This window comes from Aquarana catesbeiana, linkage group LG03, assembly GCF_042186555.1.
Source record: "Aquarana catesbeiana isolate 2022-GZ linkage group LG03, ASM4218655v1, whole genome shotgun sequence".
In the NCBI taxonomy this organism is placed as follows: domain Eukaryota; kingdom Metazoa; phylum Chordata; class Amphibia; order Anura; family Ranidae; genus Aquarana; species Aquarana catesbeiana.
Genome location: NC_133326.1, coordinates 619,711,437 through 619,953,190, shown reverse-complemented (window position 1 = coordinate 619,953,190; position 241,754 = coordinate 619,711,437). Strand labels below are relative to the sequence as shown.

At 43.9% G+C, this 241,754-nt stretch overlaps 2 protein-coding genes across 3 annotated transcripts; both read right to left on the bottom strand.

Moving 5' to 3' along the window:
* Positions 1-8,066: 8,066 nt before the first annotated feature.
* VDAC3 (voltage dependent anion channel 3) lies at positions 8,067-50,645 on the bottom strand. Of its 2 annotated transcripts, none has more exons than XM_073622324.1 (9): positions 50,488-50,645; positions 32,244-32,314; positions 24,476-24,525; positions 23,459-23,611; positions 23,302-23,354; positions 19,398-19,625; positions 19,132-19,282; positions 16,879-16,936; positions 8,067-8,838 (listed from the first exon to the last, which is right to left on the bottom strand). In XM_073622324.1, exons 2-9 carry the CDS (start codon positions 32,308-32,310, stop codon positions 8,747-8,749), a joined length of 852 nt encoding a protein of 283 aa, XP_073478425.1. In that variant the 5' UTR covers positions 32,311-32,314; positions 50,488-50,645; the 3' UTR covers positions 8,067-8,746. The 2 variants fall into 2 exon arrangements, with proteins under 2 accessions (XP_073478425.1, XP_073478424.1); XM_073622323.1 differs by having other exon boundaries at positions 50,455-50,641.
* Positions 50,646-59,324: 8,679 nt separating this feature from the next.
* Positions 59,325-132,447, bottom strand: IKBKB (inhibitor of nuclear factor kappa B kinase subunit beta). Its single transcript, XM_073622322.1, has 22 exons — positions 132,279-132,447; positions 127,891-128,013; positions 125,678-125,772; positions 123,332-123,449; positions 122,026-122,095; positions 118,316-118,404; positions 116,088-116,177; positions 104,898-105,022; positions 100,321-100,428; positions 98,695-98,824; positions 89,640-89,834; positions 87,866-87,980; positions 80,127-80,250; positions 78,940-79,091; positions 76,390-76,451; positions 71,835-71,944; positions 69,047-69,096; positions 68,862-68,961; positions 67,859-68,006; positions 64,128-64,183; positions 63,109-63,199; positions 59,325-62,681 (listed from the first exon to the last, which is right to left on the bottom strand). The coding sequence occupies exons 1-22, from the start codon at positions 132,288-132,290 to the stop codon at positions 62,610-62,612; spliced, it is 2,235 nt and encodes a 744-aa protein (XP_073478423.1). The 5' UTR covers positions 132,291-132,447; the 3' UTR covers positions 59,325-62,609.
* Positions 132,448-241,754: the final 109,307 nt, after the last annotated feature.

The following is a 241,754-nucleotide window of genomic DNA, read 5'->3' as shown; positions in this document are numbered from 1 at the left end:
AGAGGACTTGGATAACTATATCAAGAGAATCTCTTGTGGGAAAAGCACTCTCTTACCTGTCAAGAAGAAGAGTAAGCGTCCCTCTTTCAAACGGACTCTTTCCCCAGCGCCGGGGGCTTCAGCCTCCAGGCAGTCTCGACGGCCGCCTCCATCGGGGTCCAGAGACAAGAGTCAACCCCAGGGACAAAAGAAGTCCTGGGGGAAAGAAGCCTACTAGGCAAAACACTAAGACCTCTGCATGAGGGGGCGCCCCCGCTCACTCGAGTGGGGGGAAGACTGCGACAGTTCTCAGAGCTCTGGCAGGAGGACTTCCAGGACAGATGGGTAATCTCCACGGTAACCTTAGGGTACAAGCTAGAGTTTCAGGAATTCCCCTCTCCTCGGTTCCTCAGATCAAATATTCCCAGAGAAGAAGCAGTCGCTCCTTCTAGCGTTAGAGCGACTTTTGTCGCAGGAGGTCATTATGATAGTTCCCGCAAAGGACCAGGGATTGGGCTTCTATTCCAACCTTTTTACGGTCCAGAAGCCAAATGGGGATGTCAGGCCCATTCTGGACTTAAGGGATCTGAACCGATTCCTAAGGATTCAATCCTTCCGCATGGAATCAATTCGAACAGTAGTTCCCACCCTGCAGGGAGGAGAATTTCTGGCATCAATAGACATCAGAGATGCATATCTGCATGTGCCCATTTTTCCTGCTCATCAGAAGTTTCTGCGCTTCGAGGTAGGAGGGCGCCATTTCCAGTTTGTGGCTCTGCCTTTCGGGATAGCCACTGCACCTCGAGTGTTCACAAAGATCTTGGCTCCTCCTCTGGCCAGATTAAGGGCTCAGGGTATAGCTGTCATAGCATACCTAGACGACCTGCTCTTGATAGACCGGTCGATAGCCTCTTTGAATGGAAACTTGAGGACCACAGTCGGGTATCTAGAACACCTGGGTTGGATCCTCAACTTGGAAAAGTCTTTCCTAAAACCAGTAAGAAGACTGGAGTATTTAGGTCTGATTATAGATACAAGCCAGGAGAAAATATTTCTACCCCAGGCAAAGATCACTGCTTTGAGAGAGCTGATTCTGACAGTAAGGACCAAGAAGGGTCCCTCAGTCCGCCTTTGTATGAGGCTACTAGGGAAGATGGTGTCTTCATTTGAAGCAGTTCCCTATGCTCAGTTTCACTCAAGAATGCTGCAACACAGTATTCTGTCGACCTGGAACAAGAAGGTTCAGGCATTAGACTTTCCGATGCACCTGTCGCATGCGGTGCGTCAGAGCCTCAATTGGTGGCTCATACCCGAAAACCTGCAGAAGGGGAAATCCTTTCTACCGGTTACCTGGACGGTGGTAACAACAGATGCCAGTCTGTCAGGTTGGGGAGCAGTTCTGGAACAGGCTGCGGTCCAAGGGGTATGGTCCAAGACAGAGAGGACCTTACCCATCAACATTCTGGAGATCCGGGCGATACATCTAGCTCTAAAAGCCTGGACTATCAGGCTACAGGGTTGTCCGGTCAGGATCCAGTCCGACAATGCCACAGCAGTGGCTGTCAATCATCAGGGAGGCACCCGGAGCCGAGCTGCTCAAAAAGAGGTGAACCAGATCTTAGTCTGGGCAGAGATGCATGTGCCATGCATATCGGCAGTTTTCATCCCGGGAATAGAAAATTGGCAGGCGGACTATCTAAGTCACCAGCAGTTACTTCCAGGGGAATGGTCTCTGCATCCCGACGTCTTTTGGGCCATATGCCAAAGATGGGGGGTTCCAGATATAGATCTCTTTGCATCCCGATTCAACAAAAAGATAGACAGATTTGTGGCAAGGACAAAAGATCCTCTTGCATGCGGGACGGATACGTTGGTGATTCCGTGGCATCGGTTCTCACTGATTTACGCATTCCCGCCTATTCTGCTACTACCACGACTCCTTCGCAGGATCAGGCAGGAAAGGAAGTCGGTACTTCTGTTGGCCCCCGCTTGGCCCAGAAGGACTTGGTATGCAGAAATAGTAAGGATGGTGGTGGGTTCCCCGTGGACCCTACCGGTACGCCCAGACCTGTTATCTCAAGGTCCAGTGTTCCATCCTGCCTTACAAACGCTAAATTTGACGGTTTGGCTATTGAGACCCACGTTCTGAAGAGTCGTGGGCTCTCAGGTCCTGTCATATCTACCTTGATTAATGCAAGGAAGCCAGCTTCCAGGATGATTTATCATAGAGTCTGGAAGGCTTATATAACCTGGTGTGAATCCAGAGGTTGGCATCCCAGGAAATATGTCATAGGTAGAATCCTTGATTTTCTACAGATGGGATTAGAGATGAAGCTGGCCTTGAGTACCATCAAGGGCCAGGTTTCTGCTTTATCAGTATTATTTCAGCGGCCACTTGCTTCGCATTCTTTGGTCCGAAACTTTATGCAGGGGGTGATGCGTCTTAATCCTCCGGTTAAAGCGCCCCTAAACCCCTGGGACTTGAATTTGGTCCTGGCTGTGTTACAGAAACAGCCTTTTGAACCAATAAGTCAGATTCCTTTGGTCTTGTTGACAAGGAAATTAATTTTTCTGGTGGCCATCTCTTCTGCTAGAAGAGTATCAGAATTAGCAGCTCTTTCCTGTAAGGAGCCTTATTTGATTATACACAAGGATAGAGTGGTACTACGCCCTCATCCTAGTTTTTTACCGAAGGTGGTTTCTGATTTTCATTTAAACCAAGACATTGTTCTACCTTCCTTTTTTCCAGATCCCTGTTCTCCGGAAGAGAGATCTCTACATTCGTTGGATGTAGTAAGAGCAGTTAAGGCCTATCTAGGGGCAACTACTCAGATCCGCAAGACGGATGTTTTGTTTGTGCTGCCAGAGGGTCCCAATAGAGGACAGGCAGCGTCAAAAGCTACCATTTCTAAATGGATTCGACAGTTGATCATTCAAGCTTACGGTTTGAAACAGAAGATTCCTCCTTTTCAGATCAGGGCACATTCCACAAGGGCTATTGGTGCTTCTTGGGCAGTGCATCACCGGGCCTCTATGGCTCAAATCTGCAAGGCCGCAACCTGGTCTTCAGTTCATACATTCACCAGATTCTATCAGGTGGATGTGAGAAGGCATGAGGATATCGCCTTTGGGCGTAGTGTGCTGCAGGCAGCGGTACAGGGTCCTCAGGTCTGATTGCACCCTACTTGGTCGTGGTTCCCCCCCCTCAGGTAGCATTGCTCTGGGACATCCCATCAGTAATTACTGTGGCTCTGTGTCCCGTGATGTTCGAGAAAGAAAATAGGATTTTTTAAAACAGCTTACCTGTAAAATCCTTTTCTTTCGAAGGACATCACGGGACACAGAGGTCCCGCCCCTCTTTTAATACACTATATTGCTTGGCTACAAAACTGAGGTATCCCTGCAAGGGGGAGGGATTATATAGGGGGTTGAACTTCCTGATAGGGTGTGCCAGTGTCCAATCACCAGTGATACCTATATAACCCATCAGTAATTACTGTGGCTCTGTGTCCCGTGATGTCCTTCGAAAGAAAAGGATTTTACAGGTAAGCTGTTTTAAAAAATCCTATTTTGTTTGCTGCAGTCAAAAAAACACCAATATAAGTGATACAAATAACGAAAAATATATAATATTGCCTGCGCCTCCTTGTTATTTTAAAATTAAATCCCAATATAAGTGATGCAAACAAAAATTGTCTGTACCACCTTACTATTTTGAATTGAATACACCACTAATTCAAATTTATTTATATGTGCCCAAAATTTCTATACTTCAATACTATATCAAATCTACAATCTATAAGTGCAACGTGCCAAACACCAAAGTTATAATAAAACCTTGTACAAATTTCAATCTTTATATAAATATAAGGTGCTACAGTGTTCAATTTATGCCATATGCCAAAATTGACAAAGTGCTCTGTGAACTGGCCTTTACAAATAAGTGGTTTAATCTTCTGTTTCTCCTTGTGACATTTCCACCACCACCACCTGTATTAACCACTCACCAGATGCTGGTAAGTATGCGCCTTTGGTTCATTAGAAGGGATAACCACTCCACTTTAACAGTTCTCCTTGCTGGCCCCAATTACCATAGGCAAACCATATCCATCCTCATAAGAAACAAACGGCGATCATTGCGCAATATGTAATGGATGTTTTTATTTAATATTAAGGATATAAGAGATATAAAAGACTAAGGGAGACTGTGCACTCACATTTTTGGGGTGCCCATAAGCCGGCACCAAGCTTTTCCAGTGGTTGTTTTATGGGTATCGCAATCTCGTGTGTTTTCCCGGCCGGCGTGCGGTGCAAGCCTCGTTTCCACTCAGTTTGCGTTCCGCGCCTCGTTCTCGCCCAGCCGGAAATAACGTAACGAAGCCAGCAGCCTCTATGCGTTTCAAAGCTTCCTGATGACGCAACTGACGTTGCGAAATTTGTATTATGTCCCCATGCTATGTGTCAAGAGGAATCTTAGAAAAGCGATGAACTTCTGCTTACCAATCATTAGGGTCGCCTTGATCCTCTTCTGGAGCTTTAGGAGCAACCTGTCTGTGGTTGGGAGTGCCTCCATGAGAGCTGGTTCCTTGGTTATGCTTCATCTTTATGAATAGCCTCTTGTCAGGCGATGAAAGTGGAGATCTGTGTGGGCCCCCTTCGGCATTTGCAAGGATAAATTCCTGGTACCACTCAGGTAGTGCCACAGGCTCCATGTGTAGGGATTCGAAGAAGTCAGGCAGGTCAGTGGGAGCGCATAGCACATGCTGTTTGCCTGTGTTACAGTTAGGGCAAAGGGAAAGTGCCACGTGTATCTCAAATCATTCGCCCTCAGCTTATCAAGTAGGGGTCGCAGAGCTCTTCGATTTCTTAATGTTATTTGTGATAAGTCATGAAACAGCATAATAGTCTCTCTGTTGAACACTATGCTGTCATTTCCCCTGGCCTTATTCATGATGGTTTCCTTTAGAGGGAAGCTCTGCAAGCAGCAAATTATGTCTTTTGGGGGGGCGGTATCAGGGCCTTTGGGTCTGAGAGCTCTGTGTGCACGCACAAAGTCAATGGCAGTGTCTTCTTGTCTTTCTAGGAGGCTGTTAAAGACTCTTTGCAGGGCCGGGATTATTTGTGCTGTGTCAACTGATTCAGGGATAACTCTCACCCTAATATTGCATCTTCTGCCCCTATTATCCAGATCTTCGAGGTGTCTGTTCATCTCTATTAGGTGAGAGGAGTGAGATGCTGCCACATTTTCCAGCCTATTCAGCCGCTTGTCTCTGTGTTTCCCATTAGTTTCTACTGCTGCTAGCTTTTCAGTCAGTACTAGTTGGATTTCAGGTCAGTAATGACGGCGGAAAACGTGGATTTTATGTCCGCTGCAAAGCCCGACATATCTGCATAGGTCAGGGGTTGGTTTGTCTGGGAGTAGCCCCTACCCGAGTCTCCTGCGGTGGATAGCGAGTCCTCGCTGGAGTCTTCCTCCGTTCGCGCCATTTTGTGTCCCGCCATGTTGCTGTGGTGTTCCTGGCTGAGGTGCTGCGTTTGGGGCGAGTCTGAGGGGTCTGGTACAGCTTTCTAGCTCTGCTAGTGTGCGTCCGTCGCCATCGAGCGCCAAGCCATGCCCCCGAAGTAGTTTTTTAATCTCCTTCCCATTGATGGGAAGTTTTTTGTTTGTTTGTTTTTAAGTTTTAATTTTAAATAAAAGTACTATTTTACTACTACACTATGGGAGCCTTATCTCTTCCTATGAGGATCTAATTCTGGGGAGCGTTTGACCAGTTCTTTGGATACGGTGATCGGTGAAGTGCTGAGCAGGAGACAGGTTTGTGCACCCTGGTCCGAATAGCTGGAGAAGCTAGAGAGGAATGTTATAACAGGCTACAGGCAGACCACTGGAAAAGCCACCAAGGGAGAAAACCCACGGTTATCCATATATATGCCTATCACCCCTGCAGGGTTATTGGAAGCTGGTGAGTGGGGACCCATATGGGGGAGCACATGAGTCACCTGATCTGTTGAGCACAAGAGTCACTTGATCATTTGAACACTTGGTCAGTTTGGAGCTTACCAATCACACTGTTTTTTTGGACTTTTTAATAATACACATACTAATTTCTTGATGGACTTTTCTGATGAATTTTGGAATCATTTTTTGGTATCCATAACTTTTTTTATACACAGGAGTAACTAATTCTGGTCACTTATATATCTGTTATTTATGATTTTGGTTGCAGTAGTCTTTGTAGACCACATGTTGGTATTTATGACTACAGCACTACCATTTAACTATTTTAGTGTGCACATATTTGTTTGAAAACTAGGGAACAGGTTTTCCCCACACATAGGGAGTGCCATTCACCCCACTTTACTCACTCACATTAATTAGCTCCTTAGGGGGTCTATTAGGGGAGGCCGCACACCTTGCTTGATCCTAAGCGCAGAGTTTTTCCCAAACCAAGGGGTTAAATGTGTGTTCCCTTGGGCAATCGCATCGGGTCCCCCTGCCGTGCAGCGAGCGGGCACCCTCTGGCGGCTCTAAAAGGGAAGAACGTACCCATTACAGGGTTTCGCCCAGGAGAGCCACTGTGCCGCAGTAAATAGACAGGAACCGGTTAAAGGCACCCACCTCCCACGTCCTCCCTGGCGCCGGAAGGAAGATCACCTCTGCCCCTCTCTTCCTGCAATCTTCTGGGACACATCACAGGTCCCAGAAGATTGCCTGGCCAATCACAGCCAGGCTCACACAGTAACAATGCCGGAGAGGAGCGGGGCTTTGTGCGCCCGCATCTCTGGACCGTGGGACAGGTGAGTGTCTGATTAAAAAAGTCAGCAGCCGACTTTTAAATGGGTGGAACTCAGCTTTAACCACTCCCTGCCTATATGACGCCCTTGGGTTAAAGTGGTTATACTGGGATGATGCCTGCAATCGCAGGCATCATCCCGGTGTCAACATTTTCAGCCAGTGAGCGATTTGAGAAATGATCCCTGCTCTGCCTTCTGATCATGGAGCCCGGAGAGTGATGCGAGTTTCAGCACTAAACAGAGAACAACTGAAATTGTTCCTCCCTCTCTGGGACCCTGGAAGCGATGAGGATTTTGTCACTTTTGGCTTTCGTTTCTTTGTCTACCTGGCCTTTATTGGCCAGGAAAGCAGCCGATCAGACCGTTTGGCAGCATTGGAGAGATCTGGGGTGTAATACACCCCAGATCTCTCCATAAAGAGGACCTGTCACAGCCCATGCTTTCACAAGGGATGTTGTTCATTCCTTATGAAAGTAAAAAAGTTCACCAAAAATAAAAATTTAAAAAAACGTGCAAAACAAAATAATAAAAAAAAATAATAAAAAAAAATATTTCAAGCACCCCCTCCCCCCATGCAAACGCATACGCAAGCATAGGTAAATGTGGATCACACCACAAGTGAGGTATCGTCGTGAGCATCAGAGAGCACAAAAATTTTAGCTCCTCACCTCCTCTCTAACTCTAAACTGGTAACCTGTAAAGGCTTTTGAAGCATCGCTAATAGAGATTTTTAGGTACCATAGTTTCCACGGGCGGATGCAATTTTAAAGTGTGACATGTTTGGTATCTATTTACTTGGCGTAACATCATATTTTAACAAAAGATTAGGTATTCTATATCGTTTGCGTGAAATAAAATTAATTTAAGCGTATCCCCCCCCCCCCCCCCAAAAAAAAAATCACTGCACAAATACCGTGTGGCATAAAAAAAAATTGCAACACCCACCATTATATTCTCTAGGGCCTCTGCTAAAATGTTATAATGAATATATATACATATATATATATATATATATATAATTTTCTAGTAAAACATTGATTTTTACATGTAGGGGAGAATAGTCAGAATTGGCATGGGTGGGATAGTGCTATATAATTAGAAGTGTTGGTACTGACCAGAGAAGGCAAAGGACCTCCAAATATCTGGAGTAAACGTTAGTTTTGTACCCAAAACCAAAATGTTTTTCCAGCATTCCATAATCTTTCTATATGGCAATACCAAACCCTGAGTAACATAGAATACATTATTTAACTTCGATAGAAACACAAGTCACCAACAACAAATAGACAACATTTTCCAATGTGCAGGTGGCCATCTTTATTACATTATTTCAAATATTAAATTACATTATGAGAACACTCTGGACAATGGGGTGTGCATCGTTGGAACTGTAGTAGGATGAGCACTATTGTGATTATTATAGACAGGACCCGGCCCAGAATTCCCACCTTGTCCTGGACAAGGTGCTACAACTTCCAAGTAAAAGCAACTATCGGGGGGGGGGCCCAAGACCCACCTACTGCAATCAGACAACTAGCTCAACACTTATGTGGAATTTCATTGAAACTATGAGAATGGCTTCTGACAGTAGATTGTAGTGTACATTGCAAACAGCCTGATACTGCTGGAATACAGATCAGAGGAATAGGGTAAATTATGATCTCCATAGAGCTACTCAACACAACCAGCCTAATTCCCTAGAGGGAAGTCAGGTGATTTATGGCCATTTCTAAATCTCGAGTGTCAGAGAAGGATGTTGAGGTGACAACCTTGGAGAAGTATTACCCTCTCCTGAAGCCATGGGAAGGGTAACACTACTCCACAATCTCCGCACGCAGCTTCTGGAGAAGGGGCGTTGGCACTGCTCGTACATCTCATGCTCTGTGCGAGTGAATCACATCTGGTTTGTGGTCATCTCTGGTGGGAGGAAGGGCTGGGGCTCCAGGATTTTCACATGACACCAAACACCTCATTATGCTTCCAGCTCAAAGCCCAAGCCTACTTTGTGACCTCCGGCACTAAAGTTCTTCGCGTTAATCAGAGCAGAGGCGGTCAGCTTCACACCTGTAAATAAACAAGACCATAATTTATGGTTAAAATGCGAATCTTCTGTGGACTACACTCAGGTGACAGACATCAGTCCCTCCCTCACATATCTCCCAGGTGTTTACCAGAATTGGGTGCTGCGGTGTCACTTGCTAAAGTCTGGTATCAAAGTGACCATAATGTTTGAAAAGATAATGCACATTAAGAAAAACTAGTATTTTTTATTCTTCATAATTTTTATACTGGAAGAATACATAATATTGTAGCTCACATATTTGTTTTTTCACAAAATAATAAAGATCCAGAGTAAATAATGTAGTCATAACCCCAGGTGGTATTTGATCACCTCTGCGTTTTTTTTATCTTTTGCGGTATAAACAAAGACAGACTATTAAAATATTATATATATATATATATACATACATATACACACATATACACACACATATATATATATATATATATATATATATATATATATATATATATATATATATATATATATATATATATATATATATATATATATACACACATATACACAGTGGCTTGCGAAAGTATTCGGCCCCCTTGAACTTTTCAACCTTTTGCCACATTTCAGGCTTCAAACATAAAGATATAAAATTTTAATTTTTTGTGAAGAATCACCAACAAGTGGGACACAATTGTGAAGTGTAACGAAATCTATTGGATATTTTAAACTTTTTTAGCAATTAAAAAACTGAAAAGCGGTGCGTGCAAAATTATTCGGCCCCTTTACTTTCAGTGCAGCAAACTCACTCCAGAAGTTCAGCGAGGATCTCTGAATGATCCAATGTTGTCCTAAATGACTGATGGTGATAAATAGAATCCACCTGTGTGTAATCAAGTCTCTGTATAAATGCACCTGCTCTGTGATAGTCTCAGGGTTCTGTTGAAAGCGCAGAGAGCATCATGAAGACCAAGGAACACACCAGGCAAGTCCGTAATACTGTTGTGGAGAAGTTTAAAGCCGGATTTGGATACAAAAAGATTTCCCAAGCTTTAAACATCCCAAGGAGCACTGTGCAAGCGATCATTTTGAAATGGAAGGAGTATCAGACCACTGCAAATCTACCAAGACCTGGCTGTCCCTCTAAACTTTCAGCTCAGACAAGGAGAAGACTGATCAGAGATGCAGCCAAGAGGCCCATGATCACTCTGGATGAACTACAGCTGAGGTAGGAGAGTCTGTCTATAGGACAACAATCAGTCGTACACTGCACAAATCTGGCCTTTATGGAAGAGTGGCAAGAAGAAAGCCATTTCTCAAAGATATCCATAAAAAGTCTCGTCTAAAGTTTGCCACAAGCCACCTGGGAGACACACCAAACATGTGGAAGAAGGTGCTCTGGTCCGATGAAACCAAAATCGAACTTTTTGGCCACAATGCAAAATGATATGTTTGGCGTAAAAGCAACACAGCTCATCACACTCAACACACCATCCCCACTGTCAAACATGGTGGTGGCAGCATCATGGTTTGGGCCTGCTTTTCTTCAGCAGGGACAGGGAAGATGGTTAAAATTGAGGGGAAGATGGATGCAGTCAAATACAGGACCATTCTGGATGAAAACCTGTTGGAGTCTGCAAAAGACCTGAAACTGGGACGGAGATTTATCTTCCAACAAGACAATGATCCCAAACATACAGCAAAATCTACAAAGGAATGGTTCACAAATAAACGTATCCAGGTGTTAGAATGGCCAAGTCAAAGTCCAGACCTGAATCCAATCGAGAATCTGTGGAAAGAGCTGAAAACTGCTGTTCACAAACGCTCTCCATCCAACCTCACTGAGCTCGAGCTGTTTTGCAAGGAAGAATGGGCAAGAATTTCAGTCTCTCGATGTGCAAAACTGATAGAGACATACCCCAAGTGACTTGCAGCTGTAATCGCAGCAAAAGGTGGCTCTACAAAGTATTAACGCAAGGGGGCCGAATAATTTTGCACGCCCCACTTTTCATTTTTTTATTAGTTAAAAAAAGTTTCAAAAATCCAAAAGATTTCGTTCCACTTCACAATTGTGTCCCACATGTTGGTGATTCTTCACAAAAAATAAAAATTTTATATCTTTATGTTTGAAGCCTGAAATGTGGCAAAAGGTTGAAAAGTTCAAGGGGGCCGAATACTTTCGCAAGCCACTATATTATATATATATATACATACATACACACACACACACACACACACACACACACACACACATATATATACATTTTTTAGAACCAAAAAAATATAAAGTACAAATGGTATTTTTGACTTACCGTAAAATCCATTTCTCTGAGTTCATTGACAGACACAGCGCTCCATTATTCAGAACCATAGGGTTATACCGCCCCTTATAGGAGAGGGACACTAGGCAGAAAAAAAAAAGACTTGGCTATGCCTATGGGCAGTCCTAGGTGGTATACACCCCCCTCTCTGCTATAGGCCTTCAATTTAGCAAGAGGTGCCAGAAGTATTAAAGCTCCTTAGAAGGGTGGGTGCTGTGTCTGTCAATGAACTCAGAGAAATGAATTTTACGGTAAGTCGAAAATACCATTTTCTCTTTCGTTCATTGACAGACACATCGCTCCATTATTCAGAACCATAGGGACGTCCCGAAGCAGTGCCAAACATGAGGGGTGGGACAACGAAAAATCCCAAGGCTAACACAAGCGCCAACCAGGTAACAGGAGCTCAACACAGAACAAGCTGGAACCCAACCTGAACAATACCCCTTCAAGAGGGAATAGACCCTCTAAACAGTAGCCTGCAAAACCTTGCGGCCAAAAGAGGCATCCGCAGATGCCAACACATCCACTTCGTAGAATGTTGTGAAAGTGTACACCGACGACCAGTGGTCACCTTGCAAACTTGCGCAACGGACGCCTGATGACAGAAGGCCCAAGAAGCATTAAGCGCCCGAGAAGAATGCGCCGTAACATGGAAAGGAGAAACCCGATCCCTGACAGAATAGGCCATCAGTCGTCATCTACCTGATCCATCCAGAAATGGTCACGGAGGAGGCAGACGGCCCCTTTCTTGGCCAGTTCGTGATCACAGTAAGTCTGACCTCCAAAAAGACTTTGTGGCTGCCAAATGCACCCGAATCCCCCAAACCACATCCAGGGCAGATAAAGCAAATTCCTCAGGATGTGTTGACCAGGGACGCAAGAAAGGCAACACAATGTCCTTATTCAAAGGAAATCCGAGAAAGGAACAACATCATTTCCGACACCCTGCGAGCAGAGGTGATAGCCACCAAGAGGCCACCTTCCGAGAGAGGAAGCAGTGGAATCTCCAGAATATTTTAAGAGGCTTCTGGAGAACTGAAATCACCAAGTTCAGATCCCACGGCGGTAGAAGAGACTGCACCGGTGGAAACAGATGTTGAACCCAGTGAATAAAAAAGGTACGCACCAGGGAGTGTGAGATTAGGGGATGCTGAAGACCACCCAGGTTGACACCTGGCCCTTGATGGCACTCGAGGCCCATTCCGGCTCAACCCCCCGTGAAGGGAGGTCGGAATAGGAGCCAATGAGAAAGAACGAGGATGAATGCCCGGTGACTCACACCAGGATATATGTGCTTTCCACATCCGGGAGGTAGAACCTCCTAGAGCAGTGATGGCGAACCTTGGAACTCCAGATGTTTTGGAACTACATTTCCCATGATGCTCAACTACACTGCAGAGTGAATGAGCATCATGGGAAATGTGGTTTCAAAACATCTGGGGTGCCAAGGTTCGCCATCACTGTCCTAGAGGTCGACTCCCTAGCCATCAGCAGCGTCAGAACAGCAGCACCTGGGTCATCACAGCCAGGCCGTTAAAACCAGCGACTCCAAGCAGGATGGAAGAACGGCCCTTGGGACAGTAGATCCTCCCCGAGAGGCAGTCGGAACTTCGGCGACCAGGCGCACCCGGTCGATGTACCCAGACCAAAGGGACCCATTCGGAGTCAATAGAATGGCCGGAATCCCCGTGGCCGTGATCCTGTGCAAAACCCACAGCAGAAGCTGGAGAGGAGGAAAGGTGTAGAGCAAATGTTACCGGCCCCATGGGCCACCAGAGCGATTGAGGTGCCCACCAGAGAATCCCGTGACCTTGCCAGAAACCTTGGTACCATCCTGTTTGTGTCCTGGCTCAACAGATCTACCTCAGGAGTGCCCCATCGGAGACATATCCGATAAAACACGGCCCGGCGAAGGGCCCATCCCATGGTCTAACCCTAGCCGACTGAGGCATCCAACTGTTAGTATTCCACTACTGGAATGCGTACGTCCGAGAGGGCCGGAACGAGGTCGTTCTGCCCACCGGAGGATACCGGCAACTGCCAAGGCTGCCAACACCCTATTTGACTGGTGACCGCCACCGCCGTTGCATTGTCCAACTGGATCCGTACTGGGAGTCCCCAAAGTAGATCCGTCCATGATCCAGACATAGTCTGGTTGCTCGAAGTTCCAGGATATTGCTCGATAGTCCGGATTCCACCAGCGTCCCACGACCCTGAGCAAAGCTCAGTGCCAGGACATCTCCCCACCCGGACAGACTGCCATTGGTGTTCAATACAAGGAGAGAAAGGATTTACCCCACCAGAGAGCGAAGCCACCAGACCAGGGAACCTCTTGTTTCCTGGCTCCGTCAAGAGACCTCGGGCACTTGTCCCATTATGCCAGGATCTCCCTGAAGGGAGCTTGTATGGAACTGTGCAAATGGAATCGGCTCAAAAAGGTAGATATCCTCAGACCCAAACACCCACATGCAGGTTCCGCAGGGAGGCCCACCTGCCGGACAACAGTAAATGAAAAACGCAGCATGCAACTTCTGGAGTTTGTCCAGAGGAAGAAACACTCTGGCCAGAGCTGAAGCCCGGGTCAGGCTCATATAATCCAATGTTCTGGAAGGGTCCAAAGCAGATTTCAGATAGTATAGAAGCCAACTGAGGATTCACAGAAGATTGTCCTGGCAGCCCAGGACCTCAAACCCCCACTGACGTAACCACGCCAGATCCAGGGCCAACACCTCGTGAACACCCAAGGAGTGGTGGCAAGACCAAAAGGCAACACCACGCGCTGATAATGCTCAACACCCACAGCAAAACAGTGGAAGTGCTGGAGTCGGGTACATAATGCAATGCATAAGCATTCGTGATGTCGATAGAAGCCAGAAAGTCCCCAGGATGAAGGGGTGCAACCGCCGTGCGGACGGCCTCCAACCTGAAATTCTGTACCCGCACAAGGCAGGTCACGGCCTGGAGGTCCAGAACTGGACGTACCATCCGCTCCATCTTTTGGACTGTGAACAGGTTTGAATAAAACCCCTGAAACTGTTCCCGACACAGTAACCGAGAGCATCACATTCTGAAGCAACTGGACTTGCACAGCCCCATGAAGAGAACAGCAAACAGTCCGGCAACAGACACACATTGGAAGCAAAAAAACTTTGGTGAACAAGGCTGGAAAACCATCTTGTAACCGGACATAATCAAGACGCGTAATGATGTCATCCAGGGTAGCTCCCCCACAATACAGGTCTAACCACCACTGCGGAAACAGAGCTCAGCAACCAGGGGAACTGTGGCCAAGAGGCATAGCAGACAAACTGCAGCGCCTAGATCACCCAAAAAGCCTGCAAGCGTTTTTTTGGAATCACAAAGGGCACTTTGGACACTCCCAGTCTTCATGGACAAATTTGGAAAAATAAGGAGTGAGAAGGGAACGCAAGCCAGCTTATGGGTGTCAAAGGGGAACCAACCCTCCACCGCTGCATCCCCCATCTTGAAAGGTTCCCGCACAGATGTAATAAGTGCGACAACAGTGCCTTTTTTTTGTGCACCACTGCAGTTGTGGAGGAATCATCCCCACTCCCTGACAGGACAGGGAGCGTGACCACCAACCCCGCAATGTGGGCCACGTCCGTGGCGGCAGAGCCAGATATAGAATCGTTCGAGACAGGGGAGGGGAAGGGGGTGGCATTTACTAGGCTATATGCCTAAGCGCCACCACAAAAAACTCAGGAGGGGGCCACCAACTGAGACCCCCACCGCCCGAGGCCCGCACAGGAGATGTCGACAGAGGCCCCGCACGGGGTCGCTGACCAAGGCCGGGCACAGGGGGCGCCGGATGCCCCGCACAGGGGGCACAGACCGAGGCCCCGCACAGGGGGCACCAGGAGCACCCACGACGGGCCAAACTAAAGGACCCACAAAACGAGATCGCCCTCAGAGCCCCCACAGTGCCGCCCCTCTGGTAGGAGTGCGGCCACGAGGCCCAACAGCCCGTGGCCTAAATTTTTGGCCGCTTGCCGCGAGGGTAGACACCCAAAAATTGAAAGCGGCGGCCCCTGGGCCCGCCCACCCAGTAGGCCACAAAGCTGCAGCCTAAATTATCGGAGGGCCGCCAAAGGCGGTCCCCCGATCGCAGATACCCGGTCACCCGCCTCACAGGCCCAAGGGATATCCCCCCTAGTAGCAACCCCCGAAGGTGGACGGGGCAGGACAGTGTGTCCCAAAAGCACCTAGGCCAGAAGCCTGGTCCTCACCCAGGAAGGGAGGGTGGTTGGTGGAGGAGAACCCCGGAGGGATTGACCACCCCAGGAAGTACACGCACCCCACACCACGTTCAGGGAAGGAGAGGAGGGGGCCCCGTAACTTAGCGATCCAGCGAAGCGTGCAGGTAACGCTCCCAGACAGATCCCCTCGCCACCGAAGTGGGGGGAATGTCAGCCATGAGGAACGCTGCGACTCAGGCCAAGACACGGTTGTATGCGACCTCGCGAGACGTTTAACTCGCAGGACCAGCCCCTAGTCCAGTGGGGCTATGTCGTGGCCGACCTAGCACGTAGCTGCGGTCTGCATGCGCTCACTGGCCAGACTATGGAGACCACTAAATCTTAGTGTCCAGCCCGGCAGTTGATTGTAGATCTCACCAGAGAAAATCCAGGAAAAAAGAAAACAAAAAAATTCCCAGGACTAGAGATCCCAGCAGGGAACTAGATCCTTACTCCTGACTAGGCAGAAAAAAAAAACTGAAGGCCTATAGCAGAGAGGGGGGTGTATACCACCTAGAACAGCCTATAGGCTTAGCCAAGTCTTTTTTTCTGCCTAGTGTCCTACTCCTGTAGGGGCGGTATAACCCTATGGTTCTGAATAATGGAGCACTGTGTCCGTCTATGAACGAAAGAGAAAATCTAATTCGGCTTATTAAGATGATAAAAAAAAAATCATCTTAATAAGCGTATAATGAGTCGTATCGTAATGGTTATAGCATCTACATACTATGGGTTATCTTTAAGTATTTTTTTTCTACTAGTAATGTCGGCGATCAGCGACTTATAGTGGGACTGTGATATTGCAGCAGACAATTTGGACACTGACACTTTTGACATTTTTTGGGGACCAGTGACACCAATACAGTGATCAGTGCTAAAACATATGCACTGTCACTGTACTAATGACACTGGCAGGGGTTAACATCAGGGGCGATGAAAGGGTTAAACGTATGTGTAGGTTGTGCTTACCAACTGTGGGAGGGGGGTGCTTTGACTAGCGGAAGGCAAAGATCCGTGTCCCTGCTGAACATAGGATCCATGCCTTCCCTGACAGAACGGCGATCTGCTTGGTTTACATTCCATTTTGCCAGTATACTGAACAATTGGCAGGTGCCAGTGGACATAGGAGTCCGCAGTACCTGTCTCTGGGCTCCCGCTATGTGCCCATACCCAGATCATGTATATGTACACACACATGATCTGGCACACAAATGCCGCCCTGTAGCAGTAAAACTGCTATGGGGCGGACCTAAAGAGGTTAAATCAGCTTTTGTGTACTAATATTTTAGGTTTGCTAAATGCCAACGATGAACAAAGCAAAATGTGACAGAAACACAAAGCCCCGCTGGTTACCAGCACAACTACAACAATCTTTTTCAATGTAAACCACAGTAAATGTTCCTGTGTCCTCAATTATATTATTATAGAGCAGGCCAAACCAATTCAAGCCATACGATTACTTCTGAAACACATGACTGAGGATGAAAAGAGCAAAACCAGCACATACCAGGTCGCAGGGTCTGTGTGTAGCCCACTCCAATCAAACTGGCATTGTTAACTTTGGCCTAGAAAAAAAAAAAAAAACACACAATTATGTTATCACCAATTATGTACACAATTTGTAGTAGGTTGGGGTTGCAGTTTAAAAAAAAAAAAAAAAGTCTTCACCTCCTGTCCCATGATCCTGAGACACACCTGCTTGGTATATTACAAAGCAAACACTGCCAGGGCTGCAGTAGAAAGGTTGTTATAGAGGTGAACTCTGGAAGCAAGCTTTGCAGTATTGTCTTGGGTCTCCCTGAGTTTTCTCTATCACTCATCTACCATGCATACTTCTGCACCGGGTGAGTGGCCATCTTGGTATAAGCATCACTTTGTTTCCTGCTGTCAGAGTCTCCAAGCAAGGTGAGCAGCATAGTAGTGATATCACTAAAATCTCACTGTAAATCAACACTAGCAATCAGAGAAAAAAGTGCCTTAAGCTTGGTACACATGATGAGAATATGGACGAACGATCGTCCAATTTTTTTTTTTCATGCTAGTCTCATATCAAAAATGAATAGCTTACTAGAGTTATGAAAATTCTCTTAGGAATAGAACTTCCCATAATGATGTATTGTATTCTTTCGTTCCCGAGCATGCGTGGTCTTGGTCACTCAATTTTTTACAAATATTGTTATTGTGTATACTAGGCAATTGGTCTCACATAGAAGGAAATGCAGCTAGGGGACTGTAGGCGCAGGAGTATCCAGGCACACTTACATACCAGCAAGTTTTTAGGGTACTGCTTAAAGGGGCTGTAAAGGTTTTTTGTTTTTTTTTAAATAACAAACATATCATACTTACCTCCACTGTGCAGCTCGTTTTGCACAGAATGGCCCTGATCCTCGTCTTCTGGTGTCCCTTGGCGGCTGTCTCGGCTCCTCTCCCAAAGGGTTTAGCTTGCAGGCGCGCTCCTGTGATACAGTCGCGGCTATAGCCGCCGACTATATTACTCGCCCCCCCCGGAAGGGGGGTTCTGGGGGGCAGCAAAGAAGGTTCTTCACGTTAATGCATAGAATGCATTAAGGTGAAAAAACATGTACCTTTACAACCCTTTTAAGGGTGTTGTAAAGTCTCAAGGTTTTTCACCTTAATACATTCTATGCATTAAGGTGAAGAACCTTCTTTGCTGCCCCCCAGAATCCCCTTTTTCTTACCTAAACCCGTCCGTTCCAGCGACACGCACGAGCCCAGCAGCTCCAGCCGCTGTCTCCTTCCTCTCTGGATAGATTGTTAGCAGCAGGAGACATTGGCTGGACAATGTCAATCAAATCCAGGGACACGAGAGCAGGGGGCGGGAATGAGTCCTGCTGTCTGTGTCAATAGACGCAGCAGCTGGATTCGTGAGCCCCCCCCGCACAGGTGCCCCCAGGGAAATCGGCCCTCCGCGACCAGGGCACCCCAGAAGAAGATCGGGGTTGTTCTGTGCAAAACCCTTGCATGTTTGTTAAAGAAAAATAAATAAAAACCCAAAACACACATGTACCCTTACAATGACTTTAAGCACAATAACATTTTTAGATGTCCTCAATAAACAGAACAAACCTTCACTTTTTAAGTTCAGTTCCACTTAAAGCTGCTTAAAAAGCAGTAGCTCCCCTGCAATCCAGCAAAAAAAAAAAAAAAAAAAAATAGTACTTAAAGTGGAAGTTTTGTGAAAATCTAAGGAAGGCTAAACTTACTCCCACCCCCATTTTAAGACTATTCTAACCTTGTAAGAAAAAGATCTGTATACTTACCTATTCTGACGCTGCTACAGTCACATAATCAGTGTAGGGGAGGGACAGCCGAAAATGAATGCCCCATAGTAAGCCTATGGGTGACATCTTCTCCCAAGCAAGTTCAGTCATTGTTGGTATCTCCTCTACATGGAAGCCGGCCGCTGAAGAGATCATGTGACCGGACCAGAGAGGCACCAGAATAGGTAGGTATTCAGATCTATTCTTTACAGGGTTAGATAGAATAGTCTTAGAATAAGGGTGGGAGTAGGTAAACATTTCAATAATGAAGCAACCCCAGATGCACTGGAGTTCTAAAATCACTACCCTCCCATTTTTCAGCCAAGAACCGGACAGCAAAGTTAGGCAGCAACTAAATGCGAAGTCCTGGACTTAGAAAACCACAAAGTAGCTTATTCTAGAGATGTCAATATTGAAACTGCAAGCTTGAAGGATTATAGGAAATGGCAGTAGCCACACAAAGTGAATAGGATACTTACAGAGAGGGTGGTGTTTGAATCCAGCTGGTACTTGGCTCCAATGCCAAAGCGTGTGTTGTTGCTACCTGCACTCCATGCCAGGCTCACAGAGGTCTCCACATCCTTATTGACCTTTTGATAGATAGATCCTCCAAACTCAGTGCCGTCATTCCTGGGTGACGAAGAACCAGAGGACTGTCATACAGCACAGACATTACAACTGAACTACAAAAGGTTCAAGCCCTATCGCACAGCAGTGTTCACGTGCAGCAGTAAATAACACTCACACATTTGTATGAAGTTGGAAGTCTCCTGCCATGAAGCCCAGGGCAAAGTTATTCTGTGCCAATCTGGATTTGGCAGTGTCAAAGGACATCTGATAGCCAGCCAGCCAGCCTTGGTAACCCAGGACTCCCCAGCCAGTGATGGTAGGACCAGCCAGGTCCAGGTCAACATCCATTCCCAGATTAGCATAATCTCTCTTGTAGGAGGTCTTCAGCTTAGCACTCTTCTTACTGGAACACACAAAACAGTTAACTAGATTGCACATTGCCTGTACCTGCTCACAACACAGGCAGCCATTGTGTAGAATAAGAAACTCTGTATGACCCTGTGACACAATCAGGTATAAATATACATCGATTCTAAACACCACCCGCCTCCTACATGCAAGTTCATGTTCCCTTCAATGTATTTTGGTCATTAAACAAAGAAGAGAAAATACTCTATCTTCTTACCTTCAAAAAAAAAAAAAAAAAAACACAAGTTGAAACTTTTTTCCAATAAGTCGGATACAAATAACGCAACTCACTCGCATTCAATGATTTTTTTCCCTTTTCTTTTTTATTTATTTTTTTAAATAAAATTTCCTCCATGGAGCTTTCTTTTGAAATTGTCCCCTGGCTGTGCTGCTACATTCCTATTCTCTGTGTGCCCCCTGTTCTGTCAGGACCTGTGAAGTCCTGTAGGAGTATCCTCACCGTGCCCCTGCATTGTACTGTAACTCTACATGCAGCTATTCAGAGCACCGCACATACAGCCAGAGCAGGCGAAAGACACTGAGCAAAAAGTCATGCCTCTCGTCATCTTACATAGCAGTGATTGACAGTGGCATTGTGTCCCTCCAACACTGGCAGTGTGTGTACGTTCTGTACAGATGCATGTAGAGTTGAAGAAAAGATGTTGAGGAGAGTCCTACAGGACTCCATAGTTCCCAGTGGCATGTATAACAGCAATATAACAGTTCGATCGAGAAAAATTGCAAAAGTAGGCTCTAAAGAAGACCTTCATCAAAAAAAAAAAAAAAAACACACATCAAATGCATATAAGTTGTATTTGTATTTGATATAGGAAAAAATGACTATTAACACTCTGAATTCAAGCAAATATTTCATTTCAGCAGCAAAACAGCTTCCCCATATTTCTGGAGGTGACAAACACATCTGAAGGAAGATCATGTATTTGTTGCTCTCAGCAAGCTGATTCTTCCTTCCATAACAAAATGATAAGAGAGAGACATTGACAGGAGACACTTACATACAGAATCAGAATTTTTCTTGTCATTTTAAAAAAATTTCCATGCCCCGCAAGCATACACCTAACCAAAAACAGCATACATACCGTAATACATACTGTAACTCCCAATTAATTTATTATTATTACACAAGACCTCTAGCATTCAAGAGCCACAGAGATCGAGGAAAGACGCTATTTCGCATCCTGGTAGTAAGAGTCAATATTTCTATATCACCTACCAGACGGTAGCAATGTATACAGAGCATTACCAGGATGTGAAGTGTTTTCCAATATATTAATCACTCTCCGAAGACAACTCCCCTCCCCCAGTTCATGGTACATTAATACATGGTAGACTAATTCCTGCAATAATCTTCTGTGCAGTTTTTATTACCCTCTGCAGGGCATTTCTGTCATGGATCGTGCATGATCCTTGCCACAAAGAAATTTGATATGTTAGCACACTTTCAATGGCAGCTTTATAGAAGCTAAAAAAGGACCTACTCTGAAAAGCCTGCCCTCCATGGCTTTCTCAAAAAGTACAGTTTCTGATGAGCCTTGCCTACCAGATGATATATGCCCTTTCCATGACAGGTCCTCCCAGATTATTGTTCCCAGGAGGCAGAACTCCTCTACCCTCTCAACCTTCATCCCATTTATCACCACTGGCTCATAGCCAATCTCCCGTACTTTCCTAAAATCAATAATAATCTTCTTTGTCTTTGCTACATTAAATTGTAAGTTTTTCTCTTTGCACCAGCCAACTAGATTTTCAATATCCTGGCGTATGCAGGCTCGTCACCGCACCTTATTTTCCCCAATAACGTAGTGTCATCTGCAATTTTAATACAGAGTCCACCTCAGAGTGAGAAACACAATCATAAGGGTATAAAGTAAACAGAAAGGGGCTTAGCACACATCTGTGGCACCCCTGTACTAAGGGACAGCATTGATGAGTAACAATTACCAACTTTTACCCTCTACTGCCTATCAGCCAGGAAATCCAAAATCCAGTGACAAAGCATTGGGCTCAATCCCAAAAAGTTGAGCTTAGCAACAAGTTTCGTTGGCAAAATCATATTAAATGCAGAACTAAAATCAATAAAAAAGAGCATGCAGGCATAACTATTCTTATTTTCCAAACTCGACAACACAGAATACAAGGCCATTGCAATGGCATCCTCTGTAGATCTATTTTCCCTAAAAGCAAATTGGTACCCATCTAATCCTGGGTGAATATGCTGTTTAATATGATGTAATGTTAATATCTCGAAGCACTTCATTACAATGGGAGTCAGGGCCACAGGGCGATAATCATTAAGGCAGGTAATACTGAATTTGTTTGGAGTTGGAACAATTATTGATAATTTCAAGGTCACCACCCCCTGCTTTAAAGAAACATTAGAGCCCCTTCACACTGAAAGCACCCGGGCGCGGCGGTAAATCATCATTTTAGCGGCGCTATTCGGCCGCTAGTGGGGCGGTTTTAACCCCCGTTAGTGGCCGAAAAAGGATTAAATCCGCCCGCAAAACGCCGCTACAGCGGCGCTGCCCGTTGATTTCAAATGGTTGATTTTTTTCTTGATATAACCTGTAGATGACTGAATAGTCTTCCACATGGTCCTAGCACTAGTGGTTTCCAGATCGGTCTCCAATCCTAAAGTGGTTGTAAAGTTAGAAGGTTGTTTATCTTAATGCATTAAGATAAAAAGCCTTTTGTGTGCAGCAGCCCCCCTAAGGCTCGATTCACACCTATGCATGTTGCTTTTGAGCGTTTTTGGAGGGTTTTTTTTCATGCTTGCCACGTTTTTGAGCAGCGTTTTTGTAGCGTTTTTGCGGCGTTTTTGCCGCGATTTGCGGTTTTTTTTTTTTGTTTTTTTTTTTTTCATTTTTTTTTACAGTCTTAAAAAAAAATTACAAAAAAAAAAAAAAACGGCAAAAACGCACCAAAAACGCTGCAAAAACGGTGCAAAAACGGTGCACTTGCGTTTTTGATGCTTGTCCATTGAAATCCATTACATGCAAAACGCTGCTTTTTGCATGAAAAAAAGTCCCTGACCCTTTCCAAAAACGCAGAGGTACAAAAAGGCATTGATGTGAACATGTTCCATAGGATCCCATGTTAAAAAATTCCCATGCATTTCTGCAAAATGCATCAAAAAACGCGCTAGTGTGAATGGAGCCTTATACTTACCTAAGCCCAATCTCTGTCCACGAGTGTCCTGGCCCTCCGAGACACTCCCTCCTGATTGGCTGAGACACAGCAGCAGCGCCATTGGCTCCCGCTGCTATCAAAGTCAGCTAGCCAATCAGGAGAGAAAAGGGGCGGGGCCAGGGCACTGTGACTCGGGTTGGGTGACCCCATAGCAAGATCCTTGCTGAGGGGGCACGCAACAGGAGGGAGGGGCCACGCGCACAAAAGAGGGACCCGAGAAGAGGAGGATTGGGGCTGCTCTGTGCAAAACCACTGCACAAAGCATGCAAGTATGACATGTTTGTTAATTTTATAGAAAAACAAAAAAAAAAAAAACAAAAAAAAAAAAACTTTACAATCAGTTTAATTTATACCTTTCTTAGCCTCCCTAATCCCTACTCTTAACCTTCTCCTTGCTGCCCTAGATGCCTCCCTATCATCCGATATAAAAGACAGTATTCCTGATCTGAAGTGCCACTCACCCAGTATTGGGTACGAACGCAGTATCCAGTGCCAGCTTCAGACCCTTGGCCAACTGTATAAATACAAAAAAAAAAAAAAAAAAAGGCAAGAAAGACATTAACCCTTTGCACTCATGTAACACTTTTCTACTCTGTAAACAGACGTGTTGTAGCTCACCTTGTCTTCCAGGGACACTTCAGTCCCCAGGGTGTTGTCTGTGTTCCACTTCTGGGTAAAGGTGATCCCTGCCTCTTGCAGTTTGTACTTGGTTTCCAAGTTTCCAGATGCTTTCCCTGTGTCAGTGTTTGAAGAGCCACTGCTGGTAAACTCCTAGAAATATAAGACGACAAGGCAGGTGTTACAGGTGACTGACCTGCATCCATTTCTGCAGGCACTTTGAAAACAGTCCACTACAATCACCTGATATAAAGCAGACTTCCCACATTTATCCACTAGTGAATGTGTAAAAACAATACAGGGGTCATTAGAGCAATAATGAGTAAGTTAAAGAAATGTTACAGCATGCTGAGAAATGTCTGTCCGATAGGACAATCACTTGCACAAATAGTAGCTGGCTGTAAATGTAGACAGCAAAATGTACTAAAACTGGAAGAGAAACTATTCCATCTATAAAGAAAAAATAAGTTATCTTGGCTGCTGCAGGGCCTCAGTGCTTTTTTACTCTGCAAAACAAACAGCTTATACAATCAAAGCAGTGCTTTGAGCAATGATATTCTAACATATCCAACTATAGTAACCAACAGAAACTATTACTTACCTGACTGCAGTAAACTACAATCTGGATACTATTGGCTGTTGCCAATGCAACCCATGACCATCTTCACTGACTACTTTCAAAATCTGCATGTATCTGTAACCCAACTCTACTGGCAGAGTTTGTACTTCCAACTATAACGGATGCCAGCTTGTACCCCTGACATGTTGTAAGAGAGCTGCCACAATATAGGGGACTTGTTATTAGGATACCCACAAGTCCTCTGTGCACAGTTATAGCGGTAGCGGAAAAATGTAAGTGGAAAACCCTGTACCCTTACTAAAAACAAGGGATTTTTTGTCTTACCATCTGTAGGTGTCCCAGGCAGCATGGAAAGGAGGAGAAGAGTTCATATTACAAATAAAACATATTGACAGACATACATAGAATGGTATATAAATATCCACGGAGCTACTTACAACCCCACTGGAGGACTTCGTCTTCAGCTCCAACTTCACAAGACCGAACCCTACAATAGAAAGTCATCACAACAGACGTTAATTTGTCTTTTGACTCTGTAACTACTCATTGAACTACAACCCAATGAGCTGGTCATTGTAGCTTCAGGTCTCAGTTCCATTTCAATAGTGGTACATGAACACATGCAAGTATGCACTTAAAGTGATTCTAAAGGGTTTTTTTTTTTTGTTTTGTTTTTTATAACAAACATGTTATACTTACCTGCTCTGTGAAGAGGTTTTGTACAGAGCAGCCCAGATCCTCCTCTTCTCAGGTCCCTCGTCGGCACTCGTGGCTCCTCCCCTTTGACCAGAGCCCCAATACCAAGCCACTTGCTATGGGGGCACTGGTGCGTGCTCGCTTCCGAGCCCTGCTTTATGCGTTCATAAGACATACATAGCCGTGTTTTGGCCCCACCCCCACTCTTTCCTCACTGGCTTACTGCCTGCAATTAACAACAGTGTGAGCCAATGGCTCCTGCTGCCTTGTCTCAGCTAAGAGAGAGAGACCAGGGACAGCCGAGGCTCCTGTGCACACCGCTGGATTGAGGGGGGGCTCAGGTGAGTATTAGGGGGGCTGTGGGAGGAGCAGCACACAAAAGATTTTTTACCTTCATGCATTAACCACTTGCCGACCGCCTCCTGTACATATACGTTGGCAGCTTAAAGATGGATATCTCGGTAATGGCAGCAGCTGCTGCCACAACCGAGTTATTCATCTTTAGAGCCGGCAGTCCTGTTTACGATAATGGTGGTCTCCCCCCCCTACCGCCGCTCTCCCGCGCCCTCCGCCGCTTACCGGAGCTGGCGGCGGCGGAAACAATCGGGACCTGTCCGTGGCTGGGTATGGAGACGAGTGAGGGGAAGATGGCCCCCACCCGTCTCCATGATAGCAGGGCGGAAGCGATGTCAAAACGTCAGTTCCGCCCATACGTCTTAAAGGCACATTTTTTTGTTGTCATTTTTCAAATGACAACTTTTTTTTTTTTTTTTTTTTGCATTTAAGTCCAAATATGAGATCTGAGGTCTTTTTGACCCCAGATCTCATATTTAAGAGGACCTGTCATTCCTTGTAATAGGAATAAAAGTGACCCAATTTAAAAAAAAAAAAAAAAAAGTGAAAAAAAAAAATAAAATCAAGTAAAATAAATTAAAAAAAATATTTTTTTTTTAAAGCGCCCAGTCCCGATGAGCTCGCATGCAGAAGCGAACGCATACGTGAGTAGCGCCCGCATATGAAAACGGTGGTCAAACCACACATGTGAGGTATCGCCACAATCATTAGAGCGAAAACAATAATTCCAGCCCTAGACCTCCTCTGTAACGTCAAAAATGCAACCTGTAGAATTTTTTAAATGTCACCTATGGAGATTTTTAAAGGGTAAAAGTTTGACGCCATTCCACAAGTTAGCCATTTGAAGCGTGAGATGTTGGTTATTAATTTACTCGGCGTAACATTATCTTTCACAATATAAAAAAAATTGGGCTAACTTTACTGTTGTCTTATTTTTTAATTAAAAAAAGTGAATTTTTTCCAAAAAAAGTGCGCTTGTAAGACCGCTGCGCAAATACAATGTGACAAAAAGTATTGCAATGACCGCCATTTTATTCTCTAGGATGTTATAAAAAAAAAAAAACATGTAATGTTTGGGGGTTCTAAGTAATTTTCTAGCAAAAAATTGACAGTTACTTACCGATAACTGTTTTTCTAGGATATCTTCCAGGACGGCATAACCTGAGAGATGACTGGTCCACCTGACAGGAAACACAATCAGCATACAAGGTTAAAAGGCCCCTCCCTTCCCCCTGCACCTCAGTTCTCCCAAAGTAATAGGTTATCCGGGTGACAGAGAGAAACTCTTCCCGTAGTACTTATATTAAAACATGGGTGGGAAGTAGGCCTGCCGTCCTGGAAGATATCCTAGAAAAACAGTTATCGGTAAGTAACTGTCAACTTTCTCTAGTCATCTTCCAGGACGGCATAACCTGAGAGGATGGACAAGGAGTTCAAGGCCTACCTCAGGGCGGGACCACCGCTTGTAGCACCTTCCTTCCAAATGTCAGATCCTGGGGCGACAGCAGTTCCACTCTATAATGTTTCAAAAAGGTATCCTGCTTCGCCCAAGTGGCTGTGCGACAGACCTGTTCTATCGAGGCCCAGCTCTCTCTGCCCAGGAGGCCACCAAGGATCTTGTTGAGTGGGCCTTAAGGTTCCCTGGTACTGGGGAACCGGTCTGCTCATAGGCCAATGTTATTGTCTGCCTAATCCACCTAGCCACAGTAGATTTAGACGCCTGCCCTCCCTTTCTAGGGGCGCTAAATAAAACTAAAAGATGATTCGACTTTCTGTAGTCCTTTACTCTATCTAGATATGTCAATAAACATTTCCTGACATCTAATAAATTAAATTTCCTCTCCTTCTCATTTTTAGGATTATCACAGAAGGAGGGTAAAGTGATCTCCTGAGATCTATTAAACTTAGATGCGACCTTGGGAAGATATAGTGGGTCCTGTCTAAGAACCACTCTATCCTCCAGAATCAACAGAAAAGGCTCCTTCACTGACAGGGCCTGTAGGTCGCTCACCCTTCTGGCCGTGGTTATGGCCAACAGAAACGCTAACTTAAGAGTCAAAAACTTAACTGAAATCTCTTGCGCTGGTTCGAAGGGCGCTTTCGTCAGCGCCTCCAAAACCAGAGATAAATTCCATGGAGGAAATACATTCATTCTGACAGGGGTTACCCTCTCCCTTGCCAGAAGAAATCTCTTAATCAGAGGTTCTACTGCGAGCCTCTGATCCAAAAATACAGATAACGCTGCTATCTGTACTCTCAAGGTGTTCGGGGAAATCCCCTGATCCACCCCTGCTTGCAAAAATTCCAGTACCACTGGTACTGAAGGGTAAGACACCTCCTTATCACGGCACCACTATGAGAAGCAATTCCACACCTTGGAGTAGATTCTCCTGGTGACCAGCTTCCTGCTGCCCAAGAGGGTCTCAATTACCCTATCAGAGCACCCCTTACCCCTAAGGATCTCCTCCTCAAGAACCATGCCGTCAGTTTGAGGAATCCCGGGTCGGGGTGGAGGACTGGCCCATGTAGGAGAAGATCTTGTCTGATTGGAAGACGGAGCGGAGGAGAAATTGACCACTTTTTCAGAGTGGCAAACCAGGTCCTTTTTGGCCACCATGGGGCTATAAGGATCAGTCCGCAATCTGAGCGGGCCAATTTTTGTAAGACCCGTGGTATTAAGACTAGTGGGGGAAAAGCGTATGCTAGATGGAAGTCCCAGTCCTGAGACAGAGCGTCCACTCCCTGGGATCCCCCTTCTCTGTTGAGAGAGAAAAAACGATCCACTTTTTTGTTCCCTCTGTGGGCAAAAAGATCTATATCCGGAGTCCCGAACATCTGACTTATCTGGAGAAAGACCTCCTGATTTAACTCCCATTCCCCTTGAAGGATGGGTTGCCGGCTTAAGAAGTCTGCCACCACATTGGCGGTTCCTCTTATGTGAACCGCCGATATGGACTGAAGATTCTCTTCGGCCCAGTTTAAGATGTTCAGGACTAGACTCAGTAGTTTCCTGGATCTGGTGCCCCCCTGACGATTCAGGTAAGAGACCGTTGTCACATTGTCTGACAGGACTTGGATCTCAAAGCCCTGAATCCTGTCTCCAAAGGATACTAACGCCTGGCCCACCGCCAAGAGTTCTCTGTGGTTGGAGAATGCCCCTGCCTGAGAAGGCGTCCAGGCCCCCTGTGCCTGGATGTCCCCCAGGTGAGCGCCCCAAGCGCTTGCATCGGTACTGATTCTTGTGGGATTCCACTGGTCCCAGGGTAAGCCCACCCTGAGCTTGTCCTGATCCAGCCACCAATCTAGGGAGGTCCTTACTCTTGTTGGAATAGACACCCTTGCATCCAATGACTCTCTCCTTTTGTCCCAGGAGGACAAAAGGAAGAACTGCAGCTCCCTGGAGTGGAGCTGAGCCCAAGGAACCGCTGGAATACACAAGGTCATCAGACCTAGGACCCTCATGATATGCCTGCGAGAGCACTCCCTGGTTTCTTTTAAAGAGGATACTGCTGTAACCACCTTTAATCGTTTTTCCTCTGGAAGAAACAGTTTCTGAACCTCTGTATCCACCAGATATCCCAGGAACACTTTTATTTGGGACGGTGCCAGAGAAGATTTTTCTCTGTTTACTATCCAGCCCAAGGACTCCAGAGTGAAAATCACTCTGCCTACGTCTATCTCCACCTGCTCTAGGGATTGCCCGTATACCAAAAGGTCGTCTAGGTAGGGTATAAGGGACACCCCCTGTAGGTGTAGGTAAGCTACAACCTCCGCCAGGACCTTTGTGAAGATCCTTGGGCTTGCAGCTAATCCAAAAGGGAAGAGCTTGGAATTGCCAATGCTGAATCCCTTCGCTCGTAAGGACTGCGAATCTCAGCAGGGACTGGTGTTCCCTGGTGATCGGGATATGAAGGTAAGCATCCCTTAGATCTATCGTGGCTAAGAACGCACCCCTTAATATATGCCTGCGCACCGTGTATATACTCTCCATCCGGAAGCTCTTTTGTCGCAAAAACCTGTTCAACTTCCTGAGATTTAATATCAGGCGAAATTTCCCTGACGGTTTTTGAACGACAAATACATGGGAGTAAAACCCTTGGTAAAGCTCTTCCGGTGGAACGGGGATGATCACCTCCTGGAACACCAATCCCTGCAAGCTGTCCAACAGCCCCGCAGCTTTTGAAGTTTCCTTGGGGAGACGGGTCAGAAAAAAGTTTTGAGGGGGGAGGGGAGAGAAGCTCCAACCGATATCCCTCTGTTACAATCTGCAAGATATAGGGGCTTTCGGAGATTCTCTTCCACTGAGGGACAAAGTGGGATAATCTCCCCCCTACCCTGATGCTGGCGTCACTTAGACTGCTTGGTGGCGTCTTTAGGTCCAGAAAAGAGCAGACTACCTTTTTGTGCGCTCTTTCCCTTTCCCTTTCCCCACCTCCTATTCGCATCCTTTTTTCCTTTAAATTGACCCTGGTTAACAGAGGGACGAAAAAACTTCCTGCCCCTTGCTCCTTTAGCTTTGACCGGGAACTTTTTTCCCCTTTTCTGCTGACCTTGACAGCACCTGATCCAGGCCAGGTCGAAAGAGTTGTGAACCTTCAAAGGGCAAACCACATAGCCTTGATCTAGACATATGGTCCCCTTCCCATGATTTGACCCAGACTGCCCTTCTTGCGGAGTTAAGGAGGGCCGCAGATTTGGCTGTGTTCCTGACAGACTCCACAGCCGCATCTGCCAAATATGCCACAGCCTTACCTATTATTTCTAACGAGTCTGTGATTTCTTTGGAATCACTGCCTTTAGAAACATGGTTAGAAAGTCTGCCTAACCATGCGTCCACGTTTCTTGCCACGCATGCTGATGCCAAAGCAGGAGCCATGGCAGCCGCATTGGAATCCCATGCTCTGCGCAAAAGCACCTCCGCCCTTCTGTCCATTTGGTCTTTTAGGTTCCCTGAATCCTCAAAAGACAAGTCAGATTTTTTAGAAACCTGCGACAGGGCTGCGTCTAACTTAGGGGTTTTAAAGAATTTCTGCTCTTCTTCCTCCCCAAAAGGAAACCTTCTCTTCCAAGTTTTGAGTCTAAGAACCTTTCTTTCCGGGTCTTTCCACTCTCTCAAAATCACCTCCTTTAGAGCCTGATGAACTGGGAACACCCTGGACTGAGGCTTTCCCAAACCCCTGTACATCTTGTCCCGGGCCGACACCTGAACCGGAGGTTCTGGGATATCCTCAGAGGCATAGATCGCCCTAAGTAACTGCCCCATGTCTTCCACGGGAACGAGGTGGCTACTAGCTCTAGGACTGTCACTATCCTGGCTGTCAGCGTCTGTGTCTACACCTTCCTCTAATGAGTCCTCCTCTGGGTCCTCAAACTCCTCAACTCCCGAAGTGACAGAGGAAGGGGGTCCTTGCAAGGTTTTCTGACACCTGTCTGAAAAACCTTCCTGAGAGGAAGTGCCTTCTCTAGAGGACAGGATTTCTCTATCCTCCGCTTTAGGTGCTATAGCAGTCTTAATAGACTGGAGGGTAGAAAGCATCTCTGACTGTACCGCAAGGAAGTCCCTCATAACCTGTGAGGTTTCCTTACTAGACAGTTTTTGTATGCACCTATAGCAAAAAGGTTTCCCATGGTCCTGTGGGAGCTTATCATTACAATTCCCACATCTTTTTGACCTGGGAGGAGGGGGATTTTTGCCCTTCATCTTGTGAGCCCCTTGAGCAGAGCTGCCAGGATCTAGGGAGACAAAAAAGACAAAGTCCAAACTTTAACCAGTTTCCTAAGACTTTTTGTCTGTGTCTCTCTCTCACTCCCCCCCTATGGTGTAGGTAAGACCCCTCTTACTTCACCACAAAAAACGGAAGAGGACTCACCACCACTGGCCTCTTCCTGGGCTAAGGTTGCAGCTGTTACCTCCTCTCCATCCATATCTGCTGCTTTGTGAGGTTTTCCGACCTCAAGAGAGGAGTATCGTGAGGCCTCCTGCTTTTCCCTGGAGCGCTGAGTGTCTTCTCCTATACACCGATGATCGGCGCCATTTTGTTGGAGAGCCGCTGTCTGAGGGAGGATTTTGGCCTCTAGTGTCCGAATCCGCCATTTTGGCATAGACCGGAAGTCGGAAGTTACAGTGCCCGGAACCGGAAATGCCGCCATCTTACTCCACCCTGGGAAGCCTGCTCCATACACAGGAGCTTCAGCATTCCCTATGAAGTCCAGGACCTCCACCAGCCCCACAAGGCACCAAGGTACCGACCTGGCTGGCGTCCTCTACCCCCTCTGTGGCCTAGACACCAGCCTGAGCTCCAGATCCTTCATCACCTCCGTACCTGACTGGGTGGAAGGAAAAAGCATGAGGTATATGCTCACAGGAGTTCCGGGCTACCCCTCTGTACCCGGGAGGCTCCTTGCCGGGGAAGACTCTCTCCCCCGGCCATTGGGGAGACCCCCTGAGAAGGACAGGGCCATGGCTGGACCCGCCACCCTCCCCGGCTTTGGCGTCCAGCCCTCGGGGGGGGGACCATCCGCTCCTAGCTTCAGGTCTGAGAAAAAACAACAAACGTTTCGCTGCCGGGAAACACAATCAAGAACTGAGGTGCAGGGGGAAGGGAGGGGCCTTTTAACCTTGTATGTTGATTGTGTTTCCTGTCAGGTGGACCAGTCATCTCTCAGGTTATGCCGTCCTGGAAGATGACTAGAGAAAAACTTGTTTTTAACTTGTAAACACTGAGTCTGAAAAAGAGGCCTGGTCTTTAAGTGGTTAAAAAAACCTTTAGTCTTTACAACCACTTTAAATACTAAAGGTCCCCCCTGCACTGCTGTGTATAGATTGTTGCTATCAACTGCAACCTTGGTGTAAGGGTTGGGATCAGACAACACAGTGGTGATTTAGGGACCTTAGATTGTAAGCTCCTTGTGGGTAGAGACAGATTTGAATGTACAATATATATGTGTAAAGTGCTGCATAAATTGATGGTAAATAAATTATAAATGAATGTCCGTACTGATTTGACAAAAAAAAAAAAAAAAAAGTTTGACTAGGCAAGCTACTCAAAGCATAGGTGAAGATAGAAAGATTCTAACAGCAGCCCAAAAAGCAAAAAAAATGTAATATAGCAATATGCTAGCTGACTATAGGCACTTCACAATGAAAAGACTTACCATAGCCTTTGTTAAAAACATCACGGGCTGCCTTGCCCAGGTCTGCATAGTTGGGTGGTACGGCCATGACTCTGTAAAAAGAAATAATTACAGTTAACTGACTTTTCTCTTTACCTGTTCTCGCACCTTTCTTCTATTTTTCACTATAGAAAGATATCCAAACAGGACTAATAGAGAGAAGGATGTAACCTTATGTTTACTCTATCACACCAAGGCCTCTACCCCCTTCAACAGCCTGAAGTTGCAGCAAAAGTTGTCACCCCCCCCTCTATTTGTACTGGTGGCCACTGTTGCTGGTACTGGAAGGGAAACCTAAAATTCTGCCTCATCACTAGAACAGGAACACAGATTGCAGAATAATGCTGAAAGGAGTTTTAACGATTCTCTACTCCAGTCTTTCTTAAAGGGGTTGTAAACCCTCATGGTTTTTCACCTTAATGCATTCTATGCATTAAGGTGAAAAACCTTCTGTAGTGCTGCTGCAGCCCCACCGAGCCCCCATTTTACTTACCTGAACCTAATCTTTCTCTGGCCGGGAACGAGCACACCAGCTAGCTGGTGTCTCGTGTCCTGATTGGATAAGTTGATAGCAGCGGAGCCATTGGCTCCCGCTGCTGTCAATCAAATCCAATGACACGGGCGCCGGGGCCGAGACCTGCATTCTGTGTGAATGGACGCAGAAGCAGGACTCGGGGAGCGTGCCCACACGGGTGTCCACCTTAGAAGAGCCTTCTCCAACGTGGGCACTTGATGCGGGGAGGAGTCACTAGCGTCGCCAGGGGACCGCAGAAGCGGCGGATCGGGGCCATACTGTGCAAAATGAACTGCACAATGGAGGCAAGTATAACATGTTTGTTATTTATAAAAAAAAATACAACCTTTAACGTTTTTAATATGGAGGAACACTTGAAATAAATTTAAGGTCTCAGGAAACACCTTTCAATCATTACATCTACATCTCAGGGCACAATAGCATGTTGTAGGCCTAAAAAAAATAAATAAATATGGTATACTTGGAGTTAGACCTCATGTACACAAATGCTTAGTAGGTCCTGTGTGCTGAGATGTAAAATCTTCAGCATTTTCATGGCACCCGAGGACCATGTTTCTGCTTTGATGTTTACCTGCGTATGCACATATGGCTCTTCTCTCTTAACATGAATATGCCATGTTTCAGGAAGACGTGCCATAAGCACATGTGCAAGTTAGCGCTGATGCAGAATTCATCAGCGTTTACCAAAGTATGGCTGTATACAGCCTTTTTGCTGTATGGAAAACAGAAGACTGAAAATCTAAAAAATAAATAAAAACCGTAGAGGTAATCAAATGCCACCAAAAGAAAGCTCTATTTGTGGGGGAAAAAAAAGGGCGTAGATTTTGTTTGGGTACAGCTTTGCACGACTGCGCAACTGTCAGCTAAAGTAACGTGGTGCTGTATCACAAAAAATAACCTGGTCATTAAAGGGGTAAAAATTCCGGGGCTAAAGTGGTTAAAGTAATGGGGACTGCTCTGTAAAGGGGGCACTGTAATGTAAAGGGGGGCTGTGATATAAAGGGGACTGCACTGTAAAGGGGCACTGTAATGATTACAGTGCAGTCCCCTTTATATTATAGTGCCCCTAGCAATCACAGCAGCCCTGCAGTCTGCCCCTCTTTCTTCTCCAGCATCCCACATCTCTAATCTCTGCCCTGTGCAGACCGCAGTCGGCGCTCACCTCCTGCTATGAGGCCCGGTCATCAACAGACCATGGTTGGGGACTCCTTTGTTAAAAGGATGCTTAAAATTAACATAATTACTGGCCAGATTACCAAGTAAAAATTAAGAAAAAGCTGGAAAAAAAAGAAAACAAATGCAGCCACCACATCCAATTATTGGTAAGCTGCATAATAATACATTTTTACTTTTAGGTTTAATACCACTTTAATCGCTCATTGCTGAAACTAACCATTAACTGCTAACCACAGTTTAGTGAACGGAATATCAGAACTCACAAAAGGCTTCGCCTATCATTTACCCAACTAAGAACAGACTCTACTAGCAATCAGTCGGTGTCTTCCATCCAGAAAGCCTTACCAACAAGGAAAGGCAGAAGCAGCTGACTGGTTTTATTCAGGATGCCCAAAATGTCTGCCTCTCCTCCACAGAGGTGACCTGTCTACGGTGATGGAGAATTTATCTTCCCCATCTCCTAAAAAATATTTCTCATACGATCAACAGGCATAGCTGTGCATGTAAATGGCAGGTGCTGAAAGCTGTAGTCACATGACCACTTAAACTAATGGCATTCAGTGACAGACCACGGCTTCCATTGTACAGATATGTTATCCCTCCTCACCACATGAGATAGTCTGGAATAAGCCTCTTATTTTTTGATGATCTAATCCATTTAAAAGATCAGAGTCCACTCAGCAGGCATACAGTAAAATTCCTACACAAAACTGACCAGAGGAAATATGGCCTCATTCACCATTAACAGCTCCGAGAGGTCTGCCTGTGCTCCTCACTGCAGCCAACCAGACTCACACTTTAACCACTTGTGCTCTCGAAGGTTTTACCCCCTCCCTGTCCAGGCCATTTTTTGCGACTCGCCACTGCTTTAGTCTAACTGACAATTGCACGGTCGTGCAATGCTGTACCCAAAGAAAATGTTTGTGTTTTTTCCCCACAAATAGAGCTTTCTTTTGGAGGTATTTGATCACCTCTGCGGTTTTTATTTTTTGCGCTATAAACAAAAAAAAAAAATTATATTATATAATATTATATATATATATATATATATATATATATATATATATATATATATATATATATATATATATATATATATATATACACACACACACACACACGCACATATACATATATATACACACACACACACACACACACACACACACACACCAATGTGTATTCTGCTATAAGTTTTTGGTAAAAAAAAAAAAAATCCCAATAAGTGTATATTGATTGGTTTGCACAAAAGTTATAGCGTCTACAAACTATGGGATATTTTTATTTATCTACTAGTAATTGCGGCGATCAGCTACTGCAATATTGCAGCAGACAAATTAGACACTTGACACTTTTTGGGGACCAGTGACACTAATGCAGTGATCACTGCTAAAAAAATATGCACTGTCACTGTACTAATGACACTGGCAGGGAAAGGGTTAACATTAGGGGCTATCAAAGGGTTAAATGTATGCCTAGGTTGTGCTTACTAACTGTGGGGGAGGTGCTTTGACTAGGGGAGGCCAGAGATCCGTGTTCCTGCTTAGCAAAAACACAGGATCAAAGCCTTTCCCGCTGACAGAACGACAATCTGCCTTGTTTACATATACAGACCGCCGTTCTGCTTGTGTCCCAAACGATCGGCGGGTCTCAGCGGACTCGATGTTTGGCTCTCGCTGTGTCCAATCACAGCTGGAGTGGGTGGCCGGTGGCGCATGAGCCCCAGACCAAGAAGTGTCAGCTCACATACTAGGTACGTGATCTGGCACAGAGCGGTCACCCTGCTGCAATAAATGTACATGGGGCAGTCGCTAAGAGGTTAAAGTGGAGTTCCACCCAAAAATGGAACTTCCACTTTTTGTATTCCCCCCACCTCCAGTGTCACAATTGGCACCTTTCAGGGGGGAGGAGGGAGCAGATACCTGTCTAATAGAGGTATTTGCTCCCACTTCCTGGCATAGATCACCGCGGTGATTGCGGTGACCTATGCCACTTCCGCTGCCTACCTCGTCCTCCCCCCCTGTATTCTGTGAGACACAGAATACAGCAGGGACCTGTGAGGACGTGCAGCGCAGCTCGCGCATGCGCAGTAGGGAACCAGGAAGTGAAGCCGCACGGCTTCACTTCCTTATTCCCTTACCGAGGATGGTGGCTGCAGCAGCCGAGAGCCGAAGGACGGAGCAGCTTTGACTGCTGACATTGCGGGCCCCCTGGACAGGTAAGTGTCCATATATTAAAAGTCAGCAGCTGCAGTATTTGTAGCTGCTGGATTTTAATATTTTTTTTTCAGCAAACCTCCACTTTAAAGAAAAATGGAAGAATCTGGTTACTACAGAGAACAAAGTGTTTTTGTTCACCTCTTCCATACCACAGGCCGTCATATGACGTCTTCTGCTTTCAGTGGTGATATCTGAATGATGCCTGCAACTACAGGCATCATCCAGATATCGTTTTTTCTGCCGGCAATTCCCTACACCACAAGAACAATCATAGCGGCTGTTCAGCCGCTTGATCGTTCTTTCTGGCGGCGGGAGGGGGGGTCCTCCTGTGCGATCGGGAACCCAGAGAACTAATCCGCCGGCGCCGGAAGGAAGGCATAGACAATCTATGACTCTTGGAGGCCCGGGCGCGACGTTATGACATCACGCCTGGGCCGCCTGAAGTAAACAAATCCATTTACTCAGCTGGAAAGCGTCAGATCGTTCATTTTTTTTTTTTTTTTTAATCTCTCCTCCATGCTTTCCAGCCTGGAGGAGAGATGTGGGGATGTTTACATTTCTTGTAATAGGAATAAAAATGATATAAAAAAAAAAAAAAAAAAAAAAGGAAAAAAAGTGTAAAAAAAAATAAAATTAAATAAGAAAATATATTTTTTTAAAGCACCCCCTTTCCCGCAAACTCGCACGCAGAAGCAATCGCATACGCAAACAACACGCGAGGTATCACCGCAAACGTTAAGAGCGAGAGAATTCTAGCACTAGACCTCCTCTAATTCTGAATATGTAACCTGTAAAAAATGTTAAAGGGTCGCCTATAAAGATATTAAAATACAGAAGTTTGGCGCCATACCACAAGTGTGCGCAATTTTAAAGCATAACAGATGAGGTTTTTTTTTTTTACTCTGCGTAACATCATCTGTCACATTAAAAAAATAATTTTTTTCGTATAAATATATGAAAATGTTGTCCCCCCCCCAAAAAAATAGCGTTTGAAAAATTACTGCGCAAATACCATGTGACATTATTCCTTAGGGTGTCCGCTAAAAATAATATATATTATATATGTTTGGGGGTTCTGAGTAATTTTCTAGGAAAAAAAAATGATGATTTTTACATGTAAGAGAGGAGTGCTGCAATTCGTGCGGTATGGAAGTGGTTAAATTATCTTTTGGATAATGAGCCCCAATAAACATCTCTATAATCTAACAAAGAACCTCGTGAGTCTTTTTCTTCCTTTGAAAATGGCATATCAGGTATTATATCAGATTGGTTGGCAAGAAGCAATGATGATTCCTACAACAAGTATTCAGACCTCCTTCACTTTTATCAATATTGTCAAGTTGCAGCCTGATAATACAGATGTTTAAATTCATTTGTTTCTCATTAATCTACACGCAATACCCCATAATGACAAAGTGAAAACAGAATTTTAGAATTTACTTCTACTTAAAGGGTAACTCCACTTTTGTGGAGGAAAAAAAAAGCAAATAAAAAAGGAGGGAATTTTAAGGAAAAAAACTTTTAGGAGGGAAGTTCAAGGAAAAGAAACTTACATTAAAATGCCCATCAATGCAGCCTCATCAGTGTTCATCTGCAGCCTTGTTAGTGTCATTGCAGCCTTTTCAGTGTCAGTGCAGCTTTGCCCCAGTACAGCCTTGTCAGTGCAGCCTTGTCCCCAGTGCAGCCTTGTCCTCAGTGTCCATGCCTACCACCACCGCCGACATACACATCCATGTAGTTTTAAATATGGCGCCGCGGAGTTCGGAGGGACTCGGCGCCGGCGGAACTGAACGAACGCCGCCGAGATACACATAGTCGAGTGTATTCGGCTCTTTCCGGCGCCGCTCACAGTCCCGCCCAGTCCCGCCCTATGATGGACATAACACAGGTCCAATGGCGGGACTGGGCGTGACTGTGAGCGGCGCCGGAAAGAGCCGAATACACTCGACTATGTGTATCTCGGCTCTGTGATTTTGGCGGCACTCGTTCAGCTCCGCCGAGTCCCTCCGAACTCCGCGGCGCCATATTTAAAACTACTCGCTATGTGAATGTCGGCGGCGATTGCTCACAATCAGCGGGGATATACGCCGATAAATATGGTACCTTTCCTTTTCAATCAATCAGCAGCTTTGTAATTTTCTTTAAATGCAATTCAATATGGCTACCTGGTGGTGTTCTGTACACATTCTGTGTATAGAACCCCCCCCAGATATGTCATTTCCTGTTTGTGTGATTGGCTCACTAATTTTCCCAGAAGTCTGCACTAAGATACAAATCAGATTTCAGGCATCCCCTGCAACAAAAATGTCCTTTTTGGTGAGATACTCCCAGTAGGAAATCACATCTAAAAGGGATGCTGATCCTGAAGTATAGCTCATTAGAGCCCTGCAGGTGTCGCAGCTGATTGATAATTATAAAACCACTCCTATTAGATTCACTTACCACATAGACACAGACAAACACACAGGGATTTCTTCAGAATAACAAAAGGTAGGAATCTGCAATAAAGTTTGTTAAAATCCTTGTAATGTACATAGATCACCCAGAGGGGAACGTTTTTTTCTCAAAAGTGCGGTGTTGAAGCACCTTTGGCAGCATTTGCAGCCTCAAGTCTTTCTGGGTATGACAATCGTGTTTGCATATCTCATGTTCAATCAGGTTGAATGGGAACAGCCAGCCAGCTATTTTCACATCTCTCCAAAGATGTACAATAGGGTTCAAGTCTGGGCTCTGGCTGGGCCACTCTAGGACATTCAGAGTTGTCCCTAAGCCACTCCTGTGTTGTTTTGGCTGTGTGCTTCAGGTTGCTGTCATGATTGAAGGTGAACCTTTGGCCCGCTCTGAGGTCCTAAGAACTGTATATCTCTTTACTTTGCTCCATTCAGCTTCCCCTAAACCCTGACTAGTTCCCCAGTCCTGCTGCTGAAAAACATCCCCATAGCATGATGCTGCCACCACCATGCTTCACTGTTGGGATGGTATTGAGCAGGTGATGAGCGGTGCCTGGTTTCCTCCACATATAACATTTATAATTGAGGCCAAACAGTTCAATCTTGGCATCATCAGACCAGAGAATTTTGTTCCTCAGTCTGAGAGTCCTTCAGGTGCTTTTTTGCAATCTCTAAGTGGGCTTTTGTGTGTGTTGCACAGAGGAGAGGCCTCTCTGCCATAAAGCCCAGATCTGTGGAGGGCTGCAGTGATGGTTGTCCTGGAACTTTGTCCCATCTCCACGTAGGATCTCTGGAGCCCAGTCAGAGTGACCATCGAGGTGAAGGCCCTTCTCCCCTGATTGCTCAGTTTGGCCAGGCGAACAGCTCTTGGAAAAGTCCTGGTTGTGCCAAACTTCTTCCATTTGAGAATTATGGGGGCCGCTGTGCTTTTGGGAACCTTTAGTGGCTTCAGTGCACTAGAAATATTTTTGTAGCCTTCACCAGATCTGTGCCTTGCAATAAAAGTCTCTGAGCTTTACAGGCAGTTACTTTGACCTCATGGATTTTGCTCTGATACAGTATGCATTGTCAGCTCTGAGGCATTTTAGCCCTGGTTCACATTGCAGCAATTTGGCAAGCAATTTGACATGTCAAATCGGCAGGTATTGCCGGCAATGGCACCGTCCGAATTAGTGCGATTTCAATAGACATCTGTGCAGAAACCCGCACAGATGTCTCCGAAATCGCCCCCCAAAGTCGGCCCCTTGGAATGAAATTGTTGCGAGTTCAGCTTAACTTACATGATTTCATTCCCGCTGTCAGTGTGTACCTAGGCTTATAGAGAGGTGTGGCCTTTCCAAATCATGTCTAATCAAATTATATTTACCACAAGTGGACTCCAATCATGGTGTAGAAACATCTAAGCAACGATCAAGAAAAATGATACCCCTGAGCTAAATTTCAAGCGTTGTTACAAAGGATCTGAATATTTATGCCAATGCGATTACTCAGTCTTTCCTTTTTCATACATTTCTAAAATTCTGTTTTCACTTTGTCATTATGGGGTACAGAGTGTAGATTAAAAAAAATAACAATTCTCATTAAACAACTGTAGTATCAGGCTGCAACATAAATTGAAAAAAAGTAAAGAGGGTCTGAATACGTTATTCATGCAGTGTGTGTGTGAAATCTGTGCTGCTTGATGTTATCCATGCCCATTTTACTGCAAGGCTCCACCATGACTGCCACATTGAATACAGTTTCAGCACATATGAATTACAATATTTTATAACTGTGTTGGGGTGCCGTTAAACCAACCCCCCTTCCCACTAAAGGGCCCCCACAACAATATCCCTCCCCCCAGCAACAACAGATCTCCCAGCAACATAAGACCCCACCAGCAGCAATAGATCTGCCCCAGTAGCCAGCATCAATAGACCCTCCAGCACCCCTTGCCATTACATATATTCAGTGCTGGAGATGCCAAAACTGTGTTACTGCTGGAAGAAAAAACCCTGTTTATACATCCAAACAGTACACTGCTATGTCATGTATATGCATTACAGATAAGTAAAACAGTTTATAAAGGAGCCCCTCTGAGGGCGTACTGCATCAGAGATCGTTTGGCCAGTTTGTTTTAGTAGTATGACCACTCCATACAGTGCATGGCATGGTTCAGGGTGACACCTTCCCTCCCCTCCTAATAACCTAAGGTATGCCAGCCAGTCAAAGCCGCATCTATAACATAAATGTATGTGTAATAGGTGAAAAGTCTTTAAGACGATGTGGAATGAAGGAAAACCTGCACTTGTAAAACTTGGTTTATAGTGTTGTCACAGAACTAAATGACAAGGTTCAAAACCAGTCAAATGCTAACCCCTCCCTTCCCCCACCTCCGGAGATTCTACAGAGCTTCCATTAGAAAGGGATTGATGCCTCCCTGATCCTGGCCAGAGATAGAATGACAGTGTGTGATCAAGTACTACAGTAATCCTGCCACAAATTGTAGCCAGCAACATAATTGCAAGAGTGGCATAAGCCTAAGTGATCCAACTAGGCAATACTACAGGCCCGACGGTCCTCGTTTATAAAAGTATCAAAAGAAATGTCGTGTTTCCTTAACAATTGTATTTCCCGATTATGTTTTCAGTACAGGAGGGGATCAGATTGGTCCCCAGGGGTAGCCACACTACAGACACTTAACATGGGCGGCACAGCGGTGTAGTGGATAGCACTTTCTCCTAGCAGTAAGAAGGGTCGCTGGTTTGAATCCCAACCACGACACTACCTGCCTGGAGTTTGTATGTACTCCCTGTGTCTGCGTGGTTTTCCTCCGGTACTCCGGTTTCCTCCCACACTCCAAAGACATGCTGGTAGGTTAATTGGATCCTGTCTAAATTGTCCCTACTATGTATGAATGTGAGTTAGGGACCTTAGATTGTAAGCTCCTTGAGGGTAGGGACTGATGTGAATGTACAATGTATATGTAAAGCGCTGCGTAAATTGACGGCGCTATATAAGTACCTGAAATAAATAAAATAAATAAAACATGTATGTAAACCCCAACAATGAACATCTCTTATTTCCATCTTTTTGGTCTGTAAACCTCTGAAAGGCCCCTTTCATATGGGCTGTCCGCTCAGGTCCACCTGTCAGTTTTTCAGGCCCTCCAGTCTCTTCTATGGAGCTGCGAATGTCAGTGGACACATATCCGTTGACACCCGCCATCATCAGATCCAATCCTGCCCACAAAAAAACAGATGGATGGTGGTCCTATTTTCCATACATCCAGCGCATCAGATTGGATGGAAACGGATAGGCGGCCCATTCCCATCCAATTTCCCCATTGAGGAGAGCGGGACTGTGTCCGTGTACAGCAGAGCGGACATGGACCGGTCATCCGCCTGCTCAGCGGAGGGATCCCCCACTGAGCAAGGGAATCCGCTACACGGAGGCGCCTGTGTGAAAGGGCCCAAAGTGTTTTGTTATATCTGTACGTGTGTACTGTGCAGTCTTATGTTAAGTGCAATTGTCAGCCCTGCCTAGCTCACTTCCTTCAACCACCTTATGTTGTGGCATTGAGGAGAAGTTGAGCTTTTCTGTTTTTCATCAGAAAAAAACTGGGCAGTGCTGACACCAATTTCAGGCCAACAAAAGGATATTAGGAGCCGAGTACCATTTCTGCAAGGATCAAACAGTATTTTTCTGTACTACAAGGTCTGTGTGCCTTGTAATACATGTGTTACAGAGATGTACTGCATTTTTTTCCTGATACACACTTTAACTGAAATGCTTACAGGCTTGTTTAAAAACGTCACTATACGTTCTAAAAGGGCGGAGTGGTGGACATGATTTTTCAGAACACACACAGGTGGTCAATGTGCCCATCATCAATGGCTTTGATCTAAGCCATCATTGGATGACTCAGATCACATACACAGTGTACAGAGCTGTTTGGAGTGGCTCTATACCTTGTGACTGCTGTGTTGTCAAACTTCAGTGATTACATTTGAGAGCCCTCCCTTCCTGGCACAATGAAAGAAAAAGGAGGAAGTATTTATGAACGAGGTATGCAAAAATGTGTACCAAAAAAAATGGTGCCTTGTGGGGATGAGAACATATAAACCAACAGCTGCCCCCTTTAAAGTGAACAAATCACTAAACTGTATGAAATTATAAAAGAAAGAAAAAGGCACTATACATGTTCATAAAAAAAAGGCACAAAGAAAACACTGCATCAAATTTAAATGTGCACATTAATGAACAATTAAGCAAGCATAAAGTTCATCAGTGAATGAATCCCAACAACAAAACGGAATACTCTGAGATAAAACTTCTAGATCTTCCACCACGAGTGCTCAATATGACAACTCCACACTCCAATGGCCACTCAGGAAGAAGCTAGAATGTAAAAAATGACTCCACAGGAGTCATTCCACAATAAACAGCGTGTGAGTCAGCTGATCCCTGGGGGGTAGCGGGCGTCCACGTCTCGCTCCGAAGGTGCAAAGCCTGGTGTGGGGTATCACATATGGACCCGGAAATGACGGATCCTCCGCTCCGACATATGTTTCGCCGTGAAAGGCTCTTCAGGAAGTCTTCCTAAAGAGCCATTCACAGTGAAACATATGTCGGAGCGGAGGATCCGTCATTTCCGTGTCCATATTTGTGTTAAGCCCTGTACACACGGGCCAAATGTCGGGAGACATCAGCCGGTTAAAAAAAAGAAAGAAAAAGGCCGACATTCGGCCCGTGTGTATGATAGCCTGTGCGATAGAAGATAGAAGCCAGCCGAGCATGCTGGAATGCCAGCAGTTGACCCAGTCCCAATCAGCACCCTCAGCCATGGGCAGAGATCACTGAACGGTGTCAGAAAACAACAGCTCAGTGGGGGAGATCGCTGTACTAACTTTTCATAGTTGGTACAGTGGTTCAGACAGGAGCTGACACAGTTTTATTTTTTTTCATTGAACGAAAACAACTCGTAGTGTGTACCCGGCATTATTAATTTCATGGCCAGGCAGTGGATACTTTGAGAACGTACAAAATAACAAGGGGGGGGACCACTTTGCACTGGCCAGTTTGTTAAAATAAAACAATATCATCAGTGTGGTAGTGTCATGTGCTCAGGAACATAAATAATTTGTATTATTGCATATTTGCATTGACATGGCTGTCAAATTGGGAGTAGTGGTTGTGTCCATGCAGTCGTTGCATCTAGGGTTGCACCGATACCACTTTAAGACCCGTGGAGCACAGAGGGGGACCCAGAGGATGACCCACGAAGCACAGAGGGGAGGACTGGGACCAGAGGAGGACCCAGAGGACGACCCGCGAAGCACAGGGGGTAGCACAGGGACCGGAGGAGGACCTGCGGAGCACTGAGGGGGACCCGGAGGAGGACATGGAGAGAGGGAGGGGACCCGGTGTGGTGGTGGGGGGAGTTACAAGCACCGACCGCCCCATTTAGCCTTTAAATAAAGCAGCTAACAGTTGCGGGAGGGAGAGGAGGAGAAGCGGCTGTCAGATGCTTTATTGAAAGACTATACTTAACTTCCCAGCTGCCACACCGATCACATCCAAATTCAGATCATTTCTGATCCTTTTCTATTAGGGTGTTCATTTACCTAAATTTCAACTCCAACCCACTCAGTCTGGGAATGACAGTAGGCCCTTTGAGATGAGAGGCCATCTGGGGTATAACAATCGCTCCCTGACCTCATACTGATAACACACATAAAAGATCCATTCACAAGGCCAACACACCAACATACTTATTTTAGAATAGACAATTATTTTAAATGGAGTCCAACGAGGTGAAAACTGGGTGAAAATAAAGATCCTGATCCTCGTGTTAAGTTTTCTGAAATGAGTCAAATGTCTCGTAAGTGTGCATAACAGCATCCCATAGCCAAGAACAATGTAAACAACTGCAGGGCCTGGTTTTGTCTGATCTGGTTATGGTTACTTAGTAGCTAGATGACAGCGTATGATATCAGCATGAGTTCAAGGAAACAACTGTCAGACCTCATAAGAAGTCATCTCAGAGGTCACTAATCGCAATAAGAGAGTCACCCCTATCCAAACAGCAAGCAAAGTTTCAACCTGTGGTTGCAAGAAAGGAATTCGACCATTCCACCATCAACACACACATTGTTGACAGGGGAATCCCTCCGGCCGAGCCATTGTGTTCTCCTGGTGGTGGAAGTCATCCCCGCCGGAAGAACAATGATTATTGCTAGAGGTTACACCAGCCACTAGCGATAATCGTATGTAAAATCAGGCAGCCTGGTTGTACCCAAGTCGATCGATCAACTTGGGTACAATGAGCCTGCCCACACATGGTTTGAATCTTGGCCGGTCCCTGCTGAACCAGTCGAGATTCAAGCCATCTATGACCAGCCTAAGTAAAGCTAAATCCAGAGGCAAGCAGAAGTCTTTCATCAATAAGCCTGAATTTGAAGGAAAGATCAAACTATGCACCTACTAATAAATCTTACCTCCTAATTGCTCTTTGTCTCTGCAGTCACATGGTCACAAGGCTCAGGCTTCTCTGTGTGATGCGAAGGCCAACAACGGGGCTGAATTACAGAGCAGTGACATGACCCGCCTCCAGCGTCCACTGCTCTAGGTGTTGTCGGCAGGGAGGGAGTTCCTTCCCACAAGCCGGATAGAGGAGAAAAAGCTTTGTGATCACGTGACCGCATAGAAAAAAAAAAGGAACTGATATTGAAGTCGATTGCAGAAATGCATGCAGGTCGAAGGTAAGCAATGGAATGCCGACAATTAAAAATCTGTTTATAGCTTAGCCTTTCCTTCTACTTTGAACTCTTGCCATTGATGTAATGCATATGTGTGGCAGCAAAGAGGGGTGGACTTTAAAGTGGTGTTCCGGCCAAAATTATAGTTTTTAAATAAAAATACCCCTATAATATACAAGCTTAATGTATTCTAGTAAAGTTAGTCTGTAAACTAAGGTCTGTTTTGTTAGCTTATAGCAGTAGTTTGTTATTTTATAAACTTACAGCAGGCCGTGGCCATCTTAAGTGTGGGCATCTGAAGCCAGACTGTACTTCTTCCTGGATCTCATCCTTGCAGATCTTGCACATGCTCAGTGCAGCACAAGCAGTGTAATAGGTTTCAGGTCAGGTTTCCATAGCAACGGCAGTGTCAGAGGAAGTTGCCACCCCTTCCTAGAAGGCATTGCAAATAGGAAATGATGCAATGGGCCAGGGAGGAGGAAGTGAAAAATGAATACAGCAGATATACAGTAGGTGCTGAGAAAAAAAATTAAAAAATATCCAATTCGTTTACAGTGCACAGTTTATTGAGGGATGCTGAAATGTTGTAAAAGTGGGTGGAACTCCACTTTAATGTCCATGCACCGTACACGTGTCCATTGGTGGCAGAGCTTTCTGCACTAGTATTGTGCTCACTGAATTTCCTAGCACAATAACTGAGCTGTCCAAGACAGCTCTCGATCCATACGAATGATGATGAGTTGATGGAACCAGCTTCAGATCAAGAGACAGCTAATCACATTGCTCATGTGATCATCTGATCCTTACAGACTCTGTTAATGGGACGCTGAGGGTGGGCAGGAAGGGGTAGGGACTACAGATTCAGATTCTAACATTAGCACAATTGTTATGGTTATTGCTTTCTAAAAGACACCGTAACTGCAAAATTAAAAACAAGATGCAAAAGAAAGATTGCATCTTGTTGATTGACTGGCAGGTGGTGCCTCTAATCTTAGCTTTCTTTAAGATCTAGAGAATCTTTAACATAACACATATGGAGTTTCAGATGCCTGCTTACCCCCCAACCCTCCGCTGAGCTCTGTGGTTCCACCCACTATGTCACTACCGTGTCCTGTAGTACCGTTGAGGCCGGAGCTGGAACTACAACACCCAGGAATCTGAAACTCTCTAGATGCTATACTAAAACTTCTTCATTCATCCGCCAAAGATCTTGAAGAGAGCAAAGATCTGAGGCACCACCTACTGGACAGGTCAGCATTGATATTTTTGTTTTGTTTTTTGCATGCGGTTATTTTCCCTTCCAATTCAGAAAGAGTTTTGTGTTAAAGCCCAACACCAGGAAACTTGAAAGTGATTCCTTGCAGTGGGGCTGTGCCAGCATTAAAAGGGGTTGATTGTTCTAAAGATTGGTCTTTAGATTTAGAGGACTTGTTAAAGAAGATTTACTTACCCAATCCTCCACAAGGCTAGACCAGAGCATTCTCTCTCCTCTACTCCCCAATGGTCTAAGGTCTTGATGTCATCAAGACCAATGCAGGCACCACATCCCTGCACTAGACGTGATGAAACCAAGGTATAGTCCACCGCTGGTTCATGGGGGAGCACCATTTCCCACAGGAGCGGAGGATCAGGTAAGTAAAAGTGCTTCTCAGCTCCACTAAACTAAATAAAGCTATTAACCCTTGCAGTGAAGGCACAGCCCCACTGCAAGGGATCATTTTCAAGTTTTCGGGACTTGGGACCCCCACAAGGAAACTGTGCACAGGAATCCAGCCCTGCCATGTCCCACCTACAGCAAAGACCACAACCAGGAGGTACATTTCCCACACTTTCCAAATCACTATTCCTGCAATGCATCATTAAGCATGTCACACATCCAGGTCACATGTACAAGATTAGTGCCCCCCCATATACTAGAATACCTGTATGTACATCACCAGAAGTACTATAAGCCAAGATCGCATACAGCATACCCCTCCCCCCTCAGCTCCAGACATATACCATTCCTACAATAAAAAAAGAATAACTTACACTGACTTCCAACTGTCCCATATACTAGGACTTGTTCACACTTGCAGTGCTCTCTGGACAGCAATCTATGTTCAGATTGCTCTTCAGAGAGCATTTGAAAGGTTTTCTTTTGTTTTAACCCCTTGATCACTACATTGCAGGCAGTTGCGGGGTGCTTGTAGAGTTGCCCCGTTCATTTGAATGGGTCGCAGTCAAGAAACAGGATGTATAACTCCTGCCATGACCGCTGTAAAGGTACAAGGATATTCCAGCAGCCACACACCATTCCCAGACATAGGATCACCAAATAAAAGCAGCCACAGAGTGCTCCATCCAAGTCACAACCCCAATGCGGTAAACCCCGTCCCTGGGGCTTAATCATAAAGGTGCATCGCAACTACAGAATGTGTACACCCCCAGCTGCTGCAGCTAAATGGGGTAGCGGTAAAAATGCAGCTCAACTACACGGTTTCACCACCCCCCCAACCTCACACAGTCCACCTTTCATAACAATGTAATAAAACCCACAATAATAAGCAAAAGTGTATTACATGTTTGCACAAGAACCTGCAGACTCTTCCCCTAGCCCCAGGTTTGTACAGCGGTACCAACCTTCTATTATGAGGCTGGAGGAGGCAAACAATGGACTAAGGCAGTGGTCTCCAAACTGTGGCCCTTTGCATGCTTTTATCTGGCCCTTGAGGCATTATTCCCACCCATAGTTCCAGCCACTGACTCCGACAACGTGGCACAACGTCTCCCACTTACACTAATAATGAGGTGCTATTCCTCCCATTAATACCAATGATGGAGCATTGTTTACTCCCACTGACACCGGCACATTTTATTCCCCCCACTGTCCACAGTCTGGCCCCCCTAAAATTTAAAGGACAGTAAACCGGCCCTTTGTTTATAAAGTTTGGAGACCCCTGGACTAAAGCTGACCATACATTATACAATTTTCTTATTCAATTTCCAGATTTTATGTGAACTATGCAGTGCAAGGGCCTTCCTGATTGCACACAATTTGAAAGTGTTTAAGTTTGACCTCATAGTATAGCTGAAGGAAAATTGTACAAGAAAATTGTATAATGTATGGCCAGCCTAAGGGCGATGCAGTTTTTCCCCATTGCAGGTTATGCTGCTGTTAAACTCTATTAGAACTCACATTTTATGAAAGGCCGTCAAAGATGCAGCATGAAGGACTTTCATGAAAATGCACATTCTAATAGAGTGTAATGGCGCAACACCTAAAAAAACAAACAAAAAAAAAAAAAAACACGTAAAATGCACAGTAAAGCTGTGTGCAGGGCCTAAGGACACAATAGCAGTTAGGTGGCAGTAAAGCCCTGCAGTTAAGTTGCATTTTTACCACTCCCTCTTCAGCTGCAGAGGCAGCAGCAAGGGGTGCAACATGCTGCAAAAGGATTTATACCCCCTCCACTTTCAGCAGGCAAGCTCAAACCATTCATGTGAATGGGGCTGCCCTGCAAATGTGTGTGCAATGCACGCGGTTGTGACACCCTAGTGTGGGGTTCAAGAGGTAAAGTAGGCGGTGATGACACAACGCTGCCTGTCAGAGATCAAAGCAAGTGTGAGCGAGCTCCAAGGTCTTGTTTATACCTGCTTTGCTGTTTGAAGTGTGATCAGCGTTCAGAACACTCTTTAGAGAGCAATACACAGGCGGTGAGAAGACCTTGTAACCCTCTAAATTCTGGGCAACCCTCACCACAATCACGCCCGGTTGGGGGGAAGTTGCAGCACGGCCCCATTCCCAGTAGTGCACACATAATGTGACGGAATAATTCCTGCCGCACCCATAGGGTTGCCACCTCATCCCATTAAACCCGAACACATATGAATTACACAGGTTCTGAGGCTAATTTAATGCAGATAAGGCACCAAGTGAGTTTAATTACCACCTTAATCAGCCTCAGAACCTGGGTAATTATTATGTGTTTGGGTTTAAAGGGATGAGATGGCAAGCCTATGCACCCAGGAAGCAAAGCATAGCGGTCGCAGCATGTCTACACCCCGGGTCAATGCCTCACTACTTTATGCAGGTTTTTTTTTTTTTTTCTTCTCTTTGTTGTTGTTACTGTTTTATATTATTCATATTCTTTGTTATATACTGAAAAATATTGAAGAATTATATATATAAAAAAAATAAAATAAAACCATATGCATATAAAAGGAATAAAAAAAATGCCTTAGCAGCAAAACAGGAGTGGTTGAGCGGAGGTAAAAATGTAGCTCAAACCTGGAGTTTTACCCCCCCCCCCATCGCGAGTGTAAACGAGCCCAAAAAAAAGTGCCGACGCCACTTGTGCTGCTGGTGTAATCTGTGCATCCCTCTGCCACGAGGACTTGTAGTCATCCACAGATCAATGTAAATGCATGACGTGTAGGCAGAACCACACTGGATCCAAACACCACACCTTTAGGCTGCATTCACAGTGAGGCATCGCTTGTTTTCCCCGTATGTGTCATGCAGCAGCACAGGGCAGACCGCTCACTGGAATGGGCTCCTCTTCACACGCCAAAGCAGCCCATGTACATATCGTGGCACTGAGCCAAGCGGTTCTTGAGTTCTGCATGTTGCCAAGCATGAAAAACGCAGGTTTACTACCCACATTTGAGATGCCATTAAAAAAATAACGGCGCTGTGTTGGGCATTCCCGGAACACTCAGGTGTGAGCGCGGTCTAAATATTGGGGTTTGGTAAGAAAGGTGGAGTATTCCTTTAAGGCAGCACTGTCTGCACATCAGCAGCTTTGTGACACCCCAAGATGACCCCTCCCATATCACACATATGTAACCCCCCCATATCCCTGGACACGCCTCCCCAATGACAGGCCCCTCTCAGGCCTGTGCCCCCCTCACACTCCCCCCACCCCTGTACTCCTCTATGTCCACCATGACATATCCTATATCCGGCTGTGAGGGGACCACAAGTCTCAGCATGTCCAGCAGCACAGGTCACTGTGGCCCCTCCACGAATGCCTAGAGCTGAGTAAGTCCCCCCCCGCTCTCATTGTTGACCCCGACCCAGGCCCCGGTCACCTGTCCCCAGCTGAAGGTCTCTGCGTCTCTCACCGCCAGGCGCATGCGCGAATCCCCCAACACTACTGAAGGACCACATGACACGCCCCTTCCAAGCGCTTGCGGACAGCCGCACTCTCGTCTCATTGGCTGACGGGGAGTCGGAGGACTTCACGGCCCACCGCAAGATCAGTTATCATCATAGAGTCTCGCGTGGTGTGTAGAAGGAACGCCCTCTCAATCTGTGCTGGGATCTCTATGGTGCTGACAGTTTGCAGCGAGCCAGAGGCTTGTGTTGTTACCATGGGGCTGGGGTAGGGCTGTTTGAGTGCTAAAAACAAGCAGGCCACCCCCAATTAAGGAAACAGTTACAAATAAAAACAGATCCTTTAGATTGTAAGCTCTTATGAGCAGGGCCTTCTGACCCCTTCTGGCTGGGATTGTAACAAGGGAATCGCCAATATCAGTTTTTAAGTCCGAGTAGCGATACTTCTTCTCACGTATTCGCTGATACCAATTACTGATACTTATTTTAACCACTTAAAGGTAAACCCTCGTGTTTTTTCACCTTAATGCATAGTTGCCAACAGTCCCGATTTTCCCGGGACAATCCCGAATTTGGGATCCTCGTCCCGATTTAAGCTTGTCCCGATAATTTTCCCGGGGTTTTGAGTTTGTCCCGAGAAAATCGGGAATGTTTTTGCTAAAAAACGGCAGCGGCTACACAAACATGGCCGCTGCCGCCACCACGAGTGTTATTTCCCCTTGTGTTTAGTGCAGAGGAGAGGGGCAGCCAATCGGCTTCTTTCTTCAGTGTGCCTATTGGCTGCAGGGATTGGCGGCCCCTCCCCGCTTTCCACTGAACACAAGGATGTAATCATCTCCCGCCGCCGTCGCTCCTCCGCCCCGTGTGTCAGCTGCACAGAGAGATCCCGGGTGTCTTTTGGATGAGGTACAGGGAGAGATGGAGCTGGGTTCTGTTAGACCAGGCTCTGCTGGGGACTCCTGTTGTAAGGGGGGGTCCGCTGGGGACTCCTGATGTAAGGGGGGGTCCGCTGGGGACTCCTGATGTGAGGGAGCTCCGCTGGGGACTCCTGATGTGAGGGAGCTCTGCTGGGGACTCCTGATGTGAGGGGGAGCTCCGCTGGGGACTCCTGATGTGAGGGGGGGTCCGCTGGGGACTCCTGATGTGAGGGGGGGTCCGTTGGGGACTCCTGATGTGAGGGGGGGTCCGTTGGGGACTCCTGATGTGAGGGGGGTCCGCTGGGGACTCCTGGTGTGAGGGGGGGCTCCGCTGGGGACTCCTGATGTGAGGGGGGCTCCGCTGGGGACTCCTGATGTGAGGGGGGGTCCGCTGGGGATTTCGGGTGTGAGGGGGGGGCTTTGCTGGGGACTCCTGATGTGAGGGGGGCTCCGCTGGGGACTCCTGGTGTGAGGGGTGGTTCCGCTGGGGACTCCTGATGTGAGGAGGGGGCTCCGCTGGGGACTCCTGATGTGAGGAGGGGGCTCCGCTGGGGACTCCTGATGTGGGGGGGGCTCCGCTGGGGACTCCTGGTGTAAAGGGGAGGTCCTCTGGGGACTCCTGATGTGAGGGGGGCTCCGCTGGGGACTCCTGGTGTGAGGGGGGCTCCGCTGGGGACTCCTGGTGTGAGGGGGGCTCCGCTGGGGACTCCTGGTGTGAGGGGGGATCCGCTGGGGACTTCTGATGTGAGGGGGGGTCCGCTGGGGACTCCTGATGTAAGTGGGGGTCCTCTGGGGACTACTGATGTGAGGGGAGCTCCGCTGGGGACTCCTGGTGTGAGGGGGGGCTCCGCTGGGGACTCCTGGTGTGAGGGGGGGCTCCGCTGGGGACTCCTGATGTGAGGGGGGCTCCGCTGGGGACTCCTGATGTAAGGGGGGGCTCCGCTGGGGACTCCTGATGTGAGGGGGGGCTCCGCTGGGGACATATGATGTAAGGGGGGGCTCCGCTGGGGACATCTGATGTAAGGGGAGCACAGCTGGAGACATCTGATGTAAGGGGGGGCTCTGCTGGGGGCACCTGATGCAAGGACGGATTCTGCTGGGACACCTGATGCAAGGAAGGACTCTGCTGGTGGCAGGCGACGTGGCAGGTGACACGCGACACGCTCAGGGATCCCACTGATTTGGCATTATGGTGAGTTGAATGATTTCATTTTATATTACAATGTAATAATAGAAATAATGCACTTCAATCATCCTGACACCATAACAACCATGGTGCCGGGATGACTGAAGTGCTAACACCAGGTGTTTGGAGTATCTTTATTTGCTGATTGTTAAACTTTCTAGAATACACATATTTCCATTGTTGTGTAGGATCTGGGCCTGCTGTCACTCCATCCCCCCCCCCCCCCCCTTTCCTTCTCCATCCCTCATTCATCTCAGACTCTAACCACACCCCCTTTGAGCTACGCCCATTTTAGACACGCCCACTACTTCGCGTAAACCACGCCCATTTTTCGTAGCGGCGTGACACATTTCTTTATTTTTCCCTTGTGCCACGCCCACAAACACGTGCCCCACCCCCTAATTATAACAAGACTCCGCCTACAGCCAAAAAAGTGTCCCTAAATTTTTTTTCACAATGTTGGCAACTATGTTAATGCATCCTATGCGGCGTCACACCGATTAGGACGGTGCCATTGGCGGCAATTGCTGCCGATTTGACATGTCTCCAAAACACTCCAGTGTGAACCAGGGCTAAACGTTGAGCTTAAAATATGCCTCTAATCATCCTAATGTGTATGGACACATAGGAGAAGATTGAGCTGCTTGAACATTGAACACAAAACTCCTGTAGAAGCAGAGATTTCTAAGCTCAGTGCGCATGGAGCCTTATTAGTGTCAAGTGACAGTTTTTTTTATGGCTCATTCACACCATACATGCATGAAAACCGATAGGAAATAACACCCAGATTTCACTGGCAGAGACATTAGTTTTTATGTGGGTTTCAGTGAGTTTTTACAGCCTGTTCACATATGTGTGGGCCAGTCACAGTGTCCATGAAAAAGAAAAAACACCTCTGCATTTTTATTTTTTGCGCTATAAACAAAAAAAGAACATTTTGAAAAAAAAAAAAAAAAAATTACTTTCTGATATAAAACATATCCACCCAAAAATTTTAAGAATCAAATTTTAGGCCAAAATGTATTTTGCTACATATTCTTGGTAAAAAAAAATCCCAATAAGCATATGTAGATTGGTTTGCACAAAAGTTATAGTGTCTACAAACTATGGGATATATTTATGGAATTTTTTTTTTTTTTTTTTTTTTATACCAGTAATGGCGGCGATCAGCAACTTATAGCGGGACTGTGGCAGACAATCAGACACTAAGGGGTTTATTTACTTAGACTAAGTTCACACTTATGCAAATTGGATGTGGGTTTTTTCCGCATCCAATTCTCATGACAGGAGATTGTGACCGGCTCTCAATGGAGCCAGTTCACACACCTCCGCGGTATCCGCGGAGCACACTGCATAGGGGTCCTGTGCATTTTTGACTGCATTTCAGGCCCGAAACAGAGAACAGGGATGCACCGGACCCCTACTGTGAGCCGCATCCGTATTAAGTGTGCACCCAGCCTAAAGCTGGAGAGTGCAAAATCAGTCACACTTCAGCATAGAAACCAATCAGCTTCCAGGTTTTATTGCCAAAGCTTAATTGAACAAGCTGAGGTTAGAAGCCGATTGGATTCTCTGCAGAAGTGAGCCTGATTTTGCACTCCTTCCTTTAGTAAATGAACCCCTAACTGACACTTTTGACACTTTGTGGGAACCAGTAACACTAATACCCAAAGAAAGGGTTAAAAAAAACCCGTGTTGCGGCGCTTCCAAAATGCTACCCATTCATTGCAATGGACAGGGGTGTTTTGGGAGTGCTGTGGTGGTGGGAGTGTCATGGTCTTGGGCTGCATGAGTGCTGCCGGCACTGGGGAGCTACAGTGCATTGAGGGAACCATGAATGCATACATGTACTGTGACATACTGAAGCAGAGCATGATCCCCCTCCCTTCACAAACTGGGCCGCAGGGCAATATTCCAACATGACAACACACCCCAAACACACCTCCAAGACAACCACTGCCTTGCTAAAGAAGCTGAGGGTAAAGGTGATGGACTGGTCATGCATGTCTCCAGACCTAAACCCTATCGAGCATCTGTGGGGCATCCTCAAACGGAAAGGTGGAGAAGTGCAAGGTCTCGAACATCCACCAGCTCCGTGACATCGTCATGGAGGAGAGGAAGAGGACTCCAGTGGCAACCTGTCCCAAGAGGGTTAAGGCAGTGCTGGAAAATAATGGTGGCCACACAAAATATTGACACTTTGGGTTCAATTTGGACATTTTCACTTTTGTTGCCAGCGGTTTAGACATTAATGGCTGTGTGTTGAGTTATTTTGAGGGGACAGCAAATTGACACTGTTATACAAGCTGTACACTCACTACTTTACATTGTAGCAAAGTGTCATTTCTTCAGTGTTGTCACATGAAAAGATATCTGTGTATTAGGGTGCTAGGCGCCGAGGGAGAGATATGTGTATTACAAAGTGGGGTACTAGGTGTGAGGAACTGTATCAAAGTGTCATTTCTTCAGAGATATGTGTATTACAAAGTGGGGTACTAGGTGTGAGGAACTGTATCAAAGTTGAAGCAAAGTGTCATTTCTTCAGTGTTGTCACATGAAAAGATATCTGTGTATTAGGGTGCTAGGCGGCGAGGGAGAGATATGTGTATTAAGGGTGCTAGGTGGGTGGGAGTACTGGGGTGCTAGGAGGTAGCTCTGTGTATTGGGGTGGTGCTAGGAGGTGAGAGGGAGCTCTGTGTATTGGGTGTGGTGTGCTTTTTGTATTGGGGGGTACTAGGTGTGAGGAACTGTATATTAGGGGGTGCTAGAAGGTGGGGTGGGCTCCGTGTATTGGCGGGGGGTACTAGGAGGAGGGGGGAGCTTTGTGTATTGTGGTGGTACTAGTAGGTGGGGGGATCTCTGTATTAGGGGTACTAGGAAGTGGGGATAGTTCTGTGTATTGTGTGCTAGGAGGTTAGGGGAACTGTGTATTGGGATGTGCTAGGAGATCTGTGTATTCGGGGTGCTAGAAGGTTGGGGGAGATCTATCTATTGGGTGATGCTGGGAGGTGGCGGAGCTCTGAGTATTGAGGAGGTGCTATGGAGTGGGGAAGCTGTGTACTGGGGAGGATGGGTGACCTCTGTTCTTGGGGGGGAGCGAGCTTTGTGTACTGGGGGGGTGGGAGAAGGGGGAGCTCTGCATCTACGCAATGGGGAGTAGGGGCACCAGCTGACCTTGTTTCAGCACTGCCTATGTGAGAAAGCTCACTGTCTTCAATATTTTCAACTTTTTTGGTATGTATTCCTCCAGTGTGAGCCAGAAAATCACTAAGAAGGTCATGAACGCTTTGATTCTTGCATAAAAGACTTTGTGAATGAGGCAGGTTAAAATACTTACAGATAAAGTAATGGTAAATTGTTAATAGGTAGTCAATCTCCCAGAAGTAGTCTCCATATGGTTTTCACAAGTCCAGTATGCCTCATGTATCATACTAGTAGAGGAGACACCACAGTTGTAGTTAGTCAGCTCACCTCCAGACAACAGTCTCCACACCAGAATGACCGCCAAGTTGTATATATGACTTGGAGCCATGTCCATGCATCAGAGCATGATATTTAAAGCAATGACCCTGTGATACACATCAAACCAGCCTAACAGGGCTGACATAGGTCAAAATTAGGCAAACTTAAAAATCCGTTCAAGCTCATCACAAGTTGGCATATTGATCACACATAATTTATACTTATCAGTTCTCCTTGTATTAGGTCCAGAGTAGAGGAAGAATTAAACAAAAAAGGGTGACATAAAGATGGGTTAGACTCCAAGACAGGGGTGTCCAATCTTTTTTTCAAAGAGAGCCAGATTTGATGAAGTGAACATGCATGAGGGCCTGACATTTTTTTGAATCATTAAAATTAAATGTAAATTAACTAATACATTGCCCAACAAAAATTCTCTTGCCTTTGTGGCTGTGTGTGGTGAAGAGTCTAAGGATGAGCTTGGGCGTGTTATTTGGATATACCGTATTTATCAGCGTATAACACGCACCTTCACTTTAAGAGGGAAGTTTCAGGAAAAAAACTTAAATTTTAAATAAAGGACTGTGAAGCAAAATAACGGTCAGTGCCCATCAATGCAACGTAATTAGTACCCATCTAAAGCCTCACAAGTGGCATGAATGCAGCCTCACCATTGCCATCAGTGCAGCCTGATCCATGCCTATCTACAGCCTTGGAAGGGACAGGACGAGCGCCAACAGATTACATACAGGAGAATCTCCTGTTTGCTCGGCGGCCTCTTTAATACAAAGTCCCACCTCCTATGATAGACAGAACAGTCGTCCAATGCCAGCCCAGGAGACAGGACTTCCTATTACAGAGGCCGTTGAGTAAACAGGAGATTCTCCTGTATGTATTCTGACAGCACTCGTCCCGCCCCCTCCCTGTCCCCTTCGAGGCTGCCAGAACTGAACGATAAATATATGGTAAATATATATATCTTTTGTGCCCCCCCCCAAACATATCCCTGAGTGCCATGTGGCGCTTGGTGGATTTGTTGGGGGCCACAAAAGATATATATATATCCAAATTACCAGTGGGGCCGTATTAAACACGAACGTGGGCCGGACTTTGGACATGCCTGCTCTAAGAGCAGAGAACATAATGCCGGGTTGCAGAAGTTGGCCATATTAGTGAGCATGTTGCAGGCTGCACCAAAGCTCTTTCAGACAGGTGCTAATGCAGTGGCTGGCAGTGGCTTCTGACACCTGTTTTTTTTTCAATTGCCAAAGGGCAATTTTACATTGCGGAATCACTTCGTAACTGCGAGCCAAGCGTTTGGCTTGTGGTTGCAATGTGGCTCCACTGATCTCCATGGGGGAGTTCGAGAGGCAGTGCTGCCTGTCAAACTCTGCAGCTCGAGTTAAAATTGTGCAGCCGCAAAGCACTGCAGCATGCGTACAGCCCTTTTAGGTTGTAATGTTTTATACCCCTGACTTTCTGGTGGTGGGGGGGGGGCGTAAAACTGCAGCTCAGCCGCCTCTTTTTACTGCCCCCTCGGCCACCAGTGTGCAAGACCCCCTAGGGTGTGAATTAAACAAGCTGTGCTGTATAACTGAGAAGACAAGTCCAATGGTAGCAACAAGCTATTGCAAATCAGGGGCTATAGGGTTCCCCCTTAAATCAGGGCTTAAATGACTGGATTTGTTGGACACATGGTGGTTAAATCAACTCCGGAATGAATTTTTTCCTTAAATCCAAAAACATTGCTTAAGCTGCTGGCTGTGAGAAAGTCTCTCTTATAACCAGCTGCTAAAGCATGTTTTTGTATTTTAGCAATTTAAGATGCATCTACATAGAACTCACAATCTTCAAATGATTTTGACATATAGCTTTTACTTTAGTTAAAGTATATTTATAAAGCTAAAAAAAAAAAAATTAAATTGTGAATTTCAACTTAAAGCAAATCTTGACTCTTTCACTTGACTTGGCTCCTCTCTATTCCCAACAGCCCCCCAAATCTACACATATATCGTTTTACTTTTCAACTTTTTTTTTTTTTTTCAGATTACATTTTGGCCCGACCCCCACCCTCTGATATTCACCTAGGCGAATGACGTCAGTGGCCCCGGTGCGATGTGCATATCCCTGGAGGCACTAGGAGCCCTACATGTCACCCTATTCACTATCCTATCAGCTTGTCATCAGAAGGCTGTACCAGAAGCCAAAAAGCTGGCGCAGCCTCCCTATGACGTCACGGAGGAACATGGCAGCACGTGACTCGGGGGGGGGGGGGGGATAGTGAAGTTTTTCTTTAACTGTAAATGCCATATCTTCGAGTACAGTACAGGACTTGTAGTCATAGACCATGGGTTACATGCTGCTACCTTCAGGTGATTGAACACTGTGCACCAGTGAATAATCCCACTCTGTGGGACTCCTGTTTTGTAGCAAGCAGTAAGATACAAAGGACAGAAGGCAGTGACCTACAGTATGTCCTGTACTGTACTCCATGATATATAATTTACAGGGAAAGGTCAAAATTCCCATTTTTTTTTATCATTTTGAAACAGAGGGGAAGATTCAACTGGTAAAAAAAAAAAAAAAAAAGTTTTCTTAATCTTTAGCTGAGGTTTATGTATTTGTTCTATATCTTGGATCCTGTCTAAATTATCCCCAGTATGTATGAATTTGGGTTAGGCACCATAGATTGTAAGCACCTTGAGGGCAGGGACTGATGTGAATGTACAATATGTGTAAAGCGCTGTGTAAATTGATGGCGCTATATAATAAGCTGTAATAAATAAAAATGAAATATACGTTTAGTTTGAAAGGCTCAGGTTTGTAACAGGTATACTGTATATTAAAGAAATAGCACATGGTGTAGACATTTAAAATGTGCCATTTCACGGACCCATATTAGGGATGAGCTCAAGGCTGTCCAAATCCAAGATGCAAAGTATATTTATACGCGACTTTAACTTTTATCTTTGATTGGCAATCTGCTTTGACAGCTTCCTGGTGGGATAGCTCAGGAGGGTTTGGAAACATGTCCAAATACACCTCATCAAGCCCATCACTGCTCATAATTAGGATCCCATGAATAAAAGTACCAAGATATCAGTGTACTATGGCTTCTGACATAAAATAACCACCCCTAGAAGCAGTACCTGCAGCTCCTCTTATGAAATATTCTCACAAAAACAGTTCTGGAACCAAGTAAAAAATTTTGATATGTAGACATTATGTTTAGGTTCAAGATACCATCAATCTGAAATCAATATTTATATAAAACGACACAAGCACATATTAAATCAGTTTAATTATCAATATTAAAACACTGTAGGGCACTTTGTCACTACAGAGCGTAAAAGGCAATAATATTATATTAATATTCAAATGCATTTATTCAAAGACAAAAATATACATTCATAAAATAAAATATACTGTAAATTCCAAGTACAAAAATATTTAACATTTCTTATTATTTCCTGAATACAACCATAACCAACTTTTACAGTTAAAATGTCTTCAGTGGTTTTGAATTCTGAAGCATTATAAGATTTGACTTGAAGGAAACTTGTAGTGAAAGAATATGGAGGTTACCAATGCTGTACTGTTTGAAAATGCTAGTTTCCTGGCTACTGCGGCAGCCTCTTATGGTAAGATACTTCAATACCTTCTGAGGGACAGAGCCACTACATGTATACTGGTCAGGTGTTCAAAATTCAATCAGACTCTTTAAATCTACAGGTTTACGTTTCAAGCCAGTCATGGTGGCCAATTCTGAGCTCCAGGCATGGGTATACATACTTTCTGGTGATGTCACAGGTCTTCTTTATTCTTAGCAGTGGAATTCCAATTGTTAAAGAAAGTGGCACCATGTAATGACATAATGCCACCCTCGGAGTCCAGGCCGGAGGGCGGCCTTTGATGCTCCAGGCTTACAGAAGTGGGTTGCATGACACAGTTTGTGGGGTGACAGCGCCAGATATAGGGTGATATTGCAGCTGGAGTTTTTTTTTTTTTTTTTTGGAAATTTAACTGGTACTAGGCATGTCATTTTTAATTTTTGCTATGCCGACAAAGCCAGAGTAGCCAGGTAACTAGTATTCTTAAAAGAAGGCCAGCATTGGCAGCCCCTGAATTTCTCTCAGTACTGGCTTCCTTTAATATAAAAGCATCTTAAAATATAATAATCATGCTGCACTACCTGTTTACAGCCTGCAGGTGGCATTTTACATATCTGCACGCTCAATTAAAAACACAACACTAACTTACATGTTCAAAAAGCCAAAAAGTATTAAATGGCATGCTAATATCTCAAGGTTTGAAGGATGTAGTTCTGTGTATCTAACATGTTTGGATGCTTTTGGCGAGTGAAATCGCTAATCTTCTTGCATCTTCTGGGGATACCTGCTGGCAATTCTCTGCACCTTTCCCAGTGCCTCCCATCTGCTATCACAAAGATGTCTAATGCCCTGTACACACGATAGGATTTTCCGACAACAAAATCCATGTTCTTTTTCCGACGGACGTTGGCTCAAATTTGTCTTGTGTATACACGGCCACACAAAGTCGGTCGGAAATTCCGAACGTCAAGAACTCGGTGACGTACAACACGTATGACGAGCCGAGAGAAATGAAGTTCAATAGCCAGTGTGGCTCTTCTGCTTGATTCCGAGCATGCGTGGAACTTTGTGCGTCGGAATTGTGTACACACGATCAAAATTTCCGACAACGGATTTTGTTGACGGAAAATTTGAGAACCAGCTCTCAAATTTTGTGTGACGGAAATTACAATGGAAAATGTCCGACGGAGCCTACACATGGTCGGAATTTCCGGCAACAAGCTCCTATCAAACATTTTCAGTCGGAAAATCCTAACGTGTCTACGGGGCATAAGTGTTGCTGTTTGAATATTCATAAATGCACTTATTTATCTTGACTATGAATACAGCAGGAGGTGCACAAACCCCAGTTTGGCCTTCTAATAGGCTTGGTGGACAGACAAAGCTGGGAAATTTGAAGAAAAGAACTCACCAGTCCTATCCTCAAAAAAAATATGAACTATCAAAGCTTTGGCCTCCACAAGTGTTCTATCAATTTAGGATGAACTGATCTTTGTATGTAAGACAGGGGTCTCAAACTGGCGGCCTTCCAGCTGTTTTGCGAAACTACAAGTCCCATCATGACTTTGCCTGTGGGAGTCATGCTTGTAACTGCCAGCCTTGCAATGCCTCATTGCCTGGACTTGTAATTTTGCAACAAACTGGAGGGCCGCCAGTTTGAGACCGCTGGTGTAAGGCGTAGTCACAATATCCCTTTTAGCATCTAATGACATGTGTAGAATATATTTAATATTATGCATAGCTAGTCTGTGTCCCGAATGTCTCAAAAAAGCAGTAGAGGCTATTGGTGTCACTATGGAACAGGATACAAAGTGAAACAGGCATGTTTGGAACTGTGTACACCATTTCGTTCAACGAGTGATTGGTAATATTGGGGGCAAGACCAAGGCAAGGCAAGACCAGCATTTTAGGAACGGCTAATAGTTTTTCCTTCAGACAGAGCAGAGAAGATGTAGAACCCTTGTAAGTAACTTATTTTTGACTGTGACCCCCATCAAGATGCTTTACCTTTATTTTTCTGGTGTCACAGGTATAAAAAGTAAGGTTTGGTGTTATTAGGACAGTAAAAAGCCAAGAGCAATAAAAGTCTGGCAAAAGCTTTAACTGTTCCACACTTTACTAACTTCCTGTCTCTCCAACACTAGAGCAGAAGTAATGCAAACTCTATCAACACAGAGAAAAAAGGTTTTGGTTGGAGTTGGAGTTAGGGGTTTAGGCTCCAATTGTGTTGTATGGAGCTTTTTGTTCTAAGTAGGCATTAATATTTTGGATTAGGTTAAGGAACTAGGTGTTAGTTCACCCTTATAGAAAAAATGTAAGCATGAACTAACCCCAGACCGATCCAACTCCAACCCCTTCTCCCCCCCCCCCAGGTCCTCACTGTACTTACTTCTGGGGTTGCCCAGCTGTCAAAAAACGTGCAGCAGCTCCGGCGGTCAAGGGATCTGAAATCCCAACTCTTCTTCATCAGTGTTTCAGGGACAGACCGGATCGATTCTAATCGGTCAGTGCCATGTATACATTATTTCTGTAACTTTGAACCAACACTTTAGGGATAGGGTGAGGTTAAATGTAAAAGTATATTCATTTTAAGCATTCGTTGTAGGTTTTGGGTTGGGGAGTATGCTTTAGGGTCAGCCGTATAAGGCAGCGTGATTTAAAAAAAAAAAAAAAAATTTTTAGCACTGCAAACCCTGTCATTGTCAGGTTCGGAGTGCTAAACTCTACTGTACAAAAGAAAAGGGCTTGTATAAAAACCTGCCTGGGTTTCCTATTGCAATTAATCAGATTTTCACTTTCTTTGTCTTTAACATAAGATAGTATAAGCCGGTTGGTTTCTGAGGAACTGATAGGCGAAACCTTAGATCTAAATGCCTGCCTTGGCTATCTAAGGGAGGCATGTACATGTTAAAAGGCACATGTGTTTGCTTGTAATTCTTTGCTGTTGCTGCAGAGCCTCACGTTGCTGCAATTTGACATCCACCTCCTGATTCCTCTTCCTGCGGAGGCAGCCAAGACCAATCAAATGACTGCAAAAAATAATAAATAGATGAACAATGCAGAACAAAATGCATTCCATATGTGATCGGATAATTCAAAGCATGGGACTGGGGGAGGGGAGCCAGATGTGGGATCCAGGCTGTGTGTATTGTTGGCAATGTTATGCAAGAGTTCATAAATGTTGTGGACAGTTTGAACATAATGTAACAATGTATACTGAGCAGGAGTAACAGACTGTCACTATGGAATATTTCTATCACTACCCTTATTAGCAGAGTAGCAGATACAAAACACACATTTAAATATGCTACAATTGTCCTGGTTGGAATCAAAAAGGAGGATTATACATTTAATGAGAAGTTAACTAACAACATCCCTAGCTCTCCTAAATAAATCAACATGAACCACCACGACAAGCAATGATGTGCCTGCACTTCCGCTGCATCGATTACTCACCATTAAACTGGAGTCTGGCTCTGTTATTAAACTTCTCACAGAAGACTCCAAGTCCCCACACAACCTACGGGACTCTGAAAGAAGATCCTCGCTGTGGGCAGATACAAAAAGAAGCATTAGAAAAAAGAAAAAAAAAAACAAAACAGTGCAATTTTTTAATGATTTAAAATGACGATCGATTGGGCTTTGTCTACACAGGGAATACTAAAGAGTACACGTTTACCCACACAGGGATGCACAAATGTTCAGTGGAACCCCGAGCAGGCAGTCCCACTGATATCGTCTTTTTGGGAAGCAGTGGATGCACGGACACAGATGCTGCTCCCAAAAAATAAGTGCCAAATGTGGCAGAGGAGGGGGAGAGGAGGGGGAGAGGAGGCAAACAAGCAGGACTTCCCTTTTGGGTGAAGTTCTGCTTTAATACAAATTCTGTTAACTTTAGCCATATCATCTAGAACTTACTCTACATGGCCTAAAGGTTGTGGATACCTCACCATTCCAAAACCATGGGCAATAATAGAGAATTGATCTCCCTTTGTGGCTATAACCATCTGGCTTGGCATTCCAATTCATTCCAAAAGGGTTAAGGTCAGAGTTCTCCCTGCAGGCCACTCAAGTTCCCCCGAAGCAAACTAGGTATTATGGAGCTGGCTTTTTGCACAGGTCACATTGGAACAGAAAAGGACCTTGCCCAAACTGTTACAACAAGGTTGGAAGCATACAGTTATCTAAAATGTCTTTGCATTTTTTAGCATTTACAATACCTTTTAATGGAAAGGCCTGAACTCAATAACTTGGAGGGAAGTCTACTTAATGCTGGCCACCATATACTGTATCTCTCTGCATCAAGGAGACTGCAGAGCGGTATGGCAAAAGAATAATCTGTGCTTTTTAGTGTAGAGAACAGCAGCCAAGAAAACACCACAAAGCAGCAATGTCTGGACCAGTTTCGGAGGACTTTCCATTCTCCTCATTTTCCACATACACTTTCCCCTGTTACAGACCATCAGTGATATTACCTTTTCTTCACAGTCTCCTGAACAGGAGGGGTGATTCCTGGACCCCGAACTTTACTCTGAGCAGAAAAAGACAAAAACATCAAGACAGAAAAAATAAATAAAAGGGGGAAATCTACTGTTTTTATGCATATATCATTTTCTGTAAAACATTATTTGATCTACTATGAACTTATGACAATTATACATGATAATGCATCCATAACCTCACAGTAAAAGAAATGTTGCTAGTTTACGCTGTCTTTTTTTTTTCATGCTCAGGGATCAATAAGATGGCAAAAGGATTACTGGTTGGTCAAAACAAATCTTTCATCTGAACTTCAGGATAAATATTTTATATATATATATATATATATATATATATATATATATATATATATATATATATATATATATATATATATATATATATATATATATATATAAAAATGTGAAACTTCAGCTCCTGCTAATATGTGTTTAAAATTTAATCTAAATTAGTTACATTTGTTAAGTCACTCGGTGCTCCATAATTCTCTCTTTAAAACCTGATCATGTCTTTGCTGTATCTATGGGGGCAGTACATTATGACAGTGTTGGGGTGACAAGCATTACTGTACATATCAGAGCTGCACAGATGAGAGGTGATTACAGTGGTACAAGCAGGCATTTCCTATCGAAGAAAGAGCAATCCAGCAAGCAAGACAGCTCATTTTACATTTCCTCTGTCTTTCAAGAAGAAAAAAAATACTGCAAAAATGTGCTGGTAACTGTAATGCCCCGTACACACGGTCGGACATTGATCGGACATTCCGACAACAAAATCCATGGATTTTTCCGACGGATGTTGGCTCAAACTTGTCTTGCATACACACGGTCACACAAAGTTGTCGGAAAATCCGATCGTTCTGAACACGGTGACGTAAAACACGTATGTCGGGACAATAAACGAGGCAGTAGCCAATAGCTTTCATCTCTTTATTTATTCTGAGCATGCGTGGCACTTTGTGCGTCGGATTTGTGTACACACGATCGGAAATTCTGACAACGGATTTTGTTGTTGGAAAATTTTATAGCCTGCTCTCAAACTTTGTGCGTCAGAAAATCAGATGGAAAATGTGTGATGGAGCCTACACACGGTCAGAATTTCCGACAAGGTCCTATCACACATTTTCCGTCGTAAAATCCGACCGCGTGTACAGGGCATTAGACCTTTCTATGTCCCCTTGAATGTCACTCTGCCACAGTCTGACAAAGGGAGGGCAGTGTTCACAACCTCTGTGAAGGCAACATTTGAGCACTACCGCATATGTATTCACAGAGATGAATGACCTTGTCCCTCTCCCTAGGTGCACAGAATTTTAAGGGTGGCAGTTAGAAGTACAGTTAATCTAAGGGTTGTCTACGTGGGCATTTTTGCTGCTTTCTGCCCATGCAGCTAAAAGTAAATAGAGCTCTAATGCATCAGGAGTGACACTGTGGCCACAGTTGAGATTGTTTGAATCTGTCTCACCGCAGATTGGATCGTCTCCATATTCTCCCGTGGCAGAAAAACTTTTTGAAGCACCAAGCTTATCGTATAGCCCAGGAACTTCATCTTCTGTGTGGTTTCTAGATTTGATTTTTCTAGATTCAAGAGCCACCCAAGTTCTTGAGGTGAGCCTGAGACACTTTGAGATTTGTCAAGACTTGTTCTTTGGAGTCCTCGAAAAACAAGAGGTCGTCCAGATATGGGATGACTGAAATCCCCCTTAGCTTCAGAGGTTCCAGGGCTTCCGCCATTATTTTTGTAAAGATTCTGGGGGAGGATGAAAGTCCAAACGCCAGAGCTCTGAATTGGAGATGCCAGACTGAAGTCCTCAGGTTGAGGGCCAGACGAAGAAAGCATTGGGAAGCCTGAGTTATCGGGACGTGCAAATAGGCATCCCTTAGATCTAGGAATGCCATGAAACAGTCTGGAGTCAGCAATTTCGTGATTGAATGGATCATGTCCATCCTGAAATGTTTGTAGCTGATCGATCTGTTGAGGATCTTTAAGTTCAGAATCAACGATACTTCCCCGAAGGCTTTTTCACCAGGAAGATGTGGGAATAGAAGCCTCGGCCTTCCTGATGTTTTGGGACCTGGATAATCACCTCCTGTTGAATCAGATCCTGCAGTAGGCTCATCATTGCGGAAGCTTTTTCTGATCCCTTGAAAGGGCTGTAACATAAAATCTGCTCGGGGGGGGGGGGGGTTGGGGGGCTTTGAAAACTCCAGACTGTAAACCTAGGAGATGATGTTTTTTACGAACAGGCTTGTTAGTTATTTTGTTCCACTGTAGGTGAGACAGACAATCTCCCCCCTACTGGGGGGGGGGGGGGGGTAAGATTGTCATTTGTTTTTAGCGGGCTGGTCTGAGGGAGATCTGAAGAGTACTCCTCCTCTTCCCTTACCCCTTTGGGAGACCCAGCAGTTCTTGTGGTCTAGATCCCAATTTTTGTGGAGCTGTTGAACAGATTTTTGATTGGTTGTTTCTTCTTGGAAGGGAAAGCCCTTTTCTTGTTGGCTGTCCTGTCCAGGACTGTTTCAAGGTAAGCCTTCTCCCTCCACCTTGGAGAGAGCGCAGCTCCCCGGTTCCAGCATTCGTTCCACCATGGCGGAGGAAACACAATAACTGAGGCCATGGTAGAAGAGGAGGGATTTAAAGGCTACACGTGTTTCCTGGAAAATGGGCGGAGCTGCGCTCTCTCCAAGGTTGTCCTGAAAGGTGATTTGAGAAATCACAACTGAAGTTAATTTCCTTAATGAGAATCTGTACTGTGCAATGAAGTTTGTAATCAGGTTTTGCTTACCTTTGATTCTCTCCCCTGCTGCCTGGATCCACCAACCTATATAATTACATGGGACTGTCAACCTATAGAACTACATGTGACTGTATGCCCCCACCCCCTCCACACTTGAGAGGAAAATCGCTAGCTTTGAGCGATGTCATGTGGAAGACTGCATAGCCTTAAAAAAAGAAGTACAGCCAAAGCTCGCTGTACTTCTCCTGTGGATCACAGGAGAGCAGATCGGTCTGCACTCCTGTGACCAGTTTTCAGCAGACAGCAGGCTGAATCCCGCTGTTGGCTGACGTCACAGAGCCAGTCCAGGCTCAGGAAAGATCGCGACCATATGGTCAAGATCTGCCCACATGCCTGCCGCTGAGAGCCTGAGCCGGCCGCTCCCGACCCCTCCAAAGCCGAGCGCTCCAGTGATAGTCACCGCTCTCTGCTCAGGGAGCCCTGAGAACGGAGCACTGAGGGGTGTTTGATCTCTCGGTTCTCAGTGTTAGAGCTGGCGGGGGACTGATGCTGCATCTAGCTAGGCAAGCAAGATAAAAAAAAAAAAAAGAAAAAACTATACTTGCTAGGAAAAATTTGCACAGCAGGCAAGAGTGCGGTGGCAGTGGATCAGGTCAGCAGTGGATTAAATGGAAAGAAAGTAATGCTGCTGACAATGTGGCTCGTTCATTTTCCCTACATGTTTCTCGATTTACATGTAGATCTGTCAACCAGCAAAACCATGCATTCATAAAATCGTGATCACATGATATGAAGTCACTGCAATAGGTAAGATACACAAATGTAAAATCCTATTCATCATCTTGTATGCATACTTCATCGATTCAGATAGTCAGAGGATGCAAGGATCTCTGTCTGCCAGAGAGAGAGACAGCTTCCTAATGGCTACAAACAGGCCAGAAGACTAGAATCCAGTAGGTTTCTCCTTACACAAGCAATCCTTAGTAGGTCCCAGAGCTCCTGCTGCCTCTTCTCTTGTCTCTTTACCACCTTCTTCTCATCTTCTCTCATTAAGTTCATAACTTCCTTCACCCGGGGAGAAAGCTCCAAAGCTTTTCTCTTACACAGCACTGTCTTACTGCAGAAGAAAGGAAAACCATACATGAACAAACAACTAGAGCCACCGGCAACACTGACTGTGTATTAAAAACCAAGTTTAAAAAAAAAAAAAAAAAAAAATTATATTATATTATTAGTAAATGCATATAGTTTTGCAGTCAAAACAATTTGCATTTAATTTTGTTTTTTTTTGTGGTCTGTGTAATAGAGAGGGATTTACTCCTCTTCTGATGACCACTGTCACGTGGACTAGAAGTGAAGGAAAATGAAAAAAATATGGAGTTGTCAACGAAACAGAAATATAGGGGAAATCTTCCAATAGGGACACTTGTTCTGGTGACAACTGTTTACAAGGGTTTCCATCACTTTAGAACAATATGCTCTCACCTTTCACAGCAACTAGTCCATGCAAAGTTCACCTTTTACAGAAAATAGTCCATGCAAAGGGCCCCCAGTAGTTTTAGATGCCCTGTTGCAGTTGGCTTAATGTGTAACATGTTGGGTATCTATTTACTTGATGCAACCTCATCTTTTATATTTTACCAAAAATTGGGTAATTGATTATGTCTGTATGCCCTATAATTAACTTTAGTGTTTTTTGTTTTTAAATGTTGCATTTCCTAGACCTCTGCAGTAGTATTGTGTGAAATAAAAATTGGAACTACTACCATTTTATTTTTTAGGGTGTCTGCTTTCAGAAAATATATATGTTTTGGGGGTTTTCTGTAATGTTTAGGCCTAAAATAATTTTTTTAATGAACAGGCTCTGGCAGCGAAAGGGTTAAAGGACTGGGGTATAAATGTTGGCACTGCTCTTTATCAACTTATAGGATATTAAAGTAAGTGCAATCAGCCCACTTGCTCGGATACATACCTGAGCTGGTCGTATATTAAAATAACTCTCTTCTCAAAGCTCTGAATAGCCTGGAGAAGCAGGCGCACCATCTCTTGGCTGTCCCCTCCAGTCCTCTGATCTGAGGAAATAAATACATCATGATGGAAAATGATGTCCCAGCTTCTGAAGACCAACAAAGCAGCATTAACAGGTACTCTACATACCTCTTGGCCTCTCTCGTAGTTTCTTGTAAAGTTCTTTGGCCTGCTCCTCTCTGTAAATGAAAAATAAAATCGTTTTTAGCATCTAATACATTCAATGCAACAGCCCCCCAGAGTATCTTTAAAAACAGTTGTGGAAATTTAGAAAAACCAGCATAGAGACAAATATGTAGAGAAAATACATTGAAAGTTATTTATAACCAGAATTATGCTACTTTTCTTTGATATTGCCATGTTTGTTCCTGTAAACCTTAAAGTGTAAGGCAAGTCAAACCCTAAACAAGCGTGAATCTACTCCCATCCCCAAGCCTATTTTATCTACCCTGTAAAAGGAAAAATGCCTCTATACTTGCCTATTCTGAAACTGCTCCAGTCTGGCCACGAGATAGGGTCCCAGAGCCAGCTTTAGTGTGGGCGAGGGACAGCCGACAACGTAAGCCTATGGGTCACGTCATTACCCAGGCTCTGCTGCTGTTCTCAGCAATCTTTTATTGCTGGACAGCCACTGGAGAGATCATGTGACTGGACCAGGGCGATTTCAGATTAGGCAAGTATAGTCGTCTTTCCTTTTACAGGGTAGATAGAATATGCTTAGAATGGGTGTTGGATTAGATTTAAGCTTAGTTAGGATCTGCCTTTTCACTTTAAAGGCACATTCACACTGCAATGCACATAAGGGCCCATTCACACTATGTGCAGTTACCTTCGTTTTTCCACATTGAAAAAATGCAGGAAACTACAATGACACATAGAAAAGCAAAAGTTTTCTGTTTGTCATGTTCAGACCAGAACACAGCGTTTCACTGCATTCCAAAGCAATGTGATATTATGCAACATTTTTGCATACAACTGCACTACTCTGCATGACAACTGCACAGTGTGAATGTTTCCCGAGTCAACCCTTTGCATATCTGCAACCAAAGTATTTCAGCATTTGTAACATTTATCCAGTTCAAACATGAAAAAAATAAGTGTGTTCTAAAATAATGTAATGCTATGTCTGACAGCTAGAGGGAGCTGTACAAACCAAGCCGCATGCAGTTTCATAGATAGACTCCCTCCAGAGGTGGTTCTGGCCAGCTCAGTAGATTGCTTTAACCACTTCAACACCGGGCACTTCCCCCCCCCCTTCCTGCCCAAGCCAATTTTCAGCTTTCAGCGTTGTCGTTTTTTAAATGACAATTGCGCGGTCATGCAACACTGTAACCAAACTAAAATTTTATAATTTTGTTCCCACAAATAGAGCTTTCTTTTGTTGGTATTATTTATATTCACCTCTGGGGTTTTTATTTTTTGCTAAATAGAAAAAGACCCAAATTTTTTAAAAAAAATAAAAATAATTTTTTCTTCGTTTGTTATAAAATTTTGTAAATAAGTAAGTTTTCTCCTTCACTGATGGGCACTGATAAGGCGGCATTGATGAGGTGGCACCGATGATGGGCACTAATATGCAGCACTGATGGGCATTGATAGGTGGCACCGATAGGTATCGCTGTAAAAGAGGCACTGGCAGGCATTACTGATGGGCATTACATTTTAGGGCACAGATTGGCATCCCTGGTGCCCATGAGTGGCATACCTGGTGGCCATCCCTGGTGGTCCTGGGTGGGCATCCTCGGGGGGGGCTGCACTGATAATCAGCGCAGACCCCCACATCAGGAGAGCAGCCGATCGGCTCTCCTGTGCTCACATCTTTCAGACGCGACTGAGAAAAAGCCAATACACGGCTCATCCTGTTTACACCGTGATCAGCTGTGACTGGACACAGCTGATCACGTGTTAAAGAGTCTCCGTCAGAGACTCTTTACCAAAATCAGTGTTGCGGTGACAGGGTACTGACATTTATAGGTAAAGTTGATCCAGGGAAAATCCGATTGCCTCTCGGGGGATCAGGAAGGAATTTTTTCCCCTGCTGTAGCAAATTGGAGCATGCTTTGCTGGGGTTTTTCACCTTCCTCTGGAACAACTGTGGGTATAGGATTGGGTATATGGGATTATTTGTTTTTATTTATTTTTTTATTGGTTGAATTAGATGGACAGTTATCCTGCCTGCCTATCCCCCTGTACAAAGGTACCCTCTTCCCTGTCTTCAGATTACTTACACCTGATGACAGTGATCTGCCACAATCTTTACATCCTGTGGGTACAATCTTCTGATTCACAAGAGAGGACTGCACAGAATTCATAGAAGTTTATGGGGATTAACTATGCAGAGATGGCCAGCACAGGGACGATTTTGGTAGAATGTGTAGACTGCAGCATGGCTGTTGGAACTGGGAAACCGTGGTGAAGGAGGGCTATGATTAGGCAACGTTAATGTAAAACGCATTAGCTGCTGTTATACAGATTATTCGTATGTTGTGGATTGTAAGTTGATTCTTGGATTAATAAAGGTGATTTTATGGAAGTGCGGCCATCCAGACTTTCTTCATTATTGGAACTCCTGAGATGTACAGGGCCAGCACCCTTCGGTGTGTGGTGGTGATATTGGTGGAGACTTACTTGGAGTGGTGTTAAACCTATTTTACATGGTGGAGGAGGGGGACCGATTTTGTTTTGGTAGGCTAGACAGGATAACAGTACTTTCTGTGAAGACAGTAGTCTTTATCTACATTCTTGTTCTGGATCAGTGTGTAGCTACAGCTTTATGGGGAGTTTATTTAATTTCCTCAACTAATCAGTCTTACTATTCATCTCTGTACCTCACTGCATTTGGCTTTTTAAATTGACCCCATTAGGTATTATTCAGCAACTGGAGAACTGTGGACCCATCTAAATGCTGATCACCTACATGTCATCCAGAGTCCCACGATGCCTCCTGCCCAGAGGATTTCTTTGCAGATCCACACTGTCTGTTTGCAAGGCCATCATTTTCTCCACTAACTGCTGGACCTCCTGCTCCTGTGAATTACAGACAATAGATGGAAATTAAAGTAAAAATAAATGCATATTTCAAGTAGTGTTTCTGGCTATATGATCTATATGAGAACTTTGACATGCCTAAGCATCTCCACTAAACACCCAAAGTGCATGAAATAAGGCAGCCTGTAAGCTACACGTAGGAGAGACTACAGAGGGGATTTTGTGTCCATCATCTTTGCCCTCCTCTCTCATTTAGGCAACCACAGCAGGTACTTCCATTGTCAACTTCATTTAAAGTATAGGGAAAAAGTTTTTATTATTATTATTTTTTCATTGTAGATGTTTTAGAGTGGAGAGCAATTAAAAAACTTGTCATGTTTTTATTGCGGTCTGTGTAGGGAGATTCGCCCTATTTGTCCTGTTTACTGTTATCACCACCAAGTGAGAGAAAATCCCAAATGGTGACACTAGTTCTGATGACTACCTGGAATTTCCGCTCACTTCCTGTTGTGGTTATGGGACAGGAAGTAAGGAGAAATCTCCCCAATGGGACACATATGCCAAAAAAAAACCCTGACATAAATTTAGCATTCCCCCTTACTCTATCTAAGATGAAAAAAAGTTTTACATTTTACATTTCACTCACAAAACAGAGGCTTATGAGGACTTAAATAAGACTGAAAGCTAATGACACATGGAAGATCTAAGATCGTACTAAACGCAATTGATTAAAAAAGGCCAGATAAGTGCATGCCTTTATTTTTTTTTTTTTTTAATATTGGCACAAGTCTGGATTCAATAACCTTCTCCTTTAGCAATGTTCAAAAATAAAAAGAAAAACTGCGCTGCAGAGCAAAAAAGGTCAAAGGTAAAAGCTGCACACAAAATACACCAATATCTGTGTATACCATGAAAAATAAAAAATAAATAAAGTGCGCTAATTATATGAAAATACACACATAGATGTGAATACATGTGGGTGGTAGTAAAAACCACAATCTACTGAGAGCAAGTAAATGACTCCATGAGTGGTAAAAATATATAAGTGCAAAACATAAAAACTCAAATAAAAAGAAGAAACAAAAAATGTGTACATGTGAAATACAATGATATTAATAGCGTGAAAATCTGAAAATCAAACAAACTCAGTCCATGGGTTCAAATATAAAAAGTTCATCAGTGAAAAAAAGCTTCCATCCACTATACAGCTCAGCAGCAACTAATCCCCCTATGAGTGGATTGACAAGGGAGAGAGATGTGGAGGATGGTGCAAATCCACTGGCGGTGACTCCAATAAGTAAAAAAGTGATAAAGGTGGACTCTTACCCTCCGTGTTGGACCCCCTCCTTGGCAGGGTCTATCAGGCATGCAGATTTTTGCCCTCTGCAGGGACCATGTAATGAGAAGATCTCCCCAGCAGCTGTTAGGAATGTTGTCTCCGATCCGGGCTGGTCCAAGTGAAACGCCTGGAGAGGGGGGAAGGAAAGCTCTCTTGCTCCCAGTGTGGCAAAGGAAAAAACAAAAGAGCAGAGCTCCAATAGTGTAAAAAGTTTCGGAATTTATTAAATAAAACTACAGACCGCAACGGAGAGTGCACGCTCCGCGAGGTGAAAATACAATTAAAAACAAGCCGGCATATAAAAATCGTAATAACCCGTGCATAACATGGGGCAATCGTGATGGCTTACAACGTAGCCACGCCCTACATGTTTCGTCATTAGTAGACGTCTTCAAAGGGGCCAAAGGTGCCCCTTTGAAGACGTCTACTAATGACGCGTGGCGTGGCTACGTTGTAAGCCGTCACGATTGCCCCATATTATGCACGGGTTATTACGATTTTTATATGCCGGCTTGTTTTTAATTGTATTTTCACCTCGCGGAGCGTGCACTCTCCGTTGCGGTCTGTAGTTTTATTTAATAAATTCCGAAACTTTTTACACTATTGGAGCTCTGCTCTTTTGTTTTTTCCTTTGCCACACTGGGAGCAAGAGAGCTTTCCTTCCCCCCTCTCCAGGCGTTTCACTTGGACCAGCCCGGATCGGAGACAACATTCCTAACAGCTGCTGGGGAGATCTTCTCATTACATGGTCCCTGCAGAGGGCAAAAATCTGCATGCCTGATAGACCCTGCCAAGGAGGGGGTCCAACACGGAGGGTAAGAGTCCACCTTTATCACTTTCTTACTTATTGGAGTCACCGCCAGTGGATTTGCACCATCCTGCACATCTCTCTCCCTTGTCAATCCACTCATAGGGGGATTAGTTGCTGCTGAGCTGTATAGTGGATGGAAGCTTTTTTTCACTGATGAACTTTTTATATTTGAACCCATGGACTGAGTTTGTTTGATTTTCAGATTTTCACGCTATTAATATCATTGTATTTCACATGTACACATTTTTTGTTTCTTCTTTTTATTTGAGTTTTTATGTTTTGCACTTATATATTTTTACCACTCATGGAGTCATTTACTTGCTCTCAGTAGATTGTGGTTTTTACCACCACCCACATGTATTCACATCTATGTGTGTGTTTTCATATAATTAGCGCACTTTATTTATTTTTTATCCTTTAGCAATGTTAACTAGTCAGCAACTCTATTTCCTGGAACAGACACAAAATTGCCTCCCTATCATAACCACATCAGCATTAAAGGGATTGTTAAGCCTCATGGTTTTTCACCTTAATGCATTCTTTGCATTAAGGTGAAAGACATTCTTTGTGCAGCTGCCCCCAGAGCCTCCCTTTTTCTTACCTGAGCCCGTCAGTTCCAGCGATGAGCACGAGCCCAGCGACCCCAGCTGCTGTCTCTATCCTCATTGGATAGATTGATAGCAGCACTATCAATTAAGTCCAGTGACATGGGAGCAGGGGCGGGACCGAGTTCAGTTATCTATGTGAATGGATGCAGGAGCGGGATTCGGAAGCGCGCGCACGGATGCCCCTATGGAAACGGCTCTCCGTGGGGGCACCCAATGAAGGGGAGGAGCCAGAAGCGCCGGCAGGGCACCCCAGAGGAGGAGGATCTGGGCTGCTCTGTGCAAAACCCTTGCACAGAGCAGGTTAGTATAACATGTTTGTTATTTTTTATCAAAAAAAATTTGAACCTTTACAACCCCTTTAAATGAGTGTGCTTTCAATGCATATTCTACATTCTTAAGCCAACCATAGAAGGTTTGAATCTCAGCTGGGTCAGCAGGGACCTGCCAGGAATCAAATGATCTATGGGCAGGTTGACTGTACCCAAGTTGATCCATCGATTAACTTGAGTACAACCAGCATGTCTGATTTTCTACATGTGATTATTGCCAACGGCTATATCTGCTAGCAATAATCACTGTGATCTCCTGGCAGGGATGTTGCGCCCCCCCCCTGGCTGGGAGAACACAATAGCATGGCAGGAGGGTCTCCCCCATCAACACTGACCCATGGTTGCAGAAAAAAACAGCGCATCATCTATAGTCTGCCTTAGTTACTTGGCCCTGCATCCTGATTACAATAAAAAAAAAAAAAAAAAAAAAAAAAAAAGGAAAAACAGCAAGGGTATCTTGTTGATACAAGGTAAGAGGTATACATTGCTGATAACGGGAGTTTCAGACACAGCCTAGAAGAAGCCTGTTTATATCCCGCATCAGCTTCTAATGACCACCACTAAGGCTGCATTTTACACCTGAGCGTATTGTTTTCAGGCAGAAAGTCACACCTTTTTACCATTTTTTTTTGCCTCGATTTTGCAGCGTTTTTGTACAGGTCAAAAGGTCACCAATGTAATAAGCAGAAAAACACTTGTAATCTGCCCAAAAAGAAGCTCATGTACTTTTTTGAGCTTCAGGAGACAGAATGCTCAGATGTGAACAGGGGGCCGTTTAAATGAATGGGATCTTGCTTGTTGGGCGTTTTTTAACGTTTGAGATGAGCATTTTACGAGCTGAAAACGCTCAGGTGTGAATGGGCTCTAAAGAGCACACTTTGTGGAATAAATGAGTGGTCTGAATCTTGTCTTTGTTTCAGCTACCTCTAGTGGTGGCCAGGGGCAGCTGCAACAGGGAGAGACGACGTAAATATAACCTCTGGCTAGGGGCGCTTGTGTCTGAACCACTCAATTATAAGAGAAAGATTACTTTTTAAGCAGGCTGCAGGAACAAGTAGGAATAAATACATTCAGATAAATTTTGAATGTACACTTATCCTTTAAAAAAGGAAAAGGAGAAAATAAGCTACAATAATATGCTTGCAGACTGCAATTCCTCCAGCAGATGGTTATGAAGACTACTGATAAGTGAATTAATTTCACCCAAGATCGGCCTTAGTGGTTTAGCTATTGCTTGGCAGCGTTCTCATCCCTCATAGATATATGTACTGCATGGGATTTTGTGTATTCAGCTATACCACTGAACTTTATTCCTTACACTCCAGCAAGTGTACTAAAAACTGACAAAGCACTTCTAATTTGAGATGTGGATTCAAATCCAGAATGAGGTAACTTACCCTCCCACACAGCTCAACTGCCTGCTCCATCTCTTTCCATGTAGACAGCAGCTTTTCAGAGGCTGAAAAGAGAAATGATAATGTGAGGATTAACTGATGAAAAAAAAACAAAACACGGGCCACCGAGGGACTATTGCATGGAATACATAACGGGTGATTAGAAGCAAGGTATTAGAAATGAAATTACTTTAAAATACATTGCTTTTTTTAAGGGTCCATAATGAAAGTTTGTTTTTGCTGTAGTCATCACAATTCTACTGTGAATACATTTATTATTCACTTACCCTCGGGAAGATTTACCCCCCTTCATGACCAGACCATTTTTTGCAATACGGCACTGCGTTACTTTAACTGACAATTGTGCAGTCGTGCAACGCTCTACCCAAATAAGATTTATGTCCTTTTTTCTACACAAATACTGTGGTTTTTAGTTTTTGTGTTATAAACAAAAAAAAGAAACAAATCAAAAAAAGGAGACAAATCAGACACTGACACTTTTTGGGGACCAGTGACACTAATACAGCGACTAGCGCTAAAGAATATGTACTGTAACTGTACTAATGACACTGGCTGGAAAGGGGTTAGCATCAGGAGTGATCAAAGGGCTGTGTACCTAGCTGGCGTTTCCTTATTGTGGAGGAGGTGGTTGTACTAGGGGAAGGCATGCATTGGTGCCCCCGCTTTGCAGAAACACAGGATCCATGCCTTCTGTACTGACAGAGCGGCAATCTGCCTTGTTTACATAGACAGACCGCGGTTCTCCCTCTGTACCAAAGGATCGGCAGGTGCCGGTGGACATCGTGTCCACAGTACCCACCACTCAGCTCCTGCTGTGTATAATCAGAGCAGGAGCAGGCCGTGCGTGCGCCTCAGACACAAAAGTGCAGGATCACCTACTAGGTACGTGATCCTGCGCAGCAGAGCCACCTTGCCACCGTATATGCAAGTTATATGGTCGGCAAGCAGTTAAATGTTTTACTGTTTCACCCTTCCAGAGGGCAAAGGAAGCAAAATGGCCAAATATCACAATTTTATATACACATACCCAAGAAATGTAATTACACATGGGACAATAAAAATTATGTATAAAACCCAAAACTATATGTTTAGTTTTGGTATCACACAGCCCATGAACACTTTTTTTAAAGCTTACTATATACTTTGCAATATGTCAGCATAGTCTCTGTACAATATTAAAAATTTATCCCCTTCGCGCTGAGCGTACGCATATATTGGCTTTCGGGGGTTATATCGGGATGATGCCCACAGCTGCAGGCATCATCCCGGGACCATTTTTTAGAGTGGGCGATCGGCTTTCCAGTGATAACAAGCGATGAGGCTAAAAGCCGCTCAATTGTTATCCCGAAGGAGCGAGAGGGACCACCCCCCCCTCCAGCCGCTCTGACCGGGCCTCCCGTCCCACCGGGAGACCCGATCCACGATCCGCCACTTCCGGCGTCTAGCCACAGACTGGAACGAAGCCGTAAATGGCTTTATTCCAGTCTCCTGAATGTAAACACGGAAGAGACGTCACAACGTCACTTCCGGTTTACTTGGCTGCCAATGGCGCCAAATTAAAAAAAATATACAGTATTCAGAATCACTGTTTTCGGCGATCTGAATACTTTGAAGTGCAAAGGAGGGATTGGAGGTCTTTTAGACCCCCGAACCCTACATAAAGAGTACCTGTCACCACCTATTACTGTCACAAGGGATGTTTACATTCCTTGTTAAAAGTGATCACATTTTTTTGTGAGGCATGTGAGGTATCGCCGCGATCGTCAGAGTGAGAGCAGTAATCCTAGCACTAGACCTCCTCTGTAACTCTAACCTGGTAACCGTAAAAAAAATTTAAAGTGTCGCCAATGGAGTTTTTTTCAGGTACCGTAGTTTGTCGCTATTCCACTAGTGCGTGCAATTCTAAAGCGCGACATGTTTGGTATATATTTACTCGGTGTAACATCATCCTTCACATTATACAAAAAAATTGGGCTAAATGTGAACATGAAAGTGTCCCTTTTCTCAAAAAGTTGCGTTTAAAACACCGATGCACAAATACCGTGTGACGTAAAATATTGCAACAATCGCCATTTTATTCTCTAGATTCTCTGGTAAGAAAAAAAAAAATGTGTGTATATATATATATATATATATATATATATATATATATATATATATATATATATATATAATGTTTGGGGGTTCTAAGTAATTTTCTAGCAAAAAATACGGATTTTAAACACCAAATGTCAGAAATAGGCTTAGGCATGAAAGGGTTAAAAAAGACCTAACTGAACTATACAATCAGGAAGGCCTTATCCTATATAATTTTTGACTGACCTAAAATAGATTACACATTCAGACTGTAATACAAATGCTAAGCTTAAAGGACACTAAGCAACAGGAATGTAACATGAGTGATGTCAGTTATCATTCGGAAGCAAAGCAGAGGAATGTTACATCTGTGACAGGGAAAGAGCCCATCATGAAAGCTGCAGGAGTGAAACCAAAAATGTGATGGTGGTATTACCCTCTTATAGTGATACTTACTAATGCCAAACTCCATCTGCTCGCTATACTTTTCTAGATCAATCTGAATACTGCTGCGGAAGAAATCCAATTTGGCTTTTAGCTGCTCGCACTCTGAGGTCATCAGATTCTTCTTTTTGGAAAGCTCAGTATTGTATCGTAGTAGGTTAACCCTGAAATACACAGCTTGTTAGTGACAATGCAGAAACATATATGTAGCAAACTTCACGAGCTCCCATTTGTTAACGTGTAAAATAAACAATAGGTTTTGCTTATTTGCTCCCTTTTGTCTGTTAAATATACCACTGTAAGCATTTTAAACATTGTATGTATCGCTGTGGACAACAAAACACCTCTCCCTGTTATGAAGAGAGGGAGGTGTTATGTAGTCCTAACACAGTGTCATGTATTTTTAACACACTCCCTGTCCTAGGGTGACAATGCTGCTCAGTACAGTTTTTACGAAGTACAGGAAGTGTGTTAATGCAGGATTACCAGGTTAAAATAATGCAAAAAAGAGTTTGTAAAAAAAATAAAAATAAACTAAAGCAACCACCATATCTAAGAACAGGTACACTGCAATTATATTAATTTTTGTTCATGCGTTTAGGTACACGTCAAAGCATTAGCTTGTTGCCCAGGGCAATCACTTTCTCCCTCTCACAGTACAGTGGAGAATAATGAAACTGTCTTATACTCTAGGGTGGGCATCAACAAAAATAGTTTCACAGAGCCCAGTGGGGAATTCTCTGACACACCCTGAAGTGTCAGAGAGCAACAGAGCCCAGAGCGCTTCCAGAAAGTGAAGACTCCGCGTGCCACTTGTTGGAAAGGGAAGTATGAAACATTCTTTTTTACAGGGTGGTTTTTCCTTTTTACTATGGTGACAGGGTCTTTATAAATAGATGACAGCGCTTCTAAACTTAAACTTAAACTGCATATTCTGTCTGTATGCAAAAGAAAAAAAATAAAGATTCTACACCTTAGCAAAATGTATGTATGTGAATAGACCAGCTTGAAAAAAAAAATTTGGGCCAAAATATCAAAAAGTTATTCCTATGTCTCAGGGATCTGATCCCAAAACCAGTTCTATAGATAACACAAAACGTGTGTGGAAACATTGAAAATACATGCGTGCATAAACGTGATTCAGCATGTAGTACAACAACAGAGGCCTAAGGCAAGGCAGAGATGTGTGTATGCCTTACATAGTGGCACGTTGTCCCATCTGCAGCTTGGCACAGTCCTCTTTCAACATTCGTATTGTCTGCCAGATCTGCCCCCACACTCTGCGGAGTTGCACATAGGACAGGGTGTGTTTGGGTTCCTGCACTGGAAACAGATCATAAAAAGGATGGAGTCATTTAAACATCATTGTAGGGGATTGAAGATGACATATTTCCTCACTATAGAATAGAGAATTCTCTGCTCACAGCTGTCAAAAAAAAAAAAAAAAAAAAAAAAAAAAAAACCCAAAAACAAACAAAAAGAAAAAACAGGCAGCCTGCCAAGTTTATCACAACATTGCTTAGGCAGAGATAAAGAGAAATATTGTATCTGCAGTTCTTTTAGATCAAAGGAATGAATGAACTTCGGTCTGTAAATGAGGTCAGTTTAACCACCTAAAGACTAAACCTTTTTCTGACACTTGTGGCTTACAAGTTAAAATCAGCATTTTTTGCTAGAAAATTATTTAAAACCCCCAAACATTATATATTTATTTTTAGCAGAGACCCTAGAGAATAAATTGGCAGTTGTTGCAATATTTTATGTCACACTGTATTTGCACGCGGTCTTTCAAGCGCAATTGTTTTGGAAAAAATACACTTTAATAAATAAAAAACTAAACAGTAAAGTTAGCCCATTTTTTTTTGAAATTTTAAGATAATGTTACGCCGTGAAAATCGTGATCTTTATTCTAAGCAAAAAAAGCTGAGTTAGACTTACTGGTAGCTCCTTTTCTAAGAGTCTTCCAGGACAGCCATGAGACCTAGGGCTCCTCCTACCAGGACAGGAAACACGGTAACCCCCCCCCAGATAAAAAAAAAGGGCAGTCCTCCATGCCCCATGTTGGTATTCTTGAGAACCATAGGACGTCCCTGTAAAATATATGCATAATACACATAACTTCAAGACAAAACCGGGTGGGAATCTGGCTGTCCTGGAAGACTCTCAGAAAAGGAGTTACCAATAAGTCTAACTCAGCTTTTCTCTAAGTGTCTTCCAGGACAGCCATGAGACGATGAGCCAGAACTTACCAGTCTAGGGAGGGACAACTGCCTGAAGGACCTTACGACCAAACGCCTGCTCCTGAGCAGATAGGAGATCCAGGCGATAATGTTTAATGAAGGACGAAAAACTGGACCATGTGGCAGCCCTGCAAATTTGTTCCGGTGAGGATCCATTCCTCTCAGCCCAAGACACAGGCAAGGCTCTTGTTGTGTGCGCAGTGACAAAAGGCGGAGGAACTTCCGTAATTTTCTAAGTTTCAGAAATAGCTTGCTTTATCCATCTAGCCAAGGTGGCTTTAGATGCACTCTTTCCCTTGTGTGCTCATGAAAAGGACAAACAAGGCGTCTGTTTTTCTAAAGGTCTTAGTGACCTCAAGGTAGACAAGAAGAATTCTCACGTCTAAAAAACTAAAATTTTCCTTTCTTGGTCGCCCTTTGGCGAAGTAAAAAAGGTTATCAGTATAATGGGATCTGTGGAATGTACTGGCCACTTTAGGCAAAAATCCTGGATCAGTTTTCAAAACAACCTGATCCTCAAAAATTGTGAGGAAAGGCTCCCTCACTAATAGGGCCTGTAACTCACTTACCCTATGAGCTGAGGTAATTGCCACAAGGAAAATTGTTTTTAAGGTAAGTAACTTAACTGAAATATCCTCTAGGGGCTCAAAAGGAAATTCTACCAGAGTTTTAAGCCCAGGGACAGGTCCCAGGTTGGACAACTTCGAACCACTACTGGCCTGGACCTAGAAATTGATTTAAAAAAAAAAAAAAATCTAGCTAGCTATAGTGGGATTTTCCAAGAGAGAAAATTGGAGAAAAACACAGATAGCTGCCGCCTGTACCTTTAAAATACTAACTGAAAGACCTTTGTCGACTCCCTCTTGAAAAAAATCCAAAATTGAAGGATCATCAGGAGTTATTCTTTGATTTTCAGAAACTGCCGGAGGACTTCCGGAATTAGCCTGATTGGTGGGAAGGCGTAACAGAGACCGAATGGCCACGGATTCGCCAGAGCATCGATCCCCAATGATTGATCCGCTGGGTTCAGCGAAAAGAACTTCTCTGTCCTGCGATTGTTCTGATCTGCGAACAGGTCCGCTTCGGGACATCCCTATCTGTCGGTGAGACCCGCACAGATTTCCGGATGAAGGGACCAATTGTCTCGACATACCCGGTAGCGGCTGAGAATATCTGCAAGAAAGTTTTGTGTCCCCTTCAGGTGCACTGCTGTACTTGAGGCTAGATTCCCTTCTGCCCATGATAAAATCTCCTGGGCGATGGATTGAAGTATCCAACTCCTAGAGTGTGAAGAAAGTCCTGTACAGTCTGGAGATCCGCTAATAACTTATGGTATGACTCCGCCACCACTAGGAAGTCGTCCAGGTAAGGGATAATAGTTATCGCTTTTAACCTTAGTGGAGCCAGCGCCTCTCCCAACACCTTTGTAAAGATGCGTGGGGCTGAGGGCAGACTGAAGGGAAGGGCTTGAAATTGAAAGTGCCGAATCTCTGTTCCCATCTTGACCGCTAATCTCAAGAATCTTTGGAAGGCTGGATGAATAGGGATATGCAGATAGGCATCCCTCAAACCCAAAGTGGCCATGAAGCAGTTTGGGTAAAGCAGGTTTTTGATTGAGAACACCGTCTCCATACGAAAGTGCTTGTACCTGATCGAACGGTTTAGAGACTGGAGGTTCAGGATCAGCCGATATTTTCCTGACGGCTTTCTGATGACAAATATATGGGGGTAAAATCCCTTGCCCTGATCTGACCGGGGAACCGGGATCAGCACCTTTTGATCTATCAAATGTCCAATTTGGAGACCCAGGGCCTTTGCTTTTACCCGATTTTGGGGAGGGAAGGTGACCAATAATTGTTCTGGTGGCTGGCAAGAAAATTCTAGCCTGTACCCATTTGTCACTAGGTCCAGGATGAATGGACTTGAGGTGACTACTGCCCACTGTGGGAGAAAAGCCCTCAATCTTCCTCCCACTGGGAGACACAAGTCACTGTGGCTTGGCGGGTTGTTCAGGAGGGTTAAACAAAACGCCCCCCACTACCTCTGCCCTTGTGCCCTGACCAATGTTTTTTGGCCCCATTGTCCCTTTCTCTAGGACCTTGCTGCCTACTTTGGCCACAATTTTTTTTTTCTGGCTGTCGGCTTTTTCTTATTCTCTGGAAAGGCCTTTTTTCTATCGGCCGTGCGTTCCAGCGCCTCTTGCAGACCTGATCCAAAAAGATGATCGCCTGTTAAGGGAAGACCACATAGGCACAAATTTGAGGCAGCGTCACCTGACAGGTTTTAAGCCATAGGCTTCTTCTGGCCGAATTCACTAAGGACAAGGTCCTAGCTGTCATTCTTACAGACTATGCGGAAGAATCAGCCAAAAACCCCACTGTACGAAAGAGGAGAGGGAAAGATTTCAGAATCTGCTCTCTAGAAGTACCTGCTAAAAAACGTGTTTGTATTTGTGTTAACCATACTTCTAAATTTCTGGCTACACAAGTGGAGGCCAGAGATGGTTTAAGATTCCCAATGGCTGATTCCCAGGCTCTGTGAAGGATATCTCCTCTTTTATCCATCGGATCCTTAAGTGTGCCCATATCGTCAAATGCTAGGTCCTAGTTTTTTTAAACTTAGGATTTTTGTTCCACGGCTGCGCTGGGTCCTCTTCAAATGGAAACCTTCTTTTTAGGTTACCGGAAAAGAAAGGTTTTCTCTCTGGATTTTCCCACTCCAGCTTGATAGTATCAAGAAGGGAACTGTGCACGGGAAAAACTCTAGCCTTTTTCTTATGCAAACCTTTGTACATAAGGTCATGTTTAGACAATTGTACCTCCTCCTCTTCTATATCAAGTGTCGTATAGATAACCTTTAATAAATCATCTACATCTTCCAATAATAACTTATACCTCAAGCCCCTTGCAGATTCTCTATCCCTGGGCCCTGTAACTGATCCCGATTATTTCGAAGAAGAATGGGCAGATCCGGCTTCAGCCTCAGAGTCTTCACTCTCTGCACTCTGCTGTGGAGCGCTAGGACCGGCTGAAGTCCTAACTGGAGATGGATCCTCTGAGGGGACTTGAATCTTGTCAATTAGAGTTTTAAATTAGCTAAACGTAGATGTAAGGTCATCTCTAACAGAAGTCAGCATTTTCTGACAGGAGACTACTGGGTCATCCTTAACTAGGCTTTCTATACAGGTGCGGCAAACTGCTTTGCTCCATGAGTCCTTTGTCCCGAATCTTGGCCTGCAAGAGAACAAATGACCCCAATAAATTTTATGCCACATACACTCCATAACATCCCGTGCAGGAGGAAAAGAAAAATGTGCCCCCTTCACCTAGTCCCTACTGGTTACAAGGGGGAGAACACTCACAGGATGTGCAAGTAAGTAAAATACACTTCAGGCTTACCTGTGAGGTGCTGGTGTTAGGGCCTGCTTCCGTTGCCTGTGCAGGTGTCGCAGAGGAGTCATCCTATCCCTGTAGTGGTTCGCAGCCTCTGCCAGGTTTCACTTTTTTAAACACCAGCCCCCCAGCGTCCCTGTTCGCGCCATTTTAAAGACAGGAACTAGCGTCTCTGGTGCCCGCTGATGACGTCACACGCCCCGGCAGTGACCCTGCCGGGTACTTCCTGTGGGCCAGCTTGGAATGCACAAGTTCCGTCTCTTCACGCGCGCGGCTTCCTCTCTTCCCTGCACACTCCAGCCACGCTGTTTAACAGGTAGAGACAGCCAACTGCTGCCATGCAGTTTGCGGACCGGAGCTCCAACGTACACCGCGGTGCTGGCATTCCACATACACTGAGAAGCAGGGACAGCAGCCACAAGCCTACTCCCCTGGTGGATGTGCTGCTGTGGGACTAAGAAGAAGGTAGGAATACCATATCCTCAAAATGCCACAGGAGCCACACTCATGAGACCTAGGGGAACCAGTTCCAGGAAACATGTTACCCCCCGGAGGAAACACTAATACTATCATGGGGCCTGGAGGATCGCCCTTTTATCTGGTGGGGGTTAACGTGTTTCCTGTCCTGGTAGGAGGAGCCCTAGGTCTCATGGTTGTCCAGGAAGACGCTTAGAGAAAATCGTGATTCTCATTTGGGCCAGAATCGTGCAGCTCTACTACATAATAAAGGCATAATCTACCTTTCGTAAAAGATTACTAAATGTACCTATATTGCAAAAAGAAAAATGTGCATTTATTGATTTGTTTGCACTGGAGCCTGGAAAGCATTGCAACCGCGTTCTGTGCTCCTGCAGACTATTCCTCCAGCCCCAACCCCATACAGGATTGTACAGACCTCAGTCATGGAGCTGGAGCAAGTTGTGCTCTTCTGCTCAGTTGAGAAATACGGGTCCCTCTGCTGCGGTGGAATAAGGGATTTACAGGTTACCAATCACGGATCCATGACAAATAAAAGGAAAAAAATCAGGATGCTGCAGGAAGAAAAAAACCCTGTGATTCAGGCAAGGATTGGAGGGGGCTGCAGAATGGAAACATGTTTATGTTACACCTTAAAGCGGAACTACACTGCATCTGAGCACCACAAACCAAAACTGATTTGATACATTTTTATTATTCAAAGCAAACTTATGTATCCATCCATCCATGTCTCTGTGCTTTATTTTGCTGAGAAATTACTTTGAAAATGACCCCCTAGCATTTCTGCCTGTGGCTTTGAGTAAGGGGAGATAATTCATGTAACATTTACTTCCTGGAATCCATCTGCCCTCAGCTCAGACATGCATGCAGGAGGGTGTGCTTAGCTGAGAAAGCCCCTCCTGAAGTCTCCTCTGATGTATGACATCATTTGCTTAGGACTGGAAACCAGGAAGTAACTTGAGAAATATATTAAAAAAAAATTTAAAACATGTAATATGACACACTTTTCTATCCATTTATTAATGCTAGCAGCATAACGATTAAATATAGTCAATGCTGACTTAGAAAGTGAAGTTCCACTTTAAATATGGGTGTAACATGAAACAAACAAAAAAAAAAAACAAATACAAGAGCTGATTAAAGAAACACTTTCACATTGCCCATCCAGGTAATGTGACAGTTTGTGCAAAGCCGCTGATCCACCGATGCTCACCTGTCCAGTGATCCCCTGCAGTTCCTCCCCTCACCACAGTCGGGGCAAAATAGCCAGTGCTTCTGGATATGGGGTAGCATGTTACCTTCTATGATGCAGTTCATGGGCCTACTGCTATCATATAATGAAGGGGATGATGTCTCCTACCCCCTCTAGACTCCAGTACCAGGTGACAATGGGTATTTTGGCCCGGCTATGAAAAAAAAAAAAAAATGAACAGCAGGGGATCACTGCATATATAAATATAGGTAGGCTGTCACGTTGACCTTAATGGGACAAGGGGCTCTGATTTTTGAACCTTCCAAAGCATTTGTATTTCTCTCCATCCAGGCAAGATTTACACAGCTCTGCCATACAAAAGAGCTAGGCTGGTGACTTCATTTTTTTCTACTCCAGTTAAACAATCCAGCCAGGTCACACTCCTGCCTCTCAGTCCGATTATGTGAAGAAGCAGCAGCAGACTGACTGGGTCATCACTGTCAGCATGTTCCTCTTCAGCCCAGTACGTGCAGAGGGGTCTCTAATTGGACTCTGAACATTACTCCTTCCTTTCCCTGTCTGGCTTCTGCTGTACAGGGTTTACAGAAAGCTTATAGCAAGATTGGAACTTACACTAGCAGAATTTAAAGCGGAGGTCCACCTAAATTTTTTTTTTAAAGTCCGTAGCTACAAATACTGCAGCTGGTGACTTTTAAAATATGGACACTTACCTGTCCAGGACGCCCTCGGTGTTGTCGTTCGGCTCTCGGGTGCTGCCGCCGCCTTCTTCGGTGAGGGAATCAGGAAGTGAAGCCTTGCGGCTTCACTTCCCGGTTCCCTACTGCGCATGTGCGAGTCGCGCAGTGCAATCAGGATGGTCCCTGCTGTCTCTGGGACTCGTGTGTTTCCCAGCAGACAGCAGGGGGGGGAGTAAATGCCCGGAAGTGGGTGCAAATACCTGTATTATACAGGTATCTGCACCCCCCTTACCCCGAAAGGTGCCAAATGTGACACCGGGGGGGGGGGGGGGTTCCGAAAAGCGGAGGTTCAATTTTTGTGTGATCCTCAGCTTTAATAAAGTACATTATTATTTTTTATACATGCATAACTGTGTTAAAGTTTCTATTTGACATCTGCCTGGAGTTCAACCTTAAATCATTAGTGTTAAATTATTTTTTAATAAAGACTTATAAAATGGAGTTAAAATGTTCCTGGACTGGATTTTATTTAAAGGATAATTTCACCTTTTGGGAAAAAAATAATAAAATGCACATATTTTTGCAGGAAGAAATATAAAATGTGCATTTATTGCTTTTTCCTTAAGGAGTCTGGAAAACATTGCACCTGTGATCAGTGGACTCCTGCAGACAAGCTCTGCAGCTTTCAGCCCATACCTCCATAAAGGCTGACTGTTTACAAGTTGCAGGGCTTGTGAATGAACTACAAGGCCGCTCATCAGTGACCTTGCAGTCCATTGAGAACTACAAGCCATCAACCATAATGGCTGACGGTAGTTGTGGTTTGTATATTCATGTCCACCGTCACAGAGGGGGGCGGGGAGAGGCTGCAGCTGCTGTAACATGTTACGTGTTCCACCATAAGCTGAACTTCTCCTTTAAAGCCAATGAGATACTCACAAACATAGGCAACACTGTCAGGATGAGGTCGGTGTGAAATTTGGGGTTCATACATGGTCTTCCGATTATCAAAGAGAAATATCAGGTCACATTCCCCCTGCCGTCCATCACTGACCTGTAGCAAAAAATAATGTTACATAAGTTAATGTTTAGCAGTTGATCTTATTCTAACCTGCATTTGACCCCCTTTGAAGTTGCATCAATCTGCTTCAAGCTGCTTTTGCATTCCCGTTGCCTTATATAGGGAGAGAAGCAGTTCTGATGCAAATAATAGCCTGACACATCTTTAATGGGAGTGAGCCAATGACAGCTCCCTGTACAAATTCTCATTACCACAAAACACAAAAACACTTAAAGCTAAACTCCAGTTGTAATCTGGATTATCCCTTTCAATAAAACCCCTTTCTTTTTTTTAAAAAAAAAAGCAAAACTCCAGGAATTCAGATACTTGACTATGTGCATACATACTATGAGTCCGATGAGGTACATAGCACTTCCTGGACTTAATACACAAAGGCTCTGAGAGGAGGGAAGCACACACAGCAGCTATGCACTCACCTCTGCTCCCATTCACAGAATCCTTTGTTTCTGAAATTGGGCAAGAGGAAGGGTGGTGTGGGCATAGCAGCTGCATCGACTCTGCACTTAAAGGAGCCAAGACCCCCGTGCATGTCATTAATCTGGGCAAATGACGTGCACTTTGCCCACATCGCCTCCTGGGCGTATGTCTCATATCCCAGGAGACACAGTCCTTCATTGGGAAAGTAGGAGGAGATGGCAGCCAGGGACCGGGGGGGGGGGGGGGACACAGAAGGACATCTCAGCAAGACAACGCTGGATCTGCTAGGCGGGTGAGGACCTTGAATGTGCAGGAGGTTAAAAAATAAGGGGGGGGGGGGTTGTCAGGGGATAGGGAGCAAAAAAACTTTGCTTTACCTTTACCTCATGGTATTCCTGCAGTTTTTACAAAGTAGTAGAATTCCTGGAGTTTAGTTTTAAAGTAGAACAGCAACTTTATCAGTGCAGCCTTACCAGTGCCCATCAATGCGGCCTCACCAGTGCCCATCAATGCAGGATCACTACCAGTGCCCATCAATGCAGGATCACCACCAGTGCCCATCAATGCCGCTTCACCCGGAAGAGAGGAGAGGATTGCTGGCTGGATCATCAGAGAGCGGGGAACATCACTGTAACAGCTTTCATTTGAATTGTCGAGTGTGCCCCGCGCTCGCCATCACATACAGCCCTGCCTTCTGGCCCAGGTACTTTGATATATGTCACACGTGCCTGCATTGGACCGGTGTTCTGCCTATCAAAGTACCTGGGCCAGAAGGCGAGGCTGTATGTGATGGCGAGCGTGGGGCATATGGGACAAACCTGTTATATTTACGGTTTCATATTACAGTTCCAACATTCAAGATATATTTTAGCAGGTATTGGTGGTCCTTTATTTTAAAATAATGACAAAAAGGTTTACTTTAAAGCAGAAATGTTCTACGCATGCGAGTAGAATTATAGTGGTCTGACAATACTGAGTTTTTAATATATATATATATATATATATATATATATATATATATATATATATATATATATACACACACATACACACACACACACACACAATATATATATATATATGCACACACACATATTTTATATATCATATATGCACACACACATAAAATATATTATTTATATATATATATATATATATATATATATATACACATATATACACACATACATATATACACATACACTCTGTCCTTACCATGCTGTCTGCCACATATTGTACGAGAGGCTGGTGGGGATTCAGGGCCAGCCCTGAAGCCTGTAATAGTTCCTGCTCATCCTCTGGAACTCCAGTGTCCTGTTGTAAGCGGGTCTTCAGAGACTGTAGTGTCTCCCCTTCAGCCACAGGATACATGTGTACACGACCAGTGACCATGTTCAGTACGGAGAGCAGCTAGAAAAAAAAAAGTCAAAGAATGGCGTATGAAGTGTAATTGTATCAGGCCAAGAACATCCACATGACCGTAGAAATGGCCACTAACTCGCACGTGTTTTGTATGGAGTGGGGACATTATACATAGCCCCTTGTGGAAAGGGATGTGTAAATGTTTGGCACGGTTTAGTACATTATGATGTGAAGAGGATAAATTGCTTCTCTAATGCCCTGTACACACGAGCGGAATGTCCGACAGAAAAAGCCTGAGGGGAGCTTTTCATCGTATATTTCGATCGTGTGTAGGCCTCATTGGACGTTCTATGTCGAAAATTCTGACGGACCTAGAAAGAGAACATGTTCTAAATATTTCCGATGGAACCAATTCCTATCGGAAAAAACGCTCGTCTGTATGCTGTTCCGACGTACCAAAAACAACGCATGCTCTGAAGCAAGTACTAGACGGCAGCTATTGGCTACTGGCTATTAAACTTCCTTTTTCTAGTCCCGTCGTATGTGTTGTACGTCACCGCATTCTTGACAGCCAGACTTTGGTGTGATCGTGTGTAGGCAAGACAGTTTCAGCGGAATTCTGTCAGAAAAACCTTCAGAGTTTAATCCGACGGGAAAACTGGTCGTGTGTGTAGGGCATTAGCCTGTGTGTATTTGGCCAACTGGCCACAATATAATTCTGCAGTCAAAGAAAACCTATAAAGAATGACTCCCATGGAGTCATTATGAAAACAGCTATCAATATTCCCATAGCAAAAATAGGCTGAAGAACAGACAGATGCTGCAACAGTCAGCTGGAGCCTGGTACCATCATAGATCAACCCACATACTTGCCAGTACACCATGGCACTTCAAATAGCGTCCACAAAACTTTTAATCAAAGTAATGACATTCCAGTAGAAGAGTGCAACATTTCAGGGCCATAGAGGAACCCTTCATCAGGCATGTGATGAAGCAACTCTTCCTCTGACGTGGCCAATTTAAATAACATTTTTTGTGATGCCATTTGAAGATCCATGGTGTGCTGGCAAAAATGTATGTTGATTATAGAAAACAAATATACATAAAAGTTACATTAATGTTATTACACTAAAGAAGATCCCTGATCTAAGGTGGCAAGCATAGATTTCACCACTACAATACTCATAGCTTTACAGAAGATGGTTAAATTAAAACTCTACACAATAACAGGAAAGAAGATTATAATGTAAATTGTTAACACTCTCTCAACCCTCCGTGGGATTTTTTGGTACATATACAGCAGCAGTATTGAATTAAAATTTATAGCGGTCTAGTCAGTGAAGTTTTATTCCAGCAGAGGTTTGAATCGCATGTTTGTGTGATGACCAATATCACAGTCCCTCCCTCCTTTAAGCTTCTTTCACACTCACACACTAAAAATAGCGCCTGTAAAGAGTCTCTCCTCTCACTCCAGTGTGAAAACCTGAGTGCTTTCACACTGGAGCGGTGCGCTGACAGGACACTAAAAAAAGTCCTGCAAGCAGCATCTTTGAGGCACTGTAGGAGCGGTGTATACTGTAGGAACAGTGCCCCTTCCCATTGAAATCAATGGGCAGCGCCTCTTTTAACCATTTTTCGGACGTTAGCGGGGGTTAGCTCTGATCGCTGTATAAATGTCAATAGTCCAAAAAAAGTGTCAAAAGTGTCCGATCTGTCCGCCGCAATGTTGCAGTCCCGATAAAAATTGCTGATCGCTGCCATTACTAGTAAAAAAAATAAATAAAATAATAAAAATGCCATAAATCCCCTATTTTGTAGATGCTATCAATTTTGCGCCAACCAATAAATATACGCTTATTGTGATTTTTTTTTTTTTTTTTTTACCAAAAATATGTAGAAGAATATATATTGGCCCTAAACTGATGAAGAAATTTGTTTTTAAACTTTTTTTTGGATATTTATTATCGCAAAAACTAAAAAATAGGGTTTTTTTTTTTCAAAATTGTCAGTCTTTTTTTGTTTTTATAGGATATATAGGATTTTTATAACAGCTTACCTGTAAAATCCTTTTCTTTGAGGTACATCACTGGACACAGCGCCATAGTAGTTACTATGTGGGTTATAGGTCACCTTCAGGTGATGGACACTGGCACGCCCTATATAAAAAAAGTGCACTTCCTCCCACTGGTGGAAGTACCTCAGTTTTGAAGCAAAGCAATACATGTGTACTAAGAAGGGAGGGACCTCTGTGTCTCGCGATGTACCTCAAAGAAAAGGATTTACAGATAAGCTGTTATAAAAATCCTATTTTCTTATCGTACATAACGGGACACAGAGCCATAGTAGTTACTATGTGGGATGTCCCATAGCAATGCCAACTGAAGGGAGGGGGACACAACAAAAGTAGGGCACTAAGAGACTAGAGGACTCATACTGCAGCCTGCAGTACAAAGTCGATATCCTCATGGCCTTTTACATCTACTTGATAGAATCTGGTAAATGTATGGACTGAAGACCATGTTGCGGCCTTGCAGATCTGAGCCATGGAGGCTTGGTGATGCACTGCCCAAGAAGCACTAACAGCCCTGGTGGAGTGCACTTTAATATGAAAAGGAGGAATTTTTCTCTTTAAGCCATAAGCTTGAACAATCACTTGACAAATCCATTTAGAAATAGGTAGATTTCAACGCTGCCTGTCCTCTTTTAGGACCATCTGGCAACACAAACAAAACATCTGTTTTATGAATCTGAGCAGTCACTTTCAACAGACCTCGACCGCTCTCACCACATCAAGAGAATGTAGTGACCTTTCTTCCACAGAAATGAGGTCCTGGAAAAAAAATGAAGGCAGAACAATATTATCCTGTTTAAATGAAAACCCGATATTACCTTCAGAAGGAATTCAGGATGAGGCCGCAATACAACCTCATCCTTATGAATAAACCAATATGGTTCTTTACAAGAAAGAGCAGCCCACTCTAATATTCTTCTGGCAGAAGATATGCAAAACCAAGAAAATTATTTTTCCCCCGTCAAGAGGACCAAGGGAATATCTTTTATTGGCTGAAAAGGCTGCTTCTGTAAGCCGACAGAACTAAAATTAAGTCCCAAGGGTTCAGGGGTGACCAAACTGGAGGATTAATCCGCGTTACCCCCCGAACAAAGTTACGAACCAGAGAGAGTGAAGCAAGTGGTCGTTGAAAAAAAGACAGATAAGGCCGACATCTGACCTTTGATAGGATTAGGAATGAAGTTGGCCTTGAGTACTATCTGTAGGAATTCAAGGATCCCACCTATGACATACCGTATTTATCGGCGTATAACACGCACTTTTTTCCCTTTAAAATCAGGGGAAAATCGCGGGTGCGTGTTATACGCCGATCCCCTGCGATCCTGACCTGTCAGAATGAAAAAATCGCTGACCGCGATTTGAAAATGGCGCCGCCGGCGCCGAAATACACAGTGCCGGTCCTCGGCTCTTCTCGGCCGCTTTCGGTTTCACTCGAGCGCCGCCCGAACCTAGCCGAGTATACTCGGCTAGTTTCAGATAGCTCCACTCACCGTCCGAGTGGAGCCGAAAGTGAACGAGAGCCGCCGAGAAGAGCCGAGGACCGGCTCTGTGTATTTCGGCGCCGGCGGCGCCATTTTCAAATCGTGGTCGGCGATTTTGAAGTTCAGAGGCTTCAGCAAGACTGCACTGGGGCAAGGCTGGACTGGGGCAAGGCTGCACTGGACACTGGGGAAGGCTGCACTGACAAGGCTGCACTGACAAGGCTGCACTGACAAGGCTGCACTGACAAGGCTGCACTGACATGGCTGCACTGACATGGCTGCACTGACATGGCTGCACTGACATGGCTGCACTGACATGGCTGCACTGACATGGCTGCACTGACAAGGCTGCACTGACAAGGCTGCACTGACATGGCTGCACTGACATGGCTGCACTGACATGGCTGCACTGACATGGCTGCACTGACATGGCTGCACTGACATGGCTGCACTGACATGGCTGCACTGACATGGCTGCACTGGGGCAAGGCTTTACTGAGAAGGCTGCAATGATGGGCATTTAAATGTAAGTTTTTTTCCCTTCAAGTTCCCTCCTAAAAGTTTTTTTTCCTTAAAATTCCCTCCTAAATTGAGGTGCGTGTTATACGCCGGTGCGTGTTATACGCCGATAAATACGGTATTTCCTGGGGTGCCAACCCCTGGATTCACACTAGGAGACATATGCTTTCCAGATTCTATAGTATAGGACTCTGGAGGCCAGCTTCCTAGCATTAACCAAGTAGAAACTACTGAAGCTAACAGCCCACGATCTTTCAGAATGTGGGTCTCAATAGCCAAACCGCTAATTTTAGCGCTTGTAAGGTAAGATGGAATACCAGACTTTGCAAGATCTGGCCATAGTGGTAGGGTCCAAGGGTCCCCTACTGCCATCTTTACAATCTCAGCAAACCAAGATCCCCTGGGCCACAAGAATCACCTCCTTCCCTTCTTGCTTGATCCTGCGAAGAATGCGCGGAAGCAGCAGAACAGGAGGGAACGCATAGATCCGTGAAAAACTGATCCCACAGAAAAACCAAGGCATCTGTTCCGTATGCCATCGGGTCCTTGTCACAAAGTTGTCGATCTTGTTGTTGAACCTGGACGCAAACAATCCACATCCGGAATTCCCCATCTTTGACATATTGACAGAAAGATGTCGGGATGAAGGGACCATTCTCCCGGGAACAATTGTTGGCGACTCAAGTATCCCTGGAATGAAAAATTGCTGATAGGCAAGGAATGTTGTTTTCTGCCCAAGATAGAATATGATTCACCTCTTTCTAGGCCGCATGACTTCTCGTGCCCCCTTGGTGATTGATATAGGCCACAACTGTGGCATTGTCGGATTGGATCCTGACAGGACAATTCTGTAGTCTGGGCGTCCAGGTCTTGAGGGCCAGGCGTACTGCCCGAATCTCTAGAATATTGATGGGCAAGGTCATCTCTAATTTGGACCATTTTCTTTGGACAGATGCTTCTTCCAGGACTGCTACTCAGCCCAGAAGGCTGGCATCTGTTGTTAACACCTTCCAGGTAACTGGTAGAAAGGATTTTTCCTTTTTGAAGATTCTTGGATATCAACTACCAATTGAGGCTCTGACGCACATCGGGGGATAAATGCATTGGAAAGTCCAGAGCTTGGACCCTTTTGTTCCAAGTTGACAGGATACTGTTTTGCAACAGTCTTGAATGAAACTGCGCATAAGGAACAATTCTTATTTGTTTTGACCACCTGAATCAGTTCCCTTATGGAACTGATCCTTTCCCGGGGCAAAAAAAATTCTCTTCTGAGCTGTATCTATGATCAGCCCCAAATACTGCAATCTCCTTAATGGTTTTAAAGGAGGATTTCTCCAGGTGGAGAATCCAACCTAGGTATTCCAGGTAGCTGACTGCGGTGACCAAAGTTTGGTTTAAGCGGGCTACCGATTGATCTATTAAGAGAAGATTGTCTAAGTAGGCTAGTATTGTTATACCTTGAGCCCCTAACCTGGCCAAAGGTGGAGCCAGGACCTTTGTAAACACTTGAGGTGCAGTAGCTAGACTGAAAGGCAGAGCTACAAACTGGAAATGAATATTTTCTACCTTGAAACGTAGAAATTTCTGGTGAGCGGAAAAAATCGGCACATGGAGATAAGCATCCTTGATGTCGATTGACGCCAGAAGTTCTCCCGTTTGTAGGATGGAGACTACCAATCGGATTGACTCCATGCGAAAAGAACGGATATTCAAAAACCGGTTTAGATCTTTGATACCTAAAATGGGTCTGACATCCCTGTTTGGTTTTAGAACCGTGAACGGGTTTGAATAAAACCCTAAACCTTGCTTCTTCCAAGGGGACCATCGATAACACTCTTTGAGACAAGAGATGATCCAAAGCTAGAAAGAGAGACTTCTTTTTCACTGGATCCCTGGGAACGTTTGATCTGAGAAAAGGAGGAGACGGGAACTCTCGGAACTCTAGTTTGTAACCTAGAGAATTTGAGGAAGCCACCCATCTGTCCTGACATTTTTCCTGCCAGACCCCTGAAAACTGTAGAAGCCTTCCCCCCACTCGAGCGAGCAGGGGCGCCCTTCATAAGGAGGCTTTAATATTCTGTTTTATGGGTTTCCTCCCCCAGGTCCTCCTTTGACCCTGGGACTGACCCCGAGGTTTACCTCTTGAACCTGAGGGTGGAGGCCGTTGTGACTGCCTGGAGGCTGATGCCCCTGGCACTGGAGAAGAAGCACGTTTAAAAGAAAAAAGCTTCTTAACCGGTAAAAAGGGAACTTTTCCCATTAGAAATTCTTTGGAGCTACTTATCCAGATCGTCTCCAAATAACCGTTCACCATAAAAAGGGAAACGAGCCAAGAGCTTTTTGCATGGTGCTTCGGCTGACCAATTTTTTCAACCATAGGATTCTAAGCACATGTACCAGCCCTAGCATGAGCCGTGAGCCCTGGAGAATAGAATCTTTCATAGCGTCAACTGTAAAACAAAACGCTTCTGATATCCTGGCCAAATTCTGGGCCTGCTGATCAGGAATCACTTTGAGTACCTCTATAAAACTGGTCCTATAAGGACTGAGATACTCTGATCGCTGCCAACACTGACAACCTGCGCGAAACAGCTTCTTTTTTTTTTTTTTTTTAAAGGAACTCTAACTTCTTATCTGTTGGATCCTTTAGCATTTGAGCATTGTCTACTGAACAAGTAATGATTTTGTTTACAGAGGATATAGCAGCGTTAATTGCTGGAATTCCCCATTATAAAACTCTTCTTCCATAGGATAAAGTATTGAAAACTTTTTTGGAGGAAAAAACTGTTTATCTGGGTGTTTCCACTCAGAATACATTAGCTTCCCTAGCCAAGAATGGATAATTAAAACATGAATCAGATTGGGGAGGCTTTAGTGAACCCAAACCAGAAGTGGGCTCATCCACTGACTGAGTTACTGGCAGTAAAAATGTGGAGCGGACCAATTCAGTGAGAGACTGTACCAACAACCTTTCCTGCGAACCTGAAACTTCCGTATCAGGTTATTCGGAAGAGGAGACATCAGCCTTCCCTTGAAAGAAATTCATCTCTTGCTCCGTGTTCCTCAGTAAGAGGGCCCTGAGCAATGGACGGGGTCCTGCTATGCTTAGTCCCACTCTGGGATGCGATTAAGCATCAATCTTTTGCCTCACAGTTAAAACGGTTGAAGAAAAAAACCTCCTTAATAATATACACAGGGGCTGCAGGTGTTTAAGAGCAGCTGTAACACTTGCCCCTCCTGATGGCTCACTCTGACCAGCCATATTACTCTCAGGGGAGGATGCCATCTTTACTGGGATGGATCTAGGCTTCCGTGTGACTTGTAAAACTCTTTTTAGAGCCCTTTTTGAGGTGTTTTTCACCCCCCTTCTGAGCGTAGCCCAATTCACAAAGCAGAGGTACTATCAGAAGGAATGCATCCACTGCTTGAGCAATAGTCCAGCTCTGTCACTGCTATTAATGCTCAGCCTGATGCAGTAGTAAATGTGCCAAAGGAATGCCTGTGTCACCAAACTCTTATATGCAAACAAAACATCTGTTTTACCTTTGCTCTTACCTCCGCAGCTTGCAACAACACGCATGGTGCCTTTTAAAAAGGTACCTTCCCACGCAGGACGTTGGAGGACACCAACGCCAAGCTGATCCTGATCCTATGGGGTCAAGGGAGGGAGCGGCGTGCTGTTCGTGACGTTTTTTTTTTTTTCAAATCTTGCAGCGCTCTTTCTTCACTTAAGAGGGGAAGAAAACCAGCACAGGGGGGGTGTCTGGTGGGGAGAAGGAACCCCCCCCCCAGACTTACCGGAGGTCTGCTGTTTGGCCGGAGGAAGAAGCATCTGCAGCTTTCAAGACACAGCGTGGGCTCTCTAAGAAGCATGAGACGGTGAGTGCTCAATACAGCCCCCAGTAGTGACACATAGGCATGACAGCATTTACTAAATTAAAGGAGACATTCATAAGAAAATTTTTAAAAATTCTTAGAAAACTCCACTTACCTTTCCCACCGCAGGGTTTTCTGTGGTAAACCAACAGACCCAATCTTCACCCTTCACGGTGGGTTCCGTTAAACCTTCAGGAGCTGAGGATCCTTGAGGAAACCCACAATCCTGGACCCGTAATAGCACCACCACCAGTAAAAACTTTATGGCTTTAATACCAAAAAGTACTGGATCCCATGGTCTAGCTCTCTAAAAGAGAAGAGTTACAGGCAAGACCTAGTTTCTTCGGATACGAGGCCCAGGTACCATTCAATTCGGCCAAAAAAAGACACTTTGAATGGATCTGGCTGCATGGCTAGCCCCAGCAAGGATTGCTCCAGTGGAGCACAGCACATTTTTACTCGTGACCAACACCTTAGACACTGGCGAAAAAACTGAGGTACTCCCTCCAGTGGGAGGGGTTATATAGGGAGTGCACTTTTTAATTTAGGGTGTGCCAGTGTCCATCACCTGAAGGTGGCCTATAACCCACATAACTACTATGGCTCTGTGTCCTGTGATGTATGATAAGAAATAAAAAAATACCACCAAAAGAAAGCTCTATTTGTGAGGGGAAAAAAAGGATGTCAATTTTGGGTACAGCATCGCACGACCGTGCAATTGTCAGCGACGCAGTGCCATATCTCAAAAAAATGGCCTGTTCAGGGGGGAATATCCTTTTGGGGCTGAAGTGGTTAAGAAATAAAAAGAAAGGAGGGTGCAGTGTGTGTATTACACTGATATTTCATGAATCCAAACTTTTTTTTTCTTAGCTTGTGTTGGGAAATTTTTATATGGTAGTCACACTTATACAAATTCTCCCATCATATCACTCACAGCTTGAAAGATGCAGTCATTGCTTACCTTGAGGTTAAGAATGGCATCCAAGGCTTGGAAACAGCCAACATCTGGATTTTGAGGATCTGTGCCCCTTTGTCTGGGGTGTCCCATTAACATGCACTGAAGCCAACGCTCTAGTTTACCAGCCAGGATCCTAAGATAGGAAAAAACAAGAGTTTTTGTCTACTTACTAATTCATAAGTAGCTCTGAAAACTCCAGTGCTGCAGCCTTAAAAGCCTTTTCAGCCTTTGACATTCCTCGAGTGTTCAATGACTGTGTCCCCCGCTGCGCACAGATTTCTTCCTCCGACCCCCTATGTTACTACAGGACTCAGCAATGATGTACGGTGTAGGCACAAAGAGTCAGCATGTAGCGGAAGACACAGGCATCCAAAACTCCCAAAATAACATGATTCCTGTCTCTGAGTGGCTACGTTCACTCACTCCACTGTATCTATGGAGGGAATCACAACTGCCAACCAGGTTAAACTTCAAACATGTCTGTCTTTGTTAATCTACAGCAGGGGTCTCAAACTGGTGGCCCTCAAGCTGTTGCGGAACTACAAGTCCCATCATGCCTCTGCCTTTTTGAGTCATGCTTGTAACTGTCAGCCCTGCAATGCCTCATGGGAGTTGTGGTTTTGCAACAGCTGCAGGGCTGCCAATTTGAGACCCCTGGTCTACATTTCAAGGTAGATGTGGAGATTAGAAGTTTAAAAGAGAAAGTTACGATTGTTTAATGTTTCAGTTTAGCTAACAGAAAGTGGTAAGGATACTGCATGTCTGCAAGACAACAGGTATTTCCTGTACTTGCTAAAAAATGTTCTTAGCATGAAAAAAAAAAAGAAAAAAGGAAACTAATACAGCCACCACATACAGTAGAAGAACTGGTGAGCTGCAATAATTAACATTTTTTAGTTTATGATGCAAAGTTGGTATGATAACTTTAAAACTCTAAAAACTGAAATAAATCGTCAACACAAAGATATGCCAGCAGGCAGGGTCTTTTGATAGAAATTAATTTGTGCATGCATAAGAGTCCCATCACTAATGCCTGCCCGATGGGTGAAACAAGAAGATGACAGGCCCAGTCAAAGAGAAAAATAACATGACAGTCTGTGGATGCATGAAGCTCAGATTCTGCTTTAAAGGACACATAAAATAAAACCAAAACATTTGCAACATGTGATGATCATTAATCCCCTTTCACACGGGCTGTACGATCAGATCCGCCGGTCAGTTTTACAGGCGGATCTGATCGGACCCTCCATTCATCGCTATGGAGCGGAAGATGTCAGCATCGGCATGTCCGCTGACATCCGCCGTTATCTGATCCTGTCTGCAAAACCCAGACGGGTAGTGGTCCTATTTTCCATCTGTCTGGCGGATCAGATTAGATATAACTAGATATAATCAGATCAAAACAGACAGGCAGTCTGTTTTCACCTGATCTCCCCATAGAGGAGAGCGGGACAGTGCGTTTCCACTTTGCACAGTGAGCAGAGATGGACCCGCCATCCGCCTGCTCAGCGAGGATTAGCGGAGTGATTCCCTGTTGAGCAAGCAGATCCCACAAAAACGGAGGTAAAAGGGACCTAGGTAGGGAGGCATATAACATTACAGGAAACAATCAAGCAGGTTCAGTCTTACGTGTTAAGGTTATTGGGTGTTGGCAGAACACTGGAGAACTTCACTGCTCCCAATAGGTCTTCGTACACCACAACGTGTTCATTGCTTTTCTCTCGTACTTTTGCATGCCTGAATAACAATAACATACATATGTCACTTGGATGGCTTAGATCATAAAACCATAGAACACTAAAGACGGCTCTCAAAATAAAAGGTCAAATCTATGTTTATTGAAAATGTATAGATTGCATGGGGGATATGCTGTCAAAATTAATCACCCAGTATTTTGGGTATTACAGTGATAAATGATTTGCACCCAAGTAGTTACCCACCTCCCATGCCAATTACAAGGTGTCTCAGTTTGAGAGAAAAGATCCTCTCTTAATTGATCGATCTACAAGTATATAGCAAGGAGATGTTCTGCAACACTTTGCATTATTTAAAGCGGAGTTCCACCCACCTTTGGGGGGGGGGGGGTTCTCCCTCCTCCTCCTCTCCCTGTCGCCAAGCCAGTAGGAGAGAGGTGCAGGGCCTCGCGCATGCGTAGTAGGGTTCCCGGCGTGAAGCCGTATGGCTACACTGCTGGGTACCCTTAGCCGCATTGGCGGTGGCAGCACCCGACAGCTGATGGAAACATCAGCTGCGGTGCCGACATCACTGGACTCCAGGACAGGTAAGTGTCCTATTGTTAAAAGCCAGCAGCTGCAGTATATGTAGCTGCTGGCTTTTACATTATTTTTTTTTGGCCAGAGCACCGCTTTAAAGAGACTTTGTCACTGGGAGGACAGGGAGAAAAGTGCTTCAGGTAAAAGTGCAGGTGAGCAAAGGTACAAATACCTGCAGCAGTCTCAGTGGGGTTGATTTACTAAAGTTGGAGTGCAAAATCTGGTGCAGCTGTGCATATAGCCAATCAGCTTCTAAGTTGAGCTTGTTTAATTAAACTTTGAAAAAAAACAAAAAAACTGGAAGCCGATTGGTTTCTATGCACAGCTGCTTCAGATTTTGCACTCTCCAGTTATAGTAAATCAACCCATGTGTGTCCTGACGTGCACAGCTTTGACTTTCTCACTCATTCCCACCTCTTTCAGATCCTGGCCAGTGAGGCTGCCCATCCTAGTGAGGGGCCAATAGGAATGTATAGGTGGGACTTCGTGGCAAGCTCTGACTCCAATCAGATATGTTGGAGCTTTAACTACAAGAATAGACCAGTATTCACCAGTCTAGCATTCACCCAAAACAGGAAGAGATTTGGGAAACTGCTGCAAACATGCATACCTTTAGGTGCCAACACATCATGCCAACAGCAGTTTGCCCCTTCCCCCCCCCCCCCCCCCCAGTGAAAAGAGGGTCAATTCACTAAGAGTTAAATAAGGGCAAATACAATGCGGTAAAATAACGCATGTGGTAAATCAGTTGTGAAAGTTCAATTCACTAATAATTTAGTATTAAATAATGAATGAATCAATGAATATTTTTTCAATTTTTCGGTAACTACCGCATTTTCTTATGCGCCAATTTATCGCATGTCGGTGATTAAGGGTTATTTAAGGACATTTCCTTATAACAGGTTATATTTCTTTTGCAAAAATTTTTATCTAACCTTTTTTTTTTTTTTTTTACAGTAATCTGTTTTTGGAGGCATTGAAATTTGAACTACCTTCTCCAATTTATGTCCCCTGATGCTTGGTAATCCAAGATGTTGTCTTTTCCATGTGTTGTGCTCCTTTACTAAATTCATCATGCCATACATTGATAAAAATATATACTCAAGCCTTGCAAAAACAGCTTTATTCCTGTAATAATCCATTACAAAAAAAAAAAAAACCCACAGTGCTGATAAGGTAGGGGAGGGAAAAGATAGGTAGAGGCGTTTCACACGATAATTCGTGCTTTATCAATACCACATGGATAAAGCACAAATTATAGTGCGAAACATCTACCTATCTTTTCCCTCCCCTGCCTTATCAGCACTGGTTGTTTATATGGATTTTGTACAGTAATAAAGCTGTTTTTTGCAAGGATTGAGTGTGCAGCCATCCTATCTTTTGTGTTTGAATCTGCAGCAGTGGCAGGGAGTGCACCTCATCCGTGTGCAGTATGAGCATTACAGCCGGAGAACATCACCTGAGAGCAGCAGATTTTCTCTTTTCATAAAAAGGGGTTTTTTTTTTTGTAAATGTATGGCCTACAAGAGCTGTTGAAAGTGCTTTTTACTAGATTGTCTATTTTTGTCCCAATTTTGTGCTGCTGCCTATGTTTATATTGTGAAAACTAAAGAAAAAAAAAAAAAAAAAAAAACTTGGCTATATTTTTTTTTTTTTTTTAACATTTTTATTTATTTTTCGTGTTCCTATCCAAGTTCAATATGATGTAATGGTGTATATAACAAAAAAAGTATTACAGTGGCCATTTCAAGAGGTCACTTCTAGCTGGGATAATTGTCATGGTTGACATACTCAATTGTTGCACGTTTGGAAAGAAAAAAAAAAAAAAAAAAAGAAAGAAAAAAAGAAAGAAAGAAAGAAAGAAAGAAAGAAAGAGGGGGATGGGGAAAGAAAGTTTTTTGATGTTCAATTTCAGCCGATGTTTGCATTTAATTTGCACTGCACGTCCTGCCTTTTGATTTAATTAAAACAATATATAATAGAATGTAAATTATATTATATATATATATATATATATATATATATATATATATTTTATATATATATATATATATATATATATATATATATATATATATATATATATATATATATATATATATATACTCTGTCACTTTAAGAATTTATAATATGCTTGATTTGTTTTTTCCTTCTTAGATTTTAAAACAATTTTTTTTGTTTTATTTTTTTTATTTTTTTTGTGTACTCACAATGTTTAATGCCACATTTTTGTGTGTCTACTGCTGGTGGAAGTGTCAACTTTCTGTGGGTCCTCTGTGGCTGGAATTAGACCCCTTTCTGCAGGTGGAATAGTACCCCTTCTTGTGGGTGGAATTAGCCTCCCTGTGGGTGGAATGCTCCTTTCTGAGGGTTTGCATAGGTCCCTCTTTCTGGTACCGCACTGCTTACGGACACCAAAAGGGTGGTGTTAAATATTGTGCCTTTTTTTTTTTTTTTTTTGCGATATTTACCGCAAATTTTTTTGTTTACCGCAAATTTTTTTTTTTTTAATGAATTGGACCTGAGTAACAAATGAGTAACATGATACCCTTACCGCATGCGATAAAGCTTAGTGAATTGACCCCAAGGTCTCTTTAACCACATGCCAACCAACCGTCGTCCTTATACTACAGCAGGTCGGCACTTTCCCGCGAATCGCCGTAGCTATACGTCGGCCCTTTAAACAGCTCTAGCAGGTGCGCCCACTGCACAGCGGGGGATACGAGGTGCGTGGCCAGCGGACATCATGGCCGCTGGCCACGTGGGTATGAGAGCCAGAATGGGGATGTGTATGTAAACACACACACACACATCCCCATTTTGTCAGGAGAGGAGAGACAGATCATCTGTTCCTACTAGCTAGGAACAGCGATCTGCCTCCTCCTCTAGTAAGTCACATCCCCATACAGTTAGAAACACACCTAGGGAACACGTTTAACCCCTTGATCGCCCCTTAGTGTTAACCCCTTCTCTACCAGTGACATTTACACAGTAATCAGTGCATTTTTATAGCACCGATCGCTGTATAAATGTGAATGTCCCAAAAATGTGTCAAAAGTGTCCGATCTGTCCTTCGCAATGTCGCAGTCCCGCTAAAAATCGCAGATCGCCGCCATTACTAGTAAGAAAATTGAAACGTTTGCGCAAACCAATCAATGTACACTTATTGCGATTTTTTTTTACCAAAAATATTTAGAAGAATATATATTGGCCTAAACTGATGAATTTCTTTTACTTTTTTTTTGGATATTTATTATAGCAAATTGTATAAAATCTTTTTTTTTTTTTCAAAATTGTCGCTTTTGTTTATAGCGCAAAAAAATAAAAACCGCAGGAGGTGATCAAATACCACCAAAAGAAAACACTATTTGTGGGAAAAAAAAAGGACATCAATTTTGTTTGGGTACAGCATTGCACGACCGCGCAATTGTCAGTTAAAACGACGCAGTGCCGTATTGCAAAAAAATGGCCTGGTCATTAAGGGGGAAATTCTTCCGGTCCTTAAGTGGTTAAAAGGCCAAATAACATAACGCAGTTATTTGGGGAAGAAGCACATGTATGTATTAAAAAACACTCATACTATTCAAAATTAAATATATGAGACAAAGGTGGTTTGACAATTGTATTTAAAGTAGAACTCCAGCTATTTATCCTCCCCCCCAACGAATTTTGTAGAAAATAAATTATAACACGGCCCATCCATTGTCAGGGCCCCCTCCCGTCCCCTGCAGCAGCCGCTCACCGACATTGGGGAGCCAGAGCTGCAGGATTGAGTGACTGGACCAGATTAAAAATAAGTACACACAGATCTTTTTCATGCAGGATAGGTAGGAGTCGGAAAAAGGGAATATTTTGAAGTATAGACTTTTCTTCCACTTTAGGTCCCTGCATGCACACTATACAAACAGTATAAAATAGAACAATTTTCCTTACCACTGCACTGGCTGCCAGTTAGGAAGAAATGGACGAAATCCTGTTATACATTCAAATGCCAGGGTGCCAAAACTCCAGTAATCCACGGTGACAGTGTATTTCTGCTGTTCCAGTAATTCCGGGGCCTGAAAAATGAGAAGAAAATCACAAAATATTGAGGATGAGTAACTATGGGCAAAGAAAGCAGACAATGAGGTTAAATGGAAGAATAAGATGGGATTATAACACCTAATGGTTTTCATTGCCATCTGTGCCACTGCATCACCATATTTGTCCTGTTTACTATTAATTAGTGAAAGTGAAATTTTAAAAAAATCCCAAATTTTGGGTTGTCCCCAGAAAAGTAATAAAGGGGAAATTTTCCAATTGGGACACTAATTCTGGTGAGTGGTGGTGGGGTATGCTAAAGGAATTCCCTTAATTTGCAGGGATTTTCTCTCACTTCTTGCTTTGGGTATGAGACAAAGCAAGAATGGGACACAGGTGTCAAAAAAAAAAAAAAAAAAAACACCCTTCCTTACCCTATAGGTCTACTTTAATCATTAAAGAGGAAGTAAACCCGAAGGGGTTTTACTTCCTCTTTTGCTCTGTGCAAACCTTGCAAATTAAAAGCATAATGTGCTAGTATGCATCGCATACACCGCTCCTAAACTACTCCTGCCCATTGAAATCAATGGGGCAGCGCGGCAATAGTGCCGGCATAGCGCTGCTGTAACGGCGCTTTGCAGGCGGTTTTAACCCTTTTTCGGCTGCTAGCGGGGGTTAAAACCGCCCCGCTAGGAGCCAAATACCGCCGCTAAAACGACAGTAAAGCAGCGCTAAAAATAGCGCCGTTTTACCGCCAAAGCCCCAGTGTGAAAGGGGCCTTATTCTAGGCTTACCTATAGGTAAAAGTAAGACAAAAGGGTTTACAACCACTTTAACCAGTCCCTGGGTCTTTTTCTTCCTAAATCCCCTTGAATCCCAGAGTGTTTTCTTCGTCTCTTTGTGGGTCTTAGTTCTGCACATTATATCTTTACCGTCTGTAGTCTAGTACTAGATTATATATATATTTTTTTTTTTTTGGGGGGGGGGGGGCAGTGGGGGACCTTGATTTGGAAGAAAATTAGGAGACATATTTTTATTCAGATATAAAAACATAATCTTTCCCTAATTTGCACACCCCAAAATAAAATTACCAAAGTCTGTTGACGTGTAACATTAATGAGATTAAGTCGGGTTAAAAAGGGCACAAATTAGAATGGTGACTTTTTCACAGATTTGCTAAAAAGAGGAACATTGTTCTGTAATACACTTTTTGTAGGCAGAAGGTGTGCCGGCAGCACATATTAACAGGTTCTGGACAGCCTTACACACATTTACTGCGGCAAGGCGGCCTGGCTGCGCAAAATGACATACTTGTACGTCGTTTCGTGCAGTGGCCACTGGTGGCTGGTCATGCGCTGATTGGATAGAGATGGAGCCAATTGTCCGCCGACCACCCATGATCGTTCCCGCGAGAGGCAGAACGGCGATCTGCCTATGTAAACAAGGCAGATCGCAGTTCTGACAGGGGAGAAGGTGGAGATCTTGTGTTCCTGCGATGCAGGAACACCGTTCTGTCTTCACCCAGTCAGACCATCCCCCACACAGTTAGCAAGCACCCCCTAGGGACACACTTAATTAACCCTTTGATCGCCCCGATGTTAACTCCTTCCCAGCCAGTGTCATTAGTGCAGTAGCAGAGCACTGATCACTGTATTAGTGTCACTGGTTCTCAAAAAAAAGTGTCAAAAGTGTCAGTTAGGTGTCCAATTTGTCCGCCGCAATGTCACAGTCCTGAAAAAAACAAAACAAAAACGCTGATAGCCACCATTACTAGTAAAAAAAAAAAAAAAAATATCCCATAGTTTTCAGACACTATAACTTTTGCGCAAATCAATATACACTTTTTTTAATCAAAAATATACAGCTATATACATATTGGCCTAAATTGGTGAAGAAATTTAATCACTTTTTTTTTTTTTTTTTATATATATCGGATATGTTTTATAGCTGAAAAATAAAAAAATATTTTTTTTCTTCAAAATTGTCGCTCTTTTTTGTTTATAGCCCAAAAAATAAAAACCACAGGAGGTGACCAATACCACCAAAAGAAAGCTCTATTTGTGGGGAAAAAAATACATCAATTTTATTTGGGTACAGCGTCGCACGACCGTGCAATTGTCAGTTAAAAGAATGCAAAAAATGGCCTAGTCAGGAAGGGGGGCAGGGGGAGGGTAAATCTTCCAGGGCTGATGTGGTTAATCTCCGCATGCGTGCTCAGTATGGGGATAAAGTTCTCTCCTGTGGACTAGTTTATGAGTGGGAGGTTATGGAACACCCAGCTTACAGTCCGGATTTAGCTCCACCTGATTTCCACTTTTCTGGACCGTTCAAAGACGCTTTAAGGGGAAGAAGATTTTCATGCGATAATGATGTGAAAGCAGCGGTGTGTCAGTGGCTACGCACTCAATCAAAACATAATTTGCTGATGGCATTAAAAAATTGGTACGATACTGGGAAAATGCATTGCAAAGGAAGGTGATTATGTAGAAAAGTGATGTCGTTTGTTTTTGAAATTCTTAATAAATTAATAAAGAGAGTTTATATATTATAAATATATATTTTTTCCTTTTTTATAGGTGATGACATTATCTCCGTTTTCAGGGGCTTAAAGAGATGGTGGTGGCGAAAAAGCCTTACACCGATTTTCCCAGTGAATGGCTGTGCAGGAAGTGGGGGGGGTGGGGTCCATGTCAGCACAAGTCTGACCATCAAAGAATAGGCAGGCATTTTCTCCCAGCACAGATAGAAAACTGACCACACTGGGAAGAATGTGCATCTATGTCTAATGTAGTCAGTTTTTATAGGAAAGCAGAGGGACTGGCAAGATCACCAGGTTCTTCACACAAAGAAAGCAATAAAAACAGGACAAGATACTTTTTAACACAAGTACATGGTACAGCAGGCACATATCAGGAATATGAAACATTGGGGTAACATATTCTTTAAGAGCCGAGAGAATTCCTGCAGATAAGTTTTTTTTGTTATGTACTTGCATGGATAAAAACCATGGTTAAATTAGCATTTTATCGCATTTTATTTCCATAACTTACACCTAAATATTGTAACACAACCAGCCAATGAGAGGTAGGTGCAGAGGCAAGCAGGCATCTAGTCAATGCAAGTGAAATTTGTCCCTCCTTTATCAAGAGATTTGCAAGACATCTTGACCATGTAGTCATTAAAGCGTTTGAAAATCCAACATTTCATATTCCTGATATGTGCCTGCTGTACCATGTACTTGTATGAAAAAGTATCCTATTCTCTGTGTTCCTGCCAGTACCTCTGCTTTCCTATTAAAAACTGACCACACTAAACAGGTGAACGGTCCGTTCTCTAGCTATGCTAGGAACCCCGTCTGCTCTCCTCTGATGATCAGACTTATCCTGACATCCCCCCCCCCCCCCCCGCACAGCCTTTCACTGAAAAGATCCGTGTGCTGCAGCTTCTCCTCCCCCAGCTCTTGCAGCTGAGAACAGAGATTACGTAATCACTTTTTTTTTTTATATCTATAGTTACACAAAGATTTTGCATTTATTTCTATTTTAAACTGAATGGGATGTTTTACAATATGAGGATTTACATACATTTTAAAGCTGTCTGCAACAGACCTGGCAGCAATTTTCACAGGAATAAAATAATACATATTTAAAAAATGGTCTAAGTCCAGTTCTTACCATCTCTTTGCACTCTCCGGTTTTGGTAAATCAGCCCCAATGTTACTGCAAAATCTGGTGCAGCTCTGCATAGAAACTAATCAGCTTCCAGGTTTTATTCTCAAAGCTTAATTGAACAAGTTGAAATTAGAAGCCGATTGGCTGCCATGCACAGCTGCACCAGATTTTGCATTTGCCAGTTTTAGTAAATGAACCCCACAGTGTGTGTGCTACCACAATACACATTAAAAGACATTGGTGCCTTGAGTTGCTACTTATTCTGAATAGCACCCTAACTCAACCTGCTGACAGATTTCCATCGCGGCCCACCAACTTCTAAAAACAGTGCATGCACATAGAGGGACATTACCGGTACTCCTCATCTGCACTGCGTTTTCCTGCAACATTCTTGAGAACACCACCAACCTAGCATTACTTCACATTTATTAAATAAGAAACCCAAATAAGCCTTATTTTAACTAAAAACAGGAAGTCTAATGAGTTAAAATGTTTCCCAGTTTAATTTACTGTTTGATAAGGGCGTAAGCTATGGGAAATTTCTCTCTTCAAAAGGACCTTGCTGCGTTTTTATCTGGCTGGAGTCCATTATATAAATAACCAATCTAGTGTGCGTTTCCTTTCCCACAGAAGATGTGAAACATTAGCAGACACATTTGCTTAAAGTAGAACTCTCTCTCGATCAGCATTGACTATTTTTAATCCTTATGCTGCTAGCATTAGTAAATATATTAGGAAAGTATAGCAATATTTGCTTGTTTAAAAAAAAAAAAAAAATCTACATTTCTTCAATTACTTCTTGGTTTCCATGTCCAGACATCCCAGGAGTCTTCAGGAGGGGAGGAGGGGTTTTCTCAGCTAAGCACACCCTCTTGCCTGCGTGCCTGAACTAAAGACAGATAGATTCCAGAAGTAAATGTTACACGAGTCATCTGCCCTTCGTCAAGATGTCCATGGCCAGAAATGCCAGGTGGTGTTTTTCAAAGTGATTTCTCAACAAAATAAAGCATGGATAGATGGGAGAGTTTGCTTTGAATATTAAAATTAATTCAATAGCATTTTGGTTTGTGATGCTCAAATGAAGTGTAGTTCCATTTTTTCCATTTACCAACTTATACCCATTCATTCCATTACTTCTTGTTTCAGATTTAATAACCATGCATCTGCCTCTGAAGAGTGAGCAGAGACTCGCAAAACGCCTCAGGCACCATCGATGCTCTCTATGTGTTTATACTGCTGGGTACTTTTGTTGCGAGCATCATTGCTCATACATTGTTTTAATTATGTATGTACAACTTTCTACCTCTTATCATGTATGTTATCTACTGATTCAGCAATTTCACAATGTATTTGTTGTTGTTCAACGAATGTGTATGAAGTGCAATGAATTGATATTTGTTTTTTGCCTTGCTGTTAACTTGGCCACTATGCCGGGCAACGCACAATTATTGCTGTTCCCACTTGGTAATACAGCATTTGTAACCAATAAATTGATTTTATTACATTTTCTTGTGAACGTATGCCGAATCTCTCCCACCTCACTCAAAGTCGCAGGGCTATCTGTCCTTTCTTGTGTAATTTAGGGATGGAGGTGGTAGAGTGGTCTTTCCAGAGCTTAACCCCCTTTCTCTATGTAACCCGGGTGGAAGACACCCAATCAGCCCAAAATTTGCTCTGTTCTGACTGCTGGCCACCGTTCACCACTACATCAAGTGCATCATTATTATTTTCTGCCCAGTTGGCTCTGGCTATTGTCACCTTGGGGGCTCACTGTGGGCTTATTGGTTCCCCCTCGCCCTTTGCCTCGATGTTGGCGCTGTCTGTCCAGCTCGGGGGCTGCATTGTGCACAAGGGAGGTGCTTCTGACCTCCTACTGTCCTCGCCTGCCCTTTTGGACTAGCGTGGCCACCTGCACTTTGTTTTCCACGCCCACACTGTGACGTCCCCCGACTTCACAGTTGTGGGCTGTGTGGAACATCACGGACGGAGGGATGGTGTTTGCGTCTGCACACCCCCCATGACGGCTGACGTCACCGACGCCAGTTCGTCACATTCTGTAGATGACGCTGGGGGCGGAGCTTCTGGATCCGCCATGGGGATATCCGGTTGTTCGGCACGGCTGCAGTTCGCATTCAAGGTTTGTTGGTCTGGTGCAGTGGTCACAGGTCTGGAAATGCACCATTCATGCTTGGGGTTGCTCAAACTTTTTGCAGGTATTACATCCACCTCTCCATACTCACTGTGTGGGTGGCACTATTCCCCCATATACAACAGAGTTTGTTGATTCATTTTATTGGTATTCACTCACATATTTTACTGTTTTTTGTTTCTTATTTCAGTCATTGCATCCCCCTTAGCCTCCCAGCCCACACTACCTGTCGCCATGACTGGGTATACACATTACATACCTGTTCGATCAGTCAACCATATACATACATATACGCACATGGAACACAATAGGCTTTGCTCTTTTACACACTAGTATGCTAATTTCAATCATTCTAATTCACCATCTTATGCTTAAACTGTGTTTCCATTTTTTATAGGGCCATGGGAGAGGTGCCCCTCGCGTGTCCCACTTCTGCCTCTCAGCCTTAAAGGAATGGGTTTTTTTCCCCCCTCTTAGGCAAAATGTCTTTTTTTTTTTTTTTTTTTTGCTTTTAAAAAGGTAAATGAGAAATCTGAAGTCTTTTTGACATGAAGATCTCTCAATAAAGAGGACCTGTCATGCTTATTTCTATTACAAGGGATATTTCTTTGTAATAGAAGTAAAATTGATCAAAAAATAAATACATAAATTTAAAAAAAGGGACGGTGTAAAAATAATAAGTAAAAAAAAAAAAAAAATATAAAGTGCCCCGTCCCTCCGAACTCGCCGCAGAAGCGACTGCATACATAAGTCGGGCCTACATATATAAATGGTGTTCAAACCACACATGGGAGGTATCGCCGCGATCGTTAGAGCAAGAGCAATAATTCTTGCACTAGACCCCTCTGTACCTCTGAACAGGTAACCCGTAAAAATGTTTAAAGCATCGCCTATGGAGATTTAAGTACCGTAGTTTATCACACATTCCACAAGCGTACTCAATGTTAAAGCATGTTAGGTATCCATTTACTCGGCGTAACATCCTCTTTCACATTATAGAAAAAAAAAAAATTAACTGGCTAACGTTACTGTTTTGTTTTTTAATTCATTAAAACTTTTTTTTTTAAATGCGTTTAACCACTTAAGGACCAGCCTCGTTTTGGATTTTAGGTGTTTACATGTTTAAAACAGGTTTTTTTGCTAGAAAATTACTTTGAACCCCCAAACATTATACATTGTTTTTTTTCTAACACCCTAGGGAATAAAATGGCGGTCAATGCAATACTTTTTTTCGCACCGTATTTGCGCAGCGGTCTTATAAGCGCACTTTTTTTGGAAAAAATTCACTTTTTTCAATATAAAAATAAGACAACAGTAGAGTTAGCCCAATTTTTTTTTATATTGTGAAATATAATGTTACGCCAAGTAAATTGATAGCCAACATGTCACGCTTCAAAACTGAGCCCGCTCGTGGAATGGCGTCAAACTTTTACCCTTAAAAATCTCCATAGGCGACGTTTAAAAAATTCTTTAGGTTGCATGTTTTGAGTTACAGAGGAGGTCTAGGGCTAGAATTATTGCTCTATCACTCTACCGGTCGCGGCGATGTGTGGTTTGACCACCGTTTTCATACGTGGCCGCTACTCACGTATGCATTCGCTTCTGCGCACGAGCTCGTCAGGACGGGGCGCTTTAAAAAAAAAATTTATTTTTTTTTCTTATTTATTTTACTTTATTTTTTTTTCACTGTTTTTAAAAAAAAAAAAAAATTGGATCACTTTTATTCCTATTACAAGGAATGTAAACATCCCTTGTAAGAGAAAAAAGCATGACAGGTCCTCTTAAATATGAGATCTGGGGTCAAAAAGTCCTCAGATCTCATATTTGGACTTATATGCAAAAAAAAAAATAAAAATTGTCATTTGAAAAAATTACAACATAAAAATATGCCTTTAAGACCTATGGGCGGAGCTGACGTTATGACATCGCTTCCGCCCTCCTATGGTATGGAGACGGGTGGGGGCCATCTTCCCCTCATTCGTCTCCATACCACAGACGGGAAAGGTCCCGATCGCCTCCGCCGCTACCGACGGCTCCGGTAAGTGGAGGAGGGCGTGGGAGAGCAGCGGGTGGCACCTCTCCCGCCGCCGATAACGGTGATCTCTCAGCGAATCCGCCGCAGACAAATGCCATTTTATTCTCTAGGGACTCTGCTAAAATAATAATATATATAATGTTTGGGGGTTCTAAGTAATTTTCTAGCAAAAAATACTGATTTTTACTTGTAAACAACAACAAATGTCAGAAAAAGGTCTGGTCTTAATGTGGTTAAGCAGTGCAAGGAGTGATAGTGATGAAAACAACACTTATAAACCCACAGCAACCAAGACAAAGTTTACTATGATGACTGCTCTTTAGTTGCTATGGGTTACACACATTCCACATCCCCTTTTTACATAGGAAGGCCTCGCTGAAGAAGTCTCCATTTGGCGCTAAATAAATCCTGTATAATAATAATAATTATTAAAAAACAAAAAAAACAAACAATGAAAAACAAAAAACAACAAAAAGAGTGAAAACACACTGATAGAAACCACAAGACAACCATGACCCAAGATGTCTGTGATAGTAATCTTATGCAGGTCATGATATATCTATAGTACGAGTTTTTCACATTCAACTGGACCTGTTGTGTAATGTTGAAGACATTACGTAGCTTATCCAATCCACTTCTTCAGTAAAGCTTTTAGAATTGAAGAAGTGGCTTGGATAAGCTACGTCATGTCTTTTTACATTACAGGACAAATCCAGTTGAATGTGACCAACTACTACTAGACATGACCCAGAACTTCAACTGATCTTCATAAAGCGACTTCACACATCTAAACCCTAAAAGGGTCGAATGTTTTGGCCACACAGTACCAGCAAAATTCCAATAATCAATTTTCTACTTCAGGCGAAATAAAGGAAGAAGTATCTGACGAGTCTCTCTGAGTCATTGAATCATTTTTAGTAATAAGGCCCTTTTCACATTAGTCTGAGAAGAACGTGGTTGCTTTCAGTGTATGTTTTGGATGATGGGTATTTCTGCTTTCAGAACATAAGTGCCTTTGTTGTATATAAACAATGTCACTGCCCATTATGGAACTTCACTTAAAGCTGAACTCAGGGCATAAGAACTTTAAATTTAAAGTGATTGTAAAGTCAAATGTTTTAAAAATAAACAAGCATGTTATATTTACCTGCTCTGTGCAATGGAAATGCACAGAGCAGCCCCGATCCTCCTCTTCTCAGGTCCCCCGCCGGCACTCCTGGCCCCCCTATTCTTTTTTTTTTTTTTTTTTTTGTAATCTTTATTTTACTATTATGCTAAAAGCATACATTTTCATACAATAAAATAAGATAACAAGGACAACATAAGATACAGAGACCACAACACATGTGAATCACAGCAAATAGCACAAAGCACCACTGCTCAAATGATAGCCACAGGGGCATGCTAAGTATCCTGAACATGAAAACAAGCATGTCACCCTCTAAACTTGGGGTCAGATTGTTGGTGGGTGCGTCTCTATGAGGGGGATGGTAATTATCAGGGGGGGCTGGCTCTAATGTCAAAAGCCTCCAAGGTCAACAGCTTAATGGGCCCCACTAAGAGAAGCATCCAGCAAGAACAAGCCCAGAAACATCAGGACAGCGACCCCATCAATCTGAGTATTAAAATGCATGGCGTATATGTGGCATGTAAGACCATAACACACATGGGTGGGGTATAGTAGCAATAAAAAAAGGGGGTGGAAGGAAGCAAAACAGAGGGGGATGGGGACAAAGAAGGGCATGTATGCCCGGGAGGGGGAGAACAGCGAGTACCTCAGTGAGAAAGTAAATCCTTGAAACAAGAAAATGTATCTGTTCCGTATGTAAGGTTATTACATAAAAAAAAAAAAAAACGTAAAAGACAAATACCAACCAGATCAGAATATATGTTAATAAATACATCAGGACATGAGTGGCAAAACTGTTACCAAAAACCAGGGATATAGCATAAGAGCATGCGGCAGGGTCATAGGCAGCCACGAGACCAGCAATTCTCACATATGGGGAATACTATAACAAAAAAGCTATGACGATCCAAAGGCCCTGGACATATAGCGCATCCAATGGCCCAGACTGAATACAAATTTACTATAGCGATGGCTCCTCCTCTTCTCGGTGTGCCACCATAGGAAGCCCTTCCTAGTGTGCCACATCGGCGGGCTCGATCCCAAGCTGCGCTGCCTGCATCCATACACACCTTGTCTCAGGATGTGACTGACAGAAGCAGGAGCCTATGGCTCACGCTGCCTCAGCAAAGCCTGAGAGAGAGTGGGGAGCACTGCTAGAGATGGGCACAGCACTGCAACGAATGAGGCAAGTATAAGGGGGCATAATGTTACCTAAAAATTTTTTACCTAATGCAGGAAATAGTAAAAAAAAAAAAAAAAAAAAAGGCTTAGGCTTTAGAACCACTTTAAAAATATTCTTTAACCCCTTAATGACATAGGGTAAAACAAATCACGCCTGAACTCAATTTTGCAACCTTGAGAAAAAGATACAAATGTAGCTCTCTCCATTCAAAAAAACAGGGGCGGGCTTAACAATCACTGTTCTCTGTGATAGCCAATCACAGCAATCAAATGATGGGGCACCCCCATTCCTGATTGTTAGTAGGAGCTCTCAGTGAGAGCTCAAGCTCTGTGCTGGGAGCACACTGTGGAGTGCACTCTCAACATAAACACAGTGGCACATATATGCAGCCCCCACAGAAGACGACTCCCCCCTGTGAGGCCACATATACCCGTACAAGGGTTAACAGGCACATAGGATAAAAAATCCACTTGGTGTGTACCCAAATGCCCTTACAAATGCAGATATTACCTTGTAAAAATAATAGTGACATCACTGTGATGCACACAGACAGCACAGTTGAGGGAGGGACCCAGCAGGCCCACCCACTACAGGCTACTTGCAGAAAACTACAGGAGGGGGTGAAGACCAGACCAGTCACCCTGCACAAGAAGAGAGAGAGCAGCAGTGACCAGTCTGTATTACAGGAAGCTCCTGCACAGAGGTAATGTTTTACACTGGATTACTACACTGATCTAGTAGACATAAAAGAGTCATGTGGTATTGAATCTTGGTTTGCTTTTTGTATTTGCTTATACTGGAGTTCAGTTTAAAACCTGTAAGTGTTTATGGATTCTGTTCAGAATATGAAACAATTGATTCAATTTATTAAAAGGCACCTCTGCTTCCTATTGCTCAGATACATCCTGGCATGCATTTGTGAATTTGGTTACTTACCAGATACTGTAAGGTGCCCACAAAGGAGGTGCACAAACTGCCCTGGTCCAGTTCCTTGGCATATCCCAGGTCTATTATCTTATGAATCAGCTAGAAATAAAAAAAATATATACATATAACAGCTGACAAAAAATAGAATTATTTTGATTCTTTGAAAAATGTATTCTGCCCTTGGAGGACTTTAATGCTTCTGAGGTGAACAGTAAAATTAACATATTATAATAGTATAATACCAGTTCTTGTATATTGGTATTCTCCATAAGGGATAGTGTGCATGGTTATTTTGAATCGGTGTTGCTGTTAGAGATTACTAAAAACGCCCCATGCCCAAGCGATAGCTCCCGTTTGTGACACCTTCAGCAAGCACTTGACAAGCTTTTTTGATACTTGTCAGCAACAAGCTGGGGTTTATTTACCAAAATTGGAGAGTGCACAATCAGGTTCACTTCTGCATGGAAACCAATCAGCTTCCAGATTTTATAGCCAAAGCTTAATTGAACAAGCTGAGGTTAGAAGCCGATTGGTTTTTATGTAGAAGTGAGCCTAATTTTAAACTCTCCAGCATTAGTAAATAAACCCCACTACGTCAGCCATTCCTCCAGAATCATACAAAGACAACAACAACAGAGACCTATGCAATGCAATGCAAAGTAGGGCTGAAACGAACGATTATTTTCATAATCAATTAGTTGGCCGATTACTGTTTCGATTAATCGATTAATAACATCAAAAGAAAGTGTGGTGTGTAATTTAGTTAATATGTAAAAGTTTTTTTTTTAAAAAAAAAAGGTAATTTATTCTTAAATATCTCTATGCAGTGGTGAATATAAATAACCAACTATATGGTTAGGGAGCAAAATCTCTAATCCACTCTGAGAATAACAGACAGAAGAGAGATACTGTATATACTATTAGAGGAGATATACTGTATATACTATTAGAGGAGATATACTGTATATACTATTAAAGGGTGAATCTGGTAAATATCAGACTCAGAGATCCAATTTTTGTATTAAAAAGAAACAAACAATGTCTTCCTTCAAAAAAAAAAAAAAAAAAGTAATTTTAAGAACGTTCGTTTGATTTCTAATCGTTAGTGGGGTCAAATCGACGTTCATTTACAACCACAGTGACGGGAAAATTTGGAAATAACAGAAAACTTCTTGGTCAAAGGAATTTTCAGACAGTGTATGTGGTTTTCGTTCAGAGATTACATTCATTTTAAATAGAAATGTTAAAAGCAAGTGAAAATTTCAAACAACATTCTTTCATTCAGCGAATGTATAAAGATTTTTCGTCTGAATATTCTCGTCTGAAAATCGATCGATGTGGCCAGCATAAGGCTCGGTACACACCTATGCAGTTTGCTTGTGATCTGTTTCTGCAGTGCTTTTTGATTTTTGCGCACGTGATTTTGCTGCAATTTGTGTTTTTGCATTTTTTTTGGCCAATTTTTTGTTGGGCAGATTAAAAAACACAAATTTCTGCAAAAACGCATTACATGCTTTTCTGCAGCTTCTCCATTAAAGTATATTGAACCAAAAAAGCATTGTTTTGCGTTAAAAAAAGTCTCTGACCCTTTCCAAACAAGGCAGTGGCTGAAAAAAGCATAGATGTGAACGTGTCCCATAGGAAACCATGTAAATGAACTGTAGTATGTTTCTGCAAAAAGCACCAAAAAACACACATACTGTAGATATGAACCAGGTCTAAAACGTTTAGTAAAATAACGGGGTTAAATAAAATGAGCCCTTTATAGTACAAAAAAAGCAGATAATCACTACTGTAAGGGGTTCATTTTTTTACTGTAGAACTGTGAAAGTAATATCTACAGTAGCGATTATTTGCTCTTTTTGTACTATAAAGGGCTCATTTTAGTTTTTTAACCCCATTATGTTACTGGCCGATTAATTGATTATGAAAATAGTATTTTCATAATCGATTAGTTGCCGATTAATCGATTAGTTGTTTCAGCCCTGATGCAAAGTATCCACAGACTTTCATAGTGCCGCTTGCAGCATCCAAATCACAGCAATCCAAAGCAATGGAAATGCACATGTGAATGACTACTAATATTAATTTACAAGTTAAACATTAAACACAGCATTTGGGAAGCGTTTTCATTTCTTTCAATCGCTTACCAAACACCTGTGAACACACGTTAAAAGTACCCCTATAGGTGAAATTCCCCTTCATGATCAGCTAAGCACTGTGCCACGTCAACCTACCCTGCTCTCCCCTTGCTGCAGCACAATGTTTTCTGGCTTCAGATCTCTGTGGATTATTCTGTTCTCATGGAGATATCGAAGAGCTGAAGCTGTAAAAATAAATAAATAAGCAGAAAATGTGTAATACTGCAATAGTAATAAAAAGGAAAAAAAAAAAAAAAAAAAAAAAAAAGAAGGAAGAATCACACAAGTGTGCACAGGTTTACCATTCTGCCCTACTTCAAGAACGGACAAGGATTAAACTATATCCTATTCAGGGATGTCATGAGAATGCTAGTGCTTTTCTATTTAGTTATCTATATTATTCTGTTTGCAAATGGGAACTGTCACCCATATGTAGTTGTGGCATGTGCTTTACCATGTGCACACAAAACAGCACAAGTGCCTCATGGAAAGCACACCGAGAAATATATTTATAAAACCCAAAATTTAAGTTGTCACCACAGTGAGATAAGAAAATATGAGAGAAAGTCTTTCAGTGTAGACACTCGTTCCAGTGACAGTTGTCTAAAGTGGGATTTTTGCATTTTGGAGATCTTCGTGGAATGCCTTCAGGACAGGATAAGAACGGTAATCTCTCCAGATGGACACAGGTATTTTATCCAAATTTACAAAAAAAGTTCTGTCTACTCCCATAAGAACCGGCATGTGACCCACATGAACCTTGCATAAATGTTTTTGCCCTTTCACTATATTTAAGGTGATCACAGAGTCCATCAAAGTATAAATAGATATATAGAATGCTAGAAGGATATACGAAGCAACTCACAGACGGGATGCTTTGTAGTAGCATGAGGAAAATTTGTTTTAGGCTTCAAAGGTGCAAAGACCCGCACTTCTGTGTCCAGAGCTGTGCATCTGTCCCTGTACAGATCTAAACACCGGCATGTGCAAGAAAACCCCTGAAATCACTGCGTCCGTCCAGGCTGTAATGGATTTTGACAGGCTGGCTGCAGTAACAAACACCTGTCATTTCACAAGACCCATCCACACAAGTCTATACGCCTAGAAAATAATGGCTTATTTTATGTATGACCTGCAGTTCCCAGTTTACTTAACCCGCTGGCCCTGTAAGGGGTTTGGCATTCCAGGAGGAGGGTGGGGCAGGGCCTGTGACCACTATGGTTGGCTGTCATGCGTTGGAAAACTCCCGATCACAAGAAGCGATCAGGAGCTTTTCCTGAGCCGCCAGTCACTGTGTCAGGAGGGCGCGCGCTCTCAGCACAGCTCTATCGGCCCTAATGCATGCAAATATGCGGCCCGATGGCGCTAAGGCCTGGGCACCAAGAGTGGCGCCTAGGGGTTAAAGTGGTAGTAAAGTTAGGTGGATGATTTTTACCTACAGGTAAGCCTAGAATAAGGATTACCTGTAGGTACAGTAAATATCTCCTAAACATGCACTGTTTAGGAGATATTTACTTTAGCAGCAGGCGCTGACGTCACCGGAGCATGCACACTGCGCCCGGAAGGAAGACTGGGTGCAGATGGAAGCTCCTACATTGGTGACAGTGCGCCGCTGGAGGGCCTCAATTTCTGGTAAGTCCGTAATAATGTGCTAATATGCAGTGCTTACTAGTACATTATGACTTAAAAATAATTGTGTGTGGACCTCTGCGCTACTATCCAATGGCACATGTACTGCCGTGTACTGAAAGTGTTGCTGCAAAATCTATAGTGTACACATACATGTTCAAAATATATTATATAAATTCCCCAAGCATAATGTATCGAGGCATTTTGCCGAGATCCATAACAGCAATCCGACAGAAATGACATTTTGGAGCATAGAACGTTATCACAAATCATGGAGAGGGAATCACAAAATTAGAAGCTTAAGCCAAAAGGAATCCCAGTGGATTCATAAAATGAATACATTAGCACCCAATGGGTTAAACATAGATTTCGACCTAAATTGCTTCATTAGTGATTATTGATTTGTGTATACACTATACCATCGCTTTATTAGCATATATGGATTGGTTTATCTATTATATTCTATGTTTTGTAAACCTTGTGCGAAATTTCCGGTATACCGATATTCCAGCTCTATTTCATTTTGGACCACTCAAAACCAGAGATTTATCTTTTAATTATAATTATTTAAGTAATCCTCAGTGATCTTCCAATAATATAAGATATTCGGACCCCATACAGAAGGATTTTTGTTAAACACCGGCTGCATACAGCAACAGGTAATTTATATTATGTAGACGTTGATGCTCCTACAGGATAATAGCATTCACACTTTTTTTACAAAGAATCTCTATTGAAATAGGATCACTGTCTTAGTATGTTAGTACTTACACAAGGTCTAAACAAGCAGGCTTTTATGCCGCTAGGTACGTTAAATAATAATGAGTTTTATATTTTTATAATTTCATGTATTTATATTAAAAAATGTTATTCATGAAAGAAATTATTTTAACAGAAATTTTTTCTTGACATTTCAACATTCTTAAGATACCTGTATCGCCACTACAGGCAACCACAATATTGTATTTTTATTCCACATTATTATCTGCTGTGGATTGCTAGTTATAATGAAACCCAAGGCTAATTGAATTTTAACCACAAGATGGCAGCACTCATATAAATATTCATATAGATGGAAACAGTTTGGTGAATACATTTTTATAATAAAGGTATCTTCCTCGTTGAAACAAATAAGAATGATATAAATCCTCTATTAAATACATTAAGGTCGATAAACTATCTTCATATAGATCGCTCAAAACAGCGCACACATATTCATACTGTTTCCATCAACCCAGACTACACAAACATGGCGTCCCAGCCACTTCCTGTTATTCACTATAAAGGAGCTAAGGTTTTAGCCAATCAGATTCCCTGAGGAAGTCACGAGGTCACGTGACGTAACGCGTAGGAACCCGGAAGCGTAATACTAACAGCTAAACACTCTGCAACCCTCTTTGCTGACACTGCGTACCGGAAGTCTCGTACTCGGTGACGGCGGTACACCACCACATACTGTACTATCGCAGGCACTATATTATGCAGAGTGCGCTGTATAGTTTAAATTTTTTAATAAACCTTCGTTTTTTATATTACACTATGGGAGGCCCCCTTGGTTTTTCCTTCTGTCTTTTTGACACAAGCCCCATGAATCGGAGCTTAATTCAGTGAGGATCCAGCACGGACATCCATCCATCCAAAGCCAGCTAACATCATCCGGCAAGATTCGGAACATCCCATTTCACCAGCACTCAGCACTGTATACAAGGTTTTGTTTTAAGTCTCTAAAGAGCACTGAAGATACTTTGCACACTGAAGATGTAAATTTGGATATTGAAATTTTTTTATTTTTTTTTTTATTATTTACTACTTGTGGAGTATGAGTTTTCCAAGTCACGGTATTTTTCCCACAATCACCATTCAATATTTTTCAAAATGTTTTTGAATTAATTTACCTTTAAACTTCATTGGCACTAATTATTGTTTTAACGAGGTCATGTTTAGGAATTAATGGTTATTGGCACTTTGAATTATTTTTGGTGTTTTGCGCGAAATCACTTATATACTGATTACATTATGACTTAAACCGCCCAGGGCCCATTTTTTTGTTTTCTTTGCAGTTTACTACCGCTTTAAGTCAGCTCAATGAGCAATAAATGCCAATTGGCTTGCTGTAGTTTGTAGGTGGCTTTTTCCTAAATAAGCCAGTAGCTGTATACATTGAGAACGATACTCACAAATATCAGTCAGGAGAGTAAGGATCGCTCCTTCTTTCAGTCCACAACAATTTTCATATTGATTCAAGTGCTATATAGAAGTAAAAATCAATCAATGCAAGAAAAATACAGGAAAATTAAAGTTTTTTCCACTGCCTACATACTGAAAGTTATTATACACTCTGCTACATCACATGTTTGATGTGGGCAGGCTACACCCTGTAGTATGTTCAGCAAGCACAATTTCAATTATGAAGACATCTACTATTGTCATCTGCAGCCTAAAGACTGACAGACTGATCTAGAATGATCTGTGCACAGTACACATAAACTGATGAGATGTCATTTTTCTAGCACAGGAAAAAAAATGGAAGCTCCAGACTAGCTGCTATGACCAAGCAACACAAAAGTAGCAACTGCTCCAATCAATTTATAATTAGCCTTTTAAAATAAGGTGCACATGGAAAGGCCAGGTATGCATGGAGTGAGCCCATTTCTTTTTAACCACTTCAATAAACGGCACCACCTTTCTGTCCAGGCCGATTTTCAGCTTTCAGTGCGGTCATATTTTAAATGACAAATTGCACGATCATACAACACTGTACCCAGAAGGAATTGTTAACATTGTTTTCACACAAATAGAGCTTTCCTTCTGGTGGTATTTAATCACCACTGGGGTTTTTATTTTTTGCAAAACAAAAAAATTTTAATTTTTGAAAAAAAAAAAAAAAAAAAAACCACGAGGTTTTCTTCACTTGTGTTTTAAAATTTTGCAATAAATAGTCTTTCTTCATAAATTTTGGTCAAAATGCATTTTGCTACATTTCTTTGGTGAAAATAACCCAAATCAGTGATTATTTAGTCTGTAGGAAAGTTATACAGTCCACAAACTATCATATATATTTGTAAAGTGATCAATCCTGATGTACTGACGGCCCATCTCATTTCTTGAGTCCCCAAAACGCCAGGACAGTACAAGTAAACTACACGTGTGCAATACCATGTTGCATGCACATGGAACAGAGGGACCTTGATGAGGCAGTATGGTTTCCACATATGATTGCAAATGTATGCAACAAAACCCTTTCTGATGCAAATTGTTAAAACAATGTATTTTTTTTATGCTGGTTAGCTAGTATAAGTGTTGGGAAATTTTGCATTGTATGTTTGCTATGAGCAATTGCAATAAAAATTCTCAACTTCAGTGCTGATACAAGGGATAGTGTGTTATCGACTAAATTTACAAGCACAAGTGTCCTAGCAAGTATTTGATGACATACATTTTCTAATAAATAGGTATATGTAAGCTACATATTGTATTACCTACCTTGCGCAAGTCTCCTCCCAAGCAGAACTCCATCGCCAGAAGAGGAAGATCATTGGGTGCCAGTTTCTGTAAACCTTCAGGCACCTCACGGGCAGAAACCACATTCTTGTGATTCAGTCTGAAACATATATACAGTAGTAATATATAGTAAACTAGATATATGGATCAAAGAAAAGGAAACACACAAAACTGTGCAAGAGATCTCTCTCTCTATTCTATATATATATATATATATATATGAAACGAGAAAGAAGACATTCACCACACACATATGGCTATACTAGCCCTATTAGTAGCTTTGCCAGTTGGAACTCCATTGCTTTGTGCACACCAATCAAAACATGTCAGCCATGGGTGGAGCATCAGGGAAAGGAGAGGAGTTGATTTTAAGAAGGTGTAAACCTTGATCACCTAGCAATGTGAATTTCAGTAATTGAAGATGTTTTCATTTTGAATACCAAATCATGTGCTAGCAGTATAGTTTGTCGATTTTTGAGGAAAATAATGAACTTAATCAATTTTGGAATAAGGCTGTAACATAACAAAAATGTGGAATACTGTCCACATGCACTGTATCTGCAGCATGATTAAGATCTGAATCCCAAGCAAGTAGCTCCCCCATTCTGGCACCCTAAGCTGCCTTATGCTCACGCCGGCCATGGCTGTGCTCTCTCTTAGGCTGGGTTCACACCTATGCGAATTGGATGTGGGTTTCTCCGCATCCAATTCGCATGACAGGAGATTGTGACCGGCTCTCTATAGAGCCGGTTCACATATATCGGCTGCGGAGCGGCTTGCACTGATTTGTCCCTGAAACAGAGAACAGAGAAGCACCGGACCACTTCTGCAAGCCGCATCCGTCAGAGGTGTGAACCCAGCCTTAAGGAAAATGTATTTTTCACTGTGAAACGAAATGTACATATTATCCGCTCAAAATTGATATTTCAGCTTTGCAGGACACCCATCATGCATATATTTCAAGTCTAACAGGAACTACAATGACAACATATGCTCACCAATTTTAAGGCAGCTTTGGACCCCCAGTGGTTGTTGTGCAATTTTTTTTTACATATGTACTGTACATACTGTATGTGTTTATACATATTCACATATATACAATGCTAATATTTTGGAACTTCTGCACAGCCCTTGTTATAGAATAAATAAATATAAATAAAAACAAAATACAGTGTAGCACAGCCAAAAACAAATACAAATGAATCAAGTCCAAATAATACAAAATTCCACCGTTGTGTAACTTTCAGTGACAGTTCATAAATTTCCAGTGACTACCACCTCTAGCTGGAATGCCTGCTCAACTCCAAAAGTTAACTCCATTAGCGAGTCACACACGCCTGTGATTGAGTCCCTCGGGAAAAAAAAACACTCCTCCTCCTGGTGTTCCTGGACAAGACAGACCTCATCCTGGGTTTTTCACATTTGTATGCGACTATTTTATCCCTGAGTTATAGTTTTAATAAATGTTATTAGCAGAGAACACTATGGTTTGCCTTTGTTTTATATGGCCACACATGACTGAATGAGATCCTGGGAGGAGGTCTGAGCTGTCTAGATGCACTGTGATGAGGATTCATGTTCCCGAAAAACCCAGAGCGATATTACACTAAGCATGTGTGGCTCTACAGTGGGTTCTACATAGTGAGAACCCAGGAGGAGGTCTGTCTTGTCCAAGAACACCAAGAGGAGGAGTTGTTTTCTCCGAGGGACTCAAATCAGGCATGTGAGACTCTGTAGTGGGGTCAACTTTTGGAGGGGAGCAGGCATTCCAGCTAGAGGTGGTGGTCACTGAAGTCACTGGAAATTTATGAACTGTCACTGAAAGTTGCACAACGGTAAAATTTTGATTTATTTGTATTAGGTTGCGCTACACTATATTTTGTTTTTTTTTTTTCATATACTGAGAGTCACATGTGGATACACTCTGTAGTGTTGTGGGCAGCAATCACGTTAAGCCCATCCATAGGTTAATTACATTGATTAGTTCATTTATATTTTTATATTATATTGAATATTGTGCCGATTATATATATTTTTTTCACTTGTTATAGCATAGGTACAGACATAACTGCAAGGAAATCTCATCAACAAGAAAAGCTAAGCTGCTGCTTTAGCCCCCAGGAGCCCATCCAGAACTCAAATGTATTTTATATTCCACTTTTTTTTATGTTTTCGGGCCCTTATCACTGATTGCTTCTTGCCTACTGAAGCAAAAGAGTTGGAATGATTTAATTCTTTTGAAAAAAATATATTCACACAACTCAAAACTTCATATTTGCCAAACTTTGACAAGTATGGTAAGAGATGAGAAACTGAAGCCAATCTCACTTTTTCATAATCTGAATTTCTAAGCACCATCTCTCTTTATTCTTAGGACTCAGCTCCTGTCGACATTGTTTGATGGCCACTTCTTCACCAGTTTCCTGTGAAAAAATACAAAGTAGAGGAGATCAGAAATAAACAAAGGGAGAGAGTAGGGCAAAAAAAACGAGATGGAAGAAATGACCACCACAACCGGATATAATTAGCAGAGCTCCAGAAGGTAAGAAAAAAAAAAAAGTGAGAGCAAAGAATGGGAGGAGGTCACTGCATTCACTTTGTCCACTGTGATGGTAGGTTCTCCACCTCTCCTACCCCATTTTCCCTCCCTCCTTTTTTATCCTCTCCCTTCTCCTTTCTCTTCTTCCTTCTGCCCGATCTCCAATTCTAATCCCTCATACTGTATGGATCATCGTGCCCTAGATGTGTTTTGTCTGTACTGCGGCACGCAATAATCCATTGTTGTGAGTTCCTTTTTATTCTCCTACTAGTCTGCAAAATCATGGGTTTCCACCTGTTAACTAATTTGATTTGTATTTTGTAGTCAAGACACACTCGGTGGTGAATATTTTTGTTCCATGAGAACATGTCTTGAGACCCAGGCCCAGTTCATACTGGTGTGGTGCAGGAACCACAAGTGTTTCGGACAGGAATCGCACCGCATTTCTGTTAACCACTTCAGCCCCCGGAAGATTTTACCCTCTTCCTAACCAGAGCGATTGCGATTCGGCACTACGTCGCTTTAACTGACAATTGCGCGGTCGCGTGACGTTGCACCCAAACAAAATTGACATCCTTTTTTCCCCACAATTAGAGCTTTCTTTTGGTGGTATTTGATCACCTCTGCGGTTTTTATTTTTTGCACTATAAAAAAAAAAAAAAAAAAAAAAAAAAGGAAGGAAGAGCGACAATTTTGAAAAAAAAAAAAAAAAAAAAAAAAAAAAACCCAATATTTTTTTACTTTTTGCTATAATAAACATCCCCCAAAAAATATATAAAAAAACTATTTTTTTCCTCAGTTTAGGCCGATATGATTTCTTCTACATATTTTTGGTAAAAAAAAAAAACAATAATAGCAGTAAGCGAATATTGATTGGTTTGCGCAAAAGTTATAGCGTCTACAATAGTTTTATGGCATTTTTATTATTATTATTATTATTTTTTTTTTTTTTTTACTAGTAATGGGGGCGATCTGCGATTTTTATTGGGACTGCGACATCATGGCGGACACGTCAGACAATTTTGACACATTTTTGGGACCACTGGTATTTTTACAGTGATCAGTGCTATAAAATTGCATTGATTACTGTAAAAATGTCACTGGCAATGAAGGGGTTAAGTGTGTCCTAGTGTGTGTTCTAACTCAAGTAGGGGTGGGACTGTGCAGGGGAGATGACAGATCGCTGGTCATACTCTGTGGCCACAGGGCGAAGCGACGTTACATACATACATGGTCGTTTCGCCCAGCCGTGCCATTCTGCCTCAGTACAACTGCGGCGGATGGTTGGCAAGTGGATAAAGAAAGAAAAATAGGTGGAAAAGATAACCATAGGACACGAGCAGAGCAGGAGATCAGTAGAGGATAGAGCCTTATTTACACAGAGTTTGATGGCCACTTGCACATGCAAACATGCTGGATGCAAACATTTGCTGCAGGTTTGATCTACCACAGGTGATTGCTGAATTTCTGAATACATGCAAACCGATGCAAATGGCTGAAGGTTCTGTCAGCCTCTCACTGCGTTGTATAGAGCTTCCAGTCTGCAGATGTTTGCGTAAACCCCACTGAGTCTCCTGCAGGAATTGGCAGCATGCCCCTAATCGCAAGAGTGAATAAGTTGTAAACGTTAAAGCCGGACATAGACTCAGCAGGGACCGGCCGAGATTCTAACCATGTATGGACAGGCTGAAAGTACCCAAGTTGATGGATCGATCAACTTGGGTACAACCAGCCTGTCAGGTTTTACATGCGGTTATTGCCAGCAGCTATTGTAGCCGCGGTGGGGGAAGCCATCCCTACTGGGAGAACACAATAGCTCCGCAGGAGGGAATCCCCCCATCAAAACAGTCAGAATCGACTGACTGTGTTATTGGGGGAATCTATGGTCGGTTTAAGGCTGGGTTTTGTGGTGAATGGTGTGATTTTATCCAAAAGACGCATGAAATATAGTATGGGACTAAAAAAAAAAAAATCTGAAAAATGTTGGCACATTTGTCCCTACCTTATTATGCCAGCGAAGGACATAACCAAATCCCCCGGTCCCCAGACGCTCCTTCATCTCCCAGGGTCCACAGGTCTGTGTTTGTGAAGGCGGAGGCCAGCTGGTCCTACACTGGGGCACATCCTAAAAATAAAATGATACCAATAATACTGTTGGTACAGCAGAGAAACAATATTAACATACACGTGCAATACCAGTAGGATTCAACCACACAGAGAAAAAAAAAGGCAGTTTGGTAGACAATGGCGTAACTAGAACCTTGAGGGCTGCGATGCAAAAAACCATTAAGGGCCCCCCTGACCCCCAGCCAGGGCACTTCCCTCCGAGCCGGGTGGTGGAAAGCCAGAGCCCAGTCACAATTATGACCTTTGTGACCCTGGGAGTTCTGCCACAGATGCCAGTGTAGTTTTTTTTTTTTTTTTTTACAAGGTGGTTGTAACTTTAAGCGCAAGTACATAAGTGCACACACTGGCTGAAATGTTTCGCTATATAAGTAATAAGTCCACAAATGGTTCAACGGTTAATCATGGCAGATCAATGGCGGCTGCTGTCCTCAGAGAGCTGGCTCTGTGCTTAGGCAAGAATGTCGTAGTCAGAGTCTCTGGTGCAATTTCTACGCAATCGGCAAAACTGGCTTTGAGGGATGTTAATGACCCACCTGGGATGGTGGCAGCTATCGTAGTGTATAAAAGAATTGCCTGCAGTGGGTTTGGCGATCAAGAAAGTAAATGGTTGGACTTGTTTATAGGGAAAACAGAGACAGAACTCCCAATCCCTAAATAACAGACCAAAAAAATAAAGAGGGAGATAGGACTCTCTCTAATAAAATGGGATTTTAAAGGGGAGAAAATGTGTCTGTTAACAGTGAGCCAATCCAGCGATGGTTAATATAAAAGTATACATTTTTATTTAAACATATTTAAATATACATTACAGAGTTTGCAATCAAACATCAGGATGACCATGCAATAGCTCGTGTTCAGAGAATATATATGATAGCCAGCCAACATGTTTCGCATATACTTTGCTTCGTCAGGGCATTAGGGACATAATTGATTTTCTCTAGATTGCATACAAAATATAAAGTAATTATTATAATTATCAATACATTTCGGCCATAGATAAATAAATACAAACCATGAAAAAGAGTACATAATAAGAAAAATAGTTGTGCTCACCTAGTCTATTGCAAGTAGGAAAGACAAAAAAGTAGCCACCTCCAAAACCAAGTGCCCTCTAGTACATCACCCGGAGCAAAAAACCCATGGGTGCCAGATCCCAATGGGTAGTGCCGACAAGTGGATTGGACCATGCAGAGTGGTCCAATCCTGACATTTGATTGCAAACTCTGTAATGTATATTTTAAATATGTTTATATAAAAATGTATACTTTTATATTAACCATCGCTGGATTGGCTCACTGTTAACAGACACATTTTCTCCCCTTTAAAATCCCATTTTATTAGAGAGAGTCCTATCTCCCTCTTTATTTTTTTGGTCTGCAGTGGGTTTGATAAAATTCTTTGCGTATATTATTCCGTTGTCATGACAGAGTTCAAGATCTAGAAATGCTAGTGTATTGGGATCAGCCACATGAGTATAAGCCCAGGGTGTTGAGATTGCAATATTGCACGAAAGTAACAATGTCAAGAGTGCTGTCCCAGATGATTACTATGTCGTCGATATATCGACCATAGTACATTATGTGGGCGGCAAAGGGGTGGTCAGCTGCCAGATACAAGTTTTCCCAGTATCCCATCATAAGGTTGGCGTAACTGGGGGCAAAATTGGCCCACATAGCTTTGCCATTGATCGGTAGGTAGTGCGTGCCTTCTGACTCAAGATAGTTGTGGTTAAGGAAGAATGTTAGGGCCTCAAATGATAAAATGGGCTTGCCGTGAGTTGGTATGAGGGTCGTTGGCCATAAAGTGTTCAATGGCACGTACTCCTACATCAAGAGGAATGGATGTGTACAGAGATGACACATCCAGGGACAGCCACCAATAGCTATCTTCCCATTGGTACGGTTTAAGCATGTCTAGTAGATGGGGTCCATTGCTGCTACTATTGGATAACGTCACTAGTGGCTTCTCTATATACATTGACCAATATCTCCAACCTCTGGCAAAAAACCTCCCCTCATATATACGTGATGGACTGCAGCCTCCCATCTCTGCATAGAAAAACGGATCCGGGTCTGAGGCTTCCCTAAGTACCACTGACACACAGATGAGCCTTTGTATTTCCTGTTTACTGTAAGTGTGATTTTATCTGTGCCATTAAAAGCTGTCTTTAATACTACACTAAGGTGGTGCTTCTTTATTTATTTTTTTTTTTTTTACAATATTTGTTTCTTAATTTTTACCATTTTCTTTAGGATCCCAGTTGGGGGGCTTTGGTGAGATATCAGGGGTCTAAACAGACCTCTGATGTTGCACCTTTGAGTAAGAGAAAGAAAAGAGGACACAGCCCTCAATCTCCTTCTCTGCAACTTCAGCAGCACAGAATGAATGGACAGGAATTGCTCTGTACAGAGCTTCCCGTTCAATCACAAACTGAAGCCTTAGTAAACACAGTTTACTATGTTTCAGTTATGAATGGACAGAGTCATTGATCAGTACGGATCACTGACTCTCCATTCATTCAGAAAAGGAAGGGGCCGGAAAATTACACATTTACTGGCCCCTTACCCATTTTCCATCCTGACAGCAGCTGGTGGAAGAGGGGAGGCAGAGCTGCGGGGGATGAGGTGGGGGGGGGGGGGCAAGGAAAGAGCACAGGGGGGCTGCAGAAAGAATCTGGATAGGAGAAGCGGTGGGGATGGCTGCATATAGAGGAACAGATCTCTCCATTTTCCTCCTGCAGCTGCTAAATGCTGGCTTCTCCTCCTTTCCCTCCAGCAGGCATTTAGTGGCTGCAGGGGATCAGCTCCTTTATATGCAACTGCCCCAACCTCTCCTCCTATCTAGGCCTACAAGGGGGGCCGCATGGGACCTCTGCAGCATGAGGTCAGGTCGCAAATTGCGATCCCTGTAGGTACACCCCTGATGGTAGAAAAAAAAAAAAGGTTTACATTTTTTCTCAAAATAGCCAAAAATGAAAAACGCCTGTAAACGAAACACAAGCTACAGAGGAATCCACTGAATCTCAAGATCTGGGGCACAGAAGAATCCCAACACCCAGGAAACAGAGGAATCTAAAGACATGGAATCTCAACACCCGGGGCACCAAGGAATCCCAACGCCGGGGGGAACAGAGGAGTGAATCCCAACGCCCGGGGGGAACAGAGGAGTGAATCCCAACGCCCGGGGGGAACAGAGGAGTGAATCCCAACGCCCGGGGGGAACAGAGGAGTGAATCCCAACGCCCGGGGGGAACAGAGGAGTGAATCCCAACGCCCGGGGGGAACAGAGGAGTGAATCCCAACGCCCGGGGGGAACAGAGGAGTGAATCCCAACGCCCGGGGGGAACAGAGGAGTGAATCCCAACGCCCGGGGGGAACAGAGGAGTGAATCCCAACGCCCGGGGGGAACAGAGGAGTGAATCCCAACGCCCGGGGGAACAGAGGAGTGAATCCCAACGCCCGGGGGAACAGAGGAGTGAATCCCAACGCCCGGGGGAACAGAGGAGTGAATCCCAACGCCCGGGGGAACAGAGGAGTGAATCCCAACGCCCGGGGGAACAGAGGAGTGAATCCCAACGCCCGGGGGAACAGAGGAGTGAATCCCAACGCCCGGGGGAACAGAGGAGTGAATCCCAACGCCCGGGGGAACAGAGGAGTGAATCCCAACGCCCGAGGGAACAGAGGAGTGAATCCCAACGCCCGGGGGGAACAGAGGAGTGAATCCCAACGCCCGGGGGAACAGAGGAGTGAATCCCAACGCCCGGGGGAACAGAGGAGTGAATCCCAACGCCCGGGGGAACAGAGGAGTGAATCCCAACGCCCGGGGGAACAGAGGAGTGAATCCCAACGCCCGGGGGAACAGAGGAGTGAATCCCAACGCCCGGGGGAACAGAGGAGTGAATCCCAACGCCCGGGGGAACAGAGGAGTGAATCCCAACGCCCGGGGGAACAGAGGAGTGAATCCCAACGCCCGAGGGAACAGAGGAGTGAATCCCAACGCCAAGGGGGAACAGAGGAATCTAATAACACTGAATCTCAAGATCTGGGGCACAGAGGAATCTGAAGACTCCCAGCAGCTCCCATGACACACAGCCATCATGTGTTGTGGATCGGAATGTGCAGCCCAATGACAGCTGTACAGGGGGGGGGGGGGGGGGCCATTGTGCGAGGGATCGGTGTACCTGGCCGGGAACATTTCTATGGACACAGACCCGGGCCTGATCAGCTGTGACACACAGAGAGGTGGAGAGATGACACTTCGTACCTGGTGTGTCATGTGCGGGGTTCAGCCTGGACTCTCCGCAGCCTCCGGTGTACCGTACAGCCCCCTCCCCCACTCTTCTCTCCCGGACACCGGACCGTACAGCGATGTGAGCTTCCCTCCCTGCACTTCCTCGTTCACTTCCTGGTCTGACGTCATGGGGGGCGGGGCCTAGCGTTAAAGGAGCCCAGAGGTGTGCAGAGCCATAGACGTGCAGTGGGAGGGGAAGGTCTGGGGGGGTCTATAGATGGTGCTGTGCAGCTGTCATCCTCCCTTCACTACAGGACACAAGTCAGTGGCCCATCCACACCCTTCACTCATGTCGTGTTATGGCAGACCATTGTTTTCAATAGGTTTCCAATGCACTAGAACAAACATAAAAACAAAGACCGGTGTCCTGAGTATCAGGAGGTGCACATAGCTCCCAACTGTCCTTGATTCCGAGGGACTGTCCCTGATTTGGAGCAATGTCCCTCTATCCCTCTTTCCTCTTCATCTGTCCCTCACTTTAGTCTGATCTATATAATTGTATATAAAATGCACTTTTTTTTCTTTCAAAAAGTGTTTCCAGTGCTAAACCTTTCATCCAAATCCTAAATTGCTGCATTTGTACATTTAAAAAACAATATAAAGGAATAGTAGTGGTAAAAAAAAGCCCTCGTGGAATTAATTAACCTTTTTCTTTTGGTTAATTCTCCTTTAAGGGGGCGTGGCAGGGGGTGTGTCCTATGCCTACATACCTTTGTTAGTAGGTGTCCCTCATTCCCTTCTCAGAATGTTGGGAGGTATGGGTGCGTCTGAGTATGCACGGCTAATGCTCCTATAAGAGTTTTGTGAAGATAGACGGAGAAATTCTGGACAGCCGCACACCAATAGAATTTTCTTATGCCTTTATTTGTGAACCGGGATCACAAAGTATACGTGACACCAAAGCAGAGTGGTACAGAAAGACAACTGACGCGTTTCACACTTATACCAAGTGCTTACTCATAGCTGACAAATATGAGAATACAAACCACATATATACTCTATGTAATCAGACATGTGACCATATAATTATATAGGAACTCAGAACAGCTGGGAACCGGCCACCTTAATCTCCACACATGTTGCTGAGTAATAAATTGTGAATTGAGGGAATTCTCATAATGATATGGTGTATAAGCAACAGAATATCATAAAGTGCAAAGTGAAAAGAAAAAAGAATAAATGGAATAAAGAAAAAAAAAAAAATATTGGGAGGTATGGGTGTGTCTGAGCGTGCGTGGCTTTGCACACATTCCTGCGTCATGTTTTGGGCTCCATGCACACTGGGCTTAATAAATGCTCCTATAAGTATTTTGTGTTCTGCCTGTAGAAGCAGCTCATGTTATCCTATGAGTCCATACACATTAGGATGCTTAGAGGCATATTCCAAGAAAATAGTTTAGAGCAGGGGTCTCCAAACTGTGGCCGGAGGGCCAGATGTGGCCCTTTGCTAGCCTTTATCCGGCCCTTGGAGCACAATTCCTCCCGCTGATATGAGGCACTATTCCTCCCACTGACACCAACAATGGGGCACTATATCTTCCACCGATACCAATGATGGGATACTATTCCTCCTACTAATAGATGGAATACACCTTCTCCTATTAACCACCAACCCTGAGGCCATATTTGTTCTCACTGATGCTGGGCCCCGTGATATTTTTTGCCCCTGCTGGCCACAATCCGGCCCTCCTAAAGTCTGAAGGACAATAAAGTGGCCATTTGTTTGAAAAGTTTGGAGACTTCTGGTTTAAAGGCAGAAAACAAAAACATAACACACGTGTTTTTGAGAAGCATTTACGGGCAGAAAAAAAACGCTTTAAAGCAGAGTTCCACTTAAAAGGGGAACTTCAGCTTAATCCGTCTCCCCCCCCCACCTCCACATTGGCACCTTCCGGGGGGGGGGGGTTTCTCCTGAAAATTTGGCCTCCATCTCCTTCCTCTGCCGTTAGAAAGCACAGAAAGAGGGGCTGGACCTCCTCTTTAGGCTGGTTCCACACTATTGCAAATTGGATGCGAGTCACACCACATCCAATTCGCAGAACATTTAAAAATATGTTGTTTTTAATGGGTATGGTTCACATATGTGCGTTGCATCTGCTCTCTCCATTGCAGAAAGATTGTGTGTGTTTTTTTAGGCAGTGCAGGGCGAATTGCAGGCACATTATCTTCAATGGGAACGCATCTGATTCGCAGATGTGTTCCGTTCTGAACACGGATGCTCTCCCCTTCCTTACTACACCTCCCCCTCCCCTCCCAGGTCAGCTGATCCGCAGCTACAACGGAGAGGAACTGCTGAATTAATCATTTTTATCTTCGCAGGGAAACCGGAGCTGCAATTCGCATTGGACAGGTGTGAATCCAGCCTTAACCACTTCAATACTGGGCATTTTCACCCCCTTCCTTCCCAGGCCAATTTTCAGCTTTCAGCGCTGTAACATTTTGAATGACAATTGCCCAGTCATGCAACACTGTACCCAAATGAAATTTTGATAATTTGTTTTCCCCACAAATAGAGCTTTCTTTTGGTGATATTTGATCATCTCTACATTTTTTATTTTTTGCGCTATAAACAAAAAAAGAGCAACAATTTTGAAAAAAAACTATATTTTTAACTTTTTTGCTATAATAAATATCCCAAATTAAAAAACAAAAAAAAACAAATTTCTTCCTCAGTTTAAGCCGATGTGTATTCTTCTACATATTTTTGGTAAAAAAAAAAAAAAAACGCAATAAGCGTATATTGATTGGTTTGCGCAAAAGTTTTAGAGCGCCTACAAAATAGGTTATTGATTTATGGCATTTTTATTATTTTTTTTTTTTTTTTTTTACTAGTAATGGTGGCGATCTGCGATTTTTGTCAGGACTGTGACATTGCGGCGGACACATCGGACACTATTTTGGGACCATTGACACTTATACAATCAGTGCTATAAATATGCACTGATTACTGTATAAATGTCACTGGCAGGGAAGGGGTTAACACTAGGGGGCGATCAAGGGGTTAAATGTGTTACCTCGGGAGTGATTCTAACTGTGGGGGATGGGACTGCCTGGGGGAGGTGACCGATCAGTGTTCCTATATACTAGGAACACACGATCTGTCTCCTCTCCCCTGACATTCCTGCTCTGTGACCAGCAATCGCGGGTGCCAAGCGGACATCGTGGCCGCCAGGCACGCGCATTGGCTCCCGACTTACGTGGCGGGCGTGCGCCCCCTAGACCGCCGGGAAGCTGAGGGATGACAGAGCCACCTCGTGGCCGTCATATTACAATACGTGGGATGGGAAGTGGTTAAACTCATAAATGCGGCATATGGGCCCGTTCACATCTGAGCGATTTTCTACTTGAAGCTTGTAGCTCTAAAATGCTTAATAAGCCAAATTGTTACCGGAGACTACAGTGAGTAAGCTGGAGCCAGTACCAGAGCAGTCTTCTCACCAGCCGGGGACGGTGAAGAAGGGGGAAAGCTTCAGCAGGTGCCAAGCCAGGGACCCAGCAGGACAACAGGGGTGATTTTACATGTGTATTCAAGCTTCAGGTGTCTTTATTTTATCCACGGAATGAGGCTTGGTAGAACAGCAGCCATATTAATAACATATGGAATTTTTTTTTTTAATGGAGACAGCTGCATTCTCCCTGCCCTGCACACTATATAATGGCGTGGAGGTGGCCATAGACTCCATGTCTCCAATGATGTCACAGATGACGAAACATGTAGGTCTATGTCTGAACTAACCACGCCATTTGAAATTGTTTTCAATAGCATAGCAATTCATATGCTAAAATCAGTAGTAAGGAAAAGAAAAATGGAAAAAGAAAAAAAAACAAGACAATCTCAATATCATAAAAACTGACTCCCCGTCCGGCTGAACCTTCACAACTCGGTTGGACTCCGATCCTGCAGTCCCAACCCTACGCTGCTTCTCTTGCTCCTGGATAAGCCTCAAGCAGCCTAGCAGCCAGGTATCCCCGGGATAGGCCTCAGACTTCCTGTCCTAGCAGCCCGGAGCGACAGACCACACGTCCACCCAGACAGCTGTCCAGGTGCAACAGAACCCCGATCACCTGACTCCAACCAAATAAATAGGCTCTCCCAGCAGACCAAGGGACCAAAGAAAACCCCTGCCAATTGGCCGAGACATAGTCCATCCATAGTCTGACCTTGCTACACCCTTGTCAATCTAATGCCACCAGCAAGAGCCACCTAGTGACAGAAGAGAAAGGATATAGCAATCCAGAGTTAGAGAGGAATCAGTGGATCTTCTAACAATCAGCCAGGATGATTAATACCCGACAGACTAAATTTATTAGCAACCCTGCCTAAACACCAGGGTGCTCCACATCCGAAAGACACCCCCCCCCCCCCCTTTTAAGTGCACACACCTTTTCTATAATCTGCACTTTTATGGCATTGATGTTCCCATCATGGCACTCTCTAAAGTGTTTTGCCATATTCGTTCTCTTATTTTTGACTACACTATATACTGTACATGGTCTTAGAAACGATCTCTCAGATGTCTCATAGCCCTACCAACATATTGCATGTAGCAAATGTCATATGTGACTAGATATATAACATAGCTCGTGTTGCAGTTATAAAAGGACCTGATCTCATATTCCCTCTGATTGGATGACGCCCTAAACATATTGCGCCCCAGAACATGGCCACAATAGGGGCATTCTAATGACCCACATTTAAAATTCTCTTTAAAATGAAGCCAAGTGAATGACTTGTCTTATTATCATAAAAACTGGGTGACAGGGAATGTCCTAATGTTGCTGCCCTTCTGGGTACTATGTTAATACTACTATGTAGAATATTTGCGCATATATCATCCACACAAAGTAATGTTAGATATTTGTTGATGATAGCACAAACCTCACTAAATTCCAAACTAAATGGTGTGGATAGAGTTAATTTGTTTTTATATGGATCTACCCTCTCACGCACATATGGAGTCACTAACTCATCTCTACTTTTGCCTTTTGCAATGTTGTAAGCTCTATTTAGCCTCCACCTAGGGTAGCCCCTGTCCAGAAAGCATTTATAGAGCGTGCTAGCCTCCATGTTAAATTGTAAATCATCACTGCAAATGTGACTTATACGCAATAACTGTCCTACAGGGATATCCCTAATAGTGTGTTTGGGATGTCCAGACTGGGCTGAGAGTAATGTATTTCCAGATAAGTGTTTCCTGTATAATGTAGTACTTACTCCCGTTCCTTCTCCCACAAGACACACATCTAAATAACAGATCCTATTTGGATCTCTCATTCCTGTGAACGCCAAGTTTTTGTCATTGTCACTGAGATATCGCAAAAACGGGTCGAACATGTCGCCACCATTAGTGACCACCAGAACAGGTCATCAATGTACCTTAAATAAAGTGCAATGTGTGATCTAAATGGGTTCTCCACACCAAAGATGCAGGACCGCTCCCACCAACCCATGTAGAGGTTGGCCAAGGAGGGATAAAACAGCCAGTGTGTGCCCGGGGTTGGTGTTTCTGCAGAGTTTTGGCCACGGGTAATCAGCCAGTTTGTATGTGGCTATAGCACAGTCTTGCTGCATCCACAGGTGGCATTAGGCTGTCTCTGAAAGTAGAAAACTAGTGGCAGATATTCAGCCATTTGAATGAAGCCTTAGCCACACATACTACTTCAAATTGTCTCCAAATATCACCCAAACCGTCCTCTCCGCTCCTCTTAAGACCTCCTGCTCTCTAGCTCCCTCATCACCTCCTCCCATGATCCTCTCCAGAGCCTCTCCTATCCTCTGGAACTCTCTACCTCAATCTGTCCAGGTATATTTTATACTGGTTGCCTATAGACCAGGGGTCAGCAACCAGTAGATCGCAGACAGGGGGCTGGTAGATCTCAGTCTGGGTTTGCTGACCCACCATTCCAGACCATCAAACAGAGTGCAATGCAGAGGGACTTCTTGTAAATTTGGAGCTGTAGTAGGGTGCAAGAGCCGTATAAGCCATTGCCTCCTCTGTAGTGCTGGCTCCTGTCCCATGCAGAGTGATACCAACTGCACCCCACCTCTTATCACAGCTAGTGGTCTCCAGAGTGGTGCCAACAGCAGGAAAGAAGAGATCTTCAGGTCAGTGTGAAGCAATACACTGGACATAATAGTATAGGAAATAGAAAAACTGCTCTCTGAGGTTATAGAAAGCAGCTGACACTCACTAGACAGATAGTGTGAACAAATAAAATACAAATATAACATATAATCGTATAGGGCTGCTTTCACACTGAGGTCCTGTGGTTTATCCACACCGCAGTGCAGTGTACCTGCAGCTTTCCTGTGGGTTTGCTGCGCTTAGCCATAAACTTCTATTATACCCTGCTGTTTTACCACCCCCTACCTTTACGTGGGAAGGAGCACAAGTGCTGCTCCTCTGAAAAGTGATCCGAGTGTGTGTTAATAGGTGGTGAGGAGGCAATATATTGCCTTCTCAACACCTGATTTAAACCCATGATTGCCATGCAATGCACGCATTTGCGACACGGTAGTCCTGCAATTAGTGGTTTAAATCAGGTGTGAGGAGGCGTCACTGTGACCAGTGATCTTTGACTTTTCCTGTGTTGTTCAGGAAGATCTCCACCTCTGTAAGGTTGCCCACCCCTGCTTTAGGCGATCCCTGAAAACTCATATCTTCAGGTTAGGCCCCTTTCACACGATCGGACCGTTCAGGTCCGCCTGTCAGTTTTGATGGCGGACCTGAATGGGCGCTCCATGTTAGCCTATGGAGCGTCGGATGTCAGCGGAGACATGTCCGCTGACATCTGACCCCGTCCGATCCGCTAAAAGTAGACGGATGGCCCTACGTCCAGATCCGTCGCTATTGGATCGGGTGAGATCTGACGAAAACGGACATGCTGTCCGTTTTCATCCGATCCCTCAATAGGCGGCAGCGGCGCCTGACAAGCCCCTCCCCGCTCAGTGAGCAGAGAGGGACCTGTCATCCGCCGGCTCAGCGGAGATCAACGGACAGATCTCCCGATGAGCCGGCGGACCGAGGCGGGCTCCGTGGAAACGGAGTCCGCCTCGTGTGAAAGGGGCCTAAAGCCTATCACACCTCCAACTAATCTTTTACCACTTCCATCAGCTCATCCCCCCCAGTTTTAACCTTTTGTATCACTTGTCCCACCCTATTAGATTGTAAGCTCTTATGAGCAGGGTCTTCTCAACCCTCTTGTATTGTATTGTAATGTCTCCCTTTATATTATAAAGCCTTGCGCAAACTGTTGTCGGTATATAAATCCTGTATAGTATTGATAATACTACTCCATACAAAAAAAAAAGAATTTGTTGATTTTGAGTAGGCTGAGAACATTAAAGGATACTTTTTTCGAGTTAAAGCTGTATTAAACCCAAAAACAAAAATGTATTCAATTGCAGCTTACCAATTCTTAGATGTGGTGGCTGCATTCTTTTCTTTTTTCTATTGTCACCGGTTGATTCTGCCAGTAAGTCTGTTATTTTTTAACTGACTTTAACAGACCAAGCTATTCAGTTGAAGTGGCAGTTAAATCATTGAGACAAACCTTTTAACACTGACAGAGGTGCTTACAACAGTCAGTTTTTATTAATTTATATAAAACCTTTATCCCAAAAGGAAAAACATAAAGTTTGCTGTAACTGCTTATAAAATGTGGGCTGAGGTTCAGCTTCAAATATTTAACAAATTCATTAAACAAGTCTATCTAAATCTGTTAGTTCATTTAAGGCCCCTTTCACACGGACACCTCCGTTGGACGGACTCCGCTTGCTCAGTGGGAGATCACTCCATTGATCCCCGCTGAGCAGGTGGATGACAGGTCCGTCTCCGCTCACTGTGCAGAGAAGACGGACAAAGGTCTATTTTCATCCGATCCGCCAGACGGTTGGAAAAATAGGACCACCATCCATCTGGATTTTGCAGACAGGATCGGATCAGATAGCAGCGGGTGTCAGCGGACATGACACCCTAATACAGGAAGTGTGTTACTGGCAGGATCACCAGGTGAAAATGAAGGGGGAAAAAAGACTAAGAAAGAAAACTAATGCAGCCATCACATCTGAGGATTGGTAAGCTGCAATATATTTAATTTTTGTTTTGGGGTTTAATACCACTTTAAAAATATATACTTTAATAGATTTTTTTTAAACCAGAGTGTAGTGTCATATCAGGTCATTTCAATCCCAGCACACCTTCTGATGAACATTAATATGTTGCGGTGCATGGGCAAAAAATGGTGGATGCAGTGCCCTACAGCGGCCAATCAGAAACCTCATATACTAATATGACTTCAGCTGAGTAATGACTTAAGTGCTGTGTAAACTGTTAGCGCTATATAAATCCTGTTTAACCACTTAAGGACCGAGCCTCTTTTTTAGATGTGTTATTTACAAGTTAAAAACAGGGGTTTTTTTGCTAGAAAATTACTTAGAACCCCGAAACATTATACATTTTTTTTAGAACACCCTAGAGCAGTGATGGCGAACCTTGGCACTCCTGATGTTTTGGAACTACATTTCCCATGATGCTCAACTACACTGCAGAGTGCCTGAGCATCATGGGAAATGTAGTTCCAAAACATCTGGGGTACCAAGGTTCACCATCACTGCCCTAGAGTATAAAATGGCGGTCGTTGCAATACTTTCTGTCACACCGTATTAGCGCACATTTTGCTCACTTTTTTGGGGGAAAAATACACTTTTTTGAATTAAAAAATAAGACAACAGTAAAGTTCGCTCAATATTTTTTATATTGTGAAAGATAATGTTACACCGAGTAAATTGATACCCAACATGTCACGCTTCAAAATTGTGCCCGCTCATGGAATGGCGACAAACTTTTACCCTTAAAAATCTCCATAGGCGACGTTTAAAAATTTCTACAGATTGCATGTTTTGAGTTACAGAGGAGGTCTAGGGCTAGAATTATTGCTCTCACTATCGATCGCGGAATTTCCCCCAATGTATGGATTGAACACCGTTTTCATATGCGGGCGTTACTCACGTATGCGTTCGTTTCTGCATGCGAGCTCGGCGGGATGGGGCGCATTTAAAAAAAAAAAAATTTTCTTATTTATTTTATATTTTATTTTTTATTTTTACACTGTTTTTTTTTTAAATTGTGTCACTTTAATTCTTATTACAAGGAATGTAATATTTATACTAAGTGTCATTTCCTGACAGGCTCCATGGCAGCATACGTGTGGGTAGGCTCCGCCTCCATAACTACCCAATAGGACCCCTCTCCCATAAATCTTTGCTCTAGGATGCTATCCATGTTCCTTTTTTGTCCTCCTCCGTAGGACCAGGTGTTGGTTCTCCTACCTGAAGATAAACCTCCCTACGATCGATGCTGCCAAGTGCCAAAGATTCCTCCGATAGGCCCTGACTGTTAAGCAGGGTATGGAGTGTATAGCAGAGTAGCGCTGAAGATTGGATCGGTTCATCTATGTGCGCACGGTCTGCTTGCCTAATGTTTCAGGCGACCATTATCTGCTGCCAAGTCCGGTGTGTGTGTGTATGGATGGCGGTTCCTCAGCCCAGGTGATCGTAGGTGGAGGGGTAAGTTTTTATATTTATTCACATTTGGCAGCAGTGTTTATGTGTTGTCATACCTCTGTGTGTTTTTCCTGCTTCATTGGTGTCCTAATCGGCGCTGACGCTCTCTGCTTTCCAGCAGCCGCTCTCTGTTACTTCCGGGTACCGGCGTGCGCTCTGCGCTTGCGCGGACCCGATATGAAGTCGAGGCTTGGTTCGCACATGCGCGCGAGCGTCTCGCGTCTGACGTCGGCGATGATGTCACGGGCGCCACTTTTAAAAGCTGTGGAAAGCCTACAGAGCCCCGGGAATGATCGTGGGGGATACGGCGACTTCTCGGGGCAACTATCTTGGTGATTCAAGGTAAGACAATCTCTATTGTCTGGGGGTGGAGGTCTGTTGTCAGTCAGCTGAATCTGTGAATCTGTCTCTGCAGCTTCCTATTGTATTGACGCCATGGACTCCTCACTGCCCCCTAGTGGCCAGCCCACTTGTAGCAGGTATGTTTGCAGTTATACTTTTCTGCCTGTACAAGGATTGAGAGTAGGATTTTAGGACACCAGCTGATTTCTTTTTCTATCTTCTCTGTGTTTCTTTCCTCACACCCCTCCTAGGTCTGATCCACACCGTAGTTCCCATAAAGGAAGTGGATCATCAAAATCACACCACCGGCAATCTTCCTCCAGGTCTAGCCATCATAGATCTCCTGCCAGATCTGAACAGCGCAATAAAGATCCTTCTCACCCCCCTTCATCTCACTCTAGAGAGAGTTCAGGAAAATCATGTTGGGGTTGCAGGATGCCTGTTCCAACAGACAAATCTCTCTGTGATCACTGCTTCTCTAAAGCTGCAGATGAGAGGGATGGTGCAGACCAGCGTTTGGAATCTATGGTGAGGCGGGTTGTGAAAGAATCTCTACAGGAGAGAGAGGCTCAACAGCCCCGTGATTCCCCATCAGACCCATTATGCCCTCCAGTGAGAGAAGGTTCTGTGCATGAGACATGGGAGTCTTCCCAGCCAAGTCACCCTTCTGCTCCTGTTTCAGACAGTGAATCGAATCTGGAAGATCCTGGCGTGGGATTTGAGTATGCTCTAGTCCCTTCTTTGGTGAAGGCAGTAAAAGAGGCCCTGAAGTGGGAAGATCCGGTTACTCCCCCCCCAAAACAGAGAAAGTTTTTCAAACAGCTCAATAAGGAGCGACAGTATTTTCCTTTTCTCTCTGAGCTGGGGGATGTCATTTCTGAGGAATGGAGCAAAATGGACAAGAAAAGTTCCATGCAATCAAAGGTCTTAAAACTATATCCTTTTAAGGAAGAGGAAGTGAAGCACCTTGAATCAGCTCCATTAGTGGATGCAGCTCTAATGAGACTAGCAAGATATGTGACGCTTCCCTTAGAAGACACTGTATCTTTTAAAGATCCTTTGGAGAGGCGAATTGATTTGGATTTAAAGAGGATCTACCTGACGTCAGGAATGGCATGTAAGCCAGTACTTGCGATAGCTGCAGTCTCCAAAGCTTTGGAATCTTGGTCTGGTTTCCTCCCTCAAGACAGACGCCTACAAAATCAGAAACGCAGTTTTCCTAGAAGACAATACTCTGATCGCGATAGGGATGCGCGCAGCTACAGACCTGGTCAGGAGTTTTCAAGATCCTGGAAATCCAGGCAGTCTTCTTTTAAGAAAGCCACAAAAGGGGGTTCCTCTGGCAACCAGGACGCCACTAAGTCCTTTTGAGATTGGGCCCACTCAGGCATGCCAGGTGGGGGCTCGTCTTCACCACTTCGGGCATGTCTGGGCGGCCTCAATCCGAGATTACTGGACCATCAAGACGGTCTCCTCCGGTCACAAGTGGGTCTTCAACAATACCCCAAGACTCAGATTTGTTCCCACATCTCTTCCAGGTTCAGAAGAGAAAAAGCAGGTCCTATTGACCTACGTGAATTGTTTATTGGATCAAGGCGCAGCCGTCCCTGTTCCAGAAAACGAACGAGGCAAAGGCATGTATTCTCCTCTGTTCATGATACAGAAGAAAAACGGTACATGGAGGCCAGTAATAGATTTAACATATCTCAATTCCTTTATCCGAAAGGAAAAGTTCAAAATGGAGTCTTTAATTAGGATCCAACAATCAGTACATCTGGGAGATTGGATGATTTCAATCGATCTGAAAGATGCATACTTCCACGTGCCAGTGGCAACAGAGTTCCAACAATTCCTCCGCTTTGCGGTAGGCAATCAGCATCTGCAGTTCACATGTCTACCCTTCGGCCTAACAACGTCACCTCGGGTCTTTTCAAAGGTCCTGTTGTGGCTCTGCTTCGTATCAAGGGGGTTCGTCTCCACCACTATTTAGACGACCTACTTCTCCTAGCTCAGAACAAAGATCAACTGTTAGAGCACAAGAGCTTAGTCATCTCCACCCTGCAGGAATTCGGGTGGCTTCTGAATCTAGAGAAGAGCCATCTAGAGCAAACACAATCTCTGGTGTTTCTAGGGGCTCACTTCAACACATTGGAAGGCACCATCTCCCTTCCAGAGGAGAAGATTGGAGTGATTCGAGACAGAATACACGCAGCCTTTGCGTCGTCTCACCTCTCCGCTCTCCAATGCCTGAAAGTGATTGGCACGATGACAGCTACCATTCCTATGGTGAAATGGGCCCAATGGCATACACGACCCTTCCAAAAAGGGTTCCTTCAACAATGGGATTCTTCCAGCCAAGTCCAGCGCATACACCTTACTTCATCCATGAGGACATCTCTCCTTTGGTGGCTTCAAGGGAAGAATCTGCGCAATCACCATTCAATCATGCCCATCTCATGGGTCACATTAACCTCGGATGCCAGCAATCGGGGTTGGGGCGCTCATTGCCTTTCAGAAGTGGCGCAAGGCTGATGGATTTTCCCTGCTCGAGGGATTGTCTCCAACATTCTGGAGCTGAGGGCCGCCTTTCAGGCACTCCTGTCTTTTCACCATCTAATAGAAGGGTCATCAGTGATGCTAAGGTTGGACAATACAACCGCGGTGGCTTACATAAAGAAGCAAGGTGGAACTCGCAGCTGGTCTCTGTTACAGGAACTGGAGCCAATAATGAGCTGGGCTCAGAAGTATTTGTCCAACATCTCGGCAGTTTACATTCCGGGGATTCAGAATGTACAGGCGGACTTCCTCTCGCGAGTTCAAATGGACAACAACGAGTGGTCTCTCCACAGGGAGGTGTTCGAGTGGCTTCTGACCCTGGGAGTACTTCCAGAGGTCGATCTGTTTGCTTCTCCATGCAATCACAAGATGCCCAGATATTATTCGAGGTTCAGAGACCCTCAGGCATACGGGATAGATGCTCTCTCAGATCAATGGAAGTTTCAGAAGGCTTATACCTTCCCTCCGGTACCAGTGATTCTTCAATTTCTCCGGAGGCTCAGAACAGAGAAGGTGGAGATCATTGCAGTGATTCCTTTCTGGCCCAACAGGCCGTGGTTTCCTCTGTTATCGCTCCTGAGTTATCAAGACCCAGTTCCCCTTCCTCTCAGGCCAGATCTACTGTCGCAAGGCTCAACGTTACACCCATGCCCATCTTGCCTACACCTCATGGTGTGGTTCTTGAGAGGGAAAGGCTTGAATCTCTAGGTTGTCCGGAAGAAGCTATTCCAACTCTTCTTAGTGCCCGGAGGGGAAGTACGAACAGAGTATACGAACGGATATGGTCTAGATTCTCTGATCATATGTCTTCCCGGTCAAATTCTCCAGCAGTACAGGACATTCTAAGTTTTCTCCAATCAGGGCTGGACCTGTCTTTAGCAGTCAGCTCACTAAGAGTTCAAGTTTCAGCCATCTCGGCCTTCACAGGAGTATCTTGGGCTAATCACACATTAGTCCGTCAATTCTTTAAAGGAGCTATCAGGCTTAAACCTCAAAGAAGACCTAGGTTTCCCAAATGGGACCTTCCTATTGTCTTGGATTTTCTCTCCAATCTCGGATCAGATCCTGACAAACCTCTTTCCATAAGAGATCTCACGCTCAAGACCACCTTCTTAGTAGCTGTGACATCGGCTAAAAGAGTGTCAGATATTAGAAATCTAGGTTCAGAAGAACCTTTCCTGACCTTCTTTCCAGACAGGGTGGTGTTGATTCCCATGCTTGGGTCAAACCCTAAAGTGACCTCAGTCTTTCATGAAAACCAAGAGATTGTACTTCCTACCTTCAGAACAACGGATGATCAGGATGTTCATCCACTTGACGTAGGCCACACTCTAAAACAATATCTGGAGATCATGGCTCCATTCAGACAAACGGAATTCCTTTTCGTTCTTCTCCATGGTAAAAACAAGGGAATGCGAGCTTTGGTCAGATCAATTTCTTCTTGGATTGTGCAGACCATTCAGAGGGCATACAAGGCAAAGGGCTTGGCTCCTCCAGAGGCAGTGACAGCTCATTCGACCAGGAGTATCTCGACCTCGTGGGCAGCTTCTCGGCATGTCGCGCCTGAAATCATTTGTAAAGCGGCTTCCTGGTCTTCTATTAACACATTTGTTTCTCACTACTGTGTTGAGCCTGCTGCTGTCATCCATTAATTTTGGTTTACAAGTATTGTCGGTTGACAATCTAAAATAAATTTGGTTTCTTTGCTCAAACATTTTTGCCCGCCCGTGTGTATTTTTGGGCGAGTTATTTCCCACACGTATGCTGCCATGGAGCCTGTCAGGAAAAAGGAAAATTTATATCAAATACTTACCGTAATTTTCCTTTCCTGATAGGCTCCATGGCAGCAGGAGTCCCTCCCAAATGTCTGGAGTAGGCTAGTTACGGAACATGGATAGCAGCCTAGAGCAAAGATTTATGGGAGAGGGGTCCTATTGGGTAGTTATGGAGGCGGAGCCTACCCACATGTATGCTGCCATGGAGCCTATCAGGAAAGGAAAATTACGGTAAGTATTTGATATAAATTTTCCGTTATTTACACTAAAATGCTATACAAAAAAAAAAAAATTTGTCATTTAAAAAAAAAATTTTTTTAAATGGCCCTTTAAAAGCTATGGGCGGAAGTGATGTTTTGACGTTGTTTCCTCCCTGCAATGTCATCTTCCCCTCACTCGTCTCCATGCCCAGCTAGTGAAAGCATCCGATCGGAGGGCACCGGAGCGGGGCGGGAGGGGCCCTCTCCTGCCGCCGATAAAAGTGATCTTGTGGCGAATCCGCAGCAGAGACCACTTTTATCTTGAAGCGGACTGCCGGCCAAACAAGAGGATACCGGGGTTATGGCAGCTAGCTGCTGCCATAACAACGATATCCCTCTTCAAAGTCAGGACATATATTGGCGTGTGTTAATAAAAATAAATCATTCTGATTGGTTGTTGAATTAACTATTAAATAAGTCCAGGTGTTGATCAGCTGTAGTTGATGTATAGTGCTCCTTTGTCTTTTCTCTCATCTTCCCCCCGGAGCTGTAGGTGCTGGGCGGGCACAGCTGAGCCTGAACTGTCTGAGTCAGTATGAGGTGTCAGTGTGAGTCACTGATCTTTTCTTCTTGCCACTGGCCAGCTGTGGCTTTCTTTATAATTCATTTTACAAATAAGAAGCCTTTTGGAAGTGACAGCCAAGGGTCAGAGGTGATGTGTTAGATGTAATTCAGAAAGTATTCACAGCGCTTCACCTTTTCCACATTTAGTTATGTTACAGCCTTATTCCAAACTGGATTCAATTAATACATTTCCTCACAATTCTACAAACAATACCCCATAATGACAACGAGAAAGAAGTTTGTTTGAAATCTTTGCAAATTTATTAAAAATTAAAAATTTAAAAACTCCCATTCACAACCTTTCCTCAATACTTTCTTGAAGCACCTTTGGCACTAATTCCAGCCGCAAGTCTTTTTGAGTATGACGCTACAAGCTTGGCACACCTATTTTTGGACAGTTTCTCCCATTCCTCATTATAGGACCTCTCAAGCTCCATCATGTTGGATGGGGAGCATCGGTGCACAGTCATTTTCAGATCTCTCCAGAGATGTTCAGTCAGGGTCAAGTCTTGGCTCTGGCTGGGCCACTCAAGGACATTCACAGAGTTGTCCCATAGCCACTCCTTTGTTATCTTGGCTGTGTGCTTAGGGTCGTTGTCCTGTTGGAAGATGAACCTTCGCCCCAGTCTGAGGTCCAGAGCGCTCTGGAGCAGGTTTTTATCAAGGATGTCTTTGTACATTGCTGCACTCATCTTTTCCTCGATCCTGACTAGTCTCCCAGTTCCTGCTGCTAAAAAGCATCCCTACAGTATGATGCTGCCACCACCATGCTTCACTGTAGGGATGGTATTGTCCAGGTGATGAGTGGTGCCTGGTTTACCTCCAGACATGACACTTGCCATTCAGGCCAAAGAGTTCAATCTTTGTTTCATCAGTCCAGAGCATTTTGTTTCTCATGGTCTGAGAGTCCTTCAGGTGCCTTTTGGCAAACTCCAGGTGGGCTGTCATGTGTCTTTTATCTGGCCACTCTACCCTACAGGCCTCATTGTTGGAGTGCTGCATCTCTGTCCTCTGGTTGTTCTTCTGGAAGGTTCTCCTCTCTCTATAGAGAAACGCTGGAGTTCTGTCAGAGTGACCATCAGGTTCTCAGTCACCTCCCTGACTAAGGCCACTTCTCCACCGATCGCTCGGTTTGGCCCTGGCAGCCCGCTCTAGTAAGAGTCCTGGTGGTTCCAAACATCTTCCATTTACGGATGATGGAGGCGACTGTGCTCATTGGGACCTTCAATGCTGCAGAAATTTTTCTGTACCCTTGCGCAGATCTGTGCCTCGATACAATCCTGTCTCGGAGTTCTACAGACAATTCCTTGGACTTCATGGCTTGGTTTGTGCTCAAATTCATTGGAATGCTAAGTAGGAGCAGGAATGCTGCTCCTACAGGCTTTTGAGCTCTCATTTTTTCTGCCTGGAAACTCCCCTCCGTGTTAGCCAAAGTGTCCATGCACACTATGGCTATTTCAGGAGTTTACAGGCATATGCTTTTATAGGCAGAAAAAGAAACCCACCAAAGAGGCAATTTTGAGAGAAGCATTCGAGCAGAAAAGATGTCTAAGTGCCCAAAAACTGGCGAAAACACACAAAAAAAAAGCGCAAAAGAGCAAGAAGAAGCTCGAAAACGCACAAATAAATAAGAAAAATTAGCTGAGGGGAGGGTTTGTGAAAAAAATGCTTATGCTCAAAAAAGCTCAATAAAAAACATGCAAAAGAGCCCAAAAAAGTACAGGCTTCTTCAAGCTGAAATAAAAGTTCAAATGCCAGTAAAAGAAGCTTTTTTTTTTTTTTTATCTGCAGTGTGAATGAGCCCTGTTGTTTAAAGAACACAAAAAAAGAGAGAATGGAAGAGTGCAAAAAAGAAAGAAAAAGCGAAAGCAAGAAAGAAAGAACTCAAGGAAGAAAGTGCATATAAAAGCGAGCACAAGAGAGCGTAATAAAAGCAAGAAAGAAAGCAAGACAGAAAGAAGAGCAAACTAAAGCAAGAAAGGAGAGAGAAAGAAAGAGAGCAAGACAGAAAGAAGAGTAAACTAAAGCAAGAAAGGAGAGAGAGAGAAAGAAAGAGCACAAGAAAGAAAGAGAAAAAGCAGGAGCACAAGAAAGAGAATGCAAGAAAGAAAGAATGGAGGAGTGCAAGAGAGAAAGTGCAAGAAAGAAAGTAAGAAAAAAAAGGAAAATAAATCTGCTTCCAGAAACCTTCATCATGGGTAGCAACGAATAAGTCATACCCTGCAGTAAATAATTCACCAGTAGGGGGAGAAAGCATAGCGTTTTATAACCTTCTCACTGAAAAACAGAAAAAAAAAGTTTCCTCAAAGTAGTAAACACTAAACTCAATGATTCTTATTTTGCTAAGGCACTGTCATACTTGTCTACATCTTCATCCCAGTCCCCAGGTTACTGTCACCTCCACCCAAGGCCAACACAAATCAATGCCTTCCTTGCGGGCAGTCCTGCCCTCGATTACGCCAACTTTCTGCTTGTTACTGTCACTAATTATGTAGGAGACACACACTCCTAGCCACAATGTCCTTTTTTTGAGTAACTGTGCATGCTCAGTAACTCAAATAAGGGTGATGCTGTGATCTCAGGACACAGCCCATGGATGCAGGACTGTCGAGCAAATCTGGGACAGTTGGTATCTATGTATGATCAAGAATTGCAATTTTATTAAATAAAATTCTGTTTTGACTGTTTTTCATTTTTTGCATTAGCGCTTTGGATCTCCTGCAGCCTCTTTGCAGCTGCCTCCTGTCTACATGCACTCCAGCGATGTTTTTTTTTTTTATGGTGGGCATGCTGTGTAGTAGTGTTGAAAAAAGTCTGTTACAGGATAAACGTTAAGAGCACAATTGATATTGTAGCCAATGAGTACACTTTAACCACTCCAGCCCCGGAAGATTTGGCTGCTGAATGACCAGGCCATTTTGTGCGATATGGCACTGCATCGCTTTAACTGACAATTGCACGGTCATGTGACGCTGTACCCAAACAAAATTGACATCCTTTTTTTCCCACAAATAGAGCTTTCTTTTGGTGGTATTTGATCACCTCTGCTGTTTTAATTTTTTTGCACTATAAACAAAAAAAAGAGTGACAGTTTTGAAAAAAAACACACTATTTTGTACGTTTTGCTATAATAAATATCCCCAATTTTTTCTCAGTTTAGGCTGATTTTTTTGGTAATGTTATAGCATCTACAAAAAAGGGGATACATTTATGGCATTTTTATTATTATTTTTTTTACTAGTAATGGCGGCGATCTGTGATTTTTATCGGGACTGCGATATTATGGCAGACACATCGGACACTTTTGACACATTTTTGGGATGATTGACAATTATACAGCGATCAGTGCTATAAAAATGCACTGATTACTGTGTAAATGTGACTGTCAGGGAGGGGGTTAACACTAGGGGGCCATCAAGGGGTTAACTGTTACCTAGTGTGTGTTCTAAATGTAGGGGGAGGGGACTGACTATAGGAAATTACAGATCGTTGTTCCTAGTTATTAGGAACACACAATCTGTCCCTCCTCTCCATAGAGCTGGAATTTGTATGTTTACGCACACACACGTCACTGTTCTGCCTCTCGTGCCCGCGATCGCACGTGGCTGGTGGTCATTGCGACCACCAGCCATGCGCATCGGTTCCCCCACAGTGCCTGCTATCCTGCTTAAAGGAGCTGACGTACAGCTATGACGGCTCGCGGGATTGTGCCGACCTTTATAATGATGGCAGCTGGTCGGCAAGCAGTTAAAGGGCGAGGGTAATTACATAAAAAAGCAGGAGATGTCTATCTTGCAAATAGCTGAAATTTCCAACTTCTCTTCTGCAGCTTCTCTACAGACCAGCACAGAATGTACTGTAGCGCTACCACCGCAGGAGCCACTGGTGGAAGTTGGTATTTCCCCCCCTGCACAGCCTGGCACACAGAATTTTCCACCACAAGCTGGAGACAAGAATCGGTCCTTGCAGCTTTGTTTTTGTATTTTATTGGGGGAATTGAATTTGGATAGGGTTGAGGGTATTATGGCATTCCCACTTAATCAATGTAGTAAAGTCTTCAGGGACAAACCATAGACATCCACTATATACACTCCTCTGCTTCCTGCAAAACCTTTCTTGCAGATCTACTCCCTCTCCTCCAGCACAACTCTTGCTCATGGAACTACAACACCCAGGACCAGCTGGCACTGTTTGGATAGTCTAAAACATGGCTCAGTTAGACTAGTAGCAAATGCCCCTTATAGGCAGGGACCGTGGGCCCATTTGGTATAGAAAAGAAAGTCCTAGTGCACAGCTGTCCTATCTGTGGCAACTGCTCCCAGCACCACCTCTTCAGGCACGGGCAGCTCACATGGCTGCAGCTGCCCCTTTCTCCTGCCTGTTCCACCACAGTCCTCCTGACTGACTCTGCATCCATCCCAGGCTGCTCTCCCCCAGTCCTCTCAGGTTGCCTCTCAGTCCTCCCAACTGTGTGTCACTCACCAGCCCTCCTGGCTGTCTTCCTCCCTGGAGATTGGCCCGGCAGTGTCCTCTTGCTGTTCTCTCCTTGCTCCCATGCCTCCTGGTCAGGATCCCTCCATGTGTCATGAGAAGGGTCCCTTACGCACCAGGACCCAGGCCGGAGTTCACCCCCCCCCCCAGTCTAGGGGATTACTCTCAAAGGCCTCCGACAGTCTAACACTCCATCTCCGTCTTCCACCCGAACTCCACTGCCCCAGCTGGACTGACCCTGAGTATTTGAGGGGGCCTGTCTCCCGCCAACTCATCTTTTGGGAATTGGTCAGGGCCCTCATGAATACTCCAGGCAGCTTCTCCTCCTCTCCACTCCCATCCTTCTGGAATCTTCTGCTAGTTTCCAGAAATAAGGGGGTATCAGAGATGCTGCCTGTGAGTCATACCAGCCTCCCTCAGTCACTCAACCCCGACCCAGAAAAACAACACAGCCTGAATTTACCTACATTAATAAACAATCTAACTCTAGCAATGCTAGGGGGTTTTACAGTAGCTAGGCAGAACAATCACAGGAGGGGAAGCAGGGTCTGAAGTGTTAGAACTTGCGGTAAAAAAACAGCAATTCTGGCAAAAGACCTCCCACCACTATCCCTGTGTAGGTGTCTGGCCCTCTTGGAGGTAGCAAAGCTGCCCAGTGTGAATTGAGAGATGTTAAACTAAGGTGGGCGGTGCAGAACATACCAGATTTATCATCTCCTGAAGTGATGTTTAAAACTGTATTCTCTAAAATTAGGATTTGGGAGAAGTGGATAGACAGTCACAGGGTTAATTTAACCCCCTATCCCCTGATGCACTGGTAGACTCCACCGCAGGAACCTACAGCCAGCTTGGGTATGTTTTAGCACACAAGTAAAATCCTTAAAAATGCTGTCAAATTAACAATAGAGAAATTAAGAAATGATTTAAAAATAAAATAACAAAACTAACCTTTTCTGCAATATTTACCTTCAACCCAGAGATTTCCCCTGCAGGACTTTTTTTCTACCACTATGCCCTCTGTCTAATGGCCAGCTACTTTTAATCCACTTTCTCTGAGTGCAGGTCATCCTGGACCTGCCCACATCCTGTTACTGGGCTTTGAAAGTAGTGTTTCAGTGATGAACTCATCGCTCTGTCAATCTGCTCTCTTATCCTATCAGCATGCTTCTAGTGTTGCTTCTTCTCTCATGCTCCAGCTCCACTGTACAGATACTGTCATAGTTTGATATTAGATCCTGCAACTTACACTGGTTGTATTTCAAAAAAATACATTTAGCGTTATATATTGATGATTACAGAGATTCATTAATTTGTGGGGTTTTTTTTTTACTGTATATCTGCCTGGAGTTCAGCTTTAACACTTTTACTGCCACCACCATATACGACTTACGACATTCGCAGTGGGGGTTTTATACACACTGCTACAGCTGCCGGGAGTGTGTGTACACTCCACAAGCCTATTGTCAGCTTTCTAATACTTTCCATGACCCCCGGAGTGTGCCCACCCTCGCTATGCTTCCTGGGCTCCACATGGTGGGCAATACTGGGTGGAGGTGAGGGAGACCAGTAGACGTACACTCGCTAATCTCCCCTAGCTAGAATGAACGTGGAAGTGGGGCATAAAACAATGCATCCGGTTTCTGGTGTCACAGCTAATGGAGGGTGATCCACTCTGAATTAACTTCAATGGGACACAGGTGAGACATTAGAGGTCTAAAGGACCCTTGATGTCTCATTAAAGAGCACCTGTCTTAAAAATATTATGTAACATAGAGGACCTTTTGTCCCCTGTGTACACGCACACACAAACGTAAAAGTACCTGTCGGGGACGCCTATGTACAAAAACATTGCTTGCAATACACACGTTACACATCGTGTGCAAATTTAAAGCTTGGTCTGTTGGGTATCTATTTACTCAGCACAACCTTATGTTATATATTTTACCAAAAATTGGCTAATATACTATTTTCTTGTGTCCTAAAATTAACATTTATGTAGTTGATAAACTGCTTGATAACTACCAATATTTTATTCTCCAGGGTCTCTGCTTTTAGAAAATATATAATATTTGGGGGGTTTAACTAATCTTCAGGCCTAAAAACGGAAAATTTATATCAAATACTTACCGTAATTTTCCTTTCCTGATAGGCTCCATGGCAGCATACGTGTGGGTAGGCTCCGCCTCCATAACTACCCAATAGGACCCCCTCTCCCATAAATCTTTGCTCTAGGCTGCTATCCATGTTCCGTAACTAGCCTACTCCAGACATTTTGGGAGGGACTCCTGCTGCCATGAAGCCTATCAGGAAAGGAAAATTACGGTAAGTATTTGATATAAATTTTCCGTTTTCCTGACAGGCTCCATGGCAGCATACGTGTGGGAAATAACTCGCCCAAAAATACACACGGGCGGGCAAAAGTGTTTGAGCAAAGAAACCAAATTTATTTTACATTGTCAACCGACAATACTTGTAAACCAAAATTAATAGATGACAGAGCCGCAGGCTCAACACAATAATGAGAAACAAATGTGTTAATAGAAGACCAGGAAGCCGCTCTACAAATGATTTCAGGCGCGACATGCCGGGAAGCTGCCCACGATGTCGAGATACTCCTGGTCGAATGAGCTGTCACTGCCTCTGGAGGAGCCAAGCCCTTTACCTTGTATGCCCTCTGAATGGTCTGCACAATCCAAGAAGAAATTGATCTGACCGAAGCTCGCATTCCTTTGTTTTTACCATAGAGAAGAACGAAAAGGAATTCCGTTTGTCTGAATGGAGCCGTGACCTCCAGATATTGCTTTAGAGTGTGGCCTACATCAAGTGGATGAACATCCTGATCGTCCGTTGTTCTGAAAGTAGGAAGTACAATCTCTTGATTTTCATGAAAGACTGAGGTCACTTTAGGGTTTGACCCAAGCATGGGAATCAACACTACCCTATCTGGAAAGAAGGTTAGGAAAGGTTCTTCTGAACCTAAATTTCTAATCTCTGACACTCTTTTAGCCGATGTCACCGCTACTAAGAAGGTGGTCTTGAGCGTGAGATCTCTCATGGAAAGAGGTTTGTCAGGATCTGATCCGAGATTGGAGAGAAAATCCAAGACAATAGGAAGGTCCCATTTGGGGAACCTGGGTCTTCTTTGAGGTTTAAGCCTGGTAGCTCCTTTAAAGAATGTGTGATTAGCCCAAGATACTCCTGTGAAGGCCGAGATGGCTGAAACTTGCACTCTTAGTGAGCTGACTGCTAAAGATAGGTCCAGCCCTGATTGGAGAAAACTTAGAATGTCCTGTACTGCTGGAGAATTACACGGATTTGACCGGGAAGACATATGGTCAGAGAATTTAGACCATATCCGTTCGTATACTCTGTTCGTACTTCCCCTCCGGGCACTAAGAAGAGTTGGAATAGCTTCTTCCGGACAGCCTAGAGATTCAAGCCTTTCCCTCTCAAGAACCACACCCTGAGGTGTAGGCAAGATGGGCATGGGTGTAACGTCGAGCCTTGCGACAGTAGATCCGGCCTGAGAGGAAGGGGAACTGGGTCTTGATAACTCAGGAGCGATAACAGAGGAAACCACGGCCTGTTGGGCCAGAAAGGAATCACTGCAATGATCTCCACCTTCTCTGTTCTGAGCCTCCGGAGGAATTGCAGAATCACCGGTACCGGAGGGAAGGCATAAGCCTTCTGAAACTTCCAATGATCTGAGAGAGCATCTATCCCGTAAGCCTGAGGGTCTCTGAACCTCGAATAATATCTGGGCATTTTGTGATTGCATGGAGAAGCAAATAGATCGACCTCTGGAAGTACTCCCAGGGTCAGAAGCCACTCGAACACCTCTCTGTGGAGAGACCACTCGTTGTTGTCCATTTGCACTCTCGAGAGGAAGTCTGCCTGTACATTCTGGATCCCCGGAATGTAAGCTGCCGAGATGTTGGACAAATACTTCTGAGCCCAGCTCATTATTGGCTCCACTTCCTGTAGCAGAGACCAGCTGCGAGTTCCACCTTGCTTCTTTATGTAAGCCACCGCGGTTGTATTGTCCAACCTTAGCATCACAGATGAACCTTCTATTAGATGGCGAAATGACAGGAGTGCCTGAAAGGCGGCCCTCAGCTCCAGAATGTTGGAGACAATCCCTCGAGCAGGGAAACCCCATTGGCCTTGCGCCACTTCTGAAAGGCAGTGAGCGCCCCAACCTCGATTGCTGGCATCCGAAGTTAACGTGACCCATGAGATGGGCATGATTGAATGGTGATTGCGCAGATTCTTCCCTTGAAGCCACCAAAGGAGAGATGTCCTCATGGATGACGTAAGGTGTATGCGCTGGACTTGGCTGGAAGAATCCCATTGTTGAAGGAACCCTTTTTGGAAGGGTCGTGTATGCCATTGGGCCCACTTCACCATAGGAATGGTAGCTGTCATTGTTTACGGAGTAGAGCCACAACCGACAACAGGACCTTTGAGAAGACCCGAGGTGACGTTGTTAGGCCGAAGGGTAGACATGTGAACTGCAGATGCTGATTGCCTACCGCAAAGCGGAGGAATTGTTGGAACTCTGTTGCCACTGGCACGTGTAAATATGCATCTTTCAGATCGATTGAAATCATCCAATCTCCCAGATGTATTGATTGTTGGATCGTAATTAAAGACTCCATTTTGAACTTTTCTTTTCGGATAAAGGAATTGAGATGTGTTAAATCTATTACCGGCCTCCATGTACCGTTTTTCTTCTGTATCATGAACAGAGGAGAATACATGCCTCTGCCTTGTTCGTTTTCTGGAACAGGAACGGCTGCGCCTTGATCCAATAAACAGCTCACGTAGGTTAATAGGACCTGCTTTTTCTCTTCTGAACCTGGAAGAGATGTGGGAACAAATCTGAGTCTTGGGGTATTGTTGAAGACCCACTTGTGACCGGAGGAGACCGTCTTGATGGTCCAGTAATCTCGGATTGAGGCCGCCCAGACATGCCCGAAGGTGCGAAGACGAGCCCCCACCTGGCATGCCTGAGCGGGCCCAATCTCAAAAGGACTTTGTGGCGTCCTGGTTGCCAGAGGAACCCCCTTTTGCGGGTTTCTTGAAAGAAGACTGCCTGGATTTCCAGGATCTTGAGAACTCCCGACCAGGTCTGTAGCTGCGCGCATCCCTAGCGCGATCAGAGTTTTGTCTTCTAGGAAAACTGCGTTTCTGATTTTGTAGGCGTCTGTCTTGAGGGAGGAAACCAGACTTTCCACCTGTGGCCCGGGTTATGGCACTATCGAGCTTATTGCCGAACAATGAAGAACCTTCAAACGGAATTCGGCACCAAGCTTGCTTGGAAGCTGGATCCGCCAACCATGGACGGAGCCATAGGGCACGACGAGCTGAGACAGCTGCCAACAAAACCCGGGACATCAGGCGGATGACATCAATAGAAAACTGCGGATGACCAGGAGAAATAAGTGCCCCCACCTGTCTTTCCACCTCTGCGCCTAGGATTGTAAAACACCTGTAAGCTGCCACTTAAACAAAAAATAATTATAAGTCTGAAAGAACACCCTGTGGATGAATAGTGGCGCTATATGCCTAATAAATAAAATAAACAGGCCAATCAATGAATTCTAGTTAAAGAAGGTGAAGGGAGCCGGAGCGTACACAGAACATGGAGCATAGAATCCAAAGCTGACATTGAGAGAGCGAGTGCAAGTGGAATCCTGATCCCATGAATGGTGTTCGGCATATTGAGCAGTGGATGACTGTGCTCACATGGTAACCCCCATGTTAGTGGGTTAAAGCCGTGTCCGGCCAAACACGCGAGTGTAAGGCCTCAACAGCTGTGTCCCAAGTGGAGGCTACACCACACTGGGGAAGTGTATTGTGGTTCATCACTTCATATACTAGATTAATATATGGGTATAGGCTGATTTTATCTAGATAAGCCTTTTAATATATATTTTTTTAGTAATTTTTTTAGTCATTTTTGCACTCTTTAACTAGAATTCATTGATTGGCCTGTTTATTTTATTTATTAGGCATATAGCGCCACTATTCATCCACAGGGTGTTCTTTCAGACTTAGGATGACATCAATAGATGCCTCCCCAAGAAAGGCTGATGCCAGCCTGATCTCTTGGATAGGAGAATCCTTAGCTGTTTCAGTAGAGATACCTCTTAAGAACTCATCCACATTATCAGACCAAGATTCCAAAGCTTTGGAGACTGCAGCTATCGCAAGTACTGGCTTACATGCCATTCCTGATGTCAGGTAGATCCTCTTTAACTCCGAATCAATTCGCCTTTCCAAAGGATCTTTAAAAGATACAGTGTCCTCCAAGGGAAGCGTTACATATCTTGCTAGTCTCATTAAAGCTGCATCCACTAAAGGGGCTGATTCAAGGTGCTTTACTTCCTCTTCCTTAAAAGGATATAGTTTCAAGACCTTTGACTGCATGGAACTTTTCTTGTCCATTTTGCTCCACTCCTCAGAAATGACCTCACCCAGCTCAGAGAGAAAAGGAAAATACTGTCGCTCCTTATTGAGCTGCTTGAAAAACTTCCTCTGTTTTGGGGGGGAAGTAACTGGATCTTCCCACTTCAGGGCCTCTTTAACTGCCTTCACCAAAGAAGGAACTAAAGCGTACTCAAACCCCACGCCAGGATCTTCCAGATCCGATTCGCTGTCTGAAACAGGAGCAGAAGGGTGACTTGGCTGGGAAGATTCCCATGTCTCATGCACAGAACCTTCACCCACTGGAGGGCATAATGGGTCTGGTGGGGAATCACGGGGCTGCTGGGCCTCTCTTTCCTGTAGAGATTCTTTCACAACCCGCCTCACCATAGATTCCAAATGCTGGTCTGCACCATCCCTCTCATCTGCAGCTTTAGAGAAGCAGTGATCACAGAGAGATTTGTCTGTTGGAACAGGCATCCTACATCCCCAGCATGATTTACCTGAACTCTCTCTAGAGTGAGATGAAGGGGGGTGAGAAGGATTTTTATTGCGCTGTTCAGATCTGGAAGGAGATCTATGATGGCTAGACCTGGAGGAAGATTGCCGGTGGTGTGATTTTGATGATCCACTTCCTTTATGGGAACTACGGTGTGGATCAGACCTAGGAGGGCTGTGAGGAAAGAAACACAGAGAAGATAGAGAAAGAAATCAGCTGGTGTCCTAAAATCCTACTCTCAATCCTTGTACAGGCAGAAAAGCATAACTGCAAACATACCTGCTACAAGTGGGCTGGCCACTAGGGGGCAGTGAGGAGTCCATAGTGTCAATACAATAGGAAGCTGCAGAGACAGATTCACAGGATCAGGTGACTGACAACAGACCTCCACCCCCAGACAATAGAGATTGTCTTACCTTGAACCGCCAAGATAGTAGCCCCGGGAAGTCACCGTATCCCCCACAATCATTCCCAGGGCTCTGAAAGCTTTCCACAGCTTTTAAAAGTGGCGCCCGTGACGTCATCGCCGACGTCAGACGCGAGACGCTCGCGCGCATGCGCGAACCAAGCCTCGACTTCGTATTGGGTCCGCGCATGCGCAGAACGTACGCCGGTACCCGGAAGTCACAGAGAGAGCGGCTGCTGGAACGCAGAGAGCATCAGCGCCAATCTAGGACACCAGGAAGCAGGAAAAAAACACACAGAGGTATGATACACATAAACACTGCTGCCATATGTGAATGAAATGTAAAAACTTACCCCTCCACCTACGATCACCTGGGCCGAGGAACGCCATCCATACACACACACACACCGGACTTGGCAGCAGATAATGGTCGCCTGAAACATTAGGCAAACAGACCGTGCGCACATAGATGAACCGATCCAATCTTCAGCGCTACTCTGCTATACACTCCATACCCTGCTTAACAGTCAGGGCCTATCGGAGGAATCTTTGGCACTCGGCATCATCGATCGTAGGGAGGTTTATCTTCAGGTAGGAGAACCAACACCTGGTCCTACGGAGGAGGACAAAAAAGGAACATGGATAGCAGCCTAGAGCAAAGATTTATGGGAGAGGGGGTCCTATTGGGTAGTTATGGAGGCGGAGCCTACCCACACGTATGCTGCCATGGAGCCTGTCAGGAAATTACTTTTTTTTTAAATGTGTGCAAAAAATAAATAAATGCAAAAATGGCAGCGAAAGGGTTAAATAGATGCTGCACATAGTTTAGGATGAGTGCTGAAATTACTTATAGAAAGAACCTGTCATGGATACATATGGAAGATGCCATTGTTAACTTGCTTTGGAAGGTCCATATTCCAGGGTTGTCTCTTTGATCTCTTCTTCGCTACTCTGAGCGTCAATGACCTAGAAGAGGCATTTACATATCGGGTGGTCTGTCCAGAGTTCCCAAGGGTCATAACCTGCTAGGTAATTTAATGTCTTTGTGTCCAGTTTTGGATGGAGTGAATAATATGAATTGAAAAAATATTCCGAGGGTTTGTTTGTGAAGTCGATTTCAGCATAAGGGAATTTATCTGGTAGAAATATTTCCAGAGTAAGCTCTCCAGGGCCTGGAATTCTCTCTGACTATCACATGTAATTGGCAGCAAATAGAGTGTTCTGCCCTGACCTCACCCGTGACCTCAACATTTCCACTTTAGATACTTCCCAATTCAGCTGTTATATATTGTGCAATTCTTCATTTTTTTTTTTTTTAACAGGTAGACAATTCTTCAATTTTAACACCATGACCTGATGATAGAAAGATGGCTAAACTCCTCAAAGCCTTTCACAGCCAGATTAATATACAAATACAGAGCTGGTTTATGTTCTTATACATGGTAAGATTTCCAAGGATTCTCAGTCTTGTGATCAGGCCCCCCAAACCAGCAGTGGAGACTAAAATTTATTAAGCCTTGGTGCCCAGGTGCAGGAGATAGCAGGTCACATAGAATAGCAAATAATGGTTATCATTAATCGGACCGAGACAGAAGTACAGTTAAATCACACTTGTTTAATAATAAAAGTAAATAGAGCAAACGTAGTCAAAACATAGCCAAAGTTCGGTAACCTGAACGGATAGTCATACAAGCCAGAATTCAGGAAGCCAGGAATCAGCTTAGTGGAACAGCAAGCAGGATCTGGAGCCAGAAGGAATGTCAGCCAAGCAAGTCTTTAACCACTTAAGCCCCAGACCATTTGGCTGGCCAAAGACCAGATCACTTTTTGCGATTCTGCATTGCGTCGCTTTAACTGACAATTGCGCGGTCGTGCGACGCGGTTCCCAAACAAAATTGATGTCTTTTTTTTCCCACAAATAGAGCTTTCTTTTGGTGGTATTTGTTCACCTCTGTGGTTTTTATTTTTTGCGCTATAAACAAAAAAGTAGCGACAATTTTGAAAAAAAACACACTACTTTTTACTTTTTGCTATAATAAATATCCCTGAAAAATATATAAAAAAAACATTTTTTTCCTCAGTTTAGGCTGATACGTATTCTTCTACATATTTTTGGTAAAAAAAAAACAAAAAAAAAACGCAATAAGTGTTTATTGATTGGTTTGCGCAAAAGTTATAGCGTTTACAAAATAGGGGATAGTTTTATGGCATTTTTATTAATAATTTTTTTTTATTAAATATTATTTGATCTCATATACCCATTCACCCATAAGATCCTTCCCTTAGATATAAAAGAACAAATAAGAGGCGCTCATCCCCCCCCCAGTGATAGCATTAATGTGCACTACAATATCAGCAAAAATTACAAGCTAAAACACAGGTGCACAAATAAATCACCATATAATGTGACATAAAAAAAATCCATAACTGTAAGAATGCATAAAGACCATAAAAAACATATAAAAAAAAATCAGTCCAAAAAATCGTGAGATGAAAAATCGTGATTTGTTTGTGACACACAGAATCTTCAATGAATGTGGTGATCTTAATGGTGTATAACTCCACGTATCCTTCACCTCACCACCGTGACACGTGAATTCACTCCCAAAGGAACCTCACTCACCGATTTATTTTGCCAGCACTCTCATGCACGGCAAAAAACGCTTATTTACCACACTTCAGGGTAATCCGATATGCAAATATCCCACAGTGTTTGGATCAATCCACATGAAAAATAATTAAAGAGCTCACATAGCTTAAACCAGCATGGCAAGTTTATTAAAACCACTACAATCTTCAAGAAAATCACTCACATTTCAAAAGATTTAAAACAGCAGCAAATGCAGTGTAGCTCACAGCAACTTTAAAATCAGTGGATGAACTCAAAACAACAAATGGTCACGGCGGACCCGAGGTGTGCTAGTGCTTAGACTCACGGCCTCTCTCCCCTCCTCTGTAACGCGCCGTGATACGTCATCCACTGATTTTAAAGTTGCTGTGAGCTACACTGCATTTGCTGCTGTTTTAAATCTTTTGAAATGTGAGTGATTTTCTTGAAGATTGTAGTGGTTTTAATAAACTTGCCGCGCTGGTTTACGCTATGTGAGCTCTTTAATTATTTTTCATGTGGATTGATCCAAACACTGTGGGATATTTGCATATCGGATTACCCTGAAGTGTGGTAAATAAGCGTTTTTTGCCGTGCATGAGAGTGCTGGCAAAATAAATCGGTGAGTGAGGTTCCTTTGGGAGTGAATTCACGTGTCACGGTGGTGAGGTGAAGGATACGTGGAGTTATACACCATTAAGATCACCACATTCATTGAAGATTCTGTGTGTCACAAACAAATCAGGATTTTTCATCTCACGATTTTTTGGACTGATTTTTTTATGTTTTTTATGGTCTTTATGCATTCTTACAGTTATGGATTTTTTTTATGTCACATTATATAGTGATTATATGCTATATGATTAATATGGTATTTGATTGGCACAGTTTTATTCACTCATTACACAAGGCAGATTAATTTATGCGTGGTCTATAAGCACTGTGTTAATTATTCACGTATTTATTTGTGCACCTGTGTTTTAGCTTGTAATTTTTGCTGATTTTGTAGTGCACATTAATGCTATCACTGGGGGGGTATGAGCGCCTCTTATTTGTTCTTTTATATCTAAGGGAAGGATCTTATGGGTGAATGGGTATATGAGATCAAATAATATTTAGTTTTACTATCATTTAAAGGGGCAGCTCTTGTTTGATATATTTTTATATTAATTTATAGAAATTTATTTCACTATAATTTATATTTTTCCACTTTAAATTTTTAGTTTCATATTATTGAGGAGACCATTCACTGGATCATATTCCTCATCTAATCACGCTCTTATCCAGTGGCGCAGTGGGGGTGTTTTTGAATAAAGGGCGGTTTATTATTCAGAATACCCACATTTATAATTTTTTTTTATTAGTAATAGCAGCGATCAGCAATTTTTATCATGACTGTGACATTATGGAGGACAGATCGGGCACTTTTGGCGTGATTTTGGGACCACATTTATACAGCGATCAGTGTAATTAAAAATGCATTGATTACTGTGTAAATGTGACTGGCAGTGAAGGGGTTAACCACTAGGTGGCGCTGTAGGGGTTAAGTGTGTCCCAGGGAGCGATTCTAACTGTGGGGGGAGAGGCTGTGTGTTACACAACACTTATCACCGCTCCCTATTACAGGGATCGGTGATCAGTGACAGTGTCACTAGGCAAAACGGGAAGTGCTTGTTTACATTAGCATTTCCCCGTTCTTCCTCTCCGTCAGACGATCACAGGTATGCCCGCAGACATCGAGTCCTCAGGACCCGCGATCACGCTCACAAAGCTCCCGGCGGGCACGCGCCCGCAAGCCGCCTCTTAAAGGGCAACGTACAGGTACATGTAATCATGCCAGTACATGCCCTTCTGCCGACGTATATCAGCGTGAGGCGGTTAACATCAGCGCAGGAGAAAGTCACTGTGATGTTGACCAAGACGAAGGCAGAGTGTCAGGGCTGGGCTCAGCCCTTCCTTCTCTAAGCTGGCCACTCAGCTGTCAGCTAATTGTCAGCTCCTATCTTTCCACAGTTACTCAGCTGTAGATGATAGCCTGCTCGTCAGTCCTGCTACTTAAGCCGTCCAGTTCAGAGGAGCTCTGCCTTCGCCTTGGTCAACATCACAGAAACTCCTGCATTCCTATTCAAGACTTGCTTTGCTGACATCCCTTCTGGCTCCAGGTCCTGCTTGCTGTTCCACTATATTGATCCCTGACTTCTGGCTTGGCTGACTATCCGTTCCGGTGACTATCGGTTACTGGCTATGTTTTGACTACGTTTGTTCGTTTTACTTTTATTATTAAACAAGTGTGATTTAACTGTACTTCTGTCTCGGCCTGATTTCATGGTTTCTGAAACAGAGATCATCTGGGCTGGACGGCTTTAATAAGCAGGACTGATGAGCAGTATATCATCAACAGGTGAGTCACTGTGGAGAGATAGAAGCTGGCAATTAGCCGACAGTTGAGCGGCCAGCTCAGAGAAGAAAGGGTTGAGCCCAGCCCTGACATTACCCCCTCCTCAACGACCCCTCTCCCTCGGAGGACCACCATGCTTGAGGGGAAAATGTCTACGGAAATCATGGATGCCGATATGAGGAGAGAGCAGAGTGACAAAGAGATGAGCTCCTCCGTCTGCTGCTTCTCCTTTTATTGTCCCGTCATGGACTGTGAGTCAAGAGGAGACCTGTAAGTGTTACTGAACTGCAGCAGAGAAAAATCAGGTCCCCTCACCAGCCAGACAGGGTTCTGTGGAATAGCAGAGCTATGTACAGTAAATCTCAGAGCTGGATGAAAAGAAACACAAATCTTTTGGCAGGTAAACGCGTTCCCATATGTATATTTCATCCATGTGTAGCACCCTGGTGTTTAGGCAGGGTTGCTAGTAAATTTAGTTTGCCGGGCGGTAGTTGCCCTGGTTAATTGTTAGTAGATACACTGATTCCTCTCTAGTTCTGGGCTTGCTGCACCTTCTCTCTTCTGTCGCTAGGTGACATTAGATAGACAAGTGCTTAGCAAGGTCAGGTTATGAATGGATGGGGTGTCTCAGCCAATTGGCGGGGGTTTCTTTGGTTTCTTTAGCTCCTTGACCTGCTGGAAGAGCCTATTTATTTGGGTGGAGTCAGGTTCACGGGGTCCTGTGCCACCTGGACGGTTGTCTGGGTAGATGTGTGTTATGCTGCCCCGGTCTGCTAGGCTGGAAGCCTAAGGCCTATCCCGGGTCATCTGGCTGCTAGGCCTATCCAGAAGCAGGAGAAGCAGCGCATGGTTGGGACTGCAGGATTGGAGTCAAACTGAGAGCAACGGTTCAGCCGGACGGGGAACCAGTTGTGGTGGGAGGTAGAGGGGAAGCTGTCGCCACTGAGGGACCATCCACCTTGTTACTGGAAACCACTGTGAGTAAGCTGGAGCCAGTACCAGAGCAGTCTTCTCACCAGCTGGGGACGGTGAAGAAGCAGGAAAACTTCAGTAAGTACCAAGCCAGGGACCCAGCGGGACAGCAGAGGTGACGTTTGAGGGGCATCGGTGAGTGCCAAGCCAGGCACCTAGTGGGTCAGCAGGGGTGATGCTTGAGGATTATCTGTGAGTGCCAAGCCAGGGACCCAACAGGGAAGCCAGAGTGACGCTTGAAGAAGATACCGAGTTCTGGAAGTGGAAGAGCTCAGGGAATCCAGTGGCGATTGGGTCTGAGTGGCTAGTGAGAGACTGGAAGCTCGGTGAGGAAAGACCTACAGTGTGAGACTGTAGAGTGCAAGGAGAAATATCTGTGTTGCCAATAGTTAAATACAACTACTATTAGTGACTGTTACAAGATTTGTTGCCATAGGAGACAGCGGTCCTACCTATAGGTCACTATTAGGCCTTTGGGGGTCCGAGACCTTGCTACATATGAGGCATTTTTGAGGCACGATAGGCATGTATGAGGCATGAATGGCACTGATCAGCGCTGTGGGCACTCCAGAGCCAGCCCACTCACGCTGCTGCACCGGCTCCCTCCTCTCCTCACACGCTGTACGGATGGCGTGTGAGGAGAGTGCTGAACCACACATGTGCCGCATTGTTGATAAGTGATCGCCCCGTCATTGGACGGAGCTATCACGTGGTAAAGGGCTGCTCATCAGCCATCACAGACGCTTCCAGGTGCGCGCAGGGGGCGGGAAGTACGAGTTTGGGAGGACGTCCCTGGATGCCTTCCCAGAACTAGCTGACCGCGCTGTAGCCATCATTCAGCTATGGCCCAGTCAGCAAGTGGTTAAACACACCTAGGAACATATTTAACCTATTTCTGATAAAATGATGCATATATTTTTTTCCTACATGGGGATTATGGGTGGAATATCATAGTTAAACAAACATAGGAACATATTTAACCTATTCATGGTAACCTCAACAATAACCTCCCTTCCCGCTTCTCCACCCTCAGAAATAACCCCCCCTGCTTCTCCACCCTCAACAATAACCCCCCTCCCTGCTTCTTCACCCTAAACAATAACCCCCCCTGCTTCTCCACCCTCAATAATATCCCCCCTTCCTGTTTCTCCACCCTAAACAATAACCCCCCTCCCTGCTTCTCAACCCTCAACAATAACCCTTCTTGCTGCAGAAACAGCAGCATGCTCATGGTTAATGAGTGGCTCTGTATTACGGAGGGGGGCTGTGTAATGATAGGGATAGTATGGGGGAGGGATCATGTGTAAAAATGGGGGTAGTATAGGGGAGGGGGCCTGTGTAGTGATGGGGGGTAGTATGGGGGAGGGGGTCCTGTAATTATGGGGGTAGTATGGGGAATGGGGGTCCTATATAGTGATTTGGGTAGTATGAGGGAGAGAGTCCTGGGTAATGATGGGGGGGGTTGCAAAATTGCATGGGTGACTAATTCTGTTTAATTTATTTATAAAATGATATAGAGGAGGGGATAAATAGCTCTGTCTCAGTGTTTGACACAAAAATGTGCAGGGCAATAACAGAGCAGGATATAGAAACTTTACAAGTGAACCTGAATACATTTATGGAGTGGGCTACTACATGCCAAATTAAGTTTAAGGTAATGCACTTGTGCATAAAAATATAAACGCAAGTTACTCTTTAGGGGGAGAGCCCCTAGGGGCTTCCAGGATGGAGAAGGATCTAGGGGTCTTAGTTGAAGACAGACAATAGCATGCAGTGTCAAGCTGCGGCTACCAAAGCCAGCAGTATATTAGCATGCATTAAAAAGGGAATTTACTCCAGAGATAAGACGATTATTCTGCCACTTTATAAAACTCTTGCTCGGCTGCATTTGGAGTATTCTGTCCAGTTCTGGTCACCAATCCTCCAAAAGGATGTGCTGGAGCTGGAGAGAGTCCAGAGAAGGGCAACTCAATTAATATGAGGACTGGAGGACCTCAATTATGAGGAAGGACTACTAAATTTATTCTCCCTGGAGAAGAGATGCTTGAGAGGAGGTATGATAGCGATATACAAATATCGCAACAGTGATTCCAGCATAAGTATAAAACTTTTCAGTCCCAGGGAGTGTAAAAGGACACAGGGCCACACGATGAGACGGGAAGAGAAGCGGTTTAACCTTAGGCTGTGTAAGGGATTTTTTACTGTCAGGGCAGTAAGAATGTGGAACTCTCTTCCACAAATGGTGGTGTCTGCAGTAAGTATGGATAGTTTTAAAAGACTCTTGGACATGCATCTTAGCGAAAACAATATGAGGGGATATGGGAAATGATTTTCGCACACACACACACACACACACACACACACACACACACACACACACACACACACACGGGTTGAACTGGATGGACTGTTGTCTTTATTCAACCTTACCTACTATGTTACTAAGTGTAGCATGCGTGAAGAATGTAAAAACATGAAGCAATAGGGTAATGCACTCACATAAAAATAAGTGGGCACAGCATTTCCATTAAACACATTTTCTTTTTATTGAACATATATAAAAGGAATATACATCAATGAAATTCTTGAGACAAATACATCAATTAGTACAATGTATTATAACAGGTAATTTGCTATGACTTCCCCTATGTTATAAGCATTGGGCACAGCATTTCAAAAGATAATCTGCGGGGTATCCAGCAGGTGGCAATCTCTCCAGTGGACATGAGAACAAAAAACAAAGAGAACAAAAAACAAAAAAAGAGCACACCACTCTCAGTGCAGTACTTATTGAAAGCTGGTGTAGTAAATAAATAAACAGTATGGCACTCAAATGTAGTTTAAGAAAAATAGCATTAATATAGGCTTCCAAGAGGTGGCATACTCCTTTGGTCCCAATAGTTGGCAGCACAAAGGATGGATGGTGTAATCATTTAGTGGAAAGCAGTACTGGGTAACCGAGAACTAGAAACAGCCGGCTGTGGATGAATAGGTGGTGGCTGTTGTGGACCGCAAAAGAAGCAGAAACATGTTAGCTCTAATGCCGCGTACACACGGTCGGACTTTGACCGGACTTGTCCGACGGACGCTGACGGACCAATTCCGGCGGACAATCCGACTGTGTGTGTGGTCTGCATCGGACTTCCGACGGACCGTTTCGGTCGGAAATCCGACATACTTTAGATTTGAAGCCTGCTTCAAATCTTTATGTCGTAACTCCGCCGGACTCAGTTCCTGACGGAAAGCCGTTCGTCTGTATGCTGGTCCGATGGACCAGATACGACGCAAGGGCAGGGTACTGCATCTCGCGCTCGCTGCAATCGCTGCAAATTTTCCTTTTGCGGCGAGCGGTGGCATCCCAGGCCCTTCGATCTGGTATGGATTTTAAGGGGAACCCCCTACGCCGAAAAAAATGGCGTGGGGTCCCCCCTAAAATTCACACCAGACCCCGATCCGAGCACGCAGCCCAGTCGGTCAGGAAAGGGGGTGGGGACGAGCGAGCGCCCCCCCCCCCATCCTGAACCGTACCAGGCCGCATGCCCTCAACATGGGGGGTGGGTGCTGTGGGGGAGGGGAGCGCCCTGCGCCCCCCCAAAGCACCTTGTCCCCATGTTGATGAGGCCAAGGGCCTCTTCCCGACAACCCTGGGGGTTGGTTGTCGGGGTCTGCGGGCGGGGGGCTTATCGGAATCCGGGAGAACCCTTTAATAAGGGGGCCCCCAGATCCCGGCCCCCTACCCTATGTGAATGAGTATGGAGTACATGGTACCCCTACCCATTCACCTGGGGGAAAAAGTGTCAAAAAAAAAAAAAACACACTTCACAGGTTTTTAAAGTAATTTATTAGACAGCTTCGGGGGTCTTCTTCTGACTTCGGGGGTCCCTCCGGCCTCTTCTCCCGACGTCCGGTTGGTTCTTCTCCGCTCTCTCTGGCCTCTTCTCCCGGTGTTCGACCTCTGCTCCCGGTGTTCCAGTTCTTCTGCCAGCTCCTCCGCTATCTTCATGCTGCTCTTTTGCTAGCGGTGGCCCGGACTTCTGCTTTCTGCCTTCTGCCTCCTGGCTTCTTGGCTTCTTTCCTCTTCTCTTCTTGCGATGTTGACACAATGCTCTCTACGGCTGCAATGCTCTCTGAGCGCTCCGATGTGACTTATATAGGCGGTGACCCCGCCCCCTTATGCCGTCACAGTCCCTGGGCATGCTGGGACTGTGACGGCATAAGGGGGCGTGGTCAACCTCACCCGGTGACCACGCCCCCTCATTCACATAGGGTGGGGGGCCGGGATCTGGGGGCCCCCTTATTAAAGGGGGCTCCCGGATTCCGATAAGCCCCGTGTCCGCAGACCCATAAACCAACGGCCAGGGTTGTCGGGAAGAGGCCCTTGTCCTCATCAACATGGGGACAAGGTGCTTTGGGGTGGCGGGGGACACAGGGTGCCCCCCTCCCCCACAGCACCCACCCCCCCATTTTGAGGGCATGCAGCCTGGTACGGTTCAGGAGGGGGGGGACTCGCTTGTCCCCACCCCCTTTCCTGACCGGCCGGGCTGCGTGCTCAGATCGGGGTCTGGTATGGATTTTAGAGGGGACCCCACGCCGTTTTTTTGGCATAGGGGGTTCCCCTTAATATCCATACCAGACCGAAGGGCCTGGGATGCCCCGCAATGGGGCTTGCAAGGTGTCAATCTCGCCGATAAAAGCGGTGAGATTGACTTCCTTTTCTAGGCCCGTCGTACCCGAGTCGTGTGTAGGCAAGTCCGTCCGTTCAGTAGGTCCGGCGGTAGTCCACCGGAAGTCCGGCAGGAAGAACGTCGGACCTAGCTTCCCAGAAAGTCCGGTAGTGTGTATGCGGCATAATACTTCTGATAGCCTTTGTGATGGGAACAATGAAGTGGGAGCCAGATGGGTTTTTTTTAGATATGAGGAATGGAATAAATTTAGCTAGCATGCATCTTGGAAAGGCCTGACGTAGGTCTGACGGTCTTCCCGACGGATTCCGGCGGACTTACGACAGACTTTCCGAATGAACAGACTTGCTTACACACGACCGGACATTCCAGCAGACTAGGTCCGCCGGTCTTCCGACAGACTTATGACGGACTTTCCGAACGAACAGACTTGCCTACACACGACCGGACTTTCCAGCAGACTAGGTCCGCCGGTCTTTCGATGGAGTTACGGCGGACTTCTGAATTAAAGGACTTGCCCACACACGGACTAAAGTCCGTTCATTTTGAACGTGATGAGGTACGACGGGACTAGAAAAGGAAGTCAATCTCACCGCTTTTATTGGCGAGATTGACACCTTGCGAGCCCCGTCGCAGAGCATACTAGGCCCTTAGGCCTGGTATGTATTTTAAGGGGAACCACCTACGCCGAAAAAACAGTGTGGGGGTCCCCCCAAATCCATACCAGACCCTTATCCGAGCACGCAGCCCGACCGGTCAGGAAAGGGGGTGGGGACGAGCGAGTGCCCCCCTTGAACCGTACCAGGCCGCATGCTCTCAACATGGGGGGGTGGGTGCTTTGGGGAAGGCGAGCGTCCTGCGGCCCCCCACCCCAAAGCACCTTGTCCCTATGTTGATGAGGACAAGGGCTTCTTCCCGACAACCCTGGCCGTTGGTTGTTGGGGTCTGCGGGCGGGGGGCTTATTGGAATCCGAGAGCCCCCTTTAATAAGGGGGCCCCCAGATCTTGGCCCCCCCATACTATGTAAATGAGTATGGGGTACATCGTACCCCTACCCATTCACCTGGGGAAAAAAGTGTCAATAAAAAAATCAGGTTTTTAAAGTAATTTATTAGGCAGCTCTGGGGGTCTTCTTCCGACTTCGGGGGTCTCTTCCGACTTCTCCGCTCTCTCCGACCTCTTCTCCCGGTGTCCGGTTCTTCTCCCGCTCTCCGGTTCTTCTGCCGGTCTCCTCCACTATCTTCTGCTCTTTTGCCACTCTCTTGCTAGCGGTGGCCCGGTCTTCTCTGTCGTCTTGTTCCCTCTTCACTTCTTCCAATGTTGACACAACGCTCTCTCCCGCTGTAATGCCGTGTGAGTGTTACACAACGACTTATATAGGCACGGGGCGTGGTCACCGGGTGATGTCACCCAGTGACCCTGCCCCTTATGACAGCACAGTCCCAGCATGCCCCAGAACTGCGACGTCGTAAGGGGTGGGGTCACCAGGTGATGTCACCCGGTGACTACGCCCCATCCCTATATAAGTCGTTGCACAACGTGCACACAGCATTACAGCGGGAGAGAGCATCGTATCAACATCAGAAGAAGAGAAGAGGGAAGAAGACAACGGAGAAGACTTGGCCACAGCTAGCAAAAGAGCAAAAGATAGCGGAAGAGCCTGGCAGAAGAACCGGAGAGCGGGAGAAGAACCGGACACTCTGAGAAGAGGCCGGAGAGCAGGAGAGGAACCGGACACTGGGAGAAGAGGCCGGAGAGAGCGGAGAAGAACCGGACATCGAGAGAAGAGGCCGCAGAGAGCGGAGAAGTCGGAAGAGACCCCTGAATTCGGAAATAGACCCCCGGAGCTGCCTAATAAATTACTTTAAAAACCTGTCTAGTGTGTTTTTTTATTGACACTTTTTTCCCCAGGTGAATGGGTAGGGGTGCGATGTACCCCATACTCATTCACATAGGGTGGGGGGCCGGGATCTGGAGGCCCCCTTATTAAAGGGGGCTCCCGGATTCCGATAAGCCCCCCGCCCGCAGACCCTGACAACCAGGGTTGTCGGGAAGAGGCCCTTGTCCTCATCAACATGGGGACAAGGCGCTTTGGGGTGGGGGGGCCGCAGGGTGGCCCCAGCCCCAAAGCACCCACCCCCCCATGTTGAGGGCATGCGGCCTGGTACGGTTCAGGAGGAGGGGGGCGCTCGCTCGTCCCCACCCCCTTTCCTAACCGGCCGGGCTGCGTGCTCGGATAAGGGTCTGGTATGGATTTTGGGGGGACCCCCACGCCATTTTTTCAGCGCAAGGGGTTCCCCTTAAAATCCATACCAGACCTAAGGGACATTGTCGCTTCCCTCTCACGCTCGCTGCAATAGGAAAATGTGTTTTTCCTAATGCAGCGAGTGCAAGATGTACAGTACAGTGTCGCTGAGAACCAGCGTGCAAACTCTCGAGGGCAGGTGCTGTAGCTGCCGTGTCGTATTTGGTCCATCGGACCAGCATACAGATGAACGAGCTTCCCGATAGGAACTGGGTCCGGCGAAGTTCTGGCGGAGTTCCGGCGGGAAGATTTGAAACATTTTTCAAATGTAAAGTCCGTTGGATTTTCGACCGAAAAGGTTCGTCAGGAGTCTGATGAAGCCCACACACGGTCAGATTGTCTGCCAGACTCGGTCCTAGAAAATGGCTGCTGGGGGCTTTTTTTTCTTTCCATGAAGGGGCTTTTTAACAACTTGCACATGATGAGTGCACAGTTGTCAAGCTACTGAGATGCATGATATAATCTCCCAGGAAATTTAAAATGCTCATGAGTTCCAAAGAATTTCACCAGTATGTTTGTAACCTCTTGTAAGCCAGTTTTTTTTTAATTTGTATAAATTGTTACTGCTTATCAATGTACTAGGATTGTGACTCCATCAAGGCTACCAGCTTGAGCCTCAATAATGGTCCCTCCTCCTAAGCTGACTTTTTTTTAAAAAGAAAGCAGGAGAAAAAGCAATCACCTAACCCGATTTTAAAAGACCGTGCTATGTACATTTTTACGTTTCTTTCTGATATTGTTTTACAGCAAAATGTGTCTTTTAAATTTTTTCAAAACCAATATAGTGTTTATATATATATACTGTATATGTGCTTGTTTGCAGGACATCTCCCTCAATGCCTGGATAAAAAGAACCTCACTCAAATGGAGGCAAGATCTTCAAATTCCTGGGAATAGCCAAACTTAGTCCAAGCAACCCAAGTATGTTAATTTTCCTGTTACCGTACTCTGCTGCCAGGAGGCGTTCTACATGCATGGAAGAGTCCAATGCTGTTGCCTGTTCGACAAAGGTCAGAGTCTGGGAGGATTGCCAGCGATGGTTGATAGCTGCTCTGACAGCCATCAGGTAGTGTCATAAAACATCTTTTTCTTATACCAAAGATTTTGTTGGGTTTTACAGAAGTAAAAACTGTAACAAGCATTGTAGCAAAGCTTCCAAAAGAGTCTTGCACAAAGTTCAAAGGTGCAAGGCGTTATACACCAAACATATTCAAAAGAAAGCAACAGAAAACTACTATCAGCTGGCTGCATTCTGTACATGGAGCTACTCACAAAGTTGGGGAGAGACTGTCAGAAAGGGAATGACAGTACCGCATGTTAAAAGCCAAGTTGTGGAAAAAGACACAGGTTACCCCTTAATAACGGAGACGCATTGGAACCAAGCCCTGAATGCTTGTCCTTGACATACCGTAAATCTTATGGAGAGCTGAAATTGCAGGGCAACAGGTCAGAAAGCTCAATAGCAACCAGAAAGAAAACTCTGGATGCCGACGACATGCTATTCTCTCTGACCAACCCATTATTCTCCCTCAAAATCTGTTCAGAGAAATCAAACTATGCGGGGCCCTTTCTTACCTTAATGGGGCGTACACGCGGTCGGACTTTTCGTCTACAAAAGTCCGACGGACGCCGATGGACCAAAGGCGGCTGACAATCCAATCGTGTGTGGGCTTCCCCGGACTTTCAGCGGACTTTTCCAGCCGCAAATCTGACGGACTTTAGATTTGAAACATGCTTCAAATCTTTACGTCGTAACTACGCCGGACCCAGAAATCCGCTCGTCTGTATGCTAGTCCGATGGACAAAAACCCACGCTAGGGCAGCTATTGGCTACTGGCTATCAACTTCCTTATTTTAGTCCAGTGTACGTCATCACGTACGAATCCGTCGGACTTTTGTGTGATCGTATGTAGGCAAGTCCGTTCGTTAGAAACTCTGCCGCAAGTCCGCCAAAAGTCTGTCGAAAGTCTGTCGGACGGGCTGTCGGACTTTTGTAGCCGAAAAGTCCGACCGTGTGTACGCGGCATAAGATCAATTTTTCCAACTGCGAAGTTATGGGTGTGAAATTTTCTCCCTCCCTGCTCTGGTCATTGCAGCTCAGCTTTAAATTTAGATGGACAGACCATGCCCTGAAATACCTGGGGTTCCTTATCCCTGCTGACCTTTCACGCACTTTTGATCTCAATTCCTCCCCTCCCCTTTTGAAAAATGTGCGTGCTCTTCTTGAATTGCACTCCTGGTTTGGAAGATGCAATATTGTTAAAATTAGTGTACTGCCCAAGTTTCTATACTGTTCACTGGTTTTATTTGGGCTCATAAACCCCCAAGGATCAGGAGATCTCTATTGTCCCTCCCGAAACAATTTGGGGGCCTTGCGGTCCCTGATCTTTACAAATACAACCAAGCAGCACACCTGGGATGTCTTATAGATTGGTGCCGCCATAGTGATGTCAAAATCTGGCCTCATATTGAACAAGATCAAAGTAGGGTGTTGTTGCATAGATCGCCTTGGTGTTGTGAGAATCTTCCTCCTCCTCTAAAAAAACACCTACTTATAGGAACAACGTCCCGGCTGTGTCTCCAGCTCATATCTATGAATAAATGGTCCTTTCTAGAGTCTCCACTGTCCCCCATACTTGGTAACCCCCGTTTCGTTCCTGGTCTCCATAAGGGCTCTTTTAAGATATTGATCGAGACAGGACAATATCAAGTTCCCACTTTGCAATAACAGGAGCCTGGTCCTCTCTACAGGCCCAGACAGATTGTGATGGTCCTTTTCAACTGGATTTCTGGAGAGCTTCGCAATTATTACACTTTCTACAGACTCTTCCTACTCCAGATAATTACTGCCGCAACCTCACTACACTAGAGGAGTAATGCTCTGAAAGTGGCACGTTTCCTCTTGCCCTCTCAACAATATTCAACCTCTTAGTGTCTCCCCCCCCCGAAGACTTCCAGTCCCCCTACTTGGCAAAATGGGAAATAGATCTGGGTAGAATATTCACGAAGACGCAACAATCCAATATAACCCAATTTGCCTTGAAATCCTCAATCTGCATGAAAGTGCAGGAAACCAATTACAAGATCCTTACCCGGTGGTACCGTACTCCATCCCTCCTGCACAAATACTTCCCGACCACCTCTGCTCTGTGTTGGAGATTTCAAAAGGAGCAGGGGACATTGCTACACATTTTCTGGTCCTGCACTAAATTGGGTAGTTTTTGGAGGGGGGTCCATGCGATTATCCAAAAATTCACATATCGAATGATACCCGAGGATCCTGCTTTTTTCTTACTGCACGCCTCCACTATTCTGCCAAGGTTTACAACAAATCAATAATCCGACACCTCCTGAATGTGGCCAAGTCTTGCATTCCACTCACCTGGAAACATACACAGCCTCCAACGACTGGGCTGTGGCTGAGGGTGGTTGAGGAACTAAATCGGATGGAGGACTTGGGTTTGGTGACGCACAGAGCCACTCAGAGAGCTTGGAGTGGTCTTGGAGCTTTTCTGAGCTTTTGCGAGTGTCTCTGGTGCCCCCCCCCCCCCCCCCGGTCACATGCGGTACTGTATAGATAAGCAGTGGCTGTGGGACGAATTATCTGATTTTCCATTGATTACTATGAGGAAACTCGCTTTGATATACAAGTGCTTTGGATTACAAGCATTCTTCTGGAATGGATTATGCTCATAATCCAAGGTACTACTGTATGTATAAATTATTATTACAATTTTTTTTTCTCCTCCCCCCATCCACTTCTATTATTCTCTCCTCGTTATTTCTCACCTGTTCTTTTCAATTTTCTGGTAAATTGGGTAGTTTTCTATCGCTTTGGTGGTTTCCTTGCTATGGGATTCGATCCCGGAATTACAATACAACATGACAGCCATCTTCGACATGAATCTGTTGCAAGTGTTACTCGATATCATTTCATATTTTGTATACTACCTTTGTTCTTTGTATGTATATTCTCAACATGCCTTGTTTAGTTTCTCAAATTTTTTTTTTTTTTTTGAAATATGAAAAAGCTGGAGTGCAGGAAAAAAAGAAAGAAAGGTTAAAAAAAAAGAGGGAAGTAGAAGAAAAGATCCGAGCAAAGGGGTATAGGGAGAGGAAGAAGGTTTGAGAGGGAAGGAGTTTCCCCCAGCCGGCATCTCAACCACACACACCTCTTATGATATCAGGGTGGAGCAACAAATGGTTCATGTTGAGGTCTCTACTGTAGTCCAGTCATGGGGACCATATTTTCAGAACTTTTGAGTGTATATTGGTCAAAATACGTTGGTACGTTTTTTATGAAGCATCGTGATCCCTTGCTTCCCTTCCACAAAGTTCAAGAATGGCTGCCTCCAAACTTTTGCAATGACTGATGCGTTGTTAAGAATATAAAGGATACCAACTTTCGTTCAGACCTAGTAAGGTCTGGGATAGGCCTGTAGAGCAAAGCTTCCAAAACATCTTTTTCAATAGAAGTAATAGAACCTGGTATTATAAGTAGGGAGATTTTATGGTTACGTGGAACTGTCATTTCAGTCACTTTTCTATTAAATACCTGGTAATTCTGCTATTTTCATGTAACTCCCTAGTGTCAACACAATGCAGCTAAATCTAAAGGAAAATTGTACAGGAAAATTGTATAATATATGGCCAGCTTTACTTATTTACCCTTATGAAGCCATCCCAACTGATTTTTTTCCATCTGCTTGAAGGCGCAGCTGCAAATGTTTGACTGACCACCACGCCCTACTTGGCAAACCACCCCACATGACAACACGTTATTGAGGGCAGGACCAGCAAGGAATGACGGAGCAGTTTTCTGTTCCCATGGCTAGCAACCCCACATTACACAGATATTGCAGAGGCTTTGGGGGCAGCTTCCAGACTTTAAATGGTGGCCATAGGAAAGCACAGAAACATCCTGCAGTGAAGTGTGAAGGATGGCTGTTTGCTCCACTCCCTGATCACACACTGTGGTAACAAGGGAGTAAACGACGAATATCATGTGGAAGTAATTTAAAATTATTTACTTTTAACATTACATTTTGTAGTTGGACTTTCCCACTCGAAATTTGTTAGTTCGAGAAAAATTCCATCCTGCTCCTTCCAATTTTCTCACTGCGGACGAAAATGAACATCAATTTGACTCCACTAAAAAAAAAAAATATATAAAACGAACATTCATAAAATGGAAAATATCACACTAAATTCTACTGGTGTATAGCCAGCTTTACATAATGTATTTGGAAGTAGTTTATCATTATGTTCAACATAAAAAACAAATCATTAATGTTATATTGTGGCTAAAGTTATGACACTCTTTTAAGCACTTTCCTTATATGTTCAAATATCATACAGACTATTTTATATATTTTATAGTACCCGTACTCTTATTTTTAAGTATAGGTCTCTTTTAAGCACCGATTCATTGATTTTCCAGGGAATATTCTTGTGGAATCTGTTAAAGATGATCACTCAAAGGAATGGGAGCTTAGTCAGAGCATTTATATTTTAAATGCCAGATTCACTTACCACGGGCAAATGGTTCAGGGGAATTTTGAACTGATCTATCTAATGTATCAGAGTTTAACTTTGTTGAGTATAAGAATAACAGGTAGTAATAATAGGTAGTGCTGTTTAATGGTATGACACATTTCCCTGGAATTCCAAAGAAAGTATCAAGTACCAACATTTTTGGATACTGTTTCACACTTACAAAGGGTAAGAAAGGTGTGTCACTATTTATATGTAAGCTTTAACATATCCCCAGTGCAATTTCAGGAAAATAAATTTACAGGAAGCATCTAAAAGCCGGGATGCAAGGAGCGTAATATTTACATTTTCTTCAAATGTTTTATGGCATTATTGCTCACTGAGTATTTTTCATTTGGGTGGTAGGGGGCTGCAACATAGCAGAATAAGCAGACTGAATTTTTCAATGCAAAGTCAACTTTGAGCAGGCTTCAGCAGCTTTTCAGAATGCATTAGGATAGTTTGAATGTTGCTGACAGCTTTATGTACAATACTTTTTTTTTATAATCAAAATTTTTATTTTAATTTTTATCATAAACTTCATCATCTCAATTCAATATTATACACATTCTTGTATTTCATAGTTTACATTAAGATACACAGGGATTAACATTACAAGAAAAAATTACCGTATTTATCGGCGTATAACATGCGTCGGCATATAACACGCACCCCAAGTTTAGGAGGGAAGTTTAAGGAAAAAAAAACTTACATTTAAATGTCCATCAATGCAGCCTCATCAGTGTTCATCTGTAGCCTTGTCCATCATTGCAGAATGATCAGTGTCTATTTGAGATATTGGCTGAAGAGAGCACAATAATCTGGCAAACAGGAAGTGCAAAGGCATGGCTTTAAAAAGAAGTTGGTTGGGGGAGCAAAGGGTTCAAAGTTTAAAACTAACAAGGTTCAAGGAAGGATCATTCAAGGAATTGTCCAGGGAGCTGTCTAGCATTCCAGGTGGTTCAGCAAGAAGAGTTGCTGCCAAACACAGCAGAAATCCTGGGTTCCAATCTAGGCCCTGACAAATAGTCAATAGTTATTAATCAATGGGTCTCAATAGAGGATAAAACTTGGATAGACTCAAAGAAAAGAGTTAATTCACAGATCCATTTTAGAACCAGTATAGAACTCTCCACGTGGAGTAAATTTCCTTTTTTACCAACAATTAAAAAGACCTTGAACTCTTTCATCTTGTTTTGGTCTAACGCTCCTTTCTGTATTTCCATGGTTTAAGCCACTGTTGGGTGGCCTCTTTGAGTATGTTGTTCTGGAGTTATTTTGGAGCTAGGCAGTCAGTTCAACAGTTGCTTGTCGTGACTGGGGGCAGTCAGGATGTTGGGCAGGAAAGAGGAAACAGATGAGGTAGGATGGGAGGGCATACATTGCATCTTTGGGACCCAGAAGCTCCTTCTTCCTTTTTGTTGTCCTTACATCTCCATGGTTTGTCCACAGTTTTTCCATAAGAATTCTTTGGAATTATTGTTTTTGCTGCTTTTAGATGTGGCTGTAGATATAAAAGAATTTATATCCTTTAATTGTTTAACTGAACTTGGCATAGACCAGAAATTAAGGTGTGACTTATATATTCAGCCAATTTCAAATTACATGGAGCTTCCTCTTCAAGGTGTCTATGGACACAAATGCTAGACTCGGGAGTGCACCCGTAGAGAGCGCTTCTCCTAGGGGGTTATCAGATGTGGGGAGGAGCCGCCGGGGGACCCCAGAAGACAAGGTTCAGGGCCACACTGTGCAAAACGAGTTGCACAGTGGCGGTAAGTATGATATGTTTGTTAAAAAACTGACCCTTACAATCACTTTAAGTGACTTAGAAAGTACTGAAGCCGTGGGATTGGTATGGGAAGTAGCTAAGAAAACTAATACAGTATATTTAGAATAAGTGACTGGCAGTGACAGCCTCAGCACATTTTCTGTAATTCAGAGTGTAATTTTTTAGATGCATTTTATTTACAGTATATATTTACAGCTTTAAAACACAATTAAGTACATCGGGAATGAAATCCAATTAATTATTGTAGAGTGGTTTACATGCCAATTCCATTACAATTGTGCCTTGGTTTTATGGTGGGATTGCACTGATGGAGCACACTGGAGATTATATAATTTGTGGGTTGCCTGATGTGTTGTTTTTTTGCACCTCAGCAGATACAAGAGTATTTTGAGTACTTTTTAAAGATCTTTTTTCACATTTAATTTTTACCTGTTTTGATGTGAAAAGCTGTGCCTCAAGCTGGAACATATTTCAGTGTTCTGGGATGAAGAAAAGGTAATAATACATTTAGACAAAAGGTTGGTGATTTTGAGAAATTATTTTTTCAGAAGAATTGCTGATTCTGCATTTTTCTTCTGATTAGTATGATTCCCTGCAGATGTGATAAATCAGGATGTTCACTGTAAGCAAATTTATCGTTTAGGCCACTCACACCTATTCAGTGTATTTAAGTGCCATAGTACATGCATTGTAATGTGAAGTATAGTGCTCATTAACGTACCTTAGCTCATGTTTGTCCATTGTAGTGCAATGAAAAACTAAGGGGTTGATTTACTAAAACTAGAGAGTGCAAAATCTGGTGCAGTTCTGCACAGAAGCCAATCAGCTTCCAGGTTTTTTTTTTCAAAGCAAAAGGTTTTACTCCCTTCATGACCAGGCCATTTTTTGCTATTTAGCACTGCGCTAATTTAACTGGTAATTGCGCGGTCATGCAATACTGTACCCAAATGAAATTTGTAAAAAAAAAAAAAAAAAAAATTCACATAAATAGAGCTTTCTTTTGGTGGTATTTGATCACCACTGGGTTTTACATCTTTTTTTTTTATATAAACCAAAAAATGACAAAAACTTAAAAAAATAAATCAATATTCTTTTACTTTCTGCTATAAAACATATCTAATAAAAAAAAAAAAAAAGAAAATTAAAATCTAATTTCTTCATAAACTTAGGCCAAAATATACTCTGCTACATGTCCCTGGAAAAAAAAATTCCAATAAGTGTATATTGATTGGTTTGTGACAATGGCTGTTGGGGTTCTTTTTTTTTTTTGGGGGGGGGGGGCGGCAAATAATCCCCCCCCAGAGGAGTGGCACTAGCACAACTGCCAACTTAACCCCCCCCGTGGCGCAGCATGGCACGGCACTAACACCCCCACCCTCCACCACTCGCTGTCCTTACCGTGGATGAGGTCAGAGCTGTTGTACCCATCTCCCAGCATGACGGGCTCTGGTGTCCTCTCCTGGAGTCCTCTCCTCTCTGCTCCTCCCGGTGCTAGGCATCCAATAGGATCGCCTGATGTTTTGGCCAATCGGGAAACAGGTTTCATACCTGCTTCCCAATTGGCCGGGATGAGGATCAGTGTTGCAACAGGGAATATTCATTCCCTGTTGCAACACACGTGAGTGGGCTCAGGACACATCCTCAGCATCCCAATCCCACGCTATTTTGAAGCCTTTTAGAGCCTATGGCTCTAATCAGGTGCTTCAGAAAATATACTAGTAATGGCAATGATCAGAGACATATAGTGGGACTTTGATAGTGCGGCGGGAAATTTTACACTATTGCTGGCTGAGAGGTACACTAACTGACACTGACATCACCAGTAACACTAATACAGTGATTACTGATAATAATATACGCTGTCACTGTACTAATGACACTGGCTGGTAAGGGGTTAACATCTTGGAAAAATCAAGGGGTTTTAATGTGTGCCTAACAAGTGTTAATGTGTGTTATATGTGCTGCTTATTACTAAATATCTGTTTGTTTCTCTTTACAGAGAGTAGAAACACACAGATCATTCTCTCTGTACAGAGGCCTATGTGTTTGTCAACACAGGGCTCTGGGCTGTGATTGGACAAAGCCGATATTAGCAGGTCTCAGCCATGAATCATTGGCTGAAACCTGTTGACAAGATCTGGAGTCAGCTGGAAGGGGAGGGCGCCCTGAACCCGGAAGACACTGCTGATGTACAGGTACATGATTGTACCTCTGTGAGCCGCCTGCCTGCAGTAGAATGCAAGCAGGTGGTCAACAAGTGGTCAATTGAACAAGCTGAAGTTAGAAGCTGATTGGGTACAATGTACAGTTGCACCAGATTTAAACTTTCCAGTTTTAGTAAATCAACCCAATATTGTACGTGTTAAGGTGCAATTAGGGGTAGGGGGCAAAAAAATGAATGTAAATGCATATAAAAATGACTGAACAGGCCAAGAATTTCGAAGACCTATAAACATTTACATACCATCATCTGTCTAGTAGCAAAAAAGAAAATTTTGCATAAATGGACCTACAGTGACCTTCCTCCCATCTCATTATTCATAGAAATATTGACCAATGTATTCCACATGGAGTGGGTAAAGGACACTTTAAATAAGGAGAACCAGGTTCAAAAATGTTCTGACATCTGGGAGTCCTTTATTCAAACTTTAACAACTGACACACAATAGTCAATAGCACAATGCTTTCAATACATGCAATGGTATCCGGCAAGATTACTTCTTAATGATCCCCCAATTAAAATTAAAGAAGAAGTATAGCCAAAGCTCGTTAGGCTGTACTTCTATGGATTACAGGAGTGCAGTTCGTTTTGCACTCCTGTGACCCGTTTTCAGAAGAGAGTGGGCTAAAGTTCGCTCTCTGTCGATGTCACAGATGTCAGTCCAGGCACCGTGTCATCCCAACCACGGAGCTTAGATCCGCCAGGTGCCTGGACTGGCACCCCACTCAGCCTCTCAGCGAGACGTTGAGAGCCTGAGACGGCTGATCTGCCCCCTCCACAGCTCAGCGCTCCAATGAGCGAGGAGGGAGAAGAGCAGAGAGCTGTGACTGACAGTCTACAGCTCTCTGCTCACGGAGCTCTGAAAACCAAGCGATTGGTGGTGTTCGATCCCTCGGTTCTCAGTGTAGAAGCCCTGGGGGGGCAGATACAGCATCGGACCAATGCCGCATCCACCTAGGTAAGTATAAAACTGCAAAGAAAAAAAATCCTTTACTTCTCTTTCAAACTCCTAACTTAAAGTGGTTGTAAAGCTTTTTTTCTGTTCTCTTAAAATAATAAACATTTGATACCTGCTCAATGGTTTTGCACAGAGTGACCCTGAACCAATTTTTTCTGGGGTCACCTGCCAGCGCTCTAGGCTCTTCATCTTCTGCATGCGCCATCATAGCAAGCCACTTGCTATGGGGGCACACATGTGGGCTTGCTTTTGAGCCAGGATATGTGAAGCCATAGAAACACAGCAGGGCTCGGCCCAGCCCTCTGCTCCCTCTTCACAGGCTTTGACTGACAGCAGTAGGAGCCAATGGCTCTTGCTACTGCCAAGTCTTCTGTGGGAAGAGAGCGAGGGAAGAGGGAAGAAGAGCCACTGCAGATGGGCACAGTGCTAGAGGGCTCAGATAGGTATTTAAGGGGTTGGGGCAGGGGGGTACAGCTATTGAAAGGTTTTTTACTTTAATGCAGAGAATGCATTAAGGTAAAAAAAACTTTTGTCTTAATAACCACTTTAACTTAATTCTCAAATCTCACTGACAGGGTCCTCCCACCTCTCCTCCATGCACCATTTAGTGTAAAACTGACCACCACCCACCCAATATTCAACATTTAAGGCTGAACTCCAAGAATGCAGCCACTTTTGGAAAATGCCAGCTAGTGAACTTCTCTTTGATTTACTATTTACATTTTTATGGAAAAATGGGAGTATAGCTAGCACTATACTCCCGTAACTTCTGGTCTTAGCTCCAACAGCTGTAGAGTCACATGCATGCTAGTGGCCTCCCTATTCATGCCCAAAGCGGCAGCCAGAGCACCCCTAACATAAAAGGCTAACTTTCTTGGGCACACCAGTCCTTGCTCTAAATACTCCACTCTTTCCATGCGCGGGCGGGGGACGGTGACGGTGATGCTCTGCTCACTCCTGAGGATATCAGGATGCTGGACCCCTTCTCCCTGGGCTCAACAGCCAGGTGGCATCACTGTAACTTAACTCCCTCACTTCATGTGTTGCACCACACAGAGACCACATGCAGAAAAACGTCTTCTTTACTGAGGACTCACAGTACATTACCAACAGGCCTTGGGGCCAACACAGTTGAACAGCAAGTTCTAATACACATTGGTTGCTGAATGATGGACCTGACGCAAGTGAAGTGCAGTCAGGTCCATCTAAGGGGCCCATCCAAATGGGGACCCTCTCCAAGGGGCACCCAGAATAAAGTACAGCTATTAGGTGACCATTCTCCTCCTGGCAACCCTTCCCATCGCCTGGGCTCTACTCACCTAAGCTAACTCCTCTCACACTATATACAGGATCCAGGAAAGAAGGAAGTAAACTCACTCTTCTTCCTGGAAGGATTTAAAGGGTTAACAATCTTAATTGGGCCAGGACGTGGTGGGCTCACTCTACCCTTTCTAAATGCAGCCAGCATGCCCGCCCCTCCTCTTCTCCTGCCTAACCTTACAGCACTTTGTATTATGTGAACATCACAAAATACAAGGGTCTTGTGAATGGGCAGCAGAAGGGACAGGTGGTCAAAGATGCTCTGTGTGAAAAGGCCGCGTTTCTCCTGTTGGAGCTCTGGAAGTTTAGCCATAGCTGTACTGGAGCTCCATAAAACTATTAGATGCAAATTAATAAGTCCAAGAGTTGGTATGCACTTCAATAGACTTAACACATAGCATACCAAACATATTTTACAAATTGGCTGAATTCCTGGAGTTCATCTTTAGAGGTTGGACTTCAAACCACTAGATGCACAGTAAGATTATTATGTGACTACCATCTGTATCATTATTTGGGCCAAATCTTGTGTCAATTACCGCTGTTCATGCATTCTCATATTAAATAATCTAAAACAAACTGATTGGCCAGAAGACATCTGTAAAAGGTAAGTATGTAAAAAATACAAAACATACAAATGGGAGGGCCTCCAAGGGGGGTCACCTATGGGGAGAGCATGAAGTCCTGAGTTGCACTATAACATGCCTGGGTTAATGCAAAACAGAGACCTCAGGTGGTCCTGTGGGCTAGGTATATAGACTACACCCTCCTCCTATGGGATGGTGATAAGGTTAATTTGGACTCCTTCCTTGAAGAACTCAATGTAAACACCCGAGGGATTTCCCTTAGTTATGTAGCCAGTCAATATGAAATTAACTTCCTTTGATCTGACCATCAGAGTTAAGGATGGGCAGTTTTCCACTTCTACCTACTTCAAGAGCACCGATCGTAACACATATATCCCTACTGACAGCTGCCATCATGAAGCTTGGATTAGATCGATGCCAAAAAGTCAGTATATTCGCCTGAGGCGGAATTGCTCGGATAGCCATGAGTTCCTCCTTCAGGCGGATGTTCTGACTAAGCGGTTTCTAGAGAAGGGCTATTCAGACCTCCTTCTTAGAAATACTATAGAGGAAGTATTATCACTTGACAGGAGTTACCTGCTTAAGGAAATAAAGCATAATAATCACAGAGTACCCTCGATTCCATTTATCACCACTTATTCTATTCGACATAGGGCAGTGGGTCGAATGATTAAGAAACATTGGCATATTCTGACTAGTGAACATACACTTAATACCATTCTTCCCCCAAAAACACAAGTGGTTTGCAGAGGGGCACCCTCCCTCAGGGGTAGTGTTGCTGCCAACATCATTGATCCCCCTGTTATCCATAAAGGATTTTTTGAAAACCTCACAGGGTTTTACCAATGTAGGAGGTGTAGGATATGTTCATTGAACGGATGTACATATAGGAGAACTCATGTTTTTAGGTCCTCCAGCACCCAGATGGAGTTTGAGATCAGGCTGTTCATCACATGCTCGACCGAGGGGGTGGTTTACCTGCTCCAATGCCCTTGCAGCTGCAATATGTGGGCAGGACTAAACGCCCCCTCAGGGTAAGACTCAATGAGCATGTGACGAACATCCTTAATGGTTTCCCCAAACATCCTGTTTCTAGACATTACTCAGAGGTCCACCATAAAAATCCTGAGAAAACAATTTTTTTGGGGATAGATAAATATACATGTCATTGGAGGGGTGGATCTGTGGTGCGTGGTATTTCACAGCTAGAGATGGCATGGATACACAAACTTAAATGTTACACACCGCTCGGGTTGAATGTTGAGATTGATCTAAACGCATTTATTGATAACGCTTAATATTGCCCGAATCATATTTGTTTATGTGAACTCAGTGTGACATCTTAATGGCGTTAGCTGATATTCTTTTTCTTCCCGGTTTGCAGTATGTCTGTTTGCCATTGAAATCATAGTCACCTATTTATTTTTAGGTATATTTGGAGTTATTATAACTCCTATTTTTATTTTATTTTTTCTAACTCCACATTTACCAGAGGGTATTTTCCACCTTCTGGCGTGATAGAAAACTGGCTAAAAGACAGAATCCAGAGAGTAGTGGTTAATGATTCTTACTCTGAATGGTCTAGGGTTATCAGTGGTGTACCCCAAGGTTCAGTGCTGAGACCCTTACTCTTTAATATCTTTATAAATGATATTATTGGGTCTGGGATCAAAAGTAACATTTCTGTCTTTGCAGATGACACCAAGCTATGCAGTGGAATAACGTCCTTACAGGATGTCTCCAATTTACAAGCTGACCTCAATGCTCTGTCTAATTGGGCGTCTATGTGGCAGATGAGGTTTAATGTTGAGAAATGTAAAGTTATGCACTTGGGGGCTAAGAATATGCATGCATCATACATACTAGGGGGAGTACAACTGGGGGAATCCATAGTGGAGAAGGATCTGGGGGTTTTGGTAGATCATAAGCTCAATAATAGCATGCAATGCCAAGCTGCGGTTTCAAAAGCGAGCAAAGTCCTTTATTGTATTAAGAGAGGTATGGACTCCAGAGAGAGAGATATCATTTTGCCCCTGTTCAAATCATTAGTAAGACCTGGAATATGCAGTTCAGTTTTGGGCACCAGTTCTCAAAAAGGATATCGGGGAACTGGAGAAAGTGCAGAGAAGGGCAACCAAACTGATAAGAGGCATGGGGGAGCTCAGCTATGAGGAAAGGTTAGAGGAACTGAATTTGTTCACTCTTGAGTAGAGGAGAATAAGGGGGGATATGATCAACATGTTCAAATATATAAAGGGTCCATATAGTGAACTTGGTGTTGAGTTATTCACTTTACGGTCAACACAGAGGACAAGGGGGCACTCTTTACGACTGGAGGAAAAGAGATTTCATCTCCAAATACGGAAAGGTTTCTTTACAGTAAGAGCTGTGAAAATGTGGAATAGACTCCCTCCAGAGGTGGTTCTGGCCAGCTCAGTAGATTGCTTTAAGAAAGGCCTGGATACTTTCCTAAATGTACATAATATAACTGGGTACTAACATTTATAGGTAAAGTCGATCCAGGGAAAATTCGATTGCCTCTTGGGGGATCAGGAAGGAATTTTTTCCCCTGCTGTAGCAAATTGGAACATGCTCTGCTGGGGTTTTTTGCCTTCCTCTGGATCAACTGTGGGTATAGTATTGGGTATATTGGATTGTACAATATTTTTTTTTTGGGGGGGGGGGTTTGTTTTTTTGTTTTTTTATGGTTGAACTGGATGGACTTGTGTCTTTTTTTAACCTGACTAACTATGTGTATTTGTATGGATTGCCTAGGTCTCCTATGATCATTTCACCCATTCTAAGTCTTTTTTTCACATGTGATAAGATTCAGTCAGTCAATCAGTCAGTGGTAGTCTCCCTTCCTTCCACAAGATGGCGCAGTGATTTTCTTATTTTTCCCTATGTCCATATAGACATTTTTGCCAATTCACGGCTTTGATCCATTGGCCCATTCATGATTACACTAATCCCCGGATATAATAAATATCTAATTTTAAAATCGCTTTCCTTGCTTTTGCCCTTTTATTATGATTATGATGCCTGTTTCTATATGATTTTAAGCGCCTCTGAATTATTAATCCATTAAGGAGATTGGCGGTTTCCTTTCTTCCATTGGGAGGTCACAACAGGGCGTGACCATACTTGCGTGTATTTATTGCGATGACTCAGAGCGTCGCCCGTTCCCCAGACGACGTCAGTTATAGACGAAACGTACATCGGGAGGTTGACGCTCTGACGTTATCGTGACTCTGATGTGAACGGCCGTTTGGCATGCTGATCGCTATTTTTACCATTACTGTTTGTAAGTGCATTACTTTTATAAATACATTTTCTTATATTGGATTTACACTATGGCCACGTCTTTTCTGTTCTCATGACCCTGAGTCTGGATCAGTCCTTGTATCATTCATCACAGTCACGCTGACACAGAGAAGCTGCATCATCTGCTGTGCTTCCTGGGCTCCGGACCATATACAAGCCTCATTTGCTTGCTACTACGAGTGGTGTTTTTCCAAGGTTTTCACACTCATCTTCACTGTTTATCTAGAGGGACTATGCCTTGGGACTTGTCTCATCTCTATGGGGGATTGTTCTGATCTCTCATCCTATGAACTTTGTTATGCATTATTGATTTTTTTGCATTCTCTTATTTATGTTTAGCGCGTTTTTTTTCTTGTTTAATGCCTGGGTTAATCCCTTATTTGATGAGTATTTTTATCTTGTTTGGCAGCCTTTGTAAACTACTTCCTCTGAACTCTGTCTCTCTCTTTTTGTTCTTTTTATTGCTCCATATCACAAAAGATTATAGGGCATGGTTTTCCCACAGCATCATTTATGGTAGTTAGATCATTGCAATGTTCTATCTGCACTGAGCAGATGACCTCACCTGTTCTGTATCCTCCCTGATGATACTGTAGGAAGTTACTGAACTACAGATAAAATCTCCATTGGGGATGAGTGTGTGTCCGGAATGTTGAGAATCTTGAGCTTTCTCCTCCTCCCCCAACATGCCAGGCTGTGCCACCTAGCAACGACAGACGCAGAGCACTCATCCTGATTTCCCAGAATTTCTCTGGACTGGGATTTGTGTGCTATTAGGTCAATCCTGGGTGGGAGTTAACAAGCATGATGACAGACACGTGCTTAAGGAAATGCAGTCACAGTGATGTCAAACAGGAATTTCTTTTTTTTTTTTCTTTTTTAAATGAATGATTGTAATTTCATTTTTTCCTGCTGCATGGGCAAATTCTGTTTTAATTATATACTATTATACCAATAAAAATAATGTATAGTGGTTTGTACATGTTCTCTCTTTATTAAGGTTAGGTCTAAAAAAAAAAACACATTAAATAGTTGTTTTAATGAGGTAAATATGAAATATTCTGTATATATTATGTGGACCTCTATCCAATCAGCATGTAGAATTCTTCTTGCTTGAATATGGTGTGTGAGTGTGTATATGTAAAGAAAACTATGTAGGCTGCAACTGCTAATCCCTTTCAAAAATTTCTAGTTGTCGCACTTTTTTTTTCCAACACAACATTGGCCAACGGTAATGTTGGCATAAGTGTTTGCATGTGAACCGCTTCTCTCTCATTGTGATATATTTTATCCATTTGAAGATTTCGAACTTAAAATTGGAACTAAACTCTCTCAATGAGCATTAATTATTTTTAATCCTTATGCTGGTAGCCTTAGTAAATAGATAGGAAGGTATAATATATTTACTTGTTTTAACCTTTTTTTAACTATTCAATAGTGGTTTCATGGTTTCTGATCTAGGCCAAAATGATGTTATACATCCCAGGAGTCTTATTGGACATTTTATTTTTGTTTCCTCTGGAGGAGGGGTTTTCTCAGCTAAGTACACCCTCCTTCCTGCATGCATGAACTAAGGACAGATGGATTCCAGGAAGTAAATGCTACATTAAAAGAGAAGTATGGGAATACGGTTTTTCAATCATCATACTTACCTAGGTGGATGCAGCATCAGACCGATGCTGCATCTATCCCCCGCTGCCTCTTCACTGAGAACCGAGCCACCGAACACCGCCAACGGCTCGGTTCTCTCACCTCCCCTAGCGGAGTGATGCTGACTGTCAATCAGCATCTCTCCAGCTCTGCTCCTCTACACTCATTGGAGCGCTGAGCTGTGGAGGGGCAGGGAGCGGCCGCCTCAGCCACCAGTCCAGGCACCTGGCGGATCCAGACTTCCAGAGTCGGGATGATGCGATGCCTGGACTGATCCCGGGCACACTCTCGCAACGTAAGCGAGCGCGTGCCTCTGGCAGGGTGCGCCCGCAACTGAGCCTGCGTGAGCCGCCGTACAGCTACGGCCATTCGCGCAGGAGAGTCATTGTGCCACCAGTCTTAAAGAGGTTAATTGACACTAAACTCTGGGTATAAAAACAGAAATTCTACGTATGTATCCTTATCTCACAAAAGTACTTTCTGTTGTACTCATGTACTCAGCCTTCTCCAAATTTTTTTTCTCAATCTTCCTGTTAGAGGGTGGCTAAATTTGTGCTTCATGGTTCCACTGTATATAGGAATGTGGGCACCCTTTCTTGCTCAAAGTGCGAGCATCTAATGATAGACTTTTTAGAAAGCCCATCAAAAAACACATATTAAATGTTCACTTTATATCTGTTTATGTGTAAAGATCTGGGTGATTAAACTCAAGTGGTGCATGCGTTTTCAATAAGTGCGTCAGTCCAGAACTGCATTTTTAAGGGCATGGCAGCCCATTTTTATTTAAAGGAATGGAAAAGTTTCACAAAAGACAGAAATTTCCTATGCAGGGGTTCCACCATTACTGTAACTTGCACACTGCTACCTCAGCCTCCTGGCTTACTCACTTGCCACATGGCTGCTTCAGGCCTCATGCCAACAGAAAGGTTTCCTTTCAGTCAAGCTCTCTCATAGCTTACTCGTCTTCTTGCTGCTCTGTCGTGGACTACATCTGCCTCCTACAGACATGCACACTCTGGCTGCTGCCTGCAGCCTCTGACTCCTGGAGAGGATGGGAGTCCTCCTGACTCCCATGCACAGACCTCCTGTCTGTTGGGTGGAGTCATCTCCAACTGGGAGCCCTGAGCACTAACCCCGGGACTAATATGAACCCAGCCTGGATTAAAGTGCTTTACAACCATCCTACAGCCTGAGTGAAAATAAATGGGAGCCCGTTGCCCCCCTTTGAAATGTTAAATGGTACAAGACAGGGATGTCCGCTCTCACCCCTCTTGTTTGTCTTGACATTGGAACCATTACTGGCAACTACTACAAAACAATACAGCGAAAGATAGATTTCTATCAAGAAACATGGGATTTTTATAGGGAGATAGTACGTCTATTCACAGTAGGTACCAGCAAATAAAGTATTTTTAAAAAATTATTTTTATTGAATTGCAAAAAGGAATAAACAGAAAAAAATAGAAGAAAATGTACACGACAAATGTCAATATATATATAAACATCAATAAGACCATCCAGTATAGTGTTCAAATTCTATTCATGCCTGTTAGCCAACATGTTTCGCAAAAGAATAATTGCTTCATCAGGGCATAAGTCGGCATCATTGATTCATTTAAACTATAAGAACAACAGATAAATATACTAGAGTTAGAATTGTATGGTGGTCATATACATTCAGATGTCAAGAAAAACATACAATAATTGGTCTAAACATTTAATCTGGTAATCTCACCTACTGGTGCAAGTCTGGGTTTAAAAGCATACTCCACCATTGCCAGGCATCGTCCACTATGCCAGCTGGTGCAAAAACTCCAGGGGTGCCAGATCCCAACCGGATATTGCCAATAGAGGGACTGGACCGCACAGTTGCAGGACAAGAGTCTAATAAAATATATAAAGAGCAAAGAAAATCGATAAAAAATCGCTTTGATCCTTTTCAAGTTTGTTATCTCTACCCAGCCTGCAACTTAAATATCTAATTAATCCTCCCCTCTAGCCCCCTGTTTGGAGTTCATACAGGGACCATACTATCAAGTATATGCCTTTATGATTGTTGGGGGCAGCATACAGTGTCTGTAACATCATATTGGAATTTGTTGCCCATTTCTAGACCTATTCCCCTGCATGCATGACCATGTATTTATTTCACCTGTCCATGCTATGCTGTTGTTAAGCGAGATGAACTATATGTCGTATCGACTATTCTTTTGAATAGACTAAACATACATTATCGTTCTAGATTGGTTAAGCGATTTTTTATCGATTTTCTTTGCTCTTTATATATTTTATTAGACTCTTGTCCTGCAACTGTGCGGTCCAGTCCCTCTATTGGCAATATCCGGTTGGGTTTTTGCACCAGCTGGCATAGTGGACGATGCCTGGCAATGGTGGAGTATGCTTTTAAACCCAGACTTACACCAGTAGGTGAGATTACCAGATTAAATGTTTAGACCAATTATTGTATGTTTTTCTTGACATCTGAATGTATATGACCACCATACAATTCTAACTCTAGTATATTTATCTGTTGTTCTTATAGTTTAAATGAATCAATGATGCCGACTTATGCCCTGATGAAGCAATTATTCTTTTGCGAAACATGTTGGCTAACAGGCATGAATAGAATTTGAACACTATACTGGCTGGTCTTATTGATGTTTATATATATTGACATTTGTCGTGTACATTTTTTTCTATTTTTTTCTGTTTATTCCTTTTTGCAATTCAATAAAAATAATTTTTTTAAAATACTTTATTTGCTGGTACCTACTGTGAATAGACGTACTATCTCCCTATAAAAATCCCATGTTTCTTGATAGAAATCTATCTTTCGCTGTATTTGGTTATAATTAGGGACTGGGAGAATCGTCTTAGTTCCTGTATATGTCCACAACCTTTCACTATTTGGCCATAACTACTACAAAACAATGTAGAAATAAGGAGTGAAGATTGGGCAAGAGGAGCATAAGGTAGCAGCATATGCAGATGATGTCTTGTGCTATGTAACTAATCCCAGAATCTCACTACAAAAGCTATTAAATAAATTTAAAAAATATGGAGAACTCTCTAACCTGAAGATTAAAGCCTCGTACACACAATCGGATTTTCCGCAGACAAAACCTCTGACTTTTGTCCAAAGGCGTGTGCCTGGATTTTGTCTTGCATACAAACGGTACACATTTGTCGGCCAACAAACACGAACGTAGTAATGTACTAGATGTACTATGAGCCAAAAAAGAGGAAGTTCAATTGTCAGGCGCCACCCTTTGTGCTCCTTTTGCTAATTTCGTGTTAGTAGAAGTTTGGTGAGTGTTGATTCGTGCTTTTCATTTTGTGCTTTTTAGTTTGTTTCTGAACGGCGGTTCATCAACCAGCCATGTTGCAGAATCGGAGGAGATAACGTGTTATTTATTATTGGCTTTGGGGTTATTGCTTTGACCCAAGTCCAGTCCATGAACAAGAGGAGGAGGATTTCTTGGATCAAAAATTGGTTGTTTTATTAATCGTGACCAATTATGTCATATACCTTTTCTTCGGGAGCACCAGGAGAATAATCCAGATGATTTTCAGAATTATCTGCGGATGACAGACCCCTGCTTTCACCAACTCTTGGCATTGTTGACCCCCTATATTAACCACTTGCCTACTGGGCACTTAAACCCCCCTCCTGCCCAGACCAATTTTCAACTTTCAGCGCTCTCACACTTTGAATGACAATTATGCCCTGTACACACGGTCGGACTTTCCGATGGAATATGTGCGATTGGAGCTTGTTGTCGGAAATTCCGACCGTGTGTGGGCTCCATCGGACTTTTTCCATTAGAATTTCCGACACAAAGTTTGAGAGCAGGCTATAAAATTTTACGACAACAAAACCTGATCCTTTAAATTCCGATCGTGTGTAGACAAATCCGACAGACAAAGTGCCACGCGTGCTCAGAATAAATTAAGAGACGAAAGCTATTGGCTATTGCCCCGTTTATAGTCCCGACGTACGTGTTTTATGTCACCGCATTCAGAACGATCGGATTTTCCGACAACTTTGTGTGACCGTGTGTATGCAAGACAAGTTTGAGCCAACATCCGTCGGAAAAAAAAATCCATGGATTTTGTTGTTGAAATGTCCAATCAATGTCCGACTGTGTGTACGGGGCATTACTTGTAATTACCATGTAATACTGTACCCAAATGAATTTTTTGTTCTTTTTTTCATAAAAATAGAGCTTTCTTTTGGTGGTATTTGATCACCTCTGGGTTTTTTATTTTTTGCGCTATAAATGAAAAAAAAGATCAAAAATTTTGGAAACAAACGCATTTTTCTTAGTTTCTGTGATTTTTTTTTTTTTTTATTTTGCAAATTATTAATTTTTCTTCATAAATTTTGGCCACAATTTATACTGCTACATATCTTTGGTAAAAATAACCCAAATTAGTGGATATTATTTGGTTTTTGTGAAAGTTAGAGAGTTTACAAGCTATGGTGCAAATCATAAAAAATTGATCACACCTGAAGTACTGGTGGCCTATCTAATATCTTGCGACCCGAACAAGCCAGGAAAGTAAAAATACCGCCAAAATGACCCCTTTATTGAAAGTAGACATTCCAAGGTATTTAGTAAGATGCATGGTGAGGTTTTTGATGTTGTAATTTTTTTCCCACAATTCTTTGCAAAATGAAGATTTTTTTTTTTCCGCACAAAATTGTAATTGTAACCGGTTATTTCTCTCACATGGCATGTGTATACCACAAATACCCCAAAATACATTCTGCTACTCCTCCTGAGTATTACAATACCACATGTGTGGGACTTTCACAGCCTGGCCACATAGAGAGGCCCAACATGCAGGAAGCACCATCACGTGTTCTAGGAGCATAAATTACACATCTAACTTTTTGACTACCTATTACATTTTTGAAGGCCCTGGAGCACCAGGACAATGGCACGTGACACTGACGTGGCACTGATGACAGATGGCACGTGACACTGACGTGGCACTGATGACAGATGGCACTGATATGTGGCACTGATGACAGATGGCACTGATATGTGGCACTGATGACACTGACGTGGCATTGATGACAGATGGCACTAATACATGGCACTGATGACAGATGGCACTAATACGTGGCACTGATGACAGATGGCACTAATACGTGGCACTGATGACAGAAAAGTTACTCCTTGTATAGGGAAATCCTATCAAGCAAACTATGTCCTATTATTAAACGAGATCAAGATGGAACTTAAAAGAGTAGCTAAAAGATCACTCTCTTGGATAGGTCGAATACATGATAAAGATGGGAATAATCCAGAAAATATTATATAAGTTTCAGATGATCCCAATAACACTCATATGTTAAAGTATTAAAAGGAACGATATCAAGGTTCATATGACAGTATAAGAAACCAAGGATACAGCACATAATGTTGAGTAAGGATAAAGCACATGGGGGATTAGCTGCACCATATATAAAAAGATATTATGATGCCGTAGTGTTAGCACGGATGGTGGAATGGACTAGGATTTTAAAAAATGGGGGCGTGACTTGGACATGGCTGAATAGAGACGTGTTTTACCATAGCTCCTGGTCGTCTCCAGACTACCTGACTTTTACAGCCAGAACCAGCACATTATGCACTCCACACGGAAGAGAACGACAAAGAGGAACAATAAATCTATGACACCCTCACCTCAGGCTCCGCCATCGAGCAAAATCAGGCGCTTATTCCTACTTTCTCAACAATGGAACCTAGAATGCCAGACTCATTCATGGACACTCCACAGGACTTCCAACCTGACTCCGAGGATTCATCACAACCCTCATCCCTCCTCTGCCGAGCAGACCATGAAATCCGCTCCTTGATGCAAGCAATTCCCACTAAAGCTGATATCAGGGCTCTGATCAGCAAAGTGGAAGCGGCGCATAAAAAAGAAAATCACAGAAGTGAAGTCGGAGCTGAAAGGCCTCTCATCGGGGTTAGCCAAAAGATAAACCTCACTATCCACCCTGAACCAACGGATGACAGCGTTGGAAGACAAACAGGACACCCAGATGGAGGCCATGGTAGATCAACAGCTCCACCTGGAAGATATGGAGGACCGGAGCCGCAGGAATAATTTGCGACTCGGGGGCCTCCCAGAAGCCACAGAAGCTGAGGACCTAGCGGAAACAGCACTTGCAATATTCCGCAGCATAGAGGGAGTGGATTTGCCAACCCGGGTCGAGCTAGACCGTGTACACAGAGTACTAGGTCCCAGATCAACGGACCCAGCAAGACCACGGGATGTTATCTGCAGGCTTCACCACTATGCTCACAAAGAACAGATCATTCGTAAGGCCTGAGAAGCAAGAGAGCTGGAGTTCTATGGAGCCTCCATTAAAATTCTCCCGGATCTCTCCCGTGCCACACCGCACTGTCGAGCATTGTTAAAGCCTGTCAGGTCACCTGGGACCAGGTGACAGATGCACTCTGTAGGAGTCAAAAGTGCACCGCTAAGGTAGTGGACCCTAGGACTGACTGCTGCGGATTGAACCCTGGAAGGTTCAGTAAGCAGGTCTACAGGATAACTAACATGGATCCCAGTGGGAGCTAGAGCATAGATTCCCCAGGGTGCGAAGTCTAAGAGCCATCGGGTGTTCACCAGAGCCTCTAGTGGTGAAGATAGACTGCGCTGCAGTCTGGCTCCAGGTCGCGGCCCCCAGGGTCTCACAGTTCACGCTCACTGTAGACTACAGGAGAAGAGGAAGGAGGCAGCAGGCTGGGACGACAGGGAAGTAAGGGGTAAGCCAAAGGTCAGGGCGACTAGCAGACAAGGGTAAACATAACACGCCAAAGGTCAGGGTAACAAGCAGACAGGGAGAGTCGAGAACAGGCCAAAGTCGGTAACAGGAATCAGACGCAGGAAACACAGCAAGTACACACAGAGGCTAACACACAATGGTTGATCAGCACTGCTGGCTTGCAGTGCACAGGTTAATATAGGGTTCCCTGATAGGGCCTGGGGTGGGGCCATGCTTAGAGGAGAGGTTATAAAACCAGTCAGGTGAGAGGCAGCTGGTCTTTAGAGATGAACATATGGAGACAGGTAAGCAGACAGAGAAAACTCTATTGTATAACCATGACAGTACCCCCCTCTTATGAGGCCTCCCCCTCCCCCGCCTGGGCCCTGGCTTAAAGGGAAACTCCAGATGAAACCTCCTCAACAGACGAGGCGCAAAGATCTCAGATGCAGTGATCCAAGACCTCTCCTCAGGACCAAACCCTTCCCAATGTATGAGATGCTGAAGAATGCCTCTACGGCGCTGGGAACCGAGAACTTGACTGACCTCGTACTTAAGATTATCCTCAGATACCGAAACCGAGGTAGGGAGAGGACGAGAGGACTTATTGAGGGCTAAAGGCTTCTTAGGAATGGGTAAAGACATAAGAAGACCATCAGGAGTCTGAGCAGGGTGCCCCAGACCCTTAAAGATGAGCTGGACATCCAACACAGGATCATCAGACTGGGCAGAAGTCAGTGGATCCCTGAGACCAGGTTGGTTAGAAAGTGATGTGTCACAGAAGTCAAGCTGGATAGCTTCACTGGGCATAGGCTGAACTGGTGCAGAGGCCGACTGAACAGCATTGCCAGGTGCAGCGACCACCAGAATCGCATCACAAGGCGTAGCGACTGTGGAACTGGTAGACGAGTCAGCCTGGGTGTGCGTCCAAGGGGGTCCAGGAACAGGCAAAGGTAAATGACCATGCAAAGTGGAGTGAATGATTGGCTCAAGTTCACAGGTGGGCTCCTCATCCAGAGTGCCACATGACCCAGAGAGTGCCTCAGCCCGACTATTGCAGGAGACATTCCAGAAATCGCTATATGCAGCGGGAAGAGCAGAAGATACTGGGATGGTGGCAACAGGAAGTTTTTCTTTTGGGGTAACCTTAAGTAGGCAGGAAGAGGAACAGGAGGAACCCCAAGCCAGGATCCGTCCAGCAGTCCAGTCAATGTGTGGAGAATGGAACCGTAACCAAGGAAGACCTAATATGATAGGAGATGAAGCTTTAGGCAAGACAAGGAAGGATATCCACTCCTGGTGGAGTGTCCCTACCGACATCTTAACAGGAAGGGTCTGGAAGCAGATAGAACCCCCTGGCAGAACAGTGCCATCAATCGCCAAGACCACCAATGGCAATGAAAGGGGCAAAATGGTAAGTCTCATGGAAGATGCAGTTTCCCAATCCATGAAATTGCCAGCGGCTCCGGAATCCAGATGTGCCGAGACCGAACGAGAGGAAGCGCCGACATGAAGGAACACAGAAAGAAGAAGACGAGAAGGTGAAGGTGATACTTCAGGGTCTAATACTCCACCTTCCAGATGTATTAGCCCCAATCGTTTTTCCGGACGAAGAGAACAAGTGTCACGAAAATTACCTTTGGCCCCACAATAGAGGCACAGGCCCAGAGTTCTGCGCCTAGCGCATTCTTCAGGAGACAACTTGGTCCAGCCCAGCTGCATAGGTTCCTCAGCGGGCAGGGGGTGCTCCTCGGATCGAAGAGAAGGGACTGGGAGCTCAAGCTGCCTAAGGAACGGGGAGTGCTGGCGTCTTTTTTCCAGGGCCCTCTCCTGAAAGCAAATATCGATCTGGTTACACAAGGTGATGACACCGTCCAGATCAGCAGTAAGGGATCTTCCTGCTAATTCATCCTTCACTCTATCAGAGAGGCCATGTAAAAAGGTTGCAACTAGGGCCTCATTATTCCAGCTCAATTCAGCTGTGAGGATACGGAACTGAAGAGCATACTGTCCCACAGAAGCAGACTCTTGACGGAGACGTAAAAGAGCGCTAGCCGCTGAGGAGACACGACCCGGTTCCTCCAAGATATTCCGAAAAAGTTTCAAGAAATCAGATAGCCTAGAAACCCCTGGATCATTCAGTTCCCACAGAGGGGCAGCCCAAGCTATTGCCTCGCCGGACAGGAGGGATATAATATAGGCTACTTTCGCCTGATCGAACAGGAAGTTTTGGGGCTGAAGTTTAAAATGAATCGTGCACTGGCTAAGGAACCCCCTGCAAGCCTTGGAGTCCCCAGAGAAAGGGGCCGGAGCTGGCAGTTGTAATGAATGTGTGGCTGCGACTGGTGCGATAGGTGCAGCAGCAGATAGCAGTTGAGGTTGTTGAACCGGGGGTCCTAATGAGGCCTGAACCTGTTCAAAACGGGATACCAAATCCTGAAGGAATCGCATCACTTGGGTCTGATGCGATTCCTGGGTCTCAAGTCTGCGAACTAAGCCCTGCAACGGATCATCTGCGGGTAGCAGCACATCAGCCGGGTCCATGGCTGATCAAACTGTCAGGTCACCTGGGACCAGGTGACAGATGCGCTCTGTAGGAGTCAGAAGTGCACCGCTAAGGTAGTGGACCCTAGGACTGACTGCTGCGGATTGAACCCTGGAAGGTTCAGGAAGCAGGTCTACAGGATAACTAACATGGATCCCAGTGGGAGCTAGAGCATAGATTCCCCAGGGCGCGGAGTCTAAGAGCCAGCGGGTGTTCCCCAGAGCCTCTAGTGGTGAGGATGGACTGCACTGCAGTCTGGCTCCAGGTCGCGGCCCCCAGGGTCTCACAACTCACGCTCACCGTAGACTCCAGGAGAAGAGGAAGGAGGCAGCAGGCTGGAACGACAGGGAAGTAACGGGTAAGCCAAAGGTCAGGGCGACTAGCAGACAAGGAAAAACATAACACGCCAAAGCTCAGGGTAACAAGCAGACAGGGAGAGTCGAGAACAGGCCAAAGTCGGTAACAGGAATCAGACGCAGGAAACACAGAAAGTACACATGGAGGCTAACACACAATGGTTGATCAGCACTGCTGGCTTGCAGTGCACAGGTTAATATAGGGTTCCCTGATAGGGCCTGGGGTGGGGCCATGCTTAGAGGAGAGGTTATAAAACCAGGTGAGAGGCAGCTGGTCTTTAGAGATGAACACATGGAGACAGGTAAGCAGACAGAGAAAACTATTACATAACCATGACAAAGCCACTGTTAGATCTAGCCAGACAACAAAATGCCACCTATAGATGGGGATATCCACTCTCGATGACATTTTGGAAGGGCCAGAGATCACTTACCCTCCGAGCTCCAGTGTCTCTGCCGGCTCAATTCGAATTCCTCGATGCAGAGCCGATTGAGATACCCAATTGGCTGTCCCTCCTCCCGCGATTCCCAAACCGCCAGCCTTCAACACAGTGGGCAGAGGAGAGACCACCCGCCTAGACAACAGAGAAACCGCCGCCGCCCCAGAACACCATCCTCAGAGGCGGCACGTGAGGTTTGAAGCCTACCTAATGTGAGTACTTTCTCCCCTGTTGCCCCTGTCCCAGACTGAGGACTCGGCATTGTGGCCTGACCCTCCCCTATTGCCTGTGCTCGTTCCACATGTTGTACGGGACATTGCCGAAACTGTCAGTGGCTACTGACTGAACACTTCACTACCCCTCCTCAAGACCAACTGACACACTAAAAATCAGACCACAGATGACTTCATCCACCGGCCCTAAAATATGCAGCACTCAGGCATGCAATGCCTCTGCCCAAGCAGCAACGCCCGGAGCCCCTCTCCTGCCAAAAACGAAGCCAGGCTGTGCCTTGACAATTAGTCACCTTTTCATAGCACCAACCCCACTCTTTCTGGTACGTGCACTGACAACCTACCTGGGATGCCTTTAGCTGACCAACAAGCAGATGAGAGGTCTATATTGAACACACTAGCTCCCTACTGCACAGCTGGTACAGGCACCGACCTGCATAGATGGAGCGGGGAGGAGATATGACCCCTTTTCTCCCAACTTCCTAAAGCCCTGCACATAGGATAGGACATATGGGGGGAGGGGGGGGGAGAGAGACAAGCTATGGAAAATCAGAATCGAGATGAAAGCCAACTTGGCTGTATGGAGGAGGGGGGTCCTCTTCCTCCTTTTTGCTCCCCCCCACCCTCTTTGGATGGAGATACCGGACATACTCAATGAGGAGGCTGGGCGTCTCCATCTGGGAGGGAGGAGTATGATAGATACAATGTGAAAGGCAGGATTATAAATGTGTAGAAAACAAGCATAACCTTTTACATAATGTAACCCATATATGCCTACATAAAGCATTCAGGTAATGTACCAGAGCTGAGGTGGGGACGAGGCGGGAGTAAATGCCTCCGGTTATGAGCTTGCAGGATAACGATGTATGATACAGTTAATTTTTGACTGGGATAGGGGAGATAGGGTGAGAAACAAACTATATAAGAAATCAACAAGTTGGTTCTTTGTTTAAACGTTCAACAATAGCATTGTTATGTTGTTAAATTAAAGTTTGCTGTTTTTTTATTTTCTCTTGAGTAGCATAATTATTGTACTATTATGTTTGTCTGGACAGACGGACGGGCCGGGAGCTCGCTTATTGAGCTCTGTCCTTCCTCTCTCCCAGATAGGATAGCATATCCACCGGGGAAGCATTCTTTAATCCCCCCGGGAGATATATGCAGTTACCGTAATCTAAGACGGAAATAGGGCGATAAGCCTAGATTGTATAATTTGAATTTTTCTTCCTTTTCTTTTATCTTTTATCTCTGATTTTTTGTTCTTCCACCCGGATTATACCCCTCCGGGTTTATCTAATCTCCTATCCTCCCTAATCTTATCCATACCCCCTCTCTCCTCTCTACCACTCCCCCTCTCTAATATGGCACTGGATAAAAAATTGTTGTGATGTCGCTCAATGCCAGAGGGCTCAATACACCAGAAAAAAGACGTATGTTGATGCACGACCTAAAACATTCCCACACGGACATCGCTTTCATCCAAGAGATGCACCTCAAAAATAACAAACTACCTTACCTACGAAATAGGTCCTATGCATTAGCCTACCACTCTACTAGCCCGACAACCAAGTCGAAAGGAGTTTCCATACTTATCTCCAAAAACATTCCCTGGCAATACCAGGATTCCCTTATAGACACAATGGGACGTTACATATTCCTTAAGGGTCTACTGGGACACGTACAAGTAACGCTAGCGACAATCAATGCCCCAAATGAGAACCAGGCCTCATTTTTAGACGGAGTGCTAGGGAAGCTACAGGACTTTCAGGAGGGACAACTAATCCTAGGGGGCGACTTTAACGTCCTTTTGATACCATCAACAGATACCTCAACGGGTACATCGTCCATCCCTCCGAGCCATTTAAAACGTATAGCCAAATCACTACACAAGGCACATTTAATAGACACCTGGAGATTACAACACTCTGGCGAACGAGATTATACATTCTACTCTCCCCCACATAAAATATACACCAGAATAGACTACTTCCTGATCCAACACACTCAATTACATGCTGTCAGCACCATATCCATAGGCAATATCACCTGGTCAGATCATGCACCAGTCTTTTTAACCTATAACCTGACCGATACACACTCGTCCAGAAACCGTTTCTGCCATCTCAGTGAAAGTTTATTACAAACCCCAGAAGTATTAGAAGAGGTGAATAAGGAGCTTAACCTCTACTTTCAAGAAAATGACCAATCTGATTGTCACCCAGGTATCTTATGGGAAGCGAACAAGCCAGTAATTCGAGGTATCCTTATTAAACATGGAGCTCGTATAAAACGAGAATGCATGAAACAGCTGTCCCAGTTATTAAACAAATTAGCAGCAACAGAATCTAGACATAAACATGCCCCCTCCCGGACATCAGAGACAGAACTCACAATAATCAGGACACAGATCACAGATCTATTACATTATAAAGCAAAGGCAGCTCTGCAGTTCTGCCGAAAGGCAAGCTATGAATCAGGAAACAAATGTGGGAAGCTACTGGCGAGAGCGGTTAAAGAACACAAACTCTTCATATATCCACAGGTGGTCAGGAGTGAAAAATGGTTCTACCAGCACAAATTACACAAGAATTCCAGGAGTTTTACTCCCGCTTATACAATTTGCCGCTGTCAACGTCACCCCAGTCAGAAATAGAAGAATACATTACAACATCTCAACTCCCTTCCCTTTCACCCGAGATCTGTGAGGAACTAGACTCCCCAATATCTCTAGTAGAACTCCAACGGGCATTAAGATCCATGAAATTAGGGAAAGGCCCAGACGGGTACATGATACAATATTATAAGACACTTCTCCCAACTCTAGGTCTGCGAATGATCAACCTATTTAATGCAATAGATTCCGGCTCTTCTTTTACCAAAGACACACTTGGAGCCCATATATCAGTTATTCACAAAGAAGGGAAAGACCCTACAGCATGTGGCAGTTACAGGCCTATATCATTGTTAAACGTAGACCTCAAAATATACACTAAGATTCTGGCTACCCGACTGGCACACCACCTACAAAAGCTCATCCACTTGGACCAAGTCGGATTTATACCCACACGAGAGGCAAGAGACAGTACCACAAGTACTGAATCTGCTACATGTGACACAATCCACAAAGACACCCAGTGTTTTCCTAAATACAGATGCGGAAAAGGCATTTGACCGGGTGAACTGGTCATTCATGTTTTCTGTCCTCAGGCATGTGGGTTTGGGAGAAGTGATGCTAACTCGGATAGCCAGAGTATATGCCGACCCGTATGCACAAGTTAAGGCAAATGGTGTATTATCGAAACCCTTTCAGATCAAAAACGGAACCAGGCAGGGGTGCCCTCTATCCCCCCTTCTGTTTGCCCTTTCCTTGGAACCCTTCCTCTCTACAATTTGACTAGACCCTAATATACAAGGGGTAACGATAGATAAAACACAACATAAGGTCTCGGCACAGGCCGACGACCTGTTATTCTCCTTAACAAATCCCGTAGTTTCATTACCGAACTTACTCAAACAATTTGAGATTTACAGCACATTATCCAACCTGAAATTAAATTTTACCAAGTCAGAAGCGATGGGAGTCGCTCTGCTATCGCATACCCTTATAACAATGCGATCTAGTTTCCGCTTCAAGTGGACACCGGTTGCTCTGAACTTGATCAGTGTAGTCCAAATGTCACCTACATTCCATCTCTGTAATTCCCCCTTTTATACTCCAACCCAATACCTTAAACCCACCTAAAATGATGAGACCACACCTTTTATTTATGGAGTAAAAATGGCCATAACAGCCTCTTTTATTAAACAACTCCAAATAAATAACTCCAATAAATAACCAATAAATAACCAATAAACATAAACAATAACATATTAATAACATAACCTGTTAACCCCAGTCAGATGGTCTCTGACGGTGACCCACCTTTTCCAAATATATATAAATATATAACTATACAACCACGGATAACCAACGCACTGCGGGACCTTTACCAAACAAAAATGCCTCCAGCTGTAGCCGCTCGGAGACAACCCCTTCCCGCAGCGCCACCAAATCCAGTATTCCCTCCACCGTTCAGGAATACACCGGAGGGGAACATGCTAACGATGATCCCCCCACCCCTTTAAATCCACCCGTTTACCGCCCCCTTCAAAGACCACCAGAAGAACACAGCCCCAACCTAAAATGGCCACCTCTGCTGTCATGACGACCTGTTCCATTTCCTGAAAGAAAGAAAAAACACCACAACAACTACACACAACACATTGCACGTATATACATATAAAATATATAATTAATTAAATCCCTATAATTATAGGGAGGGAGGGTGGGAAAAAACTGCCTCCTCTGTTGAAATATTCCTCACACTGACCCCTTGCTCCTCCCCTCCTTTAAATATAACCACTCCCCTTTCTCCACAATATTAACTTTCTTACCTCCCCTTTTACCCATACTACCTTTCATAATCTATTAACCCCTTCAGTGTCTCCCTTAGACACACTGTCATGCCCGGCCCTACACTACCCCTCCTTTAGTCCTTCTCGCTCCGGGCCTCACTATTTAGGCACAAGTATCCCTGCAAATATATCCCGTATCTACTAATTAAATTTTCCTCCTTTGTTGATAAAGACCAAAGGATTGCTTGAGAAATGGCATAAAAACACACATTCATGGTTTGGTAGGAGCAATCTGATAAAAGATTGCATACTACCCAAATTCCTCTATCTGTTTCAGGCTTTAGCAATCAGGATACCGTCCCACTACTTTAAAAAGATACAGGCAATATTTACCCGCTTCCTTTGGGCCAACAAAAACACGCGTATCCACCGCACCCAGCTGACTCTACCAAAACACTACGGAGGACTGGCGCTGCCAGACATCCGATGATATTACCAAGCAGTGCACCTTGGCAGAGTCATTGATTGGCAACATCACGGTGAATTGAAATTATGGGTACAGATAGAGCAGAGTCAATCTCCCATACCCTTGAGGAGAGCGCTGTGGTGTTGGGACACCATATCAGCAGCACTCAGAAAGCACCCCTTGATAGGGAATACTCTGAGACAATGTTCCCAGGCTACCCTACAAGTCTCACAAACAACTAAGACTTCACCTCTAACACCTATTATCGGTAACCCCAAATTTCCCCCGGGTATACAACTCACAAGATTTTCGACTTTACGAGACACAGACCGAGTTACTGCCTCGCAGTTTGTGATCGGAGATAAATGGGCCAATATCGCTGAACTAATGGACCCATCAGGCCCCTTCCAGCTGCCTTTTTGGAACGCAGCACAATTACAGCATTTCCTTCAAACTATTAAAGACCCCCAGTCATACACTAGGCAGTTGACCACGTTTGAAGAGTATTGCTCTGGCACAGAACCAATGCCCCGGGTCCTATCCAAAGCATATGCACTACTTAACACCCCCCAGGAACAACCAATACTAGACAGAATACAGAAATGGGAAACAGACTTGAACCGTACGCTTACTGCCCCACAAATACAGAACATGATAAGCCTCTCTTTTAAGTCATAACTATGTACTAAGACACAGGAAACCAACTATAACGTTCTGATGAGGTGGTACATGACACCCAGCCGACTTCACATTATTTACCCAGATACATTGGAGATGTGGAGCAGACAGAGGAACAATTCTGCATATATTCTGGACATGCCCTAGACTGACAAATTTTTGGATGTCAATCCGCATCATATCTCAAAAATTCACAGAGTTCAAAATTCCAAATGATCCAGCGTTCTTTCTGCTCCACGTCTCCACAATGCCAATTAGAACCTACAAGAAATCCCTACTACGCCATTTATTAAACGCAGCCAAAATCCTGCATTCTCTTACTATGGAAACAGCAGAACCCACCGATGACAGCAATGTGGCTGAAAAAGGTGGAGGACATAAAGATGGAAGATTTGATACTGACTGCAGCTGACAGACACGAGACATACCAAAAAACATGGACTATCTGGAATTTATTCATTTGCTCAGATGAGGGTAAATCACTGCTTGAGATATGAATAATAGGTAAAGTACAAGATGAGAGAAATTTTATATACTCAACATACAACCAATAAACATCCAACTCCAGATGCCATCCCTGCCCCTCTCCCTTTGTCCCACTGCTTCCTTTCCTCCCCCCCCAGCCCTTTTTTTTTTCCTGCTACTATCTCTTCGCTATTTCTTCTTACTTTAAATATCTTAATTATATATTATTTGTTTAGTTAGGATTATACGGAATGGGACGGGGTCGTGTTAAAGCGTAGACAGATAGAAGTTAGAAATCTACAGACACCGCGACTCAATAACGTAGACATAAAAGGATATTTCAACTGTTGAACGGAGGAATTATCAGTCACTTGCTGTACTATAACTTTCAGCTCCATGTTAATCAATAATAGGAGGCTGTGACCTCCTATAATATAACATGTGGTCACATTGTACAGACCCTGTTCATTCCTAACAAAATTCAATAAAACTTATATTTGCAAAAAAAAAAAAAAATGACAAAAGATGGGTGGAGGTACACACTGAATAAAACTCAATTAGATAAGAATATTTGGGTCCCACATAAATATAGAACACTAAATGGAAAAGTCCCCGAACTAACTAGAAATGTTTTCCGAGTTTGGGATAAATTGCACCGACAAGCAAAATGTGAATATAATTCACCCTTAATTTCATTAACGGGCACAATTTTCTTTTTACTAGGGAACAGGGCTCAATTTGGTGATTAGTTTAAAAATACACAGTTAAAAGATATTATAAAAAAAAGGGAAACTAGACTCATTCGAACAATTGAAACACAAGGGAGGATTGGAAAAACTGAATGAATGGAGATATTTACAGCTAAAGCATTTTGTGTTAACGCTGCCACAACCGATAAGATCAGAAGAAAAGCTGAATTCGTTTGAAAAGCTATGTAAGGCCTCTTTCACACGGACTGTCTGTTCAGGTCCGCCTGTCAGTTTTTTAGGCGGACCTGAATGGACACTCCATGGAGGTCTATGGAGCGTCGGATGTCAGCGGTGACATGTCCGCTGACATCCGACCCGCTCCGATCCGAAAAAGTGTAACGGAGGAAAACCCTACTTTTCCATTCGTTTTCGGATTGGATCGGGTGACGACGGACTCTACGGCCCGTCATCACCCGATCCCCCATAGGGGAGAGCGGCGCTCTGACACGTCCGTCGCTGTACAGTGTCACCTGTCATTTTCATGAGCAAGCGGATGTTCACAGGGAGGATCATCACTGATCCGCCCCATGTGAAAGAGCCCTAACTCGCAGGGCCTATAAAGCACAGTATAGCACAGATTTATAAAATAATTACGGATATAGCGGAGCCAAAAATACCTCCATTCATAGGAAAATGGGATAGGGAATCGGGTACACATGTAACAGAACAACAATTAAATAAAATACTGACAGCTGTAAATAGTTATTTGGTAGATATTAACACCATTGAGATGAACTATAAATGTCTGGCTAGATGGTATATAAAACTAGTTAAAGCTCATAAATATCAACCAGAGAAATCTCCATTGTGTTGGAGAGGCTGTAACTTGCAGGGCACTATGACCCACATATGGTGGGAATGCCCAAAGATACGGGAATATTGGAGAGAGGTGCGGCAAAAGATAGTTGAGATTACTGAAATGGAGGTACAAGATGATTAGTGGAGCTGCCTATTCCAAAGTACAAATAATACTATAAAACAGTATAAGAATACAATAGTTCCATTTTTGTTAAATGCAGCCAAAGGAGTAATACCAAAAAAATGGATTGATCCAGAAAGACCTACAAAAAGGAATGGTTCAATGAACTGAATATATATATATATATATATATATATATATATATATATATCATGGAGTACTTGAGTAGTAAAGAGGAAGATCAGATAGAAAAGTTTGTTTGAATTTGGAAAAAGTGGGTACATTTGTGGGGAATTATCTGGAATAGTGAAATCCGAGAGGAGGGAGGGAATGGGGCACCCTTTCCAGGAAGGAGGGGGGGGGGGGGGTAGATGAGGGATAGGTGAAAGGGTAAGGTATTAATTTAAATGTATAAATAATTGTGTATATTGAAAACCAATAAAATTTGAATGAAAAAAAAAATTATATATATATATATTTTTTTTTTTTCATTCAAATTTTATTGGTTTTCAATATACACAATTATTTATACATTTAAATTAATACCTTACCCTTTCACCTATCCCTCATCTACCCCCCCTCCTTCCTGGAAAGGGTGCCCCATTCCCTCCCTCCTCTCGGATTTCACTATTCCAGATAATTCCCCACAAATGTACCCACTTTTTCCAAATTCAAACAAACTTTTCTATCTGATCTTCCTCTTTACTACTCAAGTACTCCATGATATATATATATATATATATATAAACCCAGCCCACTCCTGAGCAATCAGCATGCCTGTCTCTCCAAAAATCCAGCTTAAACTGCTAATAAACACAGTGACATGGGCTTGCCTCTCTACAAATGTTAAAGATTTTTTAAAAGTAATAAAAAAGAAAGATCAGTTTATATATAAAAATATTTAAATAAAATTGACTAAAACAAATAAATCAATCAAAAGATCAGAGGTGTGAAACAGGCATAACTAATATATTGTAGAAACACTCATCCTGGCAGTAATCAGCAACTTCGTAACCACAGATGATTCAGAATGGCCTTCCTTCCTAATTTTCTGTCATCCAACAAGTGGGCACACCTTTGCTAGTTATTAATCCAGACCCTGAGAGACATGACAGAACGACATTATAGAATGAATGAACTGATGCATGCACATAACACATCCCTTTAAAATGGAACTGAATTCAAAAAGTGAAGATCTTTATGTAACATCTAGAAATGTTCCTAAATATTTACTAAAAAATCTACCTTTTCTCCCTGAAAAATAGCAGTGCCTACAGCTTCAAAGCTATATATTTGCCGTGTGAAGCAACACTGCCTGTGACTGCTGGTCTCAGAAGATATGGTGCTGTCACTGCTGTGCTGCTCATTGTTTTCCTTGCTGGAGAGGAAGTTGTACCTGAGGATCTGCACTGTAAGAATCTACCTGCTTCTGCTTTGTCAATACTTTGAATCTGTGCTTCCTCCACCTCTCCAGCTGCTTCTTGATCATTACCCCACCAGTTATTAGATCACCAGTCATAAAGGTGGCAGTTCTGACATTAGGAGGTAAAGCCCTACCCTCTACCATGGTGGCTGTCTCCATTCAGAGACACAGTGCTGTACAAGGCATCATAAGTCTATCATTGGGAAATGATCAGATGCATGACAGACAACAAGCTACACTGGTAACTGGTCCTTTACCTTCTTTGAGACACAGTTTCCACAGTTTAGGTCCTGTTTAAGTGTGATTAAAGCGGTTGTAAAGTATTTTTTTTTTTTAGATAAAAGGTTTATACTTTCCTGCGCTGTGCAGTAGAATTGCACAGAGCAGCCCCAAACCTCCTTCTCTGGGGTCCCCCACAGCATTCTTGGCTTCTTTGCTTCTGCGAGTGTCCCCCTAGCAAGCAGCTTGCAGGCTCGATCCAGAGCCACAGTGCCTGTATCCATAGACACAGACAGAACCACTAGTCCCCATCCCCGCATCACAGGATTTGACTGAGAGCAGTGGGAGCCATCTGTTCCTGCTGTCTCAGAAAAACCTGTGAGAGCGGGGAGAGAAGACAGAGCCCCTACAGACCAGGCACAGCTCTAGATTGAGTAATGACTCAGGTATGTAAAAGGGGGGAGGGGGGAGGGACTGAGGGGGGCGATACTACTACTTAAACTTTTTTACCTTAATGCAGGGAATGCATTAAAGGAGAAGTCCAGCCTGAGCTGATTTGGCTGGGCTTCTCCTACGGGTCACAGGAGTGCAATTAGTTTTGCCCTCCTGTGACCCGTTTTCAGCAGAAATTGGTCTGAAGTCTGCTCTCTGCTGACGTCACCAGAATCAGTCCAGGTATCAAGCCATCCCAACTTTGGAAGTCTGGTTCCGTCAGGTAGTAAAAAATAAGTTGCGCTAAATATGAAAAATCACAAATCACAATAAATAAACAGTGAACGTTCAAAAATTAATGAACACAAAATACATATGTACATATAAAAGACTAGATAGTGAGTGATAAAAAACAAAGTTAATGAATATATATAAAAAAAAATCAAAAAAATGAATGAAAAATAAATGAAAAAAAGTCCATTGAAGTAATACAATGAATAAGAAGGAAAAATCCGTTGAGGTACAAAGTTCCAAGGGTTATCCACCTTCACCAACAGGGGAGGAGAGGAGGGGAAAAGGAAAGGATCCCAATCTGAAGAGAAGAACCCACTCTTTAAGTGGGAACCCTTACCGGAACAGATGGACCCCTCTAGAGCAAGGTCATAAACGCAGGTAGATTAAGTCCACTTATAGAGTGGGTTCTTCTCTTCAGATTGGGATCCTCCCCCCCCCCACCCCTCCCCTGTTGGTGAAGGTGGATAAGCCTTGGAACTTTGTACCTCAACGGATTTTTCCTTCTTATTCATTGTATTACTTCAATGGACTTTTTTTCATTCATTTTTTTGATTTTTTGTACATATATTCATTAACTTTGTTTTTTATCACTCACTATCTAGTCTTTTATATGTACACATGTATTTTGTGTTTATGAATTTTTGAACGTTAACGGTTTATTTATTTGCACCATATGTCACTTGATTTGTGATTTTCTCATATTTAGCGCAACTTATTTTTTACCATTTTACTTGCACCATAGAGATATTTAATGGTTTTTGTTACAGCTAATTTGTACTTTAGCACGGTATTAACTTGTTTACCATATTTTTTTGGATCCGTCAGATGCCTGGACTGATGGCAGTCTAGGCCTCTCAGCGAGCCCCTCCACAGCTCAACACTCCAATGAGCGTGGAGGAGCAGAGCAGGAGTGATGCTGATTGACAGTCAGTAGCTCTCCTCTCGGGCAGCTGAGAGAACCGAGCCATCGGCGGTGTTCGATGGCTCAGTTCTCAGTGCAGAGATGCCGGGGGACAGATGCAGCATCCACCTAGGCAAGTATGATTAGGGAAAAACAAACAAACCCATACTTCTCCTTTAAAGCAGTTGTATAGTCAAAATTTTAACTTTTACCTACAGGTAAGCCTATAATAAGGCTTACCTGTAGGTAAAAAAAATATCTCCTAAACCTGTACGGTTTAGGAGATATTCCCCTTGCAATGAGCCGCTGACTGCAGCGGCGCATGCACACAGGAGATTCTCGGTTGAAAGCCCGGCAGATGCCGGACCTTGCCGGAAAGAAGTCTCCCGTGCGCATGCGCGGGAGTGACGACATCGCGGCTCCAGCCACTCACAGCGCTGGAGCCGTGATACCCGGAAGACACGCTGAGGCAACATGTCAGCTACATCGGCGTGGACCAGGTAAGATACCGATGCCTCGTTCTAAGGTAAGTATTTCATAATGAGCTAGTATGCGGTGCATACTAGCTCATTATGCCTTTTACCTTACAGGTGTATATAAAAAAAAGTGTCAGCAGGTTTACTACCGCTTTAAGATAAAACATGTTTTTAAGCTCTTACAGCAAACTTATCTTGAGAAAACTTTGGGGTCCATTGCTGACCTCCTTTTGAAAATGTTAGCCGTTTGGCTGTTGCTAATCCGCTGCCCTCAAAATGTTCGAAGCCACAAACCCGGTATAAGTATGCACATCGGGAAATCAGGAATGTTGAAGAAAAGGCTTTCTTGCTCTAGCAAATGACAGCCAGGCAACTAACATCTTCAAAAGTAGAAATCAGTAATGGCAGTCTCCTTGTTTGTTTTGTTAAAGGTTTAATTTAAAGTGCATAAAAATCCTAACAATAAACCACTCCTATTTTTTCCTGTTTGGTCTGTAAATTAAAGGTGCATTGTCAGTTTTTAGGAGCAAAACAAATAACCTGTTGATCCTGCCAGAAATCCAGTGAGATAATATATACTGTACCTACGCTTCCTGCTTCACCTGACAGTTATCAGCATTGTTCCTGGCTCTCTCTGTGGATACAGAATATGTTAGGAAGAGGGAGGTGTTCTATAGTCTACTTGTAGAGTTAGTGAGCGTTGTCACCCTAGGACAGGAAGTGCATTACTGTCAAGATCAGCAGGTGGAAATAAAAGGGAATAAAGTCTGAAAAATGAAAACAAACAAAGCCAACAAATCTATGGATCATTATCTTGTACTATTTTGGGTATAGATACGCTTTAAAGGTTTATATACAGTATCTCACAGAAGTGAGTACACCCCTCACATTTTTGTAAATATTTTATTATATCTTTTCATATGACAACACTGAAGAAATGACACTTTGCTACAATGAAAAGTAGTGAGTGTACAGCTTGTATAACAGTGTAAATTTGCTGTACCCTCAAAATAACACACACAGCCATTAATGTCTAAACTGCTGGCAACAAAAATGAGTACACCCCTAAGTGAATATGTCCAAATTGGGCCCAAAGTGTCAATATTTTGTGTGGCCACCATTATTTTCCAGCACTGCCTTAACCCTCTTGGGCATGAAGTTCACCAGAGCTTCGCAGTTTGCCACTGGAGCCCTCTTCCACTCCTCCATGATGACATCACAGAGCTGGTGAATGTTAGAGACCTTGCCCTCCTCCACTTTCCATTTGAGGATGCCCCACAGATGCACAATAGGGTTTGGGTCTGTAGACATGCTTGGCCAGTCCATCACCTTTACCCTCAGCTTCTTTGGCAAGGCAGTGTTCATCTTGGAAGTGTGTTTGGGGTCCTTATCAAGTTGGAATATTGCCCTGCAGCCCAGTCTCCAAAGGGAGGGGATAATGCTCTGGTTCCGTATGTCACAGTACATATTGGCATTCATGGTTACCTCAATGAACTGTAGATCCCCAGTACCGGCAGCACTCATGCAGCCCCAGACCATGACATTCCCACCATCATGCTTGACTGTAGGCAAGACACACTTGTCTTTGTACTTCTCACCTGGTTGCTGCCACACACTCTTGACACCATCTGAACCAAATAAGTTTATCTTGGTCTCATCCAACCACAGGGCATGGTTCCAGTAATCCATGTCCTTAGTCTGCTTGTCCTCAGCAAGCTGTTTGCTGGCTTTCTTGTGCATCATCCTTAGAAGAGGCTTCCCTCTGGGACGACAGCCATGCAGACAAATTTGATGTAGTGTGCAGTGAATGGTCTGAGCACTGACAGGCTGACCCCCCACCCCTTCAACCTCTGCAGCATTGCTGGCAGCACTCATACGTCTATTTCCCAAAGACAATCTCTGGATATGATGCTGAGCACGTGCACTCAACTTCTTTGGTGGACCATGAGGCCTGTTCTGAGTGGAACCTGTCCTGTTAAATCATTGTATGTTCTTGGCCACCGTACTGCAGCTCAGTTTCAGGTTCTTGGCAATCTTCTTATAGCCTAGGCCATCTTTATGTAGAGCAACAATTCTTTTTTTTCAGATCCTCAGACAGTTCTTTGCCATGAGGTGTCATGTTGAACTTCCAGTGACCAGTTTGAGAGAGTGAGAGCGATAACACCAAATTTAACACGCCTGCTCCCCATTCACACCTGAGACCTTGTAACACTAACGAGTCACATGACACCGGGGAGGGAAAATGGCTAAATGGGCCCAATTTGGACATTTTCACTTAGGGGTGTACTCACTTTTGTTGCCAGTGGTTTAGACATTAATGGCTGTGTGTTGAGTTATTTTGAGGGGACAGCAAATTTACACTGTTATGCAAGCTGTGCACTCAATACTTTACATTGTAGCAAAGTGTAATTTCTTCAGTGTTGTCACTTGAAAAGATATAATAAAATATTTACAAAAATGTGAGGGGTGTACTCACTTTTGTGAGATACTGTATGTACTTAGCTGGATTTGCAGAAAAAGAGAGAAGTCCACAAATTGTTTTGAGCACAGCAGCATTCACCTGTACTGTTGTCAGTTCAGGATCCTTGAATTTTTTTATAGATGTCTATCATTGGTGACAAAAAAGCAGGTCATAATAGGATGTAATAAAACAATGATAGCAAACCAAATTATATTTAGAAATTGACATAAACTGGCCATCCTGCCACTACAAGGAAATGCGAAATGACATCAGTGTGAAGCTGAATGGTCACCGCACTATTCTATGACACACTTGGGAAAGGAAGCGTCTTCCTTGTGGTGTATACCAAAACAATAAAATCTTCAGACTACTTACTGAAGTGCTGTACAGCGACACTGACTCATTCACACTGAAAGGGAAATTATACTCCAGAGGCTGATATATATATATAGCAGTAGAAAGAGTTTCAGTATAGTAAGGAAGACTAATGAGATCATACAGTGACTTCACTCTTTTTCTCTGTTATTTCATATTGGCTTGTGCTGATATGCTATGTGGTTTCTATAAGGCCCCTTTCACACTGAGGCGCTTGTAAACTGCCAGTAAAACACTGTGCACTTTTGAAGAGCTTTTCAGGCACTTTTGAAGCGCTTTCCATTCATTTCAATGGAGAGGGGCGTTTTTTCACCACCCTGCCAGCGCACTGCCCCAGTGTGAAAGCATTCATTGATTTTAATGAAAATAGGTTTTCGTGAGCTTTTCAGGCGCTTTTTTTAGCGTGAAAGCGCCTCAGTGTGAAAGGGGTGTAAGGCTCAGTCAACCTGCTTCTTCCTCAGTGTACAGTCTTCTTCTATGGAACTTTTCATAAGGGATGTTGAGGCATAAGCAATACCACTGTAGCACCCTCTTACCCTTAGGTAGTGGTAAGGTCTAGGGTTGCCACCTCATCCCTTTAAACCTGAACACATATGAATTACACAGGTTCTGAGACTAATTTAATGCAGGTAAGGCATCGAGTTTAATTACCACCTTAATCACCCACAGAACCGGTGTAATTAATATGTGTTCAGGTTTAAAGGAATGAGGTGACAGCTCTAGTGAGGTCCCCCAGGTGACTCAGTTGGCTAACGTCACAATCCCAGGGTTTGGTCTTTGGTGTGTGTGGCAGAAAATAAGTTGGGTGCAAGTCATTTTATATTTTTAAAATGTATTCCTGAACTCAACAGGAGTAATTCCGCGTACACACGGTCTGACTTTTCGGCTACAAAAGTTCGACAGCCCGTCCGACAGACTTTCGACGGACTTTTGGCGGACTTTTGGCGGACTTGCGGCAGACTTTCTAACAAACGGACTTGCCTACATACGAGCACACTAAAGTCTGACGGATTTGTACGTGATGACGTACACCAGACTAAAATAAGGAAGTTGATAGCCAGTAGCCAATAGCTGCCCTAGCGTGGGTTTTTGTCCGTTGGACTAGCATACAGACGAGCGGATTTCTGGGTCCGGCGTAGTTACGACGTAAAGATTTGAAGCATGTTTCAAATCTAAAGTCCGTCAGATTTGCGGCTGGAAAAGTCCGCTGAAAGTCCGGGGAAGCCCACACGCAATGCCGGCTTTAGTCCGTCGGCATCTGTCGGACTTTTGTAGACGAAAAGTCCGACCGTGTGTACGTGGCATTACGGTTTAGGCCTGCAAGATAACCAAAAAGAGCACAAAAATAGGACAGGTGCTTCAAAGTAGTAGTAGTAGTAGTAGTAGCAATAAGGCAGCCTCTTGGTTATTACAGGCCATGTACAGAGCAACCAGACAAATCTATGACCCATTCGTATTGTTGCCTCTGAATTCGTAAGATGGTTTGCAGTGGAATCCAATGAAATTAGCAAAATGGCAGAAAACGCAGTTTTATGTCAGCTAGACATATTGCTGATACTCTGTGGTATATCCATGTAACATGAATGGGAGTTAATGAAGAACATCAACTGGAAGAACAGATTCAGAACCAGCCATCTGTGAGTGACAAGACCATCATTTATAAATACCTCTATAAAGTAATCATGAGGAATGAAGTGGACCATTAAATATTTTTTGCCCTCAGGGGCATGGTAAAAAAAATAAATAAAAAAAAATAAGGAATAGCACTGTATACCATTCATCAAGTCAGCTGCACCACTATATGCAGGACTCTACTCTGTGACATCAGAGCTACAGTATGTGCCATTGTAGATACTGGGCTCTTCCCTATCATTCAGGCATTGGCTGTCATCAGTACTGAACCCCTAACAAAACAACGAGAATAACAATGTTATGAGGGGTCTCTACTGTATTATTACAGATTGTTTATTATTCACTGCAGGAAAATAGAAGAATTGACCTACACCTTGTAGAAAGCCTGATGGTGAGAAGGTCACAGATACCATCTTAATCTTCAGTCTTCCCCTTATATCTATCCTGAGGAAATGCTGAAAGGTCACCTACTACAATCATATAGTTTATGTATAGTTAACATTTTAATCATAGTTTTTAACATAATTGTAATAACATTTACACATATTTGTTAATATTTAAACTGATTGTAAACCTTGTTTTTTTTTTTTAGACAATAAACATGATATAATCACCTGCTCTATGCAATGGTTTTGCACAGAGCAGCCCTGATCCTCATTTTCTTGGTGCCCCTGCCGGCGCTCCTAACTCCTCCTCTTCAGCAAGTGCCCGCAATAAGAAGCCCTCCTATGGGGGCACTCATGCGGGCTCAATACTTACCCCCCCCTATAGACAAAGACAGCAGGGCTCAGCTCCACCCTCGCTCCCTCATCATAGGATATGCTTGACAGCAGCAGAAGCCAATGGCTCCCGCTGCTATCAATCTGCCCTGTGAAGAGGGAGAGAGCAGAGAGAGCCGCTGCTCTCGGGCACAGCGCTGGATCGAGATTGGGCTCAGGTAAGTATAAGAGGGGGTCTGGGGGAATCCTGGACACAAAAGAGAATGCATTAGGGTAAAAAACCTTAAAGGGGTTGTAAACATTTCCCCCCCCTTCTCCAGATGAAAAAAAATGTCCATAAAGACTCCTGGGATGTATGACATCATTGGAGCCTTGGCCAAAAACTAAAAAGCAACTAAAGAAATGTAAAAAAGTTAAAGAAAATATAATATACCTTCCTATCTACACTGAGCAAAATTATAAATGCAACACTTTTGTATTTGCCCTTATTTATCATGAGCTGAACGCAAAGATCTACGACTTTTTCTATGTACACAAAAGGCCTATTTCTCTCAAATATTGTTCACAAATCTGTCTGTCTAAATCTGTGTTAGTGAGCACTTCTCCTTTGCAGAGATAATCCATCCACCTCACAGATGTGGCATATCAAGATGCTGATTAGACAGCATGATTATTGCACAGGTGTACCTTAGGCTGGCCATAATAAAACCAGATAAAACGTATGTCAAGGGTGCTCAGAATGTCTGGACCAGGCAGATAGTGTCTTTATTGGACGGATGAAGTGGTCTTCAATAATAGGTTACTCTAAAATGTGCAGTTTTATCACACAGTACAATGCCACAGATGTCACAAGTTTTGAGGGAGCGTGCAATTGGCATGCTGACTGCAAAACACAAAAGTGTTGCATTTATAATTTTACTCAGTGTATTTACTATGGATAACAGCATAAGGATTAAAAATAGATTTTAAAAAATAGATAAAAAAAGTTGATTAGGACAGTTTACTTTGGCTTTAAAATTCAGTTCTTAAACTGTAGGCATTCCGCATAAAAGGCCCAGTTTAACATCCCTGATTTAGCCAGGAATAAGGTAGGAAATGCTTAGTATGGCTGCCAGGAAACTTAAAGTACAGTAAGGTTATGACGCTATGAACTTTCCTAGTAGTCCTCCTCGGCTTTAACGTAGGAGATTAACAAAAAACAGTACCAGAAGCGGTAAGATAAAAATAAATTTTATTTTTTCCAACTTCCTCAATAGATTTATTTTAGAAAATAGATTCTTAAAGACACATCCTGTTGCGTGCAATATGTGCCAATATAACTTGTAATTCTTACCTTGGAAAGTGAAATTGGAAATAACCTGGTAGCAATAACAGTTTACTGCCTGCCATTTACCAAGTGCAGATTATCAGTCATTTGGGCCCCCAAGACAGGCTGACTTGCCTGGCTGAGCATATCTTCCCTAGTTGCATACTGATGTCAATTATTAGGAAAAAGGCAAATACAAGCACTGCAAAGTAGAAATAGCACCAAGCAGAATGGTGGCAATGCAAGCTCAAAGGCTCGGTTGACCCTGCGAATCCAGTGCGGGTTCCCGCATTGCAACTGACTCGCAGGCAGTTCACACTGCCCTATGTACACCACAGGGAGTGTCAATACAAAGTTAAGCGAACTGTCAATTCGGACAGATATCGGATCGCATGGGTGTGAACACCCATGCACAGTGGTGGAATAAGGTCATCTAGAGCCCAGGACGAACATGCCAATTGCGCCTCCCCCCCCTTCCTCCTCCTTCCTCATCCCCCTCCCAACATAAATCCCCCCAAATAGCCACTCTTAGCACACCTCCCTAAATTGGCCCTCCTAGAACAATTCTTACCCCCTGCCATTCCTCAAATTCCCCTTCTCAACACAAATCCCCTCCCCCCCAATCTCCTTGTGGTGCCCCCCCCACCTCACATGATACCACAGTGCCCAGGGCAGCCGTCCCTCCTTCCCACCCCTTGACCCGGCCCTGCCCATGGGATCCGATTCTGGTGCGGACAAAAAAAAAAGTTTGCACGAGTTTGGTCCGAATGCAATGTAAATTCAGCCATACGATATGTATGGCTGAATTCGCATCGCACAGACATAGCATGTAATCTGCCCAGCAGTGCGATGCGAATCGCATGCGATGTCTGGCATTGCTGCAGTGTGAACTGGCCCTTAAACCCCATCTGCATTCAATATATAGCAAAAAAATCAAAAATCAGGATTGAAGTAAAAAGTATCTTGTTTTAGTAAAAATAAGGACTTTGAGGGCCTGTTTAAAGGGGTTGTAAACCTTCCGTTTTTTTCACCTTAATGCATCCTATGCATTAAGGTGAAAAAACATCTAATAGTTACAGGCCCCCCAGCGCCCCCGTTTACTTACCTGAGCCCTCGAAAGTTCTGCGTCGAGAACGCGCTCGCTTCTCAGCTCTTCTCAGCCTGGTCTTCTCGGCTCTTCATTGGATAGACTGGTAGCAGTGCAGCCATTGGCTCGCGCTGCTGTCAATCAAATCCAAATGACACGGCCGCCGGGGTGCGGGACCAAGACATACACTCTGTGTCTATGGACGCAGAGTGTATGAGACGGGAGCGCGCCAGAAATGTAACCCCCTCGGGAGAGAGCTTCCCAAGGGAGTTAGCTATTGCGGGGAGGAGCCAAGAGAGCCGCCGTGGGACCCCAGAACAGGAAGATCGGGGTCACTCTGTGCAAAACGAGCTGCACAGTAGAGGTAAGTATGACATGTTTGTTATTTTTAAAAAATAAAAAATTAACCTTTACAACCCCTTAAGGTCTGGTAGGCCTGCATTGGGAAGCTATTCCAGCACAGTCCCACCACAAGAAATGCCTCCTGCTGTCATCCTACAACCCACGTTGTTGCGTTGTAGCTCAGCCTGTGGCATGAATGGGTCCTAAAGCTGGAGTGCAGGCAGATTTGAGGGTCAAAACTAATGCTGCTCTGTATTCATAAATGTACTTTTTAAATGCAAGCATTGCATTCCCTCTACAGAGGAGCTTGGGCCAAGGAAGGGAGAAGCAGCATAAGGAGCTCAGTTGTGCTACAGTGCAAGGAGCATGCCGATATGAGGAGATATCAGAGCGACAAAGAGATTATCTCCTCAGTCTGCTGCTTCTCCTTTTATTTTCCCGTCATGGACTGTGAGTCAGGAGGAGACCTGTAAGTGTTACTGAACTGCAGCAGAGAAAAATCAGGTTCCTTCACCAGCCAGACAGGGCTCTGTGGAGTAGCAGAGCTACGTAAATCTCAGAGCTGGATGAAAAGAAATGTAAATCTTTTGGCAGGTAAACACGTTCCCATATGTGTATTTTATCCATGTGTAGCACCCTGGTGTTTAGGCAGGGTTGCTAGTAAATTTAGTTTGCCAGGCGGTAGTTGCCCTGGTTAATTGTTAGTAGATTATCCACTGATTCCTCTCTAGTTCTGGACTTGCTGCACCTTCTCTCTTCTGTCGCTAGGTGGCGTTATGCTGGTGACATTAGATAGACAAGGGCTTAGCAAGGTCAGGTTATGAATGGATGGGGTGTCTCAGCCAATCTAACCCGCTCTCCCACAGTTCTGTTAAGAGACAATAAATCTCTTTTGCATTCCAAAAAGTGTCTGGTGCCCATCACTCCATCTTGCATCTCACACCCACCATGCCTTGTAACCCACACTACAAAGACTATCCTTGACTCTGGAGGTCACCATTAGGCCTTTGGAGGCCTGGGACCTTGCTACACATGTATTTAGAAGTTTACCTAGAGCTTAGCTTTAAGGGTTGAATGGAACAGCCAAATGTTTTTGTATGAAATATCATAGGGCCCAAGTTTAAGGTTTGTACAATGGCCCTTCAATTGCATACCAATTACCAATTCTTAGATGTGATGGCTGCATTCATTTTCTTTTTTTAGGCTTTCTTTCTTTTATTTTCATCTGTTCATTCAGCCAGTAAGTCTGTTGTTTTTCAAAAGCACAAGCTCTGCAGCAGAATGTATCAGTTACAGAGATGAGACGAACCATTTAGCACTAGGAGGAGTGCTTACAATGATCAGCTTTTAGTTATTTTTGTAAAACCTTTATCTCAAAAGAAAATAAATACCGCTGTAAATTATAATAAAGCATTGGCTGGTCTTTAGCTTATGTAGCAAGGTCTCTGGGTTTGTCCAGTCTAATGAGAACTTTCAGGGCCAAAAATAGCTGACATCCTTCTGTATGCGGTGGGTTGTGAGGCATAGTGGGTGCAAGGTGGATAAAGTTAGACACTTCTTGGATGTAAGGGTTTTATTTCTCTTGACAGTCCTTTTTATATTTTGAGGGGAAAGAGGGTTAGGGCCAGGACACCCTTAAGCAGTTGCAATTTCAATTGGCACACTCCGAGACTTCAATAGGAGGACAGCCCCACCTACAAACGAATGCCACGCCCCCTAATTATAGCAAGACTCCACCTACATGCAAAAAAAGTGTCCCGAATTTTTTTTTTGCAATGTTGGCAACTATGTATACATATACATATAAAAACATGCCATGGGCATATGTGGAATTCCACCCCAAAATACATTCTGCTGCTTCTCCTGAGTACGGGGATACCACATGTGTGAGACTTTTTGGGAGTCTAGCCGTGTACAGGACCCCGAAAACCAAGCACTGCCTTCAGGCTTTCTAAGGGCGTAAAAATGTGATTTCACTTCCTTAATACCTGTTACAGTTTCTGAGGCCATGAAATGTCAAGATAGAACAAGCCCCCACCACACCCCTCCCCCATAATTTTTTTTATTTTTTTTTGCACAAAGTAGTCACTAAATTATATATTGTTCAAACATGGCATGGTTATATGTGGAATTACACCCCAAAATACATTTTATGCAAATTCGGTGAGAATGCTGCTCCGGTACTTGCTTCAGGTATGCACTGTGGTCCCTGGTAAAGGCAACTGGTCCCTTTGTGGCGACACCTTCCCTTCTACCTCCGACCACTGACAGGTTCTCCGGCCGGCAGAACCGTCACTTATGGTTGGACTGCAAGCCACAGTCCCAACCCTGCGCTGCCCTCTTACTTCTGGATAGACCCTCACACAGCCTGACAGCCTGATGCCCCCGGGATTGGCCCAATCTTGGGCCTAGCAGCAAGGGGCGTACAACACACGTCCACCCAGACAGCCGTCCAGGTAGCACAGAACACTGATCACCTGACCTCACCTGAATATATAGGTTCTCCCAGCAGGCCAAGGGATTCCAGAAAACCCCTGCCCACTGGCTGAGATAGCCCATATACCCATAACCTGACTTTGGGTTGCCCTTCTCGTATCTAATACCACCAAGTACCCGGCCACCTAGCGGTAGAAGAGAAATGTGCAACAAGGCCAAACTTAGGGAGAAATCAATAGATCTCTAGCAATTAAACCAGGGTAACTACTCCTGGCAAGTAAATTTGTGAGGATCTCCCTGACTAAACCCCAGAGTGCTACACTTAAATTGGTTAGTGTATTTAAATCTGCTAGTACATCTAACACTCCCCCCCCCCCACATTTTGACAATGCTACTGTCCAAAGGGGCCCCCTGTGCTCCTTCATCCAGAGCGGGGCACTCTAATAGGGGAGATGTGTTACTGACCAGATGACCAGGTTAAAACAGAAGGTAAAAGCCTAAACATAGAAAACGAATGCAACCCCACATCTAATGATTGGTACACTGCATTATTACATATTTGGCTTTGGGTTTATTACACCTTTACGTCTGCTAATCAAGCCCCCTTTTTGTAGAATTTAGATGGTAAACTGAGGCGTATGACAACATTATTGGGATCATCAGAAATCTCTAAACCTCACTTGGACTGATGTAAAACTTGAAGGAGAAGAATTGGAGGCGAAGTGATGACTGTTCAGTATCAATCAGCACAACATCCCTGAATTGCATGATAACAAACACATCAGTCCTGGTGTGAAGTGGGCATATCGGCAAAAATGTATAATTTGGCAAGAATTTATCACGTCATTGGAAATTTTCTACGCAATTTGACCCCTACATGTGTTTTTTTTTTTTATACAACAAATTAAAATAACTTTTGCATGAGGAAAAACATATTTACAGTTTATATTTGCATTGCAGATGATCATCAGTGATGCAAAACAAAACACAGGAAGAGATGAAGATCTTGGAATTTGTAAACAGTTTATTTTTACTACTTAATTTTATGGTGACTTAGTACAAACATGAAGTACACTGCAGTCCTATGTCCTAACATCTTTTCAGGTCACATGGAATAAGAGGAAATGACATTGCTTAGGATAAACATACTGAACTTCGGAGTCAAGTCACATGTAATGGTATTTTCCTGGGAGTTTTCCTAATATTTAGGACTCAGACAGGTCCTGCGTGCATGAGCTGTTTTTTTTTTGTGTGGCTGCTTTCACCCTGAACTGTGAGCAGGCAAAATATGAAAAGGGATGCAGATGCACAGATACAACTGCATGTCATAATGACGTTCCGAAAGACCCAGAATTCCCTGGGGCATACGATTTCCTGAACTCAGGCCCATCCCATCCCACATATCCGAACCAATCGTTCCCCTTTTCATGTACCTAGCCATGCCCCCATCAGTCAAGGCTCTTTCCCTAGAGCGGGGCTCAAGAGGCCTTCAGGCGAGCAGGGGTGGGTGTATAGTTCTGAACCCAGACAGTGCCTTGCACATGCTCCTGCACTGGTGTGTCCCTGTGTCTGCATCCACTACCATAGGCTGCTTGCATGCAAACTTGGGGTGGATGCATACAAAAATAACAAGGGCTCATGCACGCAGGATGGGTGCTAGCACCCATCTGAATAAGGCCTAAAATATATCTAAACATAAAGTGGCCCTAAAGCCTAAACATTTTTTACCTAAATGCATTCCCTGCCTTAAAATGTCATCTTTAACTGCTTGCCGACCAGCCGCCGCAGTTATACTGCGGCAGGTTGGCTTGGCTGCACGAATCGCCGTAAGTGTACGTCAGGCTCGTACACAGCGATCTGTGGGCGCACACCAGTGGGGCAGCCAATCAGCGGGTCCGGCAGAATCTGTGTCCTCCAGCCGCCCATGATCGTTTCCCCGCAGTGACAGAACGGGGATCTGCCATAGCAAACAATGCAAATCTCTATTCTGACAGGGGATCTCACAGAGATCCTGTATTTCTGCTATGCAGGAAGATGGATCTGATTTTTGTTCCAAGCAGCCCATCCCTCCACACAGAAACACAATGAGGGAACACATTTAACCCTTCGACCACCCCTGATGTTAACCCCCTTCCCTGCCAGTGTCATTAGTACAATGCCAGTGCATATTTTTAGCACTGATCACTATAATAATGTCACTGGGTCCCAAAAAAGTGTTAAAAATGTCAGCTAGGTGTCCGATCTGTCTGCCGCAATGTGACAGTCCCGAAAAAAAAAAAAAAAAAAAAAAATCGCTGATCACCGCCATTACTAGTAAAAAATAAATAAATAATAAAAAAATAATTAAAATGCCATAAATCTTTTCCCTGTTTTTTTTTTAACCAAATATATGTAGCAGAATACATATTGGTCTAAATTTATGAAGAAATTAGATTTTTTTTTTTTTATTGGGTATGTTTTATAGCAGAAAGTAAAAAAATATAATTTTTTTCAAAATTGTCGGTCTTTTTTTTGTTTATAGCGAAAAAAATAAAAACCGCAGAGGGGAAAAAGCTCTATTTGTGGGGGAAAATTTTTTTGGGGTACAGCGTTGCGAGACCGGGCAATTGTCAGTTAAAGTAACGCAGTTGCCTGGTCAGGAAGTGGGTAAATCTTTCCGGGGCTGAAGTCATTAATCACAGCGCTTAAACCATCAACCACAAATTATACCAAATACTAAATTACAAAATTATAATGTCCCATATAGTGCAGCTTTAACCACTTCAGCCCCGGAAGGATTTACCCCCTTCCTGACCAGAGCACTTCTTGCGATTTGGCACTGCGTCGCTTTAACTGACAATTGCGCGCTCGTGCCACGTTACACCAAAACAAAATTGATGTCCTTTTTTTCCCACAAATAGAGCTTTCTTTTGGTGGTATTTGATCACCTCTGTGGTTTTTATTTTTTGCGCTATAAAGAAAAAAAAAAAAAGCAAAAATTTTGAAAAAAAAAACATTTTTTACTTTTTGCTATAATAAATATCCCTAAAAAAATATATAAAAATACAATTTTTTTCCTCAGGCCGATATGTATTCTTCTACATATTTTTGGTAAAAAAAAAAAAAAAAAAACCACAATAAGCGTATATTGATTGGTTTGCGCTAAAGTTATAGCGTCTACAAAATAGGGGATAGATTTATGGCATTATTATTTATTTTATTTTATTAGTAGTGGCAGCGATCTGCGATTTTTATTGTGACTGCGACATTATGGCAGACACATCGGACACTTTTGACACTATTTTGGGACTATTGTCATTTATACAGCGATCAGTCCTACAAAAATGCACTGATTACTGTGTAAATGACACTGGCAGGGAAGGGTTAAACACTAGGGGGCGATCAAGGGGTTAAGTGTGTCCTAGGGAGTGATTCTAACTGTGGGGAGGATGGGCTACCACTGACATGACAGCCATCACTGCTCCCGATGACAGGGAGCAGTAGATCCCTGTCATGTCACTAGGCAGAATGGGGGAAATGCCTTGTTTACATAGACATCTCCCTGTTCTGCCACTCTGACACGATCGCGGGACACCGGCGGACAGCGAGTCCACGGTCATGCTGTACGCGGCAGGCGCGCGCCCATTAGCCCCGCAAATTAAAGGGGACGTACATGTACGCCCATTTGCCCACCGCTGCCATTGTGCCAACCTATATCGGCGTGCGGCGATCGGCAAGTAGTTAAAGAGAAAGTCCATTAATGAATAACATCCTTCAAGTGCTACTTGCAGCCATCATTTATCTCATGCAATACTGTCCAAAAAAGTGCTCCGTGCAAATTGAACAAACCACAAACGTGCTGACATCTTCACAATGAAATGTACAGTGAGGGGGGTTACAGGAAGGAAAGATGGTCTGCTGGAGACACCTGGATGTGGTGAGAGGCCTGAGTGGTCAGAGCTACAAACAGGACTTGAGCTTGTTGAAGTGAAGCCAGTGTTGTATGATAAAAGCTCTACATAACCCAGGTGCAGGACAAAATGCACAGTTGCAGTGGGGAAAATAATTATTTGACCCCCTGCAGACTGTGTAAGTTTGCCCACTTACAAAAAAATGAAGGGTCTATAATTGTTATCATTGGTGTATTTCTAATGATAGAGACAGAATATCAACCAAAAATCCAGAAAAAAAAACAAAACAAACAAAAAAAAACACATGATACAAATGTTATAACTTGAGTTGCAATTCAGTGAGTAAAATAGGTATTTGATCCTCTACCAACCAACAATAATTTTGATTCCCACAGACTGGCTCCAGTATGTGTTCATGTGGTACAGATTAGTTCTGACAATTTAAGAAGGTGCTCCTAACGACTAGACGTTATTTGTATAAGAGATCCCTGTCCACAGAATATTGTTCTTGCATTCTTATGGTGATATCCTTCCAAATCAATTGCAGGTGTTAAATCTCCTGCTCCCCAGGAGGTAATTAAAGTAAAAATATCATGACCTTTCAAGGACAATATGTGCATCAGTGAGTTGTTACCCCTCACTACAGGTATATCCAGCTCAACTTTTAACACGTGTTATAGGGAACGCCAATATTGTGTCTATCAATCTCCCACAGGCCTCAGATCCAATTGAGCCATATGTCAGTAGGAAGAGGAAACACCTCATTGCGCAACATCCAGTTAAAAGCACAAGAGTTTTATTAAAATTCTACTTACAACAAGGATTAGTATACAGGCATATCGGAATATACATCAGTCCCACGCTCTGCTCGTGTACTGAAACTGTTACTGCTATTCCTTGCTTCGTGTGTCGATGACGAGCAATTTATGATCAGTAAAATTTGGTTTGCATAATTTGCACGGAGCACTTTTTTGGACAGTATTGCACAAGATAAAGGATCGCTGCAAGCAGCACTTGAAGGATGTTATTCATTAGTGGACTGTCTCTTTAAAGCTGCATTATTTGGATTATGCACTATATAGGACATTATTATTTTAGAGTTTAGTATTATTTGGTATCATTTGTGCTTAATGGTTTAAGTGCTGTGACTAAGGATCAAATTTTATGCAAAACCTTAGGTGTTACACACATCAGGTGATATTCTTGGTTATTGAGTTAATATTTTTTTGGTCACAGGTGTTGAATAGGTATTCAGGAGGGAAAGGGAAAAAGAAAAAACGAGAGACCTAATGCGAGGGATTTTTTATCTAAGTAACGTCATTTTTACAGTAGAAGAATTATAAGTATTAGAACTAGACCTTAAATACACTCCAGATAGGAACCTTAAAAAATTTGATGTTTTTATGGATTTTCTAGAATTTATGAGGAAGATTAATATAAAGAAACATTTTAAGAAAATTAGTTCCCCAGTTGAACAAGGGAACTTTAACTTCCAACAGACCAATTTGAGGAACAATTCAATTTTTAATCCTAAAAATACTAATAACCAATTTTGGAAGTTTTTAAAGCCTTTGTCGAACATCATCTAGAAAAACCTAAAATTAACCCTAGTAGATGGAAGAGAGAGATTGTAAAAGGATTTCAAATTATTAAAAAAAATAAATAAACAGATTGTCATTAGGAGGGACAGACAAGAAGGGGGGGGGGGCTTGGTGATCCTTCATAACTCAGACTATTTAGCTGAATTAAATAGATTGTTGGTGATGTAGAAACTTATGAAAAGTTAAAAGGAAATCCAATGAACAAATCGAAGGCCAAACTCAAACAATTGGTAAAAAGAGATCAAGATGAGGGAATTGTGAACAAAATGGGGGGCCAGGTATTTGTTACCTGATGGACCTAGGGTGCCATAATTTACCAATTGCTCAAAGTTCATAAAAACCCATCTAAGGCTCCCGGCAGGCCTATTGTTAGTGAAGTAGATTCATTGTTTGACAGAACTGGTAAATATTTAGACTGTTTTTTAAAGCCGTTGGCGCAAAAATGTCCAGCCTATTTGAAAGACAGTAAAGATTTGATGGAACTATTACAGGGAATTTAGGTTTATGGTGAGTCCATCTGGCCAGTATAGATGTCAATTCTTTATATACCAATATCCAACAGCAACATGAAATAGAAGCAGTGGAATGGGCCTTGAATAGTACCAAAATCAAAAAGGTAGCAAAAAGTTTTTTTGATCCAGTCTCTAAATCTGGCCATGAGCCACAATTTATTCTGGCATGAGAATAATTTTTTCAGGCAGAGGAAAGGTGTGGCCATGGGGGCTAAATATACCCCCTCAGTGGCCAATCTGTTTATGAGTTACTGGGAAAAGGAAGCCATTTTTGATAATGATATACCCCAATATATAGATGATATCATTATTAGCTCGGCAGGATCACAGGATTAATTTTCACGATTTCTTGAGGAGATTGGGAACAACTGTTATGGCAATTCTTTCTCAGCAACATTTGATCAGCAGTGTATTCATTTTTTGGACCTTGTAGTATTAAAGGATAACTATTGGTTATTTACTAAAACTTACTTTAAGGAAGTTGACCGGAATGGATATATTCCACTAGGAGTAAGACGCAATTATGATAGGAAAGATGATTATGATGTACAGGCTGATATTTTAATAAATAGATTTTGCGAAAAGGGATATAATTATAAAGATCTAGAGAAAACTAAGAACATTTTTTGAGATATGAGGAGAGAGGATCTATTTAAAAAAAAGAAGACTAGCAGTAAGGATTTTGGAGTTGCCTTCATGACAAGGTTCACTTACCACCATAATCTGATGGAGAAAATCATTAAAAAGCATTGGCCCATATTATTAAAAGATGTTGAATTAAACAAAATATTACCTGATAGGCCGCAGTTCATTTATACCAAGCCTCCCACACTACGTTTAAAATTAGCCCCTAATCTAGTGGATCCGCCCCAAAAACATTGCACTTTTTTGGACCAAGTGGGATTTTTTTAGTTCTGGGAGATGTGCGATTTGTAGGACTTCCAACTCTAGGTTAAGGAGGACTACACATTTCACATCTCACTCACAGAGGAAGTCCTATAAGATAAAAAAAGTTTACTACTTGTGGAACCACGCGTGTCACCTACTTTTTAGCTTGTCCTTGGGGGCTCCAATATGTGGGCAGAACCACTAGACAGTTGGGGGTCAGACTCCGAGAACATGCGAACAATATTAAAAAAGGTTATAGATACCACAGTTTTTCCAACCACTTTAGACTCCATCATGCGAGGGATTCGAGTGGTTTGACGTTCTGTGGTATAACACAGTGTCAGGGATCTACCAGCACCAGACCGGGGCGCTTGCATGCGCCTATGCGCCGGCGCGCCCCTGTTCAGACACGGCAGCAAGCTGCTGCTGTTGCTGTGCATCAGCGCGGCGCGCGGGTGCGCGGCACGGGTGCGTGCGTTCGCGCGTGCACGGGCGCGCATTCGCGTTAGCGCCGGTTTGGCGCCATTTAGCACATAAAAGTTCTCCTGTTCCATGGGAACATCGCTGCTTCGTCTCAGCTCTGTGATTCTGCTTGAACCTGTATCTGATTGTCTGCTACCTGATTTGACCCAGCTTGTTTGACCATCCGACCTGCTCCAATCCCGACCCGGCTTGCCTGACCATCCTGCTGTCTGTATCTGCTACCGTTGCCGACCTCTGCCTGCTCACCGACTCAGCCTTTGCCTGCTGTGATTACCTGTGCCAGTTACCTGCCGACCCGGACTGTCTGACTCTGCTTGTGCCTGCCGCTCTACTTGCTGTTGCACCTTCAGCTTCAGCTCCTGTGATCCCTCACCTCCAGTGTGTCAAGTCTGCTGCTGTTCCAGACTCCACTCACCTGCAGTCCTGCCATCCCAGGAGGGATCTCTGCCTCTTCATCAGAGCCTATACTCCAACAGGCACTCCTACCCCACTGCGCTCAGGAGACCACTGTCCCCACTCCAGTGGCTCCTGAACCAGCGTTGTATGAGAGGTCTTCTCCTACAGTCAGGCTCTCCTACCAGGTACCTAACACACAGTGGATCCATCATTTTGGAACAATGAGTCTTTCTGGGTTAAACATAGAGTTGGACTTGAATTGTTTTCTTTCGAATTGGTAAAGGAATTCCTCATTTAGTCAGATTTTCCATTTTATTTAAATTAATTCGATTCATTTTACATCTGTTTTTTTATTTTTTTCTTCATTTTCATCTGTATTTTTACTTTTATTTTTTTTTTCACTTTCCTTTTTTATTATTATTTCTTATATTTATTTTTATTTTTATTTTCATTTTCATTTATTTTTGATTTTTATTTAATTTCATCTCTCATCTCATTATTCAAAATTTCTCATTTTTAATTTTCCCATTTTTGTTTTAGCATTAGGGTTTTATTGCAATTTGAATAAAAGAATGTTTTTAAAGTAGTCACTAAGTGGTTAAAATATATGTTTGTGGAATGACGTCCTTTTGATTGATTAGACCTTTCTAATCCACGAAAAAATTATTATTTTGATTCAAACTAATGAAAAATGGCTCCTATGAAAATCTTATTGGATAAACAGGAGGGAGGCGACTCCCCTTGTGTATATTATCTGACTAACCGGAAATTAGGTCCTTGACGACACCATGCAGTGGGAGGGCAAAGCACGTTGACTTGATTTCCGGTGCCGAATGCAAACGACGTCACTTCCGGTTTCGGTGGACCGCACACTGGCTGCAACGTTTCCTGGATTGAATCCCTTTATTGTGTACATGCCTATTTTACATCAGTGTCTTGTAAGTTCAAACCATTTTTTGCGCAAGAAACACCAGTTATACAGAACTTCACTATCAGCTGCTTTTTTTCATTTTTGGTGAATATCTCAACCTTTGATAGCCACGCTAGGGGACATCTCCATTGGACCTCTTTTAGTTGTCATTCCCTTCCAGATTTCATCTTGTATGACCCTTAGACTGAAAAGCTAGGGGTCCATTATATCTGGTGAGTGGGGACACAGGAGGGGTTTGTGTCACACCACGGAGTGAAAGTTTGGAGCACTTGAGCACTTTCAGAAGATTGGAGCACAAGAGCCCCTTTATTGGGATGTTTTGCAATATTCATCATTATGATTTTTGATCAATTGTTTTCACATGGGATGAATTATATCTGATATTAATTGTTGCACTATTGCGGGCACTGTAATTGTGATGCCTGTGCGTTCCTCCACGATCCCTGGAAGGTTTCGCTCATCCTAAGTCGCATACTGTTTGTCAGTGCACTTTCATGTTGTGCCTCCTCTACCAATTGCTTGTGAGTTGTTTCTTTTTACTATTTGTATTTAATAAATGTTTTAGAAGATAATACACAAGGCTGGTGCGCCCCTGTTTCTCTTTTCTTTTGGTGTCTACTAGGATTCCCCATCCTTGAGGGCAGCAAGGCCTGTGTTGACGTATTAGCTATGTGGTGATCCACCAGTGCGCAGGAGTCGTTTTTTCTGTTTTGCTATTCTACTGTAATTATTTTGTTGTATGATTTTGAGTGAAGAGCACTCTCTGTACAGCAGATGCAATTTTCATTATATATTTGTTTCACGCATCTACTTTCAGTGTGAGTCTTTATAATTGTTTACAATAGGTATTCATTCCCTGCCTTAAGGTTAAAAATGTTTAGGTATCAGTGTCACCCACCTCAACCCTCCTATACTTACCCAAGTCCTCACTCAATCCAGCGCTGTGCCCTGCTGCTGCTTTTCTCCTCTCTCCCTCTTTGCACAGGGACTAAAAGGTGGTTGCGGGAGCCATAGGCTTCTGACAAGGGAGTGGGGGGGGGGGGGGGGGGGGGCGAGGCTGAGCCGCTCTGTCTGTGTCTATGGATGCAGGCAGCTTGGCTCAGGAACGAAGAGGAGCCAGGAGCACTGACTTAAGAACAGAGAAGAGGTGGTTCGGGGCCACTCTGTGCAGTTCTATCAGTCTTCGTTCAAAGAGGGTTTGATCTTAAAGTATAACTAAAAGCAAAACTTTTTTTTAGTTTTTGATAGAGTGGAGGTGGATTACAACACATATCAGTTTTTATTGCAGTCTAGGCCCCTGTTACGGAAATTCACCCTCTCTATTTGACTTGTTTACCATTATCATTGCAAGTTAAAGTAAAAGAAAATCCCACCTTTTGAGTTGTCCAATGGGGACACTAGTTCTGGTGACCTGGGGGTCCCCAAGGAATTTCCTTAATTTCCTCTCACTTCCTGTTTGGCTATGAGACAGGAAGTGAAGTGTAATCTCCGAAATGGGACACAGATGGCAGAAAAAAAAAAAAAAAAAAATCTGACAGAGGTTATAACCTTCCCTTGCTCTACCCAAAATGGAAAAAAAAATAAACAAGTTTTTGCCTATTGTTCTACTTTAAGAGTACACTTGTTTCGCACCACGCAAGCAGAGGGACTATTAGAATTGGAGCCATCTTGAGAAACCTAAGTCCGCAAAAGTTACTCCCACCCTCCATACACACACTAGTAGTATTAAAAATTCTAACTTTAAATTATTCACTAAACATAATGAGGGGGGATTTACTAAACTTGGAGCAGACAATATCTGGAGCAGCTGTGCAATGTAACCAATCAGCTTCTGGGTGCAGCTTGTTCAGTTAAAGTGGTTGTAAACCCTTTTCAACCACTTTTGCCTACAGGTAAGCCTATAAGACTTACTTGTAGGTACCGTGAATTTCTCTTAACTTGCACAGCTTAGGAGATATTCACTGTATACTCATGTGCCGACGTCATCGGCACGTGCGCACTGAAGAAATGGCTCGTACGTGCCGTTTATTCAGCTGCTGTGCCGTTACCGGCGGCTCCCACGTGCATGAGTAACATCATTGCGGCTCCGGCCAATCACAATGCCGGAGTCCACTAACCCGGAAGTAACATTCCGGAGACATGTCGCCCGTCACAGCGGTGTGCGGGGACCGCTGCAACAACTTCGATCCAAGGTAAGTATTTCATAATGAGCTAGTATGCAATGCATACTAGCTTGTTATTCCTTTGTCTTGCAGGTTGGTTTTCTTTGTCTTTTTTTTCTCTAGGGTTTACAACCACTTTAAGCTTTGCTAAATGAAAGTTAGCCACTGATTGGTTGCTATGCACAGCTGCTCCAGATTCTGCCTGCTCCAGTCTTAGTAAATTCCCCTTAATGAGTCTGTTCATGTTTTTGTGACTATGGCTGCATTCCAAAGAAGAGTGGTCACATTCCATTACTGCACCATCAAACAGACACTTTACAATGCTGCATTTTTTTAAACAGAAACGGCAACATTCTGGAATTATGGCACAGTCATGATCAGTCATGCAGGTGAGTTAGGAACACCTGAAACACTATCAGTATGAGTGAAAGTCAGGGAATTCTAAAACAAAGAGATTAAACAGAAAAGAAGAAGTCATATGATACCTACTAATTAACTTTCCGGTGTACGCAGCCCGCTCCTTTATTATATGAGTACTCAGAAGACTGTTACCATAATGGGTCTTTATTTAAAATCTGCACATGCTGCCATGGTAACATGCAGACGCACTGAACATGAGCCTCAAAGTAAACCTTTCAACCTGCTGCCCTACTTCTCAAAAATGCTAATTGCCTAAATGTTATGCTGAACCACCAACTTCAATACTGGTCCAGAACAAGTATACAGATAAGAGGCTTAGCTACAAATCACAAGGGCCCAAAGAATACATTTTGAGGGGGTCCCCAACTAATTGGTGGTGATCTTTTTTACTGAAATTTCTACAAGCGGCTATTTCATACCCCTAATAACAAGCCATTTTACCATTGGTGGCCAGTGACCAATATTGCCACCTATTTATACCTCCTCCTTACTGGTTCTCTGTGGTGGCCTATGCCATCTTTCTCGTTTCCATACCCCCCCAGGGACCCTGGCTTATGATGTTATGTCCCTAACTGAAATTAGTGTGTTGCTGCTAGGCTGTAACCAGTCTGGGCTGTTTTGTATATTTTCTGGGCTCTGTAGGTCTTCCCTAAACTCAGGGGGGTTAATTTGGTTCTGCCTGTTACAGGGAGGGCAGGAAGTGGTGATAAATGGGGAATACTCGGAATGGTCAGGGGTGGGTAGTGGGGTCCCCCAGAGTTCTGTGCTGGGACCAATCCTATTTATTTTGTTCATAAACGACCTGGAGGATGGGGTAAACAGTTCAATCTCTGTATTTGAGGACGATACTAAGCTAAGCAGAGCAATAACTTCTCCGCAGGATGTGGTAACCTTGCAAAAAGATCTGAACAAATTATTGGGGTGGGCAACTACATGGCAAATGAGGTTTAATGTAGAAAAATGTAAAATAATGCATTTGGGTGGCAAAAATATGAATGCAATCTATACACTGGGGGGAGAAGCTCTGGGGGAATCTAGGATGGAAAAGGACCTGGGGGTCCTAGTAGATGATAGGCTCAGCAATGGCATGCAATGCCAAGCTGCTGCTAACAAAGCAAACAGAATATTGGCATGCATTAAAAAGGGGATTAACTCTCCCACTCTTGCGAGCACTGAACTTATTCTCTCTGGAGAAGAGAAGCTTGAGAGGGGATATGATTTCAATTTACAAATACCATACTGGTGACCCCACAATAGGGATAAAACTTTTTTGCGTTAGGGAGTTTAACAAGACACGTGGTCACTCATTAAAATTAGAAGAAAATAGGTTTAACCTTAAACTACATAGAGGGTTCTTTACTGTAATGCCGCGTACACACGATCGGACATTCTGACAACAAAACCATGGATTTTTTTCTGACAGATGTTGGCACAAACTTGTCTTGCATACACACGGTCGTACAAATGTTGTTGGAAATTCCGAACGTCAAGAACGCGGTGACATACAACACCTACGACGAGCCGGGAAAAATTAAGTTCAATAGCCAGTGCGGCTCTTCTGCTTGATTCCGAGCATGCATTTTTTTTGTGCGTCGGAATTGTGTACACATGCTCGGAATTTCCAACAACAAGCTCACATCAAATATATGTTGTTGGAAATTTCGATCGTGTGTACGCGGCATTAGAGCGGCAAGGAGGTGGAATTTCCTTCCACAGGCGGTGGTCTCAGCGCGCGGGGGGCGACATCTATCGTCTCAAAAAACTATTGGATAAGCACCTGAACGACCACAACATACAGGGATATACAATGTAATGCTGACATATAATCACACACATAGGTTGGACTTGATGGACTTGTGTCTTTTTTTCAACCTCACCTACTATGTAACTATGTAGTGCAGGAGAGTCAGCTCCCTGGCCAATGAATATTTATCTGAACTAGCCAATCTCTGAGGAGCTGTATTTGGAGGTATTGCTTGGGAGATGATAAATGTTTGGGAGCACCTTTCCAGAACTCTTTGGGGCCCTGGGATAATACTTGTGTTAAAGAGGAACTATAGTCAGCTCACATAATTTGTAATAAAAACATCTTTGCCAATCTGAAGCTTCCCTCCAGCCACTTTGCATAGTATTTTGTATATACTGTGATTCTGTACTTCTCAAATATGGGCAGCTGAAGATACTGCCTGTTCACTTACTGGATTTACACAGACAGACACACAGAGGCACACAGGCAAACACACACATACACAGACAGACACACTCACACCACTTCTTGCTTGCAGATTTCTCCTCTCTTGATGAATACAGATGAATCTCTGCAGTCTCCTGTTATCCCCGCCCTTATCTAGCCCCCTCCAGCTCTGCAGCTCTTCTTGGCTCTTCTATGACTCATCCTGCCTCCACTCTCCTGCCCCACCTCCCTTGCTGGCAAACTCTCATGAGAGTGAGACAGAGAGCTGTGCATGATGTCATTAGCCTAGGCTGGGGGTCGGCAACCTGTCAATCGCGAGATACACATCGATCGCTGACAGATTGCGGGTAGCTCACATCCCAACCCGGTCTTCTGTACAGAGGGTCGCAGGAGCACACTCACCTGATCATGGGCTGCAGAGGAAGCCCCTTGCATACGTGCGGCTGCGGGGTGGGGAAAGCTTCTGGAATCGCTCCAGCAGGTTCAGGCTCTTCTCCGAACATGCCCAAGCTGTTGCTTTTCCGCGGTCATCACCACCGGCCCTCCACCCTGATCCACAGCTTGTGGATGCTAGATGCACATGTGATAGAGGATTTGTGCCACGACAGGCCTCTTGAACCCCTTGGGAAAGAGAGCCCTGACTGATGGGGGCATAACCAGGGCGGAGTAAGGGGTCACTGCGGATTGGTGGTGGGATGGGACGGGGTTGGGCCTGAGCTCACTTGTGTGGTGCCCCAGGGGATTCTGGGTCTTTTCGGAAGATGATTGGTAAGAGCTGGACCTGACCCTGTCCCTCCAACCATGGATACTGAGCTCCTCCTGGCCAGGGTCCGTGAGCTGGCTCTCCAGGGTCAGGCTGAATGGCTCTTTGCCCTCCAGTCCCCTGAGGCGCCTTCTCCAGTCCCTCCTTCTGATCCCCCTCAGGATACCCCACAGCATCATCCCGGTTCATCCGGACTGTTTCCATCTCCTGGGTTTTCAAGGAAGCTATTTTTTCGACATGTGCCTTCCTATGGGTTGTGCCATCTCGTGTTATTTCTTTGAACTATTTAGTAGCTTCCTTGAATGGGTGGTCGCCCAGGAGGCTGGTCTCCAGTCCCTGTTGCATTATCTAGATGATTTCCTCTTCGTGGGTCCAGCGGGCAGCGGGCAGTGTAAACGCCTACTCTCTGTTTTTCAGGATACGTGCCGGCTTTTCGCCATTCCACTGTTCGCTGACAAGACCGAGGGCCCCGTCACGGTGTTGTCGTTTCTAGGAATAGAGATAGACACAGTGGCGATGGTCTTTCGGCTGCCTAGTGACAAGCTAACCAGGCTGCTCTCATTGGTTCGCTTGGCAAAAGGGGCGAAAAAATTACAGTTGAAACAGCTACAATCGTTGCTGGGTCACTTGATTTTTGCCTGTAGGGTCATAGGGATGGGGAGAGCCTTCTGTAGGCGCCTGTCGTGGGCCACGAAGGGTGTGACGGCCCCTCACCACTATGTCCGGATCACCAAGCCCATGCGTGACGACTTGGGGATTTGGCTATCCTTCTTATAGACTTACAACGGGCAGTCGTGCTGGTTGCGGAAGGAAGTGCCGAACCCACAGCTGGAGTTATATATCGATGCAGCAGGCTCCTGTGGGTTCAGCGCTTTCTTTCAAGGGGAATGGTCTGCTGAATGTTGGCCGGCCTCATGGGCCCGAATAGATTTGTTGCGCAACCTCACCCTACTGGAGCTGTTTCCGATTATTGTTGCCATTGAGCTTTGGGGTGAACGGTTGCGCAATCACCAGGTAGTCTTCTGGTCGGACAATATGAGTGTGGTGCAGGTAGTGAACAAGCAGTCAGACAATTCTCCTACAGTCGTTTCATTGCTACGGTTTTTAGTTTTAAAATGTTTACATTTCAACATTTGTGTTAGGGCCAGGCATGTTCCGGGTGCATCAAATGATATTGCCGATGCTCTTTCTCGCCAACAGTTCATCTGCTTTCGAACCCTGGCTCCGTCGGCTTCTCTGGAGGGCCTCCCCTGTCCGGCCCACTTATGGAACCTCCTTCGGTCGTCGCTTTCCCCACGGACGTGGGCGTCGTACTGCCGGGTCTGGCATGAGTGGGCTCAAGCGTCGGGTGGTGAGTTCAACATTTCTTCTCCGGATGACAGACGTTTGACTTTATTTGCCTACCTAATTTATTTGTTGGAAAAACGTGTCTCGGGCTCTATGGTTTCATCTGCTTTGTCGGCACTGTCATTCTGGTTCCAACTCCTGGGGTGGGAGGATGTCACTAAAGCTTTTCCGGTCCGCCGGGTGCTGTGGGGTTGGAAGTGGGTTACTCATTCACCTGACTCTAGGCGCCCTATTTCTATCCATATCCTGTCTGGCATTCTGTCCCTGTTGCTGGACGTGTGCTCATCGGGGTTTGAGACCCTTCTTTTCTGGGTTGCCTTTTCGTGGGCTTTCTTTGGTGCCTTTTGCATTGGCGAACTGGTTTCCAAATCTAGGTTGTCCCCGGGGGGCATCTGGTGGGAGGACGCGTCGTTATCGGATCGCAGCGTGACTGTTTTGTTGCGTACATCCAAGACCGATAGTTTCGGCAGGGGCCGCCGAGTAGTCCTGCATCATTGCGGTGGCCCATTTTGCCCGGTGACCCTGGCCCTCCCATTTGTGTCTGCGCGCCCTCCGTCTCCTACGTTTTTCGTGCATGCTGATTCATCCTCCCTGAGTCGGTTTCAATTTTTACGAGTTTTCCATCGTTGCCTGGAGGCTTTAGGACTCCCTGCGCGTGATTTTTCTACCCATTCGTTTCGCATTGGTGCTGTGACAGCCGCTTCTGGTTTGGGGTTCTCCGATATGGAACTTCAGCGTCTAGGTAGATGGGAATCATCTCGTTTTTCTTTGTATGTCCATCCACATCTGCTGTGTTAATTTACAGGTTCCTTCCCGGCTCAGATTTGGATACTGGGTGATTCTTTCATCTACTGGGCCGCTCGCCGTACAGAGATCCACACCTATGGCAGGAACTTGGGCTTCTCATACAATTTGGCAAGAGTCCGCTGGATAGGGTTACGTGGGTTGCGTTGGCCTCAGGTCCTTCCGGAATGTCAGCGACTTCGCGCCCACGTTTCTGGTCCCATCATCCTGGTTATACACGCTGGTGGGAATGATGTTGGTTACGCGCGATCTGTGGACATCATCTCAGCGGTTAAAAGTGACATTGCCCAATGTTATGCTTCATTTACCAATTTGATCTTTGTTTGGTCACAAATTGTGCCTCGCTCTGTATGGGCGCGAGATGTCCCTGTCCCCCGTCTGGAACACTTTTGTCGTAAAGTCAATGCTCAAGTGGCTAAGTTCGTTCGTCAGATCGGGGGTGTTGTGGTCCGCCACAAAGACCTCGAAGGTGACAATACCGATTTGCTGAGAAGGGATGGAGTTCATCTCAATGATATCGGGTTGGACATCTTTAACCTGGGCCTTCAGAGGGGTGTGGAACAAGCGCTGGCTGCGGTGGGGCGCCTGTCAGTAGCTTACTGACAGGCGGGTGGCGGTTTTTGGTGACCTTGCCAGCAAACATGGCTGTAATAGGTATGCCCTTCATGTTAATTGGGAGATAGACAGCCGGTCCGGCACTTATGGTAAGGACAGGCCCCTCAGTTATCTCCCTTTCACAATTTGGAATTGGGTGCTCACAGTGCAACTGTGACTGGCACTGTTGGAATGTTTAATGTTATATGTTCAAGTTAAAAAAAGCTGTGGCCTTGCCCTTTCCAACATTAATGGTTGTAAGCGGTTTTTATTGGATGGGACGAAGGGGTAAGGTTAAAAGTTGGCTGGAAAATGGTATGGTATGGGACCTGGGCTTATTGCACCTCAGCAGTCATGCAGGCCTCTTGAACCCCTTGGGAAAGAGAGCCCTGACTGATGGGGGCATAACCAGAGTGGAGTAAGGTGACTATGGGGTCACTGCGGATTGGTGGTGGGATGGGACAAGTTTGGGCCTGAGCTCACTTGTGTGGCGCCCCAGGGGATTCTGGGTCTTTTCGGAAGAAGATTGGTAAGAGCTGCCCACCCTCCCACCCTAATTATGGTTGGTATGTCACAGCTTGCTACGGTTTTTGGTGACCTTGCCAGCAAACATGGCTGAAATAGGTACGCCCTTCATGTTAACTGGGAGATAGATGGCCGGTCCGGCACTTATGGTAAGGACAGGCCCCTCAGTTATCTCCCTTTCACAATTTGAAATTGGGTGCTCACAGTGAAACTGTGACTGGCACTGTTGGAATGTTTAATGTTATATGTTCAAGTTAATAAAAGCTGTGGCCTTGCCCTTTCCAACATTAATGGTTGTAAGCGGTTTTTATTGGATGGGACGAAGGGGTAAGGTTAAAAGTTGGCTGGAAAATGGTATGGTATGGGACCTGGATTTATTGCACCTCAGCAGTCATGACACCCAGCGCTGCTGACACCCATCCATCCTGACACTCAGCCCTGCTAAAACCCATCCATCCTGACACCCAGCCCTGCCGACGCCCAATAAATGAACTATTTGAACTGCGAATAAGCCTAGGCATTGGGCTCTGATAGAACCTTGGCTTATAAAAACAGAAATGGCAACGAAGAGAAGAGCAAATGCAGCCGGACAATGTGGGGACAATTGCGTTCCTCAAAGCAAAAAAAAAAAACTCTCAGCAGGTGACCGCAGCTGTAACGGCTGCAGCAAAATTAGAAAGGTTTGTCCATACCCCAGGGCAGACACCCATAAAAGGGGTCCAACAGGTTAAAATACAACAGGGGGCACCAGCGGACAGAAAAAATCAGGCAATTCAACAGCCCTAGCATCAGCTGTCTCAACAACAAAAATTATGAGCAGTTAGAGTACAGGCCCGACAGAGCAACATGAAGAGATACTCTCAGACCCTAGTCCTATCCCTGATAAAGAACAGTCATTGAAGGATGTATTCCAGGCTGTAAACGCATGTAAATTCTCATTAAAGGAATTATGCGACCAAATAAAGGGGGTAAAGGATGATTTGATACTGGTTAGACAAGATCTTCAAAAAACGGCAGAAACAACAGTCTCGGAAGGAAGGATAAGTCAAATAGAAGATGATATGTACCGATTAAAAAACACGATGTTAAAAATATGAAAGATCAGATGAGTACATACGTTTCAAAAATGGATGAGATGAAGGATAGGCTCCGAAGAGATAATGTGAGATTGGTGGGGCTGCCAGAAAGTAGTAAGGGTTCTGACCCTATAGAATTTTTAGAAAAATGGTTTATAAAAGTATTTGGAAAAAAGTCATTCTCACCGCTGTTCTCAATCGAGAGAGTACACAGAGTCCCTTTTAGAGCCCCGCCACCAGGAGGATATCCAAGACCAATACTGATGAGATTCCTAAATTATAAAGACAAAGTGACACTCCTATGGAAGGCAAGGGAAGAGGGGAATATTTCCTATAAGGGAACCAAAGTCTCGTTCTACTCTGACTTTTCGCCCGACCTGCAGAAGCGCAGAGCAGGTTTTATTGAGATAAAACATTCTTTACAGAAATTCAGGATAACATATGCACTGCTTTATCCAGCACAGCTACAAGTAGTAGCACTGGGAGGGACACAGATTTTGATACCCCGACTGGAGCAGTAAAGTGGTTGGAGGATAATAAGGAGAAATTGCAGATAAAATGAATGGGGGAGGGAGGAGGGGTGAGGGGAGGGGGAAGAGAAACCTGTGAGTTTTAATTCGTTTTTTTTTTTCTCTTCCTTATCCCTCCTTCTCGCCCATTGGATGGAGATATGGACTGAATGACCGGGGGGAGGGACACACACACACACGAGGAATGGGTTTGGTTTTGTAATAACATGGAAGAGAGGGATGTATGTTTAAACATTCCTATATTATTGTTTTGTTTGTTTATGTTGATAGAGAAGGGAAGTAGGGGAGAAATAGGAAAGTATGTTTCACTGAAAGTATATGAGGAATATGTGGAGTGGGAACTGGTCACAATAAAGCCCCTTAGAGTACACCTTGATAGGTGGAGGGGGGGGGGGGGGGCAGAAGAAGGGGGGTGGGAATAGAGGAATATACTCACAAATAGAAGAGGATTGTAAATTGAAAGTGACACTAACAATAAAATATACACTTGAAAATAATATATTAGAGAAATTTACACAGAGGTTTCAATATAATGCACTTGGAATTAATGGAAGAAACAAACAAAGAAGATTTGAATCTCACACGAATTTATTATAAATTTTTTCCTTTTCGGTTGATTTTTATACCCAGTTTGGTTTTAGATGCAGGTTAAAACTCTTAATATCTGCCATTACTAGTAAAAAAAAATTAATAAAAATGCCATAAAACTATCCCCTATTTTGTAGACGCTATAACTTTTGTGCAAACCAATCAATAAACGCTTATTGCGATTTTTATAGAAGATAATATATAGAAGATATAGAAGAATACGTATCGGCCTAAACTGAGGAAAAAAATAGTTTTTTTATATATTTTTTGGAGATATTTATTATATCAAAAAGTAAAAAAAATTGCTTTTTTTCAAAAATTTTCGCTCTATTTTTGTTTATAGCGCAAAAAATAAAAGCCACAGAGGTGATTACAT

Bases quoted from the DNA above. Each gene is read 5' to 3' on its own strand.
- VDAC3 (XM_073622324.1), bottom strand. From the start codon at position 32,310: ATGGCCGTACCACCCAACTATGCAGACCTGGGCAAGGCAGCCCGTGAT. The intron at 24,526-32,243 runs GTAAGTCTTTTC...TTTCTATTGTAG, and splicing joins TGTTTTTAACAAAGGCTATG to GGTTCGGTCTTGTGAAGTTG. The intron at 23,612-24,475 runs GTAAGTAGCTCC...TTATATTTCTAG, and splicing joins CGAAGTCCTCCAGTGGGGTT to GAGTTTACCAGCAGTGGCTC.
- IKBKB (XM_073622322.1), bottom strand. The intron at 79,092-80,126 runs GTAAGGCATACA...TGTGTATTTCAG, and splicing joins ATGGGACAACGTGCCACTAT to GGTTAACCTACTACGATACA. The intron at 62,682-63,108 runs GTGAGTAATCGA...TATTTTTTGCAG, and splicing joins AGCCAGACTCCAGTTTAATG to TCATTTGATTGGTCTTGGCT.